Genomic DNA, 272,707 nt, shown 5'->3' with positions numbered 1-272,707 from the left:
CCTAAACTGGGTAGCGCATTAGCCTGATTGGCACGGTTGTGGTATTAGTTGCTTGCCTTAGGCAAATTGCCGTAGCCTTTCTCCTTTTATTTATTTATTTGGACTCACAGATGGCCCTCAGCACATTACGGGGCTTGAGGCGGGAAGCGTGCTCTTTCCTTTCCACCGATTTGGGTCGATAGTTCGAAGCAGAGCCTCTCGCCAGTTCTTGGACACGGTCGGGCTTGGGCTTGGGCGAATCTCCGAGGCCAGAAACTGCCCCACGCGAGGCCCATTGGCAGGGGTGGCTTTGCTTCTGACTCCTGCTCCAAGTGCTTGAATTGGGGTTCCCATCAGCCTTGCCAGCCTTGGTCAGTGAGAAGAGCGAGGTGGTCCTCCTTCATCGATGACTAAGGAGGGAAAAGGCCCTCGCCCTTGTTCTACACCTGGCGTTGCAGAGGTCTTTTTGTGGATAGGGGACCTTAGTCTGAATTGTCAAGGTGCAGACATATGTTTACATACAAGGCCGCCCAGAGGGTTATTAAGTGTTGGAACAAGACTAGTATATGGGCCCTCTCACCTACACATGGATGCGTAAATCAATAATGTAAAGGATAATAAAAACAATGTTACACATTAGTATATTGTGAGATAGTGGCTACCAAGGAGACAGAGTGAGCCATCCCCTCAAGCGTCTAAAGTAAAGCAAACAGAAGGGAAGGAGGAAGCAAGGAAAGAAGTAGGATCAGAATGGGAAATAGGTATTGAGCGAGGGAAAGATCAAGGGACAGGAAAGTGCTGAAGAAGAGAAAAGAGATTGCGTGGAGGAGAAAGGTGACTCGAGACAGCCACGAGAGGGAAAGACAGTTAAACCCGTTAGAAACATCGGAGGGAGAAAAGAAGAAAGAGCTGGTAGTTGTGAGGGAAAAGATGTCTTTTTGACGACAGAAGAAGGAAACTTATCTAAAGAAACGGAGAAGGTGACAGTATTCAATGAAAACATAACCGAGAAGCAAGATAAAGAAACCCAGGTGTTCTCCGTGCTTAGAAAAAGATCAGCAGTAAACTTAGATGAAAGAGGAAAAAAGATACCGACTAGAGAGAGCATAAGACCAGAGGAATTGGCGGTATTAGTATACCTCTAGGGCAAGGGTCCGGAACGATATGTACACCAGGTGGATCCAGCAACAGTGGGCGAGAAACCGCCGGAAGGGGAATGGTCCTGCCACCCATATTGCAGGACCATATGTGCGGTATGCAGTGGATATCTGAGACCACCCACTGATCAAGAGAAACTAGCCAAAATTTATTATTAAAAGATAACAAGAACAAGAAGTCTTAGGTGGTTTTGAGATTGTTCTCCCCAGTTGTCATTACATAGGTCGGTTGATTTGAACAAAATAGATGTTACCAGTTGTGTTAATAAAAGTTCCTTTAATAATAATCCAGACTCATCTTTTATATTGCCTGAAGAGGAACAGCTTAAGGTGATTAACAAACCTTCTTACGTATATAATCAATAATGAAACAATATACATAAGCAATGAATTGAATACTAGATTATAAATTCATAACAGTTATTATAGTTGAGATGTAATAGTATTTATATTCTGTTAAACAAGGATAGCAGAATATATATTCTGAATATATATTTATTGAGAATATATATTTACAGTGCTGCCTAGCTTGACAACGTTAATTCGTTCCAGTGAAATCACTGAGTGAAAATGTCGTAAAGCAAAATAAAAAAGTCAATTGAAATGCATTGAAAACCGTTCAATGCCTTCCAATGGGCTGAATAACTCACTGTCCAGTGAAGATCCTCCATAGGGGCGGCCATTTTCGGTGCCTGTAAAGTGAGGAATCCGTCCAAAAACACAGCGGGGAGCCATTTTGAGCAGCCGGTGGCCATTTTGAAGCCCCCACAATCAGCTGTTTTGATCGTCGTAATGCGAAAAATTGGTTCCCGAAGCAGGGAACTGATCATCGCTAAACGGAAAAAACCTATCTAAACATCATTTTGCAATCGCAATTGCGATCGCAAAAACATCGTTGTGAAGCGGATTCGTTGTTATATGGGGTGATCGTTAAGCGGGGCACGACTGTATTCTGCCAAACAATGGGACACAGTGGTACTGCGGGTTAAACCATAGCAGCCTCTGGGCTGCAAGGTCAAAAGACCAGCAATTCGAATCCATGGGTCAGAGTGAGCTCCCGTCGCTGGTCCCAGCTCCTGCCAACCTAGCAGTTCGAAAGGATGTAAAAATGCAAGTAGATAAATATGTACCACCACGGTGGGAAGGTAATGGCGTTCCGTGTCTAGTCACGCTGGCCACGTGACCATGGAAACTGTCTATGGACAAATGCTGGCCTTGGAAACGGGGATGAGCACCGCCCCCTAGAGTCGGACACAACTGGACAATTTGTCAAGGGGAACCTTTACTTTTAAACAAAGGTGCCTTCCTAGCCTTTTTCCTGGCAAAATTGTGAATCACATCATCAAAATCAATTGTTTTTGCAAGATCAGACTCAATACTGAGTCTTGCCAAATCTACCAGTAGTCGATTTTAGATAATTTTTATCAGCTTTAGTTTGCTGAATGAGCGCTCTGCAGAGGCTACAGTGGCAGGAATTGTTAATAGAATACGGAGGCAGACACACCTATTTGGAAAGAGTCCTTCCAGCCCATATCTTTTCAAGCAATTCAGTAGCTCCAATGGACTCAATTGGCCCTCTCCAAAATTTGCTTGATGAGCAGATGGCAAATGACTTATCTCCATTACAAGATCTTCACTGATATCAGCGGGATATTGATCTGCCAGTAATTTTGAATTTTCTTTCAGTTCATCTTGAGGAATTGATAGGTACTTCCAGAGGAAGCTGAACTTCTCAGAAATGTTCACTGCAGCATTGAAACAAACAGTCAGTCCACCAATAACATTATCCAATATTACATAGAAGACTTTCTGAAATATGCTTCTTCAGGGGATTCATTGATTTTGAATTTTGCTTCATGCCAACTCCGAGTAAAATACATATATGTTGATTTGACAACTTTTATTGGAGAGCTGAAGGTGGCTTTCCTCCTCCACTCTTTAGCCTCATTCTGTCATTGTCATGGACAATTGTTGGCTCAGGATTATCCAGTGAGCTTTTGGGGTGAGTGGAGATTTGAACCCAGCTTACTCCTAACTTTATACTGCATTGGCTATAGAAGTCGTTTGCAAATGGCAGACCTAGTGAATGGAAGGATGAAAAGTTCATATGAGCAGATATGATGTCCTACTGATCCAGTTCAAGGGCTTTATGGCAATCTGCAGTTTTCTAATGAAAATTATGGTTACATTGCATAAACAGCTCACAGGTTTCCAGTCATGTCAAAACCTGTTTATTGATTAAACATTTGAACAATAAACATGTATTGATTGACACAACTGGAAACCCATGAGCTGTTTATGCAGAGAGTTCATCAGGAAAGATTGAGATCTCTAATATGGTTACATTATTTAACGTGTAAAGCTCAGCATATATGTGTGTTGTTTTTGATTAAAGTCAGGAATCTCAGCATATGGTCTTAATGTTCCAATAGCAAAAATAGATGTGACATGGAAGATTTGTGAATAAGATCTCCCCTAGTTGCCCCTCCTTTAAAACTGTTAATACCAGTAATGTGGAAGAAGAGATTTCAAGATAAATTAAACATTTCTCCCCATACCACATTTGGAATTTGAATTCATTTTTCACAGCCAAACCATATGAAGCTTTAATTTATTTAAAATGTGTTTAAGATTTATTTCAGAGAGGCAGGTGGGAGGATGCACAGCTTTAAATGATTAGTGTGAAAAGTACAATTTAAAACAGGGCAAAAGTACCTACACATGTTTCAGTGTGATAATATTGCAGAACAAATAAGCAGCATTCAAAGCAACTCATACATGATGGTAGAATGGTTTGGCAAAATTAATTTATATACCTGACGATGGAACCACCACTGTTCATGATACAATAACCTTTTTTCAGCAGGCTCTTCCATAAACAAGATGGTGTGACTAAATAGGCACTCTCTTTGCATCACCCATGTACATTCAAATGGGAATGATTCAAGGTGTACATGTGACATTCACAGTCTGTTAAAATTATTATAGCCCTTGGGAGGGGGGGTTGAGCTATAATGGAACACATACTTAGTCACTGGACAAGGTCAAGATCATCCACACTCTTGTACTTCCTTCACTGGATGCAAAAGCTGAACAGTGAAGAATGCTGAGAGGGGGAAAATTGAGTTTTATGGATACCATGACCACCAGAAGAACAAAACAGCTGGATCCTAGATCAAGCCTGAACTCTTTCAAGAAGCAAACATGACAAAACTAAGACGGTCATACTTTGGGCATGTAATGAGAAGACAATGTTAGTAGGAAAAGGCAGTAATGCTGGGGAAACTTGAAAGTAGTAGGGAAAGTAGGAGACTGAGTATGAGATGAGTTGACTCAATAAAGGAAGCTATGGCATTGAGTCTGCAAAACTTCAGCAGAACTGTTAATGAAAGCATCATCAGGAGGTCTCTCATTCATAAGACTGCCATAATTTCAGGTGGCTTGGTGGCATGTAACAACAGTGGTGTAAAACATAACCTCTCAAATATTACTACAAGATCTGAATCATTGAATAAAGCTTCTACAAAACAGCTCCATGTAAATAGCCCTCATAATTCCCTTTTTTTTGGTAAACTGGAGCTACATGCACTAGTAAATAAGTACTTGTGATAGTGGTCTTTAGGTGAAAGTCAGGATTTTGTCACTGTTGTAGATGCAAGAAGATAATTTGTTGATCTTTCCTCCATATTTCTTCTCTCCAGGGCAATCTTGTGTCTGAAGAAAATGAACAAAACCTCAAGGCAGTGGACAGTGCTGTGCAGAATGATTTTTTCCAAATTTCCTTGGAAACATTTATTTGTTTTTCATCCCATTTATATTAATTTAACATCTGTAATTTTAAAAATAGTATTTGAGTTTGTTTTCTATATCCCTCTCAGTCCCCTTTCCATCTGTGTCATGGCTGTCTTATAGTTTATCTTTATAAGCTGTTCTTAAGATTTTTTTAGCTGAAAGGTGTGGAATAAAATGTTGCAAAGAAGTTAAACAGTGAGTTATTGACTTGAGTTGCTGTGATCTTGTCGCCTGTCATCTACCTCCTTCTTCTTAACTTTGTCCAAAGAAGCAGTCATCACACTCAATTCTTCTAATAAAACTGGTTTATTATTTAACATGCCTTCATCAATTTTTGAGTCTTGTTTATCATAATCCAAATTTAATAATAAATCATGCATCTTAGCGTTATTAAAACTGGGTATCTTTTCATGGTATGGCAACGGGGAATAACTAGTAACATCGTGAGATCACTTGGGTTTGGCATCCATCAACGCTGACGTGTTCTCTGCCCACTTCAATTTTGTGGATTGAACATCGAACCTTCTTGGCATTTCCCCTTTATCAAGCCATGAACTGTTCTCTGTCGGGGTCTGAAGGGGCTGGGCCCATGGGATGTCTCCAGACTCACTATACATCTCTGCTTTTCTCTTCTCTGTTCTTCCCTCTTTACCCACGCTTTGTACTCTTGCTTTCTCTCCTCTGTCTCTCCCCCCTCCCGGTAAGGTGGCTTTCTATACATTTGTCGTCTCCATTCCCTTTCAGCGTACTCACGGGGCAATTTGAATTCCACCCACTCTCCTGTCCAAAGGTCTTCTTGAATTAACTCTACAAACTCTTTTTCCTCTACCTTCTCCTCTCTTCCCCAACATGCTTCTACCCTACCCCCTCCTTCTTCCCCCCCCTTTATCTTCTCCTTTTCCTGCCTGATTTGCGTCGCCTTCAGTCTCTTACTTTATTTCTAATTTACTTAATTCCCTTTCTATAACTCCCATCTCTTGCTCTTCTGTCTTTGTTTGAGAGTCGAATGGTACTCTCCTGATCCTCCTGGAGGTGACTCTTTGCCTCACAGTTGCATGATCTGGAAAGCAACTTTTTGTTTTGCATGGTAAATGTTATCCACCTACAGATTTATGTTAATACAGTTCCCTGAACACAATGCTGTGTACTTCTGATTTGACATGTGTGGGTTTGTTCATCAACTAGCATTCATATAAATACTTGGATGAGATTTCCTTAATCTGGTGATAGACATATTTCATAGAATTGTAGAACCATAGAATAATTGAGTTGGAAGGGCCATTGAGTCCAAACCCCTGCTAAGTGCAGGAATCCAAATCAAAATAGATCTGAAAGATAGATGCCCAATTTTTTCTTGAATGTCTCCAGCTTTGGAGTACTCACCACCTCCCAAGGTTCCACTGTCATATTGCTGTAACAGTTAATAAGTTTTTCCTGATATTCAACCTCAGTCTGGCTTTTTGTAACTTGAGCCCATTATTGCATGTCCTGCATTCTGGGATGATCCAGAAAAGATCTGCCCCTCCTCTGTATGACTCTCTTTCAAGTACTGTATTTGAAAAGAGTTATCATGTTTTCCTCAGACATGTTTTCAAACATAAACATGCCCAGCTCTTTCCTCCTTTCCTCATAGGGCTTGGTTTCCTGTCCCCTGATCATCCTTGTTGCCCTCCTCTGAACTTGTTCCAGTTTGTTGGAATCCTTCTTAAAGTGCAGTGTGCATCTTCTTGATTGGGTGGTCGGTAGTAGACTTTAGGTACAGCATTCCTCCCCCCCCATTTATATTACTCCCAGATGCTTTTGATGGAACAACCAAGCTCATTGTCCTGTATTTCTTTGCAGGAATATATGTTGTTGACATATACTGTTACTCTACCTCCCTTCCTATTCTTTTTGAACTATTTATATCCTTCAATTGCCATATTATAATTATGGAAGTCATCCCACCAATTTTGTTATCCCTATCAAAAGCTCACAAGGATGCACATGCTTGATTTGAATTTTAAAATGAGTGGTCTCCATCATAGCATTACACAACGGTATGTCTCAGTGATCTCTTACATTGACAAAATCATTCCTTTTACTCAAGATGAGTCAAAGGTGGGATGACTGAATTTCCTGGGGGTTCTTAGAGGACATTTCTGTTTTAAATTACTGTTTGATAGGGGTGATTTTCAAGTTTTGCCACAGAGGAATCTATCCTATTTTATTTTCTTCTTCCCTAAGAAATGAAAACAAGAGCTATTTTGGTAATAGAATCTTAACATTTAGCTAGTACTGTCAGTCAAAAATAATGCCATATTAGGCTATGTTCCATTGTCAATTCCAGCTAGAGAAGACTCATTGAATTAATGGGCATTCAATAAATCAACACTTACATATGATTTGTTGATTCAGTGGGTGGATTCTAACTGAGCAAAAATTAAATTTAGGCCTAATATATTCATTGTGTCATAAAAATTCAGAAAGAGAGCCAAATTCATTAGATGCAGGAGGAGTTATCCTTAGTTGGCAAAGAATACGTGGAGGAAAAAATGTCATCAGGTAGCAAAACTCCATTGTGAAAGCAATTGTATTTATTTCCCACTAGGTGTCAGAATATAGTCAAAAATGCAAACATAGGGATAATGTGAACTGCTTATTCATTGAGTGCATATTAACCTGTGGTAATCTTTATCCAAATTTTTACAAATGCATAAATCATAAAAGAGGCCTCATCAATTTCTGCCTATTATATTTAATTCTTCAGATCTAATAAATTCACTGAACCTTCTTGTGAAATCATTCTGGAAGTTACAATGAACTCAATTTTTTTCACAAATATAGTCACACTTAATGTCATGTTATCCTCTACGTATTTGCAGGGCAAATGTTCTATGAAGAGAATGGTGTGTGTGTGTGTTTTAAAGATCACTGATAGCTATGCATTAGAAGTCATATTCTAAACAGTGAATTCACCAAACTAATGCTGCTTTTCCAAGTTTCTTTAAAAAGAATATTTAGCAGCTTTGTGTTCCAGCTTGGTTTGAGTTTTGAGGTTGGATGGTTCCATGTTTTCTTGGACTCTCAAGAAAGAGAATGGTGAGTTTCAGGATAGATGGGTTTCTCTTTTGGTCTAAATATGAAAAGCCGTCACAAAAGCCCTTTTCTTGCTGCATATAGCTGAGGAACAGCTGGAATAAGAAATGTGCATGCCCCTAACTCTTCCATGGGCAGAGGGGTGTCAAAAGGTCTCATAGTTTCCCCCCAGTTTCTGGAGTCTGAAGCACTGTTCAATTAAACTTTCTTGACTAGATCAGCACTATAATGTAACTCTGTCTCAACTATTCATGAGCCTCCCATTCCCCTCCAGGCTGCACTGGATTCAAGCCAGTTCCCAGCTTACAAATTGGAGAGTGGTTACTTCACCATCCCCTTCACCATGTCTATAAAGAGTTGAGTCTTACTGTTTTCCTTGCTACTTTCCTTGACCACAGTAGTAATCTGACCGATCCTAAATGGCAAGCACTTCTGCTTTTAGGTATTGAAAACATTCAAATTGCTTCTCTCTTCTCCACCTCTATAGTTCCATTGGAGTGGAGGTCTTCAACTCAGGGTCACAAAGCAGTTCATTGCACCACCATTGCACTGAGATGTCCCTTGGCCAACTAAACCATGAGGCTTAAAGAACTTCTTTGGGTGTCTCTTGTTGGGGCCACTCTGGAACCTCCACCCAGGTCTCTCCTTCTTTGTCTTTCTTTGCCTCTACAGTTCCCTGCTACCACAAGTCTTCACTTATTTTCCCCATGCCAATTCATTTTCCTCACCCTTTATACCTTCATCCCCCCTCCTTCTTTACAGACTGTTCCAGCCTGTGCATCTTTCCCCTACCCTGAGCCCCTTGACCCTCAATGTTTCCCAAGGTTCTTTATCCTTTGAAGACTGACTCTTCCTGATGATCTTGGTTCTTCCACCTCCATGGGTGACCTGGGGGTGTGTGTTGTTATTGATATCACTGTTGTGTCACTTCCCACCACAGATAGGGTAATTCTAGGAAGCATCCCCAAGGGCTGAGTAAGGTGGAAGGCCTGGTGGTTGGCCATGCCTCCCTATGTCTTCTTAAAGTGATAGATGCCTACTTTAAACACATGTCTGGCTAGCCTATAAAGCTCAACTAGATATCAATCAAAGTCTCCGGAGAGAGAAAGATAATTGGTTCTAGTGGGCTGGCAGCAGACAATGGTGATGGGTGATCAACATCTTCTATAGAAGTCAATGTATTTTCTTTCTTCCCCAAAAGCCTTAACCTCCAGACATGGCTCCGTCCTCCTTTCCTCTTTTATCCCAAGTATTTAACTGGGGTGTATAGAAATATATACTTTCCCTGAATTTTTGCCTGACTTACTGTGTTTATCACCAAGACTCCAACCCCACCCCACCCTGATGACTGGGAAAAAACAGGCTCTGAATTATTGATCAATCTCTACTTCCTCATCATAATATCTTAATATTGCCTTTTTGGTTCCCTTGGAAGATACAGGTTAAATGGGAATTTAGTGGCATCCTTAGGATGTTCTGTGTATGAAGAAAGCCTGGGTGCATTTAATTGATGCTACATAATGATATTTTTCTATGTGGTGTCTTGCTGCAGAGCAGAAGGCGTGACTCCTTATTCAAGCAAAAATATTCAGAGAACAGCTACAACAACAGTAATATTTCAAAGATGTTTAATGCAACAAATCCTTCTGTTTCTAATGTAATGCAAAGAACAATATTTTTATTTACACTACTAAAATAGAGATAGTAGCTCTCATATTCCTAGCCTATTGACAGAGATCTATATCAAACAACTGAGATGTTAACAGAAACTTTTCAGGGATATTTGATCTCAGTGACTCAGAATGCTTAATACCAGCTTAGATTAGTGTGCCAATTCTACGGACACACTGACTGTTGTGGTCCACACATTGATAAGTATAAGATTACTAAAGAATAAAAGGTATACATGTTGTGTGCATGTTTTCCAAAAGACATCCCCTTGCCTTTTGAAAAAAAGGGGGAGGGCTTGGAGTTAGGAAAGATTCTCACTGAAAAGCAAGATCAAAATCATCCATACTGTGTGAGAGAAAGATGGGCACAAATCAACTCTTTTGAAATGTGGTGTTGGACCCTTGGACCCAAGGTTGGGAGCCACTGCTCTAAATTCTCCAAACATCTCTGTTCTTGTCTTTGTTTCATACAGTTTGGATGATTTTATTTTAAAAATTGCTAATTCCATTGAGATATGTAACAAAATGTCCCTGTTTCTGGAAGACTGTCACCCCTACTTAGAGCAAGCCTGATTTTTAAAAAAATTCTTCAACAAAAATGTATTTTTGACTCTGTTTCTTTGACCTTTAGTTGCCCTAATCCTGGGGTCCCTAGATGTTCTTGGACTACAACTCCTAGAAATTCTGGCCAGCACAGCTATTGGTGAAAACTTTCTAAGATTTTTGGACCCAAGATTGGGAAACATTGCACTAAGCTCTCCAAACTGCTCCCATTCCCCACAAATGAAACTGCAACAATGTATCTACTTTGCAAAGTTCTTGCTGGTAAGCCTGTTCCACACATGCTCAGTGTGATAAGAAATCTCTGTTTCTCTCTTTTGCAAGACTTTTTTGAGGACAAATATTTCATCCCATACAGCCTGGTTTCTTCCCAAATAAAAAAGTGGGTGGGGCTAAACATTTTCTTTCAAGATAAGCAAGATTGATCTTTTCAGTTGTATAATCTATTTTAAATATGGGGGCATTTTGGGTCACCTATTTCTGAATGGTGGTGACGTAAACACAATTTTACTTTAAAATTCATACCTTGAAAACAATTTACCCAAACTTCTCCAAATTTGGCACAGAGCAAGTGCAGACTATCTGCTACAACTGTGTCAAATTTGGTGCTGAGCTGAACTTTAAGAGTTATATATATTTTTTCAGGCTGCATTCCTTTTTAGAATTGCTTTATAACATGTTGATTTGTTCTGCCAGCACAAGATCAATAATATACAACTGATGACTATTGAACATCTCCCCTATAACAATTTCCTAAGCTACTGTGATCTTCACTGGAGGCCCTCGCCTGTTCTTGTTGGCAATGACATAAAGCCATTTCTTCTCTGTAGTAGTACTCAACCTGTGGAATAGTCTCCATTCTATGGTGGGTGGGGGTTTTCTACCATCAAGTCAGAAATGACTTGTAGCAACCTTACTATGGCTTTCAAGGTGAGATATTCAAGATATTTGTTTTACCAGTTCCACTTCACCAGACAGTTTCCATGGCTGAGTGAGGATTTGAACCCTGTTCTCCAGAGTCTTAGTCCATCATTCTATCTACTCCAACACATTAGGAATCCATTCTATGGTACATGAGTTTTAATGCTGGTGTGTTCTAGGCATTTATTGAAAACATGAATTTTCATCTTGCTTTCCCTCAGCCGTGAACTGTTTCACACTCTCAACATACTGTATATTGTATTTGGTTTGCTTGTTTTAAGATGTTGCATATCTCTTTAGGATTTGTGCAGATAAGAAGCAATAGAAATATTTCTGATAAGTACAGTAGCTCATTTTTTAAAAAATGAATGCTGAAAATGAAAGATTTTCAATCATTGTAGAGCCAGATACATGTGTGCATTAGTCTTTGGATGCTTGATATATCAAGGTTGATAACATGATTGGACCTGATAGCCATCCAGTAGGTGAGGGGTTCTGTGTTTTTTCATGCTCATACCACTGCAGTTACATCAGAAGAAGTCAATATCTGTGTGGTCCCAACTGTGTATACAGTGCAGGACTGGTATGCCCAAATAGATTTTAAAATGATGGGTTTTACTAATTGCTGAATGCCAGATACTGTTTTTGAAGGCATGGGAACAATTTTCTTAAGTAGCTAAAGATGCCATTAATGTATTTCTACTTAGCACAAAACATAACTAAAGTAAAAAGAAGGCTTGCGTGGGTTATATCTAAACTAGATGTGCCTCACTTGGTTCGAATAATGTGTCTATTGGATGATAAATGCTTTCCTGAGACAGCTTTCAAGAAAGAAGGAATACGTTTTGTGTGTATTTAGTATTTTGTTTTGCACTAAACAGGAAATATTAGTCTCTGTCTAAAAACCCTTCTTTTTTCTTTTTGCCCATAGCTCAGGAGCATTTGGTAGAAGGATAGATAGCATTTTCAGTCACAAGATGGCTGATCTGAAGTGCTGTTTTGACTAGTCGAAGCCCTCCACAGAGAGAAATCATGATCTCAGGAGAGAGAAAAAGGCCATCTATTTACTCTAGTAGGCATGCAACAGACTAGATTATACTCATAAACCTTCACAAGGTTAAGGTTTTGCTTAAGGCCATAGAAACTAGGAATTAGCTATGTTTAATGCTAAAACGGAACTATTACAATACAGGAAAGTCACAATTTGTTTTTTAAAACTTGCCTTTATGTTTGTCATAGTATATAGGAACATGTGTAGCTTAGTAAGCAGCTTTGGTGTGGTTTACAGACAACACGTTTAATTATGTTTAACAGTTTATTCTAGATACTGCAGCATTTAAGAAACAAGGATTCTTTGTGGATCACAATTGCATGCTCCATGACTTTCAGCCAGAGGTGAGAGGTGTCATTTGTATGTGAACATCCATCATTATTTTACAGTAGGATATAGTTAATCAATGCATAGTGGAATAATGATTAATAAGGGATAATGCCCTGCTGGAATTGTTAAAAAACCAATCAATTTTTATCATTCTCTAGGTATGGTCACGTATAGACTATTAGAAACCATGCAAGAGAGTTTGTAAAGGAGCAGGAAGTCCAGCTCTAGCAGACCTCATTCTAATTAGTAAAGTGAAAACTTTGAACTCATCAGCATAAGTCAAGGTCCTTAGTGTTATTGCTTCGTAACTTTCCAGAAATCTCTAGTTATTTGGCATCCAGTTTGCATTAGCTGTAGCCTTCGTGGAGGCTTTCAACATACCTGGAGGGTTCTTAGAGCTATTTCTGACAATACTGATGGAATCATTCCGACATTAGTCAGATTATTCTTACAAGACAAGCAAAAAATGTTAGCCACGACTTGTCTTATTTTCTCAGCATCATCCTGCATGCTGTCATGTGAGTAGCAAGTGTCTGTTTCGCCTGGAGAAAAAGTTTATTGAAAACAGATACTGTAAACCTACAGTCCTTGCATAGAACTTCTGCACCTCTCTTGAAAGTGATCCAGTGGTAAAAATAGAAATTACTCTTGACTGCACAAACCACAAAACAATAAAAATACACAGCCCAGCAATCTGCCTTTGTTCTGTGGCTGGCTGGTTATAAGCCTGTGGGGTTGCAACTTAGCTCTTTATGTAGTTCCCTATTACTCTGTGCTGTGTAGCAATTCTTGGCTTGGTGTATATGCGATCTATCATGGGTGTGGATGTGTGGGGTGGATGTATGGGTGTGTGAGTGAGAGCCTTTGCAATTCCTCCAAATAATTGTAGAAGCAAGGAAGTGTGTGTTTACTGGGATTTTTAAAACAACATCTATCAGCTGCTGTCTCCAGCTATGTGGCAATGTTAATCGCTGCTAAATTTTGATTTCACCTTGTGCAGCAGGCAGCCACAAAGATATCATTGTTCAGCTCTGATCATTATGATAATTGAAGAATTTCACAGTTTGTGTCCACGGCAACACATACACACTGGCTCACATATTTAAAAACAGCATCACACACCTCAGCACACAGCTCATTTATTTTAATTTGGAGTAGACATAATACACTAATAGGGCGGGCAGCCATGTGAGTCTGCCAAAGAAAAATCAAACGGAGAGTCTTGAGGCTAACAAGTTTTGCTTGGCATAAGCTTTTGGGAACTGCAGCTTTCTTGCAGCTGATGAGGTTGATGCACACACCTTATCCCACATGAAGCATGTTAGTCTTTAGGTGCCACAAGACCCTCTGTAGTTATAATTTCCCCAGTGTATGTCAGTAATATGATTAAAGTACTGTAGCTAGAAAAGCGATGAGGTTCAATATAAAATAAGAATATTGAAAAATAATGATAGAAATGGTATAAACGATTGTCAAGAGCTCATGTAAATACCTGATTTTGAAGATACTTTTTACATTTTTAGCGTTACTTATTTCTTGCCAGATTGATATAGTTTTTACTAGTTCAGGAAGGATGTTTGGTAGCAAGACTGAATACACACCTTGTTCTTGTCCGACAAAGAGATTCCTAGAAATGTGTTGTCCTATGGCCTGAATCACTCATGGCAAATATAATGTCCAGATTTTTTCTTCCCTGCTGTATACCCCAGAGCTCCTGTTTTATACTACTTCTTTAAGCCAACTTTCAACAAAAGAGCAGAGCAAACGTATGGAAAGTGATTTATTTCAGTTCACCTCCTCCTAAATTTCCCCTCCATTTTGTAGCATCTCAGCAAAGTACAAAGTTCTCTCAAATTAGGCACACTTCTCTTCTTCAGGATCCCTCATATTCTACATGGTGTTAGTGTCTTCTCACTCTTCCTTCCCACCATATTCTCATCCTTTTCTCAGAACCTCCAATTCTGCATTACTCATATGGCAACAACAGGTCAACTCTAGCCTCTGTCTTGTATTTTTGCCCACCTTCAAATCTAGCCTTCCTCCTTATTTGGAGCAAAAGAGGGCAAATCCTAAGCACTTCCAGCACCTACCCTGACATTTAACCCTTCCAATGGAATTATATTTTAATACTATAACCAAAGACTACACTAGGGAAAACAAAAGGAGTCCCTTGCTTCTGGACCTTTTGTGTTTTAGGGCTCTTTTTTGGGAATCAGTGACAGAGGATGAAAATGGGGGAAAAAGAGCCATCCCTCATTTTTAATAGGCCCAAAAGACTTTTTTTTCAGAAGAGAGTTAAGGGACACCAATCTGCCATCAGAAAAGGGAACATAGAAGAGTCAGTGTCAAAACTTTGTCAGAACTTTTTAACCTCTGCGGATACTCTGTCACTGATCTCAGATTGACTATTGAAGGGGGAAAAAGCATTTCAAATGAAGATTTGAGAGAGAGAGATCTGAAGTGGAATACATTCGTAAATTCCAGTGTGCAGAAGCTGAAATCGACCCAGAGCATCTTAGCATTCTCTTACTGCCACCACTGCCACACTGATTTTACTTTGGTCTTGTGCATGGCCAAGATGTTGTTCACTTTTACAAAACTCTGACACAGCACAGCCAGTGTTTCCTGAGAACAGAATGCACTGTTTCAGTATTTCAAAGACAAGTGATTAGCCATTGTGGCTAAGCCTATGGAACTGTTGCCAGCATTATTCAACACTTTGGAAGGTCATTACCTGCATTAATAAGAGAATCCATTTCACTTATTCCCACCCCACCCCACCCATCCACTTACACTATATATAAGCCTTACCTAAATACAGCACTCAGTTTTCTGGAGAGGTGGATTGTAATCCATGAAAGTACAGATTGAAATATTGTCTCAACAGTTCCACAAAACATGTTATTTCATTTTTGTTATACATGCTGAAATAGGCTAACATAACAATCTTTTTTAAAATTTCTACATATTGTGTCAATCTTTCTGTAGTTGCTCCAGATAAGATATCGTAAATGAACAACACAGTAGCAATTATAGGTGCAAACGTGAATGAACTGGTACAACATTCAATGAAATAGCAGGCAGAAAGGGATATTGATGAATGGAAGAAGTGACACTCACCAAAAACTCTTATATTATTAAGTACCACCAAGTAACCTCTGACTATCAAATAATGACATTGAAAAAGTCCTTTAGTTTACAACCCTGCTCAGATCCTGCAAATCAAAGATCATAGATTCATTTCTTGAGTCAATGGAACTCATGTTCAGTCTTCCTCTTTTCCTACTGCCTTCCAATTTTCCCAGCACTATTGTTCCAAAGTATAATAATAGCCTGAGTTATATTTCACTTCTAGTGAGATGATACTGTGTATCTCTTCCATGTATCTGCATGTATAATATCCTTAGTCCTTTTCTGAGTTTGTTTCTGAAACTGAAATCCCTTTGGATCTCATCAGCTGGGTCTGGATGACCCAACAAGCCTGTGAACCATATGATCCATGGCATGCTATAAACGGGCACCATGCTGGTGACTGCTGATCAGTTTCTCTTGTAGTGAGATAATAGGGAAAACAAAATAAAAATGAAAGAACAAATTAAAAAAGACAAAAATGTAGTGGCACCTTAAAGACTGTTACGTTGACCATAGAATCTTCTGTAGCTTTGCTCAGCAGTCTGAACACAGGTACTTTCTTATCTCCAGTTTGTCTCCCAGCAAGCCAGAAAAACAAGACAAAAACAAACCATGAATTATTCTTCTGTTTTGATGGGATACAAAGCCAAGGAGGGAATGACACTTCTTTAAACTGCCTTGATACACAGCTTAGAGAGTGAAGCCCTGTGGCTTGCTAGGCTGCTCTTGCTGCAAGTGAGAACACTTAAACCATGTGTGCCAGCACACTTTGAGAGATGGGCATGAACTGCCAGTTTAGCAGTTCATGCTGGTTGGTTATCAGCCAAACAAGTGTTTGGCGCTTCAAAGCCTCGCCTTGTCTGGTGAGCACCCACTTGGAAGCACTGGCCTGGGTTCTCTGCCCTGCCTCCTCTGGGTGCTGACTCTGAGTGGGTGCCCTTTGGGGGAGGTCATGTACTGGTTAGCCAGTACATGACCTGCACAAACCACCTAACTGGCAGTTCATGCTCATCACTGTGTCCTAATCAGTAAACCAGAGTTTTTAAGTTTCCCTGACTTACTGTGTCCACTGACTATGGCCACTTTCCTCCATCTCATTGGCTGTAAGGAAGTTCTTTTACTCTGTTTCTTGTATCTTTCCTATTGCTGTTTGTTGATGGTTCAGTGTAATCTTAACAAATATATGCACATAACAGAAATGCAGCTATAGATAGCAGAGTTGATTTACATGCTGTCTATACCAAAGACTAGGCTTTGAAGATGATCTGTTCACCACAAACAAATCAGCTTTTCCATATGTGCCTTCCTTCTGTTATTACTGCAATTTAAAACAAATGCCTTCAAACTGCTGTTAAATTTAAATTATTCTATCAAAGTATTGCTTTCCAGTTTTCCATTTCAGCAGACACTGTTCCATCTGAATAGCAAAATGGACAGTGGATTGGGGTAGTTAAAGAGAGAAAAGCCCTATTAGGTTAGAGTCCATCACCCAGTAAGTGCAGAATGTAATACCTTGACAGAGGCCATATCAGATATTAAATTGATATAGTACATAAGCACTTCACATTAACTGCAATTATAAAGAAAGGGGACAGCCAGGGAGTGAATTTTTCATTGTAATAATAGCTTAGTAATCCTGAGAGCAAGAGACACTATCCAACAGATCAGAACATGAAAGAGTCTATAAAAATATATTAGAGATAGATTTTTTAAAATTATTTTACCATGTTTTAGAAAGTTTTTAAGATTTAGAAGAAATGTGTCCCATACCAGAAGGCTCTACCTTTATGTGAATACTATTTGTGTGTAATGTATATATAGATTTTCATTCACATTTATATGAAGGTTCTGTAATTTTATAGGGAAGTGTAAGTATACACACTGCAATTATTTAGCTGCGTCTGAAGGATGGTTTATTCCTTGATATCTCAGCTTTTACTCACAACTTGATACTATACATGGGCAAGTGTAGTAACTGAGTAAGAGGTATAAAACAACAAGCTGTCATTGTATTTTACTTGAAACAGCTGCTTGCAGCTGTACTGTTGGCTACATGTCCCACAATCTTGAGGCAAGGTGTCAGATGGTGGCTTCAACCTCCTGATCATCCTGATTTATGAGATATCCTATCATTTAAATACAGGAGAATCCAGTAACTACAAGGTGCTTTAAATTCCAAATCCATCCAAAGTTGCCTGCAGTGCTCCTTCTGGCAAGTCAACAAATAACTTCACATTGTCAATGTGAGATTGAAATAGGTTCTATAAATTGAAGATCTCAACATGCCATATCTTGTGGGACTTAAGTTGTGATGAACAAGACCAGCTCTCAGTTGGTATGAGTGCTGGCATGAGATCAGATTCTTCTGTCCTTATCTTTTCTCTCTGATTCGCCACTAAAATAATCTCTGAAATCTTCCAAACGTGGAAGTAGTGAATCTTGGTTTCCTGCTGATTTAGACTCTGAGTACACACAATCAGGTCCAAGGAGATACAGTGCTTTATAGACCTCATGGTTATGCCTATTTTTCTCTTAGAATATTATTGTCGAAAGAAGAGTTTTAAAATACGATTACACATAGAGAACATTGCAACAATTCAAGCTGGATATGACATGAGCATTAAAGTTGTTCTCTGCTTTTACCAGTAAAGGTGCACCTCCTTCTTTCTTCCTCTTCCTCCCCTAGCATATTAATTTGACCATCCTAATTCTGAAAAGCTAAAACAGTGCAACAGTCTAAGCTATTCAAATGTTATCCCTGGCTGCACCATTCAGGCATTTAAAAAAAGGTCCAGCAAGCTACAAACTTGTATTTTGAACAAACCATCAACATCACAAACAAGGATTTGGAAGAATATATTTGTCATATGCATCATCCACCTAATCAGGATACCTTTGAACAATCTTTCTCAGAAGGAAAACTGCCAAAATACAACAATCCCACCTTGCCACTACTGCTCTTTAGTTGGAAAACCATAATCTCTACTTCCATCTTCTTTTACTTCACTGCCCTCATTGTAAAACAAAAGGGAATAAGATGTTCCAGGAACTAATATTTTATTTTTGTAAAAATAGAATCAACATTTTTAAAAAGTTCCACTTTGTCCATGCTCTCACCTCCCTGTAATCTGGTCAGATCTCAGTAGAGTGCCACAGCTAGTTTAGGTAGCATATCAACAAGTTGAACCTGGTCCAGAGGAGTAGTAAAAGATCTTGAAACCAAACCATGTGAGGAACAGCCATGAGAGAGTTGTACAGTGGTGCCTTGACTTATGACCATCCTGACATACAACCATTTCGAGTTGCGACCAGCTCCGGCTGCAAAATTTTGCTTCGACTTGCGGCCGGAGCTTCGCGTTGCAAACAAAAGAGGCAGGGAGAAAGGCTGGAATTCAAGTTACAGGACTAACCGTTGGTCGGCGAAGAGCTTCTTTGTAGCTCTTTCAGCCCAACGGTTAGAGTGTGTGCATTTGCAGAGAGGCTTCAGACTGCCTGGTGCTGCTTTCTGCTCCTGATAAAGTACATTTACTTTGCAGGGTGGGTTTGGGTTTGGGGGGGGGTTATGTTTCTGTGCTGTGATGTTTTTTGGTGTGTCTGGTGTTTTTTTTTTTTCCCAGCCCCATCGCGTTCCGATGGTGCTTGGTGTGTTTGTTGTTGTTGTTTTGATTTTGATTTTTTTCCAGCCCCATTGCATTCTGATGGGACTGGCTGTGTGAGGGTGTTTTTTTAATTATTATTTTTAAGTCCCATCACATTCCAATGGGGCTTGCTGTGCAGTTTATGTTGTTGTTGATTATCTTTTTTTGGGGGGGCCTGGAATGGATTAATGGGGTTTCAGTGCATTTCAATGGGAAATGGTGTTTCAACTTACAACTATTTCAAATTACGACCATTCTTCTGGAATGGATTAAATTCATAAGTTGAGGCACCACAGTACATGTTTAGCCTGTAAAAGATAGCACTAGGATGAGACAAGATAGTCATATTTGAATATTTGAAGGGCTGTTGTGTGGAAGGTGGAACAAGCTTGTTTTCCATGGTTCCAGAGAGCAGGAGCTGAACTTGTGGAATCAGATAAGTTTAACTAAATATTTGGAATAGGTGTTCATTAATGGAGCATACATTTTTACTCCCAGCAAGTCATTTTTGAACACAGGTTGCATAGTCATTTGTCTGAAAGGTTTTAGCTCTGGATTTCTTGCACTCACAGAATGATGAACTAGATGACTTCTGGCATTTCTTCCAGTTCTACATTTTCAAGATTCTATTAATTCTGTTCCTCTGCTGCACATAGCCTAGAGTGCAATACACAGGGTTTGTGGCATGCTTCTGTCCAAGATCCATGTGTTTTTGTATCTGTCTAATATACATGATTGAGAACAGTAGTAGTAGTTTTAGTAGCACAGCTTTGCAATTAAGCACATAAGGATGGTAGAAAAGTAAGAACCACCACAGTGTTTTTAGGCAATACTGTGCACAACCCTTCAAATCTCACTGCAATATTTCATATGAAATGAAAACTCAGAGCAGGTCATTAACTTGCAATGACAATTTGTGGATTTCTGTAGCTTAAGAACCACTTCAGGATATTGACAAATTAAACATTTCCTGGGCTGTGTGGAAAAGGTGAAGTACAATTTATTTATTTTTTAAAAAAAATGTATTAGGGCAGTGCATATGTGCTGCATCACTTAAAAAATAAATACAACTCAAATGGAAAACTTTCTCCTGGAAGCAGGTGGAGACAGGAATGGACAATTTGGGAAATTTTTCTTTGCTTTTCTCGACCAGCTCTCAACTAGACCTTTAAGAAAAAAGCAAACAAAAATCACCCTCATTGTCCTCTCCTATCTCCTCCAATTCTAGAAGGAAGTTTTCCATTTGGCTTTTCAAAAAGTGATTCAGTGCATGTGTGCTGGCCTAATATACCTTCTCTCCCCCCCCCCCCCCATTTTCTTGGCCCTCTCTACAGAAATGAGGAAGTTCTGCTAATATCCTGAAATGGTTCTTTTCTTACGCCACTTCACAACATTGGGAATTGGCAGGAAGGCTCACTTTTTGTTTGGTTCTAGTGATCTCACATGCTGGAAATGAACCAAAACAGAGTGATCCTACCTGCACCAAAAAAAGTAGAAGCTGACAGCAGGGACCAGGAAGTTGGTGGTAGGACAACTTTGTGGGCAGGCTCATTCACTCCAGCAAATACGTCATCTGATTGCTGGAGTGAATGAGCCTCTGGATGTGACTCCTGAACATGAAAAGCACAATTGTGTTCTTTAATAGTGTACGGCAGGATTCTTTCTGAGCTCTGCTTAGTGATGCCAGAAATTGGCCATATGTCTTTCACATTAAAGTTCATATTAAGCTACTGATCCACAGTACCATCTATCCATTCCATATGTGTATGCCCACTTCACTTTTTGTTCCTCTTTTGCATTCTCTCATCTTTGTATCATTTAAATATAAGCACCACGTTTACCTCCTTCTCACCTGTCTAAGAAGATGTAAAGAACCACACGACAACCCTTTTTTTCACATCACACATTTCACACATTGTGACATATGGCCATTTATGCCAAAAGGAGTGGAAATTCTCATCTTTAAGAATTGGAAAAAAGCATGCATTTCAGCAGATCCCTCACATGTGAAGAAAGCCTATCCCCTTCCACTTTCTGGGCATCCTACTGGGAGAACATACAAAAACACCTGAAAAAGTGTCATAGCTTGTAACCCATCTAAGCTATTGGAAACTGAAGAGTTTCTCCACTTCCAAGATACATTTACAAATTACTCTGCAGAAGGCATGTTTTAAACACAGACATTAAAATGTCAAAGGCCATCCCTGAAAGAGAACCAACATTATATTCAGCCTTAGAGTCACTGAAGTAATGTGAAACTCGAGCTCCTGGACAATATTTTCTTACAGATTCTGCTACAAAAACATGACTCTTGCCTCCAACCACTGTCAGTTTACCCACAAAAACAATAGTGGCTCCCTTGCTGAGAGGTTTTGAATTTCAGCTTTCTGTAGCGGGTGCTGCTCTCATAAATTTGGATATTGAGCTGGGGAGCTGGAGCTGCCTTGGAGGTAATTGATTTCCTCCCCGAAGTAATTTAGTGGTGTTCACTTCAGAGAACATCTTTCTGATTATTGACTCTTTATTATTAGTTGTTTGAAAAATTATTGCTATGGCTATGGACATCACAGTTCTCTCAAACTTGGCACCTTTCTTTGGGATTTGCTTTTCTGCCAAGCTGGCTTTAATAATCTTGCGCTTGCAAAGGAAAACCTTGTCTCCCCATGCCCGCACCCCTAGAGAGCTAGAAATGCAGGGACCTTTTTGAACAAGGATGACCTTTATTTTATCAGTCCATTGCCTCAATCTTAACTGTAGCGTCACATTTCTGAAGAAAAGGATTTGAGAGAGCCAGGTCAATGACAATGTTTACAGAACAATGGCCTTTTTGCAAAGAAAGGGATGCTTAAATTGCTACAATATCATAGTAATAATATCATAACAAATCCACAGATGATTGCTTACACCTTTGGCTGCATGTCACTTGGTCCATGTAAGATATCTATGTTTCCATTTGTGAATGAATTGTTATGCTACTATGCATTCCAAAATGTAGAGAACAGAGTATGGTAGACCAATGACAGTGTCAAGCCACAATATTTTTCTGACTGAGCTGCATCCCTGCTCCTTTATTCCTCATATTGAAGTTGACCAGAGTGATTACTGAACTTCATTTCAACAGTGGCAATCGGACAGCATATTCCACTAAACTTAAGAGCAGAGTAGCTTAGGGGACACTGGGTGAGGTACATACTTCTATCTTTTAACCTCTTATTGCTCCTCCCCAATGTCTTCTATCTAAGAGTATGCCTGCCTGCCTGCCTGCCTTTGGAAGTGTAGTTTGTTCTTTTAGACTCCTTGACCAGGAAGGGGAAAAAGAACACTCCTCAGAACTCCCTTTCATAGTACAGAGTCAGACTGTAAAGAAAGAAGGAACATCTTAGATGTAAGCCCCCAAAGGCCATCTTCTTCCCCATTCCACTTTGCAAATCGAGGTCAAAACAGGCTCTGTAGTTTGCAAGTCTTTAGAAGAAGCCGTCTACAATCAGAATGCAGAAATGTTTGTGGAATTTTGATCAGATGGCTTTTAATAAGTCAACTGTCACTTGTCAACAGGGGCTCAACAAACTTTTGTGGATTTAGTGGATGTAAAAGAAGAGGCCAGTTGCATAGGAAACTATGCACTTGCATAGGAGACTGATAGAGCAGTCCTAGTTTGTTAGGTCCTATGTTGTGGTGGCCCAATCTAGCTAAATAGAATGATGTCTAACTTATCATCAATTGGGCATCTCACCTCTCTACTAAAGAATGGCAATCAAGGCAAATGACAATGCAAAAATTATATTTATCATGAAGATGGGATATGTAGTCAGAGAAATGTAAGATGGAGTCAGACAGGTTCTGTGTGAAGATGATTTGAGAGACATAAAAATGTTTTTTTTCTAAGTGCTTTGAGAATGTTTTTCTGAAGACCGTTACAGCCTGGTTCAAGATAAAGCCGAAGGTCGGACAAAGGGGCCCGTAGAAGACTCAGCATTCTGAGCTAATTGGAGAAGAGATAAAACACCTGGACTTCCATGGGAATAAAGGGAGGAGGAAGGTGTTACAGCCCCTTGAGGATAATTGATTAACAGCCAGAATTGTCAAGAAGAAGGGAAGAGTTAAGAGAGTGTAGAAAAGGGACGATGGGTTATTTGAAATGTGATGGAGATCCAGTCTTGTTCTGGACTTCAATTCCATGATGATGGTTTGAGCATGTAAGGAGAGCCTGTTGAACTCGCTGACCGAGTGCTAGGCACCCCTTAGGGGGACCTGGTCACCACAAAATGTATTTATTTATTTGATTTCCATACCACCCATGTTGCTGAAGGCCACTCTGGGCAGTTTACAACACAGAAAAACAAAAATAATCAAAATAAGATAATCATAAATCATAAAGCGACACATCTATAACTTATACAGTGAAAATAATAAAACTTTGAAACATTCTAGAATACAGTAAATAAAAGCTAAACATTTAAATTGGTGGTGATTTTATAGTATTTTGGCTGTAGCAGCAGTTTAGGTAGGCTCTGTAGATGGGATATTTTGAAATGCCTGCCAAAATAACTAGGTGTTTAGCAGGTTCTTGATAATATCCAGTGAAGGTGCCAGGTGAATAGTGGGTGGTAACCGATTCCACAGCAGAGGAGTGATCACCAAGAAAGCCTGGTTCCTTGTTTTTTTCTTTGTCAGCCTCTCTCAGGGTCAACATCTTCAGCTATCCTGCCTGGGATGAATGGGTAGGGTGGACAGTCCCACTTGGGAATAAGCATTCTGCTAAGTCCCAAACCCTTTAGGGCCTTGTCGATTAACACCATTGACTTGAAGCTGAGACAGAACTTAAAAAATTAAATGACTACAATAAAAACATAGCATGCCTCAAGAACACTTATAAGAAAATGTCAATAAAGAAAAAGCAGCACCTGGCAGGTTAAAATTACTTAAATTAAGCAGAAATAAAAGAGAGTTGTGTGGTCATTACACAATGCAAATGCAGGAGTAAGTGATAGCTTTATAAACCACTAAAGAAACCACACCATCTGCTAGCTTTTGTGGATCAGGGCCCACTTCATCAGGCTTGCACCAGCGTCTTATCATTAGTACAAAGAACTCAAGAGTCCCAAAAGTTCATGGCAGATGATTTTGCCAGGTATTTTTTCTTAGATATAAGCTAGGAAGATGTAGGCTGCATTGGAGGTGTGGTTTTAAAGTTATAGCAGATGAAGCTGTTGATTGAATGTCACACCCCAGTTCCTCAAACAAAAATGTTGGGAGTTCAGTTCCCCACTGTGCCTTCTTCAATGATCCATAGGATCCCTTCCGGCTCTGTAGTTCTGAGATACGCATACAGTATAAAGGCCTGCATGGCCTTCCTTTGAAACTACAAGTTTCTATTTGTTCCCCAGCTGTAACTTTAAAACCACACCTCTAGTGCACCCTGCATCTTTGTTAATGTATATCTAAATAAAACATCTGGCAAAATTAATCTGCCATGATTTTTGGGACTCTTGGGTTCTTTGTACTAAAGACAAGTTTTGCACCAGTGATAAGACACTGGTGCAAAACTGATGAAGTGGGGCCTGATCCATGAATGCAAGCAGGTGGTATGGTTTATTTAGTGGTCTATAAAGGTATTGCCTACACCTGCATTTAAATCAAATAGTTTACAAATTGAGATGGGCAGGTTTTGCCCATCACAGCTTGGCAAAAAATCTCAAAAGCAAGTCCCTGATAATTAAACGGCCACCCCTGTTTTCCAAACTATCCCCCTTGGTGTGTATGAGACTTATAGACTTACTCTTCTGTTGAAATTTTATTTCATCATTTTCCATTTCTAACATACATTTTTTTCTCCTATTACAATTAAACTTTCGCTTGCAGCATCTTAAGGCCATTTGAGCTTGTTTTGTGCTTGAACACTAAAGAGAAAAATTGCTCTGTGTCCAGTATGACATCACTTTACATATCTGAAGATTGTAAACTTCTCTTTGGTCATCTTTCCCCTAGAATGAGCAGGTTCCTATCTCTTAACTTTGCTTTCTCCATCGCTCTTTCTCCATTTCTTCCTATCTCTTAACCTTTACTAACTCCATCATCACTACTGTTGATCTCCTCTGAACTCCCTCCAGTTTCTTTCTCTCTCTCCTCTAAAGTGCGGTGCCCTACCTGGCATGGAGCTCTGTAAATGATGCCTGCTGATGCCAAGTCAAATATAAAAAGTCAAAGTCCATCCCAAGCTGTATAGGCTCATTGCCAAATAGAGCAGGATAATTACCTCAATTGTTATTGTCCCCCTACAATATGATGTTAATACTAAGTCTATTATTATTGACTAAGGCAGAATGGTATTATTTATTGCTAAGGCTTAGTATTAAAAGAGAGCCAGTATATAGTACATAGAGCTAGAGTATAGTATATATAGTATATTCTTTAAGTATTATATAGTACATACAGAAAATATAGTATATATGTCACACACACAGTTGTATGATGTAATGGATAGTCAAACTAGCGTTCAGGAGATGTAAGTTGAAATTGCTACCCAGTCATGGAAACTTACTGGAGAGCAGCAATGATAAACCACTCCTTAAACATCCTGCATACTGTACCTAGAAGTGGCCCATTAGAGTTGCCATACGTTGGAGGTGACCTGACAATACATAACAATAATAATTAAGGAAAACCATTGTGACATTGAACTATATAATTCGTATTCATTTTTATTGCAGTTTGGAATCTATGTATTTTGTGAAAATGAAGTGGAGGTTCTCTTAATCAATTATACAGAGTGCAATGGTATAATGAAAAGGTGCTCTGATATTGAAGAACGGACGGCCTGTATCCAACAATGTTATTGGGTAAATATAAGACACATAATACTGACAATTGTACATTTTCAGGGTTTGCATAAGAGTGGCATCCAGTACTTGCACAGGCAGTCATACAAGTGGTTGTGCAAGCAGTTGTTGAGCTAGTTATGCAGCTGATTGTACAATACCTTACACAACAACTTTCACAACTGGTTATCCATCAGTATAATGTGGCAATCTCTGCTAGCAGGAATTTCCACTCCAGCAGAGTTAAGTTGGATTTGGTCCCATGTCTTCATACTACAGGTTACTCCTGAATACAGGATACCTTTGTCAGCAACCTATCTACAGAAAGTCCCTATGAACGCATCTGAGGCTACTTCTAAGCATAGGTTACAGTGTATGGCTAAAATCCTGCATCCTGCAGCTAAAACTGTGCTCACGACCTGGGGTTCAAATCCCAGGTAGCCGGCTCAAGGTTGACTCAGCCTTCCATCCTTCCGAGGTCGGTAAAATGAGTACCCAGCTTGCTGGGGGGGCAATGTGTAGCCTGTATAATTAAAAAATTGTAAACCGCCCGGAGAGTGCTTGTAGCACTATGGGGCGGTATATAAGTCCAATAAATAAATAAATAAAATAAATAACCATAAACTTCCCTGAGCACAGGGGGACTCACTTCTGAATAAGCATGAATATGAATGAGCCAAAAGTTACCTCTTAACCATTTATGCTCTTTAAAAAGACATTCCTTTTTATTGTGGACATCTACTTCTGATTGTAGAATTTTGTATCCAACTGCTACATTTTTTATTGGCCCTCAGCACATACCCTTTGAAGGATGTAAGCTCCAATGCAAAAACTTAATTTAAAAGATGGACACCTGCAGTTTAAGTGGATTTTTTCCATAGGACATAGCTATAGCAGATTGGGAGCCAACCCAAGGGCCAGTGGCTGACTGTTGATCCTGTGTGCCCGTAGAGGGGAATTTATTTATTTGCTACCTTTTGGTGAAGGAGTTCCTGCTGAGACAACAGATCTCACTTGCATGCTTGATTTAATGTCTCAAATTACCGTATCTTCGTAATTATTAATCTGTCATGATGCTGGAAACTTTAGGGCCTTGAGCTAAGGATCTCAGAATCTTATAAGGATATAATGTCTCTTATTGATCTTGCCTTTTTAATGTTTCATCAACTCTGCAGCCAGTTGATCATTCTCTGAATAAAAACTGTAGCGTAACTGTATGCCAACACTTGTGATTCATTTTCACTTAGCTAATCAAAATGTTGTTCCACAAGACCCTGATGATGTTCAAGATGCTTTGTAGGAGGTATTGCCTCAATTCACTGGCTGTCTTGGATTATACATGTCTTACAGCCTTATCAAAATACAAGATGAGAGTTATTAATCATACTAGCTTCTTTCAAATGTTTACCAGGTGGTCCACCAGGCTGTCTCACCACAGTGTTTCCCAGTTACTAAGAAATCCTGTGTAGTATTTTTAAAATAAACATGATGCTGATACATGTCTGGATCTACATTTCCTAATTAACTGACTGGAGAATCTTTTGATAGTGTGGCCAGAATCCTGTTGGTGATTTAGCTGTACATAAGGTAATATATGTAACTTGCCATGGTAAATTGTAATTAATTAACAAGGTGCTAGTCATATTACGACGCACATGCTTGTTGCACAGTCAGACATGACTGGCACCGTGTTAGTGGCAGTTTGATCTGTTGAGTTACACAATTTAACTTAATGCACATGTAAATCCCTAGTAGGATTCTGGCCACTGATTCCTGTGTCAATTTCCAAAACGTTAACTGTTGCAGCAAAAGCAACAGAGTACTGTCCCATCTTAGAGACCAATCCATTTACTGTAGCATGAGCTTTCTTAACTATAGCACATGAACCTTCATGCTATAATAACGTTATTGTTTTTAAGGTGAAGCATTATTACTGTTTCTTGTATAATACTGAAGAATTTCATACTAACTATGGAACAGTTCTCTCACAGTTTGCTGCCAATTACAGTTTTTAGATCACTTGATTCAATTCTCTGAAAATTGTCAGGAACAATACCAGCCTATTCAATTTAGAAGGAATTGCTCATGTTGTCCAACTATGTGATGATGGCTTATGGCCATCATAGATGTTTCTAGTTCCAGTTCTATGTCCCCTTCAACCTGTACAGGTGAAATAAATAGAACAAAGAAAAATGGGGTAGTATTTTTGTGAGAACGTATATTATATATTGGAATGGGAACAGAAAACGCTTGCCATTGAAGATATCTGTATTTAGAAGTTTCACTTGTTATTCAACAGTTCAACTCTTGTGGCTACACCAGCATCACCAGCCTACACTGACACAGCAGTGGCCGGCTGGTGTTCTCTGCGGTTGGTGCAGCAGAAGCCACAGGACAGGTGGGTGCAGCTGAGAGTGACGGGCAAGTTCTAGAAGGGAAATGGTAGGCATGCAAGCAAGCAAAAATTCAGACATAGGTTGGAGGAAGGTCAGCAGAGGTCAACACAGGTAAAAAGAAGTCTAGGAAACCAGAGGGAGTCCTCTCTCTACCCTTCCCCATGAAAAGACATGCATGTAAACTGTGTTGCACCCCGTCACTTCTGACATTAGGTGTGTTGCGTTATTATCCTTATCATTTCCACTCAGCACAATTAATGATTGTGTTGGCTAAGGATGACAGAAGTGATCATGCCTCTGGAAAGCATCATGTTGGCAGAACTGAGCTAGACTACTTCTTGTGGGGAGAATGGTTCCTTTGTTTTTAAAATTAAGTGCAAAAAAAGTATGTTCAGTAAGACGTGAGAACAACAGACTTAACAATTTTGCTATCCCTGTTCAAGAAAACTGATAATATTATAGGAATGCAAAGTATTGAACTGCATAAAATTCTCTGACTCTAATCTTTAGGCAGGGCATAAGTCCTGACTGTATGAATCAGAGTCATTGCCTTAGTGCACTGATTCAACTAGCCTTCCTGTTTAGATCAGAGCTTTTGAGTACAGAATACAGAACAAGATATACGGTGTGGTGATTGTCTTGGAGTAACCCCCAAGTGAACAGTTCAGGCTCTACCATCCACACAATGACTACAGTTCTAGTTATATATTTAGAAGAAATCATTAGGTCTGAGCCCTCAACTGTCCCTTGCTTACCACTTGGAAGGCTTTGAAATTATGGTGGGGATTTGAGAATACTTAAATTTTTGTAGTCTAGGATATCTGATTTGTTAAAATCAACAACAAAGAGAGAGATATGCCTAATGCTAATTTTAATCATGTTTTGTTTCTGAAATACCAGATCAGCACATGAAGTATCTTGAAAAAGCAAAAGAAACTGATCCAAGAGTACCAGTTTCATCTTTTCCCAAGATAATGATTTTTTAGTCATTCAGCTTTGGTCACTATGCTTTCTATAAGGCATCCCTTCCACATTCTATGTTTTTCAAACCAGCTGGGAGGTATGAAGCAATTTTGGGGGGGAAAAGCATCCAAATGAAGCAAATCAGTATATTTAAACATTACCCAAAGAGATACAGGAAGCTTCCAGTCATTCTTGGGTCAGATAGTCTCACTGTAATTTATTTGCCTTTCATGCTGTAATTTATTCACCTTTCCTGCTGTATAGAACAGGTCTTCTGAATAAGCCTCTCTCAGCCAAAAAACATAGCAGCAGGAAATAAGACCTAGAAGGTGGTCTCAGCCTTCTTCCAGGTGAGTGAAATGAAAGTGTCTGAAAGTGTCTGCCTGAATGCTGGGATTTAGTCTCTCCCCCCAACACACACACACACAAATAAATAGGGACTGCACATCACTAGTGATCAATCTTATTGATAAAATGATACAGAAGAATGCAAAAAGACGAAAAACAAACCTTAACATGGCCTGGATAGACTATAAAAAGTCATTTGATTCATTGCTATACAGCTGGATTAACATCTGCCTAAATTTTTTGGGATTAGTAAAAACATTCAGACGTTCCTCAAGAAAAACATGGAAAATGGAAAACTGTTTTAATGGCACATGGTGAAGAAACTGGGGAAGTTATTTATTTATTTATTTATTTATTATCCTTCTAGACAGGAGTCTCCTCAAAAATTTTGAGTTAACATCAAAAGAGGAATATTTCGGGGGATTCTTTGTCACCACTGCTGTTTAACATCTCACTAAACCCCATGTCAATGATTTTGAATAAAACTGGATTGGGCTACCATATTTCACAACAAGCTGGAAAAATCAAATCTCTTATACATGGATGACCTAAAACTATATGCAAAAATTTCCACAGATACAGAATCACTGCTAAGCACAGTACAAATATTTAGTGAAGATAACCAAATGAAATTTGGAATTGACAAATGTGCAGCTCTGTCTATACACCGTGGCAAGAAAAACATGGCAATATTATAAAATCACTATAAAGAGATGGAAATTATAAATACCTAGGAATACTAAATGTAGACAACATTGTGCACACAAAAGTTGAAGAACTGCCAGAAAGGGAAAATATCACAAGACTGCGGAAAATCTTACAATCAAAATTAAATGGAGGAAATATACAATCAAAGCCAAAAACACATGGGCAGTTCCAGTAATTAGATACCCAGCTGGAATAATAGATTGGACTCAAAACTAATTAGAAGAATTGGATTGAAAAACATGGAAACTAGTGAACATGCATCACACACTACACCCAAAAAGCGATGTAGAGAGATTATATTTACCATGAAAAATCAGCGACGTTAATTATTACAAATATAGTCGGTAGTAGAGGAAGAAAAAACAAACCTAAATGATTATATCAGAAGAGAAAAATTACTGAAAGCAGTGAAAATGGAGAATATTTTGAAAATAACAGAAACAAAGGCTCAATATAAGAAAAAACAATTTGAAAAAAAATTAAACAGCTGGAAAAATAAACCACTACATGGACAACACCTGAGAAATATTGATGGAAAGCATGATCATAATTCAACATGGGCATGGCTAAAACTGTTGACCCTTAAGAAAGAAACTGAAGGCTTGATTTTTGCTGCAGAAAAGCAAGCACTCCAACCAACATAATGAAAGCTAAGATCCAAGGAATTTGTGCTAACAGCAAATGTTTACTCTGCTGAAAAAAAGATGAAATTCTGTTACACCTCACCTGTGAATGTCCAAAGAGTGCACAAAATTCTAAAACTCAACAAAGCTTGGCTCCCAGTACTGAAAAATAAAGCCTGCAAAAGGTCAATGGACTGTGGCCAGCCACAAGGACCAGTGATCACTACACACAAAAGACCAGCTAACGACACCCTTCAATCACAGTGACAGATCATCTTTCCCCCTACAACAATACACCTACAACAAAAAACATCAGGTAGAGAAGGTGCCAGAAAATGAGGAAGTCAAAATCTTGTGGGATTTCTAGATCCAAATGGACAGAAACTTTGAACATAACACACGTAAGTACAGAGATCTGGCAATCAAAATATATCACCTCTGGAAGAAACACACTTCAGTAGTCCTCATTGTAATTGGGGCTTTGGTAACAATTATCAAGAAATTTCACCTAGTACTATAAGCAGTTGTAGATCTCAGAAATCACAGCATCAGAGCTACAAAAAATGGCAATATTAGGAACAGCACACATATTGCACCGATGTTTAACAGATACTTAGGTTTCTGGTTGAAACCTGTGTCTGTTACATAATACCAGTCAATGTTTTTATAATTTTGACTGTGCCTGGTGTTTTTGAATAAGCATGCTATTTAAATGTGAAAAGTGGCAAACAGTTGGGGCGAGAATAATTGTTTGAAACATTTTAAGTATACACTGGTATTTTTTGAGCTGATAGAGCTGACCAGGAAAGGGCTATTAATAAATATGGCATGTACACCCAATTCATCAATGAAAGAGATGTGTTCCATGTTGGGATTCATTAGGAAAAGGCTGAACTATAAGCCTGCCAATAGTGGCAACCACAATAGTATGTGTAGTTCTAGAGAATTCTAATGGTGTCCTAAACTATGTGTGTGTTTTGTTTTGTAATGTATTTTTGAAGGAGATTTGTAATTGGTTGCCAGACTTTGTTGAGGGACATCAAGTAAGGTACTGAAAGAGGTCTACCTAAGATAGTAATGTGGCTCTTGAACAATACTAAAACAATATGTCATGGTTCATTGCAGGAAAAGAAATTAAGAAGTGCTGATCTAGGAAAGCAAGTAATCAGCATAGGAAGTAGTGATGACACAGCACTCAACCCAAATGCTCTTTTGAAATGGCTGCTTTTATGGTATTTGAAGGGGTCTGTACTTTCCCAAACCAATACTCCTGACTTCAACCAACTGCTTTTGCTTCAATTATTTTGAAACCACTGATGGGCCTTTCAATTAGTGTTGCTTGCATAATTCCACACAAGGGCTTTCAAAGCTGCCCATTACATGACAAACATTCTTCCTGATTAAGCAGAGGAAGGAAGCACTTGATTGACTTTTGCTATAAATGCTGACATTCGGAGGCCAAAACTAAAAACCCCTTTACGATCTTGCAAGTATCCAAGCTATCTTTAGCAAAGATTTTCCACTTCCAGAGAGGTGTTAGCAGAGCCTCGGATTAATGCATATGCCTTCAAGACTTCATATAGTCCAAAGTTCATCTTCCTTGTGCCCACATACTCATTTTTTTTTCTGACATTAAGACACAAATAATGTGAGCTTCTCTAAAAGCTACAAAAAAATGGTCAGGAGATGCCAAACACTTTTACTTCAAAATGGAGTATTTTCAGAAAAAGACTTGCACTGGTTTGTGTATGAAGTGGCAGAGATTGAAGGAATAGCTCTTCTGCTGGGTTTATTTCAGTTGAGCACGTTAACTGGAATTGAGGTTAATTGACCTTTATATAATGGATACACAGGACAGTACTTACACTGTGCACATAGAGAGCAAGTTTATTTGAAAAGCAAATTACATTAATTGACATTCATTGTGCACCTTTCTGTTGTTTATTGCTAGCTGCTCATGTGAATAGTTTGTTGACGATGTAGATGGGATAAACATTTGTTTCTGATAAATAGGATTTTCAGTTGAGTAGGTTTTAATTAGACAAGAGCTACCCTGTTTCCCCGAAAATAAGACCTAACCTGAAAATAAGCCCTAGTAGGATTTTTCACAATGCTTGCAGTATAAGCCCTACCCCAAAAATAAGTCCTAATTAAGTGAAACACTCTCCTCCACCATCGTGCAGCAACCAGAAGATGACATGACTATATTTGAATAAATGTAGATTGTTGTACATGAAAAAAATAAAACATTCCCTGAAAACAAGCCTTAATGTGTTTTTTGGAGCAAAAATTAATATAAGACTCTGTCTTGTTTTTGGGGTTAGGATTAGGTTTTGGGTCCCTTTAAAACTTGGTAATGCAGTTGCATTTCAGAATGATTGTTTACTCTGTTTCCATTCTGAGCTACCTTGGGCTCCATTTCTGGGAAGACGGTGGGACATAAATTTACCTATGGCTTTTCTGCAAAAGGGCCCCTCTTCTGTATCCCACCAAATAAGAGAATACGTCTTCTGTTGTGGTGCCACAACTATGGAATAGTTTCACCTTGAAAGCCCAATTGGTGCTAAGGTTAATTTCAGTTCAGTGCATGGTTAAATCATGTTTGTTCACCAAACAGCTTGGGGTTTTCAAGTTGTTGGCTAGAGTAGATGTCATCTTTACAAGTGTACATATATATAGGGTCCTCTGTGCAGCTCTTAGAGTCCTGGAGGCAGAAATTGGCTCTCAGTCCTAGCAATGGTGTCTATCCCTGGTTTATTTCTTTAAAAATATTTAGAATTATTTAATTTTTAAAATATATTTTAGATTACTTTAGATCCATCTTTGTTGTACAGATATAGAGAAGCGAGTGGAATGTAAATCCTGGAGACCTATTTATTATTTATTTATTTGATTTATACCCCGTACCATCTGACAACCAGGCCACTCTGGACGGCTAACAAGAAGATAAACAACACAATATCAAAACACGATAAAAAATAAAATAATGCATATACTCAAACCAATATGATAACCAGCAGGATAAATTAAAACAGATGGCTATGAAGATGATAAAAAGGATGATGAATGGGTGGTTAAAAAGAATGGTAAAAAGGATAGTAAAAATGGAGGCTGAGATCTCAAAAACTTAATACTCAGGGAAAGCCTGGTGGAAGAGCCAAGTCTTCAGTGCTCGTTTGAACCCATCCACTGAGGGTACCAGGGGGAACTCCATGGGCAGGTTGTTCCACAGGTGGGGGGGGTGACCACCGAGAAGGACCAATTTCTTGTTCTTTCCCTCCGGGTCTCCTTAACCACCTTGCCTGTGAAGAATGGGTATCACGGACAGATCTGGCTCGGCGCAGGCATTCTGATAGATACCACGGTCCTAAACCGTTTAGGGCTTTGAATGTTATAATCATAACCATGAAATCGATGCCGAAATGAACCGGTAGCCAATGAAGGGCGGCCAGAATGGGGGAGATGTGCTGGAATTTTTTCACCCGTTATTAATCTGGCCACCGAATTTTGGACCAGTTGAAGTCTCTGCATCAACCTCAAGGATAACCCCATGCAGGGAGCACTGCTGTAGTCTATTCTTGAGATTATGAGTGCATGAATCAGCATTGTGAGCACCCCATCGTCAAGATAGGGACTAAGCTGGGCAATCCTCCAAAGATGGAAATGGGCTGCCCGGACCATAGATGCCACTTGAGTTTCCATGGTAAGATCTGGGTCCAAGCATATGCCCAAGCTGCAAACCTCACTCTTCATCAAAGGAATCATTCCCCCAAAGGAGAAGGAGTTTCCCAACCCACTGACACCCATGTGCAAGATTTCCATCTTGTCCAGATTCAACCTCAGTCCATTTGCCCTCATCCATTCCAGAATGGTCCCCAAGCAGCATTCAAGGGATGGAACAGCATCCACTGCAGTTGGAAAAAAGGAGATGTAGAGCTGGGTGTCATCAGCATACTGATGACACCGAGCCCCACAACTCCAGATGACCTCACCCAGTGACCCCATATAGATATCAAATAGCATTGGCGAGATAATCGACCGGTGCAGAACCCCACAACTGAGGATCCACAGGGTGGAAGTCATATCACCAAGCTCCACTATTGTAACTAGACACTTTGCCTTGCCAAACACCTGGAGCTTGCGATATGCAAAGTAGCAGATTGAGGCCCATTGCCAGGGTACATAGTTGCAGACTGAGGACCACCTCTCAGGTGAGGAGAAAGACAGGGTTCCTTGTAAGAGTGAATAATAGCAGAACAAGGGCCACTGTTAAAATAAGCACCCAGATGGTAGGAACCCTTCCTCTAGTAAGTATGACCCAAATAAATGCCTTTGCCAAAGTAAGGGACATATGGCAGTATATATGTGTGCAATATCATTTTCATAAATTTCAGATAGAGCTGTATTAGTTAAAAATGACTCAACCCTGTTGGCTTCAAAAGCATGTACTGGCCAAAATCCTGTTGCTTAGTGTAATAAATTGCTCTAGAATAGACCCATTGAGTCTGTGGAGGTTTGGTGAGTCAACTTTTCTGTGAGTTCTGTTGACTCAAATAGGCCTACTCTAATTGTGACTTACTTTAGCATAGTAATTCACAGAGTAGGCCTATTGGAATCAATGGATCTTAAAGAGGAGCTGACTCACTAAATCCCTGTTGAATCAATGGGCTTCCTCTAGTGTAATTTACTACATTAAGCAACAGGATTTTGGCCACTTTATGTGGAAATATGTATTATCATTTAGAGCAGGGGTGGCTTCTAATGGAAACCCCCATTTCTGAAATACCAATATGAGAAATAGATTTCAGTGTAGCAAAATGTGTATGAACCAGAACAAATAAAAACCATGATAGTGACCTTTCGGTTGCTGTGTTACCTTTGTTCTTCACCTTCTGAAGAAGACATGAAGTTTAACAACATCTGTCTTTACTGTTCCAAAATACTGCCATTGGCTTGCCTAGGTTAACATTTTGCAGTCTTACAGACACGTTTGAGCAACAAATGACCCCAGCTTTTGTTAAAAGTAAGCTGCATATAAAGACTTCTAATCTAATTGAAGTGGGTCTTTCATTTTTTATTTCCTCAGTTCAAATGATAGCACATGACAATACCTGTAGGATTGCATCTATGCTATTTTTTTTCCAGACAAATACCTTATCTAAGTGCAAGGTCTGAGGAATTATTGTCTTATCTTGTATAGAAGTATTTAGCATTCTAGAACCAGGTGTTTCATATTAGTCCTTCCACCTGGATTGTCAACTGAGGAGGAGGAAATCCAGCATTTGCATGAGAGAGACCTGCACACAACTCCATCAACGCGATCAGAGGCTTCCAAGTAGATATTAAGTAGCACGGGATAGCCAGAGGGCATGATATCAGAAGCATACTGAAATGTCACAGTCTGAGCCTGAGAAAGTCATTGTTTGGACAACAGTTGTCAGAATCCCCATCTGATTTTGCCACTGGCTGGGGGATTTTGAGATATGTAGTCCAGAAAGTAACTTTCCCAAGTACTGGTCAGAAGCTTCCAGAATCTGTCAAGCTCACTAGTACTATTGAGTCATCAAAAATCCAAAATAGATTATGGAGTTTGGAGTAATGCTGCCTTTGCTACACTTCCTAGTGAAAAATCCAAGCTCACTGAATTTCCTAATCAGTCATTGCATTGTACCTATAAAATTGGAATGTATTGAATTTTCAGTCAAACCCTTTTTCAGTTTGGGGAAGCTTTATTTTCAGCATGAGACATTGAACAAAGATGATTTGTTATAATTTGTAGTAAACAAGACTGTGAAATTTCTGTTTTATAAATTTCCATGTTCAAAGTAACATGAACTCAGTGATACTAGTTTATTTTCAATCGGGTTTTAAAAGGGTGTATTTAAACCAAAGAAGGAAAATCTAACATACATGCAGATATGACCATTTGTGAGTCGTGGTGGACAATTTTACTTTATGTATTATTTTATAAATCTTAATTGTTTATTAAGAAACAGAAATTTTGTATGCCTATTTTCAAATCACACACATTAAAAGAATGGTTCCTTCATAGAAATGGAAATCATATTCTTAATCATATATATAAAACACATTGATGATGTATTCAGAATACACAGTCCAGTGTGATGTAAACAGTCGACTGTCTAGTATACACTAATGTTTCTTCACTCACAGCAGTGTATATTGTTTTCAGTAATTATTAGGGTTAACTCTGCATATTGTATTAATTAAATTAGAGCCAGAAATATTCATAATCAAACATTTGACTGCTTACATTATAATTGCAGAGGCATTCTGGTGGCACAGTAGTATTTCATATAAATGTATCATCAGATAAAAATGACAGGATAACTAGCCTTTGCTTTGCAAAATAACAAATTATGTACACTATTTACAATATTTAGATTGTTTTTTAGTTTTAGAGAGGAAAAGTCTTAGAATTATAAACCATTAGCTAGTCAATCTTGTATGACAGAAAAGTAATTTCCTGTACAAATAATGTATAAAAATGCAATCACTCTGCCTTTAGGAAAATTAAAAATGAATTGAAAAACCATCACCTATGCTTTTAAGAGGTTTGTATAATTGTTTTTAAAAGCTGGAAATCAGATGACAGGCTTGATAATGTTTGTTACTGCATTCATATGCTTACAGACAAATTCAGTGCATTTGTTGAAGCCACAAATTCAGTGTTAACAATTTTGCTGAGAATGTGAATGGATTCAATTTGATTCTGTAATGGTGATTGTCTTTACCATATCAGACAAATTCTCTGTATCCAGGTCTTCTTTGCTGTGATCTGAATTTTCTGGTGAGATGTAACAACCAGAGTCTCTTGGACAGTCATTTAACTGTGTCTTGTTAAAGCTGAGGTCAGGGCTTAAGCTCTGTGGCACTTGCTCTGTTTCTTGCTCTTGTTCATCTGTAAGAGGGAAATAATACATTATGAAATTCTTTTGAGTAAGAGATTGATAGTTAAATTATTGCTCAGCAAAACATTAAAAAAAGGCATGAAGTGCCTTACAAACCACTTGAGTAATAATGAAGCAGTCTGGGGTGACAATGAGAATAAGGGAGAGACTGATTCAGATCCCAGATCAGCCATCAAGCTAATGGGGTGACCTTCATTTCTTAGCATAACTTATCTCACACAATGTCTTTTACAGCTGTGTCTCACCAAGAAGTATACAAAAAAGAGAGATAAACACTAAACGAGCTTGCCTCGAACTGCTGCCTTTCAGATGTCTTGATTACTGTATATTGTCCATCATTTTAAACCACTGAAGAGGTTAGCTAAGGCTAGCTAAAACTTTGGGAGACCATCAGATTGAGGAATGTTGCATTAGACATATCAAGATAATTAGACACATGAGATACCACATAATTGCCGATTTAAACATTACCATAATGATTCCAATAAATGAAACAGCCAGCATAAACTACACTTGATAGGTCAGCAGTTGCAGCTGGCCCCTGAGATTTCACAGCCCAAACCTGAGAGTAAAGGGTAGGCACTTGTGATGGCAAAGAGGAGGGGCATGCAAAGTTTGAGAGGAGCCCTTTCATGCTGTAACAAGTAGCACTAAGTGATCTGAACTAGGCCTAAATATGAACTGTCAATCTGAGGAGGTGGTACAAAATGGTTGTTACATGTACAGTACTGATTTTGTTGTGAGGGTGAAATGACAGAAGCCAACTACGCAGTCCTAGGCTTCTTGGAACCAGGAAGGATAAAAATTACAGAGAAAAAAATGGTAGCATAACAACAATAATTGCAGCTACAGGCTAAATAAATAAATAAATAAATAAATAAATAAATAAGCAAGCAAGCAAGCAAGCAAGCAAGCAAGTCAGCCTGATATAAGGAAGGAATACATAATTACTGCCTTATCAAGGGGCAGGCCTTGTTTTGCCCAATAATGGAGCCTTAGGGCAGACTCTTTTTGAGTATAGTGGGAATGCTCTAGCTGAGCCCTTGTGCTATCCTTCAGGGGCCTTTATATGTTAAGAAGACTGACACCAGGAAATCAATACATATGGTCTTTTGATCATCTAATTTTAAAAGCAACCACTTCCTCCTAACTCAACATGCAAGCTTGCATTTGTAGCATTTTGTCACTAAGGGCAGATGTTGGTCTTAATCTGTACAATTTTAGTTAAGGCACAGGATACAGAAATAGATTTTTAAAGGCTACTGTTAAATGTTGCAGCATCAGCGGAACATGCTATCTTATCAGCTACAAGAAGTCATGTAATTTTCCTAAAGCATAGCAGTTTCATAAAAGATAAATGGCTTTTAGTCAGAGTTGTCTGAGATAGGGTTAGCAGTGTCTATGATATGCATCATTTTGACATGTATATTCTGATATTACTTTAGTCTGTAGGATTAAGCTATGGATACTGAAGAAATATAAGGCTGATGACATACACTCTGACAAGAGCTATGTTATTAATATTCATTATCTGCATTTTTGTCCTTCTTTTGTCCTTGAGATTTGTTTCTGTAAATGTACAGGTGTCTCCCTTATAGAAAGAGAAGGCTGTGGCGCATGTCATAAAAATGTGCAATTCAAATGAATGTTATTTTGAAAGTAATTGTTGCATGCATGAGCTTTATTGTTATGTGCGGTCAAGTTTTCTCTGACTTATGTTGACCATTTGAATGAGAAATCTCCAAGATGTCCCCAGCAGTCCTGCTCTGATCTTGTAAACTCAAGCTGTGGGTTTGTTTAGGGAGTTGATCAATCTCTTCTTGGATTACCCTCCTTTCCTGCTGTCTTCAACTTCCCCAGCATTATTGTTTTTTTCCAGAGAATCCTGCCTTCTCATGATGTACCCAAAGTAGGATAACCTGTTTCAACATTTTTTTGCATCAAGATAGTTCAGGCTTGATTTGCTCTACGCCCCACTTGTTTGTCTTTCTGGTAGCCCATTGTATCCACAAAGCTCTCCTCCAGCACCATATTTCAAATGAAATCATTTTTTTCTTGACAGCTTTCTTAACTGTCCAGCTTTCACCTCCATACATAGTGATGGGAAATATAAGACTGTGGATAATTTTGATCTCCAGTGACATAACCCTACATTTGATTATCTTTTGTAATTCTTTCATTGCTGCTCTTCTGAGTCTCAGTTTTCTTCTGATTTCTTGGCTGCAGTCTCCATTTGCATTGATGATTGAATCAAGGTATACAAACCCTCTAAATATTTCAATTTCTTCCTTGTCAACGTCCAAGTTGTGTAGTTTTTCTGTAATCATAATTTTAATTTTCTTAATGTTCAACTGCAGTCCTGCTTTGGCACTTTCTTTTTTTCACTTTCAGTAGAAGTCATTTGAAGCTATTGCTGCTTTCTGCCAGTAAGATGGTATTATCTGCATATCTTAAATTATTGATGTTTATTCTACCAATTTTCAGAAATGACCCAGGCTTTTCTCAAAAGATGTATATAAAGACATCTAATTAAAGTGGCCCTTTCATTTTTTTTCATTGCTTAGTTTAAATGTTAGCACATGACAATAACTGTATGATGGCATCTATGCTATCTTTTCAGAAAAATACCTTCTCTAAGTGCAAGGTTGGAGGAAACTTCTTTTGTCTTGATACAATACAGCAGCGATATATTTCACAGGACATTTCAAGGGTTCATATCAATCATTTAGACTCCTTGATATGTGAATTCTACTGGTGATATGTTGAGTATCATCAGGAAGACAACTTTGATGAGAACATTTAATGGTGTTCTAGATTAGGGATGGGGAACTTTTTTATTCTTGAGGACAACCCAGTTCTCCGGATATCATCATGAGGACTAGAGGTTTATTGCAGTACCCACCTAGTTACCTTACTGCAAATCAAGCTCTCATGGTAAAGCAGCTGATCTCTAGCAGTAAGGATATCACAGAAACAGAAAGCATACACTTGTGTGCTGTGAGCCGTTAGTTGAAAAGAATAATATTTCCAAATATCTCCCTAAAGATGCACATTTGAAGTTGTTCTAATGTCATATAAATCTAGAACCACTCATATAATAACCTGTAGAAAGAACTCTCTAGCAGATGATAAACCAGAATAGTTACAAGGAAGACTAAAAGTGGCCAAAGTCCAAAGAAGGCTCTTTGCTATTAATCCTCATGTACCAGTGCAGCTGTTTGAGTTTCCTGTATTAGAGCTGTATCTGTTTCAGAATCCCATATAGAACCAAACCTGTAAGGGAGGCATTGCCTGACATGATCACCATATTCTATAAGCCAAAAATGGCTGGGATAAAATGTGGGTTATTGTTGTGTATCCGCTAATATAATGTGTGTGTGTGTGTGTGTGTGTGTGTGTGTGTTGTGGTGTGTGTGTGTGTGTGTGTGTGTGTGTGTGTGTGTGTGTGTGTGTGTGTGTGTAATGCCCCATGCCATATTTGGCAATCTATGATGCCAAGAGGCAGAAGAGACACAACCTCTAGTCAGAGCTGTTGAGATGTTTAGAAGGAACCCTTGGTCCTGACCCCCTTTGTCTCTGCCTTCTCCATTCAAGCAGTGATGCAGCTGAAGAAGAGAGCATCCTATTTGCATATACATTCCATATGGAAGCAAAAGCCCACATCTTCATGTGTAGACTGTACACATGAGCAGGAACTTCTCGTCTTCAACAGGGTGGGTAGAGCTAGTCCCCTCTGTGTTGACAGCTCTGGTTTCTGTAGAAGACGAATAGAGTTGTATTCTGACTGTAAAGAACTTTGCCCTGTTTGGCAGGTGTCTGGAATTCTCAACAAATTCAAGAAATAAGAAGCAACATACATAAAACCCAACCCATACCCTAAAATCTAGGGCAATGAAAAGGCCTTCAGGGAATTAACTTGGTGAGATGTGGATTATTAGGACATCCAAAACCAAATCTCACTTAAAGTCATATAGTGAGAGAAGCAGCTATCAGTTTACAAACTTTGTTGTTGTTGTTGTTGTTGTTGTTGTTGTTGTTGTTGTTGTTGTTGTTGTTGTTGTTGCTGTTGCTGTTGCTGTTGCTGTTGCTGTTGCTGTTGTTGTTGTTAGTTTGATTGAATTTAATTTAGTTACCGAGGCAAGAACATGTAGTGTATTTTTAAAACCATTATGGATTTGTTTGCAAGAACAAAGGCATCAGCCTTTTTTGGAAGTTATTTTAGTTACAATAATAAGAGTTATTTGCTTGTGCAAATGTATTGCCTGTACAGTCAAACTCATGAAGGCTAAATGTGTAAAATTTTGGACACCATGAATACTACAATGTCATATCTGGCCCATAGGTGAATCAATCATCTCAGTCTTTAATAAATGAGATGAAGTATTGCAGACATTTGTTTAAGGGAGACACACTTTAATAACCCATTGAAATTTTCCTTGCACTAAAAGAACATTTCTATATCCGGGTGATGGCTAGGGGTATATTTTGGGTCCTTCATTATAATTTCTGCAATCAGTAACTAGATTCCCTTGTACAATTGAGTAATTATGCTGCTCACTTCTAAGCAGTACAGATAATCAATTTTAATTAGGAAATCATTTATAGTAGGCAAAGCCATGCCTATTTAAGGGGAAAAAAAACCCCTGACCTTCAGAAGTTGATTTCAGATGCAATATTTGGTTACTACAATGATGTTCAGCTTTTTCAACCCAATTTTCCACTTGGGTTGACTTAAGCACAGTGGTTTAGACAAGGTCATGCAGAATTAGTTTCTCTGCTAAGAGTTGACCCCAAGATCACATTGGCTCCCATTCTTTCATTATAATTACTTGACTGAATGACCTATTATATCCCATTGCATACCTACTGATTTTTCTGATCTTCTACCTTACTGACCTACATTGGTAAAAACACTGCTGTTCTATATCAAATAGAGAGGATCAATTTGCTCCTGAGAACTGCTTCAAGGTTTGTTATTCAAATATTCCTTAAACATGTATTAAGATAAGTGCATAGTGTCTGCCAAAGCTTCTCTGAGGCCATGGGTTAATCTCTTAATGCATTATACCATGCATATGTTTGAGCCACATATCACCAGCTCTTCCTCTGCTTTCACTCGGCTGAGTATAGAGCACTGCCGTTCCTTTAACAGATGAACTTGGTCACAGTCAGGCTACAATTGTATAAGATCTACCCAACTGTAAAGAGCATAGCACCAAGTCTGCTGCCCTGTGATGAACTTAAAACTGCCAGGGTGTCAGCTGCTTAAAATCCAGCGTTGGGAACATCTTTAGATCCAAAACCCCTGGCCAGTTGTTTCACAGTAGCATCCTGGTTTAGCTGACTGGCAATGCTATCCTAACTCAAACATGGGGGAGGTTAGGATTAGATGCAAGCTTAATTCTCTATTAAAATGCTCTTCTGCCACCAGAGTCCTCGTCTCCTAGCTGATCCCAGAGTTCTGCCAATAGAGCTACATACTAGTACAAATGTTTTACAGGCTAAGATCTGCTGACAGAAGAGACCCAAAAAAAAAAAAAAAAAAAAAAAAAAAAAAAAAAAAAAAAAGGCCGGAGTACAACCCTTTTCTAGCCCATGGACACAGCCACAGTGCACCACAGAATTAGATCAATGTGAGGTTGGTCCTAATTTTCACCTTTCTTAGGCTGGACATGGCTTGGATTCAGCAGAGCTTCATATGGTCTCAACTGGTGTAATGTTAACTGGCATTTAGCTGCTTTGGCAAGTCAGGATTAGACTCTACATTATAGTATAGATACTATACTATTTACAGAGGCTTGGGACATACAAGAAATCCAGCCATTTCTATCCCACATAAATGGGTAGGCTGTAGCCTTATTCAAATGTTGTTGGATAAATATGTGAAGAGGGAGAGTATGCTAACAATGGAAAATCAGCACTCTGGATTTCATGGAGAGTCTCCATGCACAGCAGAGGTCCTCTGCTTCAGAAAATCACTTGAAGCAGCAGCACTCTCCTCAAAAAATTACTGAACCACCTAACTGGCCTCTTATATAGCAAGCAAAGGAAAGTCCAGAAGAATTTTGCAGATCTTGGACTATGCATACCAAACCAGCCCTCTGCACTGGATACTGTGCAAATATTCTCCACCAAAGGAAAAAAATGTCTATGATGCAAAACTTACTTTTCTGAAGAAGCAGAAGAAATAAAACAATCTATCTAATTTACTACAGAGCTGCTTGACCTGCAATGAAAACACCATGAAATTATGCAATAATATCATAAATCTATCTATCCATACACTGAGTCAAGCAGAAATGCCAGTCCTCTCACAGGGCCTGTCCTTTTGACCCACAAAACCCATATGGATGATACAGCCATCTGGTAACCTAGAAGCCTTTTCACACAAACCATGACTCAAAGAATATTTCCAAACTTTGACAAGCTGGATGACAAAACAGAAGCTGTGCCTTAATTTCTAAAGTATGAGGAGGAAGTGTTCAATGGCACAAGGAAGAAATACTGTATATACTGACCACATCCACCTTCCTCCCAGCACCACAGAATGAATTCTATGTGGACTCCTCTAGAGTGTCAGAACAAAGAATTGGGCCTCAATACTGAATTATTTCACCACTGCACCCAGGCTGAGATCTTCCACAAGGGACACAATTTAATATCCACTCTTACCTGGACAGACCACAACGTTAGACACAGATTGAAAAACAATACCAACATTGTCATCAAAGATGCAGATAAGGGTGGCCCTGTGGTTGTCACTGATACACCGAGCTACACACAGGAAGTTGAGAGACAATTATCGAACTTTAAATTTTACTAGCTTCTAACTACAGACCGAACTGTCAAATATCAAAAGGAATTTCAAAATGTTATGGAAAACTTCTCTGAAAATGCATATGAGCAAATCCTGTCTAACACACCTTAAGAACCACAACCAGCCACCTTCTACCTGCTACCAAAAATACACAAAACAGGGAACACCAGTAGATGTATTGTATCAAGCATTAATACAGTCATGGTTGGATATGTATGTGGACTCCATCCTCAAACAATATGCTTGCAAAAACATGATTTTTTTTTTCATTTCAAAGCATGGAAAAATTACTTTTGGGGAACTACAGTTTTCCAGATCACAAAGGCAGAAAGGGCAATGACAGTGATGGCTAGGGAATTCTGGGAGGTGTAGTATAAAATTGTAATTCTTCCATGCATTATTTTTGCTCTTCTGTAAGGTGGGCTAATCCAACTTCATGGCATATTAGAAGCTGTCTTTTCAGGCATGCCCAGAGAAGTATGTTAGACTCTAGCACCATTACTTAATTTTTTTTAAAAAAAATGTACAGATTTGTTAATTATAACGCCAGTACACCAGCAAGTAGAAACTTAGCACATACTTTCATAGTCCTGAAGATTCTCAATAGCACAGAGTAACCTTGTTCGATCTTCTGGGTCTTCAATATTAAGTTCAATTAAATGGCATTCTTTTAGATCTTTCAAATCTTCCAGTGTTTCATAGCCATTTAGCAAGAGGGTTGATGAATAGTCCTGTGAAAAGAAATGTAAATTTATACTGTTAGAAAGATAGGCATGTTTACATAGGTAGCTTTTTGTCTTGCATTTGGGGGTAGGGGTGGAGAAACGACAATAATATGCTAAGTATAGCTTTGATGCTTTTAGCTCATTAGCAATCCACATTCTGATGGTTCATGATAAAGGCAGAGCATGTGCTTCCCTCCAAACTACAGTCACCCTGGTATCTGAGCTACCCTGAATTACAATAAATTGTATAATAATCTTAGAACTGCAGGGCTGGGAAGGACTCCATGGATAATCAAGTCCAGCCCCTCTCAAGGAGGCACAGTGGGGAATCAAACCCCCTGGTAGGCTCCACAGCCAGATGCCTCAACCAATGAGTTATCCAGCAATTAATACATTTTAAAGAAGGTAATAACACTATTGCTCCTTCTTATTAGTTTATTAAGACATAACTGATGTTTCATTACTGTCTATACTGTATTGAATATGTGTACACTGAACTAAGCTCAAGAATGCTAAATTTGTAATTACGTTATGACATTTGGCTGAATGCCTTCTGCTTAATGTAGTATGCCCATTAGTGAGTCAACTCTTCCATAAATTCTATTGATTCAATAGGCTTACTCTAGTGGCAGCTTACTATACTAAGCAACAGGATTTCAACCCTGGGGGGAAGGATGTCTATGACATTTCACATTTTCTTTGCAACCTACATTTGAACCCATAAGCACATTTAGACATGTTTGTGAGTAATCTGGTGAGAAATGTCGTAAAAATCCTCCCCCTAACAAAACATTTATTATCATATGGTGAAAGAGCCATAAGTGGCATTGGATCCTGATGGAATCATGCTTAGAAGAGACTCCTTAAAATCAGTGGGACCTAGTTAATCAAATTTAGCTTTCCTGTGGAAATATCTGTTAAAATGCTGTTAATTATACAAAGGTATGTTAATAGAATAAATCTAACATTAATATCACTTAAAGTAAGTGCTAAAATGAGTTGGAGTTGTTAGTCAAAACTAAATCAAGTCTCATTGATTTCTGTGGATTTGCCCTAGTTAGGAATAACACTGGATTTAGTCCAGTATTTATTAATGTAAAGCTAAAATGAATTAATGAAATTAATATATGGAAAATATACTTCTTTCCTTATAGGAAAAAGCTAGCTTTCATAGACCACAGCCTATTCTGTCAGAGGCCTTCAGAGGCCTATGCAGAATCAGGCTCCAATCCACAAAAGCTTATACCAAATACAACAAACTCACCTTTAAGATGGCACAAGATTTTGTTGATTTTGCTACACTTAATTGAATTACCTTGCTATCTTGCTCACTGAAATCAGTGGAACTAAAGTTGTAATTCTGTGCATTTTTGCCTGGTGATAAGTCCTGTTGAACTCGATTAGGAAGTGGCTTTTGAGCAAAAATCAGACACACGCTTATAGCTCTGTATTCCTTTTGTTTATATACCTACAAATTTGGCAAAATATTTCAATATCTAGGCTAAGGCCAATCCAAAACTCTAAAGATTCTTTATTCTCCTTTACATTGATTTACAGTCCACTTTGCTGTATTCTTTTATCAAATCACAATGGAGTACAGAAATATTTATATCTAGTTTGTAGGGAAAATAATGTCAACACACTACAATTTATAAGTCTGCCATTCCAAGCAGTACAGCATTTCTGCATACAACATAAAGCATGGTAGCACAGACATTTGACTCTGTGTATGGTGCATATTTATAGGTGTACATTTCTGAAACCTGTGCATGTGAGAGGATTTCATTTATGCTTCTTGCTGTTCAAGGTTAAGAGTAGTAATTAGCATCTGAAAATGGCACTGTCATTACGAAGCATTAGATAAGTACTGCTTATATTGGGTAACATCAATACTGTAGGTTTCCCCCTCTATAATTTAATACAGCTATAGTAGATATGAAACTTTTATAAATCCTAGGAACTACACTTAAATCAGTTACAAACTATATTTTGGTCCATAAACAAAATGAAGTGAAGGATTTTATTAATTATGTAATAAGTAAACAACTGCCAGACTCATCAAAGGGATCTGCTGCTTTCAGCAATGCAGTTTGTTTACAAGGTGTGGAAGGTTGGTACCAAAGTGATGGCAGGTTCCCTCAAAGTCAATCGTTTCCGAGTTGCAAAGAGGAAAACATGCCTGTGCTTTCAGATGTCAGAGACCAGCTCTCTTTTAGCCAGCTGTTCCCCAGTACATAGACCTGATACCTGCAGAGTCTGTTCCTCTGGGAACAGCAGCCAGAAAAATTGCCTTTGGCAGAGCACAGGGGATGTTCCAATTTCCTTTTGCTATAGAGCCTTGTTCTGTAGACCCTTGGAGATGGGCACTAACCAAGTGGCAGTACTGGAGAGCTGTGCCATGTAGTTGCAAGTCTTCTGAGCAACAGTAGCTCTGCCAGGGCAAAGGGAGTCATTATCAAATTTGCCACTCTTGCCCCTTGCAGTCTGATGTGACTGCCTCACTGAGGCTAATGGAATGACTGGCTTTGGTCTCGGCTATGATGCCTAGATCATAGCTACTTGGTAGCCAGATTTAACACAGAAAAGTAGCAGTAATATGTTCTATGCCACCTAAGCATTTAAACTTAAAGCATGCATCACATATTTTTCTCTGGGAATCCTTATAAAGATTTTATACAGGCTAATATTAGCAACATCATCATCATAGACTTTTATGGACTACCATATAGGATTACTGAGATAATGGCTGGAAATTTATTGAAATTCGTGTAAAATCAGAGTACTTGTGAGATTCAGTTGTAGCTAACCGATGAGGTGGTGGGATGCATCTTGGTTGTGTAATTCAGCACATGACCAGAGTACATCCTGGCATCTCACAATTAGCCACAGTTAACTGCAGTAAGTTACTTAAACACCAATAGGATTCTCACCATTAGGTATGTTCATTTATTGATTCATTTTAATCAATTTTTACCTAATCTTTCCAGCTAGGAATGCCCAAGACACCAAGCAACCTACATGTGTATTAAATACACTAAATGATCAGGAGAGACACAGAAGTACAAATAGTTACTGTAATTGCTGATTTATGTGTTCTATCAGATTTTGGAGTCTGGAACTAAATCTGTAGAATAACTCCCAAATATTAAAAATTGGAGAATAAGTAGACAACTTTTTTTAATCTGAAAAAAAAATCACCCTTATATCTTTTAGTGGCCAATTAAAAAATATGAGATGGGGACTTGGAGTGATGCCCCCAAATATGAGTACAAGGGGGCTTTCTAAGCTTCATTTTCCCCCAAATTCTAATTTACTTTCATCTAAATTTTTGGGATATTGGAGGCCATATCTTGGCCCAATAAGGCTACAAATAGCTTAAGGGCTACATATTACTTGGCTTATAAAAGCTGCTAGAAAGGGACTGGTAAAGTGGGTAGGAGGAGTGGTGAATGCTTCTTTACAACAGGGTAGGATTCCTGCATGCTTAAAGGAGACAATAATAAGACCATTTTTGAAAATGTCTTCCTTGGATCCCACAATACTGAATAATTACTGACCAGTCTGTACTATTCCATTCTTGGGCAAGGTACTGGAACAGGCTGTGGTGTCTCAGCTTCTGAATGAGATGGATTATCTATATCAGTTTCAATTTGGCTTCAGCCCTGGTTATGGGACAGAGATTGCTTTGGTTGCCATGGTGGATGCCCTACACCAAGAAATGGACAGGAGGAGTGTCTCCCTGTTGATACTTCTGGACCTCTCAGGAGCTTTTGAAAGCACAGACCATCTCTCTGGGATGGAACTTGGAAGCACTGTTTTATGGTGGCCTGTCCATCCTGGAGGAGAGCACTCAGAAGGTGGTGCTGGAGGACTCCTCTTTGACACCCTGGGTGCTGACCTGTTGGGTCTCTCAGAGCTTTGTCTTGTTTTCTATGCTATTTAACTTGACATGAAACCACTGAGAGAGATCATCCAACATTTTGAGGTTTGGTGCCACTCTTAAGTGGATGGCACCCACCTCTATCTCTCTTTTCCATCTAAACCTGAGGAAATTATTTTGGCTTTAAGATAAGCGTCTGCTATCCATAATGGGCTGGATGAGGTGAATAAACTGAAACTTAATCAAGACAAGACAGAGGTGCTCCTGGTCAGTCAAGGCAGATCAAGGAATAAGGATACAGCCTGTGCTGGATGGGCTTCCACTCCTTCTGAAAACACAGGTGTGCAGCTTAGAGGTGGTGGTCAGGAGTGCATTGTACAATTAAAACTGGTGTGCCAGCTGCCCCTGTTGCTGGAGAGGTTTGATCTAGCCATGGTGACACATGCCTTAGTTATATCCTGGCTGGATTACTGTAACACACTCTATGTGGAGCTGCCTCTGGGAAGTGTCAAGAAAACCAGCAGGTCCAAAATGCTGCAGCCAGATTGATAATTTGGGCTTGTTACAGAGATCACATAGCTTCCCGCTACAGAGCTCCATTGGCTGCTGATCCATTTCCAGGCACAATTCCTTCCTTCCTTCCTTCCTTCCTTCCTTCCTTCCTTCCTTCCTTCCTTCCTTCCTTCCTTCCTTCCCTCCTTCCCTCCCTCTCTCCCTCTTATAACACACCCTATATCTTATTTGTAGACAACTAAGTCTAGGTTGAAGAAATTATCAGCTTCAAGCCATTATTTCAAACCTTTCTTGGTGTTTCCCAAACTAGATGAAAACAAGATAAGCAAAAATAAGCTAAAGAAACGTAACAGCAGTACCAGCACAAACAGCAGCACTGGCACAAAAATAAATAAATTGACAGACCTGGAGATGGATCCGTTCCAGGAGTTCCTGAAGAGAAGCAGGCTTGACCCTTTTGCTCCTCTTGTGTGGCTTTATCTTTCTGGGTGTGGATTCCTCTTCTGTAATAAGATCCACATAAATGAATTTGAAGTTTCCCACCTTGTTGTTTAGCAACCCTGTCCACATGCCCATTGGGGTTTTACAGATGATGTCAATTATATCTCCTTTCTAGAAGAAGAAGAAGAAGAAGAAGAAGAAAAATAAAAATAAAATGGGTCTCTGAGATACATTGGCTTGACAAGGTCAATTTGCTTTGGTTAACCAAAGCTAACATTGCCTCAAAGGGAAATTAGAATAAACTCACCCACATATGTTTGAACACACACATTTTAACAGAGTACATTTGCTAATACAAAAAGAATTTGTTTTATAAACATTTTTTTTAAATTGAGAGGAAGAGACAAAAATAGTCCAGTTAATATATTAGCATTCTCCAGCCTAGTGCTTGACTAATGCATCTGGCTACAGTTCACATAATCTCCACCTAATTTTTCAGATCTTCCATATTGATCAGAGGGTTTCCATAGACAGTGAAAGTCCTTGCCTTCACATCATCTCCCACTATGCTTAGAGGGTCATGGAACTGGGGATACAATTTAAACTACTACATTTTACTTCCTTATTTGTTGATAATCTTTCTCAATCTTAGTCCACTACACCTTGCTCGCATGTTCCGATATCAAGAACCATGGAGCCAGAAGTTGTGAGTTCAATTCCCCACTGTGCCTCCTTAACAGGGACTGGATGTGATTATCCATAGGGTCCCTTCTAGCTCTGCAGTTCTAAGATTACGATCTAAGAATGGTATATAGCCATTATGACTATTGGCCTTTAGCTTTATCTTCCATTTATTTGCCTAATCTCTATTTAAAGACATCCCAAGTGAATGATGATCTCTTCATGTGGTATTGATTTCCATAGTTTTAACTCTATAGTGTCTTCTAGAGTTGGCCATGTGTGCTTGTGCATGTGCATGCATTTATTTCTGGACATCTGATAATACTTGGGGTTGTGCTTAGTCACACTTGTTGGCACTTCCTGTTCCAAATGCCAATGCACCAGTTCCAAGCCACACTCAAAACTATTTACAACATATTTTTCAAATCTTGTCATTCTCCATGGCTGTTTCCTGCCCATCTTCTCCTAGTCTCCACCCTCACATGATAAATAATGGCTGTCCATTTCTTTGCATCAATCAATGGTCTATTGTGTATAAAAGGATAAGAGGAAAAATTGGTGCAGTTTTCTAATATGTATAATCCAATGAAATAGCTGCATCTAGAAGGACCTAGATTTAGTCTCTTTAAGAATCAGATCACTTCTGAGTTGTTTTTTTTTTTTTAAATGCGCTATACTATGCTGGTAATTGTGCAGTAGTGACAGTATTACTTCCCTCCCCATAGAGCTCCACCACACCATCTCTGTGCTTCAATTTGTGGGCACCAATGGATCCTCCTTCCTTCCCTGCTTCATTGTTTACTCTCTTTTGTGCGCATGAGCAAGGCTGGATATACACTCGTTTCACATGATAGTGAGTGTCAGAATATCAGTACAGGCAGATGGCTAACCAGACATGCTCTTCACTGAGGGTTATTGGTTAGCTGGTTAAGCTGGCCCTGAAGGTTCTGCTTGAAAACATGCCACCTGCTCTGAGCAGCCACCATTTTCCTGAAAAAGAGGCTAATTGGGCTGCTGGCAAGAACAACTACAACAAGGATGATGAAGGCATCAAGAGGCAGTCTTAGAAGGGGGAGGCAAGGGGCATATTTGTACCTGGAGGGATTGTGGGGCAGGGGGGGATGATGGCAGTTCTTCCACCTCAAACAGTGGGAGAGCATATTGCCAGTTTTAAAAATAATGTTTCAGTAAAAAAACTGACAGGAGCTTTGGCTCATTCTGCTCATTATGGGATGCTGTCGTCTGCCTCTGTCCATCCTTTTGAGAAACTGCAAATAAAGTAGGAAATGGCTGGAGAGGCAAAGAGTTTGAGCACACCCACTCCTAAGATCACAACAGTGAAACACCCACCCAGTATTATAACAACATATGGCATAACTTGGAACCACACCGCTTGTTTGGTCCTGGAAATTATAGGCTTTTAAACAGACGGTAGAACTTAACAAGGATCAGGGGGGAAAGGAGACAGTTAATTTAACTGTGTGAAAAAGAACGTGACAAGGTCAACATCATTGGGATGCCAGAATCAGAAGCGGAAATTAGCACTCACAAAACACCCCCTAGAATGTAATGAGTACTGTCTAGTGAACTCCCTGTGCTGTAAGAAGAAGAGCTTGCTTTTACATGACCTAAATTTCCTACCATTCAATTTCAGTGGAAGACCATGAGTTTTATTATTGTATGAGAGATATGAAAACTTATTTCTTTCTACTTTTTTGAGTAGAGTACACTTTTAATTTCTATCATGCCTCCCTACACTCACAACATTTATAAATTACAAGCTCCAAACACTATAGCCATTCCTCATAAAGGTGTTGTTCCACACCAAATTATTTGTCTAAGAAATTGCAACCAGTTCTCTTTGAGCCAGATTGTAGCCTGTCTAATTCAGTTTGTATCCAAATATTTAAAAATATTTGTATGTATTTGTGTTTGTCAGAATAGTGGGGTGAGGTGGAGAACCATGAAAATGGCAGGAGTAAAAAGCTTCTGAGTTGAAATGGGGAGGTGAAACTGAATGTCATCAACTGCTGCTCAACCTCCAGTATACAGACAAAGCTCCCATCAATTTTCTTCATTGCTTCCTTCTTTTTCTCTTTTCCTTTTCTCCTACCTGCTCCTATCCCACAACCCAGAGTGCTGTCCTCTGAAGATGCCGGCCACAGAGACTGGCAAAATGTTAGGAAGAACAACCTTCAGAACGCGGCCAAAGGGCCCGAAAAACCCACAACAACCATTACTCAAGCCCCTTCACCATGACAAGGCAGCAATCCGTGAATGGGACAGTTTTGGTCACCGCCACTCAAAAAAGATATAGTGGAACTGGAAAAGGTGCAGAAGAGAGTGACTAAAATGATGACTGGGCTGGGGCACTTCCCTTGTGAGGAAAAGTACAGTGTTTTGGGCTCTTTAGTCAAGAGAAAAGGTGCCTAAGGGGGAACATGACTGAGACATATAAAATTATGCAGCGAATGGATAAAGTGGATAGAGGAAAGCTCTTTTCCCTCTTACACAATACCAGAACCAGGGGACATCCACTCAAACTGAGCACTGGAAGAGTGATAATAGACAAAAGAAAATATTTCTTTACCCAGTGTGTTGTTAGTCTGTGGAACTCCTTGCCACAGGATGTGATGATGGCACCTGGCCTAGATGCCTTTAAAAGGGATTGGACATATTCCTGGAAGAGTCGGACACGACTAAATGATTAAACGAACGAACGGACAAACAACCAAAACTGTACGCAATACTCCAGGAGTGGCCTTACAAGCATTTTGTTGTTGTTTAGTTGTTAAGTCATGTCTGACTCTTTGTGACACTATGGACCAGAGCACGCCAGGCCCTCCTGTCTTCCTCTGCCTCCTGGAGTTTGTTCAAATTCATGATGGTAGCTTTGATGACACTGTCCAACCATCTCGTCCTCTGCCGTCCTCTTCTCCTCTTGCCCTCACACTTTCCAACATCAGGGTCTTTTCCAGGGAGTCTTCTCTTCTAATGAGATGGCCAAAGTATTGGAGCCTCAGCTTCAGGATCTGTCCTTCCAGTGAGCACTCAGGGTTGATTTCCTTCAGAATGGATAGGTTTGTTCTCCTTGCAGTCCAGGGGACTCTCAAGAGCCTCCTCCAGCAGTTCAAAAGCATAAATTCTTCAACAGTCAGCCTTCTTTATGGGCCAGCATTTTGTACACTGGCATTATAATGTTGGCTGTTGTATTTTCAATCACCTTTTTAATGATACCTAGCATGGAACTGGCCTTTTTCACTGCTGCCACACACTGGGTTGACACTTTAATCGAGCAGTCCACCAACACACCAAGATCTCTTTCCTGATCTGTCATGGACAGCTCAGAACCCATTAGCTGATAACTGAAATTTTGATTATTTTTTTTTGCCCCAATGTGCATTACTTTACATTTTCTTATATTGAAACACATTTGCAATTTTGCCTCCCATTCTCCCAGTTTGAGTGATCCTTCTGGAGCTCTTCACAATCTCTTTTGGTTTTCAACACCCAGAAAAGTTTGTGTCAGCTGCAAACTTGGCCACCTCACTGTTTATCCTGGTCTCCATGTTGAACAGGTTGAAAAGCACCGGTCCCAGTTGCACACAATTTTCACCTCTTTTCATTGAGAAAATTGCTCATTGACACCCACTTTCTTTTTCCTGGTTCTTAGGCAATTCTCAATCCATAGAGGAACTGTTCTCTTATCCCCCGTGGAGTTTTCTCAGCAGCCTTTTGTGAGGGACTGCATCAGACACCTTCTGAAAATCCTAGATAGACAATATCCACTGGATTGTCTACATCCACATGCCTGTTGACTTTTTCAAAGAATTCTAAAAAGTTTGTGAGGCAAAACTTACCCTTATAATGTAATGTAATGTTTTTAAAAACCATTGTTGAATTGTAAGCCGCCTAGAGTGGTCGAATAAGACTAGATAGGCGGGATAGAAATCAAATAAATAAATAAATAAATAAATTATAGAAGCCATGCTGATTTTCCCTCAGCAAGGCTTGTTCTTCTATGTGTTTTAAGATTTTATCTTGGATGAGGCTTTCCACCATCTTCCCTGGAACAGACGTTAGGCTAACCAGCCTGTAGTTTCCTGGGTCCCCCCTCCTTTCCTTTTTAAAGATTGGCGTGACATGTGTTATCCTTGAGTCCTCTGGCACTGTTGCCATTTTAAAGGGCAAGTTGTATATTTGAGTTAAAAGATCAGCAACTTCTTTCCTCAGTTCCTTGATAACCTTTGAGTGGATGCCATCTAGGCCCGGTGACTTATTGATCTTCAATTTATCAATTAAGTCTAAAAAAAATCCTCTCTTTTAACCTGTATCTGATATAATTCATTAGTCAGGAGGGGTCATTCTGGCAGTAGAATCTGCCCAAGGTCTTCTGTCATGAAGACAGATGCAAAGAACTCATTTAATTTCTCTGCAATCTCCAAGTCTCCCTTTCCCTCCCTCACCATTCAGAGGGCCAGCCACTTCTCTGGTAGGTTTCTTGCTTTTAATATATTTAAAGAAGCTTTCATTATTCCCCTTTATATTGCTGGCCATATGTTCCTCAAAGTCTTTCTTTGCCTTCCGTATCATCTTCTTACATTTCTTTTGTCAAAGTTTGTGTTCCTTTTTATTTTCCTCATTTGGGAAGGATTTCCATTTATGGAAGGACCCCTCCTTGTCCTTTAAAGCCTCTCTAATTCCACTCATTAGCCATCCCAGCACCCTCTTGGACTTACTTGAGCCCTTATTTCTTTGCGGTACAGTGGACCCTCGACTTACAGATGGCTCAGCTTACAGACCTTTCGAGTTACAGACTTCTCTGGCCACAAAATTTAGGTTCGACTTGCAGCCTGAGAATCGACCTACAGACCAGAAAAAACCACAAATGGAACAAAAATGGAATAAAAACGGCCAGTTACGGGATTAATAGGTTTTCAATGCATTGTAGGTCAATGGAAACTCGACCTACAGACTTTTCGACCTGCAGCCACCGTTCTAATACAGATTAATTCCCTAAGTAGAGGGTCCACTGTATACACTACCGCTGGGCCTCTACTACCATTGTTTTAAACAGGCTCCATGCACTCTGGAGAGATTGGATTCTTTTTACCTTCCTTTTCAACTTCTTTCTAACTAGTTTCCTCATCTGAGGAAAGCCTGCCCTTTGGAGATTGAGGGTTTTTGTGTCACACACTCTCCCCTCAAGATGCATGGCGAAAGAGATCGCAGCATGGTCACTATTCCCTAGTGGCTCAGTGACATCCATGTCCCTTACCATCGGCTCCTTCTCACTCTACCTACCTTCCACTCCCTCTTCTTCTCATCATTGTAGAACCCTCAGAGACAAAACTGAAGGCACTATGAGGCATTCCTAGAGGAAAAGAATTCCATCTGCCTACAAGCAGACATAGCTTTCTCCCAGCACAGGGCATCTTTGGATCAAATCCAAACTAACACGATATTGTGGCTTATGAACTATCATTTGACCCAAACTTGTACGCTAGGCAGTAGTATGTCCTATTTCTGGAGAATTTGCATCAAACTATTGAAGCAGCTACTGTGATTTCCTTTAAACCACTTTAAAAGAGCTCATTGTTGTTATGCTCCAGTAAAAACAAAATGACAACCTAGGCAGACCCTCTTTTCTCCTGGGGCTCAAATTATTACTTTAGAGTTCTCACTCAGCAGTGAAGCAGTGCTTAATCATACCCCACATGGCTGAAAGATGAGCACAAGACATCATCCTGTCTTTGCTAATATGGAAAAGTCAAACATTGTTCCCCGAACCACCTTCCCCAGCAGTAACTCAACTCATCCTGCAACAGAATATTTGGCAGCACCCTGTGAAGTGAGACCAGAACAAAAAGTGCCAAATAATTATTAGTTATGCCACTTTAGTCTGACACAAAAAGCTTCAAGAACAAATGTCTTAAAAGGTCCCTGTGGAATAAAGCCAACCTGCAAATAGTCTCACCTTGATTTTGAGAGAGTCTGTGTCATAAGGGCTTGGTGTGAAGTCTGTGTGTACTTTGGCTTTGCCACAGAAAGGTCCAGTGTAAGGGACTTCATCATCAAGCCTTAGGCTGTCCCTATTGCTTGTTCCATCTGAGCAGCTGGTTACTCCACCTGGAAGCAAAAAGAATATTCTACCTTACATATGTCTAAGATGGATGCTACATGAACCTAAACAACTCCATAGGACATCCTCTGAAAGACATAATTGAATAGAAGCACTATAAAAATGTGGTGGCACTGTGGGTTAAACCGCAGAAGCCTCTGTGCTGCATGATCGGAAGACCAGCAGTTGTAAGATTGAATCCACACGACTGAGTGAGCTCCCGTCAGTTGTCCCAGTTCCTGCCAACCTAGCAGTTCAAAAGCATGTAAAAATGCGAGTAGATAAATAGGTACCATCACGGTGGGAAGGTAATGGCGTTCCATGTCTAGTTGTGCTGGCCACGTGACCACGGAAACTGTCTACGGACAAACACTGGCTCTATGGCTTGGAAACGGGGATGAGCACCGCCCCCTAGAGTCAGACACAACTAGAGAAATTGTCAAGGGGAACCTTTACCTTACTATAAAAATACTACCATTGCCCTACCATAAATGAGGTGGAAAGGATACAGTTCACCCCAAACTAAGCACTTTACAGTCCTAGCGAATTCATGTCCATAGGACTTAGTAGCACTTAACTTTGGCTGGATCATGCCCCTTGTAATTAATTAACATAATCCTTGCTTGAGAAAATGTGCTAACAGATGGACAGTTTGATCCTCAAAGCCCTGAAACAGCACAAATGACATTAAAATGATCAAAGTCTACATCAGCAGAGTGCAATGAAGACCAGACCTGAGATTTTCCTCTAGTCTGAAAACTAATAATGTGTACTTCTAATGTACTATTTAAATGATCATCTGTTGAATATTTTTTCTTTATTATCTTTATTCAGGAATAAGATCTTACTTCAGATGTCTTAAGTATCATACGAATAGTGCTTCAGAAGAATCTTGCTGTCAGAGGGGAAAGTGTTGGTCTCAAGATTTCTGCTATTTTGTCAGCTGAATAATGCTGGATCAGTATATTTTAGCAAGTGTTGCAACATTTCATTAAAATATGTTTTAGATAACAGCAACAGAACTTCAAAATCCCCCCTCCTCCAGAAATGCAATAGAACAAGAACATATTCCAGCTGATGTATTTGCTTATGCCAGGCACTGAATAATCCGAAAACCTTTCCATTTATTTTAATAATCACTACCCTAACAAAAGACAAAACTGCATTGACAAGCCAGAACAGTAAGGCAGCTGAAATAGCGTCAAACCATCTGTTACTGACAGCACACTGTTAGAAAAACAAATTCCTTATGGGCTGAAAACTGTCTGATTGTCACAGCTTGAGCTTTTCTTACATCCCATTGTTAGTAAATTTGTTTTTTTATGTTTGGTCACTGAGAAACATGGATTTTGTTAAGAAGTACAATTTCTCAGGCATGAAGGTCTGCCAGAATTACATCTCTGAAATGCTAATTTGATATCAGCTTCTAATGAGATGCTATTGTGACCTGTAATTTGCCCCTTAGGATGTCATGACATTGCGGCAAATGGTTTGTTATTTGATTTGTTGTCGTCGTCTTTTTACTACCAGGGAGAGCGGATGGAGCAATTATTCCACCTTTAGTATCAAAATAATTTATTCCGTCTTGAGTACTGTGAGTCTTGATCTGAGAACTGGGGTACAACTTGGTGGAGGTGCAAAATGCTTGGACTAGCACTGACCAAAGTTGATGCAACCATAGGCTCATCCATCCTGTGGCCCCTTTTTTGTGTTCTTTTCCTGATGAAGCAAGAAGGCCTTCTATTTTTCTCAACAACAGGTGACATATGAGGCCCTGGAAGAGAACTAGCTATGGCTTCATTCTTCTTTATGACTGCAGAAAGAAATAGGAAGGAGCTCTATGTTTTAAAAGGCAACTTTGCTTCCTCCTTTGATGTGTCATATCCAACATTTTTAAATTGTTCTTTTGTGGACTGTCAGATTCCACAGAGGAATATCTGAGTGCCTTCACGGAGCTCCTGTTTTATGTACTCCCTATAAGAGACATATATTTATGTTCTATGCACATCTGACGAGGAATTTAATCATGGTCACAGAAAATTTTGTACCTTACTTTCTATTCATTCATTTCTTCCTTCCTAGATACCCTTCAGAATTTTTGCTTAAAAGTTCAAAAATAAAACCCTTTTCTTCTTTAAAAGACTTATTTAGCAAGCTACTAATTGTTTAAATAAAGGCCAAAAATGCAAACTGCACTCGGAATATGAGTGGTCCTCACACGACCAGATAGGCGGGATATAAATAAAATAAATAAATATAAATAAATAAATATAAAAACCAAATTTTATATATATGAATGTATATTATAAAATTCATCATCCTCTAATCCAAAAACCTAATTAATATATATATTTAATATATTTTATTGATACAAAACCTAATTAATATATTTTAATATATTTTAAAAAGTAGGGTTTGCTAAAAGTATGATATTCCATTAGTTCTTCAAAGGATACAATTTTAAAATCATTTTTTTAGTAAAAAGAACAAAATGCACAAACTCTCATACAAGTCACTTAAAAACCTCTGTTCTAATACAGATTACTTGTAAAACTAAGTTGATCCTGGCAAAATCTACAGCAAATAATTCACGTTGCATTATATAATTTTCATCTGCTCCGAGCAGAGATTCTCTGCCTTGTTTGCAAAAACAAGATTCATGTATCATTTGAAGTGTTCCATAAATGTGATAGAAATTTCTGTTTATATATCTTTTTTATCTTATGCATAGTCAAAACAATCTGACATGGAACTCTGGCTTTCCTGTGGGTAAGTGATGTCCTAGACCAGATATCTTCTTGGCTAGGTAGGCAGTGTATTAGCCCTCTCCACAAATGGCCAGATAATATAACTTACTGACATCATCAGATAGCACAATACATTTTGAATGCATATTACATGCTCTTTTTTTACATTTTCCATGTTAGAAAATGTTTCCCATTTAAATTTCTTATTTTTTCTCCCTGCCATATTTTTTTTTATTCAAACCTTTGAATGCAACTAAGGATGGGGAAGAAATGTGTTTGGTTCATGTTTTAACATGAACTCACAAAATTTCACACATCTGAATGAACAGGCAAACAAATAAACAACAAAAAAAAAACACCCTGAAATTTGTTGATATTTTGCAGCCAGTTCTCGAGTTAAAATAAAATTTTAAAAAGCTACATAATGTGGCAAAGTACACATAAAAATACATATATTAGTGAACATGCTGTATGTTTGGATAGCTGGTTGCAAAAATATATGTATTAGGCAAAATTTCATTCAAAAATATGCATTTGGAGAATGCATATAACAGTGCATACTGTTATATATTGGCAGAGGGACAGACTTTCAAACTGTTATTCAAGTTCAGGATAAAGTGGAAGCTGAGAGAAGTCAAAATTGTCAGATTGATCCACCCTGAAGTAACAGATTACAGTTGTTAATTGACAAGGCAGTACTAGCTCTATGGTGACCATAAGGTGACACACAATGACCATATTTCTTGTCCTTTTAAAAATCTGAGTAAATGAAAGTACCATATGTTCCATTTTTCCCAACAACTTTATCCCACATTCTACTACCTCACAGTATCTCATATGAAATGTGAGCATGTGGTGTGTGAATTCTCCTTACTAATAGTGTGGTACACATTGCAAAAAAGAGAGAAAACGTCATCCAGAAAGAGAACAAAAAACAAGGCACATTTTCAGAAAATGTACATGTGTTAATTTATACATATAGAAGCACATTTATTTAAAAAATTACTATTAATAAAAAAGAAGTATAATAATCTTACCATAGTAATCTTTAGTGTGTATCTTTTATTCAGATCCTAACTGTTGGTGACAACTTGCTCTCCACAATTTTTTAAAAAAAGTTTTACACTCTATTTATAGTCCTTCACAAAGTACAGTATGCCTACTTATTGCTATTTGGCAAGACTATACTATGTCCTTTCAGGATGGAGAGATAAACTAAGCTGATCTTCTCCCCAAAGTTGATAGATTTGATGGGTTGTCAAGGAGGTTGCCTCCACTACATGCTGTAAAAGTCCTGGTGCATTTCTGAATGCAGGAACTGATTCAGGATGTAGACTTTGATAGCTCTATGTCTCCTTCACCGAGAGCTTGGACGTAATAGGTCCCAAATAATTATTTAGATGCAAATAATTCCATACTGCACAACTCAGTTACATTGCGGCTGTAGCATAGCAAGGGGTAATACCACATCTCCTGCACCATAACTATAACTATCTTTAGGACAGACTAAATTATCCTAGATGGCAGAGCTCCTATCAAGGTATATTGGGTCTCATGTATGAACTCACAGCTGTGATTATGATGAAAAGCAACACCTGCAGAATATTGACCTGTGCTTGAGTACTTAAATTGACAGAAGCCATGTCTTAGTGGAAATGTGGTTAACCTAGACCTAGGACATGAAAATTGAATTGATATGCCAGTGAACAATTCTGTTTTACAATGCAGTTATGATTTAGCTCAAAAGACTAAAATGAGATGCTTCAGTGTCATTAATCAATTTGATTAGACAGAATGACATAAGAATTTCTCAGTGAAGCCATATGATAGCAAAATCTCAGGCTGTGCTGTCCATTTGAACATTGTGTTTTGATCTCATCCATAATTTTTATGTGAATTGACAATCAGGTTGAACATGTCCTAGGACATACTTTTAAAAAAACTGGTATCCAATAATAGCTCATTGGCTTAGGTATCTGACTGTGGAGCTGGAGGCTGGGAGTTTTGATTCCCTACTATGCCTCCTACGAGTACAGCCAACCTGTGTGGCCTTGGGCAAGCTGCACAAGCCCAGGATACCCCCCCCCCCAGAAGAAGAGAATGATAAATTACTTCTGAGTATGCTTTACTTGGAAAACCCTAAAAAAAAGGTGGTGATAAGTCAGAAGTAACTTGATGGCACATGATTATTATAACGGGGAAGAAAGATTCAGACTGGAGCCATAAACACATCTATAAGACCCAAATCAAGACATTCTGCTGTTTGAGACAGAGTGGCGCATGGCACTCTCCACTTCCCAAGTCAAAATGTATACTTTCCTAGTACAAAGAAATTATTGTGGTACCCAAGATAGAACATTTTATAAGCACCTTTCCCCCATGCTGGCTGTAAAAACACAATCATAACAGAACACACTTCTAGCAGTTTGTTGAACTTCCATGGCACATAGTACGTACATCTGTTACCCAAGGGAGGCACTCACTCTGCCTCAGGACTTGTCCCAATGCTTTCTAATTAGGGTGTAAGTAACCACTGAATACTGTACAGTGGGGGATACTTCTGCAGAAGCATGCATGCCGTGGTGCTGTCTATGTCTCCTGCTTTTTAAAAATAGAATGTGGCCATTTGTTCTCACTCCCATGCTACCTTCAGCATGTAGCACAGATTGCTTGCATGTTACCTGTTTACAGATATGACAAATAAGAAGGAGAGAGGATTATTCGGAGCAGAAGTGTGTCTGATTCCTTGCTTGAAGAAGCAAATACAGGTAATAAAATCATTTGTTCCAGAAATCTCTCCAAAGTAATTTTTATCAAAAAAAGTCACAAATTATTTCAGACAAATGTATTGTTTTATATAACATGCAGATTCTTTTGATTTAGTGCAAAAAAAGTGTAGAAAGTCTCCATGGGGAGTTTTCCCCCCTAAAAGCTATAGCCAAGCAGGGGGGAGTGTTTTGTCACGAACACAACAGGGAATGAAGAGTTAATCCTTCCCAAGAGAAGATAATCTCTTTTACTGATTATTCAACAAATTAAAAAATCAGATGTAATTCTTAATGATACATTTAGCGTCCTGTGTAGTTTGACCCTCAGGATGCACTTCAACCCAGTGAAAGCCTGCTTAACTCCGCACTGAATAGTGGCTATTATTGTCATATTTAAGTGTTGTAAAGTTTTCAAGCATTTAATTTTATACCATTCTGGCCATACCATTTAATTTAAAATATAGGAAATATTTAACAACTAGGATTCAGACTATCATTGGGCAACTGCCTCCCCTAGATTTGAGTAAGGCCCATCTCCTGGGAGTGCCTGCTCTTCATTGCAGAGGGTTACCTGGGTTCATTGGATTAATCTGTTGCAATAGGTGCAGAATGTGGAAAGTTCCTAGCTATGGGTGGTGGGACATATATAGAAGCACTTAAGGCAGGGGGTCAGATGTGATGGCAAAGTTATTCCCACTCTTGATTTCCAATTCTTTCCAGCCATTCAAGCTACATGCATCACCATAGTGTTGTTCGTACTTACTTGATGAACTTTGGCCACTGTTAAGACTATAGAGACTGTCCATGGAGTCACTGGCTTTCAGAGAGACCTTCTCAGTGTTTGATCCTCCCCCAGGATCACTGTCTCTATTAGAGCAGGAATTATCTTTTCCTTCTTCGTCCTTTAGAAGCAGGGGGGAGAGAGAACACATTTTAAATATAAGGATATAGAGTGCAGGCATCTATTCTTGATGAGAATATGTTCAATAAGGCTTTAGTCTTTCGGACATACCCGGTGTGGTGTAGTGGATAGAGTGGCAGACAAGGATTCTGGAGATGAGAGTCTGAATCCCTATTGCTTAAAGTAGGCCCATTTAAAGAATGGAACTTATGGAGTAGTGGACCCACCAAATCCCCACTGATTCAATGAGCTTATTCTAGTTGCAACTTTCTACACTAAACAACCTGATTTCAGCTAATGAAATGTAGTGGATTCTAGCACCGTGGCCACGAAAGAAATAATTTTGGATTCCAGAAGTTATGTGGAATGTAAAACCTTGTGAATTTCTGAATAAAACATATGCTTCTCCTAACTTCATAAGAGTGGAACTAACTAGAAACTGATTCCATGAGTTAACGAGGAGGCAATTTCTCATACAACAACAGCAGAACAACCACAACCACCAAGTCCATGTTGTGTGGAAGGGTGTCCCAAGGGCCACAGTGTAGAACAAATTTCTCTGTCCACCTAGATCTGTTAATATTCTTACTCTACATTCACACACATAGAAACATTCACTGGCATTGTTGTTCTGATGACAGCAGAAAGGGGTCATTCCATGGATAAATCAGAGAAAGCTTTGGCTCTGCTGGATCCTGCCATGTCATTGAAAAAAGTGTGTCAGTGGGACTATTTATTTGTTGCTGTCATTTAGAAAAAAAAACAGTAAATATAGGATGAGAGGAGGGGAAAATCCAGATCCGGGGGTGGGGGGGGGAGAGAGAAACTAGAGAACTATTCTATCCCTGCTTCTCTTAAGCCCCTGCTGGTATAAAAGCCCCAAAGAGTCTGGATTTGGTAGATTCTCTGCCTTGAAGTCTCCTTCAAAGCAGAGAAAGATTGTCTGGTCTCATTTCCAGTGATTTCAGCAAAGTCACATGGAAGCATGTGGGGTGTACTTGAGTGCTTACAAAGCCATAAACCAGAAGATAGTAAGAACTGCTGGAGATCAAAGCAATTTTGACAGGGGAGATACAGTTCCAGTCACTCAGAACAATGGTTTACTCCTCTCTGACATCCTCTGCACAACCACTGTCACTTTCAGAGTCATTTTGTTTTCAGACTTCAAAAGATGGGGCATGAATGTGTGAAGTTGTAATAACTAGCTTTCACATAATAGAGTAACAGCAACTTTTTTGAAATCTTGAATTGTTGCCCTCCATGAACTTCAAGGAATGATGTTGGAATCCTGGCAATTTTGAGGCCTACTAACACTTCATTGTGTGTAGCACTGAGAAAGCATCTATCGATCGATCTATCGATCTATCGATCGAATACATATACCACCCCATTGGTTCAAGCTCTACGCTGGACAATTTACACAAAATTAAAATTTACAAACCTCAGTATTCCACAACAACCAAAAATGCATTCAAAAACAATATGGTGATTTAACAGACGATAATTGTAACCATCAATAGACATAGAAAATTTAGAATTAATTTTTAAAAGTTGTTATGGAGAGCAGGATTCATATAGATGTTAAAGAGCACTGGGGAGATAACTGACCACTGCGGGACCCCATAATAGAGATCCCAAGGGCATCCCTAAGCTCTCCTTGGAAATTGGCCATTAAGAAAGGGCCACTGAAATACAGATCCCTCAGTTCCTAAACTTGATACCTCTTGCAGAAGGATACCATGGTCAATCCACAGAAAGATCCACAAGGATCAGCAGGATTACACTCTCCCTGTCTGCCTCCCTTAGGAGATCATCTTGCAAGGTGTCCAATGCTGTTTCAGCACCATGTTGCAACCTAAACCCCAACTGAAATGGTTCCAACTGATCAGCTACCACCTTCTTGATCAATTTGCCCAAGAAAATAATATTGAGATGGGCCTGTAGTTGTTCAAATCATCCATTGCCAGATAATTTTTATTAAGAATGAGCCGTATTAATGTTTCTTTTAAGGAGGAGAGCATGAGGCCTTCCTGGAGAGAAGCATTGATTATATGAATGACCTATTCAACCATTGTGTCATTAGTAGATTTTAATAGTCAATATAGGCAAGAATCGAAAATAGAGGTAGCAGAGTTACAGTGTGCAAGTGCCTTGTCTATATCCTCAGACCTTACTAACAAAAACTGGCCCAGTAAAACCTGACTAGATGGTGCACTGGACATACAGTATATATAAATAGGAATCTGGGATCACCTTAACCCATATAGAATGTTTATTAGCATATGACAGCAATCGCTTAATCTTTTGTATTAAAAAAGGACGGTTATTGTTGCAAGAAGAACACTTTGAATGTGTCACTCTCTGTCATTCTGTACATCAAGCTATTAAGCAATAACTTATCATCTAAGAAAAGGGGAACCTGGGGAAGCAACATTTGTTACCTCATATCTAGTCCCCATAGCATGCATGCAATGAAGAGACACTAACTTCCTTGAAACATTACAATAAATTTGTAAGAGCAGAACACATTATTGAGTTTGCTAAATGGGACAAAGGTGATGAAAAGTTTATTTGTTTGCTACATGTATATAATGCCTTCCAGTGACGTCAGAGTTGTGTACATAGCCGTATCAAGCGGAAAGAGAATGATTGGCTTAAGGGGAGTTGAAGCAGGAACTTCTGTCCAGCATTAACCACTCCGCTGGTGCACTTTTGACACACCGTATGAAACTGCTCCGCATGCCCTCATGAGAGGATGCATTAACTACAAGACAGAGAAAGTGCTTTGACTTAGGCTATGATCACATATAGCCTGCATTTTGGACTCCTTTTGACACAGTCTGGTGCAAACTATTTTCACACAATGTATGAAAAATAATACTCCAGCCTTACCCAATCTGTGCCAAGCCTGATCTTTTTAGTTAACTAGAAAGAGTACTTTTTTTTAGGCTGGGCTGGAGTGACTCCCCAGTGGATGGATGGAAGGGAGATCATCTCTGGCAAAGCAGCCCTTTCTGGTGAGACCAGACATGACTCTCTTATCTTACTAAGGTTTTTAAATTATCAGACATTCCAGAGGAGAATTCTATGAAGTTCAAAAATATTGTGATTTAGCTTTTGAGAATGGAATTATCTTGCAAGTAAACTTCCCATGATGTTTCTTAGAGACATTTTTACTGGCTGAAATGCAGTATTAGTACTAATACAGACATATTTGCACATAGCTTAGTATCAAAAGTATATAGGGAAGTTTCTGTATCAAAAGTATAGGAAAGTTACTGTATAAAAGCATTCCTTGCTCATTACAGTGGTTTATAAATAACCTTTGTTACTAATTACACTCTTAGGAAAATAACTCCTTGACCAAATGCTAATACTAAACTCTAAAGCCCTTTATGGTTTAGGACCTTTTTACGTGGTAGAGCACCTCTCCCTCTTGTTGACCTCCCATCCCCCCTGTACCTCCCAATCTCTGATGTTGCAGGTGGCCACTCCAAAGGAGGCCCAAAAGTCACCAACTATGAACCAGGCCTTCTTAGTAGTGGCTACCTCACTTTGGAATGCCTTTCCAGTGGAGGTGCATCAGGCCACCTACCTCATTAGCTTCAGGAAGTAAATTAAAATGTGGCTCTTTACCCAAGCCTCTTTACCCCCATTTAAATGTTATGTATAAGGTAATTTCATGTTGGCTCTATTGTATTGGTTCATTGTTTAACACCTGATTTAGTTGTCCTAGCTTTGCCATCTTGAGATTCAGTGGTGTTGTCGGAGAGGTGGTCTTTAGGATAAGTTCTTAGTTTTTGTTATGTTTATTGTTTTAATTCTGTTTGCATATTTATGTTACATTTTGCAGCTACCCAGAGTAGTAGCTTGCCACTAGATGGGTGGGGAATGAATGAATGAATGAATGGATGAGTTAATGAGTTATGCAAATCAGAAATAATATAGTGTGCACAATTGGGCAGCTCTCTATCATGTAAGTACATCTCAGTCACATGTTCCGTTTTGCACCTAGCCATGTGGTCAGCCATGCAACAGGTGATCACAAAACTGCACAAGCAGCCTATGCAATCTCCCTTATGCACGTGATATCTTGCAACAGGGTATTGCCCTTACATTACTCATTGTGCTGTTCCTTATCTTCTACTGTTATTTTTCTGAAGCAAAAAACTTAGGCTTGGTAATGCAACAACATACAATATTTGAAACATTCCTATCAAAATCCATTTAAAAAGGATTTGATATGCCTTTAAAAGTGATTTTTCAACATAAATTTAGAAATTATACACCAATAAAGTAGCTATATTTCTACTTGTCATGGTACTTTTAAGCTGAAACTTCATTACATCCTCTGTATCCTTAAAAGTAGCTAGCTGTAGGTTATTTGCAACTTCTTACCTCCATTTTCTACTCAATATCATTTTGCTTACTTACTCACCAGTGTATGTACAAGTTGTCTCAATCAAGAAGCACCATAGGTCTTCTGGCAATAAGCTTTCTGTTTTACAGGTAATTTTATTTCATTTATTATAAACATCCTATATGTGGGTAGCACTGGGTACATTTCCCCCACCCCTCATAAATCAGTCCCTCATCTCTCCCTGCCTCCAAACTGCAGGTGACTGTGTAGAATGGGAATATATTTGTCAAAATCTAGATATGTAACAAAATGAAATAATTGCATTTAGATTAGGCATCCTTCAGTCTTGAGAGACTATGGTAATGTGCTCTGTATGGAGGACTTGGAACGGCATCTATTGTGGCTGAGGAGGCCAATTCGAGAGTGACAATCCCTTCCACACTGAAGACAAATACAATCTGTCCCCTGTCCAGCTCCCTGATTTTGCTGGTTTCAAGACAGCCTCTTTGCCTCGGCCTTCTGGAGAAGGGTCTCTTGAAATTGGGAGAGGCCATGATGCACTGCCTGCCTCCAGGCTAAATGCTCAGATGTCAAGGTTTCCCATCTGTTGAGGTCCATTCCTAAGGCCTTCAGATCCCGTTTGCAGATATCCTTGTATCGCAGCTGCGGTCTCCCTCTGGGGCGATTTCCCTGCACTAATTCTCTATACAGGAGATCTTTTGGAATCCAACCATCAGCCATTCTCACAACATGCCAAGCAAATGTAGACGTCGCTGTTTCAGTAATGTATACACGCTAAAAATTCCAGCTCATTCTAGGACTACTCTATTTGGAACTTTGTCCTGCCAGATGATACCAAAAATGTGTTGGAGACAATGCATATGGAATGTGTTCAGCTTGCTCTCCTGCCATGCACAAAGGATCCAGGACTCACTGCAGTACAGGAGTGTGCTGAGGACACAGGCTCTATAGACCTCGATCTTGTTATATGCCATCAGCTTCTGATTAAGCTGTACTCTCTTTGTGAGTCTAGAGAACATGATAGCTACTTTGCCAATGCGTTTATCCAGCTCAACATCTAGGGAGAGAGTGTCAGAGATTGTTGAGCCAAGGTACACAAAGTCATGAACAACCTCCAATTCTTGCGTGGAGATGGTAATAGAGGGAGGTGAGTCCTGGCCCATGACTTGTGTTTTTTTCAGGCTGATTGTTAAGCCAAAGTCTTGGCAGGCCTTACTAAAATGATTCATGAGTTGTTGGAGGTCTTCAGCAGAGTGGACAACAATAGCTGCATCATCGGCAAAGAAGAAGTCCCGCCTGCATTTCAGTTGGACTTTGGTCTTTGCACTCAATCTCAATTTAGTGTATCACATAAAAAGAAAGGAAGACCACGTATTGGCATCAACAAGATTTGCAATCAAAGAAAAGTGGAGGAATTTGCCTAGGTGCTTCAGGAAATCCTTCCAGGCCTGGCTGATGCAAATGCATCTGAACGATGGGAACATTTCAAGAATGCTGTTTATAACATTGCCTTGTCCACATTTAGCAAGAAGACCAAAAAGACAGCAGACTGGTTAGAAGCCCATTCGGAGGAGTTGATGCCAGCCATCGAGGATAAGAGGAGAGCTCTAGCAGCATACAAAGCCTGTCCTAGTGCGTACAACTTGCAGGCTCTTTGACTTGCTCATAGCAAAGTCCAACAGGCTGCCAGGATATGTTCCAACGATTATTGGTTTCAGCTCTGCTCTCAGATACAGATAGCAGTGGACACAGGTAACATCAAGGGAATGTATGATGGTATCAAGCAGGCTTTAGGTCCAATACAGAAGAAATGTGCTCCCTTGAAGTCTACTACAGGTGTGATCATCCAGGACGGAGCACAGCAGATGGAACACTGGGTGCAGCACTACTCTGAGCTATATTCCAGAGAGAATGTAGTAACTGAAGAGGCATTAAATAATATTGAGTGCCTGCCTGTCTTGGAAGAGTTGGACAGCAAACCAACTTTAGCAGAAATAAAAGCGGCCTTCGGCAAGGCACCTGGAAAGGATAACATCCCTGTTGAAGTGCTGAAGTGCTGTAAAGAAATCATCCCCACCGAGCTGTATGAAGCCTTTCGTCTTTGTTGGAGGGAAGGTGGATTACCACTGGACATGAAGAATGCAAACATTGTCACATTGCATAAGAACAAAGGAGACAGGGGCCACTGCAATAATTACCATGGCATCTCTCTTCTCAGCATTTTAGGGAAGCTGCTTGCCCGTGTTGTACTGAAGAGAATCCAGGTGTTTGCAGACAGAATCTATCCAAAAATACAGTGTGGATTTCAAGCTAATAGATCCACCACTGACATGGTATTTTTCCTCCGACAGTTGCAGGAGAAATGCAGGGAACAACAACAGCCACTCTTTGTGGCCTTCATAGATCTCACAAAGGCCTCTGACGTGGTTAGCAGGGATGGCCTTTTTAAAATACTTCCCAAGATTGGATGTCCACCTCAACTCCTTAACATCATCAGGTCCTTTCATGAGGAAATGAAGGGAACTGTATTTTTTGATGGCTCAACATCAGATCCCTTTGACATCTGAAGCAGAGTGAAACAGGGCTGTGTCCTCGCTCCGACCCTGTTTGGGATCTTTTTTACTGTCTTGCTGAAGCACGCCTTTGGAACTGCAACAGAAGGTGTCTATCACCGGACTAGATCTGATGATTGCATTATAAGTGATACGATTTCAAGAGTGTATGTTTCAAAACCACTATCCTACCTGGAGTATGAAGCAGTATTGCCCATTCCCTCATTTCAGCTTATGCCAGGTGGTTATGGATTTTGTCTTATGCATAATTACCTAAGAGTAACCCATGTTGAACATAGTGGGACTCACTCCTGAGTAATGATTATGCCACAGGCAATCCTTTTTTTCTTTTAGAAACAATTCTAACCATGTAAACGTCCTTTGTGTGAAAAACCGACCACACTCGAGATGACTCCTATCAATCTCTTTTGCACACATTCACATTTTATCACTTTTTTTCTTGGCAATAGCCTGCATACAGAACGTGAGATCTGAAAGCACCATCTCTTTGTAAAGAGAATTATGATGTACAGTATTCTTTTCTGTCTCTTGAAACATAATCACTGTATTGTTGCTTTTTCAAGACTTGAGTGGCCTGAATTGACATTTACAGAAAGTATGCACAGTGATTCCATAATTTTCTTCTTTGGCAGTAATAGCATATTCAGTACCTAACAATGTATAAGTCGAAAAGGACTAATTTTTTTCCCAAGGTGCATTTCATTACTTTAATGTACATTCAGCTGCTCTTTTCTTTTCCACTTTCCTAGGGTTTTGCAATTCTTTTGTAATTTTTCACAGCATACATTAGTACCTTCATCAAATCCTGCCTCTTCACTTTTCACAGCCTTTCCTGCAGTTCCCAGGGCATTAATGATTTTTTTTAGAAGTCACAATCCATTGGACCATTTTGCTGAACATACCTTAATGCTGAAAGATCTGCCTCATCATTTATGCCTGCCAACTATTCAACATTTAATCTGGAGGAAGGCTTGGTTTCAGCCTGAGCATCTGTTCATAAGAAGGAATGCGTCAGAGAATAAGTAAAATAATATCTAGGTAGAGTTCTGCTGAACTTACACCCTGTGCATTTTTGCTACCGGGGATCAAAATTACTGGTTTCATGGCTACACATGGAACAAGCCAAGTGCTTGCTTTTTCTAGCACCTTCAGGTGGTATAATCTAAGTTTTTAACAGTTATCCTAGGAGAAAGGAAATATTTTGAGTAGAAAATGAGAGGGGCATCATTACTTTTCAGCTGCTTCAAATGACTGAGCTGTTTTCCCTCACCCACTCCCTGCACAATTCCATATGCATGGTGGATGGTTATAGTAAGAAAAGCAGCTAGAGTAGTGATTTGAAAGGCTGGAGAAGCTCTTGTGACCTGCTCCAGGAGATCAAACACCTCCTGGAGTAGGTCATGAGCTGGTCCCGTCTAGAACTAACCACCTCTCTCTGTGTAGGGACTCTTTAAGCTGAAGGTGGGTGAAATGCTTGATTCTTGCTCCTCAGCAGGCAGAGTTCCTGACCAGACTCAATTACATACAGTATGTTGGGCACCAGAAGCTCACAGTAGATCATGTATGGCAGCGGTCCACAACCTTGGGCCTCCAGTTGTTCTTGGACTATAACTCCCAGAAGCCTTCACCACCAGCTCTGCTGGCCAGGATTTCTGGGAGTTGAAGTTCAAGAACATATGGAGGCCCAAGGTTGGGGACCACTGATGTATGAGACCCATGATCTCTTTCTTTGACAATGCTACTCACAATGATCAGTCTTTACAAAATTTGGGATAAGTTACCACTCAAGGGGGTGATCTTCAGCAGCAGCACTGCAGGAGGGGAAAGAATAATTGACTCCAGTCTCCCAAACTGGGATGCCTCTAAATGCCTCACCATCGCAATGTGACAGCTAAGCTTTACCATGCTCATTGGTACCAATGGTAGCTCTCTCTTTTTGAAAGCCTTGTGGCAGCATAAGGATGAGGGCTTAGGAAGAAGGCATCTGAGGAGAAGAGGGAAAAAAGAGAGAGAAGTGGAGAAGAGGGAGAAAGAGGGAAAATAGATAAAATAGATAAAGAGGAAAATAGAGAGGGAGATTGGCCAGCTAGATAAAACAAGGAAAAATGGGGAAAAGAAGGGGGGAAAGACACATTTGGAAAGAGTGGGAATTTATTTATATGTGATGTAAGAAAGAATGGCTGCAAAGAACATAGAGTGACTCTGGCCCTACCTGCTATTCACTACAGCCATGCTGTCCACTGGTTCACAACCTCTAGCAGTTTTTGCCAGGCTCACCACTCATGCCCTCTTTTGTCTCATTCTATCTCCTTCGTTGGAGCCCAGAAGAATCTGTCTGTAGCAACCCCTTTGGCTTCCTTCCCTCCAAGCTCCCTATATATTATTGCTTCATCTCATGAATGCATTCTGAAGTAAATGGAACATGGTGAATCCAAATTAGGTTCCCTTAATCCATTCATCATCCATTCCTTATGAATCTTACCCAGTTCCCAGCCTCTCCACCCTTGAGAACGACACTGTGTGTAATACTCAAGAGAGATTCCAGAGAGCAGAACCAAAAAACCCCACAAGCAATGATGACAATCACATTTATGACAATCACTACTTTTTTCTCTATTTACCATGTCCTCTGAAAGTGCCTTGATGTACTTTTTGCCCATCTTTTTCTTCATGGTCATGGAAATGGCCCTCATCTTCTTTCCAATGGTCCCTCCATTATGGGGTGATTTGTTATGTCCGGATTCTGCACCATCATTTACACCATCCACTTCGCATGTCTATTTTTTAAAAAAAAGATACAGGTTTTTTTTTTAAATGCAAGGAACTGTTTGCATAGGAGGCTTATGGGCAAAGCAGGCTTGCAAAATGCCTCAACCCAGAGCTGAGGGGCAATGAGGCACTTCCTTCCACAAACTTCCTAAGGCTGCTTGGATAGAGTTTATTTGGGACTGTTCACTCATTGCAGTTAAAATGATGGTTCACTTGGCAAGCCATTGCTTTCACCACCCAAACATCTACTTATTCATAGTCAATTGAGTATGCAAGAGTTTCAACAGAAAGAACATACAAATGCCATTGCTTGCTCATTACCAGTAAGTACAATTTTTAATATTTGTATTTGTAATTTTTATTTATCTATTTTTGCCCCTGGAAGCAGATCTGTCCTTTTTCTGTGCTTGGATAATATGACAAATGAAAACAACTAGTGAAATAAAAGATATCTCCTTGCTGTTGCATTGCATTTCCAAGACACTTGGAGAACAGAGAGTTTCATGCAGTGTTCAGCATAACTTGCCACTTGCATTCCTTTGTCAGCAGTGGGGAAACTCCCATCTTTCTCCTTATCTATGGAAAAAGATGGGGCTGCCCCCTTTAAAGTTGTGCTGGCTATGACTTCATATATTGTATAGTAAAAACAGACAGTTTGTACAAATTCTGCTTACTCATCTGGATCAACCATTACTATGTTTTGCATACTGGGATTTGCGCATGCATAAAGGGGATGGTGACTTTTTTTAATGACAATACACGGTACAGACCTCAGGTGAATCTTCTTGTTTTGATACCGAATGATGTCCACGATGGTCAAAGTTCCCAAAGCTGCTTGTTCTCTATCAAAAAGAAAGAAAGAAATGTTTATACATTGTGACAATTTCTTTTTTTCCAAATTAGTTGATTCAAATGTTCTGCTCTGCCCTGTGTCCCATTTGGCACATAAAATAAACATTCTAAGCAAGACAATTTCCTATATTAATATTTGTCATATGTTCATGGATAAGTACGTTGTTGATGAAGCACTCAGATCTGTGTTGCTGTGTGCTATCAATTTAAGTCCTAGTGATAGCGACCCTGTGAATTAGGGACTTCCAGAAAGTTCTGTCATTAACAGCACTACACACACTTTGCAAACTCAAAGTCATGGCTTCCCTTCATTGAGTCAATCAATCTGATATTTGGTCTTCTTTATTCCCTGTTTTCATCATTGTTTCCTAGCATTACTATCTTTTACATTTAGGTTCTTATACATATGGTACCTAAAGCGATGATGAAGCCAAGATACAAATTATGACCTCAATCCAACTATTATTCCCACCTAGAGTAGATCCAATGCTTATGTAGGTTCCAATGATTCAATGTGTTGGCTTTAGTTGAGAACGATATTTAAATTTACGTCATATATTTCCATTGCTTTTGTGCACATAATATTTTTTTACTCTTAACATTCAAACTTTCTTTGTTATATTTTCATGTACCCCTTGTTAGTTCTTAAAGTGTTTTATGGTTGTTTCCAAAAGAGTCTTATGACTAAAATCCCAGGTTCATTCCTGTTGCATGCATGGTGACCAGTGTGCATTCAAGTTCAGGAGTGATGATTCTGAGAATGATGTTCATGCAATTGACATTAACAGTGTGCTTTACAAAATAGCTTCCCTGGAGAATTTCCACTCTGGAAAGTGTCTCATCTTATTATTATCCTACTCATAAATCACAAATTTATTGTCTGTGTTAGGTCCCACTTCTTTAACATTCCTCTTAAAACTAAACATGGTTGTTGCAACAGTAATAGACCATTTATGAACAGTATAACATTGACATTTGTTCACTATCACTTGGTGACAAATCTTGATAGCTTCAGCTCTATTTTGAATGTTTATTTTATATTGTAGACCACTTTAATCCCCTAGACTCAGGAAAGTTAACAATAATTCCTTATCTGGTGCAGCAAATCAACCCAATTTTACTACTGAGTAAATCTATACAGATTCACTGGCACTAATTTGGGAATAAACTCGCATAGGATTTGTACTGTGATTTATTACTCCCCTCAAATGTAAAGGTTGGAAGTATGTAATTTCTATTTTTAAAATGGAACTGAAGCAATTCAGTCATGGCTGAGAAAAGAGGAAACCAAGGTTTGCCCTGTCAATACATCTTTCATGAAACTACTGTCATGCCTAAGCAATTAGGATCAATCCCAGCTAAGGATGTAAATTCTCACCTGTCTTATTCTGATGCACAAGAATGAGAAACCATATTTGTTTCTCCTTGCCTACAAAACTATGAGATATATTTCTGGCAGGGCATGGCTATGGTGCTTGTGTATGAATCTTAATTTTTTTAATCTCTGACTTGCAATCTGAAATTATACAGCCTACACATGGCCCCTGCAAGATACTATCACCTGCATCTTCACCAGGACGTGGACAGAGACCTTGAGCTACTGTACAAAGGATGCCTATCTCAAAATAAGCTCTAGTGAAATCAAATGGGATTTCTCTCAGGTGAGCATGCACAGGATTGAGGGCTAAAGGTTGAATTGAATCTTGAAAGTAGATAAGGGTGTGTAAGGTTTAGGGCAGTGGTTCCCAACCTTGGGCCTCCAGATGTTCTTGGACTTCAACTCCCAGAAATCCTGGCCAGCAGAGGTGGTAGTGATGGCTTCCGGGAGCTGTAGTCCAAGAACATCTGGAGGCCCAAGGTTGGGGACCACTGGTTTAGGGGCTAGGAAGCCAAAATCCACACCCATCCACCCATGGCTTATGGAGAACCAAAAATGGCTTTTTTCTTTTCTTTCAGGAGAAAAAATAAACAAGAGGTGCCTGGACAGGCAGTGTCTGTTGTTGTTGTTTTAATTTTCTAGGGTAAAATGCATAATGCACGATTGAATAAATGAACAAAATAAAATCTGAAGCATCCAGGAGCAGAAAATTTAGAACAAAACTTTTTGTCTGAAAGATTTTTTTTGGTTGATTCCCCCCCCCCCCCCCCGTGAGAGCCATACCAATACCTCTGGAACCTCCTTGTGGCCCATGGGACAGATTATGTAGCTTTCCTCTCTGTATTTGATCTGACTCTGGCCAATCTACTTTGATTAGGAATTTCTGAATTCTTGGTTCTGAATGGGCCTGATGCATCCCAATTTGACGCAGGACTTTAGTGAAGCAGATGTGTGGCTGTATCTCTTAGACTCACTGACCATTATGCCTACTTTGAAGAATAAGCAATATTAAAAAAAGATTTTTCTGCATTAACAAAACGAGCAAGATCTTGGCAAAAGATCACTCAATAGTATGATATAACACACAGCTCAAAGGATTGTGAATGTGGCAGGACTAACACTTTGTGCTGACTTTTAATCCCTGTGGATTGTGCCCAAAAAGCATTGTGGAAAGATGCAGGGTGGGACAGAGGAAGGCTGCAGTTCACAGCAGTCCTGGTTAACTTGAGAACAGACTCCTTCCCTGCTACAAATTGTACATCCAGTGCTTTTTAGTAGCATTGCGATGAATATCTCTTTGCTCAAGTGCCAAGGTAATACTGAGAGGCTGAGAAGCCAAAGGGAAAAAAATAATGCTTAGCATTGCTATTTTCACAAAGAGCCAGAGCACAGAAACATCAGCAATTCCTTCAGAGCTTCACCACAATCTTACATTCTTTCTGAACAAGGGCCGTGGTCTATTTTGTCATATGCCTTAGAGCTGCTCCGTCCTTATTAAACATTAATAGGAATTTCAGGAGAGTTTCCACCATTTGGGATAATGGGTTTGGCGCATAAGAAAGTATTAACCAGGGCTAGTTCAGCAATTCTATGCCCTAACTTTCCCCCATTAAGTAATCAATACAGCGGCCACCTTTTAAAATACGTTCAGACCCATGACAACAACATAGAAAAACATTCTCAGCAGCCAGAGGCTCGTGGGTTTGCGGGGAGATCTTATTCTCCCATGTGTGTGTATGTATACAATGACAATAAATTATATTATTATTATTATTATTATTATTATTATTATATGCACGTGCACACACACACATGCACATATACCACATTAGTTTCAATGAGTTTGTTCTTGGGAAAGCCATGAATGTAAAACCAAGCCTTATTTCCCATTTTAGGAAAGCTTTTAAAGCAAATGTAAGTCTCTTGGAAGAGAATAGACCATTGATTTTGACACTGGTATTCAGAATCCCATAAAATTAAGTGATTCCTTTTGGCAGAATGGCTACATTAAGCAAATTAACCTCCCTCAACATAAAATGTGCCGCAGAAGAAGGAAAGGTTTGCTTACACTCATTAAGTAGGAGCAAGGCCTTAGAGGGCCAACATGCTCCCTTTAAATCCCCCAAATCTTTCTGATGATGGTCCATTGGGATAAATGAAGGTGGGGTGGGGGAGGAAGACTGCTTGGTGCTCATGAATTTGGCACTGTGTATAGAAGCAGGTGTGCAATTGACAGGCCAGAATCAGAAGTCTGTTTGTACTTAGTTGTATCCCCTTCTTCCTTCTTCAGCTATGGGACAGTGAGAATAGCCACTTGCAAGCTTCTAAAAAAAGAGGACAGTTATTTGTGTAACATTACAATCAGAGAGATGATGACTTTAGACAGAGGACTGCACTCTGACAGCTCTGTAAATAAAGGGCTGACCTAAACTACGACACACAGCTACTGTATCTTATAATCTGTGTGAATCATGGGATATAGTATCATGATTTACCACTCTGCTGTGGCTGAACCCTACACGAGAGAAGTTGGGATAATATGGGAGGCTGGGGTGTTCATGTTCCATATTTTTGAATCCCATCCTGGCCTCATGCTCCATACATGAGACCTTCTGGATTACATCCCAGCCTATAATGGACCCAATATTGCCTCAACCCCTCATGCAGTGGGTTGCTTGCTTGTTTTAGTAATGTGTCCTGACATGCCAAAATTTCTATGTTTCATTCCACATCAAGGCAAAAATAATGTTCCCTCCTTTGCATTCCTTCTTAATTCCAAGTTGGGGGGGGGCATCGTCTTGGTACACACCCCCACACATGCACTCACATACACACATGTGCATACACACACAGCTTGTCTTTAAACAGTCTTTGTATAGAGATCATCTCAAGTTTGGCATTTGAACCTTCAGACAAATGCGACTTGCAGTTAATGATCTGCACAAAATGGACTGGATGAGAACTTGTTGAGTCCTTACGTACTATTACATTCACACAGGACTCATTCAAAGACCATTTAAAAAGCATTGTCAGTGAGAGAAACTTGTTGCCTAGTTTGAAACTATTAAATTAATGGTGGAAGTTTCTTTTCTCTTCAATGAAATTGTACTCAAACTCTTTAGCTCCTTGTTATCAATGTCACCACATTGTTATGAATCATAATGTCAAACAATTTTATGGTCATGGGAATTAGAGCAAATATGGTGTAGGAGATAAAGGGTGTATTAAATAAAGGTCTTAACCTGTTCCCATTATATCTAACTTTCTTCTTTCGCCTGTTTAGCAACTGGATATAAACAAAAGTTTCAACAACAACCCCCTCCCATGTTTTACTACATCCATCAGCAATGTCCTTGACCATATGCAATGACCAACAGTACACTAATTCTTAGGAAGTTTTTTTTTTTAGTGTATGTGCGGTGGTGGTGGGGTTTTACTACTTTTAAATGAGTGTTTGATGCATCATTTTGGTTTACCTGATTAATGTGCACAGCAAACTCAGCCATGAGCGTTGTAACTGTTTCTGCAAGCTTCCCTAAAGCAAAGCTCAGCCATTAATTCAATGGCACATGTCAGCTCAGCAGAACAAGGTCACTCTTCTCCTTCAAGGGGAACCTTTTTAGAAATAATAAAACTGACAGAAAGTTCTTTTTTGCATGCTTTATATCACCTGGGGTTGAGTGCTGCAGTGAATATAGCAGGGCTTATAAACAACCCCATGCCCAAAACAGCCCCAAACTTGCTGGGGTTTGGCAACCTTCATTTTAAAAAAAAAAGGTCAGTGGCAGTTTTATGCACCACAAACATGCCACATGCAATCCTAAATGATTAAAGAATGAGTAAAAAAATGAGTAAATCTTTGCTTAGGATCTTTGGAGGAGAAAGTCTGCAAGCCTAACAAGTACTAATGCTGATGTTGCAGCTTGCCTATCAGAGGCTGGTATTTAAGAAGAAAAATGTAGAGTGAAGGACTTTTGTGGAGCTGATTCCACAGAGGTTTCAAACTTGGAGTCCAAAAATGGGAAAAATTTATTTTATACATTATTGGATCGTCCTTTCCTCAAATCACTTATATAGTGGATTGTAAATCTGTAAAAGGGATTTAAAAAAAAAAAAAAAAAAGTAAATAAAAGGCTGATCATGTTGCCTGTCACACAGTATTTTGCAAATAATTGGAGATTGTTGGGCGACAGTCCGGCAAACAACTAAGACTATAACATGTTTACCGAGACAAAGAAGAGTAACCCACTTGCACTGTCTGTCCAGGGTAAAAGAATTGTGGAAGCTGAGCCCATTTGCTTACACACTTCTACTGAAAAGGAAAAGGAAACAAAGGTGTGGGGAAAGTTAGTCCCCTGCTGAGCTGAATAACCTACAACTTTAGAAGATGTAGCCATGCCAGTCTGTGCAAGCATATCAGGCAAAATCCAGACAAACAAAATAAAACAAAACAAAAAGACAAAACCATGTGGCATATTAAAGACTAGTATATTTTAATGTAAGCTTCCATGGACATGTGTCCTCGAAAACCTAGATTAAAATATAATAGTTGTTAAGGTGCCACATGTTTTTGTCTTTTTGTTTTGTCTCTTTGGATTTTGCCTGATAGCCTACAGCTGTAGATGTTTATGAACCTGACTCATAAGCAGGTCATAAAAATGGTAAGGTTTCATCTGAGTGACAGTTTTCAACCATGTTTCCATTGAAGTTATGTTTTCCTCTAAAATGCATTTCTTCATCTGAAAATTCTCAATCAACTTCAGTAAACACAGAATTTTCCAAGCCTTTATAAGCTAAGCCCTCCTGCTTCATATTGTATCCATCTTGTTTGCCTTGTGACAGGCCTACATCCATTTCCCTTACACTGAGGTCCTAATAATCATTGGGGAGAATCCTATTGTCAGTTTCTGTTTGTGTACTAGAAACTGTGCAAGTCTTGGCAGAAAATTGCTCCTCCCTTAACAAGGTCATACTTGCATTTTCAGGCACATACGATCAGGCATGTTCCCAGGAGCACAACCAACACCTTGTTAACCAGCAACAATCTTCTGCCAAAACACACACGAGTGCCTTTCTGCAAATGCAACTCAGCAGTAGGATTCTGTCATTAGTGCATTATAACAGTTAAGCATGTTGTTCTTTTTATTGAAAAGTAGGCCCACTAAGCTTAATCAAGCAACCAGACTGATCTGAACACTGCAACTCAGTTCATGTTCTTTCTTCTCCAAGTCATATAAAATATGCTTCAGACTTCCTATATTTACTAAGGATTAATAAAACCATGCAAAACATCGTACAAACACCAGTGAATTTCCTGCACAAAGGGACGGTGGAATGTTTTAACTGATTAGAAAATTTGTACTGTAAGTTTAGATTAAGATACTGTATCTCCATCATTCAATCATCATTTAGCTGAATTATAATGGAACAAAATGAAGGAAAAAAAGCTTAGTTCATCTCCTGCAAGGAGTTAACAGTTCAGTGTTAAATTGATTTATGTTATTTCCCCTTTTACTCTAATGGGGCTAAAGGTACTACAGTATACAACAACACAGGTGTCCATCATGGATTAGTTACATTGGATATATAGGCAAAGAAGGAGCCATTAATATTGATGCATCCATACATCAGGCATGGACATTTCCATAGGTGGGACTTATAGGCTTAGGCCCAAATAGGTGGAGCTCCTTTTTCTGATGGCAGCAGAACTGAATAAGATAGAACAGGTGGAAGTAGCCTTCCACTAGATAGAACAGGTGAAATTCACCTTCATAGAGCTAATAGCGAGCTCCAGTAGCTTCCATGACTTCCAAATGTGGGACAGAAATCATGAGATAAATGAATCCTAGTCCTCAAGAGTTCATAGAAGTGAACTGCAACCTATTAATGCTCACGCTGAAATAAGTCTATCAGACATAATGACGTTTTTGTCATGTTTTCCTCTGCTTTGTTTTTATTACACATTCAACAAGGTGTCGAGGGTCATGATGACCCAAGTTATTCCTCAACTTTTGATGACCACCATAGGATAAAACCTCTCACTCTGGTTTCTTCAAAATCAAAACACAAAAATGAATTAAAACTCCCTGTCAAAAAAGGATGAAACTGCAGTAGACAGTTATTCTTTATAACCCCTGTATAGTTTTAGCTCACACATAATTATAAATTTCTTCCCACTGATCATAAATATTTAGGATCAAAGGGGAAACTACTATGGATCAGTCTGTAGATTATCATCGTCTAGCGAGGCACCACTGAGGCTACAGTACAGACAATGTCCCCATCCTTTGAAAGGCTAATCTACAGTAACACTATTCTTCCTCCATCCTCAATTGGTGAAAAGGAGGGCAGTGTTGAATGTTTATGAGCTCAGCAACAGCAAGACTTGATGGCTGTTGTGGGTTTTTCAGGCTCTTTGGCTGTGTTCTGAAGTTTGTTCTTCCTGACATTTTGCCAGTCTCTGTGGCCGGCATCTTCAGAGGACTGGATCCAGCCGTGAAAGCCTTCTTTGTTTTGCATGCAGGTTCCTAGAATGAGGTTTGCTAAGCACAGCTGCCAGAGAGAGAACAGTTCTTCCTCCTACTGTGGTTTAGTGAAGCCGGGTAGGTTGGACTCGTCAGCCCTGGAAGGCAGCCCATCTAGGAGAAGGAAAACTCAGATTTCAAACCCCCACTGAGGCGCCACCGTCAGCCTCCATGCCATGAGGGAGCAGGTCAGGTAGGTGGGACTCATTCAGCCCTGGAAGGCAGCCCATCTAGGAGAAGGAAAACTCCGATTTCAAACCTCCACTGCCTTGTGGCTATATCCACTGATGGAAAAGGCTTCAGGAGTTACCCTTGAGGCAAAATCTGGAGCTGGAGTCCTGGAGGCAGTTCGTGTCATTCAGTCAACTGCTGCAATGTCGCTGAAACCAGTTGTATTGGCTTTTGCCTTTCCACTGGATTGTTTCAGTGATGTGGAAAGGGAAGATTTGCTGGTTGGGTAACAGCCTATCCTCCATATTATTTTACCCAGGCTTCATGCCCTGGAGAGGACATTCCAGCTTCGTGTACAGCGTCAAAACACTAGACGCTGTTCCAAGTCCTCCATACAGAGCATGTTACCATAGTCTCTAGAGACTGAAGCATGCTTATGTATGGTTTAGTGAAGGAGAAAAAGAGTGTGGAAACTTACACATACTATGAAGGATCATGCCCCCCAAAGAGGGTCTTATTTGTGACTTCTTCATTAAGAACAGAGCAAGCTGCTTTGTGGTGAGCCAAAGAAACAGCACAGAAGAAACATCACTCTTAAAAATTTGACTACTGAAAGTACATGGAATAACTTAAACTACAATGCTAAAAATTACAAGTTGTTGAAACTGCAGCAATGCTGAAAGTAATCTTACAGTGAACTGGTGCAGCAGCTCTGGGGGGTGGGGAATCTCCAGTGCAAAATTAGCTAGATTCTGTCATATCTCAAACATTTAGGTACCAACCGCCTCTCTTTCTACCATCCATTTATCTACTTGGATGGTTAATTTGCTTGCAGTTATTTAGGTATTAATTGTAATGTGGTTAGTAGATAATAATCATCTGACATGGATTTACTGGAAGATTTTTGTCACCACACAAAAAGAACTTCTAACCACATCCTCTGTTTTTCCCTTTTGATTTGCAAACTCTTTTTTAAAAAGTTCCACAGGCACGATACTCTGAGTCACATGAGGTACAATATTTGATGGGAAGCAGTTAATTCTGAAAAAAACAACATGCATCAAAACTGTCTTTAATTTTGCCCTAGAATCTAATATCAGAATTAATTAAACAGCTCATTCAAAATGTGAATGCAGTCACAAGAAGAGAGCATAGAAAAGTGGGCCCAAACAAACACCACAAAATATCTGTGCTCAGCTTATTTTTTGTAAGGATGGGGTTTTTTTTTGTTCTGAAATCTACATCATATTATGAAAGATGTATTATTGCAACTTCCTATATTATCTTGATTATTTTACTGTTTAAAATCCTAAATGTTGCAGTATATGAAAATCATTAAACAAATGTGATTTTAACAAAGAAACAAAGGTTAACATCCTATTGTTAGCCCCAGCTAAGAGCAGATTTACTGAATCAAAACGACAATTGTTGAATGGGAAGTCAAAACTTACGTACAGTGGGGTCTTGACTTGAGAACTTAATCCGTATTGGAAGGTGGTTCTCAAGTCAAAAAGTTCTCAGGTCAAATCTGCATTTCCCATAGGAATGCATTGAAAACCATTTGATCCGTATCTGCTCTTTTCCGTCCATAGAAACTAATGGGAAGCTGCTATTCCGCCTTCAACCACTAGAGGGGGATATTTTGTTTCTTTTTTTCTTAGGTCAAGAAAGGTTCAGGGAAGGCAGGGAAAATACAGTCCAGGCAGTACAGTACCAGGCAGTCTGAAGACTGTCTCCCAATCCACTCTCTAAACGCTGGGAGGAGTGAGGAAGCAGACAGGCACCCTTTTCACTGGCCAACAGTTAACTGAAAGTTCACTTTTTGCACTTTCCCTGCCTCCCACGTGGTTTTTTTCAGTTCTTAACTCAAATCTAAGTATGTAAGTCAAGTCAATATTTTCCTATGAGAGTGGTTCTTAAGTCAAAATGTTCTTAACTTGAGCTGTTCTTAAGTCAAGACCCCACTGTAAATCCCATTGAGTCAGTGCGTCCACCCTAGTTGGGATTTTCAGGTGGATATTAACCAAATAATTTCAACACTCAGAAATATTAATATTCTATTTTCAGTGAACCATAAGCATCCTAAGGTGCCTCTAGGAAGACCTTCTATGCAGGCCTCCTTGAAATAAATGGAGGGTTCCGGAGGACTCCAAATTCTCCAGAGGTTTTTCAGTCTCAACTATACGTATATGAAGAAATGCAAGAAAAGAGGCATTATCATCAGCTGCACACACTTTGAATAAGAGGCCACACAAGTGTCTGTATAATAAAGTAACTAATGTTAGCTCTGACCTAGTTTAATTTACAAGGCCTGCAGGAAACAGGAAAGCCTTATCTGTAATGTCACCAGCACTTCTTTTTATATCTATGTGCAGAGAGTCTTGTTTCTACAGTATTACACATGCAGGCCTCATCTGATAAGGCTTACAGGTATTTTCAGCAAAATGCTTCAGAGTCAAATGTTGCCTCTTTGAGGTGGTTTTGCAAGGCTGCAAATGCCTTGACAACTGCCTTCTTGCCACATTGTACTCGGGACCTTTCACAGCAGATGTATTTGCCACTGTTGCCTCCAAGCATAAATTTGCTCTGTTGGAAGCTGGAAGAACATAGTTTATCATCAGCTCATCACCTCTAATTATTCTTAGAATGAAATGCAAATGAGAGAAAATGTGACTGCCAAGAATATTATAAAATACCTAGTTGCTGTGATATTAAGAATAGCTGATTAATTATGGCCTCAATTTTCTTTAATAAATCTCAAATTTTATATTTTAAAGCTGCTCCTCTGAAATGACTTTGAAATAACATTAGAAAGTACTTTGATTAACCCTAGTTAATATTCATTAACTGCATATTACCTCCATATTGCAGATCTTGGCCTCCAGCACCTAGAACTGTATCTGAAACTGTGTTCAACATTGAGTATGACAATAAGTTTGATTTTATTTTGAACTTGCTGCTTTGGAATTCATTCTACCTAACACAGGGAAACAGCAACAAAAGTTTTAAAAATCTGTTTGATCTGTGGGCATCTCACGGGCCAGGACAGGGTTGTGTGCTTCACCTGAGAATTGGGGGGGGGGCAGCCCCCCAGCCTCAGTCACAAACTGTCAGTGATTCAATCCATAAGAGTCAATCTACTGCATGCACTTAGAACAAATCAAACCACTAGTTTGCCATGTCCTCTACACCTTCTTCACTAGTCCACATTCATGACATAACTGTAACACAAAGTGAACTTGCATGTGTGAATGAAACATCACAGATAGCGCCTCATACAATTTTAAAAATTGAGATAGTTCACACAATCACTTGCCTGTCTTTAATTACAGAAAGTTATGCTGTAGCGAAGCATGGGAACTGGTTCCCCAGAATAAGTCAATTTCATCAGTTGTTTCCTTTCATGCCTCCACCCCCTAGATAAGTGTAATGTCATTCCTGCCCTGTTCTCCATTCGCAAAAGAGCAAATATGAACCTGGAATTATCCAGAGGTAAAAATCTGCAGTTAGCATCAAGGAGAAAAGCAGAAATTATCTTCTGTGCTCTTGTGTGTGCATGTGTATAAAGATTATATCACGATTTAAACCACTAGCAGAGTGGATAAAAAGCAATAAATTTTTTTTTAAATTAAATTGGATATTTGAAATTTAAATTTGATGTTTTATTTAAATTGGATTTTAAAGTTTAAATCAACTTTTTAATTTTTTTAAATCATTGATTTTTATTTCACTCTGCTAATGATTTAAATCAATCCACCATATGTGTGTGTGTGTATGTGTGTGTGTGCGAGAGAGAGAGAGAGAGAGAGAGAGAGAGACAGAGACAGAGACAGAGACAGAGACAGAGACAGAGACAGAGAGGGAGGGAGAATTTTTTAAAAAAAATTACTCCTAGGGAGAAGAATTCTCTTCCATTTATTATGAAGCCCAGCCTCATTGAGTCAAATATTTCAGCTTTCTATTTGGACTGTAGTCATGCATTGTCTCCCCTCCCAACAAAATCTGTGTAACAAAAAAAGGAACAGGTACTTAAGTGGCAATCCTATGAACATATACCTGGGGTTAAGTGTCCTATGAATACAGTGGGACTTATTTCTGAGTAAATGTGCCCAGCATTGTGCTGTAACAATGTAGAAGGGCCAGAAAACAAACAACTACCCTTAAAAACCATATCATGTAATAAAAAGTGGGGGGGAGAGGGGAAGACCCAATGAAATTAAAGTGCATACAACTAAAGCCTATCCACACCAAAATGCAAAGAAAAGTAAATAGCTGTTTTACATGCTTAAGCATGCCTATTGATGGCATTTAAGAACTCAAGCTGTATTTCATGAAAGCCTGGCTGACAAGGAAGTCAGTTGTGAAATTCCGCCGGTATCTTAGTAAGCACAGACATGTGTTTTAAATATTTCCCAAGCATATGGCAAGTTTGCTAACAGTTTGCTTAGAGGAAGCCAGTTGCAAAATTGGATGTGACAAACGTAGGATTGGTTTTAATTTTTCCCCTCACTGCTCCTGTCAAAGGCCTTTCGTATCTTATTGTTCCCTACTTTCTGATATTTATAATCAGTGCAAAATATTCTGAAATTAAAAGGAACAGCTTGCTTGCATAGCACCAGGATGACTTGGCATTAAAACCCTTCAAAATGCAATTTTTAAAAAATAAACCACTTATAGGCAAAATAGGTTTAACCTCATCAACTGATACTGCTTAGACATAAATAAGGAGAGATCTATAAATTTTATCAGAGAAAAATCTTAGAAATAATAGATATTTAGGAATCATGCTGGTCATTCCCTGAAAACGACATTTGCTGAGTCCATTCGAGCTCGGTCATTGGAGGGAGAATAGAGTGTATCTGCCACCATACAGAGGCCATAATATGATCATCGGTTTCCATACTGAGGAAGTGCTCTGGAACAATTCATTCTTGAGAAAGCCTACCTTTCCTATTGACTACAGATGCATTTAGGAACCAGATGACACTTCTGGATTTACCGCTCAGATCTGGACCTACAAATAGCATATTAACTCAGGGATGGAAACGTCTGTTTTGTAGAAGCCTGAGGTTTTCCCCAAGACGATGGATCACTATTTGATGCCATGCACACCGTGAGAACTGCTGAAGAACAAAATATGCATGTTGAAAGTTTTGAGGACTGTTGTATTTCAACTAAATTTGATCATGTGTGTGAAAATGTGTTTACCTAAGTCAACTTAGATCCTTCTGCTCAAAGTAAAAACAGGCTTGGGCCAACTTAAAGTAGAAATATAAAATTAAAATCCCAGTATTTTCCCTCATGTAAAGAGGGGAATTTTCTTCTTTGGCTAAAGAGCTGTAGTAACGGTAGTAATAGTAGTATGCCATCAAGTCACTTCTGACTTATGGCAAGCAAGCACAATTCCACTTCCTTCCACGCAGCTTTTCTCCTCCTCCACACAACCATCATTTTCAGCCCTTTTGGTTCCGGTTGCAACAGAACCCCACACATGGGGGGTGGAGTCGCACGAGAGATGGAGCCCCACCCAGCATGGCTGAAAATTACAGGGAATGTTGATGGTTACCCTTTTAAATGTTTTCTAGGTAGAGAGCACTCAGAAATGGTTTACAATTCCCTTCTTCTGGGGGCATCCAGGGATTGTAGCCACACAAGTTGGTTCTACTTGCAGGAGGCACAATACAGAATTAAATTCCCAAACCTCTGGTTCCACAGCCAGACAGCTAAACCACTGACTTATCTACACAGCTGAGTAGGAAAAACAGCAAAAGCTGAAAATTTGCCTTCTGGTTTGGTTGTCAACTCCTCTTTAATTTCCATTGATTCCACCTACAGTATTGTAATTGACTTTCTACTGCATATCATATCAGCCTTTGTGACGTGAGAATTAAGACATGTGATATCTATCAAGCTCAGTCTGTATCAATATTAGTATCTATAAATAATCCATCTATTTTATCCCCATCTCTACCAATTTTAAGTCAATGAAAAGAGAAATGATTTATTTACCCCTCTGTCTCACAATTCAAAAATTCTATCAATGGAATTGATTTACCTGTTTTTTCCATCACCCCTTTTATGTGAGTAGGTATCAGTAAGTCTAGCTGCATCTTTTTGCATCAGAAATCATTATTAGGAAGCTTAATCCTATTAATGTGCTAATATTTCCAAGTGTGTACAGCTCTGTGAATGTGGCATGAAACTATTCAAACCAGTTTATAGCAATACAGTGAAAATATCAGAGTATGTGGGAAATGACTCTATCTGTAGAAAAGATGGTTACATGATGTTTACGTTATTCAGCACCATTACCAAATATATTGTTCACTGATACTTCAACAGTAGAAATAATTGCCATAAACTGAAAGAAAACAGACAAAATGGAGAAAAAGTAGATCAAGTTTTAGATGTTCCTTCTGGAACCTAAATAAGTATCCCCTCCCCCAAATAATGTTCCTTTTAAAAAACTAGCATAAAAAGTAATTTTTCTGGAAAGAAAGAAGAAACACTGGCCAGGCTTCGATTGAGGTGCGGGGGTAGTTTGTAATGGAAAACAGTAGTAATAATAGTGATTTTGATATGTATCCAGTAAAGGTGGGAAGGACTCACTTCATGCTGCATCATTGCATGTTGTTGGTGCTATGCTGATGACTTGCAATGAGGCAGCACAAAGGGAGTTGTGCCCATCTCTAGTATCTACCTTTGAGTTTTCTTCATTGCTAGCTAACCTGAGCCACAAACAGCAAATCACTCTTATGTAGGTGGCCAGTGTTCCATCACCATAAAGGAGGACATGGAGGGCAAGGCACACCAAAAAGAACATTCCTCGCAAGAAAGGAGAACATTTTTGCATTAAATTTCTACATGCTAATATGCAATTATTACTCTGGTGATATGCAGCTATCATCCTATTTAGACATTATTTACTACAATTGAAGTGGAACTACACTATACGTTGTACATACAAAGAAAACAAAGAGAAGTCACTATAGATTTGTTGAAATATCTAGGTAGCCAAATGTCAATTTTTTTCAGAGAAATGTTCTAAGTAGTTCTTTCACAATGTACACTCCTGGTAGTGACCTAACATAAGAAGTCCATACAAAATTGACACACCATGCCATATCCTTTCTGTTAGTGGTTTGCATCTTTTCTTATAAAATGACTCCCGCTCAAAACTGCTTAACTTAAAAAGTGAGAGAAAGCTTTTCAGATATATTCACCAATCAACTTTACTTTCCCTGTTTGGCCAGGAAAACTCAGGGCGAGGGTTAGGGTGGCCAGCTACAATGCACCAAAATGTGGATCACCAAAAAGGAGGACAGCTCTTCAAATGGAGGAGTGGCTTAATTAAACTCTACCAGTAAATGGATTTAGAATTTTCATGGAAATTGTGCCAATGGTTTATCAGTAATTCCTATATATTGTCTATGCAGTCAGTAATACTGCTCAGAGAGGAAACTTTTTTAAAAAAACAAAAGGGCAGTGGCACCATGTTAAAAATCAGACACTATGATCAAAACATTATTACACTACCTAAACCACCCACAACTTCAAATTAAATTCTTCAAGCTAAAAATCTTCACAGACTACACATTCAACACTTCAGACAAAAGGATTTCTAATACAGTGCAGCTGACAGCATTTTTCTCAAATAAACGTTCCCCTCAAATTGATCATTTATTTTCAAATACACTGAAACACAAACTTACTGCTTTATATAAGAAGCAGGGCACAATGTAGCATTCATGTATAACTCATGGCTAATTCACAGTGTATTTCTCTAATCTGATAGTTTACTAAATTTCCTAACAAAGCCATGCACCTGAATACACAAGTAGATAAGAAAAGAAATTATATGTTCTGTCATTATTGGAGACATTATTTTTAATTGATCTTCATTTGGTTGTAGTTTTATACATACTAATAAGACAGTTCTGAAAGAACCACTTTTCTTTTCTCTTTAACATAGAAATGTTTGACCCAGCTAGAAAGAGACGCACTTGGAAACAAGCTTCAGTTTACAAAAACTGGACTAGAAACCATACATGCATTTCTAATCAGAGACATGGTGCTGCCACGGTTGGCACCCAAGGCATTAAGCTAAATCCATTGCTAGTCCTACCTAGAGTAGACTCAGTTGAACAGGACCCATCACAATGAACTCAAGCCCCACTGATTCCAGTCTGTCTACTCTGGATAAGATGAATGTTTGATTTAGCCTAGCAGTGCCTATCTGATTGGTAGGCAGGCCCGTGTATAGTTGCTGAATTAAGGCTTGAATATATTACTTTAGCTGCAACCAGAGTAGGCTTAAACTAAATTTGGGCTTCACTTAGGATAGTATATAGAAAACAATTTCAAGGCTACCTGTAGTTGCTGAACATTCGGAGCTGAGATGTGTATTTCGGGGAAGTAACATTGACCTGATATCTTTGCCATCCAATTCCTATGTGAAAAGCTTTTTATGCAAAAAGGTTGCCACAGAACAACTCAGTAATTAACATGTCAAGCTGCCCTCTGTCCCAGTGAACTGAGGTGAATGGGCTGAGAATGTCAAGCCTATAATTTTGTTGTTACACAAACTAGCCAAGTTGAAACATGAAGGAACAGTAATGCTTTTTAAAGCTGAAGTCAATTTTAAAAAAGGACTAACTGCTCTTACCTTTGGTTTTTGAGATTTCTCCTTCTCTGAAGCATTGGAGGGTTTTCTCTTCAACATCTTACAAATGAAATTTATTTAAAATATCCTTACAAGACAGAATTGCTTGTAATTCTTTTTTTTCTCAGCCAGCATGCAAGAGTAGAGAGACACAGAAGTCGCCTCAAATAAAACTTCCTTATTCTGCTGAGGATGTGACTTCACTCCTGTCTCTGCTAGATCTCATTGAAATATTCAAGGCAGAGGAAGGAAGACAAAAAGAGAAGAAGAAAAGAGACTGGGGAAATTAAAACAGAGAGGCCTTGGGCACTGCTCCTTCAGCTTCTTCATTTTAGAAGCTTCCACAGAAGCAGGGTTGGGTGCACTGTGCCCATGAAGCCTGGCTTGTATGGAAGAAGGATGGGTCAGCAAATCTCCAAACCCTTGCAATCTATTATGCAGCTTTATAATTCTTTATTTCATTGTAAATAGCAGAATCATAGATTTCATCTCTATCCTGCTTTTTCTATAGCATCTATCTAATTATTCTCCTTCCAACTCCACTAGGAGATGTGTCTATCCTGTTCTTCCAATTATAATTGTGTGCAAATTGCTTCTTGAAATTCTCATTATTACTTGGGTGAAGAAAAATGGAGGCAGAGATGAGGATAATTTCACTGAGTTTCTCCAAGGGAAGAAAGGATTCTCCAAAAGTTTCTACCTTCAGAAATACTTTTCAATTATAATTTAACATACATTTTCTCTATTTAGGTTTCTGAAAACGTTATATGTATATAATTTTTGGAGAGGTGTGAAATGGGAAATGGGTGTCACCAAATTTGGTTGAGATTCTGACTTGGTACGAAAGTGTAAATGACCCACTTGAGCTCAGACAGACTCCTAGCACTTAATTGAGAAATCTGAAAGCTGATGCATCCTGTGGTTGTTGTGGGTTTTTTGGTGCACTTAAAAAAATTCCCATTCAGCCTCAAAGCGACCAGCTATTCTCATTCTTATCCTGTGTAGGAGGGTGGGTCATTCGTCAGCACAGGCTACAAGGCCTGTTTTCAAAACTCTCACTGAGCCAGGCCTGCCCATCCTTTCGCAAGACCTCTGCCTGTCACTCTCCAAGTGGGAGGGCAAAGAGTCCCCGCCCAGGCAGCTCCACACCTTTGCGGAGCGCCGCTTCCAAAAGAAGAGTGTGCTAAACAAACCTAGAAAACACAGGCTGAAATCCTGTTGCTTACTATAGTAAGTTGTTCTAGAGTAGACCCATTGATTTGGTGATTCAACTCCACCATAAGTTTGATTAGTTCCATTGGTCTACTTTAGTGCTACACATTATGCTAAGCAACGGGATGGGTCTATTCTATTCTATTCTATTCTATTCTATTCTATTCTATTCTATTCTATTTATTTATTTATTTATTTATTTATTTATTTATTTATTTATTTATTAAATTTATACCCTGCCCCTCTAGACCACGTCTACTCTACCACATACCAACAACTGCAAGGATAATCTTGTACCCTTACTTATAATATTTTGGCTTGTCTCCCATCAGTAATGAATGAATGAGAAATAAAGGGCAACTACTGTATCATTTGAAATGGCCTCTATCTTTTGGGAGTTAACAATAAATATTCTAGAGAAACAGGAGCTTGAAGCTTCTATATCACTGTTCAGAGGAGTTATGTCTCTAATTTTGTAGTTCTGGTCACCGCATGTATTTATGCAAATCAGATGAGGCAATATCATGTTAAGAAGAGTTGGGCAAAATGGGCTGTCTAGCTAAAATAGATTAGAAACACAGAGAATGTATAAATTCTTGTAATTATTTTCTATCAAAACTTTGATAGAATTAGATAATAAACAGGCAGTTGTGGTCACAATTCCATGTGATCATAACCTGTTCAATTTAATAATAGTGGGGCTAATGCAGGTGGCTTGTTGTCCCGGGAGGGAGTGGCACCTCACTCCAAAATTCTAGAGTGGGACACCCGTCTCCCTGTTCTTATCACCTGCTGTTGCTGGTCCCAAATAAAATTCCAGTCAATGAAGGGGATGTTCCTCTGTATTGGGCCCTATATTCAGCTGCTGTCTTCCTGAATTTTGAATAGTTTGACTTCTCTTTAAATCACGGATGACAATCTACCTTGTATTCTTGAAATGAGGTCAAGAATGAAATACTGGGAAGGGCAAAATATCTTATTGCTGTACATCAGATAACAATCTGATCCAACTGCCATGACTGAAGAAGAAACACTACAGGAACATAGTCCACCTCATAATAACATTTATGACAGAATTTGGGAATACACATTCTGTGTTTTAGAGTAATTAACACCCAAGTAAATCCAATTATAAATTTGATGCTCTCTTGCTCAGTCCTCCTACTCCCAAAGCAGCATATAAACCTTTAAGAGGGAATAAAGCCACCATGATAATTCAAACACTAATCCCTTTTCTGCCACCGCTAACACCTGTGTGATTAATAAAAAGAGAATTCATATGTAGAGTAATATATGAGCTCCCTTTCACTAGAATATTTATTGTTAAACAGGAAGAAAGACCATTTCAGGAGATATAGTGCCCACCCATATCTATTTCCTCTCTTCATGCATCAGAAAAATTATAGCAGTTTGAAGGCTGACCTGATTATATCTTTGTCCTTGAAAGTTTGACCTCTGCACTAGTTGTAGAAAATACCAAACACAATGAAAGACCAATGTCGGTAACATTACAAGCACATAATTTAGTTAAGTAAGAGTCTTGAATGAATTTTAATGCCCAGACAGCTAATGTAGTCTGTGATTTTCATCTTTTTAATTCTCAAATGGTCTTTAATAAGAAAAATGGAATGTATAACATTGATCATGAGGTGGTGTAAAAAAAATATGAAGCTTATGAATGTTTGTGTATTCTGAATGTGTGTGTATCTATGTGTTTGTATGAACAGGTTTAAGGACTGGTTGTAATAACACTAGCATACTATAGACTAGTTTTTTAATTCTCAAAAAAATAAAAGAAATGTAAGATAGATAGATAGATAGATAGATAGATAGATAGATAGATAGATAGATAGATAGATAGATAGATAGATAGATAGATAGATAGATAGATAGATAGATAGATAGATAGATAGATAGATAGATAGATAGATAGATAGATAGATAGATGGATGGATGGATGGATGGATGGATGGATGGATGGATGGATGGATGGATGGATGGATGGATGGATGGAGGCTACTTCCTGTTACAAAATTCCTGCACTCTCATTGAAGAAATCTTCCCATGGAATGTCACATTTTCTGAAGGCCAGATGAATGTGTTTTTCTGAACATCATTGAACACAAAACTCTAAATGTAACACTTCAGAGTTCTATGGGGCCGTTTACTGAAATATCTATGGATGAACCTTGTAAACACAAAGTCATAAAATAAATATATTTTTATCCACAGTTATATAACAGATAACATGGGCAGTTATAACAACAAAGTGCTACAATTTGTGAATCCAAGCCCTCAGCACCAATCATTCTACAAGCAATACAGAAGTTGCTTATAAAATTGCAAAGATTAAGTATCCTTTTGAATTCAAATTCAAACAAAAAACCAATATATTTTCCTCAACTGGATTGGGTATCCATAACATAGAAGAACTAGCTCCATATGCAGAGTCTACCAAACCCTAAACCAAGTTGGCAAGGGCCTTAGCAGTCTAAGTGGCAACAGCAGCTTCAAACTCTTTAGGTCTCCCACTCTTTCTGATTCAAATCTCTACTCACAGCCCCACTCTTCCTTAGTCCCACTCCTTTGTGCTGAACGAAAAAAATGATCACCTCAATGTGTGGTTTTCAGGTCTAAACACCAGTAGTGGAATAAGGGATATGAAGAACTTCCACTAAATTCTGGATTATTGTGATGTGTTTATGTGAAGCTGTCTCTGGAATGCATTCAGAAACTTCAGTGGGTCCAAAACATTGCAGTCAGATTACTGACTGAGACTGGTCATAGGACTCACATAACCCACTTGTTCCAGCAGCTCCACTTGGCTGCCGATCTGTTTCAAGGCACAATTTAAATTACTTTTCATAACTTATAAGGCCCTAAATGTGTTACCTCTGAAATTAAAGTTCGGAATCTCCGGCGAAGACAGGCAGGCTAAGACGCATCAACAGCTAGTACAAAGCCAATCTTTATTGAAAAGTACAGCTGGACCCTTCCTCTTAAAAGCAGAGGACTGGACTCGAATATCAGGAGAATAGATATTTTATAATATTTCTACACAAAGAGCCATAAAGGAGCATATTCCTTATTGGTTCCCTGAACCCCAAGTTTGGATCCTGTTTCTAATTGGGCCAAAAATGGCAATTAACTCCAACCATTGGTTATACGTGAATATCCGTTGTGCCCCCATGTTCCCTTGACCTAAGGTCAGAATGTAGCCAGGTTGTGCAAAGATGTTGCCTGACTGTCTGAAGATATATTTTCTCTATTTCTCTTATCTTATTAAGATGTTGATGTTACTCTTTCCTTGGGCCCAGTATATGGCCTTCAGTGGTGTCAAAATATCTATAGCAGTCTTCCTCCCTATGCATAGCAAAGGCCAAAGAAGATGTAGAGAGGGCTATAATAAGCCATTTGTCTCCAGAATTGCCCATCTCATGAAGGGTAGAACCTCTATTGTTATTACAAGTGTATCTCACTGGGATGTTGATTGGGGTGTTGATTTCTCTTATTGCTGGTCTGGCAAGGATCAAGGATTGTAATTGTGATATGCAGGAGTGCAGGAAGATGTTCTAAGACTACAAGAGCACAATAGGAAAGGTACAGGAGCTAGTTAAAGACCTTGTTAAAGAAATAATGCCCTTATAAATGATATGATTATACTGATTGAGATACAAGAGTTACAAGGTATTTTGGTTGCATATTACAGAGTCTATGCAACGCTTAAAACCTTTTACAGAGAAATCTAATATCCTTAAACAATAACTACACATAATTAAACATAATATCTCCTGTTAAAATAAAATTTCATCATGTCCCCCTAACAAATGACTTGGGTCCAAGCTATCTCAAGGACTATGTCCCCAATTATGAGCCTGCTTGGATGTTAAGATAATCAGGAGACACTTTTTTCCCTTCCTTATTGTTTATAGCTTTAGATATTGTCTTTGAATGATGTAAGCTGCCTGGGTCCTACTGATGGAGAAAGGCAGAGTATAAATAAATAAATAAATAAATAAATAAATAAATAAATAAATAAATAAATAAATAAATAAATAAATAAATAAATAAATAAATAAATAAATATTTTTTGCAAAGGATGACACCTTTGCAATTTGGAGTCACGGTGAAGAAAAATTGGAAGAATTTCTCAACCATCTCAACAGCATCCACCCAAATATACAATTCACCATGTAAAAAGAAATAGAGCCAACTCCCGTTCTTAGATGTCATGGTCCTACAAAAAACTGACCTCTGACTGGGACACAAGGTCTACAGGAAACCCACCCACACAGACTGGTACCTACACAAAAACGCCAGCCACCACCTACAGCAAAAAAGAGGCATAATCAAAATACTGGTAGACCGGGCAAATCGGAACTGTGAAGCTCAGTTTCTCAGCACTGAATTCAGCCATCTCAACTGGGCCTTACAGGCAAATGGCTACATCAAAAATGAAATCACAAGAGCCATCAAACTAAGGAAACAACACCGAACTGAAGAAGAAAAACAGCCACCCACAAATAAAGTATTTCTGCCATACATCAAAGGGGTCACGGACTGCATGGGGAAACTTTTGAAAAAACACAATCTACAAAGAGTATTCAAGCCCACCGCAAAAATACAACAAATGTTATAGTCAGCAAAGGACAGAAGGGACCCCCTCACCACTGCAGGAGTATACCGGAAACCTTGCAGTAGTGGTCAGGTATATATTGGAACCAGAAAATGAAGCATCCACACCAGAATCAAAGAACATGAGAGACACTGCAGACTAAAACAACAGCTGAACATGCCCTAAAACAAACTGGACATGAAATTCTATTTCAAAATACTGAAATACTGGACAACACCAGCAATCATTACATCAGAGTGCACAGGGAAGACACTGAAATCCACAAGCACCAGCAGAACTTCAGCAAAAATGAGGAAAGTGTGAAGTTCAACAAAACTTTGCTCCCAGCTCTCAAAAATACAGTGTGCAAAAGGTCAACAAACTCCATCCAGCCACAAGGACAGGGGATCATTACACACAGAAGACCGGCTAATGACACCCATCAACCACAGTGACAGATAATCTCTTCTCTTTAGCACAACAATACACCCACAACAAGACACGCTAATCGCCCATCTACAGAAAAAGACAAAAGTCTATCTCACGACCATAAACACTGCACTCCCAAGCCAACTACACCAGAGCACAGAGTGCTGTCCTCTGAAGATGCCGGCCACAGAGACTGGCGAAACATTAGGAAGAACAACCTTCAGAACACGGCCAAAGAGCCCGAAAAACCCACAACAACCATTAGATCCCGGCTGCGAAAGCCTTCACGATTACATAAAATAAATAAATAAATAAATAAATAAATAAATAAATAAATAAATAAATAAATAAATAAATAAATAGAGACTGTCTATTTTGCTGAAGAATTACTAAACTCCATGAGAGTCCTCTCAGCCAATGTAAGAATAAGATGACAGTTTTTTCATTCTTTTGGTCAGAGTTTCTGTATTACGAGCAATGTCTCTGTACAAAACAAGCACTTTCCTTTTGTGATGCAACATTACTATATTACTAAAACATACTATATTATAAAAGTACATGCAACATGTAAAGTTATTGTACTTTATGCAAAAATTAATATTGCAAATTTTAAAAACCCACAGAATTCTATTTCAGAGAACCTTATCATGTTGTAAGTGAGGACAAAATTCCCAAGCAAGGATCTATATCCCTATCTGGAGCTGATCTTCAGAACAAACCACAAGGACATCATGAGTGTATAGTCACATGTCTGTGACTACAATTCATTAGTCATATTTGTCTGCTAAAGTTCAGTACTGTTGGAATATTGTCACAGTGTATAATACCAGTAATATTAGGATTCTATTTGAGAATGGTAGAGCTATGAACTCAGACTTTTCATATAAATATTTACAACATTTAGGTGAAGTGGTATGCGTGAAACTTTAGCACATAAGGGCTGTTGGCAAGGAAGGCTGTTTCTCTGGATATTACTGGTATCATAATAATCACTCGTTTCAGGATTTTCTGGACTTTGATTACTGGAGACTTGATAGAGAATTAAACAAAATCTCACTCTGAGGATGAAGTGAGCAACAACACAATCCACTAAGAATTTTCTTTGAATAGCTGCATTAGTTTTATTAATTTTTAAATTAAAAAGTCTTATTAATTTGGGTGTACACCGGAGAAATTTCATGAAGGAACATGTTACTGAGGAATGTAGATTTGAGTTTAAATGAGCATAACAGATAGTCTCCACCCCTTGGACTCTCAACTGTGGAGTCCCTCAGGGGTCAATCATCTCCCTGTTCCTATTCAACATGTATATGAGACAACTTGGGGAGGTCATCCGAAGATTCAGAGGTTTATGTCATCAGTATGCTGACCATATGCAACTCTACCTCTCCTTCCACCTTTCTGCAGTGGATGCTGTCCCATCCCCTGAGTGCTGCCTGGCTGCAATACTGGAGTGGATGAAGGTCAACAGATTGAGACTGAACCCAGACAAGACAAAGGTTCTTCAGGTGGGTGATCTGGTGGTCTGTGGATTGGGTGCCTCCCTTTCATTTGCTTGCTACTTTTTCTGCAAAGGATGAAGTTCATAGCTTCGGTGTCCTACTGGAGCCAACACAGTCAATGGGAACTCAAACAGCATAGCTGTAGAGGGGTTGTGTTTTATTCTCTCTGTGTTTTACAATCAATGCATGGTTGATTGCCTGTTGTGCAATTTTTAAATTGTATTTTGTATGTTTTGACCATGTGTTTTATAGATTGGCTATAGACTTTTGAACTGCATTTTGTGTATTTTGGCCACATGGTATGTTTTGTGAATTGTTTGTACATTTTTGACCTGTATTTTGTATGTTTTAGCCATGGATATGTTTCGTAATAAATAAATTCTATTCTATTCCACAAAGGATGAAGTTCATAGTTTCAGTGTCCTACTGGAGCCAACACTGTCAATGGGCACTCAAATAGTTTTTGTGGTCTGGTCTGTCTATTTTCACTTCACGCAAATTGCCCAGCTGCATTCCTACCTTGACACTGGGTCCTTCACCAATCTGGTCTACACACTGGAAGTCTCAAGATTAGACTATGGCAACACTTTCTACATGGGGCTGCCCAAGAGGCTATCATGAAATCTTCAACATCTCCAGAACATGGTGCACAAGTTACTGAGTAGAGGGAATAAATATCAGCACATCAGCCCAATTCTGGCTGACTTACATTGGCTAACTGCTTGTTTCCATGCCAGCTTCCAGGTGATGACTTTAACCTATAAAGCCACGAATGGTTCTGGACCTTGGGACCTGGCACCTACTTCCAACTGGATCTATTCATCCTACACAAACATCCCAAGCAGACCAGCTGAGGATGCTAATCCCAAGAGAAGCCTCGAGGAAGTCGATAAGAGACTTGGCTTTCTCAGTGGTTGGTCCTCAGCTGTGGAATGAACTACCCCCTACAATTCGCCCTTTGCTGGTGACTTTTAAAAATTCACACTTTGCTGGTGACAATTCGCCCTTTGCTGGTGACTAAAAATCCTGTTATTCAGGCAAGCATTTCAAAATATATTATCTGTGGACTCAGTTGAATTTATTTCGTTTTAATTTGACTAATTTCACTACTTTAAATGTTTTTATATAATTTTATTTTAATGTTAAATGAAAACTAGATAAATTCAACTGAGTCCACAGATATTATATTTTGAAATGCTTGCCTGAATAACAGGACTAATTCCACCAAATGTTTTTATATAATGTCCAGACAAAAGCTGTTCCCACAGCTATAAATACTCAACTATCCAACAAACAGCAACAGAGCATGGACTGAGTTCCTACTCCTGTCCTCTGAAGACGCCGGCCACAGAGACTGGTGAAACATCAGGAAGAACAACCTTCAGAACATGGCCAAAGAGCCTGAAAAACCCACAACCAACATTCTTTGTATTATTATTATTATTATTATTATTATTATTATTATTATTATTATTATTATTATTATTATTATTATTATTATTATTATTATTATTATTATTATTATTATTATTATTATTATTATTATTATTATTATTGTTATTGTTATTATTATTGTTATTATTGTTATTATTGTTATTATTGTTATTATTGTTATTTTTTTGAACTTCCCTCAGCCAAATGGGTGGTATAAAAATTTAATAAATAAGTAAATAAACTTCCAATTTCTCCAAATAGGAATCTCTCTCATATCATATCACAACTATATTGCTTATACTTGTTGTTCCTAACTTATTGAGATAAACACATGATAAGTTAAATATGGAATTTTACATGGCCTAACAGAAATGCATGTGACTTGCATGTGTGAAAAAGCTATCACAAATACAGCAACAGAGAACAACCCTGTCACTATGTATCTGTTCAAATATTTATTAATAGACCCTGCTTGTATAGCTGAGTTATCAAGTGGTGTCACTGTGTAATGCATACACACATGTAAATGTATCTGCAATATGACATAATCAGAGAATAGTTAAGATCAGCCATAATGACTTAAAAACAGATGGATGACCACCATGTTCGAGGTAGTTATTTTTACCAATGCTATATTAAAAGATGCCTGTTACATACTGGGGAGCTGTCTGGATAGTTGAGTTAGGTATCTGGGTGCCATGTCAGAGTGGGTATTCAATTTTCCAGTGTACTTTCTGCACCTAGAGCCAGCGTATGTGACCTTGGCCAAGCAGCAAAGTTCTAGGATGTGCTGACTTTTTGACCACGCGTGACATTTTATATCATCAAGTATTATTGCAAAAATTCTATAATCTAAAGAATTCCAGTTGTAAGATGACTAAAATATTAGCAACTCTATTGCAAAACTGCAGATTTTTTCAAGGACTACAAAGCCAATGAAGGTCTCAAAAGAATGATCTATCCCTGTGTTTTTTGTTGTTTAGTCGTTAAGTCATGTCCCACTCTTCATGACCCCATGGACCAGAGCACGCCAGGCCCTCCTGTCTTCCACTGCCTCCTGGAGTTTGGTCAAATTCATATTGGTAGCTTTGATAACACTCTCCAGCCATCTCGCCCTCTGTTGTCCTCCTCTCCTCCTGCCTTTACACTTTCCCAACATCAGGGTCTTTTCCAGGGAGTCTTCTCTTCTCTTGAGACGGCCAAAGTATTGGAGCCTCACTTTCAGGATCTGTCCTTCCAGTGAGCACTCAGGGTTGATTTCCTTCAGAATGGATGGGTTTGTTCTCTTTGCAGTCCAGGGAACTCTCAAGAGTCTCCTCCAACACCACAATTCAAAAGCATCAAAAAGTACCCCAGTGCACTGACTTCTATTTTATTTAACATCTACTAGATCAACTGCTTCCTCAAGGAACCAACATTTTTGCTGACCATCTTGCACTTGCTGCTTGATTGGACAGTTTTCAAATGATACAACATCTCTTAATGGACACATTCGAAGAAATGTATATATATTATGATAGAAACTGATGTAAACCAAGCCTGCTAAAACCTGAATATAGGCCTTTCATTGAGAAATTAGCAGGTATATTGGAAACTTAAGGTGATCTGGGAGGGTGTCCAGTTAGATCACTACTTAACCCTCAGATATCTATGTGTTACTTTGGGTAGCACACTGACCTCTAAACATTACTAAAACAGAAAGCAAAAGGATCAATACTTCTCAAAAGTTATCAGGAATTAGTTGGCACATATAACAATAAACCCTGTGAACTACAGCTGTGGCTCTATGTTACTCCACAGGCAAATAAACCAGCCTGGTGTGGTTTAGCTCAACATATGCAAAATAGGTAGACATAACACTCAATGAAAGTTGTAGAATGATTACTGGATGCCTGAAGCTAACTTCTGTTGATTAATTACCTACAAAGCACTGCACTCAGAGGTAGCATCTGAGAATGAAAGCCTGAAAGCATCTAGCTCAAATACACAAATGGTCTTAGGCTACCATTCTGCCTCTCCAGGACTAAAATCAAGGAGAAGCTTTTTCAGAGCATTTGTGAATCCTGAAGAAATAGTAGAGAATGACAGGACTATACTGTAACGTGGAAAGAAAACTGCCCACCTCTTAAAATGGATCGAACCACAGGAAAGTCTAGCTCCCAGTCCCACAAAAAATGAGATTACTTAGAAGCCATTTACTAAGCTATGTACTAGAGGCAGCAGAACCAATGTGAATCCAAGAAAATGCTATGTGGGATTGACTGATTGACTGACTGATTGATTGATTGATTGATTAATTGATTGATTGATTTTGCACTGATATACCTCTTTGTGAGCACAGAGAAGAACAGGCAAAATCATTTGTTTGTCAGTATATTTTATGCCCCTCAAGGTATACCATGGGCAATTTTATGTTAGCTACCCTAAATGTTCTTCATGTTACCCGTCCAATCATTGGGCAAAAACTATCTGATATACTTATTAATTGTCCTCTGGTACTTCTCACACAGAGAAAGAAAGAAGGTGGTGAGAAAGGTTTCTACAAAGCTGAAAGTAGGAAAGCCTTCTGGGAGTAGACAAGTGAGAAACACAGCTCCCTTTAATTAAAGGAGCTACAGCATAGTTAATGAACAGTATTGCAAAGCGATGGTATAAGTTCTCGTAGGCTTCTTTGTTTTAGAAACTGCTCCATGGACTCGCAATATGCGGAAGATGACTCCTCATGCTGTAAATGTCACATTACCTGTCTGCTTATTTCTGACTAAAATCAAGATCAACCAATGTATATTCTGATTAATGCCAAAGCACAGTCTGCTGCCTGGAAAGTCTTTTTCACCACAAACATCTTCTAACAGTAAATAATTCAAAATGAATTTGTTTCTTCCCATCACATTGGTAAACCATCATAACATTAACACTGGTGTTTAAGTGCTACAGTGGAAACCCAGCTTCAGTTCAAGATAGGAAGGAAAGTATTAATTGTCCATATGGGGCAAATTAGAATTTAGGGGTGACTTTCTTTTACAGGGGGAGGGGTTAATCTCGTTCTAAATTTTATCTCCAACATACAAATTGCCTACTTGTCTGTCTTTAGGGACATAGTAAACTAGGCAGTTTAGAATAGATTATAAAAATTCTAATTCTGAATTAGAATAATTAAAACAAGCTAGCAAAAAGAGGAGGAAGAATTAAAATACTGGTAGACATTCTTCTAACTTCCAACACGCCTGATGCTGGCAGAAACAAGAATATCAGCAACTGTACAAGACCTTCAGCTGCTGCACATAACCAGAATGCAAATCAAAATGTTTTCAAGTATGCTTCATGAGACTGTTTTATGCTTGTTAGTATTTGCAGCTACAGAATCTCAGTCATCAGATATTGGTCCCACTGTGGATACTCTTCCAACTTTTTCTAGAAATCCAGCATTGATTAATTTCAATATTTTCCTTATTGTAACGTAGCACAAAAGTTCACAGCAAGAGGAACAATTATTTTTCTGGTAATTGGCAGAAAAAGAAATTTCTATCACTAAAATAAAACAAATTCAGTTTATTCAAATTCTATTATTGGAATTAAATTTACTCTGATAAAAACTGTGCATAAACAGTGCACTGTCAATTACATTGTCCTGTGCTGTCAAGTCAAAACCACAACTTACGCTGGCCCTAATAGGGATTCCGTGGTAAGTGAGATATTTGAGGAGTTTGCCAGTTCGACTTCCCCCATGAGTTTCCATGGTTGAGTGGGGAGTCAAACCATGGGGGTTTTGTCCATCACTTTGTCCACTAAGGTATCCATAAGGCTTTGGAAACAGTTTCAGGAAACAGTGGATAAGGAGTGGAGGTCTGTAGGGATGCAAGAAGCCTTTGAGGTCTAAACAAGTCTTCAATATATGAAGGATAATTTGACTGACTTTTATTTCAGTCTAGTTCCATTCACTCTCTGTGCTTATTTTTCCATTTTTGCCATTCACTCATTTAGCAAATGCCTAATGTGCATGTTTCTTTGTATCACTGCCACCTTATTTTAGGAGAAATTTCACATGTCGGGCATATGCATAAAGTGTCCACCTAACAGGTGATGCTACCTATATAGTGAAGGTAAGGCATTACAGTATATTTGTTCCTGTTCCTTATCATAGCTGTAACTTGCTATGGACCATAGCAGTAGTTGGTTTTTCACTCTGGATTTAGAACTTCAGTTGTTGCTACATCACTGTCATATTGTAACTAGACATTGTTACTAAAATAAAATACAGTGGGGTCTTGACTTAAGAACGGCTTGAGTTAAGAACATTTTGACTTAAGAACCACTCTCATAGGAAAATATTGACTTGACTTACATACTTAGATTTGAGTTAAGAACTAAAAAAAAACCCACGTGGGAGGCAGGGAAAGTGCAAAATGTGAACTTTCAGTTAACTGTTGGCCAGTGAAAAGGGTGCCTGTCTGCTTCCTCACTCCTCCCAGCGTTTAGAGAGTGGATTGGGAGACAATCTTCGGACTGCCTGGTACTGTACTGCCTGGACTGTATTTTCCCTGCCTTCCCTGAACCTTTCTTGACCTAAGAAAAAAAGAAACAAAATATCCCCCTCTAGTGGTTGAAGGCGGAATAGCAGCTTCCCATTAGTTCCTATGGACGGAAAAGAGCAGATACGGATCAAATGGTTTTCAATGCATTCCTATGGGAAATGCAGATTTGACTTGAGAACTTTTTGACTTGAGAACCGCCTTCCAATACGGATTAAGTTCTCAAGTCAAGACCCCACTGTAGTAGAAAACTCACCCTAACATAATAAAAGAATAATTAAATGTCTATGACTAAATGTAGGTACATCTGGAAGCTATATTTCCAAAATGCTGGAAGGTTGAAATGTGAGATGAAAAAACAGAAGATGGATGTGAAAGATCTGCAATAGCAAACAGGAGCAGACTGGTCACAGATATGAATAAAAATATGGCACCATATTTTGGGGAGTATTTTAAATGCCATCCTTAAAAACAATCAACTCATACAGACAAAATAGCAAGCAGGTTTTCATTTCAAGAGGAAAGAGAGAAAATTAATATTTTCAAATAATTAAACCAATATGACTTTATTTTAATATGATTTATGATATATGGCTTTTGGATACAGAGTTTAGAATCACAGAAAAATAACTTCACTTTTCTATTGAGATGTTACTCAATTTGTAGCTAACTAAATATGCAGAGGCCCTTTGGTTCTTTTGTATTCCAAATTAAGCACTATGTCATCCAGAAGTAAGCGGAAAGTGGGGGGGGGGGAAGGAACAAGAGGGAAGGCCATAATTTAAGAAAATTCTACTATTTACCTATTTAACAAGGTGAAAGTGACTTACCCATGAACTTGGGAGATCCACATCTGTGAGAGAGCTGGTAAGACGTGGTTGGTGAGAACAACAGGTACATTTTTCCCACTCTTCTATCCTCGTAATTAAGAAATCACAGGGACGCAGCTGATTATCCGGAAAAGGCTTCCAGTCACTCCAGAGCTGAAATTCAGTTTCTGAATGGATGGAAATATTTCCTAGGTTGTTCAGTCTAGAAGCATAAGATCTGCCCAAGGAAGCAGAGATAAGTTCTGTTCTAGGCTCAGTTTCTTCCTTGCGTCTTGTATTCTCTTTCAAAACTTTTTTGTCCTGGGATTTTGTTAATTTCATACACAATGTTGGTGCTTCATCTTCATCTTCAGAGAGAAAAACATCTGCTGCTGGTGGTGGAGGATCTTTGAAAAGTTTTTTAAAAAATTGTTTTTTAAAACAATGCATAATTTTCTACCCACCCCGTCCCATGACAAAAGAACAGAATCAAACTTTGTGTTGATCATGAAGAATCATTAATGCATAGCCAGATCCAATAATATCTGAAAGGAATAATCCAGGGAACTCACTGTATAATTAGTTCCTGTGCATCTGCCATTATCCATACACAGTCAATACTGGCACGGGCTGCCCCACAACTAAATTGTTGCAGACAAGCTGAGTAGGGATTCTGATCTAGCTTCAAACAGTGGCCTGGATTATCTTTTTCAGGTGTTCTCTGAACTAGTCCACAGAAGCTGTTGTGAAACTGCTCACTGATGTCAGGTTTCATTGATTTATTGAGCTAATTTGGGAGGCACTATAGAGTACCTTGGTGTATTATGTACAGGGTAGATTTACATCTCGACCAGGTTTCACTTTTTGCTGTGTAATTTACGGAACTCAGAGTTTTTACTTTTTGAACTATAATTCCCAGGATTTCCCAGCTGACTTGCCCAGAGGCTAAGCTATTGGGTCATTTCTGGGAGCTATAGTCCAAAAGATGTTGGAGCAACTTATTCTGTGCAAAAAGCTGAAGTGGGCTCTACGCATATACAAATCCAGACAGTGTGTCTTTACTTACTGAGTGGTACCAAAACATGTTTGACATCATCCAAACTATGCACACTGGCTTTCTTAGTTCGGACTAATTTCTGCAATCGTTTTAAGGTTCCCATTGTTTCAGCTTTATTTTCATCACAATCGGTAACCTAGAGTAACAAAGAACAGAATGGCACAATTGTTTAAACATGTTTAGTTTAATGGAGAGAGGGGAGCCTATGCTACTTGAAGAACGGAAGAAAGTGCTGTTTTAAATGTTGCTTTCCAATATTCTCAGAAATGTTACAAAAAACAAAACAAAAACCAATCATATTGGTCACTGAAACAACAGTAACAGCAGTGATTCAAACAATAGTTCTCAAAAGGACACCTGCTGAAAAGGTTGGCGATTCCATGTGGCTCTTGTTCTATCTATAGTGCCCTGGTCTTGCAAACCTCAGATTGGTGTAGCACTGATAGAACATCTATTAAACATGTTCACAGTTGGGATGCAGACTCCTCTTTCAAGCAGCCTGACAGCACTTCTAGTCATCCTTTGAAAAAGGACCAAGGTTAGTGCTGAGATCATAAATCTTTGCTCTACACAAAGTAATGTCAGCCTAAAAGAATCTTCTGTTGCTTCCCTTGTGACAGAAAAGGAAAATGTGTTAACATCTGGGATGTGACTTCCATCTTTTAAGGACTTCCACTCCCATTAGTTGGTGGGAAGACCCTCCCAGGCTAAATTATGAGAGTGAAAATCCTCAAACTGGTGGGAGATAGAGTAGCCCCCTCACCTATCTGCTGTTACCATGCTGCTTTTTTGTCAAATGCGAAGAAGAGTGTCCAGCGTCAGTGTGATCGCAAAATTTTCCCATGACACAAAAGGTTGCACGAGAGGGCAAGTTCCAACAGAGGCCACCTTCATATAGAGTGTGCTCTAGTTGTATTTATGTAACTCATTGTGAGAAGAAGGAGTTCTCCATGCCATGTGAGATATATTTATTATTATAGTTCATTGACATTAGTTAGCTAGATGCTGTGTGAAATATAAGATACAGGGAAAAATAGCAGCATCCCTCTATCTATCTGTGGATCTGCCTGCCTGTCTTTCTTAGTTATATTTATATCTCACCTGCCCTTCCACGAGCAGAAAGCAGTACATGACTCTCCTTCTTCTCTCATTATCCTCACAATTCATGCTACAACAGACATCTTTCAGAACATCGACAAATCCAACTTCTAACAATGTACTAGCCATGTAATGTAATCAGACATGTGAAGGTGGTCTCTGTCTGCTTATTGCCACAGGCATAGAAGGAGCACCTTGTCTAATCTCACGAAGGGAGGTGGGACTGAGCAATGATTTCAGGCACTGCTACACTGGCAAGTAGTGGGGGACTGGGACATCAAAGGGATGGTCATACCAGCTGACTAGGCCTAAAGAAGGCTTCTCAGAGGCAAGACACAACTAGTATAGGCAGAGGCTGACTCAGGTCACAACAAGCTTAATTTTGGAACATGGGTTGGTTTGGTTTTGGAACTCTGGAAGGGGGAAGAGTCATTTATTTATTTATTTATTAAATAATAGTTCACATTTAATATTGCTACTGCTTCCATATCATAATCTATTTGTGATGCAGGAATTCATTGCACAAATTAGGTGAATTTCCCAATATGCTGATTGTAAAACTACTTCCACCAAGAGGTATGAAGAAAATATCTGTGTTAATCTCAGATAACCACATGGCAACACATCTCCCTGTGACACTTTTTATGAGCTCCTCAATCCTTGGACTCAATTTCAAAAGCCTTGTAGATTCTTAGAACTTTGAATTCTAATATTTCTCATACAAATTGGCAGAATATTTTTATTGGGCAGGCAAATTTTTATGGAGTAACTAACTTTAGGATTAGGCTGTCAATAGATATAATAGATTACATTATATTTACCTATAAAATAATCTATAAAATACCACATTTTGAAGTAAGTGAAAGTGTTGGGAAACAAATTATTCTTCAACTTAAATTACAGTTTCCAGAGTCCAGAAACTGCATGAAGAATGGGCAGGACAAGAGAACAGGCAAACAACAGTATAATGGAGAAAAGATTACAAAATAATAAGACCCTGAGATGTAACATAATATTACAGATTGTGTCAAGCTAAGCAGGACCTTTTGAAATAAAAGAATGACTTTACATATCTAAGAACCTTTAATCAGAACAATATTGGGAAGATGAAAAACAGTTATGGTTTTGTATGGATTTTTTTTGTGGTGCATGCTGGCATAATTCAAGTTATGTTTGAGCATATGCTGTTGGAGAAGAATATCTAATTCAGTTCACAGTCATCTCAACAAGCAATGCAAAAGGGCCACAACTGAAGAAAGTTCTGCCTCCTCATTTTTTAAAAAATAGCAAAGTCACTTTGCTGGGTGAGGCATTTTAGAAATTAATGCCATTCTATTAATGGAAAGAAAGTTTCACTGATGAAATTGATCCCTCTCTGAAAGGAAGGAATTTTCACAAATGGAAATGCCTTCCGTTCATGAGCAAAAAATAAAATAAAACAGGGATGCAAGGCAGTGTGTGAAGTTTTTGCTAGCTTGCTTATTTATTTTTTGTTGTGTGGATGCCGTTGTACCCCAAAGTACACTTATCACTGAAAAGGAGTTTTACTAATACCATAATATGATACACATAGACACTAACATTATGACATCATAGGTAAAACGTTGACACTACAATCAAGTGAACATCACTGCGTTAAACATATGCATGAGCCACCTTGATGTTAGTGGCACAATAACTACAGCACATGGAAACCTTCCAAACTAGGTTGCAAATGAAGATGCAGCTTTTTCATTCATATGACTTTAGACATATGGGTATTGATGCTCCTCCATTTGAAGCTGGTGAAAATGGTTGGCCAAATATACATCAAGTGATTGTAAAATGCTAGCGATCCAATTAAGTAATGCTTAGTAGTCAAATTGAACAGCTGCAATTACTAACTGAGAGTACCAGACCCATGAGTTTTGGGCAGAAAGGTCTGACCATGCATTTTAATTGAGGATGGGATCTCAAAGTAAAACAGCATATAATCTACTCAAACAATTTTACTAATGGATGATGTGTAATCCTCTTTGTTTTAAAAGCAGTTCATGTGGAGAGGAGAAAAAATTATATTTAGCTAAGGTAATGTGACCAAAATAATAAATGAAGTGGTTACATTTTACATTAACTGCCATGCAAACTCTTTTAATAAAAGAGATTTAAAAAAAAAAAAAAGGCAGAGGGCGGAGGAGTTACTTTTTGTTTTGATTAAGCTAAAGTGATTTGGAGCTTCCTGTTCAAATGCTGTTAAATTTTCATGGCCTAAGGACCAAATGGACGATTCAACAAGGAAGGGATGTAACATCATAATGCCCTATGGAATGAAAGGGATAAAGAATATCAGATATATGTACACTAGGGCAGTCAACAGGTTATGAGAAAGAAAGAAAGAAAGAAAGAAAGAAAGAAAGAAAGAAAGAAAGAAAGAAAGAAAGAAAGAAAGAAAGAAAGAAAGAAAGAATGAATGAATGAATACTGTAAATGAATACATGAATAAATAAATAAATAAATAAATATAAATTAAAAATAATACAATTGTCCACCCCACCTAGACATATTGAATAATAGAACTTACAGAAATGCTGATTTCCCAAAATCTCTTTGATTCAATGGGTCTTGTCTACTTAGGAAAAGAACTGATTTAGGCCTTTTTGTATTTCTGTCTGACACAAAAGATTGTTCGTACCTTTAAAGACAGCACATTTACTCACATATTTTATGACATATGAGCTCAGTGGGAGTAACTCCCAGGTAACATGTCTATAGAGGGCTGCAGCCTTTAGATTCCAGGCAGGAATGACTGAACCTTGAGCCATGTTCACATTAGGAAGGGGCCTCTCATAAACCAAGTAGCATTCTACCCCTCCAGATGTGCAGTGGTGGTTCTCGGTGTATTGGATTCCAGTATATCTGAACGGCACCAGGTGAGGGAAAGCAGCCGTTCAGAATTTACACTGAACCTGCAAGTATGTTTTACAAATATTTTATATGCTTATTTGTAAGAGAAATTTCTCAAAAAGAATAAAAGCTATGATATCTCACCGTATCTCTGGATGCACTTAGAACATTCTGCTGTGGTGGAATCCATTGCTCAAAAGTCATTACCTTGACCATGAAAGAGTAAACAAACCATATAAAGAACATTGTTTTTTAAAAATGAAGAAAAACAAACAAGATAAATTATATGATACAATTATGGAATTAATTGGAGTATATGGAATTCATTTACAATAGCAGGAGATAAAAAAACTTTTCTCTGATGTCAAGACCCTCATCAGTTCCATTATTACTTAAATGTCTAAAGGCTTAACGTGAAAAGAATATGGAAGGAAAAGACAGAACAAAAAACATAAAATCAGAGCATTTTTTATATTCCCTGAATTGCTTCTCAAGGATGTAATAGAATTTCTTCCACATTTGCAAAACATCAGGTAAATGCTGTCAGAGGAGTAGAAAAAAGAACAAGGAAATTTATTGAGCCTCAAGCATTTTGCCTCAGGTCATTGTTACTTGTTTAGGTTTAAAATTTGCTTCAACAGAAAACTGACATGAGTCAAATCCAAAGAAGAGATGTGAACAGTCTTTGTAAATGCAACGCTCTTTATGTGTGTGCAGTAACAACAGAAATATATGCATGTATTTTGTCCAATAATAAGCAAAAAGCTGCCTTCCGATTCTTGAATTTATTTATAATGTCCTCAACACTTAAATACTTCTATCTGCTTTTAAATCACTTCACATTTACTATTGTGGGAACACAACATGCCCAACTGAAAATGAAAGCTTCTTTACATCTGTTTGAATAATTTTCATTTCCTTGGGAAGATGTGTTCTTCCTTTTCTTATTTGCTTAGAATTGGTAAATTGTTCTGTTTCTTCAGTTTGTTTTAACATTAGAAAATAAGGAACTATTCTGGCTTTTAGCATACTCCCTCTCACCAATTTTATAGTAATATTTTTAAAAAATATTGGCCAAAATTCAGTTGCGTAGTCACATAGGCGGAAGGGAATCTGCATCACTCACAGCAGCAAATTGCTGCTAGTTTACGAGTCTTCACTTGGATTCCTGATCATATACCAAGCCACCTGACTGACATGTAGTGGGGATTCCACGTAGGGATTTGTTAATTTGCAGCAATTTGCCTCTATAAATTGCCTCATTCTCCTCTGTCATGATCAGGGCCTGTACAATATGAAGACATACAGTGTACCATGTATATACATCTAATTTCAACGTTGTTGATATATCTGTGGTATGATCATTACCAGTGTTCCCTCTAATTTTCAGCTCTACTGGGTGGGGCTTCGCCCACTGCATGCACGACTGCTTCCCCTGTGCATACAACTCTGCCTCCCCCTTCTGATATTTGCATCTAAGGACCTCTGTAGGCTCTTTGGGAGATGTTCAGGCATCAGAATCTACCAGCACAGAGCCATCCCATTCCCTGAGATCACAAGGGGCAGGTTCCTATGACGCATAGGAGTAGGCTGGCTCAGCTGATTGTGGAGATGGGCATAAGGAGAATCCAGGCAAACGGAGCCAGAATCTGGGTAAATCCTGGTTAATTAAGTAATATGGCAGCTCCGATGGCTTCTCTGATGGTGGTCTGGCAAATTGCAGTTTATGCCCAGCCACAGCTACTATTTCCACCTGGGCTTGTGTATAGCATGACTTTACTTACATTTTGCATGACAGATAGCAAAAATTTCCAGGCCCTGCATTGTTGTGTGGGCCTGCGAAGACTCACTACCAACCATAGGATATTACTTTCTACATGTTACACCATTATTGCCAGTCCTTGTGAAATAAAAAAAACCTCATGAATGACAATACTGACATGTCACTCCGTACTTTGCTCCAAATGGCCTGACAGATTTAAGTACGAAATACTCACCACCTCTCCCTCTGGCCCCTTTTCCTCATTCCTGACATTCTGGTGCACCAATATTGTACAAGTACACTACACATGCAAACACTTTCATGCTGAGCCAGTGAATCCTGATGGAGAGGATAGCTCAGGCTTGAAAACCATTTGATTCACAAAAATCAAACTATCACTCCCTGACCCCATCACTTGCCCTAAGTTGTATCTCTCTGCATAGAGACCTGAAAAAGCATAGCAATTCCCTGAGATCTAAGCTGGAGCCGGAAGACCTGGGATCCCTCACAGAAGCCTGCTATAAAAACCTCAACGCTGTTATGGCTGCCACTTATCTTCATCTCCACTTATTCACTCATCCCCTCTTGCCCAGATGGCAAAACAAGCATCAGCAACGGCTGACTACTCACTTTGTTTTTAATTCCTTGGCAAGTGGGCAGCCCAAAGTCCAGAGGAGGAGTAATAGTAGCTCTGGCTGATAAAAGTAACAAAGAACATGTGTTTCTATACTGATAGAGTGTGCCTGGAAGGCCTTCAAAATTTGGAGCTGGCGATATCCCTAAGCATACCTTTGGTCAAATATATCTTCACTTCCCTAATTGTAAGTCCATCTACAGTTGTGCAATATCTGGCTTATGAAGAAAACATCCTACACATTTCTGTAGGGGAAAGGAACCACCCTCTAAGTTTCTTCTAATCCCTCCACTGATTCCTGAGGCATCAATAAGTACAGCATCAATAGGAACCCATATTTCTGCTGTCTCTTCTTTTTCCTTGGTGTTCAGCAACTGACGAATCATTAATTACTTTTATATTATTATGCACAGGCCCAAGGGTCAGGCTTCCTTAATTGCTCATACTAGTGGGTTAATTAATGTAGTCTTCTGAAGAAGAGTGCCTGGAGACATCGTATATGTTTATAAAAATTGAGAAACATTCTGGACACCTACACCAAAGTGGAGCTTGCCAGACGGATCGAAGCACTTAATATAGTCTGTGCCAGATAAAATTCCAACATACTAGTTTAATGGCACTGTGTGTGTGTGTGCTTTAAAGATTGCTGAGTATTAAATCCATATTCTCATACAAAAGAAAATACTGTACATTGTTGAATAATAACAAATGAATCAAAAGGGACACTGATGTGATGATGCTTCAGTTCGCCAGATATACAAACACACCATGTAATTCTGTCAGTCACAGAACCTTGGTTTTCAGCCAGTTTCCCTGAAGCATTTCCTTAGTTTATAATACAAATAATGCAAACAGGTGTGCTTTCTCTGTCAACCTTCCCCCCCCCCACCACCATTAAATCAAATATTAAAATACAAGCAGAAGAGTTAGGAGATAGAGTTCAGCAGCCCTCATATGGGGTGCTTGTAACCACCAGTGACATTACAATATGATTTCTGTTTTGTTTCCAGGCTGTGATTTGAAGGACCAGGAACACCTAAAGATTCACAGGCATTCCTTTGTTAAAATTGGCTGAAGCTAGACCAGATTCACTGAAATCAACAGAATTTAAATTAGACTGAACTTAATTTGAGTATTTAAATTAGACTAAACTTAGCATACCAGAAAAATTGATAGAGGGTTTCTAAATGCAGCTGCAGGATGTGCTAGATTTGGTAAAAGGTTTTGTTTGCGGTTCTTGTTCTAACAACTCTGTTTAGCAAAAGTGTTAGGGTCCATCTCAAAAGATGCTGCTCCTACATTTAGAATCTGGCAGTGCTTTTGTTCTCCATGGATGAGATTCTGTCAAGAGTTCTATGTAAAACCTGCCAGATTTGCAAATGAAGCATGTGTTTACTTCTCAATGACCAATCACAAAATAAAGTAAGCTGATTTGCAAGATACAAAAAGAGAGAGAAGTTCATGATATGCTATGATAAACAGTGGTCTTTCAGCACTTAAGGTAGACTGTTTCCTAATGGCATGCTAGTTATAACATCTGTTTTGGTCCTTAGATGCAAATATCAGCTGAAATCTCGGGCAACTGTAATGCTTCTCTTGGTCTCCAAGCTGCAAGATAAAGATCAGGGCAAGCAGCGCTATAGTTCAATCTTTTTTTTTTTAATGACTAGTCCCTAAATTATCTACTCATTCCCAGCTTACATTCACTTAACTCAGAATGGAAGTATTTGTGTATATATTATTCCAAATGGCACAATGAATTAGCCCAAGTGCATGCACTCACTGGCTCGCACTCCAATCCCTTCTCCGTAAGTCCTGGCTTTTTGATTATGACAATCCCGGATCCATTGTATCATTTGGAAAAAGGCTAGAAGTTGAGGACTAACATTTTAACTGTTGAACCTTCTAATTGCATAAGGCTTGGCCGCAGCCACACAAAACCTGCAAGAAAACCTTTTCCTTTACCTGCCTCATCTCTGTGACATCAGCAGGGATCATACCTTTGTGTCAGATTTTGGCCTTAATATTTTGAGGAATGGAAAGTGGCTGATCTGGCAACAACCTACATACTATAACCTTAGGCACTAGCGTTACTACACAGTGTGTTTTACTATTCCAGTTGCAGTCCAATGAGAAGCTGGAAGGTAGCTGTTATGCTATGCTCACCAGCCTACTGCCTGCACAAAATGTCTCAACACTGATATTAAAAATCCAACCAGCCCATAGAGTGTGCAGTCCATTTCACATGTCAGTCTAGACTAAGCTCCAAGCATATAACCCTATTGCCTTAATTACATTACTGTTTCAGGTTCCAGCAAGTTAGCTATACTATATTAGACTGTTGAAGAAACAACAGCCAATAATCTTGATTTATAAGCACCTTAAAGACAAACAAATTTGAATTAATATTTCCAGTTGAAAGTTACCTGACATGTTGTTTCTTCTATCCTTGTTTTTTGTAGCAGATGAAACCTTTCACCAATAACAAAATCTTCATTTATCTCTATCCCGATTTGAGTGGTAGGGGTAAGAAAATTACAAATGTAATTATCATAAGGTAAACTATAATAAGTGTTATTAGCATAGTGTTAACAAAAGAAAACAAGTTATACTATTTCATAAGAAAAATACAACGAGTACTAAAATATGCCAACAGAGAAATTGGAGGAAGTTGTGGAATTTTTTTATTATGATGAAAATTGAACAAACAGAAGCATTTTGAAACATTAAAAACAATTTAAGACAACCTGTCAGCTTTGAAAAAATTATATCCCTCTTCAGTATTAGGGAGACATTTAAAATTGTGATGATTAGGAATGTTGGAGGATATCAGACACTGACATAGATGTTCAGAACATTTATGTCCTTTGACTCTAAGAACACAATTAATATTGTCCTATCAGTTTTCACATGAGAAGTACTTCCAGAGATATTTCTAATCATCATAATGCTTTTATGTTTCATCCTAAAATACCGTTTAATGCTTGAAATCAAGGGTGTACCCTATTTTTTGTTGTTCCTTTTCTGACTTTTTAGTCCATATGGTGCTTTAAAAATGACTCTTTTATTTGGATATCTTGTTGCCATATAAGACAAAAGCTAATTCAAAAGATTAAAAATACCTTGGTGCTAAAAATTCCATTCAGAAGCACAATCATGAACCTCAACTGAATTTGTAGTAAACCAAATGAGTATAAAGCCTTCCATAGATACCTGAGTAGAGTATTTAAATATTTTAATTTTCTGGAAAACTTCTGCTGTTCTTCCTCAAAATATCCATTGCTATTATTAATTATTTGGACAAACACAAAGAATTTATCTACCCAAATATTACTTTAAATACACTATAATGTCATCCTGAAAGCTCAATATTCTCTGTTTTTTTTGGGGGGGGGGTCTGGAAGCACATGTACACATTGTTCTTCCTATCTCAAATGGGTGTAATGTTTAATTCCTGTGTCTCTCAGTATTTAAGGCTGGTATTTCTAGTAAGTTCTTCTTTCTCAGACGTAACTATCATGAAAGAAATGAGTTACAGATGTGATTCAGTGCTGACTAGCTTCCTGCTCTTCAAAGTGGAGTCCAGAAAAAATAGGTTCAGATAATATTTCAGATGGAGAGAGCCGACAGTGAAAATAACTTCTGTTCAGTGTCACATTCTTACATAATTTAGTCGGTCACTTTTTGGTTGGATACTGTTTTATGGGTTGGGGCATTTTCACCTCTCAGTGGACCTGCAAATCTTCCTTGTACAAAGGTCTACGTCCTGTTTAGGGAGGATTAAAGGCCTTTTCTGTGCTGGAAAGAAGCTAGAGCGCAGTGGTGGTACTCAGTGATAGTGCTGTAAATGCCAGATGTCCCAAGTTTGATCCCCAGAACCTCTAATTAGAAGGATTGCTTGACAAATGACAGGAAGCCCTTCCCTCTGTCAGAGATGCTGAGGCCTTCAAAGCTAGACAGATACTAGTCTGGCCTAGTATAAGACAAGGTCAAGAATTCAGTTCTTTTTATTATTACTATTTCTGCCTTTATCTTTATCTCGTCATGCGTCTATTTTTGGTATAAACTGATCAGCCTTTAAACTAATGCAGAGTCTTGCAAATACTAATACATGGGCTGTAACAGGTACAAGATTAATCTTCAAATACTGGCATTGTAGGAACACAGCACTGCATTATGCAGAGGCATAGAGGATAAGCATTTAAACAGAATGTTGAACTGGGATTATGGGACCCCCATATTATGCTGCTGGCAGTGAAAGGGTTAAGGAAACATTGAAAGCTAAAATAGGCACTTGAATAGCCTATTTGAAATCTATGGCTTTAAGGTGCTTAAAGTTAAGCTTGTGGTTTAGCATTTTTTCTTTCATCAGGTTCTAGTGTTCTGTGGGGTCAAGCACTTAATCCTCACACCAATTGTCTCTGGAAAGGAGGGTCAAGGAAGGGGAACAGAGAAAAAAAGAAGGAAGCTACTGTACTTTTACTGAACATTCAGAGTAAGTAGACTATTTACTAAGAGACAAGATGATGGTGGTTTGATATGAATTGGCCAGGAATGGGAAAGGACAGTGGAAAAGATAGCTGCTGCTCCAGCTGTTCTGAGCTGCCACCAGAATGATGAAGGAAGGAAGGCCAAAAGGACTATAGAAGACAAGTAAGAGCAGAAACAATGTCTGATGTATGGACAGAAGAAGACAATCAGATTGTTAAAGCTCCCAAATTAAATGCATCTTGAATCCATGCTTGGAGAAATATAGGCTTCAAGTTTATATACCTCTCTTCCACTTACTTCTTGTTGCCCACCTCTGGCTCAACATTGGCATCCTGTAGTTTGCAGGTTTGGTGGGACAAGCATACAATGACTACATGGTGTCACCTATATGCAACTGGATCTCATCACAGGGTAGTACATGTAAAACATTTTAAAGCCTAAATCTAGTTCCTAATCCCAACCAAAATAGATTGTCTGAAACAACTGCTGAATGTCAGCAATTTGACTGTGTCCCCTTGATTCCATGGACTAGCACTTGGATTTAGGATTTAAGTATCCACTGTATATCCACATAGTAATGTGAATTATGCACCACAGGACAATGGAATCAGCCTGACTCTGGTTCTCCTGAGCCACTGTGGCACAGTTAGTTGACTGGGGGCCCAAGGCTGTAATCCTGAGAATGCTGAGTAAGAAGTAGGTTCCTCCAGTATTACATAAGTTTTACTTCTAAGTACAACAAACAAGCAGAAAGTTTGGAACTAGCTTTCTAAGGCGGCTTTCATCTTAGGAAAATATAGACCTTGTTGCCAAGATCCAGAGATGCACTTCCAAATTCAGTGCCAGCAGAAATGGGACTTGTGTCCCTTTCTCCTTCTGCTTCTCCCATCCTGGTTCCCAAAATCTAATTTAAGGGGCATTAACAATGCCCTTCAGCTGTTTTTCAGTGTACATGGTAGGCTGCTGGAGTGAGGAGGAAGCACTGATTTTGGAAGAAAAAGCTATCCAAACCATTACTGGATCCTGGCCTCTGTGTTCTACTGAGCACCTGACATACAGGTTGTACTAAATACAGGTCAGATAGTATCCATAGCAATCTACCATTATGGTTCAGAGAAACAGTAAATTGGCTGCATTTGGGTCTCCTGCTGATCTATAAGCTTCAGGAAGCATTGAATACAAGTCATACAATTCCTTACTTCAACTTTCTTTTTTTATTTAAAGCGTATATTTTTCCCTTGGGGAGGAGTCAACCCTCTCCCATCAGAGACCTTGACAAATTATTTCACTGTTTTCTTCTGCACCCTTTAAAATGTTTTGTAGAAAATGCAAAATCAGCTGAAATGCATTTTGCAATTACCTTCCGACTGACAGTGCCTTCAAAAGTACAAATCATTCTTTTGCTTTTTTGGAAGCTGACCAAGTGTGCCACTCAGTTTCTTTAGCACTGAATTTATATGATCTTAGCAAAAGAGTTGAAAATTCTGTATAATTAGCATCAGGATGCAAATCATCCAGGTCCAATTGTCAATTTCCTTTAGAAAACTTTGAAAGTGGCAAATGATTTGATCAATAGGCCTCTCTGTACAGCATTTTGTTTGATCCTCAGATCTGTATTGCTGCTAGAGAATACTCTTATAACAGTAGAGCATCTGTGGTATATGAGTGTTACAACACATGATTCTGCATCATAATAATGCATGCTGGCTTGCATAAACTGTGTTAACTTAAGAAAATAATTGAAGGATAGGACAACTTTGTTCTTGTCCATGACAACAAGAAAACAGAAACATTTTCTGCTCACCTAGGGGAGATATTTTCTGCCTGTTTTGAAGAACAATTTTTGCACAAATAATTCATAAGGAACAAAAATATGATAGTTTTTGCTTTGTTTCATGACTTTTCAATTAGAAGCATTAAATCAATAATATACATCTTTTAAAATGATCACTGAACTTGCTATGTGCGTACTTTGCTTTTTAAAAGGAAAGGAAACTCGTTTCATGTACAGACATTTTGTGTAAACTGTCCTTTAGTGGGGGGGGGGGACTCCTTGTTTCACTCACTCTTGACATATTTCATTGTGTTGAGACAGGCTAAACCAATGGGGAAGAAGAAACAGTAAGTATTCTTTAGTCCCTGCAGTAGGTGTGTTTCTCATTCATACTTCCAGCTCTCTGTAAGTAATTACTGTAGCCTCTCCAGATTAATACTAGATAGTAAGTGGTGGGTTCAAAGATGGTAAAAATTACTTTTTTAGACAACAGCTCCCAAATATAGAGAATACTAGTTGAATTTGTAAATATCAATATAAAGCAAGCAATACTGTTTGAATTTATAGATATAAAGCAAGCAAGTACAGAAGGGAGAGATCAAATACTTCTATGTTCTTTGTGTAATTACATATGCATCTTATTTGTTGTGAGTGATGAACAAGATTACATTACTGCAGCTGATCATTCAAAGTAAAATACATGGGAAAATAAGTGCAAGAAGGAAACTGAGTTAGCAGCTAAGAAATCTTGGATCTAGATGCAACACCATCTTTTTATTTAGACTTGCTACATCCAAAGTCAAAATATCTATGATAATGTCTATCCTGAAGAAGGAGGAGGAGGACCAACATAGAAGCAGCTATCATGCAGAAGATGTGTTATCATCTCTGCAAATCTGTCAAGACCACATGTTGAATGCTAGTGTGGGAAATACTGGTTGAAACAAAAACTGAGATCCACTCCTTTCACATTCACTGGATGTCAGCTTGAGCACCTGACATGATCTGAACTTCTGTCCTAGGGTAATTACGCCACTGCAAAGGCTGGCATCTTTATGGCGTTAACATATGGAAGGGTGATGTTATTCATTTCACAAATACAGCCACACTTATTTCATGCCTGCATTGATTTCAAAACTGGGGTGACAACTGCTTAACCCTACAAAGTATTCGCCTCTCAGTGAAATGTCTGTTGCAATTTCCCTTATAAATAACGGTGAATTCCTTTTGATTTTATTTTAATTTTCCATTGTTTTTTATATCACTTGTTGACAGCAAAATGAAGGAAATAAACTTTTGGTACAACAGAAGCAAATTTATATATATATGAGATATATGTATATGAGATATTTAACTAATGTGGTGTCATTAAATCTACAGATTCCCTCCACACCTCCCACAGGAAAGCAATAATTGATGTAAATGCTACCCACTCATTGTCATCTAGTGAGTTAGAATATGAGCGGTTGCAAAATCCTGCTGAACCGCAAAATCCTCTGAGAGGTCAATAGACTCTTCATGATGGATTGCTATGTTTTGTTTATTTCCACATTCAGCAAAAATGTATTTTAAAATTTCTAGATAAATCAGTTATACAACTTGGCATATATACGAAGTGATTTGTTTTTAAAAGCTGGTTGTCGAAAATAAGATGTTTTGTTCACCATCACTGAATATAAAACTAATGATCTTTTGTCAATGACTAAATGTTTTGCAACAGGAAGCTGTTCAACTTTTGTGGCTTGGACTGGCCAGGGAAAACAGCTATTTTAACAATGGGATATTAAATGTATACATATATTTGTGAATGTGAACAATTATAATTTATCTACTTTCTAATGAATATAATTAGTGCATTTTATTAAATGTGGGGCATTGATGTAATTGATTCTTTTCAATGTACCTACTCATACATTCCTCGGAGCTGTACACATATACAGTTGGGTGTGCTTCTTATTGATATGCTATGTTCCTTTATTTGCATGGTAACAATCTTCACAAAAGACAAAACGGAACACAATTTTATTTTGTTTACTAACCAAACACTTCATTTTCTGACAAGGACTTCTGGATGGACCTAGGAAAAAATGAAAGAATGGTGAATGCAATCTATTGCTCTTAACACCTTTTAAGCTTGTTTCATTTAAATAATACTTGTACATTGTCTTGTTGTTATAAATAAAATAGACTGTATCTTACAAAATTACATCTCAGAATAAAATTTCCACAGAACTATTAGCTCACTTATAAGACTACCCTTGTTTTTGATGAATAAATCATTTTCAAACACAACCAACTATTTATTATTCCCAAGTGTTCATCAAATAGTGGAGTGGGGGGGTGGCTCATTGATTTTCTAGATCATTCAGAAATAACTGACATGTTATCAATGACCTGTGATGAGTGGACAGTCATTGAGTCTACTATGAGAGGCTCCAAAGCAAGAACCTGGATTGTGCAGAAGTCATTGTCCTACAAGAGACAACACATGTGGTCCCTCTTTGTTGATCAAAATCCTTCTCATTCTCCTTAGAATATTTTTATCCCCAACAGATGCTTGCGTCAGACTCAGAAGTAGTTAGCTGGGAACACTCATATGTGGATCTTAGAATTTTACAGCGTGGACAGATCTATCTTCCTTCTATCTTTCTCCCTCGGCATAGCAGGGTGTGTAACAGGGGACCCTGAGTTTTGATGTTTTTTCAATATGTCACATCATGTTACATATTTCTATCTTGTCTCCCCCACTTGCCCTTTTTCTAAGCTAAAGAATCATCCTTCCTCATACAAACCCTAACCCTTGACTATTTTTTGCTTTCCTTTATTGTACCCTTTGCATCTCCTTTTTTGTACCCTTTGGATCCTCTTCTGCTACACAACAGTTAAACAACCATAGTAGGTGCAAAATATGTCCCCTTTTCATCTCACTTGGAAGCCCAGCACATTCACCGATACTGTGCTGCTGGTGATGGGTTTGTATGTATCCTCTTAATTATCCCTTAAATTTCATTGCAGTGGATAGAATGACAGTGACACCTCCAGAAAGCCTGTCACGAAGTCAAACTCTCACAGTACAGTTTTTATTTCCCTAACCTCCCTTCAATAAAATAGTTTCTTACTGGTCATTAGCACTAAATATCAGATTTGCTCACATCCATCTTTCTTAGGCCAAGCTGCTGTCTTGGAAGTACTTAATAAAGTACACTGTGGCTTTGTTAATCCAAATCATTTTGCAAACTAATTTGTCTTGGGATAAAGAGGGGGTGGGGAAACTCAGAGATTATCAGGTCACTGGTACAAGCAAGCTCTGAAATAGGTTACCATATAAGTCTTTCAGAAAAATGGACATATGGTTAAACCAAGCTCAGATTAACGGTGACTGGCTGCATCTGACATTTGACATCCCTACTTCCATTACTGTGGACAGAAAGCTTTGCAGCGATGAACAAAGGAGCAGAAAAACATAAGTGATGAATCATACATTTGCTGGAATTATCAAACTGCTCCATCCAAAGAACAAGCATGCATGCATTAAAAACTAAAATAGAAGCTAGAATGCTTAACAAACTGGAAACCATATGTAAGAATTACAATCTCCACTTACTTTCTTTTTTTCATTACTGCATTTTCAGTATCAGACAATTCCTTTGGGAGTGGAAAAAGAAGAAATGAGGTTAAATTGCTTTTAATTTTTTTTTTAAAGGCATTTTTTAAAAGTTGTTTTTCAAACGGCTTTTGCTACTCTTACTCATTTATATGTTAATATGTGAATTCAACCCACTTGTCAAGTATACAGGTATGATTTTACTCAAATACAAAAAACTGAATCAGTGCAAGCCCACAGTGTTTTGGAACTAGGGGTGAAAAATAAATAACACACCTTCACTTCATAACTAGATAATGCATTTTAAGTTCCTTGTACACTTGAAAACATAAACACAATATTGCTTTCAGGTAAACCAGTGCCTTTTGGCTTGATGTTTCATGGTAAAACCTTTTCACTTCTACTCAGACTGCCAAATGCTGGGAAACAGTAGCCATTAAAGGCCATGGCCTGAGCTGCTGTATCATTTAGGCAGTGTGGGTATTGTATGGAATCCTTACGCTGTAGTTAATTCCATCTTCACCACTACCTCAGGCCTGGGTGCCTGTCAGTAGGAGAGAGGGACAGATCAGAGTCCCGGTTCTGACGGTTCTCAGGAACAAGTACACAGAATCTGCACAAAGGAAGCAAGTGAGTAGTTTCAAAAAAAGAGAGTAGCATATTTTGATGTTCCTTTTTACTTCCAGCACAGGTTTGGTATTACAGGAGGCAATGTCAGAATTAAGTTGATATTCCTGCCCAGAGGGTGTCCTCGTGAAGGGGAAGTATGCCTTAGCAGGATAAGCTTTTCAGAAGGCTTACAGACCCATTTGCTCACTTTTCTCCCTTCTTTCTCAGTATGTTATCTATAACTTAAAAATCTTTCTCCTTTCCTCTTCCTTGGCTTCCACATTTAACTCTTCTCATTTTTGAACCATGAGGATCATTTCTCTCCATCTTGCATTTGGCCTTATCTGTTACCTTCATCAGGCCAATCACAGCATTAAAATTCAGGATTTTCCCCTGTTGACAACTAACTCTCATTTCCATCCCCAGCCAGCATGAGATTCTCACTATGACCCAGGAAATTGCACAGACATATAAGTGATCGACTCTGTGTCCTTTATATTCATGTGTCTTTTCTCCACCATTTTCCATATAGGTCAGAATCCTGTTGCCAATTTAACTTGCATAAAAGAAATTGCATTAGTCATGGCGGCAAATTGCTGCAGATTAACAAGGTTGTTCCTGGGCACAAGGAACCTCCTACCACTACTTCACTGGATGAAGCAGGAAAGAAAACAGGGAGACACAGAGTGAAGGCAAATGGAAAAACATATACAGTGGTGCCTCGTTTAACGAGTGCCCCGTTTAACGAAAAAATCGCATAGCGATGGCTTTGTTGCCATCGCTTTTGCGATCGCACAACGATCTTGCCTATGGGGAAAAATCGCTTTGCGATTTTTCCCCATAGGCACCATTTTCCCCCAGCTGAGCGGCGGGAGCTTTGAAGCCCCGCTGCTCAGCTGGGGGAAAATGTCGGCAGTGGGCTGCGGCCTCGGAAGGACCCCGAACCCACCGTCCCCTGCCGACAATTCCCTTCTGAGCTCTCAAAGGGCCCCCTCCGATATTGGAGAAAGCCCTTTGAGAGCTCGGAAGGCTCTCAGCGGTGGCGGGGGAAGGGTACCGGGGTGTCGAAGGCTTCCAGGCCTTTGCCTGGAAGCCTTGCGGACACCCCCCCACCCTGTCCCCGCCGCCGGCAGCCTCCCCACGCCGCCTACCCCGGCCATTCTCGGACGCCTGGAAGTCCGAGAACGGCTGGGGAAAGTGGCGCGGGGAGGCTTCAAGCATCGGGGACAGGCTGGGGGGTGGACCGGGGAGCTTGAAGCCTCTCCGCGCCGCCTACCACGGCCGTTCTCGGACTTCCAGAAGTCCGGGAACAGCCTGGGTAAGCAGCGCGGGGAGGCTTCAAGCTTCCCGATTCACCCCCCAGCCTGTCCCCGCCGCTTAAAGCCTCCTTGCGCCGCCTACCCAGCCCGTTCTCGGACACATTATTTTGTCTTGTCTTTGTAATATCCTATACTGGTCCTTTAGGGCTATTGTTAGTTGTGCCTAGATGATATTATATACAGTGTGGTGTGTGATATGGGAGTGAACTCTATACTTTTTGCCTGCCTTCTGTTCACATTGCAATACAATTTATAAATTATATATTTTTAAAAAAATATTTTTCTTCTTATTTACCACTATGCCATTAAATTGCTATGGAGCTAATTGTAACGCTCACTATATGTGGACAGCTCAGCAATTTAGGTATCAAGCTGTGAAGCCAGAGGTTATGAGTTCGATTTCCCACTGTGCCTCCTTGACAGGAGATGAATTCAATGATCTATAGGGTCTCTTCTAGCACTGTAATTCTAAGAAGAAGAAGAAGATGATGATGATGATGATAATCATCATCATCATCATCATCATCATCATCATCATGTCAATTCGGCACTCTTTCACATGCTACATTTAAATGAGAAGAAGAAGGAATTTGAATACCAGTGGAAAGAGTGAGTCAGTGTGGTGATAATAGCACAGATGGGTGAAAGAGGAGGTAGGCTGTGATGTGTGGCCACTTGAAACTTATGTTCCCAAGATAATTAAAGATTTCTGTGTGAGCCACAGCAGGAACTTAAATGCCAGGGTACAGTACAGAAAAGTTCTCATCAACCTGGGACAAATGTCTCTGTGAATATACTCTTACTCATAGTTATTAAATCCATCGCAGTGCATGATGAATGCTGTTGCATGACTCTCTCTCTCTCTCTCTGTGGATGTCTATTTCAGTATTTAAGAAGGGCTTCTTGGTGCCCATTCCCAGACTATAGAATATCCTGCTAATGGAGGCTAAGTTATGCACTTCCCTCATATCCTTCTGCCAGCAAACAAAAACTCTTGTTTAGGCAGATATAGGATGGGGGCTTTTAAGTCTAAGCTGCAACTTTTCAATTATTAATTTTAATTATTTTAACCAAAGCAATTTAACATTGTTTTCAACGGTATTCAATTTTAGTATGAACATTGATTTAATTATGTTTTTATATATTTATTTATTTGAATGTTTTAACCTCATATTTCTCCTCAAAAAAATGACCCAAAGTGACTTACATCATTAAAAACACTGTGTTATAAGCTCAAACCAGCAAATAATTTAACTATTAAAGAATAAATAATAACATTATGGTAAAAATATTAAGTAAAAGCATTTTAAAAAACAGATTTTGAAGCAACAAAATGTATACCGCCCTGTTTATTTTCTATAGTTAGTCAGTTACTAAGCTCTGTTTAATGGTACTTTTTAACAACTTTAAGCCAATTTGGGATCCATTTTCTAGGCCAAAAATGGGATACAGATCCAACAAATAAACACAATAAATACTGTCTCTGGGAGTCTTTGCTCCTTGGTTCCTTGTTGCAACAGAATTCTTAAAACAACAGAACCCTTAATGCTTTCACCCTGTAGCTGGTCTGTCTTGAAAGTGTGAGGCACCAAGTTCAGACAACTGTGTATAACAGGCAAAATGAGTGTGTGAGTAGGCTTGGTAAATAAGCTTAGAGCTACATATAAGTTGTAGGCCTAATAACTCTCATGCTAGAAATAGCAGAGGAGATTACACATCGCGCTTTGGCTAAGAAGCGTTTTTCCACAGGCTGCATTGCTGAAATGTTGCAACTAATCTCATGTTCCATTTCTAGAAACTATTTTATAAATAACCATATTGATTCTCCATCCTGCACAGTGACACAGCAGAGAGCTGTTATTTTTAGTTAAGTACTCTCCTAAACATTCTTCAAAACAAAAATGCAGAGATCTAGCAAAGAATTTATGCTTCTCATTAAAAGCAGTTGAAAGCAGAACAGTTTAACTGCATTACAATTTTTTTTAGCCAAATAAGGATTTTATTTAGTAGTACATTTTACAAGGGTAAGTACACCATTAAAAGAAATCATTCCTGTTTCATAGGCATGAAATATGTGATATCAAAAAGTGAGAGTTAAGTAGTGGATTATCTTGTTTACTTTTGTAGGCATCTATGGTTCAAGATGACTCTTTTTTAGTTCTGCTGTAGAACAATGAAAAACAATAATGCAGCTTGTGCAGATTCCATCCGATCACTCATTTTCCTTGTGAAGAAAATCAAACACAGACGAGATACTAGGGCTGACAGAAAAGAAAATTTCTTGAAGTAATATTCAGTTCTGTAGTAAAGCAGTGAAGCTGCTCTAGTCTCAATTCAATGTCCCTTCAGTATCATAGCTAGTCCTTTTCTCCTGAATCCTCAGTACATGGGCACTCAGATTCCTGGCACAGACAGAGTGAGGCAACTGCCATAATTGAAGTGATAACAAAACAGTGCATGCCTGTCTGTTTCCCCTACACTACTCACCTGGCCTCTGTAGCAGTGGAGGATGATGACAACAATAACAGTTACCTGTCAGGGTGTGTGCAGTGGGGGAGAAATTCTACCATATCTTTTCCCTCATGCAGCAAAATGTATTGGGATGGCCCTGTTTATAGAACAAGGATAGGCAATAGATAGACTTTAAGACACATAAAGGCTGAAAGGCCATTTTTTGCAGCTCTAGTCCTCTTAAAATGTCCTATCAATAGTCAGCAGCGAACAGCAAAAAGCCTTTTGAAATAAAAGTACAAATCCTTGCTTGTCACAGGAATCACAACATTCTTCTCCTCCCCACTGAGGACTAGATATTTTTTCCCTGAATCATCAGAATTATAAGGATTTTTCTTCTGCACAGCAAGCCAGCAATTTGCACCAATTAATTGCACCAAACTAAAGCTGATCCTTAGTTTTAGAGATATTTGACAATTTAAAACCTTGACATGAACTGGATTATTTGTATTTTTTCTACATTTAGTGAGTCTCCCTGTACTGCATTTAATATAGAAAGTAAAAAGCAAGTGGGCATTTTGTGTTTTGTAAGGAGGATATTGAAGCAATCTGAACCAATATTCCACTAACGATAAAATAATTAATAGCATATTTGGAATTTTGCTTTACCCTACATATGAATTCTTCAAAATAACTAGCTTCTTTAGCAGTGTTTCTGTGCATTGGTTTTCCTTAGAGCTCACCACTATTTCTGAGGGGGGAAATGGCATAAGAATACATGAAAAGTCCCTGTGGGGAGATGTAGAAAGCATTTCCTTCAGTAATGGCTGAAATCCTGTTACTAAGTACAGTAAGTCACACTAGAATACTCCAATTACATTGATGGCAATTCGGTGAGTCTGTGCATGCGTAAGTCCCATTGATTCAAATGAGCCTACTCTAGTTGTGATTTACTACACAAAGCAACAAGAGTTCAGCCATTATGTACAGAACACTTAAACACTTGGACAGAAAAGTTTGTTGGGCCATAAGATGGTATTTACATATAGATGAACCCTGACATTTCCCTTTCTACCCTTTATTACTGACTCATTCCTTTCTACAAGTATTACTTAATATACCTAGTGACTATCACAAAGAGAGAAAGAGAGCATTACAATAACCAGTGAAAAGAAACAGAAAACAACAGAAGGGAAAAAATAAGATGTCTCTTCCAGAAGATTCAAGAAATCAAAGGAAAATTTAAGCCTAGATTAGGAATGCTGAAGCACTAACAAGGAAGCACACTGAGTAGGAGACTATAAAGAGAAGGGGGAAACAGTATAATAAAGACCTATAAAGAAGAGATAAAAGTATGGCAGACTCCTTTGAAGAGGAATCCTATAATGAAAAACCTGCAGTTCTAGAAACTGAAATAAAAAGTGCTCGGAAAGCACTGGGGAGAAATAAATCACCAGGGGCAGAGTACCACTAGAACTAATTCAAGTTGCTCGACTACCAGAAAGATGAACAAGTGGGAACTAGAGCAAATCAAGCCTAAACTGTCTTTAGAGCCACAGCCTGAGGCTGTCCTACTTTGGACATATCATGAGGAGGCAGAATTCTCTGGAAAATACAATAATGCTGGGAAAGGTTGAAGGCAGCAGGCAAAGAAGGCAGAGATAGTTCAACTTCCTAAAAGAACCCACAGGCTTGAGTTTACAAGAACTGAGCAGGTCTGTTGAGGACAGGATATTTTGAAGATCTCTCATTCATTGGGTTGCCATACGTTGGAAGTGACTTGATGGCATGTAGCAACAACAAATATAACATGATTACTGAAATGGCTGATTTGCCAAACACTTCAGTTTAAATATTGACACAAGATCTGAACTACATTTATTTAGAAATAAGTAAGATTTTTTTTTCAAAATCCAAATTAATTTCAAACAAATATGCTTATACTTAGGAGTAATCTTGAACACTGTGACTAGCAAGACTGGCTGTAGAGCAGTGGTCCCCAACCTTGGGCCTCCAGATGTTCTTGGACTTCAACTCCCAGATATCCTGGCCAGCAGAGATGGTGGTGAAGGCTTCTGGGAGTTGTATTCCAAAAACATCTGGAGGCCCAAGGTTGGGGACCACTGCTGTAGAGGACAAAGGAATGATAGTGAATTCCAAGTGGTAGATGTCAGTATAAAGGAGATGATCTAAACGAGATAAAAGTTTAAGTGAAGAAAGGTTTAGGGCAGAATTCTGACCTTCACAGCTTTCCTTACATTAGCAGTTTTCATATCTGAATTTCAGATTAGTTTTTCAAAGCATATCATGTATTTTCATGTATCCCCTTCATGGATTGCTGCCTTGTTGTGGAGAAGGGGCTTAAGTAATTCAGAGAAGCTATGGGCTATGCCATGCAGGGACACCCAAGACGGGCAGGTTATAGTGGAGAGTTCTGACTAAACTCCATTGACATAAACAAAAGGCTAAAAGATATGATACTGGAAGATGAGCCCCTCAGGTTGGAAGGCGTCCAACATGCTACTGAGGAAGAGCAGAGGACAAGTACTCCAGAGCTATTGAACTGGTTGGGCCAAAGCCGAAAGGACGCTGAGCTGCGGACATGCCTGAAAGTGAAAGGAAAATCCAAGAGCCTCGTGGCGCAGTGGTTACTGCAGCTAAAACTGTGCTCACGACCTGGGGTTCAAATCCCAGATAGCCGGCTCAAGGTTGACTCAGCCTTCCATCCTTCCGAGGTCGGTAAAATGAGTACCCAGCTTGCTGGGGGGGCAATGTGTAGCCTTTATAATTAAAATTGTAAACCGCCCGGAGAGTGCTTGTAGCGCTATGGGGCGGTATATAAGTCCAATAAATAAATAAATAAATAAATGCTGCAAATAAAAATACTGCATAGGAACCTGGAATGTAAGATCTATGAACCTTGGGAAGCTGGATATGGTCAAACAGGAGATGGCAAGAATAAACATTGACATCCTGGGCATCAGTGAACTAAAATGAATGGGAAGGGGTGAAGTCAGACAATGATCATATCTACTATTGTTGGCAAGAATCCAGTAGAAGGAATGGAATAGCCCTCATAGTCAACAAAAGAGTCGGAAAAGCTGTGCTGGGATACAATCTCAAAAATGATAGAATGATTTCAATACAAATCCAAGTTTATGCACCAACCACCGATGCTGAAGAGGCTCATATTGACCAATTCTATGAACACTTACAACAGCTTCTAGAACAGACACCAAAGATGTACTTCTCATTATAGGGGACTGGAATGCTAAAGAGATAAAAGGAATGTGGCGGAATGCCCAAGTCACTCCTGTCTATCATAGCTGAAGCTCAAGTGCAGGAGCCTATGAGAGGAAAGGAGGGGTGGAGTCAAAAAGACAGACAGAGGGAGGCAGTTAGAGAGGAGAATTGTAGAGAGTTAGAGAGGAGAATTGTGGAGAGTTAGAGAGAATGAGATAAATGGAATAGTAAAACTAAATAGATAGTCAGAGAATATTAATGAGTTGGTTAATGTGAATAAGTAAATACAACACCTGAATAAGCAAACGTGTAATCAAATATAAGAAGTTTAATGAGTGATCCTAAACAATAATAAAAGAACATCTGTGATTTAACAAACAAATAATAAATAAACAAGTTATATTGGCAGCACTACCGTACAATTGCACTCATTTCACACACTAGCAAGGTTATGCTCAAAATCCACCAAGGTAGGCTTTAGCAGTATGTGGACCGAGAACTCCCAGAAGTACAAGCTGGATTTCGAAGGGGCAGAGGAACTAGAGACCAAATTGCTAACATGTGCTGGATTATGGAGAAAGCCAGAGAGTTCCAGAAAAACATCTACTTCTGCTTCACTGACTATGCAAAAGCCTTGACTGTGGACCACAGCAAACTATGGCAAGTCCTTAAAGAAATGGGAGTGCCTGACCACTTTATCTGTCTCCTGAGAAACCTATATGTGGGACAGGAAGCAACAGTTAGAACTGGATATGGAACAACTGATTGGTTCAAAATTGGGAAAGGAGTATGACAGGGCTGTATATTGTCCCCCGGATTATTTAATTTACATGCAGAATACATCATGCGAAAGGCTGGACTGGAGGAATCCCAGGTCAGAATAAAGATTGCTGGAAGAAATATCAACAACCTCCAATATGCAGATGATACCACTCTGATGGCAGAAAGTGAGGAGGAATTAACCTCTTAATGAGGATGAAAGAGGAGAGCACAAAAAAAATGCTCTGAAGCTCAACATAAAAAAAACTGAGGTCATGGCCACTGGTCCCATCACCTCCTGGCAAATAGAACAGGAAGATATGGAGGCAGTGTCAGATTTTACTTTCTTGGGCTCCATGATCACTGCAAACGGGACAGCAGCCATGAAATTAAAAGACGCCTGCTTCTTGGGAGGAGGGAGGAAAGTGATGACAAACCTAGACAGCATCTTAAAAAGCAGACACATCATCTTGCCAACAAAGGTCCGCATAGTCAAAGCTATGCTTTTTCCAGTAGCAATGTATGGAAGTGAGAGCTGGACCATAAAAAATCTGACCCCGGAAAAATTGATGCCTTTGAATTGTGGTGCTGGAGGAGACTCTTGAGAATCCCCTGGACTGCAAGGAAAACAAGCTTATCCATTATGAAGGAAATTAACCCTGAGTGCTCACTGGAAGGACAGATTCTGAAGCTGAGGCTCCAGTACTTTGCCCAACTCATGAGAAGAGAAGACTCCCTGGAAAAGACCCTGATGTTGGGAAAGTCTGAAAGCAAGAGGAGAAGGAAGCGACAGAAGATGAGATAGATGGACAGTGTCATCGAAGGTACCATCATGAATTGTGAGTAGGGCCTGGCATGCTTTGGTGCACGGGGTCACGAAGAGTCAGACATGACTTAACGACTAAACAACAACAACAAATTTTCATGCAATCCCCCAGAACCACCTTCTGTTGCAGATTCAACACAAAACTAGCACTACAATGTATGCATTCTTACTTGAGAGTAGCAAATAATGGCCAGAACCCTGTTAGGGAAGCATGAAATGGAAAAGCAATTGCACAAGGGGTCTCTGCCCACTCTCCCCACTCTGTCTTTTGTGTGCTTAGTCATGACCTAGCTGCAAAATCAGCAACTATGCCAAATTGAGTTTCAGAATTAGTGGCACAAAAGATAGCACCCTGGAGTGGGAAAATCACTGCATGCTCAAATGGTTTTTTGCAACAGGATTTTGGCCCATGTTCCTACATTCCAGCCACTTGCCCTGTGACACAGGCCCTCAAACTCAAAAGCATTTATTTTCCACGCTAGCGGGCTAAAATAAAAATACATGGGGACAACAAATCTTTTTATAAGTGAGGGTACAGAAAATGCTAATTTTTTTTGAGAAGCAAAAGTGACATATGATGCTTCTCAGTTGATTAGTGGCATCCAGGAGGGGCATCTGGATGCCTGGTGGGTTTGGTAAATAGAAGACATGCACACTAAATCTTAACAATTACAATCCTAATTCTACTGCTAGCTCTCAGTACACTGGATTTTTCATAGGGTCAGAACATATTCTAAAATGCACTCAGTGAAGTATTTTTTTAATGCAAATGTTTTATCCTGGTGAGTGAGAGTTAATACATGTTCATTCAGAAAACTGGGGGAAAGCTAAATCTATTGTAAGCAGTCTGTCTTGTCTGCCTGCCCTCTATGGCTATGTGACTATCCTTTATGCTACCATTTTAATTTTAGTAACATACATTAACATGGTGACCTGATTTCCAAGAGATAACTGAAATAGGTCCGTTGTTAATACCATGCTGTGTTTCAAAATAACATCTGTTGATTCATACAGCATTCACCCAAGATATTGTGCATCATTTTATTAAAAAAATGCTGCTAAACATTGCACAGATGGCTTGTATTTGTGCCAGAAATAAGGAAAGGGCTTCAGCAGTTTCATTTTCAACAAATCACAATAAGGAGAATGGAACTAAATCCTGGAAACCCACATCTTTAACTGATTTCTCTCTCTCTTTCTGATGCACCTTCTTTGCTTGCTTTATCCAAGTTATATCTTATAGAATAGTGTTTTCCAGGATTTGGTCCTTATGTTTTGGACTTCAGCCTCACCATTCTGTACACATCTGATCTTGTCTGATTTCGGAAGCTAAGAAGGGTAAGAACTGGGGAGCACTTGTATGGAAAGCAACAAGGGAATACCAGAAATTTCCAGTCAGGAGATTTGTGCAGTAGGAAAGAATCCTATCGAAAATGTTGAACAGCCACTGCTGCCAGTCAGAGAGGACAATAATGAGCTAGGTTTACCAATGATTTAATTCAATTTAATATGGCCTTTTATGTTTCAATGCACAGCTCTCAGGAGCTGCCACTAGCACAGCCAATGATCAAGGATACTGTGAAATGAAATTCAAAATATCTGAAGAATCAGTGATTGAGAAACTAACAACAGCTGTACACACTGTGATGTATCTTAAGTCTGACAACTTTAGTTTTGCAGATGGTGAATCCTTGTGGGTTTTAGTATAAACTTTAAAGAAAGCAACCAAGGAGCTGAGCCTATTTTGAAAATAGGATTCAGCACCTCGGATAGCTCGTGTATAGCTCAGACTAAAACTGAGAGTGGAGTGACTTCCCTCATGACGCTGAAGTTACGAGCTTCTACTGAGTAGACTACTGTATAGATAGTTGATAGCTATAAATATCAGTACTTCGCTGCTTATCTAACCCTCACTTTTGATGTTGATGGAGATGCACATCCCTTCTAACACCACTAATTGTTGTTCATGGATCAATATCATTATAGCTGAAAATGGTCATTAGTTTCCATTACAATGATTATATACTGTAGTTGTCTCCATGAGTCTAACATATTTCAACCTAAGCTTGTTTGAGATGGATACATATACAGGGAATATTATTTAGTTATTGAATCATTTGGGGAGGATAAATTCATGCCATTTTAAGGATTCAAACTAAGATACATTGTGGCTGAAATCCTGTTGAGAAGTTCTGCCTGCCCAATGGGAATGACATAATTGGAAGTGGGAAAGAGTCTATTGTGCAAATAAGGTACCTGATAAGGGTGGCTTATAATTAGATCAGTGAAGCACTCTTCAGAAATATTTGGCTGAGGCATATATCCTGCTCTTAGTTTGGTCCATGAGCTACAGCAGGCCAATATCTTGATCCAATGATTATTGATTTTTTTAAGGAAAGGGGTATGGCTTGTTTTTATGAACATATATTCAGAAGTATAAAACAAGGGTGCCACTGAGGAACTGTTGGTCTTCCAGATGTTTGGGTTTATAAGCGCCATGTCTCCTTACCATTGGCCCCTTGGCTACAGCTTCTACAATTTTGTGTTCAAAGTATCTGGAAGGCCAAAGGTTTGAAAACAGAGCCCTGATATAGAGCTTTGGAAAGACTAGCTTCCTTTCAGCTTCAGTCTGATTAGAATAAATAAGTTCAAAAATAGCTTGAATGTTTAAAGAAAACACACTGGAAATAAGCAGTGTGACATTGTGATTTAGTGTCACTTACCAGAGACTGAGATCTTTCTGGAGGTCCACATTTCACAGAGGCATGTACAGGGGTGTTGGCTCTGCTAGTCATGCAGACAGATTCTTGTGGATCTTTATTTTCTTTAACTGGTTCATATAAGCTATCCATGGAGCCCTCCTGAAATTCAAGAACATTGTAAATATATGGAGTAAGTTCACACAGGACTCCCATATATATGGAAGAAAGCGGTCTATTTCCAACATGAATCACACACTAACCAGTTCTAATATTAAATGTCTTCTGTAGAATTTCTATGCCAAGAAACATTGATCTCAGGGCTGTTATGCCACTTCCTTCTTACTTTTTATCTCTTAACCCTCTTTTTGAGAGGAGATATATTGCCCTGGTTGCTAACAGGCAGGAAGCAGCCATGGCTCTCCACATTACTACCATAGTTGGAAATAAGATTCATATAATCTCTTCTATCTGATTTTTTTCTCTTAGGAATACTAGCATTCTTCTTTTCCTAGAATTAGGAGTGGTGATAACGACCAGATAGGTGGGATATAAATAGAATGAATGAATGAATGAATGAATGAATGAATGAAGGAAGGAAGGAAGGAAGGAAGGAAGGAAGGAAGGAAGGAATGAAATAAATAAATAAATAAATAAATAAATAGATAGATAGATAGATAGATAGATAGATAGATAGATAGATAGATAGATAGATAGATAGATAGATAGATAGATAGATAGATAGATAGATAGATAGATAGATAGATAGATAGATAGATAGATAGATAGATAGATAGATAGATAGATAGATAGATAGATAGATAGATAGATAGATAGATAGATAGATAGATAGATAGATAGATAGATAGATAGATAGATAGATAGATAGATAGGAGCCTGGGAGTTATTTTCTTTCAAAATGGGCAAGTGTACCTGCTAATCATCTCAAGATTCAGGAGCTGAATTTTCTAGTTAACTTAGCTGTTGCTTGCTCTGCTAACAGCTCCAAGATTGCCAGTCCCACCTAACATGTACAAGAGAATGTGGTAACAGAATTCAGAGACAGTATTGTCAATTGCATGTTTCCAACCTGCAGGTATGGGATGCTATTTTTTTTATTGATTCCACATGTGAGAATAAATGTGAATAAAGATGAAATGAATCTACAAAATAAATAATAGAATGTATTCAATATTAACAGAAGAATAACAAAACAGAATAAAATTTTAAAAATGAAAATGTGCAGAATAATGGAAGAAAAATAAACCCTGCCTACTTTTATTGATGCATAACAAATCTAATTTTGCCCTACTGATGTGCTGCACAATTTAAAATGATCAAACATTATATTTCATTGCAAATTACCTACACTTAGGTTAAACATTACACAGATAAGGAATTCTGTTTACAGAAGTGGTATTTTAATTTTAAATTATTACTGAGTGCATGAATATTTTTCCACCATGCTATTACTGTTTCAGATTTACTGAACCAAATATTGATGAAATAAAAAAAGTAGCTCAATGTCTCTGAAAGTCACTAAGACGATTATGGGGCCACACTGTATTTAATATTAGGATTTGCCAGCAAAATTAAGAACTAACATATGGAAAGGAGATGGTGAAATGCAAGAAATCTTATTTGGGTTAATTCTTTTTAGCTGATGCAAACAGACTGCACAATTTTTCCTGTAGCACTTCAAAAGAACATTCCTATGTTCAGATTGATGCAAGCTATGAACATCCTGTGTGAAAGCCTGGATATCATCCGTCCATTTGCCACTGCACAACTCGGGTTTTCAACAGATGCCCAGCCTCCACACTGCTTCAGATAGTCTGTACACTGCCTGTGTATTTTGCACATTTCTATATAAAGGCCAACCCCAGAGTCTGAAAATATTTAAGAACTGCAAGGTCTTAGGGAACTGGCTGAAGTCTCAGGAAATTTCTACACTTTCCTTAGTCTCCAGGTGATGTTACAGGTTGAGTGGTGCTAAAGGAAAGGAAAGTTTGATCTTGTAAGTGAGGTAGTTTGAAAGCTTGGGCACTCATCTTCACCTTCTCTTCTTGGCATCAGGGCTCACTGACCTGCTGCCAAGGTGTATTGCTATGAGAGAGGAAATAGGATTACTCACACATCAATACTCCCTGAATGAGCAGAACTGTTTGGTAGGCCATTCTGTAGAGTACTGATGCAGCATTTTTTATTCAAATACATATCTAATGTGAAACCAGCCTATATGCTCGCTGTTCAGTTTAAACACAAAAGCACATGGATATATGTGGATACACATACACATAGTGTTATTTCTTTGATCTGCAGTCTATTACCAAGTGTGAGAACTCTTAATGACTGTTCTGTTAATGACACACCTAGTTCTAAATAACTCACAAACTGACTTCTCCTGTAGACAATCAGTCAACCTTTTGATTGCTGACTCCTAACAGAGCACAGCTGAGGAATAAAGCTGAGAAGGACCCAGGGAGCTTGTGACCAGAGAGAGCTAACAGGGAGAGCTAACAGGAGTTTTGTGGGGGAGACATAGGAAGGAAAGGTCTACTGGAGGAAGAGACAAAAGAAAAGGGGAGACCAAGGAGACAAAGGCAGAGAGGAAAGGGCATTCATAGACAAGCAAATTAAAATCAAAAGCTAAGCAGGATTATGGAGGGAAGAGACACTTCAGTTGTGGTGACCTGCAAAGTTTGTGCAATGTTTGTCTTTGTGCCTGAGTGTTACATGCATAAACATGTGGCAAGTGCAAAATGGTGGCACTGTTAAAGAAAAAGTGAGAGAACTGAAGTAGTAAGTAGCCACACTTTAGGCTATGAGGGAAGATGAAGTATACATTGACAGACGTGTTGAGCAGCAGCAGCAGTCAATGGAGGCACTGGGGGTAGAACAGCTACAAGGGAAGGCAGAGGAGAATGCCAAGGAGAGAGGAAACGTAGTGGAAGAAGCACCATGGAAGAAAGTCACAGTTAGGAGCAAAAGAAGGAGAACACTATCTTCACTGGTGGAACTTCAAAACTGCTTTCAGGTTCTTAATGAGGAGTCTGGGAGATAGCAAGCAGACAAAGTCAAAGAGAAGATCTGACAGGAGTATATGAGAGGGACTGAAACTCAGCCAAGCAGAGGCACTGAACCCACACCCCACAAAAAGGTGAAGAGAAGAGTAGTTGTAACAGGAGACTCCCTGCTACATGGGATTGAAACTGATGTATGCTGGGAAAAACCATGGACCTGCCAGATCTGCTGTTCCACTGGAGCACAGATTAGGAATGTGACAGAAGGATTGGCATCACATATAAAACCCACAGATACATATCCCTTCCTTCTCATCCATGTGGGAATAAACAACACAGCCAAGAGCAACTTCAAAGAGATCACATCAGACTTTGAAGCTCTGGGAAGGAAACCTAAGGATTTTTGGGCCCAGATAATTTTCTCATTCAACCTGCCAGTACTAGGGAGAGGAATAGAAAGGAAAAGAAAAATACTTTGGGTGAATGACTGGCTACGAAAGTGGTGTGAACGTGAGGGATTTGATTTTTGGGATCATGGGCTAGGCTTCCTGGAAGATGGACTACTAGCAAGAGATGGCTTGCATCTCACAAAGACTCAGATGAATGTTTTTGGCCACAGCATAAACAACTTCATCAGGAGGGCTTTAAACTGAATTGGAAGGGGGAGGGAGAAATAAGCACAGAGATAAAGATGGATGAAGCCTTATGCACAAGAAGAGGAACAGACCAAACAGTTCTAAATGGGGTAAATAATAGCACTAACATTAATAATATATGAAAAAATGTTCAAAGAAAAGCAGACCACAAATCACACAATTTCTGGTGCTTATGTATGACACCAGGAAACCAACAAGAACTAGAAATCTTAGTTCAGGAGGGTAAATATGACTTAATAGGAATAACTGAAATGTGGTAGGATGACTCCCATGACTGTAATACAGAAACTGAAGGATATAAATTGTTCAAAAAGAACAAAGAATAGAAATGGAGGTGGAGTTGCAGTATATATCAAAAATACATATTCCTGTACAGAAATACAAGAGGAGATCAGCAGTCCCATTGAGAGCATCTGGATCAATCTAGTTGGGGTGAAAAACAAAAGGAACATGGTAGTTGGAGTCTACGACCAATAGCCCAATCAAGGAGAGGATTGAGATGAATCTTTCAAAAAATAAATTGCAAAGATTTCAATGAGACATGATGTAGTAGTAATGGGATATTTCAATTATCCTGATACCTGTTAAGAGGCAAATTCTGCCAAGTAAGGCCCTTCCAAGAAATTCCTGGTTTGTGTGGCTCATAATTTTCTCCTACAGAAAGTAGAGAGAGAAAAAAAACTATCCTTGACTTGATTCTAACAAATAGAAATGACTTGGTGGAGGAAGGGGCAGTAAAGAGAACCCTATGTAAGAGTGACCATGTTCTACTAGAATTCTTGATTTCAAAGAAAACCAAAGCAGAGTTTAGTCACACATATATGCTATATTTTTAAAGAAAGCCAATTTAAATAAACTCAGTACAAGGATAAGTAAGGTCCCATGGCAGGATATCATAACAAGAAAAGGATCTAAGAAGGGTGGGAGTTTCTAGAAAAGGAAATTCTAAGGCAACATTACAAATAATTACAACAAGACAAAAGGTGGGAGGCAGCAAAAAAAGCCAGTATGGTTTTACAAAAAGCTCAGAGAGGACCAGAAAACAAAAAGGACACATATAGGAAGTAGGAAGAAGGCCAGGCCACAAAGGAAGGATACAGACAACTAGCAGGGAATTGCAGGGGTGGTACAGTGGTGCCTTCAGTTACTAACTTAATTGGTTCTGGAAGATGGTTGTAACTCAAGTTAGTCGTAACTCAAAGCACCATTTCCCATAGGGATACGTTGAAACCCCATTAATCTGTTCCGGCCGGGAAAAAACACACACCGAAAAACAAACAAACACTGCAAGACTCATTGGAAACGTGATTAATCCGTTCCGGCCCAGGGGAAAAAAAACCACACACAAAAACACTGCAAAACCCATCGGAAATGTGATTAATCCATTCTGGCCAGAAAAAAAAACACTGAAAAAACAAAACAAAACACTGCAAGACCCATCAGAAACGTGATTAATCCATTCCGGCCAGGGAAAAAACCACACTGGGAAAAAAAACACCAAACGCAGCAATACCCATCACAGCACAGAAACATAACCCCCCGCCAGTCTAAACCCATGCTGCAAAACCCTGTACTCACTCAGAATAGGCATTTTAAAAAGCAGAAAGCATTACCAGACAGTGCAAAACTTCCTCTGAAGGCATACTCTCTAACCACTGGGGCAAAAGAGCTACAGAGAAGCAGCCTCTTTGTCCACCAACGGTTAGCAGTTTAAATTCCCTGCCTTTCCCCTCACCTTTTTTCCAGCCGCATCTCAAAGCTCCAGTCGCAAATCAAAGCAAAATTTTGCGGCTGGAGCTGGTCGTAACTCAAATTGGTCGCAATTCAAGACGTTCTTAAGTCGAGGCACCACTGTATTAAGAAGGCAAAAACTGAAAATAATATGAGATTAGCAGGAGACATTAAAAGCAATAAAAAAAGAATTTTTGTGTCATGTGCATAGCAAAAGACAGAGAAGAAACAGTGGCTCAGTACTCAGTGGAGATGGAAAAATGATAACAGACAACAAAGAGAAGGCAGAAGTGTTCAGTTCCTATTTTAGCTCTGTCTTTTCCCAAAGCACAGACTATGACCCTCCAGAGAAATGTGAAGTGCAGGTGGAGGGGACAGGATTGAAGCTGGAGATTGATAAACAAGTAGTCAAAGTATACCTTACTACCTTGAACAAGTTCAAATCTCCAGGGCTGGATGAACTGCATGGAAGAGTACTGAAGGAACTAGCTGAAGAATTCTCAAAACCACTCTCCATTATTTTCTTGAAACCACGGGAATTGGGTGAGGTACCAGATAACTGAAAGAGGGCTAATGTTGTCCCTATTTTCAAAAACAGCAAAAAGGAGGAACGTGGGAACTACAGACCAGTCAGCCTGATATCAATCCCAGGGAAAATTATGGAACAGATTATAAAGCAATCACTATGCAAGCACCTAGAAAACAATGTAGTAATAACTAGACGCCAATACACATTTTCAAGAAGAAATCCTGCCAGACTAATCTGATCTCATTTTTTTGATGGGGTAACCTCCCTGACAGACAGAAGGAATGCATTGCATATCTTGACTTCAGCAAAGCTTTTGATAAAGTGTCCCATGATATTCTGATTAACTAGGTGTGAGTTGGATAGATCAACTGTCAGGTGGATACATAGTTGGCTACAGAATTGTACTCAGAGGGAGATGATTAATGGCTCCTTCTCAAATTGGGTGGAAGTAACAAGTGGGGTACCCCAAGGCTCAGTCCTGGGCCTGGTGCTCTTCAATATGTTTATTAATGACCTGGATCAAGGGATAAAGAGAATGCTAATCAAATTTGCAGATAACACAAAATTGGGTGGAATAGCTAATACCCTGGAAGACAGAAACAAAATTCAAAATGATCTGGATAGGTTTGAGCACTGGACTGAAAACAACAGAATGAAATCTAACAGGGCTAAGTGCAAGGTACTGCACCTTGGAAAAAGAAACCAAACACATGGTTACAGGATGGGGGATACTCAGCAATACTACAAGCAAGAAGGATCTTGGATTGTAGATCACAAGATGCTGACAACTTGGAACAAGTTCAGAGGAGGGCAACAAGGATGATTAGGGGGCTGGAAACTGAGCCTTATGAGGAAAGGCTGAAAGAACTCGACACATTTAGCCTTGAGAAAAGAAGACTGAGGGGAGATATAATAACACTTTTCACATAGTTGAAAGGTTATCATACAGAGGAGGGGCAAGATCTGTTTTTGATCATCCCAGAGTGCAGGACACGCAACAATGGGCTCAAGTTACAGGATGCCAGATTTCAACTGAATATCAGGAAAAACCTTCTGTTAGAGCATTGTGGCAATGGAACCTATTAGCTCAAGAAGTGGTGAGTGCTCCAACACTGGAGGCATTCAAGAGAAACATAGACAAATACCTGACAGATATTGATTTGTATTCCTGCACTAAGCAGGAGGTTGGACTCAGTGACCTTATAGCCCTTCCAACTTCATGATGCTATGATTCTATGAACCACTGAAATCATCACAGGAGGCCTAGTTGACTGTTCCACAACCAATGATAATGTTACCATGTCATATCTTTATCCATGTCACTATGTAACATGACACCATATAATATAGAATTCTGTTACCCCCTTACACCACACTCACAGTTTGGGAGCCAAACATGTACAGAGTTTCAGATACCTTCTGAAAAGTTACTAATTTACACAAGTTTTTCGTGACTTGTCAAATTGTTCATGACATTATTCTTTATTGTTCTAATTTTTATATTGTATTTTTATGTATTTCAGCCAGAGTATCAGCATATCTTACATAATAACTGTTTCAAGGGAAACCCAGCAATGATAGGTTAACCTTAAGTAAATAAATAAATAGTCATCCCCAAGAGTGTTCTAGTTAAAAAGAAAAGGAAAAGGAAAAGGAAAGGAAAGGAAAGGCAAAGAAGAGGCACCTCGTATATACAGAGTTTGAGGACTTCTACAAGATATGTGGAAAATAGAAATATTTTACAACCTTCATTATAGAGCTGTGTGAATTAGTAGTCTTCCATCTCAAGGTAATGATTGTAGAGTCTTGGTTCAACAGATAGATATGCTGATTGCAGCTGCCTTCCATTTTCACTAGTTTTTCTTCTTCACTTTTTAGTAAGGAAACAGGCTGTACTATGTGGCACCATGCCTCCTACACTTAATTTTTCAAGGTCATCTATTTTAGTGCAGACTTATTTTAAAAAGATGAAGACATGTATATATGAATTGATAGAGTATCCACCTGTGCTTAATACAGAATGTTTCTTAGATTTTGATACACTCATTGTTCAAGAGCATTGCATTAAAATTAAAAGTACATAGAACAGTCTGATGTGCCTGTGTTTTGAACTATTGCTATATTTTGCTTAGTGACTATATGATCAGACAGACATTTAGCCTGCTGTTTGGTCCCCTACAGGGATGGATTGATCTACTCTTTTTCCTGGTGATCATGCAATGTAATTGCTGGAGCAAACCAAACTGTTCCCAAAGTATTCCTACTCACATCTTTCTGAGCCCCTGTCAGGGGCTTCTACTTTTGTGGTGTGTGTAAGTGAACATTTGATTGCTGGAAATGGACCCAAAGTAATACTTCTGACTGTTAAGCCTCCTTCCGGTTGGAATTTCCTATTCAATATCCATTCAAGACCAAACTACTATTAACTACTTTGCATTACAACAAGAATGGCATGTAACAGTATAATGATCCTGCAAAATCAGTCTCTCTTCCAGCTACAAAGAGAACTGCAACTATGCAAAAAGGAAATGGAGAAGCCCAAGGGGACTAGCAGAATATATCAAAGTTCTTGCAACTCAGAAGATCTTGGGGCTTTGAGCCTGTGAACCCTGATTTCAATGCATCTTCTCTAAGTAGGACTGTAAAAGTTTGGATCTGACTAATAATTTATATAATCTAAAAACTTAATGGTATCTATTTTGCATATATCATAGTCGAGGTTAAGGATGTCTGTCTCTATTGATCTCAACAGGATTAAGCATGTGCTGGATCACATCATAAAAAGAAATCATCATTTTTGGTTGCCAATTAGCATGCTTGTTGGGTCTAGGAAATATTATTGCCCCACACACTATGTCACCATAGCTCACCTGATGTAAACAGAGATCCATGTTGTTAAAAAATAGGACTGGTTTAGCAGTCATTGATGTGAAAAAACTATCTATGGACCCCAGGACTAACATTCCACAGATAACAAGCCTCCAGCTGTCCATGGAGTCTATCTGATTAAGTGGGTTTCTTTGAATCCTCTTTGAATTCGCCTGGACAAGTTTTCCAGGAAGTTTGGAGGATCCTCCATAGCAGCCTAAGAGGTAATGTTGAAGTTGTCAAGTGGAAAGACAAATCAGCAAATACATCTTCCCCTTGCATTTGCATTGGCCTAATTCTGCTCAGGGAGTCTTCTGCCAGAGGGAAGAAATTTCAAATTCAAGTCATTGATAACAAATGGTATCTGGAGCAGAGATGTTTTTATGCTGACATTAGGGGACCCAGGCCAACCCAACCTAGCTATCATCTTCATCTTCATCATTTGGACCTATAAGACAAAATAAGCTGTCCATGAGACAAAATGAGCTATCTGTAAATTAATCATGCAGATGTTGAACATCAGTTGGTTAAATGTCCTTATGAAATTCATCTTGCTGCTTTGGTTTGTGGAAAGAAAGAAAAATTAAAATACTTTGGCTTCAGTAACTAAAATTGTCCTATGCATTTGCATTTTGAAAAATACTGAACATCTGATTTGTAAGTGAAAAAAGGGATAGACAGAGGTTTGGCTTTCACTGTACATGAGACATCCCCCAATCAAGAAGTCTGTTAAACTAAATGCATTGCCAGGGAGCAAAGTTTAGCTACCAATTCTTTTAGCATGTTTCAGAAGTGTTTTATTTCAACAACCCGAACCTTCATTCACAATGATTTAAAACAAAAACCTATATTGAGTGAGTTGACTGTCATTTTCTGATTCTACTGGAATTCTAGCATACAGAACTAAAGGTTTGAAGTGTGGGTTGGATGCGTGGGAAAAGTTCCTGTTTATCCCAACCTCCCACACAAAGACTACTTCTTGACAACCAAAGTCTGCAATGGCTGCTGCTCATCATTATGATATATACACACAAATACACAAACAAAACAACCCACCACGAGACATTTGTTTTCATCTAGCCTATAAGTACTCCATTAAAGCCAACTCAAAATTATTTGTAGCTTTCCTCGACTTAAAAGCAGCCTTTGACAGTGTTGATAGGCAGTTACTCTGGTCCAAGCTGGAGAGAACCGGAATGCCTTCTAATCTGATTAATCCCATCAGGCAATTGTACTCTAACACGTCTTGCAGAATAAGATGTTCATGGGATGGCCTTCTTACTGAAGAAATCCCTACAAACAAGGGAGTCAAGCAAGGTTGCCCACTGGCCCCGACCTTATTTAACCTGTTCCTAAATGACTTGGCCCCAGAACTATCGACTGTTGATGGCCATTTTCCAACTCTTGGTGACTGCAAGATTCCAGTCCTTTTATATGCCGATGACACGGTACTTATTTCGCGGTCTCGGCTGGGCCTAAAAAGACTAATGAACAAATGTCTGGACTACTTATCCACCAATAAACTTCAACTAAACTACCAGAAATCGAAAATTTTAGTCTTTTCTAAATCCCGTAAAATATATAAATGGACTTTCAAACGACATCCAATAGAACAGGTGAGAACCTTTAAATATTTGGGTCTGTTATTTTCAGCCGACAGCTCCTGGGCTGGCCATCGCTATATGGCACAAACGTCAGCCAAAATATCCTCAATGGCAATTTCCAGATTCTTCTACAATAAAGGGGGCCGCCTAATCCCGGCAGCCCTCAAAATATTCAGTTCTAAATCTATTTCTCAAGCCCTATATGGTATTCCCATTTGGATCAATGCTTACCATAAATCACTAGAAAGCTTCCAATCAGCTTTTCTGAGAAGAATCCTGGCTATGCCAAACTGCGTCCCCTACGAGGCTTTATGCCTCGAAATGGGACAACTCCCACTCAAGGATGTTGCCTGGTATAGAACCTGCAAATACTGGCTAAGAATGTATTTTGACACTTCTCAAACAAGCCTACTTTACCATCTAAAAAAAGATAGCTGCCCCCCAGTAGATGGTTGGCTTAGGAAGATCAAACAGATCGGGCTAGACCCGGACACCCTTGGGTTTCTTCCGTTCCAGTCTGCCCTACGAACTGTCAAACAAAGGTTGGCTGACATTAACTCACAAGACTTATTAAGAGCCGCTAACAGATCTTGTTCACCTCTGTTCTGGAATCTCCCCTTGGTAGTAGGTAGGCCACCGATTTACATCATACTGCACAACCCCGAAATTAGAAGGGTGATTTCTTTGGCCCGCTGTAATTCAATCCCTTCGGCGGTGCTAACGGGCCGATTTAACAATATTCCTTTCAACAACAGATTTTGTCCTTGCGTGCTGAATGTTGTAGAGACGTTGCCCCACATCCTTTTCCATTGCCCATTCCACTCGGCCACGAGGGATAAATTTTTTGCCTCTCTACCACAACGAAAGCCCTGGCTCACCGATAAAGCCTATCTTAGTTCTATTCTACAGCAGACAGATGAGAATTCTCTGAATGCTTTTGGTAAATTTCTGCTGGACATAATCAAAACTAACTCAGCTCATGAATCCAACCTGAAGTCTTAGTCTTTTAGGAGCCGTTTCCACAAGCTGCTTTTTGCACTTTTGTATGTTTGAATGTGTGTATTATGCCAATAAAGGTATTTAAGTAAGTTTTCATCCCAATTCATCCTATTGGCTAGGAGAAAAACCCACCCAACAATCAAAAGTAGATTTCTGGGGACAATGCTTTGCCCCAGCCTTTTTTGTCTGACAACCCAGCACATGGAAGTACCTGAAACTTTAGGACATTGTTACATTCAGCTGACAACATCACAGAAAGCCTTGTAGGTCTAGTTCTACATAAATTCTGGAACAAATGATGACCAAGGGGAGGGGAAAACTAAAATGCCCCATCCTGGTGTATAAGGGTTAAGATATGTAACATTTTGTATTTATATATAAAACCATAGTTCATTTTACAAAGTAAAATGAGCCCACAGCCAATGCCTTTTGTAGCAAAGAAAATGCAAGCTTTTACAAATACTGCTATAAAACATGTTCACCATTTATGTGCCTGTACCAACAACCTGGTGTTTTCTAAAATTTTCATATACTATCTAAAGCAACCCCAAGGCTAATGAAGTTTCTGAAGTTGCTATTATAAAATCAGTGGACAGTGCCATTACTGGGCAGGCTTCTCGATGCAACAGTACTTTTTGGATACCATAAAAGCAGTGCACGATACAAAAAGTATGAGAGAAGGGCCGCCACCTTGCCATGCCACACTGTGGGAGAGGATCCAAGGGCTGGATTACAAGGGCACATACAATCTGCAATTCTTTGCCAGTGTTTGGGGGACATTCTACATACAGGTAGCAGCAGTGGGATTACAAGTAAGTGAAGATGGGAGGACAGCATTTCCTTTAAAATGACAGCAGCGTTTGCTAATATCCCTTCCTTTTTGGACTACAGATCCCAAGCAATTCCAAGTCTTACTCCAAACTTGACTAGATCCATTGAATGACCAGGCCTTGTGTCAATGCTTACGTAAACCCTATTGATTCAATAGCTCTCTGTTCTAACTGGGCCTAGTTATGGGTTATAGCCCACAGAATCCCCTAGCCTGCTTGGTCACTGGGGAATTCTGATTGCTGTAGATTTTTTTAAAAAGTAATTTTCCAAAGATCTGAATTCCATCTCACTCATGCATTTGGTCTTTGGATTTATCTGAATGAATTCAGGATGTACACAAGCACCAAGATCTTGATTCAGAATTTGGAATTACAGCCCCTAGGATTTGGAATTTTAAAAAGTCAGAATTTCTGCATATCTGGAACACCCTTGCAGTCAATGTAAATACTATATTACCATTTCATTCCTCTTTTAAAAAAACTGAAATAGGAAAAACATGTTTAGATTTCCCTGCATCCCCTGACACCTGCCCAGCGATTGTGCAAAGAAAAAAGAGTGCATATCAACAGCCAGCAGTGCCTGCATATCAGGAGAGGACTGCAACGGGCATACTGATTGAGGCCCGGATGGTGAGAATGCCAGCAGCACTGGAGAAGAAGAGGGCAGGTCGCACTGTGGGCAGCACTGGCAGGCTGGTTGGAGCAGCAGGCAGCCTGTGGTGGGTGGATCTGTGCCAATAGCATGGAGCACAGCACAGTTGAATGAGCATAGTCTTGGAGTAGCAGTTGGAAGAATGAGAGAGGCAGAAAGAAGGGTCAGCAGACTGAAGCACGGCGTACCCAGTACTGTGAGCAGAGTGTGCTATTTTCTCGTACTTAAAGGGGACTTCAAGGGAACCTTAAGGACAATATTTTTTTTCTACAATCCCAGTTTCTAGGCACAAGTGGTGTGGAGTGACCATGTCCCCTGCCTGAGAGAACACTCTCTCACTAGGCACACTAGTTGGTGGGCAAGACAGCAGCCCCACTGCCACCTTGGTGAGCCTTTCCCAAATAGACTCCTCTGTTCTGTATGGAAAGGGATCTTTTGGCTTGGGGGGTTCTTGCACGGATGCCTCTGCCACGTCCTTTCTCTGGGGTGGTGTCTCTGCCGTGCATATCAAGACAGTGTCCCATAAAGTCTGCCCTGTTGTTGTGGAGGTGAGGGATTTGTGCCCTAGAATAGAACTGCTGGTACTGCTGTTTGGCCTGTTATGAGCACTGTTGGTTCTTTCTGCTCTGTGTGACCTCTTAGTAATAGTCAGACCTTTTTCGCTAGTTGCTGCTGCATGTGATGAAAAGTTGGCTGCCATTGTTACCACTTTTGGTGCTGCTTAATATCCATTGTCTACTGTTAATTCATGGGTCCAAGAACATTGCTAGAATGTGCTCCTCCTTCTTCCACAAGGAGGCAAACTGGTAGTGGAACAGGTCCTTTAATTTGCTGGCTAGAGCAACCTTCAGGAAGGAAAAAAGCTTGATGGAACTCGCCCCCCCCCACACACCTATACATCCTTCTTTATGCCTTCCATCATGCCAACCAAGTCCTAGAACATTGGAATCACCTGACTAAGGATGGCTGTATCCCCACTAAAACCTGTGCTGCACTCTTAAAGCTTTGGAAGGTGCACATAAAATCCCACTCTTCTTCGCTCAGAGGAGCAGCCACATAAATGGAAGTCTCCAGTGCCAAATCATGGAGTGTCCTTTGCTGCTCCAGCACTCTTCAAGCAGGTAGAAAGTAGAGTTCCATCGAATTTCCACAGTTTGGATTAGATGGTGCAGTGGCAATCCCACTTTTTCTTGACTGTGCTGTGACAGCTCACTGCCCCAGACGCTGTGGTGAAAATGCCCTGCCACCTTTTTAGGTTACGTGTGTGAGCCATGCACCATATACTTTTCATCTAACCGCGCTGTAGTTCTGCCACTGTGTCATTTTCCATGACAAACAGACCTTGCTTTTCGGTAGCTAGACTCCGCTGCTACAGCACGTCCCTCAGAACCTCTTGAATGTTCTATGCTCTGTGGCTTTCCTCCATCATATTTACATTCAACAGGACTCACCTGTATCCTGCCCTTGTTTGTAGCCCTGTGCCTGATGCCTCCACCTCCCACCAGTATCCTGTCAGGGAGAAATAGATATGTTTTGCACCTTGGTGCTCCAGATGTCACTTGCCAAATGTGCCACCTATCTCCTGGCCACCTACTGCTGTACTAGTTGCCTGACATTCAATATAAATCTGGCACCACCCTTTGGCTAAGGGTTCTGTGCCTGGCTATTCTCCTGTTTAGTGAATGTTTGGTTTCTCCAATGTAATGACTGTTAAGGACCCATGACAATGGGTGGAGAACTGTGGAAGTGGGATTTTTCCCTCACCCCCAGTCCTTTGTCCTTCTAATGAGCCTATTCAGACCAGAGAGAAGTGAAACCAACCTGGAGGATATATCAGGCATCTCCTACCAACTCTCCTCAGACTGAAGAAGCTACTTGGATGAGTAGTGAAACGTTTCAGCCTAGTAAGAAAGAAGTCCAGTTGCCATGACTCAACTTCCAGATAACCTAACCTGGATGACTGAGAATTTTCACAGATAAACTGTTTAAAATACTTCCAAATTATTGACTTCCTGGGAGCACCAGTTTTTTTTAACAGGCATTGCTAATTTGTCATCACTCCTTGTTCCAGTAACTGGTGGGACAAGTACAGCTGGAAAAGCAGGAGTGATTTCAGTATCACATACTTCTGGAATACTGCCCTCCTGAGTCCCCTCATTTTCCTCTTCTTCCCCCCATCATATGTGTACTTAAAGGTCATACACCATTCCCCTTTCATGCAATCTCAATGCTGCTTTACACAGGAGAGATTTGCTAGGAAGATGGGCTGGGAGTAAGCTCTTCCTTGTATATAATAGATCTGCATAGCAATGACATGGAAGGCAATGCCTGGTGCTCTTTATAAATCTCTTTCCCAGCCACAAATACAACAGCACTGCTGTTCCCCAAGCTGACAGTGTCAGAATGCCAATGCCATCCTTGTCTTTCTCTGGCACATCAGCTCCTGGGAAGAAAAGTGCCTTCTTTTTTGACTCCTTGCCTTGGCTGCACAAATACATCACTGAAATATGTCTTGAGATTCACTCATATCTGTCCCACCATGAACAGAGACTTCTCCGCCATTTCCTTGCCAGAGACACGTAAACCCTCTGCTGCTGCTTGCTGCTCTTTTGTAGTGTCAGTGCTGAACAAGGCAGCTGGGTGACAGGCTTTGTTTGGGAGGGGAGGGTCTTAAAAGCAGTGGTAGACTGTCATTTTCTTCTCTGTCTCCCACTCCTTTCAGTAAAAGCTACTGCAGTGAGTGCAGGAAGCATTCCTGCAGTCTTCCCCAAGTTCATACTTTTTCTACAATGCCCATGTTTCATACTCCCTGTAGGCTCCACCCAAAGAAGAACAGTATCTAATTATGCTACAGCAGAACACAAACCCTTCCAAAGAAAATAGCACAGAGACACAAAATCAATTAATTTAATAGATCTGTCTATAGAACAAAATCTTATTCCCCTACCTGCCTGATATATCCCAAAAGAGCCTAAATCTAATCTAATATTTCCTTGTTGATTTATAGTGTATTAATTTATGAAGCAACCAACATGAATGTGACACAACTCCGGGGGGCAGTGGAGGATAGGAGGGCCTGGCGTGCTCTGGTCCATGGGATCATGAAGAGTCGGACATGACTGAATGACTAAATGATAATGAATCTATGAAGCTACTAAACCTAAATCTTATTTCTAATTATATCAAGTAAATAATATTTATGTATTTATTTATTTAATTATTTAATTCCATTTATACCCCACCTATCTGGTCATTGCGATGTACAATGAGATGTACAATATGTAAATATAAGTTGTGGGATAAGAAAAGGACACAGAGAAAACTGCTGCACTGCAGGCTTGCCCCTGAGCATATCCTAACAGCAAATGCTCTAAGGCTTTAGAAGCAGCGATACCTACCTTTCAATCGAAAAGAACCAATGTGAAAAAAATACCTTTGGGTGTCTGTTCCTGCTTCTAGATTTCATTGGTGCCAACAGACATCATTTACAGGTTTTGCTCTCACCCCAGCCTGCTTCCCATAGGAAACACATGGCAACTCTAATCAGGAGACACTGAATTCTCTGCCCCCATTACTCTTGGTGCCAGAGTATCCTGAAGTTCCACTTCTCAATACAGTAAATCATTCCAGGATGCCTGAGAAGTAGGTTTCACTTTCACTTCTTCCTCAAGCTAGTTGAAACCTAGCTTTTAGCTTTATAACCTATAGGACTAAATGGGGCTCAAAATATTAGGAATTATTATTATAGATATTTGCAATTATCAAATTTATATTTGGCTATATTCGGAACTATCCCAATACTGTATTGATTGGTGATTTTTGACTATCTCTCCGTCCAAATGCACATCCTACTAGTAATCATTTTCCAGACAAAATACTCTTGACTCAGAAAAACAAATGAAGATTATATCAAAGCCAAGAAATATTTGTGAAACTTATACATTTTCTGGGTTATGTAATACAGGTAGTCATTTGTAGAGGGAAACTGTATTGCATGTCATTGTTAATACTGAACTATGTGTGCACCCCTCCTGTAATGATATAATTAACATTGCAACAATTTAAAGACACAGAAGTTTTGTTTGGCATATATTTTCAATTTATTGCAGCCCAATTTATCAAATACATGTTACAGCTGGCTGTAGTCCACGAAAATGCCAAATAAAACTTTAAACTGCCACCAAAAAGGTTCTTCTACTTTTCTTCTCACTGAAACCATCTAGTAGAGGTACGCCTCCTGGAAATTTTTGCAATGACATAGTAACTCTCACTGAGAGCAGCAAGGCAAAGATGCTTCTTTTATGATATTCCATTCAAGAGAAATATAACAAGCCATCTTGATTGTTAGTTTTGGGGGAAGTACCGTACCAATACTATTCACAGGATGTTAAATTGTTAATATGTAGTTCAAAGCCACTTCAATGCGTGAGGCTTGATTGTTGACCTGACTTCTAATCTGACTTCTTGGTATTCTCAGCAGGTGTTTGTTTTGTTTAACACCCCTGACATGGCAATTTATAATGTGTATGTGTTGATTGAGGGTATAAGACAGTTTGGGGACTGAACAACAGATTATATATCTAAAAATAAATAAAAACAAAATATTTGCAGGTCTTGAACTCAATCAACATCACTGTATTGCTGTATTCATTTTCAGTGAGAAAACAAATGAACACAAAATAAATTCAGTAAACACTGTCAGAATAAAAATAATGTTCCTCATAAAGAGGCATGAAAGATTATTTTTAATAACAACAAGAATAACATTCTGCTTCCAAAATATCAAAAGATGCTCCCAATATATATGTGGTGTGTACAATGAAAAGGGCTGCATGTTATTGTAGTGCTCATCGGAGAAGTGTCAATCTGTATTTTATAAGCTGATGGCATTTATATTGTGAGCACTAGAAAAATGCTTTACTAGGATCTGATGCAAACACATAAGTCTTAATATTCCCAAAGCATCCCGTAACAAATTGAATTTAAATTGTTTTTAATACATGTTAGAAACAGCAATTGTTTTATCATTATAATTTTTTAAAAAAATTGCTCCACTACTGAGGAAGAAAAAAAGGCATTTCTAAACTACTGCACAAAATGCTTCCAAACCAACCCACTGTTATGTTCAGCTGTATATTAGTTTTGCTTGGTTTTTAAAGGGCCTGCTTCCCTTGCTGCCTTTAGGAATTACTGGTGCCTTCCTTACTAGATGAATAGTTGCATACCGTTAAGGCGCAGTTCTCTTTCTAACACCTTTAATCTCGGTCACCTGCTTCAAGCTGACATCTACAGCTCAGTATTGCAGTCAAGCAAATGAAGGAAAGACTTACCAGTGAAAAGCAGAAAAGATTCATTTTGCTGTAAAGGCAAATTCTACCACATTTACAAGTATTGTCCTGTTGGAAAGAATTCCAGTCGCCAAGTGTAGCCTCTTCCTGTGCTTCCCAGCTGTTTGAATATTTCTCCCTAGAGATTAGGGCAAGATAAAATCCCTGCAATAATCCACTGGATTCCCAGCCCATTATCAAATGAGACACAGGATTGCCTGGGCCAGCACAAGCAGTTCCCTAAATTAATGAACCACACTACCAACAAAACCAAACTATAAAAGACATAGCAAAATAAAGTCCAGATTTAGATTTTATTTTACCTGAATACTGCACTGTTATGACAGAGAGACAAATCTGTACAGTTCTCTAAGGGTGGTACAATTATCTCAGTTTCACTTTCAAAAGGTGCTGGTATTCTCGTAGGGCTACAGAAGTGCAGAGGTTCTGCAGGCGCACTGTGTCTGTGGTCTAAGGTTAGGGAAATCACCTGTTGAATTTCTGCCTGCCATACAATTTTGAAGCTCAAGAAGTACTGCTGGGAGTACAGAATGGCAATGTGAACCATAAAACACTATGTCAAAGAGCTTTCATCTCATGGGACCTAGAAGGATTATTAATCATACCTTGGGTGGTGCTGGTCATATAAGATATGTAATATTCATATTGTTTTAGCACAGGGTGGATAGAATGTAGCTCTCCAGATCTTGTAGGACTACAATTCCTATCATCCCCAGTCAGCACAGTCAACAATAATGAATGCACTTACTCTGCTCCAGTTTTAGCAGGTCAAAACGAGACATTTATACTTCTAGAGTGATAAAAGTAAGAGTTTTGCTTTCTTTTGCCATGAGCAGCTCTTACTCACCGCCACTGCATTTTATTTAAGGCCACTGCCATGAGGTGCAACAGAGTCATTGCTGCCTCTGTGCTCATTCAACATGTCAGGCAAGCATGAGGTAAAAACACAACGGTTTTCTTTCCGTGATGGGACCTGGGGGCTACATTTGGGAAAGGCAAAAGGGAGTGGGGTCCGCTCGTGTGGAATTTATTTTGTGCCAAAGAATAAAAGAAAGCTGAAGTTTAAGATGCGGAAGGAGAAGAGCAAAGACTCAGAAATGAGGAAGGAAAAGATTATAATTTTATAATTCAAAAGACTAGGAGATCTACAACATCTCTGCATTGGTATCAAATCAATGTATTGGTATCCCTGGAATAATGAAATTAATAATGCAGTTGGGAGGAGAAAATCAAGCCAGATTCACAGGTGATTAGCCTTACCAATCAGGTGGCTTGCAGTACTCCATTTCCAAGTGCACAAATCCTGCACAGAATTTTTGCATTGCTTCAAGTCACTCTTGGCATTCATAACACCAAAATTAGGCAACCAGGCATGGGTGGGAAAAGGCAGTGTGCCCGTCTGGTTCTGACATTTCTTATTTCTAACTCTCACATTCTTTTGACATTAAAGAATCTCAGAAGTTAAGAATCATTCAAGCTGCTTTTTGGTGCGATATCAAAAGAACAAACAAACATTTCTCAGCTGCAGTGAGTGTTCATGGAGTGTGAGATCCAAGAAGCAATGCCTTGGATGTTACATTAGGCTCAATTGCACTTCTGAATGCCCACTTCTATAAAATATTGGAATTGGCACTCACAAGTATAAGTTCAGAAGGCTTGGAACATTCTGTTCCAGAATACAAGCATACAGACAGTGGTCCTGGGCTACAACTCTGTTAAACCATTTGGAATAGACCCACGAAAATCTAAACCCTTAAATGCTATTGATTTTTGTTGTTGAGAGGATCCATTTCCATTTAAACGGCTTTTAAATTTCTTCTACTACTACTCAGCAGTTAATTGAACATAGTAAAAGGAGCATTTTAATAAATTTTTTAAAAAATATTTCACATAGCGTTCGGACAATTTACAATTCCAGTGATTGGATGCCTCCACTGACCCCCGGCAGTGACTAATTAAAATACAGACAACTTCCTAATTAAATCTAGAGTAATTTCAACTAAATCCAGATATAAAAATGACATTCGTGTTGCAAGATGAGTCAACTATGCTGAGCAAATTTCAGGAATAAGAATGACATTCATCTGGAAAGAAGTCCATTTGGTTCCATTTACCTCAAAACCACCACTGCCAACTTAGTTTGAGGGGTTTCTATACCATGAGTGGCCTATGACTGAAGAAGTGACTCACCTCGGAATTTCAGGAGCCCCTGGTTATGGGCAGTCACTGCTCTATGCTATTGCACTGTGTGTACGTGTGTGTAGGCTCTGTCCCCCATAGGACATGGTCCACAGAATGGCAGACGAAGCTCATTGTACTCATCCATCTGCTGGATTCTCAGGGAATTGCTTCTTCCCTTGGAGTTCCAGGCAGGAAGATAAATCTCATGATAAGTGGCAAAGAGCAAGGACAAAGTTTGGGGCATTTTGTTTTGGTATGGTGAAGGTTTCAAGCTTAGGTATCCTACTCTTCTCTAGTGGGACGTGGTGGCACTGCAGATTAAACCGCAGAAGCCTCTGTGCTGCAAGGTTGGAAGACCAGCAGTCATAAGATCGAATCCATGCAAAGGAGTGAACTCCTGTCGCTTGTCCCAGCTCCTGCCAACCTAGCAATTTGAAAGCATGCAAATGCAAGTAGATAAACAGGTACCACCTTGGTGGGAAGGTAACAGCATTCTGTGTCTAAGTCGCGCTGGTCATGTGACCATAGAAACTGTCTTTGGACAAACGCTGGCTCTGGGGCTTGGAAACGGGGATGAGCACTGCCCCCTAGAGTTGGACACAACTGGACTAAACATCAAGGGGAACCTTCATCCCACGCTATCTGTTTCTGGATGACACCACCATTCAGTGTAAAGCATATACAAAGGCATTGCAGTTACACAATGTTTGCACACCTAAAAGCCAGCTGCAAGGTAAGAGGACTAGAGAAAGAACTGGTGAACGCAGCACCTTGGCTCATTTTGCCTTTTGAATTAAGCCAGGACATACAGTACTGGCATTGTAAACTGTACGGTTTCTTGTTGCACATGTCCTAGAAGCCTTGGAGGAGAGCTTGGGGGCAGGGGGAAAGACTCGCACTGGACTGGTGGTGAACCTTCTGCAAGCAGGGACTGGACAAACTAATCATATTCATAGGTAAAGGTCACAGTGATGAAGGTGCTAGTGAAAATGATGGCAACTGCAGCAGCATCTGGGTGCATTCTTTTCACCTTTCTGACCACTGAAAGTGCTTCTCTCTCTTTGTTCTGGGTTGCCATATTATTTACTTACTTACCCAGTCATACCCATTTCTAATATTAGTTGGTTCAGAAGCAATTCTGCCTCCCTCAAGTCCTTGTCTATCCCACCAAAGTAGTGCTTAAATCCACTTGACACCCGTTTTAAGGACAACATTATGGCACTCAGTTCTGTTGAATGATTGCTTGTTGTCTATCAGGTCCTCAGAACTCCATTGTATTTTGTGTTTAATGGATCCATTTTAGTTTCTGCAGATTAAGAAAAGCAAATGTCACTGCAGATGCAGAGGGCATATTTTTCCAAGATTGGAATGTTGCTTTTTAAAAGAAACTCTATGTATTACTCATTACTTTTCCACAGGCATATTGAAGTTGTTGGTTCAGCAAATAAAAATACAAATCTTGCTATTACTCTATGAAACTGCTTACAAAAATATGACAAACCCCCCCCCCCCCATTTTTGGACTGCAACCTCCAGGAATTCCCTAGGCAGAATTCTGGCCAATGCAACCCGGAGGATATTTACCTCCATCGCTGCCTTTTCTGTTTCTATTTTCAAAAAGAAGGAAAATGCTGCAGTTCTATCTAGGCCATAGGAGCTCCGTGGAGTAATAGTTCTTTCAGAGGTGTCTTTTCCAGAGCACAGTAAGCAACACTATGCCTCCCAGCATCCTCTGAAACCAAAACAGTTTGTCCCAATGGTTACTCACAGGATGACACAGGGATTATTGTAATTAATTACTTCTAAGTACTAGAATTTGGTGTTTTTGCAAATGACCCCTTGGGAATTGTACCCATTCTTCTCCTGGCAGATGAGAGCCATCTAAGCCCTAATAAGGTGTGCTGTAATCAGCTAGAGATCAGAAATGCTGAATGGGAGATTCTCTTGCCAGTATGCATCTGTGCCATAGGAATGCCATCATTATCAGTGGTAGATTGTTTATGATTAAAGAGATTTTTTTCTTGATTGTAGAATCTTTGCAACTTTGTCTCATTGCATATGAGTCATGACTACCAGACATAAAGAAAGAAAGTCTTTAACTAAAGCAAAGCAAAGCGTGCTGCTGATATACCGCCCCATAGTGCTTCAAGCATTCTCTTGGCAGTTTACAAGTTAATTATGCAGGCTACACATTGCCTCACCAGCAAGCTGGGTACTCATTTTACTGACCTCGGAAGGATAGAAGGCTGAGTCAACCTTGAGCCGGCTACCTGGGATTGAACCCCAGGTTGCGAGCACAGTTTTGGTTGCAGTACAGCAATTTAACCACTGCGCCACAAGGCTCTTGCCTCTGATAATGTCTGCCACTGATAATGTTGTAATTCCCATTGTGCCTGTGAAACTGACCAACAAGCTACTGGCCCAAGAACTGTAGTCAAAATAAGTGTCTGAAAGTTCTTATGGGGCAGACGTGTTCTACTGTTAAAAAGGTAGAGTGTGCAGGACATTATGAAGAAGTAGGTAGAGTTGAGAAGAGATGTCTAAACAAAAGATAATCTATGATCGAATAAAAATATGTGGAAGTCTCATGTTCTTAGCCTGCAGGGCTTATAAAAATCATTAAGCATACAGTGTTTCAAATGGTATTATATTTTAGCAAATCAATGGACAGTGGATGCATATTGAATACAGCTATCAGTGGGTACAAAGCTTTTTTCATTAGTAAAGTTAAGGGATCAAAATTTTTGGTCGTGTAGCTCTAATGAATGCTGGAAATCTTGGCCCATCATTTTGTTTTGCAACAGAGGGTAGTGAAAACAGCCAAGTTCCATCTTGAAGCCTATTTATATATTACCTGACAAAACTGATGTCTGCCATGAATTATGGATATAGCCGTCATTATCTGCCAGGAGCACCTTGAAAGCGAGATGTCTGATCTCAATAATGCAAGTTTCCTGGTTAAATAAATCCCCTGTGCTCGGTAATTCTGTGCATTTATAGAAGACATGTCAACTCCCCACCTCATCAGACCTTAAAAAACATTTTAAAGCCTCAAGGGGATTTGCTTCTTCACTAAATAGAATTGATTTCAGTGCTTGCTACTTAGCATTCTCTTAATCACGTAGTTCATGCAGTTCTGTTCTGTAATGGACTGGTAAACCTTGAAGATCTGGTCAGTTTTGCAAACATTTGTCACAAGAAATTTGCCTCCTTCGTGTATGCAACTGTTTTGTTACTTGGAATGGCAATTTTGCTTTTTTTCATGCAGTTGTTAAAAATGGTGGTTTAACATTGCATATACACATGGGCAAAAACGACCACTGAGCTTAGACACCAGGCACCTGCCTTTTTAATCCAGTTCTTAGCCAGGTCTTGGGAAAGTGTTTAAAAACAGAAATTTGAAAGGTGTTTGGAGGTATTCCAATCCACTTTGCAAGAAGGCTTACCTTGTTCCCCTTTTAATATGGGCTTATACACCTCTAACTAGGTTAGGGCTTTATGAATATGTCCTTGCATGTCAGTTTGAAGACAGAAAGGTTCTAGTTTTTCTTGTCAATGACATTCTTCACATTATGGTGTGAGTTAATTATCTGCACGAAATAGTAACACATGAAAAATATATGAATGGAACTGTCTTATGAGGATGCTGTGGACTATAGGTGGTGTGTGTGGAAGCCTCCCAACCCCACTCTGTACATTAATAAATGTAGAATTTGTGAGCGTAGCTGTGTGTTTCCGATTGACTGTTCTTTTTTTTTTTTGTTTTGTTTTAACCTATAATGGGAGAGAGCAAAAATACTATGACTGCGAAGGCTACTTACCACCCTAATTATGTGACCTATCCACTTACACAAACAACAAGAATCATTCCACAATTTCACACATTCATACACTAATAGTGTATAAATATGGTTGTTCTAGTTTTTTGGGCTGTTTGGCCTTCGAGAATACAGTGTATAAATACTTCTGTAGCATTTAGTAAACAGTTGATTGAAATGATGAAGTGGGGGAAAAGAATACTCCTGATTATAAGCAGTCTACCTAAAGTGACATAAATCTCTGCCCTAGAGTTCCATGAAATGGCTGGTGGAGTAGCTTCAAGGAAGTACATACTATACAGTCACTTCTGTTTGAGTCCCCTCTATTACCTCAATGTTTGGAGTATGCAAGGGAGATTATCGGCTTCATTAAGGTGCTCAGCTGTTGCTCTCCAACTTCAACATCAGCAGCTCCCTCCACTTTACTACACTTTAAAAAAAACTTTCCATTTCCCCTTAGTTCAAATTGCTGGGCATCTTTTTAACCTTGTGAATGACAGGATATGAAGATCTATTGAGCTCTTGCTCAGCCTTGGAGGTGAACAGTGGCTCCCTGCTCTGCCCATAAGTTACCCCACAATTGCAAAAATACTCCTTACTCAGTCTAGTTTCACACCTTTGTTCAAAGATAGTGCAGCTCTCTGTGCAGTTTCAACAGGCCACATCTATTGGGGAAAAAGAAACAACCCAATCGAAATGGTTGTGTGAATTACCGCAGTGTCAGAGGTCCATGGATAGACCCTCTTCATAAAACAGCTAGGAATCTCTCTACTTTGGTAATGTTAGCATTATAAAAGCAGTGCATTGTTAGCCTTTGTGTGACAAAGGTTCACTCCACATCAAGGAAAATGCAGTTCTTGGCCACTATCCAACATGGAGTTAAGTGTGGGTAAGCCCATTTGTGAATTAGAAATGTCCTCCATTCATTTCCAAAGCATCTTGCACCTTAACACTCCAACCTAAACTGAGGGACAATGAAGAGAAAACAGCTCTTGAGGGAGAAGTGGAACAAGCTTACTGAGATCTTAAAGAGCTACAGACAGTTGAGACACTTCAGATCAAAGACTTTCTACATCAAAGAGTGACCCTCCCCCTTTGCTCTTATTTTACCATAAGCCTTCAAAGCTGAGCTCATTGGAATAATATGACATTTTTTATCCCGGATAACCAAGGAAGTGCCAGTATTTCTCACAACCCAACTGAATCAAGATGTGACCCCAAGCCTACATAGGTTAAATATACCAAAGAAAATAGGGGCTCTGATGGATAGCAATGTCTGCAAATAGCTTTCAGACATTATTTAGGAAGGGGAGAGTAGAGCACATGCATATTTGCTTAGTGCTCCAGGGGTATACCTGACACATGGATCACAGCATCCAGTGGTTTAATATGGCTGAAGTGAAATGCCAGACAAAGTTTTCATGTCTGATTGCAGTTTTGAAACAAATGAGATTAACGTGACTTACTGCCACAGCGACGACTGCTTGTCTGCAGTGTTCTGGAACGATGTGGGAAATATACGCACATATTTCAAATAATCAAATAAAGGCTTTGAAGTTAAAAGAAGAGGAAATGCATAGATTGTTCTGTTCCAGGATGGATCCCCAAGAGATACTAGCAAGGCCAGTTTAGAATCTATGAGTGTATCCATACTACAATTACAAAAGTTTGATATCAGTTTAATTGACATGGTTCCATTCTATGGAATCCTGGGACTTCAGTCTGGTGTGATTCTTTGAATACTCTGTTACAACGTTCTAGAGTACTCCTCTCAGCTACAGGATTAGAGCTCTGCAGCAGAAAATTCTCAGTACATCACCAAATTAAAAATCATAGGATTCCCTTGGTTGGAGTTATGGCAGTTAAAGTGGTATCAAATTGGACTAACTGTTGGCTTAGATATGTGCCATTCATGCCAGGAAAAAGCAGAACTGGAGTCGGCTCACTAGAACAGTTTACAGGCTCAGGCTGAAGACGAGGCATCCCAAAGACAAGTGTTTTCCACTTCTAGTGCTACACCAACAGAGGGCTTAAGTCATCCTCTACCTAGGTGGTATCTGAAAATCAATCCTTTACAAATGGAGTGCTGGGACCTATGGGGACAGGCCTGAACCTTCCTGTGGTAGAGTTAACAAACCTATTAATGCCCCAGACATGGCATGATGCACAAGTATGCTTCTTCCCAAACTGCTGTGAGTTGTGAGGAAAGGCCTCAACCATCAAAGGAGGATTGCACAGATATATTACCTAGCCATGCAGAAGAAGGGACTGATAGCTCTAGGGCTCCTCTTCTGTGATAGTTTTTAGTGAGATAGGTAGTTCCAAGGCTCACTCCATACTGTACATGCTTCCTGCATCCATTCTTTCCTGTTCTACATTTCATTAGACTTCTACTCTGATAGTTTCAGACTCAGACCATGGTCAGATACTAATATAGTTATTCAGGGGGATAATTAAATATGGGAGGCTAGCACTTGACTTGGTTGACCTGTCCAAGAAGACTAATCCATAACCTACTTGGAAGCTGAAGGAATATCATGGCATTCTAATAATCAGCTGCCCTGTCAGTGTTGTCACTTTCATCCACAGCTGAACAACAAGTCCAGGGAACAAAAGATTAGAGATTGGAGAAATTATGTTTTGGACTGCAGATCCCAAATCCCGCAGTAAATATGGGCACATCCTAAAGTTACCACTAGGATAGAATGGCAGCACAGTAGTAACACCCACAATGGCACAAGCAATACTGATAATACACTGATGCTGCGTAGTGCTCCTCTGGTGAGCAGGGAAGAGTACATGAATTGGGCAGAGGCCAATTGTTTCCCTGTAAGAAACTCCACCCAAGATGGACTCCTTCTAGGCCTATTTGCCTCATCAAAGGAAATTGTTACCATCTCACACACCAGCATTTAGCAGGGGAATGGGAACTGTCACAAGGAGAAATGACCTCCATGCTGGACATAGGAGACTATGGTAGCTGCAGTGGGAAGAACTAGCATTACTGCAGCCACAGGGTCTTTGTCTGAATAGAAGTGCCCTGCCTCTCCAATACACTTTGGTAGGTCTAAATCAACTAATGGCCATGTACTTTGACATGGCTGGGTTGTGGATCAGGCTGGGACTGATTAAGTATTTAAGTGATGGCACTATAGGCAAAATGAAGAGTGAAGGTGACTTTCACCTTAACTGGTCATTTCGGTACTTTGAAGTATTTTTGAATTGTTCAGCAGCCTGTGACCTGATACAACCTTAACTCTCAGAGAACACATTATAAGTGAAAGTCAGGTTGATGGGAAATGATGTGTTCATTATTTTTTATGCTGTAAAACTGGCATAAACACTGAGATAAATCAAGATTTTGAAACATAAATTATCTTTTAGAGGAACCTGACCCCAAAATGCCCAAAATCTTTAGGGACCAGCAGATGCATTAGAGGTTATGTTTTCATCCGCAGAAGACTAGCTTGTGATATTTGGCTCAGTTTGTGTTAGCAAAATTCTGGAAATGCAACAATTTACTTTCATTTTAGTTATAATCTATTATTGCTAATAAAAAAAATTCTCTGCACTTTCCACCCTTTATAATGCACAGGCAAGATAAACTGTTAACACTTGACAACTCCCCAGGCAGTAATGAATGACACAGTTTTCTGTTATCCCTGATAACATTTTGGATATGGAAAGCAGCTTAATCCTCTTTCTACACATTCCCATCTGTGCTTTCAAGCCAGCATAGTGAATTACTCTATTCCACAGCACTGTTGTGGGCACAATTTCATATTTTTAAAGGCTAGATAATTTAACTCTGCAGTATATTTTTAATGTATTGCGAAAAGGTAAAATGCCTAAGAAAGCTTAAGCGAATAAAACTGTTGCAGTTCCAAGATAGATGGGCGCTTTCGAGAAAACAGACCATCATAAACATTGATTTGAAGATAGTGCTAAGCCAAACTAATCACTTTGTTTTCAGAAAACTTGTGTTGCAAACTCAGAGATAATCATTCACTATTTGTAAAGTACTTCAGTGATGCTGACAAATCAGGCTTGGGGAAATTTTCTAATTATTCTTGAGGCTGCAGTCTTGTGTACAATTACTTTGGAGCAAGTCTTAAGGAGCTCAGTGGGACGTACTTCTAAGTAAGCTTGCATACAATTGCACTGTAATATTCCTGTCACCTATGCTCAGCTGGCCTCTTGATTCAGCATCAAAGCTGTGGTACCTTCCACTTGGTTAATCACCTTTTCAACCTGATCCTAAAACTACAATGTATTTTACCTGAAACACACAAGCATGACATTATACTAACACAGCTGCAAAGTTATGGGGGTGGCTATTGTTGCAACCACATAATGGACAAAACCTGAGCAGCACTTAGGCCTAAGTCCAACTGCTAGTTCCAACTAGAGAAGACCTACTGAATCTATGGGATTTGCACATGTTTTCACTTACCATTCAGCAGTTGCTTCAGTGGGTCTCTTCTTTGGGATTTACAACTGGAATGAGGAGCTAAAACAACACACATATACACACAGAGAGAGGGGTCTCAAAATGGCTAACTATGAATAGTTATCACAGCACAATATATTCATTAAAGATAAGAGGCATGTGTGGAGTTGGTTGTATTATAAGAAAATGGCTTGTTGCAGTCTTTCACAGAAGTGCTGAATACCTTACTGGATTATGTTGGTAGTTTGATTCCCCACTATGCCTCCTTAACAGAAGCTGGACTTGAGGATCCACAGGGTCCCTTCCAGTTCTGGGTTCACATTTTTATATATTTTCTTTGTTTTTAAAGGCCCCAGAAGAAGGATGTGCACTTCCAAAATATGCTGGATGTAATAAATATTTCAGACAATTCTTTCTCTCTCCCCCCCCTCCGCTCCCCACCATTTCTTCTTGCTTACAGCCAGTTGTATAGGTAGAAATAGTCACTCACTATACGACTGCCATGGCTTATTTTTTTGAATCAGATTTATATACAACCCGACTTTTGTACAGTTATTTCAATATGTCCTTCAAAGATGGTATTTCATCAAGACTATTCATCTTGAGATAACCCAAATGCCTCCCAGGGTCTTGGATGAAATCCCAAGCGTGTAGGAGCCACATATAATCATTGTCACTGTATTTGCTGCAGTTTTATACCACCTTCCTCCAAGAAGCTCAGGAGGGAATATACAACCCTCTTCCCCCCCCCCCATTTGATCATGACAATAAACTTGATAAGTAAGCTGGCCTTGAGAGAGAACACAAACAATGGACCCAGTGTCATCTGAGAACATTGCAGTAAAGTAAATGAATACTGAAATGCTTAGATCTGAACCGTAGTCAGGCATGTATTTTTACAACATTGGTAGAGAGAGCTGGGGACACACACTCTGGCCCCGGTCCTTCCTTAGCTGGCTCTCTCCTCCATGTTGCAAGGAAAGGTGTGATAAATTGCTGTAGCCCAGGCTCCCATCTTGCAGAGTGTTGCCATCATATTTGTTTGAATGGGGCTCCGGTCAAAGGCTAATGTTGTGAGTGCCATACCAGACTTGCTCATACGCATAATGGGCATCCCTGTTAGTTCCTTCCTTCCTTCTGGCGCTTTTACCACTTCACCATTCAGGCACTACTATTTTGTGCCTAAAGCAAAATTTGAAGTGAGTTGGAACTACTAGTGGTTCACCTTGTTTTGTATATCGGCAGACTGCAACAGCTTTGCATTGAGCTTGTAACTGTTGAGCAGGAATAACTGTTCCAGAAACTAGTCATTAGGCAAAAAGAGAAAAGGGAGCCCTTTTTATTGTTGTGTCACAGGAAGTCTACCTATGGTGCAGGAAGAAATCTTCCTTAAATTGGTTACAGAAAACCTTAAAGCAGGCTCCTGTGTGTGCAGAGCTGCTCAAGCGGCTATGGGCTACTGCCTCTCTCCAGCTAGAATAGGGGTGTCACTCGAGCGTGTAGATTCGCAAAATATCATGGGGGGGACATATCTGGGCTCATCTGGACACATCTGTATACCTGTCTATTCACCTCCACATTATTATTGTGTTTGTGCTCTATTCCAACACAGTTAAAATTAAGCATGTCCCTACCTGGCAGGGCAGCATGCTTCACAGATATAATAGCTCCCCAACTATTTAACTTTAGAGGAAATGTGGTATCTTCCTTTGATATTAAGTTAAATACTCAGGGGGTATTACATCTGTGAAATATGCTGCTCTGCCATGGAGAGACTTGATCTTCATGAAGCTGAACTTGAGCTTTCCACACCCAAATCTAGAATCCTAGCCTCTAACTGCATTCAGTCTCATGCTTACTTATTTCCATACAACAGACTAAATCGAGTCTTCCTCCTGGTGTGTAATCTGCAACGTGCATTAAAATAAATATCATTCAACTTAATTTCTTCTTTGATGAAAGGATGAATCCAGCAGAAGACAATCTACATAAACTGCTCCGTTAGATTTCATCTCCAGCCAAATCCAACTCTTAAGTGGGAAGCAAATAGGCTATGCTTTCAATTGCTTAAAATCTATAGATCAATTGATGCAAACCTTTTCATGTGAAGTAAGATTTAAGTTACCACAGCACCCATCTCCCTCCATCCCCAGCTGGTGCCAGGGATCCCTGGTTCTATACAGAGCTGTTTTTAGCATGGAAACTTGTACAACATTGGTATTCAAAAAATCCATGGCCAAGGGACAGTGACTGGAGAGAGAACTAATGAGTTTGCTCATGCACTTCAATACAATGTATTGTTTGGAGCCAGCAGCAAACGGAGCACCCAATCATGGCTTGTGTGCCTTCTTGTTGTACAAACTTTGGATACAGGGCCTGAAAAAAATCCCCATTTGCCATGTATGCCCAAGCCAAAAGCTAGAGGGAATGGCAAAAACTTCTGCAGCTGCTGAACACATTTTGCCACCTAGATAACCATTGACAAATTAGGTCTTTCCTCCCCTCTCCCTCCCCCTCCCCCTGGGCTTTAGGCTGCCATATTAGCTGATTTGCCTGATATTGCCTGGATCCTGGGCCCATTTGCTGATACCTGTTTTCACAGTTGGCTGGCACAATCAGAATTCCATGCTAATAGGATCCTCCAGATCCTTGCTCCCTCCACTGATCCTTGAGACATCACAAGGCACTGCCCCTTGGTTTCATGTTTTAGGCTCTGACATTTCAATGAATGGGATGTTGCCAAACTGGCAGCACTATCCTTCAAGCACGTAATATTTGAAGGGATCTAGTACGGCTGAGATCCACAGCTCGGCCAGGCCTAAACTGAGGATGTATTTTGCCAGCTATCTCAGATAAAACATCCTGTACATTCTGTACAAGCACTTTTGGGTAAGAAGGGATCATGGAGTGAAACCTTGATTCCACTTGCATTCCCTGTTATTAAAACTCAAGTACAGGGACAAATGCTTTATGGCACAAAATTACGGGGTTACAGTGAGGTCAAAGAACTGAAGATTGTCCAAAATAAATTCTTGAGGGCAGTTTTGTGATCCTCCCAAGTACCTCTGCAGCTTTTCTAATGCCAGAGGTGGGAGAATCTTGTATCTGAAACCACAAATGCTTGTTTTATTAGTTGCTGGCTCAACATTTAGAAAATAAGACTGGATCAGCTAACATTGCTGCATAGAACAGCTTCAGAAATCAGTAAAACTGCTGGCTTTCAGAGCTAAGTAATTACTTAATGTTCTGTGATCTTCTGGAAATATATTTGAGACTTTTCTTGGTGTTAATTTTAGTGGTCTGGAAGCTATTGCAACATAGCTTCTTGATAGCCACCACTGCTCCCATGCTACCAAACATAGGGCAGTATCCTGTTCAATATTTACACAAGCAGCAGTCCAAATGTAGAAGCTGCACTGGGATTTGACAAGTTGGTGGTCATATGCCAAGCTGTAGAAGACTGGCATCTTATTGGACCATTGTGGCAGCTTCCACTGTTGGAGCTTTACATGCACATAAACATTGAGCAGGATACTTGCCATAGTGACAGAAATGGCCTTTATTTCAGTTCAGTTGTACCACACAATTACCGTTTGACAAAAATCCAGAAGTGCCATACAGATTCTCAGACTGATTAGTAATACATCAGTTTACTAGAATTGCAGTTAAATTTTTATGGATAAAAATTTTTGATGAATATATTTTCAATTGACATACAAGCATTTATCGTACTTGGCATTCATTTGAAATCTATCATATTTTTGGATAGTTTGACTACTGCATAACTTTCAAGGGAAGTGGTGAAATTGAAGTCTGCCTTTTTATTTTTCTGCAGTGTTTGCCATTCATTGAAGTAAAGAACAATTGGATAACAACACTGGATGAGCATTTAACCTGTTAAAAAGGTTTCCTACCATGTTAGCAGTTATTACTATGATGTCTTTTTAATATCAACAAAATGAGATTTAATTTGATTTTAAAAACACACACTAATTTTCCAATGTTGCATTCTGCATTGGCTTACTTCATTTTTAATCAACCACTTTGTGGCAATGCAGATTAGAGGGAAGTGTGGGACCCAATTTCTATTAGAACCACAATAGGTGCTGAATGGTTAAAGCTGCCTAACCCTCATGCCAGGATTCTGATCTGGACCAAGTCTCTTTTCTTCCTCCTTACACATCAATAAGAAAAAGACATGGCAGCTGAGCTGATATACAGTCTGCTGTGTATTACATGTGTGACACCAGAGCTTCTGGAACTAATTGCAAAATAGGTGGCATGGCCATTTCAAACACTGTTTGTTAGGAGAAAGACACTTGACAGTTTCCCTGAGATTTTGTCAAAGTCCAAGATATCACAAGCAGCCTCCCACCCTGGGCAAGGGCACCAGGACTCAGTCTGCCACTCAGGGTATCGAGTCCAAAGACACTCACTGTGCAGCTGGCCATGACCAAGCAGAGGCGGGAGCACTGGGCTAGGAGCCAGGTCACAGGACCAGGAGCACAGAGCCAGAACAAGTCACTGAGATGCAGGAGAGCAGCAGAAGCAAACAGGGACCAAGGCAGGCGCAGGAACAGATAAAGGAACACTGGAATCCAGACACAGAGCTGCAGGAAGCAAGTGGAGGCAAAAGCAGGAACACTGGAGTCCAGACACAGAGAGGCAAGAGCAGGGAGCACAGCATGACTGAAGACCTTTGTTGCTGAGGCAAGTTTTGGGAGGAAGAAGCAATAGGCTTTCCCTCCAGGTTTCCAGGTGAGCTTCATGAGTGACCCAGCAGCTGCTACACAGGCCAGGACCTGAGCCTGCAAACACCAGGCCATTCCTGGCTCAGGCTTGGCCTGATCCTGCAGCTGCTAGGATCCTGACAGATTTATAATGTTCACATACACACAAGCATGTGGATGTATCCGATATTAAATTGGTAAGAACAGATTGTTTTTTAACCTTAGAAGGTATGATGCATTGCATCCAAACCAATCTTCATGTTCTTCAGTCAATATATTCTTCTTTTGTTTTTCTTTTCCCATTTATTTTAATTTGTAACTTTGTACTTTTTGTTTCTCATTTTGTGACCAAAGTGCTTTAGGTTTCGGCATTTTATATTTTTACCACATCTTGGTTTTTATTCATTCTCCTTAGTGCTTCTTCATTGGTCAGCCTCTGAGTTAAGGAAATAATTAAAATGACATAGTCACAAAGAACTTTCATATGTACTGGGATTTCAAATGGCAAGCAGGCACATTGATAACACAGAGAAAAGAGGGGACTGAAAATTTCAGCAGTGTCCTGAAAGACTAGATGTCCATAGGGGTCCCTCAAACAAGAGGTTGGAGAAAGGCTATATAATAGGTAATGTACAGGGGGAACAGAATCTGAAGGAAACGCATGTGGAGAGTGAGGCTTATAGGAAAAGACAGCTCACAGTGAACTGAGTAAGGGAATATTTAATTAGAGGAAGGGCTCTGATCCCCCACAGTGTAGAAGATCGACCTGTATTCTATGGGAATGAATGCTGAGCAGAGTGGAAAAGATGGGAACAAATAAAGGAAGGACAATCATATAGCCGACAGTTTTTTTAAAAATCCAGAACCTGAGGGATGGGACTCTGACACAGGGATTATAGAACTGATAAATCAGAAGTCTAGACTTTGAGAGATGCTGTGCTGCACCTTTTTGAAAAGTTACGCAGAAAGGAATTGAGGAATTGCAGTTTGCACTGTTACTGCAGCATGGTGACCTATCCAATCAAAGAGATCAATGAGAGGTCCAAAGCAGCATGAGTGGCATTGACTCTCACATATTGATTGGAACTAACCGGCCAATTCTTCAGCTATATACTGTCAGTGAGTTTCAATAATTGCCCAGTATGAATTTCTACATTATCCTTGTTCTCTAGCTGTGAGGCAGGTGGTTACAGAATGACCAGTTTTGTCTGTGGTAATACTTTTTGACAAAACTAAGACTTTTCTAAAGAGGACATTTATGCCCTTGAAGTACCATGTTAAACAGTTATTTTAGCTGGGATTCCTGAACATTCAAATAATGTCCTTTAAATCTCACTAAACATATTTGACTTCTTTCATTTTCCCCAAGACTGCCCACAACCTTTTGTTCCTCCCAAACCCCTTGGATTATTATTTCTTGTACCTTTTTTTACATCTTTTAATGCTATAGTGCTTCCCTTCCCAGTCCAAAGCTTGCTTTCCCCCATTCCTTTTTTGGTCTGTTTTATAGGATCCAGATCCATCCTGCCTGCATCCAAAAAGGTGAATTAGTACCAAGGTGCTTCCCCAATCTATCAAATAAAGATAAAAATAAAAAGGGCAGACAGGAGGAAGAAAAGAAAGAGATGAAGCAACAGTATATTCCCTTGGCAGTTTTGCTTCTGCTAGTTTGCTGTAACATCAGCCATTTTGATCTCAGATTCCCTACCACACACCTGAACCTGCATGATCTGGAGACTCAATGTGTCTCCTTTATCTTATTTTATTTCCACAACTCCAGCAAGGGGACCTGGGGACCTGGGTGGGTGGCTGAAGCTTGTGGACACAAATCCTGATAAGTCTGGATAAATCCCATGCTCTTACAGAACAAAGCAGAATTTATGCAACAGAGTACAAATACGCCATCTGGAAGATCCCTTAAAATATCATCAATACAGAAGAGTTTTAAAAAGTACTCTCCCAGGTGTGACTTTTAAAGAAAAATAATTCACATGATTTTTTTTAAGTGGAGGAATCATAAAATTACAGAGTAGGAACAGACCTATAAGGCTATCGAGTCCAACTACCTCCTCAATTTAAGAATCCAAGTTAGAGTATATCAGACAGATGGCTCTCTAGCTTTCTCCTGAATTTCTCCAAGGTTGGAGAATATTCCACATCCCAAGGTAAACTAGTCCTATTTTTATGCTGCTTTAACACTTCGACAGTTTTTTTTTCTGAAATCTGGCTGCCTATAACTTGAGCTTGTTATTACATGTCCTTCACTCTAGAATGACTGAAAACAGATCATGCCCCTTCTTTTTCAAGTCTTTGAAGTATGCTATCCTATCTCCCTTCAGTCTTCTTTTCTCAAGGCTCACACCCAGTTCTTTCAGTCTTTCCTCACAGGGCTTGATTTCTAGTTCTCTGATCATCCTTGTTGCCTTCCTCTGAACCTGTTCTTAAAGTGCAGTGTCCTGATCTGGACAAGTACAGTACTCAAGATGAGGCCTAACCAATGGCAAATAGAGGGGAACTAGTACTTCATGTGATTTGGAGACTATACTTGTAATAATGAAGCCTAAAATAGCATGTGCCATTTATTAAGCCACATTGCACCGTTGGGTCATTACCTAGTGATCTACAACAATTCCAAGATCCTTCTTCATAACCAAAGCTCACTACGTGGAAATTCAAATGGATTTTACAGCCCCAGGACAAATTCAGAACTTTCTGAACCAGATATTCCCCATGTATTTTGTTTCTGTTCCTAGTTGTAGAACTTTGTACTTATCCCAGTTAAATTTATGTTGTTTTCAGTCCAATATCTCTTTGAATTTTTTTGAATAAAAAACCAAAAGAACAAAAAAGACAAAAGACAAAAATGTGGTGGCACCTTAAAGACCAATTTATATATTAATGTGAGCTTTTGTGAACAAGTCCATTTTGGCCTTTTACAGTTGCTGATGAACTTTCCCCCAGGACACACTTCCCTTTGTAATCAGTAGCAATGGTGTGAATTACCCCAGGCAATTCACAAGAGCAGAGTGAATAGTACAGATTATGTCTGAGGAAGTGAAGGTGTCTACAAAGCTCACATTGAAAAAAATATAAATTAATCTTAATGGTGCCACCATGTTTTTGTCTTTTATCTTTTGTTTTTTAAACTCTTATTTTGTTTTTACCTATGATATTCTCTAAATAGGGGTTCCTATTGTCCCTACCACATATGCTTATAATATCTCTAGGTTCTTTGTGTTTTCTAGTGGTCTTTTCTTCTTAATGCTATGTTTTGAATTCTTCCTAATGCTGTAAACTCCATCTGGCTATAGATATGAAGGTATGGTTGATGCTTAGTGCTCTCCACTGGAAAGGCTGTGAAATACATGAGCTAACTAACTGTGAATATTAATCAGTCAAATTCATAATAAGGTTTTTCTCAGATAAATTTGTTCATTGTTTCACTAGGTTCCTGTGATATTTCTCACCTCCTACCTCTCTCTGACATTACAGTTCCATCATTTACTAATGTCTACATCACCCGATATAAACCTTTGATCAGCAGTTTTTAATTTTCTGCTTCCTTTTTCTGTATACCACAGTAGAATTGCATGGGGAAAAATGACTTGGATTTATTCACTAGTGAAACCACTTCCTTTCTTATTTTCCACTGCAGTTTATATGATCAAGGCCAGCCACATAAGGCTGTCATTTGTGCTCAAGATACTTATTTCAAAAAATGGTAAGCCACATTGTTTCCTGGAAGAAATAAAGAATCTTATTGCACTTTAAAGGCCAAGAAGCTTATGACATAAGCTTTTCTGGACTATTTTGCCTAAATCTATTGTAAAATTCATGAAGAAAAACTGTAAGCTAGCAGAGTTACTTTGGTTTTTCGAGTATCATAAAAGGCAGCATGATGGTCCCTGAGTCTCAAGGGATATTAACGCTTGTGCAGCTGGATGCACAACTAGTTCTGCAAATGACCGCACATGTGTTCCTCTAGTCCCAAGGCATGGTTACCATTTATAGTTCTGTTTGCATATCTCTCCAACTGGTTGTGCAATTGTTTCTGAAACTGGTTGGGCTACCTGTTTTGGAACTGATTATGCAATGGGATGTGCAACTGGAAATTGTATTCTTACCTTGTGCATAGTCTAGATCAAGGTTTCAATAGGCACAGAATCATTTTCATTAGCAGAATGAAATTGCTGGCTATTGACTGGCCTTTGGCTTTTTTGCTGCTATACATATAGAAACTATTTGAGGCAGATTTTTTTTCCTCGTATGTATTGTATGGTAACATATTTATGCAGTTCTGGACTAATGTAATCCTTGTATATAAAACTGGCAGAAATCTATAGTTTAAAAGTTATTTTTACTATAAAACATAGAGACAACTGTGTTGACCCTAATATACAGCATAAACTCCAAACGCATATTAGGCTTGGCGCAGTGGTTAAAACTGCTCTACTGCAGCCAAAACTGTGCTCACGACCTGGGGTTCAATCCCAGGTAGCTGGCTCAAGGTTGACTCAGCCATCTATCCTTCCGAGGTCGGTAAAATGAGTACCCAGCTTGCTGGGGGGGGGGGGCAATGTGTAGCCTGCATAATTAACTTGTAAACCGCCCAGAACATGGCCAAAGAGCCCGAAAAACCCACAACAACCATTAGGTCCTGACCATGAAAGCCTTCAGGAATATGCCCAGAGGGTGTTTGTAGCACTATGGGGCGGTATATAAGCAGCACACTTTACTTTTGTTTTGCTTTAGGCTACCTTTTCTAAGCATGTGACTACCTTAGGAAATATTTCACAATTTATTCCTAAATAGGCATGAGTAATTTCAAAGGTTTTTTTCTTCTAAGATCACACAAAGGTTAATGTGAATGAGTCTGACTTTCCTGCCTTCCACTGGGGGCTTCTACTTTTTCCTAACAACAACAGCAACAACTTGAACAGTGCTTTGTCTGTGTGATTGTTTGTTTTGTTCTACAAAAGAACTGGAGATGAGATGACTTTGGGTGATTTTCTGGTGATTTAGTAATTTGTAGTGTGATGTTTTGGGACAGCAAAAACATCCACTCCGTTATCTTTCTCCTTAGTCAGCCTTGAGTAATTTTTATTTTTAAAAAACAAACCATTGAGTCTAGCACTAGATCATCTTATCACTTCATTGCTACCTTAGATCAGTGCTAAATCACCTCTATACTGACAAAAATAAAACAAAAAAATCGATATAGAATCAGAAAAATTTTGACAAACTCCCACAGACTAGAATGTTTCCATGGCATTGTATATGGTTCTATGTGTAACCCTTGAAACATTCCCAGCAGCTTGACAGCAGACCATAAAAGGAGAGCAGATCAGCAGGAGGAAAGTATGAAAGCAAAGGGGCTGGATTGAACCACACTGGACTGAGAGGCCAGTGTGTACACTGGTACCAAAACAAATCTGGATCTTTGTGTACTCACCTAAACTGTATGCAGTCACAAAAGAGACTGTGAATCAAGATGATGTGCCCTAAGAAGTGTATTACTTTTATATGGATTTTGCAGTTTGGATTCTATTTTTAAATGTAATTGTCTGCCCTGAATTTGTAAACATGAAGAAGTTAAAAATAATATGCTGAACTAAATATGAGCATATGAAATTGTCTTATAATTTCTCAGAACAACTGTGATTTATAAATGAAGATCAGACATGACTAAAAACCCAAGTTATACATACAATCAAGAAAAATCCCAGAAGATCACAAGGTAGTACAAAATAAGACAAATTAAAAATTGGTTCTATACAAAGGCTCATATTCATAAAACAATCTTTGCTGATCTGTAAAAGCATTAAACATGGAGGAAACGCCAACTTTTTAAAGCTCTTCCAAACTGTGCATGCCAAAGTTCATAAGTCCCCACTTACTTCAAACATGCCTCAAGAACGAAAGACTCACTGGAAAAGTTGCTACTTATATGTGTCATCATTGCATGCTGGTAACATTAGTTTGTGTACAAATAAAAAATATAAGCAGCTACCCCTTAACTAGAAGTAATTAACAGTTGAGATGCAAATGTTGCACTTAACCCCAGAATATATAACCAATAGGATTCTGGCCAATAATGATCCAGAAAGTAGAAGGCAGTGGGGGGGGGGGGGGAGGAAGATGAACACAGATGGATTGACTCAATTAAAAAAAGCCACGACCTTGACTTTGAAAGACCTGAGCAGGGCTTTTAATGACAGAATCTTTGTGGACGTCACTGATTCAGAGGGTTGTGATAAGCCAGAAGTGATTTGAAGGCACATAAAATCCACAAGGATATCTTACAGGTATTTTGAATATAGAAAACCTGGCACAAAACTGCTTGGAGCAGAAAGGCAAAGTATAAGTATAATAAAATAGCTTAAATTAATACTTTTCATGAGACTGAATCCAGACTAAATTACTTGCACTTTTTTTTACAGAAATCAGCGGGATGTAGGTAAAGCCTAAATTTTCCCATTGTTGTCAATTGGAACTAAATTCAGCTACTTTAGATTGAATCAAGCCCTATAAGACTATTATACAGTACTAGGTGTCATCCTCAATGCTGCCTTGTATTTCCTAGAACATGAGGTCAATTGGAGGCTGCATCATCCATTTACCTTTCTTCCAGGTCTTCGGAGTAGTTGGCATTTTTATGGATGGACTCAATGTTACAAATATTGGAAAGATCTGACATCATACCAGTATAGTACATGGGAATGAAATGCATGATCACTGATGGGGAGAGTAATTATTAAAATATTGCAAACTGAAATATGATGCCAAGATATTAATATCATTCAAATTGTTCCTACAGCAATGAGAAATAAAACTGTCGTATCACACTGATGACTTCTTTAAATTTTGCCTTAAAGGGAAGAAACCTATAATCAGTGTAGATTTTGACTTTCCCGTAAGATCTGGAAATGTTGTACCATTCAAAGCTTTGGAAGAAAATGGTTCATTAGTTCCCCTCCCCTTGCATATCCTGAGGAATGCCATGCCCTCACAATGGCACACATTTTGAACTCCTTCCAATTTCAGATATTTCCCATCTCTTTTAATACCTCATTGCTTTTGCATCAATTATGGCCTGACCTAAAGCCACACTAGAAGTAGATATGATATATAGCGGAATCTATTTAAATGAATTTCTGATGAAAGAATAAAACTGTTAAAAGAATAAATTTACTGCACACAGATTTATACAAATCCAGTATATGCAGGGAAATCCTCTTAAACGAAAAACTGATGAAAGATTAAAATGTTAAATGAATTAAAATCCAGCATCCCGGTGATATATAATGATGATTTGACCTATTAAAGGCAAGATCCAATGAACAGAGTACCATGAAGTACTCCAGGATGTCAGTTTTAAATATGCAATGAAACTCTGTAAAATAAATAAATGATCAATGGATATCTCTGTTAAAGACTAAATTTATTATAGACTAAATAAACAGGAGACATTTATTGCTCTTTTTCACTCAGTGGATAAAGGCAGCTTGTCCTCTCTTGCTAATGGAGGCAAGAAACCCATGCTGTAGGTTGCTATCAGTTTAATTCAGGAGTGTGAATAGGAGGATTATTGCATTTCAAAGACACGTGATCCATTCTCCTATCTGAATCCAATGGTTGTGGAATGAGCTCAGCATACTTGGGAATCTGTAAATGGGCACTTTGGTTAATGCGGCACATAAAATTACTGTAAGAGGGCTGGTGAACAATTCCACCTGACTAGAGGAATCCTGCACTTACTGTATAGGAACAGGAACGTGATGCATTCAGGATCACATTTATACATAGGATGAAGATCTGCTTTAAGAATCGGTAATGTTGGCTCAAGCTTCACAAAGCCCACAAACTAGAAGCTAAGGCCTTCCCAGATGTGTCCAATGTTTGTTTACAACTTGTCCTTCCTTGCTCTTTCAGAAACAAAGCCAAATAGGGAGGCTGGAGTACTAAGATGCCCTCTTTTCATCAAGCTCCTCTGTTGCCTTCTGGGGTAGCTTCTGAGCTTTACCTCAGAATCCACTCTCCACCTGAAAACAAGGTGGCAAAACTACTTGCCTGCAAAATAAAGATATGAGTTGCACTAAAGGAAGCAGAAGAGAATCCTGTTTACAGAAACATATATGTTAAAGTAAATGTTATGTTCTGAAAGCTCTCTTAACTTTCCAAAATATTTTACAGAAAAACACCTTTCTGATTCTGCACTGCACATGCACCCATATCAATAGGGTAAATGAAGTATGCTCAGTTTCTCAATATTTTGACCTTACATTTATTTCGATTTAATTCTGTATGATTTTATGGTCCTCACCAAAGTTAATGTCCACTTCAAATGCACATTTCTAAATATCTCCATTATCTTAAAATGTGTGTTTTTCATTCATTTCCCCCATACTAAATGGTCAGAAGCTTATTGGTCATTTGCACTGACATGGGTACACTGAATTAAACACATTGGTGACTGGCAGCTAATTAACAAATCTCTGCTTGCATTCCTTGTCACCTGTTGCATGATTTGGTGTGTGAACAGAAGCACAGGCAGATGCTATTTGCCACTGTGATTTATGCCACTGCCCAATGTTTTAATGCATTTATCTTGTTGCCCAGAGAATCTATAGGCACCTAAGCATTTGCTAAGAAGGGTGAACTAACAACTTTGGGAAGAGCAACATGAACACTAGCTGGCTGGATAGTTAAGTGAGTTAGGTCCCTGGCTATGGAGCCAGAGGATGGGATTTGATCTCCCACTGTTCACCAAAAAAAGAGCCAGCCTGTGTGGCCTTGGGCAAGCTGCAGTCCCAAGATGCCTCTAGAAGGGAATGGTAGACCACTTCTGAGTACTCTCTACATAGAAAATCCTGAAAAGGGGCACTATGTCAGGATTGACTTGATGGCACACAATTATTATTAATGTGAACAGCAAGAGAAAGGGGTTGACCTCACTCTCTGAATGCTGCAGTATCATCTGGCACACACCTCATCCAGGCTAATAGGAACATTTTAAAACCTGGGAAAGATCTGTTTCATTCTTCTCCAGCATGACTTCAATCTTCATCTTCAGATTACTTTTTCATGCATTCCAATGCATGTTTTTAACATATTCATCAAACTTGGAAACACCATTTTGATCCCTATAAGTCAGTTTTAACTTGATGGCACATAACGACAGCAACAAATCATTATAAGCCTGGAAATATTCTTTTTACCCTCAATACAACATCTACTTCAGAATACTTCTATTTTGCTGAACTCACTGTTCTGTACTAAAAAAAATAAAAAACAAACAAATCATCAGCTCCTGTTGTCCATAATATATACATGATGCAAGAGACCTAGAAGATTAGATAGATGTAATAAAGGCCCACCAAAATGATTGTGAGCTTTGCAAATTAGAGTTTTGAAGAAAGGTTAATCAGTCTTACCCTTTATAGCTCATGTTAAGGAGACTAAACAGGGCTATCTCCTTGAGAAATGCAAGTTATTTGAGAGACGGGAACAGATTGTTCCCACCGACAATCTGTTTAAGATAGCAACTACTGTAGTTACAATGAATGAGAGATGGATATACACAGAGAAGGCCACATAAAATAAATACAGACTTGATAGGGCTCACAGAAGCAAAGTCATAAAATCCAATGAGGGCAATGGGATTGGTGAATGAACCCTAACAGGACAAACATTTCTGTTCTCTTAACTAGAAGACTTCTCAAAGTAGTATTAAATGTGAATGGATATTTTATATTGGAAAGGCTTTTAACCCAAGGTAAGAACAGAACCAGTAGCTGTTGCTCTTATTTCATGTGGAAGGGCGGAGAGAGGGAGATGAGTTGTGAGAAACTGAAGGGAAAATATATAATTTTAAGTAGATGTTTAGATCAAGCTATCTGAGTGCCATGCAATGAGGAAACTGAGCAAGGTCTTGTTAACTAACAGCAATTACCTGCTGCATATTACATATTTTTGACTAATACATCTATCTTTCTACATATCTGTACATTCAAATAAGAAGTACAGTTAAGATTTGAGGGCCAAGGACTTGGAGAGAGAGAGAGAGAGAGAGAGGATGCCTACTGTCATCTTTGATTCAAACTGGCTGAATTCCCTGGTTTATTTTCCTCATTGGTTAATAGCCCTTCAAATGGCTTTAAATATAAAACAATTTTCTGAAAGCAAAATGTAAGTTAAATGAGTTTATGTTCTAAGAAAAGGAAGGGCAACATAAGTTCCCCAGGGTGCTTTTGTAAACCAGATTCTTTTTGGCAAAAAGTTCTGAATTTCCAATTCTGGAATAATTCGGCATTAACATAAACAAGGTCTTCCTCCACCACCATACACATACTTTATTTAGCTCCCCAATCTCCTAACTTCTGGCCATTTCCATTTGGGGGCATATTTTTTGGCACTTGGTAGGACCTGCAGTTAGACATTTGACCCTAAACTCCCAGAACTTGCCCTCTTTTATCCTGAGATAGTTGAGAGTTACAGTAGTTACACCACAGAATCAGAAAACTGGGGAAAGATTTCAAAGGAAACATTTCGACAGAGACCAAAGAGATTTTAATATAGGAGGGGAAAAAAGGAGGCAAGCCATTAAAAATATATTAAAAGGCCTCTTCTGGGATGCTTCCAGCATTAAATTGCAGAAGGAGAAAAGAAGAAGTGTGGTGTGTCACAAGAACATTATAGCAGTCTTATGAATACAGCATTTTTTTAAAATCAGAGATTTGGAAGATCTCGAAGAACAGTCACAATGGGTCCATAATGAGATTCTGCACTGGTAATACTCATGGCTGGCTATTTCTTCTTCTTTCCTCTTTGTGTCTGAAGGGAAGATATCTCTTCCTGTTTCTTCCAAATACTGTATGTAAAATGATAGCTTGCATGTGTCCATATGCCAGGCTGGCCATATATTCTCTTTAACTCAGTAGTTTAGGTATCTGGCTGTGGAGCCAGAGGTTGAGCTGAATTCCGCACTGTACCTCCTGGGAGTAGAGCCAGCCTGTGTGGCCTTGGGCAAGCTGCACAATCCCAAGGCGTCGAAAGAAGGGAATGGCAAACCATCTCTGAGTATTGTTTGCCTAGAAAACCCTGATAAAATGGTCACCATAAATCCAAATTGACTTGATGACACATCATCATCATCATCATCACCATCATCATCATCACTATTCATAAACACTAGGCACAGTCAGAATTATAAAAACATTGACTGGTACTATATAACAGATACAGGCTTTAACCCAAAACCTAAATATCTATTAAATATTGGTGCAGTATGTATGCTGTTCCTAATAGTATTGCTGGTTGTTGTTGTTAGGGAGGACAGTCCTCATTTCAAAAACTCTTTTTGGTTGCTTGAAAGTGCCCACCTTACCCAACAATGAATTTGCCTGACTGAATGGGAAAGTAGAGACTTTGATTGGTAAATGTATCTAATCAAATATCTCATTTGTTTAAGTAAAATGGTTTGTGGTGTGGGTTCCATTTTATAAGAAAAGAAGCAAACCACACACATAGATATAACTACTAATGAATGGGAGGAAGGATATGGCATGGCATGTCAACTCAGTCCCAGGAGTGGACATTTGAAACCACAATTCAGATGATTGGTCTGAAAACAACTGATTGTTGCCTAGCTAGGCATTTCAACAAAACAACAGTGAATTCTGTTTATTTTTCTTTTCTGTTCATATTCAGTAAACTGCAGAAAAATACAAGGCACATAAGTTTAGCCGGTTATTACATACAGTTCTCTCTCCCTCTCTCCCTCTCTCTCTCTCTCCCTCTCTCTCTCTCTCTCTGATTTATCATAAAACTGACAGAGAAAAAGACAGAGAGGTTGTTTTTCTTAATTTACAGCCAGCCTGGTACTGTGTGAATCCTGATAAGAGGGCAAGGACAAAGAGGCCTCAGCGGGAAGATCCAACAAATTCTTTCCTAACTGGAATGGAGATAAACCACCTGCATCTTCATGAGAATTTGGGCGCAATGGACAGTTACGCCTCTTTGAGTTGATTGGTTTATGGTCATGAAGAAGGAGGTCCGAGTAATGTAGAAAATGGACAATGGGTTATGTGGGAGAGATTTGGATTCATGATAATGGAGTAATTCCATGATGAGAGAGAGAGAGAGAGAGAGAGAAATTGATGGTTTGAGTATGTAGCTTGAAGGAAAGAGAATGTAAGTAAGAGAAAGAAGGATGTGGGGCTAGCCCACCTTAGCCCATTTTCAGTGTTTGTTATTTTTAATGGGAATTTGTTGTTGTATTTAATTATGGTAATCTTTGAACATGTTCTCTATGCTATGCTTGAGCAAAAACAAACATTTTCTTAATAAAAATTAATTACAAAAATCTTCACTAAGGATTTCTTTTGGATCAGCGGGGTAAGGCTTAATCAAGAAGAGTCGTAACGGCCATTGACTAGCTACCAGAGAAGTCCTAATTAACTGAGCTGTTGTGATTTCTGAGGAACTACAAAGCCCATGTGTCTGTACTTGCAAAGTACTGAGTAAAAGTAAAGTGTTCTTTTAAGGTCAGGCTTATTCTAGGCGCAAAAGCTATGCACTGCTGGAGGTTGAGAAGTTGCCCCAGCATAAAGGTGGTAGATTTGTGGCTGAGGAATTCCCCGACCAAAGGACTCATGCCCCTTAGGGAGATTCGGTCCTGACAGAAGGCAATTGAGTCTTCTTGCTCTGTGTAGGAATCCTGCTTAAATTATACCTGGCAGATAGCTCTCTAGCTTTCTCTTGAATGCCTTTGTGTCAGAGAGCTCTCTACATCCCAAGGTAATTGGTTTCATTGCTGTACTGCTTTAACACCTAGGATATTTTCCCCCTGATATTCAGGTGAAATTTGGTTGCCTGTAACTTGAGCCCATTATTACATGACCTTGGATGACTGAGAATGGATCCTGACCCTCTTCTGTATGGCAAACTTTAAAGTATTTGAAGAGTGCTGTCCTATCTCCCCTCAATCTCTTTTCTCAAGGCTCACACCCAATTTTTTCAGTCTTTCCTCCTAGGGCTTTATTTCCAGTATCATGTTGATCCTTGTTGCCCACTTCTAAACTTGTTCCTGTTTGTCTGCATCCTTTTTTAAAAACTGTGTCCAGGACCAGACACAGTACTCTATATGAGGTCCAACCAATCCTGAACAGAGGGAAAGTAATACTTCACAGGATTTGGATTCTATGCTCATGTTAATACAGCCCCCTCTCTCTTTTATTTGCAAATTTATTTGATTTATATTATATCCCATCTTTATCCTAATAATGTGTCCCAAGGTGGTTACCTAGTAACAATCTTGCATTTTATGATAAGCAGTGGTGTATTTCCACTTAATTTGTAGTAATAATGTCTGTGATGATATTTTTATACATTAATTTAAATTACTATATGCAAATTTAATGTAAAATGCCCTCAATTTTTGTGAAGAATGTCTTCCTTTTCTGAGTGCTTTGTCCTCCATACCCACTGCTCTTGTCATGCATGGAGGCAGCAAGGGATCTTCTAGACTCTCTCTCTCTCTCTCTCTCTCTCTCTCTGTGTGTGTGTGTGTGTGTGTATGTGTGTTGTTTTCTGTTAAAGAAGCAAAACTTATGTTTCCCTATCTTTCTGTCTCTTAAGAAACCTCATTATTTATCAGTATTCAATATACTATTTACTGCACCATTTCCACAGATTGTATAAAGCAGTTTTCCATATCAGAGTAAAACAAAAAAATAGCAGGTTGTTACAAATTTGGTCATGAATGTTAAGTTTCCCCTGCATGTGGGTGAAACAAGAGAAGAAGGGAAGGCAGTGTGTTGGAAACGGAAACATGATTGTGGATATGCCGGGAATGTCCACCTTACACTTGTCCAATGAAGCCTCTGACTGAATGGAATTGCAGGGGGACAGGGGAAGTGGAACATCAGAGCAGGCAGTGTCATCTACAAGCTCATCTAAACAGGCAAGGCAATTGGACACTCTTGACCTTTCCTGTAGGTCTTTGTAATCACGATGATCTGCACAGGGAGATCCTTTTTGAGATCCTGTATTTTCCAGAATGAGTATGTTGACTGAGAGATTCTGGTAGCTGTAGTCCAACCCAAAAGAGTATACATGAAGTTGCCATCTCTTGAAAGGCCTTGCAAAGGAAGGATTTCTATTTCTAATTCACTTGAAAGATGCTTGTCTGCAAGTTGGGCCTTATTATGACATCTGTTCCCCACATCTCTCCAACAGAGCGGTCCTTCTCAGATCCAGAAGCTCCTTTAGCAAATTTGTTATTTTCATTCCCTGTGCTTTTTGTGCTTCTGTTATCTTCCTCCTCCTTGTTGTGTTCTCCATGATCTTTGTCTAGGCACTGCAAAGCAAATAAATCTAATCAATTTCATTTGATTCATTTTGTTCGTAGAGTAGGGAGTGGGTAAGCACTGGGATTTAAGGCTTTAGAAAACTAGTGTGCAGTAGGCTAATCTGCTTTAATACAAATAAATCAGACCAAAGCCACACTAGCTCTGAAGTCTTCTTCATTCTTTTCTACTTTTCTATAAGAAATGTATGTCTACAGTTACTGTGCACCAACATCAGAAGGACAGATTTCCCCTGCAGCAGTTCTTGGATCATGCTGAAGTGTGCCACTTTGCAAAAGTTAGGGAAATTCCTTCCTGTTCAGTCTGTGAGCCACTAATGCATTTTTGTACATCGATGAGAAAAGATGCCGCTCTGTGTGTTATTCAGAAGGTTCTGGTTTCAGGGAGGAGCAATATTTGTGCCAGGCTCTACTCAGTATCTTAACTTTTTACCTTTTGAATCCTTTTTGAAAGAGCATCTATAGTTTTGTTAAAATAAGAGGTTATATTGAAAAGCTCACTTCATTCAATGATAATGCAAAGTGACTTAGTGAACCAGGGAATGTGGGAGAGGAAGGTTCAAGGCCTTGGAGGGTTCAGCAGTAGCATTTCAGTTATTTAAGTACCTAATTATTGGGAGACAATTGATAACCCTGGTGTATCTTGCTCATTGAAGAGAGAATGCTGTTTGGGGGGAGGGGTTCGAAAGGAAGAGAGTAGAGGAAGAATTGTTCAGGATGCCAAGGCTGAAAAAAGTGCTAACAAGCTGAATCAAGGAGTTAAGAATGGTTATAGGATGAAATTTTTGCCTCATAAACCAGTATTTTCACTCTGTGAAGAGGCTGCTTGGTTTGTTTTTGTTTTTAGTGGGGTTTGTTAATTGATTTTTTGAATGTTGCTCTTAAGTGATTGACTCAGCTGCATTGACTCCTTCACTGACTCCTTTACCAATTTTAAAAAAAATTAGACCATTTTTTTTGGTCACAACTTGAAATGTATGGAACTTATTTGCTGGACTGCTGGTGGGTGTTGCCATCTGGATTAAGGCTGAATTACTCTTTGATTCTGTTATCTTGAAGAAGAAGGTTGCTTGTTTGCTCAGAGAGAAACAAGCTGTTTGTTTATATGGGGCCCATCATCATTCAAGTCTGAGTTTTTCTGACCTCCTCAGTTCCCAGCTGGATACGGTGGTTCTGCTGAGAGTTACTGATGGCCCCAAACCTTGATAAATCTGGCAACCCTTCAAGTTTTCATTTTGCTCAAGTGAGTAAAGGGGGCTATCTATTATTTTAAGTGGCCTGGTGGGGAATACCACTTTTTATGCCACACTGGTGGCCGACTGTTTATTCATCTGCCACTGACTCTGGGCTGTAAGAGTACTAAGAGCACTGGAAAGAGAGAGGCTATCTGAAGGCTTGTACAAGAACTGCCAGGTTGATTTGGCCTATTTTAGACACTGGCATAGGCTAAATGGTTTGGAGGACCATTCCCTTATCTAGCATTGCTGGTTGGAGCAACTGTGGTTTGGAGTATGGGCACATTAGTATCATGATAAGTTAAAGGCTTTCTCTGTCTCAATTCTCATACTCTTAGGAACTGTATACTTGTTTCTAATGCTAGCCAAGGCAAGGCTACTGTTGTTGGGTCAAAATTCTCTATTTGGTACCCTTCAAGTAGAACTTCTTTTACAGATTCCAGTGGATGCCCTCTGCATATCCTAGGAATTCCAGTGATAGAATTATATGCATTTTTTTTTGCTGTAATTAAATTGAAGATTATTTATTTTTCTGCCCTCTTTACATGGATCCTAGAAACTTCTGCCACCTCTCATCCAGTTGTATATAAAATGCATCTTTGAGGAAATAGCTGTAGGACAGCTTGCTGATAAGCAGTTTTCTATTGCATGCTTGGTAGCTCAATTCAAGCTTGCACCCAAGAAGCTACAATCTTGTTTGTCAAGGATCATAACACTATATAATTACTGTGAGTATGATCAACTAGTCTGGGTATTCATTGTAAAGGATGGCATGACTTGATTGTTGATAAGCACTTTGATGAGATATTAGAACCATCTGTTTTAAACTGGAAATGTTCTTATATATTGTATATTGTAAAGCCTCTGGTTGTAAAGAAAAAAGTTGATGTATTATTCAGGACTATCAGAGAGCAGTTGTGGTGCTAAAAAAGGGGGGGGGTTTCCATGTTTCTATATGCACCTTTATTCATATATTTGTCAAGATCATTAGTGTTGCCTTCTTGTAAGTCAAGAAAATCTGCCAGAGTAATTAATACCTGGAGAGCAGAGCTCATGACTCTGTCAAAATGTCTGCAATCTTTATGTCATATTCACAGCACCCATCTTTTTATTTTATTTATGGTACATTTAAATTTCGCCATTATGCTCATGGGCATTCTGTTGTTCGATAGGTTCTTTGTCTTTTTGTGTGTGTAAAAATGAAGCTTCTATTTTTTCAAAAGAATGCTGTGAATTTCAGGATTCTGTGTGAAACATAATATTTCATACTTTCTGGCATTAATCATGGCCCTGGAGAGTTCCAGACCCCCAGCAAATGATAAACCCTTGCTGCGTCATATTTATGCATGCCTTCTGCTTCACCTCTTGAATCTTTTCAACAAACCGTCAAGCAAACTCTATTTTCTCTGATTATCCAAGATTACTTTCCATCCTCTCAAATGCAATTCATTATTTTCTTCAGTGGAATTTCAAATCTGTGCTGTAATACATTTCTAAACCTTAGCAAACCTGTAAGTTACCAAGCCTTCACTGTGCTTGCCATATGGTTAACCTGATTTCAGTGACCCAAATCACATAATTTTGATTAATGATGTGTAATTAGAAAAATACTATGCCAGCAGTAATGAAATCTCTCATGAGCTTATCTCCACCATCCATGTAAGGAATTCCATGACAAGATTCTGTACCCAGAGGAAAAAAAGGGGGTATGAATCCATTCCAATATTAGTTCTGTTTATTTCAGCCCATCATTCTGAAAAAATTCATTGAATGGAAGCATCACAAAAGCAATAGGACTAGGATCTAGCAATGAGATGTGGATCCACAAGCTGCAGTTAGGCAAGCATTTCTATACTCCATGGCTAAATATGACTCGAACATTTCTGGATGCTTCATTTTCTGGATCAGGAACTGTAGCATCAATTAGAAATGCATTTGGCATTCATTGGAATGTGTTTTGAAATACATCTTTGAATGGAAGATTATCAGTCTGCACTCTATTGCATTCAGTGGACAAGTGCTCAGTGCGTGCCAAAAGGTGCATCTCTATCCAACAAACTAGGCACACATAAATAGTTATTGTGAACAACTAGAGCTAGAGTAAAAACAGGAGTTTTCACACCCACACCTCTTCCAGTTGATCTGTTTAAGAGTTCCCAAAATTAATACATTTTTACATATCATCTGGGACATGTTGAACATTTACAATAAAGGAATCTTCACACAATGTGTTTGAATTCTCATCTGGCTACCCCTTTAGTAAACATTCAGAGCATGCTGCATTAGGAGTGTGCAGATAGTTAGACTTCTTATTAATCAGGAAAAGTCATTAAATGACCCTTGGGTCATTTATGTTGTATCTAAGTTGAATTTCCTTTTACCAGACCATTTCAGGTCCAGCCTGTTCCAATGCCTAACCAACTATGACTTTCCCCCCTAATTTTGACTATTTTATGTATGTCTTGTCTTTTTCCTTGAAGTGAGTCTCAAGACAACTTGTCCGAAAATTAGTATTATTCGTATAATAGCAATTGTGTACTATCAAGTCCTGGGTTTTCTAGGTAGAGAGTACTCCCAAATGGTTTACCATTCCCTTTTTCTAGGGGCACCCTGGGACTATGCAGCTTGCCCATGGCTACACAGACTGGCTCTTCTACAAAGAGGCACAGTAGAAAATCAAACTCCCAAGCTCTGGCTCATCAGCCAAATACATAATTAACTCAGCCAGCCAGCCAAGATTAATATAGATACAGGTAAAAAACTAGTGCAAATAAAAACATACAAAATATTATTATTTTTGATGGAACTACTAAAAGCCCCCCCATTTGTTTTGTAATAGTTTTTTTGTTTGTTTGTTTTGGGTTTCTGATGCTCTTTTCAGTAAAACTAGCTTCAGAGTTTATTACAGAAAAATTATTGCATAATTAAAGTCAGTTTTAGAAAACACAAAACATGGACCAATTCCTCTTCCAAATGTTGTCAACCAGTTTTTAAATTTTTAGCTAGGTTTTGTAATGTGTCAGAACTGACCACTTCAGATGAGTCTCCAGGAAAGGTAATTTCCTATTGAGAGTGCCACCATTTCTCCATCAGCAAACTGAGAGCTTTAGAAAACAGACTTAAGAATGGATGTTACAGTACTACTGTATTTGCTAAACTGCATGGCCTAGGATATGGTGACAGATAGGTATTTATTTATTTATTTATTTATTTATTTATTTATTTATTTATTTATTTATTTATTTATTTATTTATTTATTTATTTATTTATTTATTTATTTATTTATTTATTAGACTTATATACCGGCCCATAGCGCTACAAGCACTCTCCGGGCGGTTTACAATTTAATTATACAGGCTACACATGCCCCCCCCCCAGCAAGCTGGGTACTCATTTTACCGACCTCAGAAGGATGGAAGGCTGAGTCAACCTTGAGCCGGCTACCGCAAGATTGAGGTTCTTGATCCTTCATAAGGCTCCATGAAGAGGAAATAAATTTGGAATGATGTAATGTAAATGCCTGAGAAGATGGTACTATATTTCTCTCTCTTTCTCCTTCTGTAATGGCCATTTAATCATACTGCAAATACCCACTGAGCAGGCTTAGTGTTTCAGTCATATGGAAAGGTGAGAAAAAAGAAACTAAGGAGGCAACCAATGTGTTACAGGCAGCACAGGGAGCATCTGGCATGGCTAGCAAAATTAATTTGCTGAGCCTTATTGTGAGTCTTCCTTGCCCTATTCTGATCAACAAGAAGAGAGAACAATGCCTACATCATATTTTGCATTTATTGTACTTAGACAAACTAGCAGCCTATCCCACTAATCTTAGTATGGCTTGGGAAAAGCATTGGTTCAGTTTAGAGCAAATATAGAAGCAGGCTTCAATACGATATGGGTCACGTCAGACAACTTAGATTAAACACACCTATTGGAAAATGTCAGAGGAATTCCAGCTCGATTGTACTACAAATGAATATTATCTTGGTTAAACAGTATTTTCATATAACAGTTCTCAAGGTGTATGGAATGCAAGCAGTTAAATCTATGCAATATTTCAAAGCATTCATTTGAGTCTTGCCTGATTATTAAAGTCCCCTTTTGCTGTGGTACAATATCCTAAGGTAAAAATTTCCAGACTACCTGAACGACAATGCTATTGTCACAAATGCAATGTGTTATACAAGTGATTCATGGGGAAGAAGAATAAATGAACAGATAATGAAGCATTCATCAAGTAAATTAGTCACTTTTTACATTCTTTGTATAATTTTTCCAGTTCCTCTGTTCTTTAGATTACACATTGCTGGTAGAGACGCAGTAACATAGCCAGAGGTGCCAATTAATTTAAGTCCTTCACTTATTATTTCTGCTCTACCCAGAAAGAGTGATCATGCTTGGGGCTGGAATGGATCCATTTACGTCAGCTTTCCTCAAAATTTTTAAGAACAACTCTCATTCTCCTGAATCACTAGTTCTACTGGCTTGTGCTAGTGGGAATTTAAGTCCAGCACATCTGGAACTTGGAGAAGGCTGATTTTTGTGGTTCAGGGGTGTGCCATACTGTGTGAGGCTTGTGGGTAGGGAATGTCAGATGTTGCCCACCCTGATGTAGTTCATTCACCTGTTTTCAATCTCACTTTCTGAATGCCTTGCATCAATGCTTGTGCTGTTAAGTTAGTTGTTATTATGCTCTGATACAGCAGCTTTGGCATGTGCTCTGATAATAGTAACTGTGATAGTATCCACAGAAAGGTCTAATCAGTCTTTAATGTGATTCACTAGTTGTCCGCATTTTATTTTAATCAAGACCGAACTTACGAGGAAATTAGCAGAACAACCAAACATGTGTATTTTATATTCTAGGTTTGTAGGAATTTCTTTTAAAAATCCCTTAGTCCATTTGCTGATCATATCCATGCTTAAGATATAATGCCAGATCATGTTCTCACATATAAGGGAATAAGTAGGGTGAATCCTTCAGCCTTGAAGAGGAACAAAAGCGTTCCATGTAATATCATGATGATGTTCCATCAAAACCTAGTTCAATATGGTCTTTTTTTTGAAAACAAATAGCCACGTTTTACAAGTTTTGTGAGAGCTTCTGTGTGTTGAAAACACTGGGCAACATGTTTGTGGTTAAAACTGTAGCACAGTGCCACCTACAGTCAACAGTAGGTTGAGGAGAATTTCATAGCTCTAACTGGATTTGGGACATCCTCTCTGCTCTTCCTTCTTCCCTTAAAGACCTTTAAACCTTGTCCACCAGTAAAGAACAATCTATTTTGTCAAATGTTTTCAATACATATGTTCTTCTAACAGTCATGGTAAAGGATAGTCACAATCGATACTGGTGTTTAGTGTATCAAAAACTGCCAGAGAAAAAGCGGCTCTTTGACGGTAACAATTTATAAATAGGTGAAAGATGTAAATTACAATAGGACAGGAAAACATTGGTGCAGATGACAGGAAAACATTGGTGCAGATGACAATGAATTCAAGGATAAAGTCAATGTCCTGAAAGACTGCCAAAACCTTTTGGTCTTAGTGGATGCATAAAGAATCCATCAAGAATATTTTGTATTTTGTTAGTCCAGCTTCACTGTGCAATACATCCATCCCTCGGCATGGCTTCAGGCGACTTAAAGGCTGGCTTCCATTCAACTGGTTGTCCAGCCTTCAAGGGACCATTAAGAGAGCTCCAAGGACAATGCTGCACATCCTTGGGGAGCACGCTGATTTCATCCCATTTCCTGTAGGATGTTGAGTTGATGTTTGAAGGTTCTTGGCATTTGATGTTCTTTGACAGGCAGCTGCACTGTCTCAAGGGCCCTTTCCACCAGATTGATATGTTCTTTCTAAAAGACTTGAGATTGCATGCCAGAATGCTGAGTAATACTGTGAGTGAAGGAGTTAGAAAACTCAGAATCTGGTCATGAAAACAGACATTTTTTTACAGAAGGATTTACATTGCGTATATTAAGATAGGTTGAGACTAAATGTTAAACAGTTTCAAAGATAGGCCATTGATTTGTTTTCATTTGATCTTGTTACTGACTGAAAAATAATATTGACTGAATTACAAAGCTATGATTTTCAAATTGCTTGTGGTCATAGCAGCAGTAAGATTATGTGTGAGTATATGTTTGTGGATTATAGTAGTAATAAGACCCTATGGATCTTTACTTGGAAGTAAATCCCATTGAGTTCCATGAAGTTTACTCTTAAGTAAGCATGCATGGGATTATAGCCTATGTGCCACTTGCCATTAGATATCAAATCAGTGTAGTTACAAGATGGAGAAAAATCAGTTGAGGTAGGGGTATACATGGAACTAAGTTCCACATTTGGGAGGTGGCTTTTAATTATTTTTTAACCCTTTTTTGGTGAAATATACATAGCTAAACATTCCAGTTTTGGTGCTTCTTTCGTTTCAAACTAATTATTTTAAATATCTATCTATCTATCTATCTATCTATCTATCTATCTATCTATCTATCTATCTATCTATCTATCTATCTATCTATCTATCTATCTATCTATCTATCTATCTATCTATCTATCTATCTATCTATCTATCTATCTATCTATCCAGACAGACAGACAGACAGACAGACAGACAGACAGACAGACAGAGACAGACAGACAGAGACAGACAGACAGACAGACAGACAGACAGACAGACAGATAGATAGATAGATAGATAGATAGATAGATAGATAGATAGATAGATAGATAGATAGATAGATAGATAGATAGATAGATAGATAGATAGATAGACAGATAGACAGATAGACAGATAGACAGATAGACAGATAGTGAGAGATAGAGACAGAGATAGAGATAGAGATATAATACATACAAATATGCCCTTCATGGATTGCTGCCTTGTGGTGGCGAAGGGGCATGAGTAATTCAGAGAAGCTGTGGGCTATGTCATGCAGGGCCACACAAGAATGACAGGTCATACTGGAGAGTTCCGACTAAATGCCATCCACCTGGAGCAGGAACTGGCAAGCCATTCCAGTATCTTTGCCAAGAAAACTCCATGGACACAAACAAAAGGCTAAAAGATATGACATTGGAAGCATCTCAGATCAGAAGGTGTCCAACATGCTACTGAGGAAGAGCAGAGAACAAGTACAAGTAGCTCTAGAGTTAATGAAATGGATGGGACTAAGCCGAAAGGATGCTCAGTTGCACACGCACCTTGAAGTTAAAGGAAAGTCCAATGCTGCAAAGAAGAATACTGCATAGGAACCTGGAATATAAGATCTATGAACCTTGGTAAGCTGAATGTGGTCAATCAGGAGATGGCAAGAATAAACATTGACATCCTGGGTGTCTGAACTAAAATGGATGGGAATGGGTGAATTCAATTCAGACAATTATATCTACTACAGTACTGTGGGCAAGAATCCCGTAGAAGAAATGGAGTACCCCTCATAGTCAACAAAAGAGTGGGAAAAGCTGTACTGGGATATAATCTCAAAAATGATAGAATGATCTCAATACGAATCCAAGGCAGACCTTTCAACATCATAGTAATCCAAGTTTATGCACCAACCACCAATGCTGAAGAGGCTGAAATTGACCAATTCTATGAAGACTTACAACACCTTCTAGAACAGACACCAAAGAAAGATGTTCTTCTCATTATAGGGGACTGGAATGCTAAAGTAGGGGGTCAAGATATAAAAGGAACAACAGGTAAGTTTGGCCTTGGAGTTCAAAATGAAGGAGGGCAAAGGCTAATAGAGTTTTGTCAAGAGAACAAGCTGGTCATCACAAACACTCTTTTCCAACAACACTAGAGGAGACTCTACACATGGACTCTACATATGGGCAATACCGAAATTAGATTGGTTATGTTCTCTGCAGCCAAAGATGGAGAAGTTCTATACAGTCAGCAAAAACAAGACCTGGAGCTAATTCTGGCTTTGATCATCAGCTTCTTATAGCAAAATTCAAGCTTAAACAGAAGAAAGTAGGAAAAACCACTGGGCTACTCAGGTATAATCTAAATCAAATCCCTTATGAACACACAGTGGAAGTGAAGAACAGATTTAAGGGACTAGATTTGGTGGACAGAGTGCCTGAAGAACTACGGATGGAGGTTCATAACATTGTACAGGAGGCAGTAACAAAAACCATCCCAAAGAAAAGAAAATGCAAGAAAGCAAAGTGGCTGTCCAATAAGGCCTTACAAATAGCAGAGAAGAGAAGGGAAACAAAATGCAAGGTAGATAGGGAAAGTTACAGAAAATTGAATGCAAACTTCCAAAGAATAGCAAGGAGAGACAAAAGGGCCTTCTTAAATGAACAATGTAAAGAAATAGAGGAAAATAATAGAAAAGAAAAGCCAGAGATTTGTTCAAGAAAATTGGAGATATTAAAGGAACATTTTGTGCAAAGATGAACATGATAAAGGACAAAAATAGTAGGAACCTAACAGAAGCAGAAGACATGAAGAAGAGATGGCAAGAATACATAGAGAAACTATACCAGAAAGATCTGGATGTCTCGGACAACCCAGATAGTATGGTTGCTGACCTAGAGCCAGACATCCTGGAGAGTGAAGTCAAGTGGGCCTTAGAAAGCACGGCTAGCAACAAGGCCAGTGGAGGTGATGGCATTCCAATTGAACTATTCAAAATCTTAAAAGATGATGCTGTTAAGGTGCTACACTCAATATGCCAGCAATTTTGTGCTGGCATATTGAGTGTAGCACCTCAACAACATCAGTGCTATGGCAAGTCCTTAAAGAAATGGGAGTGCCTGACCACCATATCTGTCTCCTGAGAAATCTATATGTGGGACAGGAAGCAACAGTTAGAACTGGATATGGAACAACGGATTGGTTCAAAATTGGGAAAGGGGTATAACAAGGCTGTATATTGTCTCCCTCCTTATTTAAGGCTGACCACCTTATATGTGGACTACATCATGCGAAAGTCTGGACTGGATAAATCCCAAAATGGAATTAAGCTTGCTGGAAGAAATATTAGCAATCTCAGATATGCAGATGATAGCACTCTGATGGCAGAAAGTGAGGAGGAACTAAAGAACCTCTTAATGAGGGCAAAAGAGGAGAGTGCAAAAAATGGTTTAAAGCTCAACATGATGGGTAACATGAGATCGAAGGAGTTGATTATGTCTAAACTGCAATCTAATAAACTATCATGGTATAATCTTATTCAGTTAGACACCTGGACAAAGGATTGGTTGAAAACTAATGGTAAATGTAGAGAACTTACTAAGTACGAACAATTTCTGTCATCACATGAAGATATGCAAGATACATTTTTGAAAGGAATAGTAAGTAAAATATATAATATAATTTTGGAACAAGAGGAAAAAGAATGGGGAATAGAAGGTTTAAAATTAATTTGGGAAAACGATTTAAAAACAGATATTAAAATAGAGGATTGGACAAAAATGTGGAGGATGAGAGTGTTAAGATTAATGTCAACAAGAATAAAGGAAATTTTTTTAAAAATCTGTCTAAGGTGGTATTTGACTCCTGTAAAATTGAATATAATAAATCCAACATACTCCAAAGCATGTTGGAAATGTGATGAGGAAATTGGTACGTATTTTCATATGTGGTGGGAATGTAAAGTGGTTAAGAAATTTTGGGAATTGATATTTAAGGAAATGTGTGATATATTTGGTAAAGATATTGATTTTAATGCCAAAATTGCTTTATTGTCAATTTTTGATAATACAGATCTGGACCATCACTCGAAAGAATTAATCACTAATTTTATGACAGGTGCTAGAATATTAATAGCTAGATTTTGGAAAGACAAGAATGATATTAAAATTGAAGACTGGTATTGTGAAGTATGGGACATTGCATTAAATGATAAATTGACTATGGAACTTAAAATAAAAAGAGGGGAAATAAGATGTAACAATTTCTATGATATTTGGGGTAAATTTGTGGAGTTTGTGTTAGTGAAAGGAAGGGGGAAAGCCTCTAAAGAATACTCAATACAATTTTGGAGAGGTAATCTGTAAGAAAAAAATTATTATAGTAAATAGAGTCCCGTGGGTATGGGGTGCACATTAGAATCTAGTTTATAATAAGCACTATTATTTGTATTTTTTTGTATTTTTGTTGTTATGTATGTGTTCTTTTGTGTATTTTTTTGTATAAAATAAAAATTAAGTAAAAAAAAAAATAAAGCTCAACATTAAAAAAAAACTAAGATCATGGCCATTGGTCCCATCAACTCCGGGCAAATAGAAGCGGAAGATATGGAGGCAGTGACAGATTTTACTTTCTTGGGCTCCATGATCAATGCAGATGGTGACAGCAGCCACAGAATTAAAAGACACCTGCTTCTTGTGAGGAAAGCAATGACAAACCTTGACAGCATCTTAAAAAGCAGAGACATCACCTTGCTGACAAAGGTCCGCATAGTCAAAGCTATGGTTTTTCCAGTAACGATGTATGGAAGTGAGAGCTGGACCATAAAGAAGGCTGACCGCCGAAGAATTGATGCTTTTGAATTGTGGTGCTGGAGAAGACTCTTGAGAGTCCCCTGGACTGCAGGGAGAACAAACCTATCCATTCTGAAGGAAATCAACCCTGAGTGCTCACTGGAAGGACAGATCCTGAAGCTTAGGCTTCAATACTTTGGCCATCTCGTGAGAAGAGAAGACTCCATGGAAAAGACCCTGATGTTGGGAAAGTGTGAAGACAAGAGAAGGGGACGACAGAGGACGAGATGTTTGGACAGTGTCACTGAAGCTACCAATATGAATTTGACCCAACTCCGGGAGGCAGTGGAAGACAGGAGGGCCTGGTGTGCTCTGGCCCATGGGGTCACAAAGAGTCAGACATGACTTAACGACTAAACAACAAACAACAATATAGAAATATATTTTTTTAAATGAATCTTCTTCATTTCAGTTGAAAAATGAAACCTCAGTGAGGTTATCAACCATAGCTAATTAAGTTGTCAAAAACATGATTGTTTGTTTTCTGAGTTTTTAAGTTGTAAAATAAATGTTAATTAGCTTAAACTCACAAGCTTGTTGTGATGAAAATTACTGTTATTCCCATGCTAGGGAGCTGACATGGGAAGACTAGACAGGTGTTTGACAGGAAATGTGCTTCTTTGATGTGATTAGCCAATCACAGAAGCCATTAACAGTTTTAAAGGACATTATAGATACATAAATCAAAGAGGCATCTTCTCCAAACTGATGGTTGAATGTTGCAACTTTAGGAAAGCCCAGCTTTAGTACCTTGATTGTAGATGGGTGAAATAAAGGTTCTCAGCTATTTTAGTCTGTTGAAGCAAAAAAATATATTGTGGCAACTTACTGGCAAACTTGACATTTTTCTTCTTTTTGTGGTTGGAACAGATTATAATGTGCATGCTTGAGAGGCAAGGGTATAATTACTGGCGGGGGGAATGGACTTTGAAAAGGTTCAGCCCTTTATCATTACTAGAGATGGGGACAAATAAAAAAATGGTGATTTGTTTTGATCCGTTATTTGTCAAGGTTAATGGATCAACGAATGAATCTTTTGATTCATCTGTACTTTAAATGGCTATAACACTGGCCCCCAACTACCTAGAAACACCAAATGTGCAGAGAAGCTTCCTCAGACGCTTTTCCTACAACACCTGAAGGTTTGGTGAACATTGGATTATGAACCCCAAGTTATATAGTCACAAAGAGGACCCCCCAGGAAAGCTCCCTCCAGGTAGTTAGAGAATCCAGAATTACAATAGAGCTTCCTATGTCTTTCCCCAACACCCCTGCCAATATTGCTGAAGATTAGATATCCGAGTTATTCACCCACAAATTGGGTCCCCCCGGGAGAGTTTACCACACAGCACAGAAGCCCATTCTGCCTACCGGCCACCAATCAGCTAATCAGAAGCCGATACCCTCCCACACACAGCCAGCCACCCCAACAGACTACCCCCACACCCCCTTCCTTTCCCTACTTTAGCCCCCACCCCACTCCCACCAACACCCCCTTACCTTAATAGCTGCTGTGGAGGTCTCCATCAGGCCTCCACATCCACGGCATGTAAAAAGGGAAACTGGCTGCCCTTTGCAAAGGTGGCAGCTTCATTTGGGGTAGGAAAGCTGCAGTTGCCATCTTTGGAAAGGGCAGCCTGGATTCCCTTAGCCTGCTTTGGTTTTTCTGTGCCAGCAAAAAGGGACTCATTCTGTCCTTTGAATAGAGCACCACCAGCTACAAATGGGCTGTGGAATCCCTATGATCTGGCCTATGTCTGTCTTAACCTCTATGGATGTTGAGCCTCTGGTTGTTTGGTGAGAAGACAATGAGATGGCAGCTTCATTTAGGGTACAGAAGCTGCAGCTTCCATCTTTGCAAAGGGCAGCCTGGATTCCCTGGATTCCTAAGGCAAGCTAAGGGAATCCAGGCTGCCCTTTGCAAAGATGGCAGCTGCAGCTTCCATTTCTGCATTCGTGGCTGTGAGACCTCGGCAGCAGTGATTAAGGTAAGAGGGTGTTGGTGGGGGTGGTGTGGGGTGGCGTGGGGTCTAAAGTAGAGAAAGGAAGGGGGTGGGGGTAGGCTGTGGTCTTGGGTGGCTGTGTGGGGTGGTGGCTGCCTTTCTGCCACCGATCAGCTGATTGGCAGCTGGTAGGCAGAATAGGAGTTTTTTGTTTGTTTTTTTAATACAAAAGATGAATGAAAACAGGTAAATATTCATCCTTTTGTATTTATGGGGGTCTCTGGAACGCACAAATACGGATCGATGAATATTTAACAATCGGCTATATTCGTCGGAAAAACTCATCCATTTTTATATTCGTCCCCATCTCTAATCATTACCTTAATTGTGGCCATGAAGAAACTTCAATTTCACAGTAACTAGTGATGCTAAAAGACAAGGAACTTGCTGCCAAACATAAATATAATCCCAGGCATAACAATTGTCCCTTTGCATCCAAAGTTTCTTGTCTCTTATTCACATTCACCTGCAAAGCAAAACACACATGCAGATACACACACCTCAGCTAATCCAACTTATCCTGTGGTTTTCCCTCCCATTGCTCTCTGAAGCCTTCCCTGACCCCATTGCTATTTCCATGCTTTCTTGCCCATGTGCACTGGGTTGCCTCTAGGCTTCCTCCCATCAATCCATTGGCTCATTCTCAGCCCTGGCCCAACTGAGCCACTAGCAAATCCAAACGTCCCCCATACCAGAGAATGGCCACTGGATTTATGTGTCTCTCTCCCTCTTTTGAGACCATGGTGGTGCTATTTCAAAGCTCTGCTAATATTTAATAGCCCATTGCCATGTAGAGTAGCAGTTATTCAGATCCTTGTCATTCAGTCATATGCCTTATTCAGGCATTAAGCCTGCAAGTGTGATTGGCTGTAATCCTGCTGAGCCACAGAGAGAATCCCACCTGCCACCCCTCCTCAGAAGTCAGACAGACTTTTGTGTCTTCATTGCAAAGATCTTCAGAGGCTCTTGCAAACACATTCCGCTACAAATGTTTACAATGTTTCCTTGATCAAGAGTATCATAACAAACCATTACGTACCAATCATGCAAATGTGGTAAGTTCTTACAAATGCCTCTGGAGTCCTTCAAGTTGAACATCCAAAGATCTGCTTGACTTCTTGGAAAGGATAACGGAGCAGGAGTTGCCTATGTCCCAATGTCACTATGATTCATTTAGACCTGCATGCTTTGAGATGACTGCTGAATAAGGCTATTGTCTGCATTGAATCATGGACCACAACTGAATTCTGGGGACGTGATTGTTCTGATTATTCAGAACACGTTACCATAGTCTTTCATGATTGTTCTGATCTATATACATGGTAGCAAGCCTTATTCAGGTGTCAAGCTCAGTAAATTAGGCATCTGGCTATGAAGTCAGAGGTTGGGAATTCTGTCCCCCATTGTCCATTCCAGAAGAGCTAGCCTGTGTGGCCTTGGGCAAGCTGCACAATCCCTGGGCACTCCCAGAAGAAGGAATGGTAAAGTATTTCTGTATTCACTACCTGGAAAACTCTGGAATGGGTTGTCATAAGTCATAATTGACTTTACAGCACACCATTATTATCTACATGGTACCATGTGCTTAAGAATTACAGTGATGGTGTGAGGTTAATCCGTGTAAAACAAGTCCCCATGATATACAGTATACTCCCCACCCCACCCCATAACTCTGATGTGGAAGACTGAGGTTGTACACAACCTTTACAACCTTCAGTAGATCCTTTACTGGTCATGACATTGGATGAGCTGTTTCAGTTCTTTTTGCCTTCTCTCAACTCAATAGTTGGGTGCCATTAGAGGAAAGAGAATCTTGGACAGGTTAATTTGATTGCATTTGTTGGGGTCATTTGATCATAACTGTCAGGTAGGGATGTGTATGCTGAGAAAAGTTTATAGGACTGTTGGTATCCTGAGTCAGTGCTTCCCAACCCTTTCTTCTCAAGGCTATGCAACCCAGGGCATTCATGGGAGTCACCCTAAAGACCAACTCAACTTACCATCTCAGAGTTATGAGGCCCAGGAAGGAGCAATATGGAAAAGTGTTCCTTTACCTTAATTGGTAGAGTTTGGAGAAGAGGTGATCAATCGACTGCTTGTCTCTAAAGAATCAAGGTTGACTTTCCCCAACGTTAGTGATGACAGGATAGTCATCCACTTTATATATTATTACACAAATACAAGAGTAAGGTGATGTTTTTATTGAACCAATGAAACATTTATATATTATGGTGCCCATTGTGACACCTCCATTGCAGATCTGAATTTACATTCATGAGTGTGGCCTGACTTTAATCCAAATGCTGGTATCTTGTCTCTTTATTTTGTTCTCTGTTTGCAGGAAGACACTGCAAGACTTGCCTAAAATTACAGAAAGAATCCACAGTGATGTTAGGAAGTGAAGCCTCTGTAGTTTCCTGAGCCCCCATCTTTTTATTTTCCAAGAACCACAAGGACCCTTAGCACTTTAGCACATTTAATCTAAATCCTGATGTTAATCTCCAAGATTGCCATGTGCTCTGAAAGTTCTAATAATTATTATTATTTCCCCACCAGCATCTAAATAAATGCTTTCTACTCTTCAGTTTTGGATCTAGAGGTTACTCTTGAGGGTGCTGCCATTTTCTTACACTTTAGGCTCCTATCTGGCTTTTCCAGATGCCTGTATGACTCAACTAGTAACTTTCTGCTACAAGCTAATATAATTTTGTCTGTCTTGTGTTTTCACTGTCTTTTTCTCCTCCATAAATGGCTTTTTGTCCATTATTTATTTGCTGTTTCATTAATCTTCCTCATGTTTGAAAAAGCTGTTTCTTGCCATCCTCTTTGCAATACCAGTGTCCACTTAGGTATCTTCAATCATATTCTGGTTTGATTTCTTTGCTGAGTTCCCACCTCCAACATTGGGGACTTCTGTGCAATATGATCTTTACTTGCTGGTCTGATCTTTTTGATTAGTTTCAGTTCTTTGACACTTTCTAACTTTTTTCATTCAGTGTCTTCTTTCACAAACTATATTGTTTATGTGAATCATGAAATCACAGTACAAATATTTGGTAATTTTTTAGGTTGAAATCATGGCATTTAAAATGGTATCAACATGCAATAACTGTATTGTAGATGCGTTAGTCAGAATCCAGACTACATGAAATACAGTATATCAGATCTTAGTGATAATTGAGGCTATCAGGATGTGATGGTGTGTTTATCCTTCTCAACATTTAGAAGGATCTAGACAGATTTGAACATTGGGCCCTATCCAATAAGATGCAGTTCAGTGGTGGAATAAGTAAGGTCCTGCACTTAGGCAGGAGAAACCAGATGCACAGGTATAGGATAGGTGGTACCTGGCTCAACAGTAGTACCTGTGAGAGGGATTTAGGTGTTCTGGTGGACCACCACCTAAAGATGACTCAGCAGTGTGCTGCAACTGCCAAGAAAGCCAACACAGTCCTGGGCTGCATTAACAGAGGGATAGCATCAAGATCATGGGAAGTGATAGTACCACTCTATACCGCACTGTTGAGGCCACACATGGAGTACTGTGTCCAGTTCTGGCCACCACAATACAAAAAAGATATTCAGTCTCTGGATGGGGTGCAGAGGAGAGGAACAAAGATGATAAGGGGACTGGAGGCTAAATCCTATGAAGAACAACTAAAAGAACTAGGTATGTTTAGCTAATGAAGAAAAGACTGAGGGGAGACATGATAGCAGACTTCCAATATGTTAAGGGTTGCCACAGGGAAGAGGGCATCGATTTATTCTCCATTGCACCTGAGAGTAGGACAAGAACCAATGGGTGGAAACTAATCGGAGGGGGATCCAACTTGGAAATAAGGAGGAATTTCCTGATGGAAATTAAGCAGTGGAACATCTTGCATCCTGATGTTGTGGGTGGTTTTCAAGAAAAGATTGGACAGCCATCTGTCCAGGATGCTTTGAGGTCTCCTGACGTGGGCAGGGGGTTGGACTAGAAGACCTCCAAGGTCCCCTTTCAACCATATGATGATTCTATGATTCTGTGAGCCCAGTCCAGCAGAGAAATAAAAATGTGTCTAAACTGCAAATGGCATATTGGAATACTACACTAGGTGAACATTTTAAGTCACAAACAGATTAGAAATAATTAGTCTGCAATGTGTGTGTTATGCATCACCAAATCACATCCCCTGAATGGTGACATACTAGGGTTTTCAAGATATATGTGAGATATTTCTGGAGTAGTTTTACTATACACCCCCAGTAGGTTTCTATTGCTGAGCAGGGATTTGAACCCAGGTCTCCAGACATTAACATCCTCCATTCTAGGATGTTACTCTATCCATTACACTGTCTCTGATCTGTTTTTAAATTTTTTTTGAAAAACATTATTGCAGCTCCTACAACACTTTTTTACTGGAATGGTGCACTTTGAAAATCCTATCCAAGTATGCCTAAGGCTTATACAGATAAATTCTTCATATTGTTTCTTGACTTTTGTTTATGCTCCTGAGGTGAAGAAATATTTTTCCCCTCCAAGGACAAGTCATCATGGTGAGGGCCTTGAAGGAATGAGACACTCAATAGAACAAGTTTTAAAATTGCACTAGAACAACATTTTTGTAAGGCTAACACAGCTTGTTGATCATCTCACCACAAACTACTGGACCCAAGAGAAGCTTTTTGTCAGCTGTTGGAAACAGGAAGCCAGTCTTCCGTGAACTGGATGTTCATGGAAGGCTGATTTTCATGTTTCCAGCAACAGACAGAGGATCTCTCTTGGGCCCATCTTGTCACTGGGATGCTATCAATCCATTTTTGTGTTTTCGTCCTAATCCATTGACACATGTGTGTGTGTGTGTGTGTGTGTGTGTGTGCGCACGCGCGCATGTGAGCGTGTGCGACACACACACACACACACACACACACACACACACACACACACACACACACACACACAGAGCATCGTGTGTTTCATGACAGAAATATCCTGGGCATCATAGTACAGCCAAATAATTTCCAAGAATATGACCATGCTAAATAATATGTGATACATTTTAAAGGGAGAAAAAGTCATATTACAGCTTCCTTTAATCTTCTGTTAGAAAACTTCCAACAATTTATTTAACATTATTTTAGTTTAGTTTGTCAACATATCAACATCACGACAGTGAAATGAGTTGCAATCAGTTGAAATCAGTTCTGAAAACATTGTATAAGCTGCCTTTGTGATACTAAACTCATGAACTGTCACGTTTCTCAAAACTGTGGGGTCTGGGGGGGGAGTGCCTATGAGCATGCCATCAGCATGACTAAAACTTGAACTATCTCATTTTCACTTGTTATTTGGGTTGGATATTTTTACTTCAGCAGTTTTTACCTTTTGAGATTAAAGCCAGCAAAAAATTCTCACAAGGTCTAAAACTTATGGTAGCTTACGAGTTGCTGAGGGGAGAAGAAAAATAAAAAGCATGATTGTGCTCCAGTTTTTGAAACATTAGGAATATTTCATGGTCATATTCCCAGACTTTTATCCACAGACATTGAAAATTGGTATATAAATGTGACTGAACAATAAAATCATTGCAGTGTATGAAATTCATTGACTGAACTGATCCCAGTCTAAGGATTTTTAGCTTACTTAAAATAGAATTGCTTGAGAACTGAATCCAAGCTCTATATGCATATCCAGAATCAAACATGAAAATTGCAAGGATATGGATGGCTTTTTAAAAAAATCAGTTGATCCAAACATCATGATAGAGCATAGAAGGGGAAAAATCAAGAACAGGGGTTTTTCTCCTATGTATGAATGTGTAAGGAAGGAGAGATATAGTGCAAGAATTCCCCCTGTTCAAACTCATAGTTGCTTTTATTATTAATATTGACATGTTAAATATCTTCATGACATTAAACGCCATGCAAGCCATCTGTTTAAGTGTGGGTGTGCAAAATGTAATCTCACCCTCTTCAGTATAAACAGCATGAACAGTTATAACTATTTCATTGGATTACAAATAAGTTTTTTAAAAAAGAGAACACCTCACACAACAGCTTGTCTTTAACAAAGCAAGCTGGTCTGACTTTGGAATCCAGGCATACTTTCAACCATGATTATCACAAAGCTCTCAAGAATTGTGAAATGGAAGCATAAATTTAATGTTTTCTGATCTGTCTTAAATCAGAGAGAGAGAGAGAGGAGGAGGAGGAAATGAGAATAGCTGGCAAAACAACACCAAACAAGAAGAAATAAGTGGAATTGTATCCTTCTACTGTAAGATCAACAGGTTGGGCATGTTGTGGAACAGATGGGGACCCTTTGACCTTCCAGATTTTTCCAACTTTAGCACCTAGAAGTTCCAGCTAACAGGGCCAATGGTCAGGGGTTATAAGAATTACAATGGTTTCAAAACCCTTATCTCAAAGAAAATTCACTCCTGAAAAAAGAGCCCTTGCATATAGGCTTTTTCACATGGTGTGGCAACCAGTTCACGTAGGTCATAAGAGTCGCATGGCACCTCTACCATCTGCAAGCAGTTGCATTGTCAGCCATCCCACAAGATGAATGTATGAAAAGGAAGCTGAACAAACCCCCATATTTGAGATTATTATTTAATTGCACCAGCTTTCAACTGAACAAGGCTTTAAGTATCTGTAGAACCTTTCAGTCTCCAATATTGCCATATTAGCAACACACTACTACCACCCACTAATCCTCTTCAGGGTATGGACACAGTCATTGAAGCTGTAGGACTGGAGACCACCACACTGGTGGTTGATTCTGTGTGACCCTTGAACATTTCCACCAATAAGGCCAAGGGAACAGAAGAAGCAATGAACTAGGCAGGAGCTTCATAGCTGCTACTGCCTACATTTTGAGACAACTTAGGTGGAAAAGAAACTCATCTGCAACCTACCAGGCTCACAACTTAACCGCCAGGAAATCTTCACTTCCTCAGGTTACACAGGACACAGCTCCCCTTGGCCCTCAAGCTCAAGGACTGGACAGCAGAATTCATGAGGATACATTAACAGAATATGTTTAGAGGGCCAACAGGAGAGGTGAGCAAAATGCGGGCTATGGCCCACCTGTGGTCCCCAAAGCCACATTTATTTCTACTCAATGACCCTCCAAAGCCATAGAATTTCTTTATGCTTAGGCATATGCAGTTTTATGCACTTAGTTGTTTACTCAATTGGGCATCCAGGGCCATCACACAGGGCCACTTGTGCAACATCTCCCTTACGCACACAGTATTTTACAAATTAACTGGCCATTAGCTGATTTCTTTTTAGTTTAGTATCTACAGAGCTTGCTTTATCAATGATGAAAAACCAGAAATGTCCCATTGGGTTTTGAATCATTCTATAGAAAAGCCTTCCCTACTAAGTCACATTTCACAGTATTCTAGTCGATCACATAAACCATACTTTCAAACCATACAATTGAGTATATTTCAACCAGAAGCTTGTTTATTTCCATGAGTGCTGAGCCACATATTTTGAGATTGAATATTTCAACATAGTCAAGTGTTTTTATTATTTTCCCTTTATTTCCTTTATTCACCCTCTAATTACTCATCAACCACATGTAGAGATGGAAATTTGAGATCTTCTCCTTGTCTTTCTAATTAGCAGGCACTAGAGAGACTATGTGTAGGATCAAAGAGAAAGCAAATAAAATTTTTAATATTGACAGAGACATGAGTTGGGACTATCTTGCCCAAATGAAATGTAAGTGACCTTTCCAGTTTAAATTTCACTTTACCAAAAACTACTTTGCTAATGAGATTTAGGTCATAGTGATCTGTGGGACAATGCTCTGGGGCACCTATAGTTTTCTGTCCAAGGGTCTACAATTCAATTTGTCTTGTTTGCAGTAGTGAATGTACCCACCTTCCTTGCCATTTTGAACTGAAAAGAGATAGGTTACAATTATTAGCCTTCTGCTGTGCTTCTGAGGCTCTCAGAGCACCTTAGCAGCTGGAGATGGTCATGGAGCCATTCTGCCATTTGGCAGGGGACTGCTAACACATTTAGATTAGCTACTATGGTCCACCACATTTTGGAATTTTCAGTGAGCTGCCAATCTTTTTAAAAATTCAAAAATGCAAAGAAGTTACCACCTACAAAATTATAGGCTAATTTATTTTTAACAGACAATTTACATAATCAATAGGTTCTAATTATTCAAGCACTCCTGTGCCTAAATAATATACAAGTACATTCTGTCTCCCATTGCCATTCTTTTCACTGAGATTTCAACAATTAACCATGAATCCAAGGCATACAGTTTCTGTTTTAACTTGTTTTAAGAAACTGCAGAAATGTGTATCTCACTAAAGAAGAAACAAAACAACTGAGTTAAAAAGCAAGATCGATAGAAGAAGAATTTTGCTATAATCAGTTTACTGCATTGACCTCTTCCCAAGACTGTGTTATTGCACATTTTCAAGGAGAAAATGTAAAGAAACCATGCTTTGAATCAGCATTGCTGAAAGTTCTAGAACGTCACTTGCATAACCTACACAGTTATTTTCAGCACCTAAGTTCCATGGCTTTGTCTCTTCTTTGAAGGAAGGATAATAATCTCCTGGAACCATATTTTAGCATTTTAATTAGACCCCAAACATGCACTAAACATACCCTCAATAAAAGGGCAAACTGTAATAAAGTCAGTACAACATGCTTCTGTAACCTAGCAAGGTCGCTACCTGAGAGGAATTGGCAACAAGATAATTGGCAAGCTGCCAGCATGACTAACAAACATTGTCATGTCCCGTTCTTGGAGGACACTGCCTGTAGCTATTCAATGGGGAAAGACCCAGAGAGTACTCAGAGTCAAAATCCACAGTGGTTTCCTAGCCCCACCAGCGAAGGTGTGTGTGTGTGTGTGGGGGGGGGAAATAATTCTGTTTATTTGCTTTTGCATTGCACAACAGCATCATGTATCATCTTATTCATCTTCCTTCTCCAATCTGAGGGTTGCTTATGCTGTATATCCAATGCACTGTAGAACTGCAGAACTCATCCATACCTCTCAGTTTGGAAACTATCAATAATCTGGATTTCTTCTCTCAGTACCATCGTTTAGCTTTCACTCTGATGCTTTCACTCGGTGAGTTCTCCTGTTCTAAAACAATTGTCAGAGTTTCACAAGTGATGTGTCAGTTGTTTTACCAGCCTAGTAGCTTAAAATCAGAGAGCTGCTTCCGTTCCTGCCACAACAATAAAAATATAAACATTTAATTAATTTCATAAACCATAAGTGAGATGAAATAGAATTGGCTGAAGTCAACCATCATGAGAATCACACCACCTTCAAGCCTTTGCCCTTATTTGGTTATTGGTAGTACAGTATGAGGTTACAGAAATGGGCTCCTTTTGAAAAGTTTCCTTTCATAGTCTGAAGAAACACCTCCTTAAATCCACCTACGGTAAAACTTAATAACAATAAGGGCTTCGTTACTTGCACTAACTCCAAAAATATGCAGCTGCTAGAGCAACAAGCACTGCAGTATCACGGTGTCATAATTTGATACAGACCCATATCAGCAAAGCAGGAACATTTTAAATACCACAAAACCCCAGCTCAAAGGAATTGGTGAGCATACAAAATAACACACAATTTCTCCCTGGATGGAAGGAAGCCAGCCACAGAGGCCCTCAACTGCAGGTACTAGAAAGGTAGTCAGAGTTCTGTAAGACTTGGTGAAATGGAAAACCTTGTAATACAGAAGATGCTTTCAGATGTATTTTTTTTACTGTGCAGTTGTGCTGTCTTATACACAGACTTGGGGCTGGGGAGATGACTGTCTTCAATTTGTAAACCTCCTATATTTTCCTGCCACATCTAGCAGTTTTTCAGTTGCCTGGAAGAAAAGGCAGCAAAAAGGGAAAGATGGATTAGCTATAATTGTTGTTGTTATTTAGCATTGGGGAGAACTGGGAGGACTCTTGAGTTACCTTCTCCGAAATGGTCTTTATTTCTGACCATGTAAGAAAGAATACTGTATTTTTAATTGGACATCATTTGTATGCTTGGTTTTAACCAGCATCCTTTGAGCAGAAAGTGAACATTACATCAGACTTTCTTATTCAATAGCAATTTGAGTTCAGATGTTAGTGAACAAATAAAAATTGTCATTCTGGATCACTGTAGGTGAAAAATTGGATTTGAGAGGTAAGTTGATAAGTAGCCATATGTGTTCCTCATGATACAGTGGTTAAACTGTAGTACTGCAACCAAAACTCTGCTCATGGCCTGGGTTCAATCTGTCTTAAGGTTGGCTCAGCCTTTCATCTTTCTGAGGTCAGTAAACTAAGTATGCAGCTTGCTGGGGGAGAGAAGTGTTAATGTGTATCCTGTATAATTAAATTGTAAACCACCCAGAGAGTCCTTTAAGTGCATAAACAACATGCTTTTTTGTTCCTAATGATAAAATAGGATTGAGGCTTGGAAAGTTACTTTAAATGTAGTTATTTACAATTAGAATTGAAACTTCCCATTAAAAATGCAATTTTAGTGAAAAACATATAACTAAAAGTACAGCTTTCAAAAGTAACAACATTCTTACCTTTATATTACAAAGGGAAATCTGAGTGCTACAAGCTCATGGCTTGTCCCACCCATCACAGTATCGCCTCAACAACCACAACAGAAGATGGAGTGCAGCACAAGCCAGCATCTGAACCATGTGTGACTGTAACTGGAAATGTAAGTGAAAAGTTGTACTGCAAAAGGATTAAGTTTTCCCTCCTGAGGTTGCTATCATAATGTCATGTAGCTTATCTTAATCTAGTAGGACAGGAACTGATTCCAAAATAACTAATTATAAACAGGCAGTTATTCTGCACTCATGTTCCTGGTTACTGTGTATGGGTGTGAAAGCTGGATATTGAAGAAAGCTGATGAGAAAAAAAAAGATTCATTCAAAATATGCTGAAGGGAAACTTTGCAGATACTCTGGACCACAAGACAAACAAATGGGTCCTAGAGCAAATGAAGTCTGAACTATTTCTTGAGACAAAAGTGAAAAAAATGGAGGCAGTTGCACTTTGGGCACATCATGAGAAGGCAAAATGCACTGGAAAAGATAATAATACTGGGAAAGGGTGAAGACATCAAGAAAAGAAGAAAACCAAATATAGGATGGGTTGACTCTATAAAAGAAGCCATAGCCTTGGGTTTGCAGTTGCTGAGCAGGGCTGTTGAGGACAAGACATTTCTGAGGTCAGTCATTGACAGCACCTAACAATGTGTTCAGAATGACATATCCTGGTCATAAATGATTCATCACATTGCAAAATAAACCTCTTTGCCCTCCACTCAATATTACACACAGAGGATATAATGACATTGAGTACCAGTTCACATCAAGCTGCATGTCTCTGGATGAAACACAAAAGTTATATAGTAGGTCAAGAATAAACAGAATATAAGAGAACATTTTATCCAGATTTGCCTAGGCAGCTTAACAATCACTTGGGTCTGTTCTTATAAAACAGAATGTGAGTGTTAAATTCTTAAATTTTACACTAGTAAGGTTCTTTGTCATGACAGCTGTCCTTCCATACCTCTTCCCAGAACTTCAGTTCCTTTATTTAATTTATTTAAAATGTACCTTTTTGCCCTTGCATTGTACCCATATTATTTTTTAGCTTAAACATCCCATTCCCCTATTTTGAGCATCCTCAATGTATTTCAAAAGAATAGTCACATCTCCTCTCAAACATCTTTTTGCTGGGCTAATCAGGACAAGGTTTAAAACACTTTCATGGCGAATTATTAATCCTTCTGATCTTCATAACAGCTTCTGTAGGGACGCCCATATTCATCTGCTGTTGCTAAAACAGGCTGCAGAGGGGTGGTGATGTCACAGACAGAAATGATTTCCAGTAGTTAAAAACTTCCTACTTCTGTCCCACCACTTTTCCATCTCCCATGTAATCCCTTTCATTTTGTGGAAGTCATGGGAGCCTAACAAGGAACTCTGAAAATTGCTGCTGCTGGATGACATTACATTGTTTCTGACCTATCATAGTATCTCTCTTTTGCTCATGTTTTCCTTACTCCCCAACTAGTTTTGTTAAATTCCAGATTTTTATCTTCCATGGAAGATTCTTGTTCCTAGAGGGAGGGATGCCTGCCTCCCCTGCAGAGATTGTTCACTCCTGGTTTATAGCTTCTGTACGAGTGAAATGCCATTGCTTTTATGCCTCAGAAGAGGTAAAAGAAGAGGAGCTTCACTAGACTTAAAAATAGGCAATGGTTTTCAAATGATATTTCAGAGCTCACCTCTGGTGCTTATCAGAGGTTCTTTGATAAGAAGATCAGCAATTGTAGGTAAATTTCTCTGAGAGGGACATGTTCATAATTACCAACATTTCCCTTCAATGAGCAGATGCTGGAGAACTGTAGACATGCCTTGAGGTGCTCTTGCAGATCATGTAGGATAATGATTAGGTCTAAGAGGCCTGATTGGATGAGCTGGACAGTTCTTGCTCCAGAGTTTCTAAAATTCAGTGAAATTCAATGGGAGTTGTACATAAATTCTTTAGCAGATATGTAAGTATGGAAGGAACTCATCCAGTATTAGAAGTGTTAAAAGTATTAGACTAGGGCACTGTGTTTACAAAAACCATGATAGCCCCAGGTATTTTTAAGTACCAGTTTTACTAGTAGCAATAATTGTACTAGTTTGTGGTCGAGAGCAATGATGCATATTGTTTGTTGGCAGATGTGTTGTCTGTGCAACGCACGATGCCTTTGCCTCTAGTGAATTTGGATGTTATAGGATAGTGTCCTGATATCTGTCAGAGTTCTGCCTCATAACTAGTCATACTTCCCAACAACATATGGGAAGTGGCATGTTCCTTGGCTTTAGGGAATCAGGTTTATTTTGTCCAAAGTTAGAAGAAGAAGCAAAGAAAGAAACTAATAAGTATATACGTGGAGAAAATCTCAGACATGGAGATGATGGGATAAGGTGAGAAAATGGATCATAGTGGCATGCAATATATCTACTTCCACACCTCAGATAGATATATCTTAGCTGTCCAGAAAGACTAACAAGTTTGATTCTTTCTTACTTTTGAAAGACAGTTGTGTAATAGCAATCTCAAAGTTGTTTCATGTTCCTTCTGGATTACTGAAGATAAACTGACATATTTGGACACTACCTGCGTCAATCATCAGAGGACAAATGATGAAGGTCTTCTAATTTTGGAAATGTTTTTGGAAGATTTCATGGCTAAGCAAAGCACTTCTTTCACATATTGACCAAGATCCTATTGCTTAGTATAGTAAATTGCACAAGAGTAGGTCAATTTAATTAAATGGGAATTTGGTAAACTCTAGTGATTTAATAGGCCTACTCTAGTGCAATTTGCTACACTAAGCAACAGGATTTTGGCCTTTGAATCAATTTGTATGTGAGGGAATTATGGTTTATGGGGTTAACAACAAGTCTGTAACATCTATGGAGAGAGTGGAGGGTTAACATCACATCTTAAAATACCGTAAAAGGCACCTGCTGAGCTTGCTTGTTTTGAGAATATGGATTGCTTAGTACCAGTCTCTCCAGATTAAGGGGGGGACTCAGATCATCCTGAACTTGAACATTCCTTGCACCTAAAGTTGAGCTAATTAACTAACTTGGATGGTACATCTAGGGCCAATTATATGAAGTTACATGATTGGATTGTTTGTGGGCTTATGTTCAGTGGGATGATGGGATTTAAGAGAGAGTTAGAGAACAAAGACATCCTCCATTTTGAATCATCACTATAAACTGGTCATCATGACTTAGCATGTTCATGCTATGCTATTATTCTATCTGTTATGCAGAACTCTGTACATGTCTGTAAGTATAAGTTAGAGAGCTAGTTTTCTTTGGAGAATACTGTAGCTTTATCATGCCTTGAGATCTGTAAGTTCTGCTCAAGTTAATGATGATAGTTTTTGTAATCCCTGCTGAAAGTATTGAAACTTTTTGCTATGCTACTTTTTCCTTTTTAATAAAATAATCAAATTTTACCTAAGCTGTGGTTTATTCAGTCAGCTGCTAAGGGGTTGAATGTACTAATTCAGTGTCTGAGGATGTTTAGAGAGCTTGAACCATTTTGAGCTACATTAACTTCTATGCAGGGTTGGTTTGCAACAAGGAGCAACAACCTGCTTATATGTATTTTCCCTGAGCACCCAAGAGTAAGGGACTCAGAGCGTGCTAGGGAAGGACATGGGGCTCAGGAGGCATTTCCCAACCAGCGTGCACTGACCTCCTGGATATAACCCATCCAGGCAGAAAAGGTAGTGTGACTGAGTGGTGAGAGGAACCTCTCTGAGCACCCTATGAGTAAACAAATGCCTTCACAACATTCCATTCAGGTGTTCATTTGTTCGTTTGTTTTACTAAAAGAAAGTTACGTATACAGTGTTGATTTCTCAACTCCCATTCATTCAGTGGCTAAGGATTTTAAATGACACAGAAATAGCAACATAGTGTCTCCCTTATTTTCTTTTGATCCCTCTGCAAGAAATAAAGGTTTTTGGACTGATTTTCAAAAGATAGGGAGCTCCACTACAGCTCTCAGTGGGAAGCCTGACCCAATTTATGTTTATTCTGAAGGCAGGTCCAGTGTTTCAAATAAGTGAGGATAGGATTGCAGTCGGGGGCAGCTATTAACAAATCAGTTGCTCCATGTAAAGCTTATGAAAGAGAACATAACTCCAATTTCATATTCCTTGAGGTGTTTACGAGGTATGAGGCATCTAAAAGAAATTTACACCAACCTGTTATGGCTTTATACTTTTCCATCAAATAATGGGCTTGTGCGTGGAACAGAGACCTGCGGGAATATATCTGGCAATGAACAAATACTGCCAAGCAACTCATAATATTTATAACACTTTATCCATGCAGTTCCAGAGGATCAACCAGATCAATTTCTTTCTGCTTTATGTTATTTCACAGCTCACTCCGTGGGGCCACTTGCTAAATTTGTGCATAAAATGTCTGAAGAGTCCTATGTTTACATTTGTAAACTGGGGCTTTTCCATGTGTCTACGTGGCTATGATCCTACCCTCTTGGCAACTGTGTCAATACAACAGCTCACATAAAGTGAGCAGGACCAAATTACAGTGTGGCTGCATGATGCAGTTTCTCAGTATCTGAGGAAGGAAAAGGTCAATGATGGCATACACCTACTGGTGATAAGCAACAGGCCTGGTTCATAGCATACTACAATGCCTTATGATATTGCATTGCTGCATCAGGTGTCAGTGCTATGTATGGAGAGGTAACAGAATCTGTTTCTGGAAGAAATCTATCCATGTCTTACATGAGTACCTCACAGTGAGAAACCTAGAAGGACAGAAATTGCTTGTGTTACCTTCACGCTTTGTAACTTGTCCATGTAATGTGCATGCATAAGTATGATGCATAACTTAACTGCTCTACATGAGTTGCAAATCTCTCCCATGAATTCATTGGCTACCTTTATTTAAGCAGTCACGGCCTTCAGTTATGTAGAGGAGTGATAGGTTACAAACAGGAGTAAGAAATATAGTAGATGTATGCTTTAAAAGTTAGAATAACTGTCTTCCATTAAGGTGAGGTCTGCTTGTATGTTTTTCTCTAGCTTTCCCCCCCTGGTTTTACATTACAGTGGAAATGTAGTAGTAATAGTTGTTGTGATAGTAGCAGGAGAAGGAATACTCAGTCTGAATGTTTGATTGTCACTTCCAGTGAGTGGATAATATTAGCTAGCATAAGATTTTCCATGATGAGTTTCTTTGCACTGAATCTTACAGGTGATGTGTCCATGCATGTCTATTTGTACCTTCAGAGACGTATGCTTTTGCTCAGTTAGCTTTAAATTGCATATAGTATCTAGGCCTCAAAATGCTAGTGCATTAACTCCTGTTAAGAAGTGAATTAGTCTCTGAAGAACCTCCTCTTCTGAACCTCCTCTTCTCTCATGCCAAATAGCTACCGGATTATCCCACTGCTTGCAGTATAAGTACTTTTGAAGAATCTGTTTCTAAGACAGGCAATTTCTGACAAGAAAGGTCAGGGTATATTCAAAGGAGAATGCTAACTGGAGCTGATGCTGTTCCTCCCATGCAGGTGAAGTTACTCAGTGGTTAATTCATAGAGACAGCACATCTTAAGGCAGAATCACTGGAGGATGTTTTGGCTTGTCATTTTGTGGTTTCAGTAGCTGCTCAGAGGTCATGGTTGCAACTGTTACATGAGATGGAACGTGAAATGCATTCTTTGTGAATACACACATCCATGGTCATTTCTTTTGGAGTGAGCATATTTCATCAATAAAAAAGAAGGCTGGGGAAAAAATATTAAAACAAAACAAGTCCACCTAGTACAAAAAGGGCAGCATATGACCTGTAGTAGAGTCAGATTATTCTGGGTATCTTCAAAGCCATGAAATGGCTCATTTCTGAGTAGTTACGATGGAGGTATAATGAGCATGCCAGCTGAATATAATGACCTGGGTGGGGTTTGGAATGAAACTATATAGTTTGGGGTCGGTCATCATTTTAGCAGATCTGGGGGTTCCAGTTTTTCCTGACTAGAACAATTCAAACAGACTTTTCCCCATGTGATCAGTTGTCTGATTCTCCAAAAGGATAGTGGGCTTGACTATGGGTGGTGTTCTGTTGATGTACTAAGCTGGGTATGATGTTTTGGATGGTGGGAACACCCACTGCCATGATTTTTTCTCCCTAGTCACTATGAAAAATTTTTAAAAAATAAACTACCAAGTATGCAGCTAGATCACCTCATGACTACATTGATATACTAGTTTAACACTAGGTCACCTATGCATGGACAAAAAAGAAGATAAATATTGATGTGAAATAGAAACAGCTCTGACAAAATGCAGCTGACTACTACTTGTATGTTTCCACGGCATATGTATATGATTTTCAAGGTTATGAAGAACTTTGGAAAACTGCCCATTTCCCCCAACTCTGTGCAACACATTCGACAGCCCACTGGTTTTACAGTGAACTATAAAATGAAACATGAAATACCAACATGAATCTGACCAAACTCCAGGAGGCAGTGGAAGACAGGAAGGCCTGGCGTGCTCTGGGCCATGGGATCACGAAGAGTCGGACATGACTTAATGACTAAACAACAAATAAAAGGAGAGCCATGAATTGGCAGATGGCAGGATCAAAGGAAGGGGGTTTATGGCATATGGCATGGTTCAGACCACATCAGATATAGGGACCAGTGCAATCTTTAGTCTCTGTGTGATCACCTAATCTGAGCAGAAGAGTAAAATAACCTGTGAATCAAGCTGCAGCCGGTGTAGTTGCAGCCTATGAAGGGTTGTTTTTCTTCAAAGTACTACCAATGTATGATTATGGTTATTTATCTTCAACATATTCTCACCATGTCCAAGCTAAACTCCATTTAGAATCTGTTCTGAATGATTTTACCTTTACAACAGGGGGAATTACAACTTCTAGAGCACAGCTTCTTCTCCACTGGCTGGATAACAGCACATGACAGGCCCACATGGTAAGGTTATATTAAATGATGGAGTAACATTGTAGGAAGAAGCCATATACAGATTTGACTCATATCAGGCAAAATCCGAAGAAACAAAACAAAACAAGACAAGACAGAAACATATGGCACCTTAAAGACTAACTGTTATATTTGAATGTGAGCTTTTGTGGACACGTTCACTTCATCAGACATATGGAAACAGAATTAAATGTTGAATATGTCCACCAAAGATCACATTAAAAGATAATGGTTAGTCATTAAGGTGCTACATGTTTTTGTCTTGTCTTGTTCCTTTAGATTTGCCTGATATGTTTGCACAGACTAATATGGCTAACTCTTCGAAAACTACAGATTTGACTCCTACACTTTGGGCTTCTAATGTTACTCCAACAGTGTAGAGATAAAACATATCACAAGAGAAAAATGTATACTGCATGCAATATAACAATAGGCTCTCCCATTAATTTATGAGATATCAGCTAATTAATTGTGAAAAGTCACATGATGAAGCCACAGTTTGCCATGGCACCACTAGCATATAACTAGCATGGATTTTTAAACAAATATTAGGGTGTATATCTGTGAAGATTCTCAGTCATCCAGGTGTAGTTATCTGGAAGCTGAGTCATGGCAACTGGAATCCTTTTTTCTTAGGTTGAAACATTTCGCTATTCATCCATGCAGCATGAGCAGTGAAATGTTTGAAGCTAACGAGAAAGAACTCCAGTTGCCATGACTCAGCTTCCAGATAAATAGTAGGGAGGTGAGGAGACACTAGCTGGACCTGGACTCTAGAAGGGCGAAGGGAAGTTATTCCTTCCGCTGCCACCACAATGCTCTCATTCTGGACTGGATCTCCCTTCCCGGTGATTAGGATGGAAAGGAAAGAACTCTTCTTGTGCAGCTGTGGAAGGTTTCCTTCCAACACAACCAGCAGCCATGGGCTTTTACTCCAGATCAGTACTGTAGTACAAGGCCATTTGTTCTGCTCAATCCTGATTGTCTCCTTCCCATACTTTTTAACATGGGAGTGTGTGAGAGGGAAAGGGGACACTCTCTTCCCCAGAATCCTAAAATTATTATTTTAGAATACAGAGACAGTCATACCATGCTATAGCAGTCTGTACTGTGCCTGCATATTATGGTCCCAGTATGGTACCAGATAAGCTGGATGTGGTCAAACAGCAGATGACAAGAATAAAGATTGATATCCTGGGCATCAGTGAACTAAAATGGATGGGAATGAGCGAATTCATTTCAGATGATTATCATATCTACTACTGTGGGCAAGAATCCCGTAGAAGGAATGGAGTAGCCCTCATAGTCAACAAAAGAGTGGGAAAAGCTGTACTGGGATACAATCTCAAAAATGATAGAATGATTTCAATACAAATCCAAGACAGACCTTTGAACATCACAGTAATCCAAGTTTATGCACCAAATACCGATGCTGCAGAGGCTCATAATAACCAATTCTATGAAGACTTACAACACCTTATAGAACAGACACCAGAGATGTACTTCTCATTATAGGGGACTGGAATGCTAAAGTAGGGAGTCAAGAGATAAAAGGAACAACAGATAAGTTCGGCCTTGGAGTTCAAAATGAAGCAGGGCAAAGGCTAATAGAGTTTTGTCAAGACAACAAGCTGGTCATCACAAACACTCTTTTCCAAAAACACAAGAGGCGACTTTACACATGTACATCACCAGATGGGCAATACCGAAATCAGATTGATTATGTTCTCTGCAGAAAGATGCAGAAGCTCTATACAGTCAGCAAAAACAAGATCTGGAGCTGATTGTGGCTCTGATCATCAGCTTCTTATAGCAAAATTCAAGCTTAAACTGAAGAAAGTAGGAAAAACAACTGGGTTAGTCAGGTATAATCTAAACCAAATCGCTTATGAATATACAGTGGAAGTGAAGAACAGATTTAAGGAACTAGATTTGGTGGACAGAGTGCCTGAAGAACTATGAATGGAGGCTCATAACACTGTACAGGAGGCAGCAACAAAAACCATCCCAAAGAAAAGAAAACGCAAGAAAGCAAAGTGGCTGTCCAAAGAGGCCTTGCAAATTGCAGAGAAGAGAAGGGAAACAAAATGCAAGGGAGATAGGGAAAGTTACAGAAAACTGAATGCAAACTTCCAAAGAACAGCAAGGAGAGACAAGAGGGCCTTCTTAAATGAACAGTGCAAAGAAATAGAGGAAAATAATATAAGGGGGAAAGCCAGATATCTGTTCAAGAAAATCAGAGATATCAAAGAAATATTTTGTGCAAAGATGGATATGATAAAGGACAAAAATGGTAGGGACTTAACAGAAGGAGAAGACATCAAGAAGAGGTGGCAAGAATACACAGAGGAACTATTTCAGAAATATTTGGATGACCCGGACAACCAAGATAGTGTGGTTGCTGACCTTGAGCCAGACATCCTGGAGAGTAAAGTCAAGTGGGCCTTAGAAAGCATGGCTAAGAACAAGGCCAACGGAGCTGATGGCAATCCAATTTAAAATCTTAAAAGATGATGCTGTTAAGGTGCTACACTCAATATGCCAGCAATTTTGGGAAACTCAGCACTGGCGATAGGATTGGAAAAGACAAGTCTACATCCCAATCCCAAAGAAGGGCAGTGCTAAAGAGTGGTTCAACTACCCTACAATTGCACTCATTTCACACACTAGCAAGGTTATGCTAAAAATCCTCCAAGGCAGGCTTCAGAAGTATGTGGACTGAGAACTCCCAGAAGTACAAGCTGGATTTTGAAGGGGCAGAGGAACTAGAGACCAAATTGCTAACACGCGTTGGATTATGGAGAAAGCCAGAGAGTTCCAGAAAAGCATCTACTTCTGCTTCATTGACTACGCCAAAGCCTTTGACTGTGTTGACCACAGCAAACTATGGCAAGTTCTTAAAGAAATGGGAGTGCCTGATCACCTTATCTATCTCCTGAGAAATCTATATGTGGGACCGGAAGCAACAGTTAGAACTGGATATGGAACAACTGATGGGTTCAAAATTGGGAAAGGAGTCCCCCTGCTTATTCAACTTATATGCAGAATACATCATGTGAAAGGCTGGACTGGAGGAATCCCAAGCTGGAATCAAGATTGCCAGAAGAAATATCAACAACCTCAGATATGCAGATGACACCACTCTGGTGGCAGAAAAGTGAGGAGAAATTAAAGAGCCTCTTAATGAGGGTGAAAGAGGAGAGCGCAAAAAATAGTCTGAAGCTCAACATCAAAAAAACTAAGATCATAGCCACCGGTCCCATCACGTCCTGGCAAATAGAAGGAGAAGATATGGAGGCAGTGACAGATTTTACTTTCCTGGGCTCCATGATCATTGCAGATGGTGACACCAGCCACGAAATTAAAAAACGCCTGCTTCTTGAGAAGAAAGTGATGACAAACCTAGACAACATCTTAAAAAGCAGAGACATCACCTTGCCGACAATGGTCCACATAGTCAAAGCTATGTTTTTTCCAGTAGTGATGTTTGGAAGTGAGAGCTGGACCATAAAAAAGGCTGACCATTGAAGAACTGATGCTTTTGAATTGTGGTGCTGGAGGAGACTCTTGAGAGTCCCCTGGACTGCAAAGAGAACAAACCTATCCATTCTGAAGGAAATCAACTCTGAGTGCGCACTGGAAGGAGAGATCCTGAAGCTGAAGCTCCAATACTTTGGCCATCTCATGAAAAGACTCCCTGGAAAAGACTGTTGGGAAAGTCTGACGGCAAGAGTAGAAGGGGACGACAGAGGACGAGATGGATGGACAGTGTCATTGAAGCTACCAACATCAATTTGACCAAACTCCGGGAGGCAGTGGAAGACAGGAAGGCCTGCCGTGCTCTGATCCATGGGGTCACAAAGAGACGGACATGACATAACGATTAAACAACAACAAATGGTACCAGATATCAGTCTGTATCCTCACTCTCTCTCCAGTGGGAAAAATGAGTGGCGTCATGTCAGCTTAGCTTTCACAATGCCCTGGATATTTCTTATCAATTTTTTTTGCTCTCTCCATTATTTTCAGCAATATTTCTGAGAAAGTCTTGGATCAAACCATGTACCGCATTTTCTAATATTTTGAAGCTACACTTACTGAACATCATGGAAGTCATTATCCAACACTAGATATTGTAGTAATCCTGTTATATTTTGGTTAATAAACTATGGTGTACACTGGTATTCATACAAACTATTGTTTATTATGTGCTCTTATTGCTGGTTAAATAAAAAGTTTTGTCTGTTTAAAAAATATATTGAATTTAAACTGTACAAAGAACTTGGTTTTCAATATTGTATAGTAGGTTTTAACTCTGCCCTTTTTTTAGTTTCGAATGCCTGCATGGATCATGCATGAATTCTTTAAATTAAGATAGATTATGAACCACTGGTGTCAGTCTAGTGTAAGCTTACTTTAAAAAACCTGAGGTTAATTAAGAAAGGATTCCAGCCTTCTAAATCCATATAGGCTTAACATAATAATGGAGAGATGAGATCAATTACTAGTGGAATGTCAAGGGTACAAACTTATATGGAAATGATTCACTGTCTGGCCTTGATGTTCAAAAGTCAAGGTTGAAAAGTGAGGCAAGGACAGATTTAAAATTTCTTGGCATGAATGACAGATGTGTATACAAGGTAAGAATCCTTATGAGTTGGACTGTTGAGTAAGCAACCTATTGATCAGATTCTTTCACAGTCAAGTTCAAAAAGCATATGCAAATCCTGTGCTCTCATATTTAATATACAGAGATACGTAGGGCTTAGAATACCCAGAATAAATGTATGTTCATCCTTTGGTAAAATAAATTGAGGTAATACCTAATAAAATAAGTGGGAATAACCAACAGATTTATAGTACACCCTCTTTTTTCAAAGTATTATATATTATTGTGTTAGTGTAGAAGGACCTTACAGAGAGTCATGTGAGGCACCCATTTATCTGAATTAATCTGAATTATGTTCCTTGCATGTATTTGAACAACAGGTCCCACATACAACATGTTTCAAACTTTCAAAACAGCACCCATTCATCAATCAGAATTATTCCCCCTATCTCTGCAGAGCAGCCTTCTCCACCTGGATTCCCAAATGTTCTTGACCAGAATCTCCATCACAACAGGAGTGACAGAACTGTAATCCAATAACTCCTAAAGTTGGAGAGAGCTCCTATAGAGCGGGTTGAAAGTGACCAGAAAATGTTGCTAGCCTTAGGCAAATTGGCTTCTATATTTTAAAAAAGTAAGCTATTTTATCTGAAGAGGAACTTGCAGATTTGATTGGTATTTCATTTTGGGAGAAATCCAGTGACAATCCAAGAGTGTTCAAAACTCTCTTGAGAGGTTTAATTAATTATTTTTACCTGTTCTGCTGAAACTTCCTTAGAAGTGCTGAGGATATCAGAGAGTTTGAAAATGTCATTTTTTTGAACCCAACTTTTCCAAAATCCCTGGCTATCTGGCTGGGGGAATTTGGGAGTTGTAGCCCAAAGAAGTAATGCTTCCAGACTTTGGGACATTGGCCTGTTAGTGATGGTGCTATCACCTTGCAGTGGCATCATCATGAGGCTTCTGGTCATTGAAAACTTTTATGCATGCATCTAGGAGGATATTGATCTCACTGCAACAGAAGATGTGCTGATAATAGAATGCAAAAGTAGGAAACCAAGCAGAACGAAATGTCATAGACTTTGGCCTAGGAACGGAAGAATGACTTACGGAATTCTGTGAAGCCCACAATCCGTTTATTTTCAAGAAGGAAGCTCATTGATACATGCTTCAAGTGACTAAACAAAAAACTGTACACAAGGCTATCTCCAGATGGCCATATAGAAATCAACTGACTACATAAATAGGAGTAGTAGATGGAGAAGCTGCATTTTCCTCAGCAAAACAAGACCAGGAGCACATTGTGATGCAGACCATAAATTGTGATTACTAAAAATTAGAGTGAAGCTGAAAAAGAACACTAAAAGTATCATAGTTCCAAAATATAATTTAAATGTTTCTGATGAATATAAAGTCCATCTTAATAATAGATTTGTATTAGTATACTGAATTAACCATGAACCAGGAGAACTGTGGGTTGATACTAAGAGATATTATCATGAAATAATGCAAAAAGGCTATTCCTGTAATAGAGAGGGGGGAAAGCTGAATGGAAGACTGGAGAAACATTTAATATTTTAAAGAACAGATGGGAAGCAAATAGAAAAGGTGTTAAAAACAGGGTCAAAACCCTGAGTGCAACTTTTAAGTGACTCCCATGTAGAGACAATTACAATAGTTAGTGCAGAGAAATAGCACATATGTACATATACAGAATTGGGTCGTGGTGGCGCTGTGGGCTAAAGCGCAGAAGCCTGTGCTGCAGGGTCAGAAGACCAGCAGTCGTAAGATCGAATCCACGCAACGCAGTGAGCGCCTGTTGCTTGTCCCAGCTCCCGCCAACTTAGCAGTTTGAAAGCATGCAAATGCAAGTAGATAAATAGGGACCACCACGGTGGGAAGGTAACATCGTTCCGTGTCTAAGTCGCACTGGCCATGTGACCACGGAAGATTGTCTTCGGACAAAACGCTGGCTCTATGGCTTGGAAATGGGGATGAGCACCGCCCCCTAGAGTCGAACACGACTGGACAAAAATTGTCAAGGGGAACTTTTACCTTTACCTTACATATACAGTATGTATTTTGATCATTATTTTGGTGTTCTCCTGCTGCCAAGAAGTTCCCAAAAACGAAAGTGATGTTTTGGTCCCTAATGGAATAGATTCTGTATTGACACATTTACATTGTTCACATGAATGAGCTAGTGAAATGTAGTGTGTATTTAAATATTTTCAGTTCAAGCACCTGTGTCCATCACAATTTTTCATTGTGTCAGTGTGAAAGAGTGAAATGCAGTGCCACAAACTTGATTAGAAACTGTGCTTAAATTTTATATGCTTTCACTCATTTTGCAAGTTAAATAGTAACTTATGTTGAATTTTGTTTGTGGAAAAAAGGTGGAATAGAAATGTCATAAACAAATTATAAATAACCATACAAGGCTACTATAATGTAATGTCACGGAGGAAATAATACGAACACACTGAATTTCTTCGGCTCAGGAAAAGGGTGTCCCTTCAAAGCAATAGCAAAAGAACTGTACAAATTAGATTCTCTTTCCAGAATGCAGAAATGACTGCTCTGCAGTCCAGCCTGGTATTCTGTGCCTGCTGTTTATTCCACAGTACTGTGTCTTTCTGTGCACTGGAAGGATATACGATCATTCTGTTTTCACTTTGTGACATGGGGATGATAAAAAGCTCACTTTGTTTACAAGCTGAATTGAGAGCAATCAAAACCTAACACTAGGTTTAATGCGCTAACAATAGTTTCAGAAAGAATATTTTAATGAAGTTCACAGATAATTTTTTCTTCTTCACAGTAACATCCGACAGCCAAGCAAAAATAATACTAAGCACTTTAAATGAGAACAAGGAAGTGTCTTAAAGCTTGACACATTCATTTATTTGCCACACTGTAACATTCCACCTTAAGCTTACCTATAGGCTAACATCCTGGGGAAATCAGATAAATCAATAATGGACTTAATAGGATTTGTTCCTCCCCACCCGCTTTTTCCCCCTAGTGTTGAAACAAAGGGGAGTGCAAAGAGTTGGAACAACGGAAACTTCTTACAACCTACAAGGATGTTTTTTTTCTAGTTCCTTTTCTCTTCTACATGCTGTCTATTAGTTGGTAGGGGTCAACAAATGGCTTGAACATGCTGCCATTTTCTTTGGCCAAAACTCATTAAAGGTCTCTGTCTTTTGTGAATTTTGCAAAGCATTATATTACCCTTCTGATGAGTAAGCCAGCAAGTCATTACATGAATGCAAAGATCACCCAACATGTACTAATTACTAGTAACATCACATTTTTCAGACATGTACACAACTGCTGATTGATTATCGGGGCCTATCAAATATCAAAGGAGGTGCTCACTATTCACAGTTTTCAAAAGTTTCTGTGGATGGCACTCCTTTTTTACTCACCAGAAACCTGAATAAATAATGAAATTAACACTAAGAGCCTAATAGGTAAGTGTTCTGCCCAAATAACTAGCAAGTGGCTCCTTTTAAAAAACTCTCTGGAGAGATATTTTCAATTAGCCATTTGGCAATTTCAGCCTTATGAAATCCATAGAAGCATGTGAGGTTAGAGCTCTCTCAAACCATTTACTCTGAAATTACCCCCATTTATAGCAGCAGAACTGCTCCAGAGTGAACATTTTGAGACTTGTAGGTTGTAGATTTATCCTGTGCCCCAGAAGACTGAAACTCAGCTACATGGGTACATGAGAAATCCTCACCCCTTTCAATGAAAAAAAGACAAAAAAGAGATTTCTGTATTACTAACATTGTATATTTCTTTTTTTATATATATTTTGGACCCACAGCCTACAGTATTAAAACAAAATAAAACAATTACAGTAAACAAAATAAAGGGGGGGGACAGTCCTTGGCAGCACAAAAACAATAGAACATCAAACCAGCAGCTATTAAAACAGAAATAAAAGTTGAGAGGGGGAGACAGTAGGGAGCTAGTCGTATAAGAAGGCAGATCTTGTACTGTTAAAAACCTGAAAACACTGGGCAGGCTTCTCCTAAAGCAATGTGAGGAATGTTTTCTTTTACAGTTTTCAAAAAAGGTTGCCTCTGGCCATTCTCAATGGCTCTGATGGGAGATATAGGTGAAAACATCTGAACAGCCAATGGTTTCCCAATTCTGACCTAGAAAATTATTGTAAAATATAGTCAGGGAAGGGATTCCATTATTTAGGTGCAACCACCAAGAAACATCTTTTCTGGTAGCCTTCTTCTAACTCATAAGACATGACTCCCAAAAAATTATAGTCATCACCTGGCAGGTTCTTGTGTGGATAGGCAATCCTTCAGATATCTCACCTCTACAGCCTTTAGGGCTTGAAAGGCCAAAAATGTATTTCTTTTTTTTTTTTAAAGTGGCTTATTTTGGATTTGTCAGTTTAGTTTCCCAGCAGGAAGCAGACCGAGTCCCAGCAGCACCAGCAGTTGAAGATTGCTCCCTATGCCACAGCACTTCCACCACCTATGCAGGCATCTCAGTCTCCACAGTTTGAGAGTGTGCCAAATAAGTGCAGAAGGCTTCCGGTGCTGTCTAGGAATGAGGACTATGCACTATATTTTGTTGAAGGCTGAAATACAAACTGGATCCGAGCTATTTGTGTGCTTCTATGGCTATCACAGTGAAGAATAAAGAGCCTAAGAGTGCTTGTGGGATTGGGTGGCAGCCCTCATGGATCTCTTTGTACAACATCTGACATCTGTGGACATAAACATGTTAAAATTAAAATCATGCAACATGTTTAAAAGTAGGAAAAGAAAAATCAAAAGTATCAGTACTTTGTGAGGAAGATGCTTAGCTGGCATCAATGGAGAAGGAGAGAGCATGAGTGAGGGCCAGCTGGGGATACTAGGCAGCTGATTCCAAGCCATCATTCCAAGCTAAGGATTTTGAAAAATACTTAGGACTACCCTCTCCCTGGACAATCATTTTCCATGGATTTGTTCTCCTTTGACTGCAGGAGGCTTGTTATCTCAGCTGTTCCCTCTCTTTACCCTTTCTCTACCATTTTCTGGCTGTTCTGTCAGAAATTCTGGAAACTGCATGTCTTAGACAGCAGAACATTTCCATTGGCAGATCCCTCTGCCAGCAGAGTTCCAAGAACTGCCAATGCAGAAGGGGTCCGCATGGGCATTTCTGCAGCATAAGGCCTATTCCAACCTCTTGACAACCAGTGTATCTCTGAATTAGGATCACACTGTTTAAATTATCAGTGACCACAAGATGGCCAAAACAATGGGAAACAATGGCAGACCTTAAATCACAAGAGATATTTTACTTCCTTAATTTATACCAAGGGGCCTTTCATCAAGAAACATAGATTTTGTTGTGGGGTGGGGGAAGAGGAAGGGAGGAAAGGATTTCATATTAAAGGATAAGGGAATTTCAGAGAGGAAGCAACCTTCAAAAACAGACAGGTCAGAGGACAGTCAATATGAGTAGGAACTCAGCCAAATATGGGCAGCTTGGAAACGTGTGAAAGGAGTGACAAGAGATTTTGAAGAACCAATTTGACAAGGAGGTTTGATGAGTAGTGCCTTTGTCACCTGCTGATAAGAGCTCTATCAGAGCCAAAGAATGACAGACTTTTCTTACCAGACAACCCAAAGGGATCTGTCATTAAATGCCCAAGAAAACTATCCAGTTGTCGCATTCAAAAGCAAATCAGCCCGCCCTGGCCAAGACAAAGATGTATCCCTGAGAGTGGCTTGAAATAAGCCATAAACTAATCAAGTAAATTGAGAGAAAGGCCGCACCATCACTTTTCTGTTCATCCTCATGGGCTAATGCTTTGTTAAAATAATTATCTTGTCCCTCTTCTCCCCTCCCCCTCCCCTTCTCAATCTGTACAGCTTTAATCAGTCCCTTCGGAATTGCATGTGAATGCAAATAGCCTGAGATGTAGTTTAGCAACTGTACACAAGATGGCGTGAGGCTGCTCCACCAGAATTATCTAAGGACAATGAGTAATTGGTGCAACAATTGTATGCCCTTATATGACTCTGCTCTGCTAGAAATAAGGATGGGGCTGGGCAGCTTAAACAATAAGCTGTTTATACAGAGCTGGAGCACGGTTAACCAGCACACACATTGTAACATCCTAAATCTCCTCTGACCTTTAACCACAAGTCTCGGTGACTTTAAAGGGATCCAGGGTCACTGTTTCAAAGATATCAGGCAACAATGATGAGGAGCCTCAAAGAATTTTACAAATTTGGAGCCCCCAAGCTGCCAGCCGTTGCTATTAATATATATTACTTCTGACACAGAGATGAATATATTGCATGTGCATATTGTTGTGGCTAAATTAAAGGACTCACAAGGAAAGATATATCAGTTTGGCACCAAGATGAATAGACAAATTAGAAAAATCTTTCAGGTTGAACTCAAATGAGGTCACAACAAAGATAAGGACAGTCCCAGAGAAGCTTCCAAAGAATAGTACCCACAGAACACAGTAGCACTTACGGCTATACATAAGATTTTTCTGCAAGTCATTTTAAAATTGTTTTAGAAATAGAAATCACAGAGACAACTGTATTGCCTGTGATTTAGCGGTGCAGCTCCACACGGTGCAATATTCCATTATCTTTGCTTGTTAAAGTCATAGGGAAAGTGTACCATAGTTTCCATCGTCTCATCTTCTGGGTTAATAACCAATAGCCCAAACTCAATTGCTAGTCCCAACTAGAATAGAGTCACTGAATCAATGGGAAATTGGTAAGCCAACACTTACATGAGTCCCATTTACTAAATGGATCTGGCCAGCCTGGACCTGACAATTGCATTTAGGCCAACATATGCAAGTAGCTTTCATCTTGCCCCTTTTATTGATCCTTCTAGTCTCTCCAGTGATGCAATGCAGCTAAACTTTTCAGTCACCTCTATCCTTTCTAGAGACATTAAATGCCCTTGAACTCTTCCAGTATCCTTGGGAGCAGCAACATTATCTTATTATATACTGAAAACTCATGCTGTTGCATTATTGAGAATCTCCATCCCTTCTTAATTAGGCTGCTTATATCAGAGAGCAATTCAGGCCAGGAATAAACTTAATTGCAGAATGACCCTCTTATAACATGAGGTCTTTATTTTTGGAAGGTATACTTTCGCTACATCCTCCATGGGTTGCCTATGCCACCTTCCTCCCCCCCCCCATATTTTTCAGTAATACAAAATTATATGCCCACTCCTAAAGAATGAGTGGAAAAAAAATTAAACAAACTTCTTTCAATCTAAGACTCAAGACACAGTAAACCATTTATGTTAAAAATGTTATAATTTGGTCTTGTCACAAACGAATTGTGTTTAGTAGAATTGAAGAGATTATAGATACAGTGTTATCACTTTTTCCTCAGTCCATCAAAACAACTGAGAGAAAATCAAGAATAAACGCTTCATAATCTTAGAATCTGGTTAGGTCTATCTATTAGGTCTGTTATACATTTGTAAAAGAAAGGCCAAATGAAAAACTTCCCTAGATGTATTTCAAAACGTTAGTGCAGCACCTTAGTGAAAACATATATAATTACCTCAATTGTTCCAATGGGGTACATTGGAGCCACAGGAGAAGTATCAGACAGGCTCTGTGATTGAGGCCCATGGCATTGTCTGTGTGGAGATTTTGGTCTGTAGATTTTTTTTTTCCCTTGTGAATCTTGTCCTGCTGCTGTAACTAGGGATGAATAGAAACACCTACGTCCACTCTGCACAATTTTGGCTGAGTGGAATGTTATACTATTCCATCAAAACATTGGTGTGGATTGCAGAAGGCAGAACGGGTTTGCTACTCCAGGTGTGCATAAACAGATCTTGCATGTTTTAGCCTCTCTGAATATGCTTCAAGCCATCCAATATGTATGGGAAGGCGGGAAAGGGAAGCATTAAGAATAGCAAAAGCTCAGTCTCTTAGAGGGTGTTGCTTCAGGGGTGTAATGCAGATTAAGAGCCTGTTTTAAAGTAAAACTCTTAGATACTGCGGGTAAACACAGCATTTCAAGTTCTTCACTGCAGGAATTAGGAAGAATTCACTTCCTTCTGCTCTGCAATCTTTTATTTACGGGGTGGATTTAAAAACCTGCCCCAAAGCAGCAGGCTTTTGAGTCTGTTCTGCAAGGCCAGTCCAAGTCATTTTGCTGCCTCAGGAGAAGCAACAAATCTTTGTACCTACTTAAGTCAAGGTTCACAGTACGTAAAGCCAGCTTTATTTGGGCACATGAGGCAGCAAATCAAACAGGCATTTCTTCCCTTTCCTGGCAATAAAGGCACAATCATAATGAATTGTTCAATTAACCAATTGGTGGTCTGTATTTTCGTTTTTGTTTTGTGACAACCAAGATCTGCTGCCTGAAGCAAATGCCTCCCTCTGCTGAATGCTGTGGCCTGGCCCAGCTGTTTTGGAATGATTTGACCCTCACCAGAAGCCATTGTTCCAGCCCAGATCCCAGAAAGGTGTTAAAATGTGTCCTATTTCTAGGGTTTGCCAGCAGGCATATTTGGGACATGTGTCTTTGCCAAGGCTATGTTTTGCTCATGTTTGTGGCCAGGATTTTTCTCAGACAAACCACTCTCACAACACACTGTGGCAGGAGTAATGCCAGTCCTTCAAAGAGGTATTGAGTACCTCCTCGTGCAAGCAGAAGCAACAGTACTTTCCCCTTGTGCAACAGTAATCAGAAAGGTCCCATGTTACAACCCTGGCAGAACTTTCCATTTGGCTGATGCTGAACAGGATCTTGACTTTTGCCTTGTGACAAGCAACAGCTATTCAACCGGTACAATGTATTTGTGTTGCAAAATGCATTAAAAAGGTGAGAAGATAATGTTACATATGCTACTGTACCATTTGAAGAACTATAATATGTAGGAAATATAGCTTGCATGTTATAGTCAAGGGCTGGTCTGCCTAAACAGAAGGGCCATTATGGCATCTAGTTCCACAACCAGTTGTGCAGCCAAGCACACTGCCAGTCTGTGACCAGGCATCTTTCATGGAGCTTGTCAGGGGGAGATTATACAACTGCCCTTTCACTCTTTTTTTTTTTTTTTTTTTTTGGTAACAGAATACTGACCAATTAAAAGAAATCCAAAATCCATAAGTGAGCCATACCATTACTATGATCAATGGACAAATTACAAAATCTGCAAGCTTTTGGCTTCTCTGGAACTCTTTACTATGACAGATTGTAAAAGAGGGATGGGTGGAGTAGAGGGATGCAACACCAAGGCGTTGGCTTGGGGTTTTGAGCCACAGGGATTTGATGTCAAATTCTGTCCCAAGACAAAAGGTAGGGGCTTGATGAGTCAGAGAATCATGCATATCTTACATGACCACTAGCAAGGTCTACTGGGAAGAAGGCGATGTGGAGATCCCTCTTCTCTGAAAACAAAGCCATAATAACTCTTTCAACTGTATCTAGAATAATCTTTTGAAGGCACAGAAGCCAAAAGATTTCTTGCTCTTCAGCTATATTTTACTAAAATCTGCATCTGTTAGGAATTTCTTAACCCTTTATGAGCTAATTTAAAATGAGTGTGATGTGTTCCTTTTTTATATTATAGTACATTCTGGTCAAGTGAATATCTGTCAACACTTTGGCTACTTATCAGATGCAGAACTGTTTCTAGTGTAATCTGTACCTGTTAGGAGATGCCACAGTATCTATATTGGATATCCACCTGTCTCTGAGATTGTGTGGGCCTGAATATATGTTCCCAGCTTAGGAAGTGTGTGTACACAAGAGCACTATGGGACTATTACTGCCATTCTACACAGGTATTAATTTATTTAAAGAGCCTTCTAACCAAACAACCAGCTACTCATGGATCTCTCTCTTAATGAAATCTTCATAAAAACCAGCTTAGCATGAGACTACCTTGGAAAATACTTTGCAGTGTGCTCTGGAATTGGTACTGGTGGATTCAAATTATTTTTCAATAATCATATGATGTAAAGGACAATGCCAATCAGCCCATCTTTTTATACTCCCAATCCAGACTCCCCCCCCCCACAGTTGGGAGCTTCTGCTCTTTCCTAACTGCAATGAGTGGAATGGGTGGGCCTGAAAGGGCCATGACTTTCAGTGATTTTTGGATAATACAGTAAGTATGGATATGATATTTTGTACAGTGGGAACAGCCATCCCTCAGTCATTCTCCCTAGTTGCCCTGAACTACAAAGACACAGACACAATTAAACTGAAACAACTCTGATGAACTCCATAAAACTACAGTGTTTCCATTGTATTGTGTTAGAGGTGAGCATGAATCTAGATATCAGATTGTGCTGGATCATGTTACACCAAAGTGTTGTGTGCATTCCCTTCCCCAACCCCTGGCTGGATTCCCCAACTCACCAGTTAGTGTGCACTCTGCTCTTCCTCTTTGGTCATTTCACCAGCCACAGCACGAGCACAGACTCTCCTTCTCTGCCTCCTCTAGCAGCTGCCCACTCAAAGGCAGCACCATAGCAATCCTTGCCCCGCCTCCTTATCTGAGGATGCTATCATAAAATGTGCTCAGTTTAAAGCAACAGGTAAAACTGCAAGGACAAAATGAAATAATGTGCAATATGTAGAAAATACAGTAGAGAACAAAGCTAAAATGGAAATGGTAAAAAAATACCATTTGATCATGTATATGTTGTTACTCTGAGTTGAACACTGACTCAACAACTTCAGAATGTGCATAAACATTCCAAAATACATAATAATGTAATTCCTTTATTATAAATGGCATAGCCAATGAGAGTTGCATATATTCATGTAAAGGCATTCAGAATGTGTATACCTTTGAACATGTCAATGAAGCATTTCATACTTTAGAGAGACAATGTTGTATGTTGTAGTGATATTAAACAGATTTTCTTTTTCTTCTTTCTCTTTTTAAAAAGTACACTGCCTACACATTGCTTTTCAACAGACTGATAAATAAACAACACAATATTCAAATAGCCTTTTAAAAAATCAATATAATTTCAGTAGTAATAACTGAACTCTTAAAATGCAAATATACAACCATATTATCTTGTTTATATTTTCTCAAGAATTTATAAGGCTGTGCTACAATTAGCACTCTGGTATTGCAGGACTTTATAGATAAACGTGCAAGTCCCCCTGCCCCAACATTGATTATTTGGTAATTTCCCTTGTCTTATTCTGAGAGTTGTAGTTAGTACTGGAGATGGCCAAAATAATTCTGATGGCCTTCTGTAACCCCCTACTCTAAGTCATAGCCATCAGCCCTTTCCCTATTGGCAGGAATGTTGTTGTCCCACCCTAACCCTATCCTGCCCTGGAGATCCAGAGACACACAAATATTGGCACACACATATATACAAGGACTGAGTTAGTTGTTTCTAAAAAGACAGAGTGAGTTGGGCACTTTTTATTTGGGCATAGGCAGGGTCAGAGGTAATCTCTCATCAAGACCATATCCCATGTTTTCAATTGTGATTGGTCTGAAGAGTGAGTCAAGCCATCTCTTTCAAACATATGTGAAGTTATACATACAGGTATCAAGATAATTTATCTGTTTATAGGAAATATCTATGATAGTCAACTGAATAACTATTTCAGAAGTAGGTAGATGAATTTTACCAGGAAACATATCTTGGTTACAGGTGAAATAAAAAAAGAAGTCATAGATGGAAAATGACAAATAAACAGTCATAAAATAATGCAGTGCCCATTTTGCTACTCATTGTAATTAAAATTAGACAACCCGTCCCCCCCGCATCCTCCACAATAGATTCCACTTCCACAGCAGGGGTAATCTTGTATGTCATTTTCCATCTTACTCATGTATAGATTTAAGGAAATATCAAGTTAACTTGCTGCCTTGATGGCTTTCTTCTTACTATTGCCCACTGACAATTTTCAGGAACATCAAAGAAATGGACTTGTTGTGAAAGCCCTAAATTTGGCTAGGCATGTTTTTGTGTAATGTTAATGCCTATAACTAGGTACTCATGTGGACGAACACACAGCTTTGAATTCAAGAGGTTTATTTCCGAGTAGACGTATATGGAGTTGCACTGTTAGGCATTAATTTAATACCTAATGCTTCTTTAAAGACACATAAACACATCTGAGGTAGCAACATCTGTTTTTAACCTAATTTTGCAGTAAAACTAACGTACATTGCTCTTTTTGCAACCATTTAGCAAAATGCTGCCTTTTATGAGTATTCCCACAAATGGAACAGAAAGATAACATACTTTTTAACCAATGGTTACATTTCCAATTGCAATGTGTCTTATTTTGGAATATTCTAAATAGGTGACAGACCATACTTTGAGAAATGTAATCACAATCTATCTTTTTGCATCTCCAATTTATAAATGCATAGTGAAAGAGATATTTCATGTAAGCTAGGTTTATACATCGTAGGCATGCAGCATCCTTGCAATTGAATTCAATCTATATTATCAGTTAATCACTGAACTGTGACATTTCATTTGGGTTTCAATGCAATAAATGTCTTATTAATAGCTGAAAAGTTGATAGCGAACAGCATATAGGATCTTAGTTTACAATTAAATTGCAGAGCTTACAGAGATGATCTGTCTGTTCCTTTTGCAGGTTTTAAATAAGCCAGTCATGTTCAAGAAGGTACATTCATATAAGTAATGTGAATGAGTTCTTAATGGACCACTATGCCCAGTAAGGGAACAGTCAATATAAGACAAAACGGTGTCTTATTCTACAGCAGGGAAATGTTGTATTATGAATCAGTGGTGTATGCTATATTTGACCAATGGGAACAGACCATGACACTAACCTTGGCAACAGGACTGACTCACAGCATTTTGCTGCTTGAGTTCAACAAGATGCAGCCTTTCCTCATTCCACATAGAGATGCCAGTTAGACTGCCATTGAGCTGCATGCCAACACATGCAAAGCAATAACATCTACTATCACAGTTTAGAGGCTGTAGAATAGGCAGCATGGTATTAGAAGATCTGTCCTTTGACAGAGGGGAACAGCTGTGAATTACCACTGCATGAGAGTGCAGAGAGATTATTGTGCAGTAGAACAACCCAAGATTCTACAAGGCAATTCTAAAAATAGGAGAAGCACAAACACAAAATTATAACTTTGAAACTGGACTTTGTATCAGCACCAAATTCAGACAATCTGCTCTTGCTCTCTGCAAAATTTGGAGAAGTTTGGGCAATGAGTTTTCATGTAATGATTTTTAAAGCTTAAAACTCTTTTAAACCCCCCCCCCCATTTAGAAACAAACAACCTTTAATGCCCCTAGATTTAAAACAGATTAAATAAATTGAAAAGATCAGTCTCACTTATCTTGAAAAAGAATGGGTGGCCCCACTTGCTTTTTCCCCCCACCTAGATGGAATTTAGGCAGTGGCTGACATATTGATCCTCAAAAAAGGACTTTCAAAAAGGCAAAACAGTGACTTTCTTATAAACTGAGCATATGTGGAACAGGCTTTCCAGCAAGAGTGTTCCAAAGTAGACTGAATTCTTAACAACAACAACAACAACAACAACAACAACAACAACAACAACAACAACAACAACAACAACAACAACAACAACTCAATTTATGAATGGGAGATGTTGTGGTTCTATATCCACAATTCAAAATGCCAGGAAATCGCCCAATAATGCTGCATAATATTGTGTCTGTATCGCCATCAGGATAAAAAATGCCAAGTTTTACACAGCAAAAGGCAGCCTGAATAATGGCAGCAATCAAGATGGTTTACAGATCTCTTGCGCTCACTATCATTCACAAAGTGACACCAAGCAAGGGAAAATCTGATTCCTATTTTCATCAATTAACCATTTCTCACCCAAACACAAAGTAATTGTCAAAGCTGTTTTTTAACAAGTGTGAATGGTAGAGAGTACAAAGGGGTACTTTGTAGTCCTTCTGTGCCCAAATATTTTGAAGGTCTGTTTAGGACTTTATGAAAATATAAAGCAAAAGTGTGAGTGAGTGCAACATATACAATGGAGAAACGTGCACACTCTTTAACGTCTCAGGTAAACTAATAGTGCCATGCCTGGTCCACAGAATGCAGACTAAAGTATTTCTTTTAGGTAGACAAGCTGAGAAAAAAAGCTATACAGTGGTGCCTCAACTTACCAACCTCCTGACTTGTGGCCAATTTGAGTTATGACCAGCTCCGGCCACAAAATTTTGCTTTGACTTGCGACTGGAGCTTTGAGTTCGGACCGGGGAAAAAGGCGGGGGGAAATTTGAACTCCTAACCATTGGTCAGTGAAGAGGCTGATTCTTTGTAGCTCTTTCATCCCAGTGGTTAGAGAGTGTGCATTTGGAAGAGGCTTCAGACTGCCCAGTAAAGTACTGATTTTTGCTTTTTAAAAACTGCATGTTCTGGGTGGGTTTTGCAGTGTAGGTTTGGGCTGGGTGTGGGGTTATGTTTCTATGCTGTGATGGGTCTTGCAGTGTGTTTTTATTGTGTTTTTTAGTGGGGGATTCAACTGGAACGGATTAATCGTGTTTCTGATGGCTCTTGCAGTGCGTTTTTTAGTCCCTGCTGGAATGGGTTTGTTTGATTCTGGGGTGGGGTGGGGTTATGTTTCTGTGCTTTGATGGCTCTTGCAGTGTGTTTTTTAGGGGGGGGGGTTCGGCTGGAACGGATTGTGTTTCATTGTGTTCCTATGGGAAAGTTTGGCATCCTTTTTCCTGCTAGCAACGTGCAGCAATATTGGGCCATTTCCTGGCTTTTTGAATCATGAATACAGGAGCATACTACCCCCCACTCATAAACTAGGGGTTTTTTTTGTTGTTTTTTGAGAATTGAATTTCCAAAGGAACAACCAGGAAGTCATCACTCCTTCTACCTCCAGCATATACTGTCTGAGGGGACTGTGTCACTACTGAATAGTAAATATCATAATTTGGTGAGCAAAGTGTTACTGCGCAAAGCTGTTCTGCTTCTCAGAAATAAAGACTCATGGAACTTGTTTAAAAAGTACATTATGTGCTACTTATGGTGCCTTGATAACCATCAAGCCATCTACCTTAGCACAAACCTACTAACAACAGTCTGTTATAGAATTGAAACTAATGGGCAGCTTAGTAGGAATTATTAGCCACTGTTTCCTTTAGAGGTTGCTCCAGTTTGGACATGTGCTCTTTCATGTCAGGATGAGCAGGGACTGAAACTATGAAGTATTGTCTTTATTATTAGTTCATTTAATCCCTTAAGAGCACAAATTGCTCTGTGCTCTGTATCTCCTTCCTTACAGCAGGTCTTCGGCACTTAATTTAAGTGTACAGACCAGAGAATGGAAGGGAATGCTTGCTCCTCTCTGTGTTGACTCAGCTTGGATTTGTTCAGTTAAATTCACTTCCAAGTGATCCCTGGATTCTCTCACCTTACTAACAATGGTTTAAGCTAAGGTGGGCAATCTGCAAACATCTGGTGGCCACATACACCCATCCCTGGAGTCTGGAGGGCATCACCTGCTCTTGGGGCTCCTAACAACACCCATTCCATTTTCTCTTATATTCTTTTAACTGAAGAAAGCTACATTGAGTCATGTAGCAGCCAAATTATCCCTGCACCCCTTTGTGGAATATTGAGAGCCTACTACTTTTTTTAATTAATCTGATTTTACAAATTTGGGGGGGGGGGGGGATTTGCTGCAAGGTGGCCTCAAGAAGGACATTTGGCCCTGGCAGCCACATGGTGCCCACAAGGCACATATTGACTGCTTTTGACTTAAGCTATCCAGGATTTCCCAAGTGGATTTGCTCTCATTCCAGTAGTTCTTCTGAATCAAGGCTTAACTAAGACAATCTGTTGCCAGAGGTAAAGAACAAAATGGTGACCCTTCTGTTGGGTGGACAAAAACCATCTGGGATGACAGTTGAATCTCCCTTAAACACCGCTGGCAGCACAACGTTTTCTTCCACACCCAAAGACTAGCTTAAGAGGTACAGGTCAGGCCATTTAGCACACACTTCTCTGTTTCAGTTTCCTGAGGTACTTACAGTGGACCCTCTACTTACGGAATTAATCCGTATGAGAATGGTGGCTGCAAGTCGAAAAGTCTGTAGGTCGAATCTCCATTGACCTACAATGCATTGAAAACCGATTACAGTAGACCCTTGACTTACAGATGGCTTGACTTACAGACTTTTTGAGTTACAGACTTCTCTGGCCGCAAAATTTAGGTTTGACTTGCAGACTGAGATTTGACTTACAGACCAGAAAAAAAAACCAAAATGGAACAAAAACGGCCTGTTACGGGATTAATCGGTTTTCAATGCACTGTAGCTCAATGGAGACTTGACTTACAGACTTTTTGACTTGAGAACCACCTTCCAATACGGATTAAGTTCTCAAGTCAAGACCCCACTGTAATCCCATAACTGGCAGTTTTTATTCTATTTTTGTTCCATTTTGGTTTTTTTCTGGTCTGTAAGTCGATTCTCCGACTGCAAGTCGAATCTAAATTTTGCAGCCAGAGAAGTCTGTAACTTGAAAAGTCTGTAAGTCGAGCTGTCTGCAAGTCGAGGGTCCACTGTATCTCAGTGTGTAAAATGGTAGGACCCATCCTGCTGCAAATACCACAGCAGCAGCTCCCTTGTGGATTCTAGCACCCTGGGTGTGTGGGTTTCTAGAACACAAATACTGTACTATTCCCTGTTGCAGATGTCAGCACCCAAAGTGATGATCTTGTGGGGAGCCCAAAGAATGAAAAATGAAGTCCAAATTCCCATGGATCACATGGAAATCCCTTCATGTGATGAACACGTGAAAGGGCTTACAGTGCAATACAGAACTGGCTTTGTGACCAAAATTACCAGATGCGCAGCCAAATTCAGTCTGGATCACATTCAAACTAGATAAGATTCAGCTTCTGCCATGATTGGGTCTGCCTTGTTTCTCCCAGTAACAGGCTGGCTTGAAGTTGATTTGCTCGTAGGTTTTGACAGGGGCTCAAAAATGACATTAACATTGTTAACATTCACTTCTATAAAAACCCCTGTGCAACATGTCATACTACAGGATGCATAAAAATGTTATTTTTTAATCAAGCACCATCTCCAAAATAATAAGAGATTTGCACCTTCAGTGATATTCTATCACTTCATTAACAGATAGCGCCATGCCATCTCTGGGGAAGGACTAAATCCTTCTACGTGTGTTTAGAAAAATGAGAAAGAGTGAAAGATCAGCATGAAGGTGTTACGAGGACATGGATATCCTCCTCCTAATCCATAGTGATTAGTAGCATATCTGCATTGATGCTACTTTGCATAAGAATATCCTTTTGCCCTTGACTTTATCTCAGGCTAAACTTAATAGGCCAGGAGTTTCATTCAATTCAAACTGAGTTAAATATTGTACAAGATGAATATGGATCCTGTAGGCTACAGAAATACAAGGCTGAATGCCTGGGAAAGAGTAAAACATTCTAATCAGAAGGCTTTGAATCATGGACAGCCTGGCATCTATGTACAACTCCTGCTAGTTTAACTACATTGTGTGAACAACACATTCTTTTAAGATCAAATTAATATGAAATTCAAAGAAACCTTAATAAAAATAATTCTCAGATCAATTTATTATGTAATTATCTTTTAACATTTCCACTTAGCTTGGCCACTGGGAAGTTGGTGTCCCCCCCAATAAATGTTTTTAAATTCTGATTTGTAACTGCATCCTATGAGCCTTCCTTTTGTAGTATTTCTCTTAGTGCAATATTTTAAATACCTGACACCTGTTTTCCTCAGATAAGTGAGTTTAAACTTGGGCCCCTGACCTGGTCTGTACATGGAAAAAAAAAGCCCACAAATTAATTCCTCAGCCACCTTGTGCTCTTTTAGAGACACTCCCAACTGATCCTTGCCTAAGTTCATGATGTTATTTGTATTTTTCTAGCTCTCTGTGAAAAACCACACTCATATGAATGGGAAAATGCAGATAACAAGACCAGGTCATAGGCTGAACAGGGAAAGCAGAGTAAAAACTGCCATCTGGCTGGGACAGTGACAGTTGGCAAGTTGGATGCTCTGCTTTTTTTAAATTCTCCCCCCCCCCCGTTGTTGTTGTTGTTGTTTCACTATCTACCAGGAGAAAGTCTTGAGTGTACTTCTAAATATCCTCAGGGAAGGGAGTAGGTGAGAGATCTAAAAGGGCAATGGACACCATCCTTTTTCATTCCTTTTAAAATGGGCAATGCAGGGATCCCACTCTTTTCTGCACTTTCATTTTCTCTCACACACCCTCCTTCCTTCTCTAGATCTGAAATTAATGGTGCTGTGGCCAGAGTATAGACTTTGGTGATTTTATGAATGACTTTGCAGAAGGAAAGCAGAGGACGTTTGTTTGTTTCCAAGATAAAGAGCACACTCCTTCTCCATTGCCCACAACTCAGCATTTCCCTTCGGTTATTTTTACCCTTTCCCAACTGCTAACTGCAACATTTGAATGCCCAACATGGGGGTGTCGTTCAGCCCTGTTAATGACTCTGGGCTTTTTGTAATCTACTTGCAACAGTAATATTTACTGGCTAATCTCAGAGTGGTTCTTCAGTGCAATATTTTAAATACCTATATATTATGAATGGTAATTAATTATAGAGGCACCATCCATTGAATGTGGTGAAAAAAATCCTGTCCACTTATAACAAGCGAACTGTGCCAATAATTGGTTTTGTTTATCCTGTAATATGAAATTATCATTCACACGCTCTGTCAACCTCTTGGACTCCAGTCATCATCTGTGCCTCTTTCTCATCAGAAACTTGCTGTGATGTTGTCAGCCAATAAGAGGGAATAGAGGGCTCCTTTTGAGCATGATAACTTAAACAGAAGCAGAAGAATTGTGTTGCGTTTATTTTTTGGTCAGTTTGGTGAGTGGCACAGTGACAGTCCTGTCACTACCAGTGCTTTTGTGAGCGTGTGTTTGTGCTCACTAGCATAACACTCAGGACTTCAGCAGAAAGATGGAAACAGTGGCTTCAAGTCACTTGCTTGAGTACACATTTTGACACACACAGTAAACAATAATCAAAGCGTTACTTCTTAGATAAATGCATTACAATTGGTATGGTATTCTAATTGCAGAGAAAGAATGGTTTTGTCTGCTTTAAAAACTAGGCTTGTTGAGACTTGTCAGGTGTTCAAAAAGTGGTGCTGCATAGACCTGTAATACATAGATCCTCCATCTTCCTTTCTGTCCTTCAGCAGATCATAGAACTGTTCAGGATGATTAGAGATGGCTATAAAAAGCTTTGGAAAAACATCTTTAAAGGTGGTTACTAGAAGCAAAACAGTAAGTAAGGTTCAACATAAATAATTGTCAAATTATATATGTTGAGGCAAAAAAGAAAAAAGGAAAGGAAAGTAGGCTATTGCATTGTGCACTGATGGGGTTTGAGCAGCAACATTTGAGGTAGAAAGTTCTACTAATAGAAAGTTCCATTAAAACAGAGGTCTCCAAACTATGGTCTGTGGGCCACATTGGGCTCGCCTTGCCTTTTTATCCAGCCCGGTCTGGACTCTAGAACCTTTCCTACCCTGCCCCCATCTCCCTGCCTCCCTTAACAGTGCCTGGCAACAGGATTGGTCTCCCATTCATCCCCTGCCCTAATGTGTGCACTTTCTCTCTCTCCCCGTGGTGGATGAGGATGAAACAAAGTTCCTGCCCTTCTCCAGGCTTCTCTCTTGTGGCTCTCATACTGAAAAGTAATAGGATCTCTTCCAGCTCTGCACACCCAAGATTAATATTATAATTATTAAGAAACTATCTTCATTGGAATTGACATGGGCACAGAGGGAAGCTAAGCCTAAAGAAGGAGGGTCTTCCTACTTTCCTCAGGTGACGGTGTGTATGATTGAGGGTGGCATTCACCTTGATAAAAAAAGACAAGGGCTGCGAAGCTGAGGAAGCAGAAGTTCATGTAAAAGGTGCTCAACAATGACCACACAATGTAGTCCCTAGGCTGCTTGGCATGGACAATGGCAGGTGCAGGTGCTGTGTAGGGGTAGAAAGCAACCAGTGAGGCCTGTCCCTTGCCATCACCAGGATGAATGGTTGAAGGCAAGCGTCTGCTTCCCCCATTCTCATGGCCATCGGTGACAAGCTCCAATGGCTGCAAGACAGGGTCTCCAATGAACAGCCAGATGGGCACGTGTTGGGGAGGGCACGTGCAGCACCTCCACATGCCCTCAATGGAAACAAATAGCCGCTGGATGGAAATGGGTGGGAGGAGGGCTCTTGTGGAAGATGTGAGGTAGAAGGCAAGCGGCTGCGTTGGAGAGAGAAGGGAAAGGAAGACGGCTTGCCAAAGCACATCTGGCTTAAACCCTCTTATGGAACCCTTGGAACTTTAGGTGGCCCAATTTTAATACCTTATTAAAGTTGAGAACAATGGCCGTTTAATTGCAATGAGTGGAAGGGCGGGGGAGATTAACTTTGGCTATCACGGGACCAGCTGTACTTAAGCAGAGAAATGCATTTTGAGGTAACTATGCTGTGAAGTTCTCAACAGCTTGCAAAAGTAGACTAGAAGTGTGAGCGGGAAAACAGCCAGAAAATGGAAATGAGAGATTCCATGGTTTTTTTCACATTGCAATGTCTTCATCGTCTTTTTACAGCCAAAAAGAAAAGCGCAAAGGACAGGCAGCAATAGATAGAAACCAGTGGGACCGCGGTATCTGCGGGGAATAAGTTTCAAGCTCCCCTCCTCCTGGAAAGTTTGGATATAGAAACACTCTATACTGTATAGTTTCTAGTTCTCTCTAGTGGCTAATTCTGGTAATACATTTTGGAAACCTATGTTGGGGGTTTAATGTTTTCAGGTAAGTGAAACTGTGGATACTGATCCTGCAGATATGGTGGTCCTACTGTATAGCAATTGAAAGCCAGCATGCAAGGAATATGGGGAATTAAATCTAACATGAACAATGGTACCATGGTTCCTCCCTGGCAATTCAGTTCAGAAACTGCACCATGTACAGTTTTTATTGCAGAGATAACTTGAAATATGCCATTTCTTAATGGTGTTTGCAATTTCATACCTAAAGTAACAATAATAAGGCTGTAGTCGTAGAGGCCCCTTCACGGATTGCTGCCTTATCATGGGGAAGGGGCTTGAGTAACTCAGGGAAGCTATGGCTATGCCGTGCAGGGCCACTCAAGACGGACAGGTGATAGTGGAGAGTTCTGACTAAACACAATCCATCTGGAGTAGTAACTGGCAATGCCACTCCAGTATCTTTGCCAAGAAAACCCCATGAACAGAAACAAAAGGCTAAAAGATATGATGCAGGAAGATGGGACCCTCAGGTCGGAAGGCGTCCAACATGTTACTGAGGAAGAGTGGAGGACAAGTACAATTAGCTCCAGGGCTAATGAAGTGGTTGGGCCAAAGCCAAAATGACGCTCAGCTGTGGACGTGCCTGGAAGTGAAAGGAAAGTCTGATGCTGCAAAGAAAAATACTGCATAGGAACCTGGAATGTAAGATCTATGAACCTCAGGAAGCTGGAGGTGGTCAAACAGGAGATGGCGAGAATAAACATCGAATCCTGGGCATCAGTGAACTAATGGACAGGAATAGTAGATATGATAATCATATCTACTATTGTGGGCTAGAATCCCACAGAGGGAATGGAGTAGCCCTCATAGTCAACAAAAGAGTGGGAAAAGCTGTAATGGGATATAACCTCAAAAATGATAGAATGATGTCAATATGAATCCAAGGCAGACCTTTCAACATCACAGTAATCCAAGTTTATGCACCAACCACCAATGTTGAGGAGACTGAAATTGAACAATTTTATGAAGACTTACAACACCTTCTAGAACTGACACAAAAGAAAGATGTTCTTCTCATTCTAGGGGATTGGAATGCTAAAGTAGGGAGCCAAGAGATAAAAGGAACAACAGGGAAGTTTGGCCTTGGAGTTCAAAATGAAGCAGGGCAAAGGCTAATAGAGTTTTGTCAAGAGAACAAGCTGGTCATCACAGACACTCTTTTCCAACAACGCAAGAGGTGATTCTACACATGGAAATCACCAGATGGGCAATACCGTAATCAGATTGATTATATTCTCTGCAGCCAAAAATGGAGAAGCTCTATACAGTCAGCAAAAACAAGGCCTGGAGCTGATTGTGGCTCTGATCATCAGCTTCTTACAGCAAAATTCAAGCTTAAACTGAAGAGAGTAGGAAAAACCACTGGTCTAGTCAGGTATAATCTAAACCACATCCCTTATGAATACACAGTGGAAGTGAAGAACAGATTTAAGGAACCAGATTTGGTGGATGGAGTGCCTGAAGAACTTTGGATAGAGGCTCGTAACATTGTCCAGGAGGCAGCAACAAAAACCATCCCAAAGAAAAGGAAATGCAAGAAAGCAAAGTGGATGTCCAACGAGGCCTTAGAAATAGCAGAGAGGAGAAGGGAAACAAAATGCAAGGGAGATATGGAAAGTTATAGAAAATTGAATGCAGACTTCCAAAGAATAGCAAGAAGAGACAAGAGGTAAAGAAAGGGAGGAAAATAATAGAAAAGGAAAAACCAGAGATCTGTTCAGGAAAATTGGAGATATTAGAGGAACATTTTGTGCAAAGATGAACATGATAAAGGACAAAAATGGGAGAGACCTCACAGAAGCAGAAGACATCAAGAAGAGGTGGCAAGAATACACAGAGGAACTATATCAGAAAGATTTGGATATCCCAGACAACCCAGATAATGTGGTTGCAGACCTTGAGCCAGACATCCTGGAGAATGAAGTCAAGTGGGCCTTAGAAAGCTTGTCTAACAACAAGGCCAGTGGAGGTGATGGGATTCCAGTTGAACTATTTAAAAACTTAAAAGATGATGCTGATAAGGTGCTACATTCAATATGTCAGCAAGTTTGGAAAACTCAACAGTAGCCAGAAGACTGGAAAAGATCAATCTGCATCCCAATCCCAAAGAAGGGCAGTGCCAAAGAATGCTCCAACTACCGTACAATTGCACTCATTTCACATGCTAGCAAGGTTATGCTCAAAATCCTACAAGGTAGGTTTCAGCAGTATGTGGACCGAGAACTCCCAGAGGTACAAGCTGGATTCTGAAGGGGCAGAGGAACTCGAGACCAAATTGCTAACATGCGTTGGATTATGGAGAAAGCCAGAGAGTTCCAGAAAAACATCTACTTCTGCTTCATTGACTATGCAAAAGCCTTTGATGTGTGGACCACAACCAACTATGGCAAGTCCTTAAAGAAATGGGAGTGCCTCACCACTTTATCTATCTCCTGAGAAACCTATACGTGGGACAGGAAGCAACAGTCAGAACTGGATATGGAACAACTGATTGGTTCAAAATTGGGAAATGAGTACGGCAAGGCTGTATATTGTCCCCCTGCTTATTCAGCTTATATGCAGAATACATCATGTGAAAGGCTGGACTGGAGGAATCCCAAGCCGGAATCAAGATTGCCGGAAGAAATATCAACAACCTCCGATATGCAGATGATACCACTCTGATGGCAGAAAGTGTATTAAGGAAGCTTGTAATGAGGGTGAAAGAGGACAGTGCAAAAAACAGTCTGAAGCTCAACATCAAAAAAACTAAGATCATGGCCACTGGGAAATTGATGGAGAAGATATGGAGGCAGTGACAGATTTTACTTTCTTGGGCTCCATGATCACTGCAGATGGAGCCAGCAGCCACGAAATTAAAAGACGCTTGCTTCTTGAGAGGAAAGCGATGACAAACCTTGACAGCATCCTAAAAAGCAGAGACATCACCTTGCCAATGAAAATCCGCATAGTCAAAGCTATGGTTTTTTCCGTAGTGATGTATGGAAGTGAGAGCTGGACCATAAAGAAAACTGACTGCCAAAGAATTGATGCTTTTGAGATGTTGGAGGAGGCTCTTGAGAGTTCCCTGGATTGCAAGGAGAACTAACCTATCCATTCTAAAGGAAATCAACCCTGAGTGCTCACTGGAAGGACAGATCCTGAAGTTGAGGCTCCAATACTTTGGCCATCTCATGACAAGAGAAGACTCCTTGGAAAAGACCTTGATGTTAGGAAAGTGTGAAGGCAAAAGGAGAAGGAGACGACAGAGGATGAACTGGTTGGACAGTGTCATTGAAGCAACCAACATGAACTTGACACAACTCCAGGAGGCAGTGGAAGATAGGAGGGCCTGGCGTGCTCTGGTCCATGGGGTCACAAAGAGTTGGACATGACTAAACAACTAAACGACGAGTCGTAGAGGAGGTAGCTCTGTTAGTCTGTGCAAGCATTCTAGATAAAAATAAATTAATTTTTAAAAAGAACAAATAGAAACGACAACAATGTGGTGGCATTTTAAAGACTGGCTGTTAGCTCATCAAGCCTGAAACCTCAGTTCAGCAATATTTTGAAATTAACAAGCAGTTCTATCATTCCCATTAATATTGTAGTATACAAGTATAAGTTTGTTGATCCAAATAAAACTTATTCATAAATTATAAAACTGTCTTTTCCCTCTTCAGCTCTCAAAAAATGTGTAAAATATATGATGTGGCCCTCATATGGACAAGTTTGGAGACCCCTGCATTAAAATATCAGCTAACTGTGGGACTTGTGGAAATAAAATACAAATTCTATGCTTAATGTCATTAGGAAAAGGATTTATACCAACCTGCTGAATATGACAATTCTCTTACTTGAATTTATGATGTAGTAACTCTACAAATTCCATATAGAATTCTATTTGCTTAGGCTGCGATCACACTGGCAAATAAGAGCCACATTTAAGCCTCATTCAAATTGAATTAGATGTTATAATTCACACAACACAAGGGTGAAATCAATTTATATGGGCTGCAAAATGAGCTTTTTTTCAATGGGCTCACAGGAACTTTTACAAATACTTCACTTCTAAAATTGATTTAAATCAATGTGGGTTTGTGGAAATACATTGATTTCAGCAGTGTAGATGCCAAAATCTTTTTAAATCTCCAGAAAGAAATCAATTTTAACAGTGCATGTGAACGCGACCATTGGTCTAAATACCATGTGACTTGAACCTGATCTTTTAAAATTTTGAACAGAAATAAATAGCAAGTAAAGTTTTATTATGCGATCATAGACCCGATTATACAAAGATAAATGCATAGAATAAATACATTGTGTAGTATAAAATCTTGCTATAGCGTTTTGCGAATTCTCACAACTGAAAACTTAGCCACTAACAGTGTCTATCGAAAAACAGAAAAAGATTCAAATTGTCAGTGTGGCCACAGCCTTAGACTATCTGCCATGCAAATGGACAAAGTGCAGAAAAGAAGGACAAAGTGATCTGTGGTTTGGAAATGTAAGACTATTTGGTACCAGCAACTGTATCCTGTCTTTACATGGGTTAAAAACCCATGAGTTGCAGTGCGCTCTCTCTTCTGTCTTGCTCCTCCAATTATTTTTTTCTACACTGGTCTCCCTCTTCAGCCTTGTGCTCATTCTGCTTGTAGCAACTTAACAAATACGTCCACACTTTCTCTGTTCATGTCAGAAGTAGTTACATTAGACTTGCTCCCTATCTTGAACCATAATTGTTTTAAAGCTGTTGGGGCTGCTCAGCCACAGATGGCACCCAGCGGCTTGTCCTACCAAACGCTTCCCAGACTTGAATTATAGGGATTCTGTTGTTGCCTAGCTTGATCATTTCAAAACATGAAACTAAATTTGTGATGATTTACAGGAATGATACGGCGGTGAAATTACCATCACAGTTGTTCCTACAGTGCCTGTTAATTTTCCTTAGACTCTTTCGCTGGGATATCTCTCCAAGTCACCAACTATGGGCTAGATGTCAGAAGGAAATCAGCTAAAGGGATAAATTCATTGATGGCTTACCCTTGTGTAGCCAATAGGATGCTACGGCTGTATCAGATATTTCTCTCTTCAGAAATTTAATAGCATAAAAGCTAAAGAAGCAGTAATGCATGTGAGCTTATATGAAATCCACAACAAATACATGTGACTCTTTGCATTGGCATAAACTGGATAATAATTATAGTTTCATAGAGGAAAGACAAGACTTGCATTTACTTTAACATTCTCATTCTGCCAATATTTATCAGCATTGCAATGAAACAATTTGTCTTAAGGAAAATCTCCCACTTTAATATTGTTCCTTTGCAATGTAAATGTCAAGTAATGTGGTATTTTAGATTTCTACTCCAAAACTAACACATTTGTGCTAGTATATTTGTTCAGACTCTCAAAAACCCTGGGATGTAATCAATGCATTATATTCATTTGGGTAAAATGAAGACAAACACAATCTACGTATCTGGGAAAGCCTTGTCCCCTTCAAGTGAATGAAAACTACAGTGCTTGTTTCTATTGTAATTTCTTTCCCTCCTTGAGACCTGACAAAACATTCAGTTTTCCTTCCTGTCTAGCAGACAGCGCACCATAGGGGGGACCTACTCATTAAGCATCCTGGATACAGAAAGCTGGCTGCTTCAAAGATTTGCATAAGAATCTTGGGAAGGAGCTAGAAGATTTACTTAAGAATCAGGTGGCAGTTTTGAAATGTCCTTTTGTAAGGCAGGCTGTAATGAATAAAACTGCAGGGCAGACAAAACATAAAAGGGCTGGGGAGAGGGAAAGAGTAGAGGGAGAGAAATACCATGCAAGCAGGTGTGAATAAAAGCTTTGCAGAGTGTGTCTTCCAGGTATAAAACCTGAAGACACATTTCTGTGCATCTTCTTTGGCCGCTTTTTTATGCACCTCTGGCTGACCCAATTATGTCAAGCGCCCCTTGAATCTCTTTAATAATAGCTGTTCTCCTATAGTGGTGATTTCAGATGAGGGCAATGTCAACATCAGCCATAGACAGCTCCACACTATTGAAGGTGGTTGCTGCTTCTGTACAGTTTTGGGGTTGCTACCCTGAAAACAAAGATCTTTCTTTCCTCCTTCCCCAGGAATGAGAGAGGCGAGGGAGACCTGCAAATCAAGATCTAGAGAGGCAAGGAAAAATAAATCAACCTGGAGATCAAGCTATTATCAAGACAAATAGAATACATAGTTATATAAATAAATATTTGACAGTTTTCTTCTCCATATCTTTTTTGTACAGGATCTTATATATATATAAGACAGTTCCCTCATGGCACCTCAAGGCTATTTTGTTCACAATAAAACAAAAAGCCAGTATCTTTGTTACAGAAATAAACAGAGCAGAATGTCTGTTGAGTGTTAGCTGTAGAGATGTGCCGGGGAAAACTCTTGTGTTGTTTTCATTTCTGGTCCTTTAAAGGAGTTCCTCATTCACTTTTGGGTCCTGGTCCTTTTGGTTCTTTTATTTCAGTTTTCCCATTCATGTTTCTGGTGTTAGAACAAATTAAGCTCTACAGAACTCTCAAAACCATTTGGAAAAAAAAGCAGGTATAAGGCAATGGAGAATCATCTTCAAAAGTGGGCAACAGTACATCAGAAAGAAACATCAACCATTCAGACCCAAACAAACACTAGCAGGACTTTGAAGTCCACATTTATCACCACATCACCATCTTCATGATCTTCATCAGTTCTTCAGCAGGAATCAGCATAGATGAGAAACAGAAATCGTCAACGTGATCATGATAAAAGTGAAAAACACACACTCACTAGGGCACCACACCAGAAACCCAAAGATAGAATATGGAGTATTGGGGAGACAGCTTTCTTCTCTCTGCCACTTTGATGTCTTCACTCTAGCAGTGTGAGCGATAGCCCACCAGTTGAAGGGCAAGCAGACACTCCAAGCGACAATAAAGGAAATGAGGTGAAATCCCATCACAAGTTAAGAAAATTAAAAGAGTTCAAAAGGAGGCAATCCATGTAATCCAGAAGGCAATCGAAAAGAGGAGGAACAGCAGCAAGACAATAGTAATAAAAATGTAATCCACAATACAGAAACAGCAGTAGCTGACTAGCGGCAAATAAATCGAATACAAAATGCATCTTCTAACTCCCAGGTTCTGTGGATCCCTAAAATCCCTTTCACCCAAGGGAGGCCTTTGGGGGGGTCACAGAACAGGATAAGGAACTTTTTAGAGGCTGAGAATTGCCACTGCCAGTCCAGGCAGCAGTATTGAGACAGGGGCCACTGGTGTCACTCTTTTTTGGCATGGAAGAGTTTCCTTTTCTGTTCTCTGGCTCCCAAAGTCTTCTTCAGGGTAAAAAGGATCCCTATGAATCTCCAGAATCTGGAGGGGGGGGGAAACAGTTCCCCCGCATTGCCACTGCCAATGATATCATCAGAGCTGTACAGCATAAAGTTGCCCAGTAGGACTCAGGCCAATATATGCAAGTGCTAGAAAAGGTTGATAAATGTTTGCCAGTAGCATCAATCAAAAAATATTACAAAAACATTGGAATGTAAGGAGTGAACATACGACCTTGTGATTTTGAAATCAAATTGAATTCTATCTTGGTTAACTTTTGTTATTTTGCCACATTCATATAATGAAGACTGATCAGCACCATGTATTTTTCCCGCTCTGTGAGATGTCCTAAAAGAAACTGAGATACACTTATTCCCAAAGTTATAAATATTCCTGCTTTGCTGTATTTTTGATACATGGATAAGATGGTCTCCTTGCTAAGAACACCAGCATAAAGTAAGAGCTTGAAAAGAGCAGAGAATTGTGGTTGAGCTTTGGGCCCTTATGAATCTTAACCAAGCTTGCTGGTGGAACAGTTGAAGCGTGCTTTCCTACTCTTATAAATTGCTTATGAACAGAGATGGGGCAAAGGAAATATGGACCCCAATGTCCTGTTTGGGATTCTGGCACTCATTCATTGCATTCTTTATATTTAATATGGGCTTCGGTAGCTGTTTCAGGGCAAATCAGAATTTCTACTAATTTTTACTTTATAGTAAAAAGCCACCAGGTCAGCCATTAGAGTTGGAATTGTCCAGTATTCCTCTCCCATCATTGATGGAGGTCTTTACATCCACTCCAAACTAAACTAGATGAGATGAAAATGTTTGATTTTGGTGGATATTAGCAATATAAGTAAATTCAGTCACATTTGTTCAGTCTGCAGTTGAGTTTGTACTCTGTTGGTTAATTTGGCCTTTTTGAGTTACTAATTTTGCAATGATCTGAAATTTGGTTTCAGTTTAATTTGGTCACACTTGATTTGCCCTGGTAGGTTTGTGCAAGGATTCTGCCAAAGGATAAGGTGAGTATATACCTTTTCACACTTTTATGGTATTTGATGGCTTCTGAGTTCTGCATCTTCAGGCTTTGTGATGTTGGTAAAGTTTGGCAGGACTGTGAAGTTTGGCAGGATAGAGATCACTGATGGATCCTGTTTTAGTAACATAGGGTTATTTGGTCCCTAGGTGGGGTTCTTTGGGGAAGACTCTCCTATACCAGTAATGTCTGATGGCCAGGTGTGCAGTGATCTAAGGTTCTTAATCAAGACATGCAAGCCTTGTCCAGGATGCTTAATGTAGGCTTACATCTTGGCTTAGATGGTAGATTCCTTCATGGTTCTCCTTCAGAGTTCTGATTAAACAAATGTGGCCCTTCTTACATCCATTCCAAGTATCTTTCCTTTTTATTGTCTCTTCCATTTGCATTCAGACTTGAAGGCTTCTAGTTGCTCAGGTGAGCCAGTCACCTGTTAATTTGGGTGCCAAACTTGCTGTCATCCCTGGACATAGACAGCTGACATCCCATTCATTAAATGTCACACATGGTATGGACCAAGGATAAATAAGGAAATAATCTCTCCTTAACTCTTCTTTTGAAGGTAGATCTCAAAATATAGAAGGACACAGTCCAGGAACAGTGCACACATATGCCTTGATCAAGCAAGAAATAAATACTAGGTGAGATCTACCGGTGTAGGGTAGTGGACAAAGCATGGGTCTAAGACTCAGGTTGTCAGGACTCAAATCTCAGCCATAGAAATTCTCTGGGGGTGCCAGAAATAAAGCAGTTCTTGAACTTCTCACATGCTTTAAAAGCCCTATTAGGTTTGCCATAAATTGGAAGTGACTTGACAGCAAGTAGTAACAGACACCACCCATACTAGAGCAATTTATACAACATGTGCAATTTGATGGATCTTTATCATACCCCAAATATCTCCCAAAGGCAGTATGTTTCTGTATCGCCACTAGACATGGGAATGAATATAAAAACAAATCAGCATATTCGTTAAATATCCCTCATTCTTCAGATATTCATTGCTTCATATTCTTGGGGTCCAGAGACCCCAACGAATATGAAGAAATGAATATGACCCTTTTATATTCGCCCCTTCATTCCCTATCTGCTTATGCCTCCACAGATCAGCTGTTCCTCAGAGGCATAATCAGAGAGGAATTTTCCGTTCGGGTGGCTTGCTTAGCAAGTGGAGGGGGAAAGCAGGGATCAAAGTGATCCTGCAGCAAAAGGAGGGGGAAAGCAGGGATCAAAGTGCTGCAGGATCATGTTGATCCCTGCTTTCCCCCTCATTTTTCTCAGCCCCCCCGTGGTGGCCTTAGCAAGTGGAGGGGGAAAGCAAAAAAAAAAAAGAATCTGACAAATGGTGAATGGGTCACTGTGGGAGCAATTCGCGGTTCATGGGTCATCAAGTATGACAACCCACTAAGCAAGACAAAGTGCCATTTTGGCACTTAGTCCCATGTCTAATAATCACCTGTGGGAGGAAGAGACAAAGGGAGGTGCTATTGAATTCATGTCTTGGAGCTATACTTCCCATAAATTTCTCATTGTCTTTGAACAAAATGCTGGATGAGATGGGCATTTGATTTCCTACAACATGTCTCTTTATATGTGCTTACATTCAGTTGTGAGTATCTAGGCTCTCATATAGCATTCAAGAGTTTCTGAGGGCCAGTGGCAGGAGCAGAATGCCAGTCCCAGAATCTGAATGCCTCTTCTGTCCTTTCCATCACAATTTCTGGTATGCAAATCCAGCCCCATCAGACCAGAATAGGAGAGAGCAGCACCTCGACTCCTCCTGCCATTGGACAAGGAGGGAGAGGAGAATAAGAAAGTGTGGTGGCTGCTGGACACATTGCTAGGAGAAGGGAAAGTAGCCCCATACCACTTGCCAGAAGCCAGTTCCTCCTATTCTTGTCTCTTTCTGGAATGCCTCGCTCAAAGGACTATTTCTGGAGCCAAGCATTTTAGCAAAAGAGAACTCTGGAAGTAAGGGGGAGTTCTCTAGAGCAGTGGGGGTTGAACAATGGAGGTGGTGGCAGGTGGGTGTGATGGACAACTCTCAGATCACTCCTGTCAGTCAAGTCAGAGCTCTGGTGTGGGAGCCTATGACATGATAGGAGGGGTGGAACCAAGAGAATAAAAGACAGTTAATGACGGTTTAAGGCAGTTAGGCCCTAGAGAAGAGAAATAGAGAGAGAGAGAGGGAGAGATTGAAAGAGACAGGAATAGGACAAGTCTTGGAAAGTTTGGGTAGTTAATAATTGAATGAATTAAAAGTGATAATAATAAAAGAAACTGTTTGAATATAGTAACATCGCGATTAAAGAAAATCTAACTAAGCAAGCATCTCTCAAATCAAAAGAACATATATTGAATGAATAAAATAAGACCAGCTTTGATTTCCATGTATGATTGAACTGTTATCCTATAAATAAACCTTGTTAATGTTGACAGCTGTGACTCATTATTAAATTTGGTAGATTGAGGAAACTCCACTGGTGGCAGCGTATAAAAGGTGAAAATTGCGAGTAGCACCCAAAGACAAATCTGGGAGTTAAGGAAAACAAACAGAGGAGCTGGAGGGCTGCTACAGTAGGGATTGCCTATGTTCATTCAAAGGGCAGCTCAGGCATCCATCTCTCTGGGTCTCAGTACGACCAGCTCTACTGAGGACCAAAAGATATACAGTGGACCCTTGACTTACAGACGGCTTGACTTACAGACTTTTTTGAGTTACAGACTTCTGTGGCCGCAAAATTTAGGTTTGACTTGCAGCCTGAGAATTGACTTACAGACCAGAAAAAAACCAAAATGGAACAAAAACATCCTGTTACGGGATTAATCGGTTTTCAATGCACTGTAGGTCAATGGAGACTTGGCCTACAGACTTTTTGACTTGAGAACCGCCTTCCAATACGGATTAAGTTCTCAAGTCAAGACCCCACTGTATTGGATCACTGCATGTCTTTGTACCTGGTTGTTGGCTACACTGTGAGCAAAATCAGCATAGGATAGGAACTGCTTAAGATATTCCCTTAAAACGTCTGGCTTTAACATGGATGGTATCAGTGTATCCTTTCCCCTGGGAAGAAAAAGTGACTCAAGTTGATTTTGGATAAAGAAAATGAGGAACGCAACTATATAAGTTTCACATCTACATATACATAATGCTTGCACCCTGTCACTCAAACTTGTAACTCCCAAAGGTTGTTTTGCATGGGAAAAAGATACAAAGATGGTGCCCATATGTAATTTGGTCCCTTTATTTATCCAGGAGCAGTCCCTGAGACTTGGTGAGCAACAAGGACAACTACCTGCTACAGTCTTTTAAAGGGAGATTATTATTATTGTTACATCTTGCAACTAAGAGCTAAAGTTAAGAAAATAAGAAAAACAATGCATTTTAGATTGATACCGGAATGAATGTTGCTGATATTATTTTGCATTCAAGGATTCAGAAAAGTTAATAATAAATAGACTGAGTGTACCTACAACTTGTACACAAAATAGTTTTGCAAGAGAGGTTAAAAGTTCAAAGTTGAGTCAAAGTCTATAGTACCTCCACTGTTCTCTTTTAATTATCTGAGGTCAGGAAGTTAATAATACCAGAAATACCCACTAGAGACCTCTTGCTCACTAGATGAACTTTAAACTTGTCCCATTTTTTTTCCAAAGGGTAAAAAGTTCAGTGAAAACACAATGGCTTCTCCTTTGGCCTACACCAGTTCAACCACAAGGGTTAAAAGTTTAACTGTAAAAGAGGAACCTTTGTTCGCTGAGGTGATTTCAAAAGTTCACTTATTAAAAAGTAAAGATTCCAAACACAAGGCAAAGTCCAATGCCATTTTATTCTACAAAGATTAAAATATTGCAATAAAGGAAAGCCCTTTGATCTCCTATCACATCATTCAGGAATGACTTCTGAAATGTATTTTTCCCCCCTGTATTTTGAACTCTGGAGAACAAATGTGGTTTGTTTGTTTGTTTTAAAGCCTGGCTAAACATCTGTGTCCTGCTTTGGTAAGTTCTATTTAATTTCTTTTTACCACTTATACATTAAGAGGAGCATTTATTCCTCTACAGCTTAAATTGCTTAGAAGGACATATGACATCCTTTAACTCACAGAGGGCTTGTCCAGACCGGCAAAAGTTCTGCAGTAAATAGGCACAGTTGGTTGTGGTTCCTTCCAAAGCTATGTATGGTCTTGAAAATCACCTCTCTGGGAAATACATCTGAATAATTCATTATAAATTCACTTCCTTGTTGCAACTTTGCTCTTAGAGAGTTTTTGGTCTCTTTTAAAATATAATTAATGAGGTAATTAAAGGCTTCCAGCTGGGAGTCTCTGACTTGAAAATGAACTTGCCACAGGAAGTGCAGTAGTAACTGCAACAACTCGTAGTGCAAAATAATACAACCCTTCCAGTAAGATTAGTAAAGCACAGAGGGTGTGGGGAAAGTACAGATCTCAGTGAACTGAGTCTTGCATTGTCTGGCCAATGGAGGAAGAAAATGAGACAGAACAATGCTGAGTCAGGTACTTTCCCACCTGAGTATTGCTCCACTTCTGTGCCAAAATATGTTTTAAACAGAAAAAAAAGTGCTTTCCATTTGTAGTGCAGATCTTAAACCTTAAAAACTTACGATTAGGAATAGTTTTGGAGATGTCTTTCAAGTATGACCAAAGTATGATTTCTTATCACCAACTGTTTTGCCACAGCTGGAAACAGGTTCCGAGGATTTGGAAACAATGAGCACACTAGTAAGATAAGGCTGAAGATTTTACAAGGCAAATAGCACACCAGGAAATGTGCATGGACTGGAAAAATATTTGTGTCCCTTCTGTTTCTCAGGAGTCCCTTGGAAATGATAAGAGATGAACCCCTGCATAGATGTTGAGATTTCTTATGTCTTCTAATTCATTCAGGGTGACAAGGGGCAGGGGAGGAAATTCTGGATGGTAGCAAACAGAATATGAAATGTGCTTAAAATTCAGTTGATGCAGGACCAGCTCTATGATTAGGTAAAGTAATCACCTTAGGTGGCAGATGCTGGGAGGCCAGAATAGTATTGCCTCAGATGCTTCTCATGATCCCTTGTTATTTTTTTTCTCTTAAAGGGAAAAAAATGCACCACACAACCTATTCTTCAACAGCTAAATTATACTGCCATTCTCAGGCACAGAGGGAGACATAACCGAGTTCACCTGCCAGCTCAATTGGGTTGAGTACAGTGGTGCCTCGCATAGCGAGGTTAATCCGTTCCGGATTAACCTTCGCTATGCTGAAGCATTGCTGAACGGGGCAGCGATTTCCATTGGAACGCATTAAACATCATTTAATGCGTTCCAAATGGGCCAAATACTCACCGTTCAGCGATGCTTCAGGATGGCCGGCAGCCATTTTCGCGCCCTCGCCTCACTTAACAAGGGCGCGAAAACGCTGCGCGCGGCCATTTTGGGCCATTTCCCGGCTTCCGGCGGCCATTTTGGCCGCCGAACAGCTGATCGGCGGGGGTCGTTTTGCGCTTACCGAAACGCTTACCGGTCTTCGCAAAGCGAATTTTTCCCCATTAAAAAAACGTTGAGCGATCGCATTAGCGATCCGAAAAAACGGATCGCTATGCGATTTCATCGTTATACGGTGTGCTCGTTAAGCGAGGCACCACTGTATATGAAATGCAGGTAGAGCTGTAATGTTGTTTTTGCTACTTGAAGCTGACCTGCTGAACTCCTTCTTCAAGCCAGCCTAGAGTTGACGCCTGGCTCATCGAGGAAGGAAGATTTCCACACTGTGAATCAATTTCCAAAATCTATTTGATTCTGAATTTACTATACTTACCAGTTATATAGTGTACTGGCAATGTTCTTCACACATATTACAGTGGTGCCTCGCATAGTGACGATAATCCGTTCCGAAAAAATCGTCGCTATGTGGATTCGTCACTATGCGGGGCAAAAAAGCCCATAGGAACACATTAAAACACGTTTAATGCATTCCTATGGGCAAAAAACTCACAGTTATGCGGAAATCCTCCATGCGGCCGCCATTTTCGCTGCCCGGTAAGCAAGGAAAGGGCGCGAAAACACAATGGGCGGCCATTTTCTTTACCCAGCGAACATTTTGGAACTGCCGATCAGATCAGCTGTTGGAAAAACATCGTTATGCGATAATCGGTAAGCGAAACAGCTTACCGATCATCGCAAAGCGATGTTTTCCCATTTAAAACATCGTTATGTGATCGCTTTTGCAATCACAAAAACTCAATCGCTATGTGGATTCGTCGTTAAATGAATCGCTCGTTAAGCGAGGCATCACTGTAATTCAATAATCTCAAACCAATGTTTTGAGATAAGCGAAGGTCAGCCTGCCCATATTGTACCAGAAAATGGAAAGAAGTGACACAGAAATCCTGGTGTTTAGTGTAATCGGTTTCACTTGGCCAATTGAATCAGTGGGAATTGGACAAGGCAACTCCTCTGTACTTTCATGTAGTCACAACTTGTTGCTGTTGTTTAGTCATTTAGTCATGTCCGATTCTTCATGACCCCATGGGCCAGAGCATGCCAGGCCCTCCGGTCTTGTACTGCCTCCCAGAGTTGGGTCAAATTCATGTTGGTCGCTTCGATGACACTGTTCAACAATCTCATCCTCTGTTGTCCCCTTCTCCTATTGCCTTCACACTTTCCTAACATCAGGGTATTTTCTAGGGAGTCTTCTCTTCTCATGAGATGGCCAAAGTATTGGAGCCTCAGCTTCAGGATCTGTCCTTCCAGTGAGCACTCAGGGTTGATTTCCTCCAGAATTGATAGGTTTGTTCTCTTTGCAGTCCAGGGGACTCTCAAGAGCCTCCTCCAGCATACAATTCAAAAGCATCAATTCTTCGGCGGTCAGCCTTCTTTATGGTCCAGCTCTCACTTCCATACATCACTACAGAAAAAACCACAGCTTTGACTATGCAGACTTTTGTCGGCAAGGTGATGTCTCTGCTTTTTAAGATGCTGTCAAGGTTTGTCATTGCTTTCCTCCCAAGAAGCAGGCATCTTTTAATTTCGTGGCTGCTGTCACCATCTGCAGTGATCATGGAGCCCAAGAAAGTAAAATTGTCACTGCCTGCATATCTTCGTCTTCTATTTACCAGGAGGTGATGGGACCAGTGGCCACGATCTTGGTTTTTTTGATGTTGAGTTTCAGACCGTTTTTTGTACTCTCCTCTTTCACCCTCATTAAGAGGTTCTTTAATTCCTAGTCACAACTAGAGGATGCTCATATAAATCAATGGAACCTATGGAGGAATTGACTCTTCCAATCCTCACTGATTCACTGGGCCTACTCTTGTACAACTTTTTAAGCAACACCATTTCAGGCAGGGAGACAGCCACTTACCTAAAATGGATTTTGATGTAGAGACCGATCATTTTTTCTTTAAGAAACGTATACCCTGCTTCTCCACTGGGGGAAACAACTCAATCAAAGGACCTACAAAATATAAACAACATTAAAACACATTTATGTCATACAGTTGAAACAAAACACAAGGAATTCCAACTGCTGATAAAAAAATTCAACAGCTTCAAATCTGAGTATGATTTAGTTCATCACTCTCCAGAGATGGGAAAAATAATGAAATCCACCGATCCCACCTCGTGACTCCTCCAACCTTTTGCCAATCAGCCCCATAGCTTTCTGAAAAAAGCAAGTAACCTTCCTCTTTCTGCCCCTCTTTAATTTGATCTGAGAATTATGTGTGTAGAGGAACATTTGTTTTCATGAAGCAAGCCTGTGCTAACTTGACTTTATGTTTTGTTTTGTTTTCCTCTCATAGCATTATCAACTGGTGAAAATCTATGCGTAACAGAATACCACTTTATTTGGGAAAAACCTGCAATATTTGAGGGCCAATCTCTGTTGCAATGCTCAAGCAGTGACCAGCCCTTATAGCATAAGTCTTTACTGTTTGTTACAAAAGATGGAAAGACCATGTGGCTCATATAAAGGCTGTACTTGAGTTCCAGAATGTACGAAGAAGCTGGTGTAAGGATTTTTGCATTGAGCACTGGGGATTGCTGTTGCTGTAGGTCAGAAGATATTTCATAAACCTAGATATTATTATGCCATAGTAACCTACGGTATCTCCTTCATGGATTGCTGCCTTGTCGTGGCGAAGGGGCTTGAGTAACTCAGAGAAGCTATGGGCTATGCCGTGCAGGGACACCCAAGACGGACAGGACATAGTGGAGAGTTCCGACTAAACGCAATCCACCTGCAGTAGGAAATGGCAAGCCACTCCAGTATCTTTGCCAAGAACGCCCCATGATCAGAAACAAAAGGCTAAAAGATATGACGCTGGAAGATGGGCCCCTCAGGTCGGAAGGCGTCCAACATGCTACTGAGGAAGAGTGGAGGACAAGTACAAGTAGCTCCAGAGCTAATGAAGTGGTTGGGCCAAAGCCGAAAGGACGCTCAGCTGTGGACGTGCCTGGAAGTGAAAGGAAAGTCCAATGCTGTAAAGAAAAATACTGCATAGGAACCTGGAATGTAAGATCTATGAACCTTGGGAAGCTGGAGGTGGTCAAACAGGAGATGGCAAGAATAAACATTGACATCCTGGGCATCAGTGAACTAAAATGGACAGGAATGGGCGAATTCAGCTCAGATGATTATCATATCTACTACTGTGGGCAAGAATCCCGTAGAAGGAATGGAGTAGCCCTCATAGTCAACAAAAGAGTGGGAAAAGCTGTAATGGGATACAATCTCAAAAATGATAGAATGATGTCAATACAAATCCAAGGCAGACCATTCAACATCACAATAATCCAAGTTTATGCACCAACCAGCATTGCTGAGGAGACTGAAATTGAACAATTCTATGAAGATTTACAACACCTTCTGGAACTGACACCAAAGAAAGATGTTCTTCTCATTCTAGGGGACTGGAATGCTAAAGTAGGGAGCCAAGAGATAAAAGGAACAACAGGGAAGTTTGGCCTTGGAGTTCAGAACGAAGCAGGACAAAGGCTAATAGAGTTTTGTCAAGAGAATAAGCTGGTCATCACAAACACTCTTTTCCAACAACACAAGAGGCGACTCTATACATGGAAATCACCAGATGGGCAATATCGAAATCAGATTGATTATATTCTCTGCAGCCAAAGATGGAGAAGCTCTATACAGTCAGCAAAAACAAGACCCGGAGCTGACTGCGGTTCTGATCATCAGCTTCTCATAGCAAAATTCAAGCTTAGACTGAAGAGAGTAGGAAAAACCACTGGGCCACTCAGGTATAATCTAAACCAAATCCCTTATGAATACACAGTGGAAGTAAAGAACAGATTTAAGGAACTAGATTTGGTGGACAGAGTGCCTGAAGAACTTTGGATAGAGGCTCGTAACATTGTCCAGGAGGCAGCAACGAAAACCATCCCAAAGAAAAGGAAATGCAAGAAAGCAAAGTGGCTGTCCAACGAGGCCTTAGAAATAGCAGAGAGGAGAAGGGAAGCAAAATGCAAGGGAGATAGGGAAAGCTACAGAAAATTGAATGCAGACTTCCAAAGAATAGCAAGGAGAGACAAGAGGGCCTTCTTAAATGAACAATGCAAAGAAATAGAGGAAGATAACAGAAAAGGAAAGACCAGAGATCTGTTCAGGAAAATTGGAGATATTAGAGGAACATTTTGCGCAAAGATGAACATGATAAAAGACAAAAATGGGAGGGACCTAACAGAAGCAGAAGACGTCAAGAAGAGGTGGCAAGAATACACAGAGGAATTATATCAGAAAGATTTGGATATCCCGGACAACGCAGACAATGTAGTTGCTGACCTTGAGCCAGACATCCTGGAGAGCGAAGTCAAGTGGGCCTTAGAAAGCCTGGCTAACAACAAGGCCAGTGGAGGTGATGGCATTCCAGTTGAACTATTTAAAATCTTGAAAGATGATGCTGTTAAGGTGCTACATTCAATATGCCAGCAAGTTTGGAAAACTCAACAGTGGCCAGAGGATTGGAAAAGATCAGTCTACATCCCAATCCCAAAGAAAGGCAGTGCCAAAGAATGCTCCAACTACCGTACAATTGCACTCATTTCACACGCTAGCAAGGTTATGCTCAAAATCCTGCAAGGTAGGCTTCAGCAGTATGTGGACCGAGAACTCCCAGAAGTACAAGCTGGATTCCGAAGAGGCAGAGGAACTCGAGACCAAATTGCTAACTTGCGCTGGATTATGGAGAAAGCCAGAGAGTTCCAGAAAAATATCTACTTCTGCTTCATTGACCATGCGAAAGCCTTTGACTGTGTGGACCACAACAAACTATGGCAAGTTCTTAAAGAAATGGGAGTGCCTGACCACTTGATCTGTCTCCTGAGAAACCTATATGCGGGACAGGAAGCAACAGTTAGAACTGGTCATGGAACAACTGAGTGGTTCAAAATTGGGAAAGGAGTACGGCAAGGCTGTATATTGTCCCCCTACTTATTTAACTTATATGCAGAATACATCATGCGGAAGGCTGGACTGGAAGAAACCCAAGCCGGAATTAAGATTTCCGGAAGAAATATCAACAACCTCCGATATGCAGATGATACCACTCTGATGGCAGAAAGTGAGGAGGAATTAAAGAACCTTGTAATGAGAGTGAAAGAGGAGAGTGCAAAAAACGGTCTGAAACTCAACATCAAAAAAACTAAGATCATGGCCACTGGTCCCATCACCTCCTGGGAAATAGAAGGGGAAGATATGGAGGCAGTGTCAAATTTTATCTTCCTGGGCTCCATGATCACTGCAGATGGAGACAGCAGCCCTGAAATTAAAAGACGCCTTCTTCTTGGGAGGAAAGCGATGACAAATCTTGACAGCATCTTGAAAAGCAGAGACATCACCTTGCCAACAAAAGTCCGAATAGTCAAAGCTATGGTTTTTCCTGTCGTGATGTACGGAAGTGAGAGCTGGACCATAAAGAAAGCTGACCGCCGAAGAATTGATGCCTTTGAATTGTGGTGCTGGAGGAGGCTCTTGAGAATCCCCTGGACTGCAAGGAGAACAAACCTATCAGTTCTAAAGGAAATCAACCCTGAGTGCTCACTGGAAGGACAGATCCTGAAGCTGAGGCTCCAGTACTTTGGCCATCTCATGAGAAGAAAAGAGTCCTTGGAAAAAACCTTGATGTTAGGAAGGTGTGATGGCAAGAGGAGAAGGGGACGACCGAGGATGAGATGGCTGGACAGTGTCTGCGAAGCAACCAACATGAACCTGACACAACTCCGGGAGGCAGTAGAAGACAGGAGGGCCTGGCGTGCTCTGGTCCATGGGGTCACGAAGAGTCGGACACGACTAAACGACTAAACACACACACACAACCTACGGTATACAGTAGAGTGGAATAAAAATGGGTATGGGTTGTCAAACACATATTTCTTGTATGAGCGGTCACGTAAGTATATTTTAAAACATAAAATAATATGGATCCTGCACATATAACCAGTTCTGAACCTATCTCTAGGATTTCTGAAAATATAGCCAGCTATGTCACCTTTACCACTTGACAGAGAAAAATTCACCTAACTCACGTGTGGGGTCAAAACTGTTTTTGACATTCAGGAACTTTAATGATGTTCAGAGGAGTAGAAGTATAAGTTACGAAACATCCAAAAATATGAATAAGTCATACAGGGGGGAAAAATCACAAAAAACACATTGGAATTAAAAGTGTGTTTTAAATGGTTTTTTGAGAACAAATGCCTCATTAAAGAATGAATTGACTTAAGACCACAAATGATGTCAAAAGGAAGATAATGACTGACATGACATAGAATACAACATACCGTGCATTCTTGGCCTCAAAGCTTCAAACAAAATCTTTTCCGGAAAAGGTAAGTAGATACGTAAGATGGGAAACTTTAAAAACTTTTAATCATTTATATTCCAATTGTATACCTATTAGTTATGTGCTGTCAATTGGGAACTGACTTATAGTGATCTTAATAAAGTATGCTGCTTATATACTGTCCCATAGTGCTTAGAGCACTTTCTGGGTGATTTACAATTCAGTTATGCATATTACGCATTGCCCCTTCCCCGCAAGCAGGGTACTCAATTTACCAACCTTGGAAGGACAGAGGGCTGAGTCAACTTTGAACCGGCTACTTCAGCCTGTCAGGATTGATCTCTGGTTGCGAGCAGAGTTTTGATTGCAGTATTGCAATTTAATTGCTGTCCCATGAGGCTTTTTAAAGGTTTTTCAAGGTAAGTGAGATGTTTAATGAGAAGTGTTTTTTTTACCAGTTCCACTCCCACAATGAGTTTCTGTAGCCAAATGGGGATTATAACTCTGGTCTTCAGAGTCTTATTCCTGCACTCTGTTCATTATACCACACCTCTTGTGTACATGACTGTGGGGGTGAATATAGTAATGTTTAGAAACATCCCCAGATCGTCTAATTGCAGGTAATCTAGCTGAGTGCAGAACAGTCTGTACACTCTCTATTACCTTTACAAGATGTACAGTGGACCCTTGACTTACAGATGGCTCGACTTACAGACTTTTTGAGTTGCAGACTTCTCTGGCCGCAAAATTTAGGTTCGACTTGCAGCCAGAGAATCGACCTACAGACCAGAAAAAAACAAAAATGGAACAAAAATGGAACAAAAACGGCCGGTTATGGGACTGATCGGTTTTCAATGCACTGTAGGTCAATGGAGACTCGACCTACAGACTTTTCAACCTGCAGCCACCGTACCGATACAGATTAATTCCGTAAGTAGAGGGTCCACTGTACTGCGTTTTAAGATACACAAATAGTATTTCATGTTAGTACAAGAAGGACATAAAAGGTACAGCAGCAAAAGCCATTATTGCCAAGATTTTCAAATAACACGTAAAGCTAAGTACAAAATTGGGGCCTTATCACTTTTCAGCTCTGAAAATCTTTTCAATATAACTTTGTTATATTGGCTTTTAAAATGTGGAAGGAAGTCATTTAGTGGAAAAGCAGGCTAAATATTTATGGTTCACATTTTTGTAATATGTGTGTGAAGGGGGCTGGCTCTGAGCAAGAAAATGTAAATGACATTTCTTTGTTTTGCTTTGTTTTTTTCTACAGCTAAGCTGACTGAAGGGAGACGAATTTGGCAGAAGGGCTCAGAAACTGACAGATTAGGAGATGTCAAGAGGTTCATCCTGACTGGTGGAAGCGTATTAAAAAAATCTATTCATGAGATTCAAGATCAAACCTGAGACCAAAGGGAGAGCTTTTGGGATCTCTCAGGAAATGTTCTTCGAAGTCACAAAGGTGGAGTAGTTAAGTTATGAACTGATTTTGGGCCAAGTGATTGAAAAACACAGGTATGAAAGAATACAGATAAATAGATGCAGAACCTAGGTATAATATAGTAAATGAGATGAAATGGCAACACAAAGCAGGTGAGAAGAGCAGATTTTGTATAGCTAGCAGAAAGTTGCCATGTACTGCCACCATAGCTACCATTCCCATTAGAGCTCATATTTAATGTTGCCCTTCCTATACCACACATGACACTCTTGAGTTTTTCAGATCTTACACTTCTTCCAGGGCGTATGGAAGACTGACCACCAGCACTTGGGAAGTTTATTTTTCCCCAGGCTCTGTACTATTCCTGCCAGAGCTTCTGTAACAGGATAGTTCACAAAGTGTGATGCTGGTGCACCACGGCTTGTTTTGCTTCAACCACATGCGCTGACTGACTCTTTCTCCAGTCCTCCCCTCATATTCCTGCCTTTTTGGTGTGGCAACATTGCACAAAGGCAACACGGCTCATGCAAAAACCTTCATGCTGGGCAAGCAAGGCCTGCTGTTAGTTACAAATAGCTTCCTCCAGTGCTGCTTATTCTCTGATTTGTTTTTCCACCTAGAGACCAAGAGAAGTGTAGTAATTTCCTGAGAGGTCAGCTACTGCCTAGAATCCTGGCATCTCTACCTGTGGAGAAGGGAAATGCCAACAGTAAAAGTCATTCCCTTCTCAGTTCTATGAGGTGGTTGTGTCACCTTATTCAAAGTTCCTGGCACTACCACCTCACACTGCTTCCTCATACGAATCATGCCAAGAACTAAAACAGCTAGACCTTTTCGACATGTAATGCCTAATGATCCAGGTCTCTCCCATCCTATATATATCTTTAGGGATTAAAAAAAAGAACTTAAATACAGTATTACAGATCAATCTTGCTTGAATTTCATCTTAGTGTTTTTTTTTTTTTAAATCCTTCCAGAGTTCCAGCCTGTCAAGGTTGTTTAAAATCTTTGTTCTGCCTTCTGCGGTGTTAGCTGTCTTTCCCATCTTCATATCAATGGCTCTACTTCTATGCCTTCATCCAAATCATTTATAAAAAATGCTGAAAAGCACAAGGCCTAGAGTACAGCCCATGACACTCCACTCAAAAGCTCTTTCCAGCATCTGTTAACGATGCAATTTCACAGTAATAAAAGAAAAACAATGTGTTTGTTAAAATGATAATAGTGTTTGGCTCATTAAGTTCTATGAACATTGAATAAAGGGTCAACAGCTTTATTTGTAAGTATGAATGGTTTCAGGTAAGAAAATTTGGAGTTATATGTTTCTATACATTAGCTACACTTGTTGGAAAATTATTTCTGACGTAGTTCTTCATATGTAGGTCTCAGAGCTAAAGGCCACTGAAACATAGGTGTGGAAGTTGTAGGTCCCTCATACCCTGGAGGTTCAAGTAGCCAAAAACCCAAATAATTGTATCCCTGTGCCTAACTCTAGCTTATGAGAGCATCACCAAATGAAAACATAAGCCCAGCTAGAAGGCTTCAGGTTAACTGGCTGACCACAGGAAAAGATTCTTCAAGATAAGAGACCTTTTGGGGAGTATCCTGGGAGGAAGGTAAAACCCTTCCTTCCAGGAAGACCAGTGGGCCAAATCCTCTCACTTCCACTATTAACTAGCCTGCTGACTGCAGCTGAGCTGTGGGTGGGGCTTAAGCTACTCAGCTGTATAAGCTCACCTTGGGACGTTTAGTTTGTTGGAAATAGTGTTTCAGTTTACATCTGTAGTGTATGCAAGTGGTTTAGCTCCTGGGTGTTTATTATTTTTGAAGCATCTTGACTATGTTTCTTGGGCTCTCTCTGATTATTTACTATTACTATGGGGCAGCCTAGATTTTGGATCCCCATACCTAGTGTATGTGATTCTCCAGTATGACTCTGTTTGCTAGACCTCAGCTTTGTCTCAGTGTAATTCTGGATTCTCTTGACTGGGTCTATCAATGGTTTCACTTGCCTTGGTCTGTTAAGATCTTACCCTTGGGACCACATCAAGAAATTGATCTATGAAACAAATTGAAGCTAAAATGAAATTTAAAGATAGAGGAAGAAAATAATGCATCACCAGATTCCATTGTTTTTGTGCAGGCATACTACACTGGAATCCACATTTGCATATGGTCCAGAATAGGTGAATGGAATGAGCAAATGGATATTTTTCTATGACCCATTAACCAACAGTGTCTGTATACTTGAAAGTAAATTCACTTAGTACAATGAGAAAACAAAGTGGAGGCATTTTTTTTAGTTTTCTCAAGTTATTTCATCTGATCTTTATCATTCTACTAACATGATTTTTCAGGAGGAAAGATACTACCCCTTTTTGTACTGTACATCATATTTAGCAATGAACTAACTCTCTCTAGTGGGTGACACTTTGTAATAATTGGCCTAATCTTTATTAATTTCTTCCATGTTCATTCCAGTAACATTAATCATATGATACACTTTTGGTATTAATTTGAATGTCATTGGTACTTTCTTAGCAGTTCCATTGTAATTCGGGGTTAATTAATTTACTGTTCCTGACAATTTTGATTTTGAAATTAAACTTAAAGCACAAAATCCACCTTGGCAGGTGTTTTTTTTTTTTTTTTTAAACATGCTTAGAACTGCAGGTGCAAATATCTCAGGTGTAATTTTCTTGTGCAGTTCCCCTTCCAACAAGAATTACACAATTGAATTTAATGTATACTATATGTTTAGGTCTGGGCTGCTCCAGAGATCTACAGCCCACTTTGTCACATTTGGAGTACACTACAGAAGTGCAAGGCTGCCTCAGATAACCTGGGTCTCTTTCAAAAGTTATCTGGCTATAAAGGGATAAACTGTCTACCAAGAACAAAGTCTCTTTTGTGCAGAAAAAGTTGAAAAACACTTTTATCAGCAGATCAGAATTTGTGTGGGATGAACATCTGCTGAAGGAGCTGATGTAATCACACATACACACACACACACACACACACACACACACACACACACACACAGAGTATAACTGTTTATGTCATTAGCAGGGTGCTATCGGCAAGAGTGTCGAAAGAGCTTCTGAAAAATGCCGTTTATGAGAAAGTGGAACTGACTTAAGATTTAAATATAACCACAGTTGCAGGACATGGTGCTATACTTTTGCAAACTGTTTAATTAGGATTTATGCATTGCTGTGCTGAATGCATTCTATTGGTTTGCTGACACCCTGGATGATGACTACAGAACTGCTGGATAGCAGACATAGGAATGGACTTCCATCTTTCTTTGTATACTGTCTTTGCTAAAAACAATAGCAATGATACTGGGACACCTGTAACAGAACACGCTAACACCATTAGTTCAAGATGTGTTGATTTAAGAGAAACAGCAGTTAAGCTTTCAGAAAGAACTCTCTGTTGATTCCTGGATGCAACAAAATCTAAAGAAATTTTCCCAGAGGGGAGGGAGTTGCATAGTAGTATATTTGAATGATTCATGTGCAGAGCATGTACCTTAATACAACACTGGATCTGATTTAGTATCTTAAAATACACAGGATAAATTTAAAGTTTAGGATCAAGTGCTCCTTGTGGACCCCCATGCCAAGATACTTACTGTGCTCCATCAGTGAAAGGTTGACTGTGGTTGATCAGAAAAAGTCTAAGGTTTGCTTTGAACTGTACCCTGGCCAGCCATCCTCCTTTAATATTTCACAAAAGTATAATAAAATAAATTGAGTGAAAGAAAAAAATATCCCAGAATGTAAAAAGCCATCTAAACAGTGATGCAAATCTTTCCTTCCATTCTGTACCTCTGTAAAATGGCTGCTGGAGGGACTGCAAGGAGATACAGACATATGGTGATGTCAATTTGAAACTCCCCTAGCACATTCTGGGTTGGCATGTCCAGGGTACAGCTTGGGCTTCATCGGGGAATTCAGCTGTCACTCTTCCCCCCCCCACCCTTTGGTGCCAGCAGTTCAGCTGACTGCAACTTCATTACTCTCAATGTTCCCTTTCCTTGACTCAAATCACTGGCTATCATTTTCACTCTCCAAATATCAAATGGGATGCAAAGGATCTGTTATGGTGCCGCTCTGCCCTAGGTTGAGCAGCCTCTTTCTTATTCACTTGTAACTTTATGGATTTTTTTTCAAATACCTCTTGTTTGGTCTGTATCTTGTCAGGCCTGCTGCCATGTTTTCTGGACTCAGAGATAATGAACATGCCTGTGAGGTAAAGACTAAAGATTTTACTAGCCAAACAGCAAAATAGAAAAAAAACTACATGCATGTTCCTAAAATGCAGGTTTCTCATCTTTGGGTACATTCAGAAGTGTGGGAAGATGGCACACATTGTTCCAGTCAAGTTCATTGGTTCCTTTACCAAATTTCATTTTATTTCATTTTAAGAAGAACAATACTGATCCCTGGAAGAAATTTGTGGGGAGTTTACAGATGTGTGAGCAGATCTCAGGAAGCTGAAGACTCAGCTTCTTTATGCACTAGCTATATTTTTTTGGCTAATGTTCAGGTGTGTGTTTCAGTAAGCATCTTTTAAATCCCAGTACCATATATCTACTTCCTTATTCTGATTTCATTTGTTGTGTGCCTCTTTCCACCCTACCCTATTTATTTATTTATTTATTTATGCATGCATGCATGCATGCATGCATGCATGCGTGTATAAAGCAAATTTTGTGGCAAAAGTATTTGTTGGGTTAAGAATCACACAGACACATAATTAGGAACCCCTGAACATAGACTGGCAAAGAGTTTGCATTTGGCAATCAGTTTATATAAAAAGCAATTGCTAGAGAATGCAAAGGGAGGAAGAAAACCACATATCCACGAGGTCAGTGAAATGGCTGATGTTGTGTTACAAAGGACACAGGGAAGCTTGAATGGTTTACAAGCAGCAGCAACAAGCCTGAAAATACATCTTAATCATGTAATCTCCCACCACGTGGTGAACTAACTACTTGAGGTTAAGGTGACAGGGATCATTCTGTAAGGGCAAGCTACTGCATTTGCAGGCAGATTACTGGGTATGTTAAACAGAGAAGGAAAGAGATTGCTTTGTGCATGACGTAGGAGAAAAAGGAGGTTATGCAGCACAAGCCATGGAAGCAAGGAGATCAGTCCAGATCTTCCATGGCCAGGAGCACATGGGAAGCCTGGTGACTAATTAGGACATACCTGTGTGCGTGCCAATAATGGATTCACAGTGATTTGCCTAGAGGAGGAGGAGGAGGAGGAAATGGGGAAAAGAAAAGTGAGAGTGTCAGAGAGAAAAGAGCTTCAGAAAAGATAAACCAGAACGGGTAGCTTTCGGCAAAAACTTGTATTTGTAGATTAAGCATGTATAGGATTATTTTAGATTAACTTTTTTTTTTGTATCCCTATTGGAAGCTTTTGCCTTTCCTAAGCCTTTGGGACAGTGCACTTTGAAAATGAAAATATAAGCAACGGTACATGTACATCTGCAGAATACAAAGCCAAAGGATTTGGGTCCAGAATGCTTGTCAAAGCAGCAAGAATTGAAAGAAGCTGCATAAAAAGCAGGAAATTTTGAAGCCTGAGAAAAGGCATCAAATGACTATATGATGAAGCCTTTCACTACAGCCAGGCCCTTTTCAAAGGCCTAAGCTACCTTTTCTATGTCCAGGGTTGTTCTCTGATTGTTTCAGAATAATTTTTTCAGAACTCATTTTAAAATTATTTTAAAATTATTTTGATACTACCTGTGATAATGTGTGGTCCCAAGATCTCATACAAAAAGTTTGCTATAGGCTCTCAGCCCTGTCATGAGTCACCTATGGGCACTGTTTCAAACAAGCAGTACATAATATATCCGACTTATATGGACTGCCAGAAAGACAGACGATTGAATTCTAGATCAAATCAAGAAGCAAATGGCTAAACTGAGGCTGTTGTTCTCTGGACGTATTATGCAAAGACAAGAGTGGAAAAGACACTAATGGTACGAAAAGTTGAAGGCAATAGGAAAAGTGGAAGACAGAACACAAGATAGATTAACTTTATAAAGGGAGTCATAGTCTTAAATTTGCAGGACCTGGACAGGGCAGTTAATGGTGAGATATTTCACCTTTTGTGAAGAACTACCATACATCAGTTGCTGATTTATATCATGGACATCAGATTGGGTTAACAACTGCAAATAAGCTATTCTATATCATGGACATTTCAGCATCTGAAGTGCTGGATGGACTGTTTGCCTCTTTGTAACTATCAGTCAGTCCTTCTGTACTCACTCACTGTGTGTATCATGCCATTTAAGGGGAAAGGACACTGGTTTTGAGCAGATACATTTTGTGCATATTACAGGATTCTTAGAAGGAAAGAATGATCAGCTGAAAGCGAGGATTTTTGAAGGGCTTTCACAGTCCTTGTTATTAATGTCAGAACAGCCCAAATTGACAAGGGAGTAGTGTATTGTAAGACAGTCCTGTGCATTTTTACTGCAAAGCAGGTGCCTTTGTATTCAATGGGTCACACTCTCTAGCTGGCATTTTTCCAATGGCATCCCTATAGCACAAACCTGTTCATGCCTACTTCGGAATAAGCTCCATGAAGTCTGAAGCAATTACTTTTCCACAGAACCAGCACTTTAGTCAACCAACCGAAACAAAGGAGCAATGCTTCTATAGTCATATGGCAGCTGGTACACACAAAGAAGTTCCCCAACTGCCGTACTTTTCCTTCAGACTAAAAGTGAAAATATTTTGATGCCTTTCCATATGACACATTGGTACTTTGTACTTGCATAATTTATGACATAATGAACTGACAAATAATCCACAATTTATAGCCACCAGATATATACGTAAAACTCTGATTTTAAAGGAGATCAATACACACATAAATAAATAAATAAATGGTCAATGCATTTAAGCTCTGTTATTACAGCCATTGTGAATACTCTTTTGCCATCTAGCAGGTTCTGCACTTGTTGAAAATGTCTATTAGTCATCTAGCTATTAAGCTTTCTTCTCTTTTAAATTTCCAGGTTACCATCAACCATCTTTTAAAGGGAGAAGAAACTTTAGACAAAATGCCGGGTTTTTGCTGAAGCCTGCTATTAACCCTCATCCATTTCAAGATTCAGGAAGTGTCTCTAGCACAACAAAATCTGTTGTTATATTTTAGGTTTAAGGAAGTTTTCCTGGCAGTAAATTCCATTACCCATGGTGGGGTTTACAGGCTAACTCAGCATGCTAGAATTTTTCTGCACAGCTTCATAAATGCAACCCTCTTTTCTATATCCCAGTGCCCTCTTGAGAGGCAGTGTGATATAGTGGACAGAATAATGGTCTAGGACTCAGGAGACGTTGGTTTAAATTCCCACTTTGACATGGAAACTCACATACCTTAAAACTCTACTAATGATAATAATTGTGTGCCATCAAGTGAATTCTGACTCCTTTCCAGGGTTTTCCAGGTATATAATAGTCAGATGTGGTTTGCCATTCCTTTATTCTGCTCCCCCTCCGGGACTCTGCAGCTTGCCCATGGTTGCACCGGCTGGCTCTTCTTCCAGAAAGCACAGTTGGGAATTGAACTCCCAACCTCTGGCTCTGCAGCCAGACACCTAAACTACATGAGCTATCCAGCCAGTTTTCAACAATTCACTAACACTCTGATCCATCTGCCATGTGAGGCAGTACCTTTACTCTGCCTAATGGAAGGGCTGGCTGTGCACATTATTAAGTGCAGGGAAGACTTGTACTGTCAAAGGATGACACTTTTCTGTGCTAAAGCTCTTAAGATTACTTTCCAAGCTAACAGCATTAGTCAGAAACTTGACCATTATTGGAGGGATAATATTACAATCCACATTTCACTATAAAAATGCCTCTCTTAAGCAGGTAGGATTCTGTATGGAAAAGACAACTTTATGGAAATCATTTGAAGCACAGTTACACAGGCTTGATATTTCCTTCCTCTGTCAAGGGACAGACAGAGGTGACAATGTGCAGTTCTTTCCACCTCTGCAGTTAAAAGGCTATTTGTCCCCCTAGCACCTGTTGTGTGTCTTCCAGTTGCCTTAGGTGAGGCACTTGGGCCTCTTTTTAGGCTCGAGAGATGCATGAATGCCCCATTCTCTCCAGCGGATGTAAAGACGTCGGTCTTGCTTCAGATTTCAGTCCTCCAAAACTTAAAGGTGGCCTGTGGCAATTAGCAGATATGTGAGATGCGGGGGGGGGGGGGGGGGAGAGTCAAAAAAAATTTTAATCTGCAGAGGAGGAGAAATAGCAGGTTGTTACATTTGTCACTTCTGCCTCATGTGGTATCTAAATACAATTTTGCTTTGACAAATGCCCTATGGGCAGTAAGTCTAGCCCAGTTTCTGGATTATTTGCGTTAGTCCCAAATTCCATTCCATCTTTGCCTGGTGAGGAGTTCTAGAAAATTCAAAAGTTCATCTGATCTGTAATGTTTTATTGAGCCAATAAATATAATGCCCTTGGACTTTGTTGCTATTAATGCTATGCTACACACAACCTTTTTTTTTTAAAGTATAAGGATAGGAAGGTCATTGCAAAAGAGCAACAGACAAAGGATTTGAGTTTTCTGAAACTCGGGTCTTTGAGAAGGAAAGAGTGGAAATTAAATAAAACAGTGATTCAGACAGATGGGAAGTCATGTAAAAAGAAGGAAGGTCACAAAACCTGTTGCCATTGAGTAATGACAGACTACATGTTGTACTGGAGAATAAAACGTTTGGTTACAATAGCACATTATAACCAACATCATCTTTCTTTGCCCTTGATGGATGACACAAATTGCCCCCCCCCATCTAAAAGCCCATAATTTCATTTCTTAGATATGAGACTGATGTGCTCCTTTGACATAACAGGCTTTCCTCGGGCGATTTATTCTAATTTTCTATAATTATTACCATCATTACTCATCACAACAAGGGACACCAATGGCCAACTTCTGTCTCTGTGCCTGGTTCAGAGATAGCATACTTGTGACATGGCATGACCAGTGGTACTCAATGATGACATCACCCAGGAAGAGCAACAATAACTGAGATTTGGAGCTCAAGGTTGGTGGATGGAACAATTCTGGGATGGATGTACCTGCTATGGCATTCTCAAAGGGGCAATTTTCAAGAAGAATGCAAAGACCAGAGGAAACGACAGGAAGCATTCCCTTCTACATTAATGAAACAAAGGAACTGAAGGCAGTTAGGTTATGGTGAGATGCCAGCTTCACAATTTAAAGCTGATAGCTCTCACCACCAGGCAAGCTGTTCCTTCAGAGATCCATGCTTGAGTAATCAGACCTGGATAATGAAACCAGTATTCACCTTCTCATGACCGATCACAAAACAAACACAAATGAACTTTCACCATGAAGAGCTAGAGCAAGCTCATGCTAGGATAAACATTATTTTTTTTCCTCTTTAGAGGGCACTGCTGCTAACCATTACTTACTGAGAAAGAGAAGCCATTATTCACTCCTGTGCCCTTATCACAAAGTAGATTCATTGATTTAGATAATGTAGGGTTTCCCTAAGTTTGCCATCAATTAAGCTCTTCTTATTTGCAAATGCATGGAGTGGAACCTCTACATATGAAAAATATGTTTCTAACATGTTCTAAAACAAAAACAAAACATTAGCCAAAGCAGCAGCCCAAGACTATAAAAGTGAATATTTGGCCAGCATAGTTGCAGGGGCAGAATGAAACCGGGCTAAGAATATGCCTTGCCCTGTTCTGTGCTGGATGAGGCAATTGATGGTCCATACCCAGAAAATCCCCAACTCAGGAACAGATGAAACAATGGAAAGAGGAGCTGTAGAGCTCACTGCATCAAACAACTTGGCAAGGCAATTCAAAGTTGTGGTCCAAGAAGAAGTCCAAATGGTCAGACAAAGACCAAGCCATCCAGAGCAAGAGTTTCAAGAACAAGGCAAGACACTGACGGACAAGCTGCCTCCAGGGGTTTTCAAAGCCAGGTGAGGGCAGTTTTTAAAATTTGCTGCTGGAGCCCCTGTAGTGACAGGCAGCAAGGAGAGAACCCAACTACAGTGATTGATTTATGGATCTCCCCAGGAAAAGGAACCCCTTTGTGAAGTGTCCCATTACTCATGAGGACACTTCCCCTGTGGTCTTGTGTTTTCATGTTAGACTTGTGCCTTCTGTTTCTTTCACTCCCAAAGGCTGGGAGGTCATCTCCTGCTTGCACGCAGCCCTTGAGCCCTCACCATCCATACGATCAGGCTTCTGGTTCCTTGAGGGTCTGGGATCTGCAAGGCTAAGAAGATCCTCTGCCTTATCTGGCTCTGGAGTGTTACATTCTTCAGGTTCATCCATGCTGAATGGCTCTTCTGCTAAGGTTATAGCAGTCTTCTAAGGACCATCAGATTCTTTTACATGTTGGAGGAATGGGCTTGGAGAAGGTGCCCTTAGTTTTACTGCCTCTAATCCCTTTTTCCCCTCACATATACTGCTTCCTGGCTTCTTTACACCAACAGGAGCTCCATGCAGAGCCACTAGAGGTCAATGGTGGAAAGAACTATTACTAAATAGTAAAGTTTCAAGTTTTAATATTGTTGTATGCCGCTCAGAGACTATTGGTAATGGTGCAGCTAAAAAATCTTGTAAATAAATTAAATAAATAAATGGTACTTGCTGTGTATGACTGGATAAAGCTTATTTTTCAGGTTAACTTTCCTCACAGGACTGTTGTAAGAATAAAATGTTGTGAAGTCTGTTGTGAGAGAAAAATCAGTGTTTCACTGTAACCTGCCATGCCCTCTTAAGACAGCATGAAATAAACGTGGATTAATGTAAATAATTGGGGGCCCCACAAAAAACAATCAAGATTAGAACTTTTATTTTCCTTTGTTCCTTGTTAGTTCATGTGTCTTTTCATATCCCCTTCTATGATCCCAACAATTATGGTTAAACAAGCATATTTTCTGAAAAATAATGGCAACAATAGCTTTCAGTATATAGGAATCAGGTGTCTGGATAGCCTGACAATGAGGGGAACCAGATACTCTCTGCGTAGAAAATGAACCACAGGAAAGATTTCGCATTGGTCAGGAAAAAAGAAAATTTAGAAGTTACAGTACGGGCCTGAAGACTTCAACTTATGCAAATGTTAGCATTTAAAAGTATAAAACATTCACCTAGACTTCTATCATTTGAAGATTTGCCTTGTAACAGCCAAGAAATAGGATTCATCTTCACTGAGCACAATAATACATCTAACAATATCTTCCTGGAGCAGTTGTGCCATCTCGTTATGATCCGTTATCCATTTTCATTCTGCATTCCATCTATTATTAAATTAGGTTGTTCAACAATGTAGCTATTATAAACTTGCAGGCTTCCTTGGCCCCTTTCAATATAAGGAAAGAAAAAGGCTATTTGAGATTTTGCAATTTGGAATTTTGGGTCTGCTCCTGTAGCTAAAGTGGATGATAACAAAATGCAGCTTGATTTACATTTCAGAGCTTGCACTGAATAGAAAGACACTTCATTGGCCTTTGAGCACTATATCATCTGTGTCAGGCATATTTAAGCAAATTGTTGGCTCTCTTAATGCTGTATTGAGCACTGTAAACTGCTGATGCAGTCTTTATGGCTTTTCCAAACTCACAAGCTAAAATCTTGTTAGTCTTTGTTGCATTTAGTTATACTCTTTAAAGAAATGGAACTCCATTTTCTTCCTGGATTTCAGTATTGTGTAGCTTTCTTTGTCACCATTAGACCTTCTCCT

The 272,707-nt window shown here is 39.5% G+C and overlaps 1 protein-coding gene across 5 annotated transcripts; it reads right to left on the bottom strand.

The window, feature by feature from the left end:
* Positions 1–36,874: 36,874 nt before the first annotated feature.
* Positions 36,875–255,135, bottom strand: SAMSN1 (SAM domain, SH3 domain and nuclear localization signals 1). Of its 5 annotated transcripts, none has more exons than XM_072994045.2 (15): positions 255,043–255,135; positions 134,768–134,905; positions 122,838–122,878; positions 121,273–121,310; positions 115,395–115,471; positions 110,717–110,779; positions 106,601–106,727; positions 105,556–105,941; positions 74,185–74,256; positions 73,267–73,422; positions 63,554–63,692; positions 57,132–57,283; positions 50,438–50,644; positions 45,495–45,645; positions 36,875–38,087 (listed from the first exon to the last, which is right to left on the bottom strand). In XM_072994045.2, the coding sequence occupies exons 2-15, from the start codon at positions 134,894–134,896 to the stop codon at positions 37,888–37,890; spliced, it is 1,938 nt and encodes a 645-aa protein (XP_072850146.2). In that variant the 5' UTR covers positions 134,897–134,905; positions 255,043–255,135; the 3' UTR covers positions 36,875–37,887. The 5 variants fall into 5 exon arrangements, with proteins under 5 accessions (XP_072850146.2, XP_072850145.2, XP_020641121.3 ...); XM_072994044.2 differs by lacking the exon at positions 255,043–255,135 and adding an exon at positions 152,966–153,089; XM_020785462.3 differs by lacking the exons at positions 105,556–105,941; positions 106,601–106,727; positions 110,717–110,779; ... (3 more) ...; positions 134,768–134,905; positions 255,043–255,135 and adding an exon at positions 91,005–92,015.
* Between the last annotated feature and the right edge of the window lie 17,572 nt (positions 255,136–272,707).

Source organism: Pogona vitticeps, chromosome 3 (genome assembly GCF_051106095.1).
Source record: "Pogona vitticeps strain Pit_001003342236 chromosome 3, PviZW2.1, whole genome shotgun sequence".
Lineage (NCBI taxonomy): Eukaryota > Metazoa > Chordata > Lepidosauria > Squamata > Agamidae > Pogona > Pogona vitticeps.
Note: the sequence above shows the minus strand (reverse complement) of the source record. Positions and strands in the feature narration are given on the sequence as shown.

Coding starts and splice junctions, on each gene's coding strand:
- SAMSN1 (XM_072994044.2), bottom strand. CDS start 152,989: ATGAATCTTTTCTGCTTTTCACTG. Junction 110,780..115,394: donor TAGAAGAAACAACATGTCAG/GTAACTTTCAAC, acceptor TTCATGGTCAAG/GTAATGACTTTTGAGCAATG. Junction 74,257..105,555: donor TGGATCTCCCAAGTTCATGG/GTAAGTCACTTT, acceptor TCTTTTTGATAG/AGAACAAGCAGCTTTGGGAA.